This window comes from Orcinus orca, chromosome 19, assembly GCF_937001465.1.
Source record: "Orcinus orca chromosome 19, mOrcOrc1.1, whole genome shotgun sequence".
In the NCBI taxonomy this organism is placed as follows: domain Eukaryota; kingdom Metazoa; phylum Chordata; class Mammalia; order Artiodactyla; family Delphinidae; genus Orcinus; species Orcinus orca.
In genome coordinates this window covers 24157932-24417807 of record NC_064577.1, presented here as the reverse complement: position 1 = coordinate 24417807, position 259876 = coordinate 24157932, and the positions used below count along the sequence as shown (strand labels likewise).

Genomic DNA, 259876 nt, shown 5'->3' with positions numbered 1-259876 from the left:
GGGAGGGAAGTGAGGAAGATATTGCATAACCTGGGGGAATAAAGCAAAGGGAACAGATTCAAGAGGTACTTGGGAGTCTGAATCCACAAGAAGCAGAAATCCATCAGGGAGGGAGGGAGGGAAAAGGGAAAGGAGTTGCAGAGTAAAGGGAAGGGTGGGAAGAGTCGAGTATGATTCCAAGGGAAGGATGGGTACAGCTGTAATCAGGTCAACAGGTGGGATGGCGAGAAACTGGTGATTTTATTTCTTGGTTCAATAAGGGGATGGTGGGTACAGAGACAGGATCAGAGACTGAAAGAGAGTTGAAAACATTTGAAATAGTCAACCGTAGGGAAGTTAAAAACTATGTTACGTGGGCCTGCACTGAGGGCCCGTCCTTAGGAACGTTTCCTCAAGAATCTGACGGAAGACGCGTATTCTGTAAATGTGTTCCAGGTGCTCCTCTTAGGTCTTCCCACTTCCATGTAATGATCTGTGCCTCTAATTTTTAGTGAAACTCCCCAAAGAAAACCAGTGCATTTTGATTTAAGAATTTCAACAGGGTAACTCATTCCATTCGTGGTTTCCAGATTGACCACTAAAGGGCCTTTATGACAAAAACAGTGAACTTCCCACAAAGACTTGTTCCGAAAACATTTGCTGGAGGGCTCCCCTCCCCCGGCCCCGCCCTCACACAAGCCCCTGACATCAACACGGGCACAGGAGCGAGTAAGCGATTGATACGTCCTGGTGTGGAAGTCCGAGATTTAGTCAGGGAACAAACCCCAGTGAAGTCATGTCTCGTTCAGGATTAAATGGCTAACTCGGATTCAGTGATCACATTAAGAAAAATGCATGTAAAAGGCCCAGGAATTTTTCCTTTGTTTGATTCACAAATTAAACTTGCACACGTCATGTCTGCAAAGCGAGCATTTCACCATGTCAGATGCTTTCTTTGACTGTAATAGGGTGTAAGAGAAAATAAAGAACACGCTACTTTCTCCAGCTGGCTGGGTCGTGTACCTTACCGCATCTCTGGAATTACACATTTCAAATGTAGATTGCTCGACACTCTAAACAGGCAAGTTTATATCCAAAAACCTTAACCAAGTTACTAGCTCTAAACTGCTCAACTGTAGAGGCCACTGAAAACGCCGAGGCCAAAACATAGCCCTGCCTAATCCCAAAGCGTTCCAGGTCTGAGAGGCGTGGTTTTCGGTAGAGCAGAAAGTGTACATCAACTGAATTATGAAGACAACTGCCTTGATTCTCCATAGGATGTAATGCATATATTGTCAGATAGCCATGTTTATCTGATACCTAATGTAATCTGAAAAACTAACAAGTTACCAGCAATTTCCAAATCTTTGTTCCAAATGTTCTCTGTTATCACATCAGACAAAAAGGATTGTTCCTTTGGAAATATGAACCACTATTTTGATGTTATAATCATAGCCATTACTTACTGAATACATACTACATACGTATCAGTACGGAGGACTTTGGTAACAGTTTTACAGAAGTTATTTGTTTTCATTCTTAAGCCACCCATAAAATAGGTACTTACGTCCCTAGCAATTTTTAAATAAGATTTAAATATACTGATAGACTATCTCAAAGTCTTGTTATGAAAGAAGGTATCGGCAGGATTAGAATTGAAACCTTCTAAAACCAAATACCACATACTTCTCAGTTAATAAAGGCAAAATAGACTTCTCAAAGAAATAGAGCCAATTTGAACTAATTACAGATGATGTCGTTCTCCAAAGAAAACAACCCCCCAAACCGGACTGTGTGCAGGAGACACAAGCAATGAGACCTTTTCTGCAATGACCTGGAAAGAGGACTATGACAAATTCCGAATTGTCATCAATCTGAAACAGGTCAAAGGAGTCTTGACCCAAGTTTGAACCACTTCTAACAGTTCGTCTGGCTTTCAAAATTATTGGCACTCCACGGAAGGTCCAGTGGCCCTAAATGACTGTCTAAACTTGGGCAGGGCTCATTTTGCTCTTTAAAAGTTTCTATATAGACATCAAATAAATATTGCAGAAATGAAGACCGCCCAAATGAGAACAAGCTGGGGCTATCATTCAGCGTTCGCTCTAAATGATAACTAGGCGGGGAGAGTGGGTAATAAATTTCAGCCTTGTCAGACCTACCAATTCAAACTGGTTTTAGTCACAAAAAGGAGGGTCGAAGTATTTGACCACTTTCCCTACCTTTTCTGCCGGCTATATTTCTCTGACTCATCACCTTACAGGCACCAAAAAGCACCATGTGGATGGGTGCAGGCAGTTAAATATTCTGCCAGCCCTTTCTTTCAATCTAGATGGTGTCTGTGTATACAGTACATACTTTCACTAATTATTAGAAGCTTACGTTCTTTCAACTTCTGCAACTTTCTCCAATTCACAGATGCAACACTGAGTATTTACTTGTGACGCAGACCACATTTTAGACCTTCTGGTATTATATAACACCTGATATCCTAGCCCATAAATGAGGTTCTGCTTAAACAGGATAAGTAACCTAAATTCGCCTAAATTAAAACTCCTCCCCCCATCCCAGGCCATCATAGCACTTGACTTATTTATGTTATTCACCGTGTAGTCGATGCACCCAAGAGTCCCAAGTTAAATGTTAAATATTACATGAGAGGGTACAATAAGGGGAAAGTGGCTCTTCACAGAGTACGGGATCCAGGATGATTCAAGGGAACAGGCAAACACCAAGCAAAGCAGCCCTCCCTGGAGAATAGCAGGAAAGTGAAGACCTACACGGGGCTAAAGCAAAGTACAAGACATGCAACCGGCAGAAGAGAGGAAATCAGAGCATCGGAAGGAGTGTGTGTGTGTGTGTGTGTGTGTGTGTGTGTGTGTGTGTGTGTGAACTGGGAGACAGGGTGAGGGACAGAGTAGAAGGAAAACCCAAAATAAATGCTGCCTGTTTTGAATTTGTTTGCAATTTATCCTATTAAGGAGCAAATCTTATTATATATCATTCCTCAACCTAACTTTTGATTATTTGCCCCAAAGACATAAATGCTGTTCCTTGCCCGCCCGTCCCCGCCCCCCCGGCCTTTTTACTACGTTCAAGGTGATTACTATGAAGACAGGCTGGGACCTGGGACGCTCTGCTGCAGGGCTTGCACCTGGACAGACGTCTCCTTGAGCAACAAGCTACAAAGGAATTATGAGGGACTAAAAATAACTGCGTGCATGCGCAGTCGGGGCAAATTATGGCCAGTAAGATACAAAAAGGCCAAAACGCAACTGTCACCTCTCCCCCTGTGAGGTGTCGGGAGCAAAAGCACGGCGCCACGCGGGACCCCTGCACGCAGCACCGTGAAGGGGGTGGGCAGACCTCCTCAGCCAACCACTCCGGCTCAACACACTGCCCCGCCTCCACCCTTACCCCGTTTAAGCTCACCCCCCCCCCCCGCGGGGGGATGGAGCAAGGTTACGCATTACTTGCTTTCGCCCCCTCCTGCTGCAGCACAAGTCCCCATAAAGCCTTGTCTGAATCCCTCATTGGGCCTCTTACCAATTTCTACTGATTAAAGAGGTCGGTAACAAATAGGCTATTCGCACATTTATGATTTACAAGACATAATGCCAGTCCATAGGGAGTTAGTAAGCTGTTTAGAGGACTAGCTATAGCAAACAGGAGATAATCACTGCTATTGTATTTTTATTTCAGTTATGTTTCGACTAACAGTCAAATGAGTGGGAAACGGTCCTGGCCGATGGTTGATGAGCAGAAAACGGAATAGAAACCAGGATGAATTCAAAGGAGGGTGCGCTCCTTGTTGCTTGATTCCATCCGGAAAAGCGTCATGTGAAAGGCGGATTTGGCTCTAACGTTGAGACACCTGCTTAGATAGGTGACTTAAGTGGGAGAGGACTTACATACTTCAGAAGGGAGGAAAGGACGCAGCATTGGTGTAAAGTGAGAGAGAGAAATGGTGGCAGAGAGGGCCAAGCCCCAAATGGCAAAACTTTGACCTGCCTGGCCGAGGACTTTGAGTCTTTTTTCTGTAGCCATAATCTGCTAAACAATATTTCTGAACAAGGTTTTGGGTCCATTTGTGGCCATCGAGGCAAACGAAATGATCACACTTCCATTCTTCAGTTTCTCTGTTTGACAAATTTAGCAAAATTACACGGTCCTTTATACATTCCCTGGTCATTTAGGTAGATAAATCATAGACTGTTGAAGAGAGGCTATAGAATTTGATCATTCACAATGGCAGCTCTGGGCTTTTAAGTACCTTTAACATATGAATATGATAAATGAACCCAATGAATTCAACTCAGTCTGTAAGTAGCACTATTAGCCTAAATTAGGTCCATAATTCAGCCCAGAAAAGAAAAGTACCTGGGAAAATAAACTCCAAGGGTTTCTACTGACCTCAGTTACCCATATAATGTGTCGATTTTATCCAGCCAAAGTGTAACAAAGATGATCTGTTTTCTACTAGCTAAAGGTCTGTGAGAAGGCACACAGTGTTTTGCGTAGACTTTCCCCCTTATCTTAGAGCTTTCAAGCCTGTAGCATTTTCTTTCAAGGGAAAAACAAAAACCTCAGAACAATTACCCCATTCAATTATAAAATCACTGCCATCAGCCTTTCTACCACTGACCCTTTGGACAGAAGCAGAAAGAGCAGGTTCTGCCTAGATCGAGTTGCCCTGTTTTACCAGCACAAATACTTTGGCAGGAAGATAAGTATGTGATTAAATTCAAGGTGGAGCCTAAAAAAATAAATGTTTGAGCAAATGATTGAACAGCTTTCTTGCTGTGCAGAGAGGCAGCTGAGGCTGGACAGAAGTAGACACCACCAGTCCCAGTCAGATCTCTTTGCTTAAAGCCCTGGGACATTAGCACTAGACCTCGGGTGATGGGCGCAGTTACTGCCAGGGTTATGGAGTGCTAGAGTATCATATTCTGCCTTTATCGTGAGTGTGATGTGACGAGAGATTCTAAACAGAGTTAGTCAGAGCTGTGTGTTCTCTGTAAACACTGAAGTAACTAGCTTTTAATTTTTTACCTACATATAGATTTGGTAAACAGATATGATAACCTTCTGAAAAAAGAATGTTACACACGGTGGTAAGTCTCGTTTATAGCTCAGTATTTTCCCTTCTTCCTAGCCAAGTAAGTTTATTAGTGTGCCCTCCGGTTGTAGACTACCACAGTTATGGAAACCCTGCAGTTTTATTTTACACTTTAGTAACATAAGGTGGTTTTTTTTTCCCTCATTGTCTCCTCCAAGTCAAGAATCCCACCTTTGGGAACTATTGGAGCAAATAAACAAAAAAACCCATGGCTTACGTGGCTGTTTCTCTTCAGACTTCAGGAATCTGGGCAGACGGAGTGTTGAATGAAAGCAGGCATACTAAGGTTCTCGTTCCTGGCAGTTAAAATTCATGTACAAATTATGCAAGGCTCTTAATTTGATCTAAAAACAAAAACTCAGGTGGTCAACTCACGTGGCTTAAATCACCCAATTCCTGTCATAGAACACTTCCCACACCCCCTCCCTAGAGAGCCAAATAAATAAGGATAGTAGGACCCCAAGCTTATAGCACGGTGCCTGGCACACAGTAGGACTTTAACAAGTGTTCTCTACTGTTGTAGGTCCAAGAAGAGGGTGAGCAGAGGAATCAGAAGGAGAAATGGGCTTGATTTGCCTGTTCCTATCTCTACACTCCATGTAGCCACAGAAGACCAACTTTGAAATGTTTTGATGGACACGAGGCTAAAAAATTTTCTTCATTGAGTTTTCAAATTGAATTTATAGGTTATTTTAAACTGAAGACTTAACTTACTAAGCCATATTAAGACCTATACATTTTAAGTAATTCAAGACATGGAACTAAAATTGGCCATCGGGCAAAGCTATTATGACTCAAATGCCAGAATCCCGTGAACAAACAACAAATAAAATGCTGGTGACAGAGGTGATGCCCCCTCCACGAGCTTTTATTAAAGTTCCTAGCAGAAAAAGACACCACCACCTGACTTCATTTATGGAGGACCAAATTCATTAAATGAGCTAGAATTAACCTTCTTAATGAAATTCACTCCCCTGGGAAGGTCAACATTTCTAAAGCGTTTGTTTGCTGTGTATTCGCTGTTTCATATCCTTGCCGCCCAAAACTCTATCACTGACCCAATTTAAAGAGAAACAGAAGTTTGACGGTGGCGAGGTGCCTTGGCCTATATGTTCCCCTGGTTTGCAAACTTGAATGTGAATCCGAATCACCTGGAAGGTTTGTCAGATACACTGGACTCTAACCCCACAGCTGCCGAGTCCGTAGGTCTGAGATGGAGCCTGAGAATTTGCATTTTTTACAAGTTCCCAGTTGATTCTAATGCTTCTAGGGCCGGGACACACTTTGAGAACCTCTAGCCTAAATCACATAGGGCATAACGGGCACAGTCTAGATTAAAACCCATGTCTGTCTGATTCTACAATACAAACCAATTGCACGCTAAGAAATCACTTGCTACCCTCTACCGCAGAGACGGAAGAGAAAAGGAGGGCCTGTAGCATTTGCACGCTTTTTGAAAGAGGAATGGATCTGGAGTCGAAACCCTGGAGTTTGAGGTCCCCTGGTGCCATGTATGGCTTCACTGACCTGAGCCTAAGCATTCCCATCACTATGGTGAGAATTCTACTGCTTTACTCTCACCTCTCCCTCACCTCACAGAGTCCTTTTGAAGATAAGATGTGATCACTGTTGTAAAAGCATTTTCTAAGCTTTGAAGTGCTACCCACAAATGTTTGTTATTTTCATTAGGAATCAAATCAGAAAAAGAGTAAAACAAGAAAAACAAAAATATGTGAGTGAAGGATCTGGTCTTTAGTTTAAAAGCTGAGACTACGCAAAAGGAAATGCCAAGCACAACAAAGAAGTTTATTAGAACCTTCAGGAAGTCAGGGATCTTTAACATGAACGCACTAACAGTCTCAAGGGTAGGGCAACGACCAAATTTTTCCAACAGTTTTTGTTTTCAACTTAACAAGTAAACATCCTATTTCTTCAAGAGACATTTTTATGATGAATCCTGGAAAATGATTAATAAATAATGATTTTCATGTAATTATTTTTAAATAGTAAAAATGTAATGCTAACAGCTTTCTTTCTTTGGAAGTATAGTTTTTTTTTCTTTCAGAGAATACTGAAAATATTTCACTATTAAAAATACAATTTCATTATATGCTGATCACTGGCTTTGTTGGATGCTTTCTCAAAATATAAATTTGACTTCATTTGTGATAAATGGCGGAACCAATGAAATACAGGATTTGCTATGCCATAAATAGTTAACACAGGTGACTTCATATCACTCACTGTTACTCTTAATTAATTTTAATGCAAGAGTGAAAACTAAGGCTGCTTCTACTTTCTCCATGAAAACTTCCACTGTAAATATTTGCATATCACGAGCAGTGGCTTCTAACTAATGAAGTTAATATTCACTGGCACAAAGAAGGGGTCTATTTTATACTGAATTAAGTAAAGGGAGACTTTCTACTCTAAACTAAGAACTCTGTCAAGGCCCATTGAGCTCTACTTTTATCATTTTCTTCCCCTCAAACAAATGGCTTGTTTGGTATTAGTTCAATACTTGGTATTGAAGCCGACAGATTTCCATATGTCATCAGGACCATAAAGAACGATTGTATTTTCCCCCATCAATGAATTATTACTTTCCTTAGATTGGCTATTACATTCGCTTTATGAAGTGAAGTCCTTAGTGATTTACGGTGTCAAAATTCTGTTTGTGTTGATTAACTTTTTTGTGTGTTTATTAACTTTTGATGGAAATGACAGATGCTTGTGCTGGTGCAGCTGGGGTTCTGCCTGTTAAATAGAGCACAGATATCTTCTTTTCTGTTTCTGATTTGCTTTTTATTCTTTAAATGCCTTTGATAGAGAAAGCACAACTTAATATTTGGCGTGCAAAATAGAATACTTCAAAGACACCAGTAACCAGAGAGCAGAGAGCAGGGTTCAGGGGGAAGGGTTTGATTCTATTTTATCATTTCAATGCCTGAGCATTCCTCAGGCTTTCACTCTGAGTTGCGTACACAGGTTTCTTGCATGTTAGGTGTATGACCCAAATTATGTGTCAATATAATTCAGCATCACTAACAATCACACAGATATGAATTTATGGGGAATTGAGGTTCTTTAGAGAGCGTGGGTTAATGCTTTAAAACACTTATTATAGAGAAAGGCTGCCTGGTCCAAAATCAGCTATGCCACTTACTAGCTGTGTGACCTTGGGAACATTTCATGGCCTCTCTGTGCTCCTGTTTCCTTAACTGTAAAAATAAAGTTTCTCATGGGGGTGGAAGGAGGAATACTTGTAATGCACTTAGAACAATGCACAGCATGTAGTTAGCACCCTGTGTTTGTTAAATAAAAACCAGGCAGTAAATTGAAAACGTTATTTCTGCCGTGAAATGACACATGCTCCTTTGTTATTGGTAAGTGAAACATCCCGTAAGTTTCTTCATGTAGTCTCGTATCATTCAGGGAAGATTCAGCAGAAATGCCTTCTTTCCATGACTTTGGTAACAGGACGTTTGGGATATGGACACAAACCCTTCACAGAACGGATGAGGCCACCTATCCTTGTGACACCATCTTTGTGATACAGAGAAAACATGACGTCTTTGAAATATACCAAATCTACCCTATTAGACAGCAGCAAAGGAAGAGAAACTGAGGCAGATTAAGCTGTTAGTCAAACATAATCTAATAAGGAAATAGAGAAGATTTATACAAGATGGTGATGATAAAGCAGCAGCTTTCGTAATATCGTTCTGGCATAGCATTTTGAAGCTATTTCCTATCTTCATTGCTTTTTTCTACATTTTTCATTGTCAAGGAATTTTGCTACCGGTCAAGAAATTTCTTCATATATCTCTGGGTTTCTTTCCTCAGGTTAAAAGACGGGTAAATTATACTTAAGCAAAACAAACATCGTCTCTGTGGAAAAACGGTTGGTGACTTAAGTAAGCATTCATAATTACGCAAACCAAAAGATCTGGGTTAGTGTAGAGATCTGGTTGCTATCCGTTCAGCACCACCACTCGCCCAAGTGAACTGAGATAAAGACGAGGGTATCTCGGGGAATATACATTTATTAAAATATCTAGAACACATTTCGTCTCCAGTTTTTACTTTTTCTAAGTAGAGGTAATCTAATGTCAAATAGCCAACATGAGACCCTGCAAGGCCATTAAAAGCGTAACACTTCCAAAGCTTGTTCATGTGTGTTGTTCTCACTCTGTGCTTGTGTCCCACCACACCAAGTAGTTCTATTACAACACACGTCGGACTGGATGAAGACTCTCTCCCACCATACCATTAGCTCTTTGGAGACAGGAACTGTGTTTCAATCATTTGTTTTATATTCTGAATGGCAGGCGTCAGGGGTGGTAGGTTTGGATCGTATCAGTTTAGCTAAACTGGGACTACACGTTCCAGAATTCCATTTCCTTCATAGTCCCAGGTTAGCCTGGGCCATGGGAGACATTCTGCACGACATCTGTAAGGCGGAAGTAAACCAACAGCTGTATTCTCTTTACACCGGAAGGTCGGCACAGGGCATGAGGCACTGTGGGACTTCACACAGGTTGGCACAGCTAACGTGTTGGCACAGAGCAGCAGGTGAGCCCATGGTTCCTGCTGGACTTCTTCCTTCAGCTTCTGCGGCTCCTGGGTTATATGGCGGGGGGCAGCCTCTTCCCCTCTGGACACCCCCATGATCTCACTGGAAGCTCAAAGGCTGTGAGAGATGAACGTGAGCTTCATTTCATCCTGGTGGCTTCTGGCTAATCTTTGCCGGTTCTCACCTGCTGTCCTCCTTTACCTCACGTCCACCTGTGCTGCCAGCTGCCTGCCTTGAAGCTTCCGGCTGCAGCACCAGAGGTGTCACCCATTATATAAGATCAAATAGTATCATAAGTCATATATATACACATATAAATACCTAATAGGGTTGGTTAGCAGGGTTTGATTAGAAAAGCAGAGCCACTAGAGGAATATGTGTGTGTGTGTGTGTGTGTGTGTGTGTGTGTATTTTTTCTCCTATATATATAATATAGATTTATTTTTATATATAGTATATGTATTTATTTATATATATAAATATACACATACTTAATATATACATACACTATTAAGTGTTTGTTGAAGGAATGTAGAAATAAATGATGGGAATATTTTTATTTTACAGATGAGGAAACTGACAAGGGAGAACTACTTACTGTCCAATAAGAATAAATATATAACGATCCTAAGACTGAAGGTAACTGACTTTGAGCCCAGTGTTCTTTCCAGCACCATGATGCCCCGTTTAGTCTATAGTCATCCCTTGGTATACAGAGGAGCTGCGTCTTTGCAGGTGAATCCCTGATCCCATCTCAAGCGCTCCATTCAGGTGTGAAAAAAACTATTCTGACCCTGTGCTCCCTAAATAGAGTGGCACCAAGTTAATATCCACTCAGTTTAGGACAATAAAGCATGGCGAATGGACAGCTTGGGAAGAAAATAGAGCCCCGATGAGCAATCATTAAGTTATTTGCGTTAGAAAGAGTTCTATGTCTTGGAAAAAGCCCACCTTGCATGAGAATCAAAGAGTTCTCTGTAAAGCAGAAAAACACCAGGGATTAGCTTCTTCTGTCTCTTCTCTGTTCTCTACATTTTCTATTAAATCCTTTTCCTTTCCCAGAATCAGTCACAGGTCATGAATGGGCAAATAGTTCAGTCTTAGAACCAGCGTTGCGTGTGATTTGGGCGAGAAGGGTAAACCCTACAAAAAGCCTTCCCAGGTGACGTACTGCTAGGTCACACCACGTCTTTAGCCCAGGTGTCACCACCCTGCCTCAGTTCTTACACCAGCACCCTAGATTCCAGCCACACTGAACTTCTCACATTTTCCCAAACATGTTCGGTTCTTTGTAGATCAGGCAGACATTCCTTTTCTCTTCAAGCTGAAACACAGTGTTACCTCCACGGTAAAGCTTCCCTCAACTTCCCAGCAAAGTTGACTTTTCTGCCCATGTCCTTTTTGGATAGGCTTTATCTTTCCCATTGGCAAGGAACGGATGGAGTTATCTTTATATGCCCTAGTGCCCAGTGCAATGAGTACTGTGCACATACTTAGAGGAACAGAGATGCATTTGTTCAAGTCGTGAAACCGAAGTGTAAAAGATGACACAACGTGCTGTCTCCTGAGTGGCGATGTGATTACTGAACGCTATTATTTTGATGCCCAAAATAACCAGGTCCACGATATAGTTATCACGGTATTACTTTGTGCATGACGAAGACAGCCACTTTTTTCCCACACACAATTCCATGCACAACTGGAGAAACAGTGTCCCTCCTTTATGCCAGCAAAGAACAGGAATGAGGTGACACAAATGTTCAGGAAAAGCACACACAAAATATTCTGCCTACGGTAACAGAAGGCATGGAAACACGGTCCCGACTCCTGCTGTGAGCGTAAATCATGGTATATTTTACTTCCGTTGGGTTTTGTTTGGGTCTGCTTGTTCATGATTTTGCTTCGTTCAGTTTTGTTTCTCTTAATGTTTCTTTAGCTTTTAAACTCCTGGTGTAAATGGCGTAATCTTATCTCCAACTCAATACTGTTATCTGGTACAGCTAAATAAAAATTTAGTCTTAAGGAAATGAAACCGCCTTCCATTCCCACAAAGCCTAAATTTAAATATGTGTAACTCGTAAGCCTTCATTTGCTCGAATTAGCCGCACTGCTTTCTCCTTGAGTGTTCTCTAACCACCCACAAGTTGACTCAATTCTGACCTGAACCAAAGGAGCAAGCTTCTGGATGTGACAATCCTGGCACATAGCTCACAGCCTCTGAGACTCTGGCAGCTTCTCAAATGCTAGTTGCAAGTCCAGGGAAGGATTTTATCATGCCATCTATAAACAGGGAAGGATTTTATCATGCCATCTATAAACAGAACTCAACAGTACACGACAAGAACACTAAGAGGTCAGTTAATAACCTCACAGTTCGTCAGGAAGGCTGGGTGCATCTGTCAGGTAAGTGCACGTTGGTGAGTCTTATGAAGCTCTCGCTCAGCAGACTCAAGGCAGTGGCTCCCACACAGAAGAGCCCTGGATCAGAGACCTACTAACACTTCCGCGGTCCAGCCCTTATGCCGGGTGCCTTGTTTCCTGAGGCTGCTTTGGCTTATTTTCCCAAAGCAGAGACAGCATGTCCTGAATGGCTATTGTCTGGGACGGTCTCACAAGAGATAAGTACATAGTTGTGAGAAGACTGCCAAGTCTGTGGGTGAGTAGCTATTTGGCAGGGGTGGATACGGGCAGAGCCCCTTAGCTAATCAAGTACTAACCTATCCCATGTACTTAACAAAAATCCTCCCTTAACAGCGCTTCTCAAAACTGTCCATTAAAAAAATCTGAAAAACCAGAAGAGAAGTGAGTACATTACCGTTATCCCTACCCCAAATCCTAGGAGATCTGAGAATATGACACGTCGGACTGAGCCCAAGCTCAAAATATTCCAGTCTTATGAGTTTTCTTTAAAATATATACTGCATTACAAAAATAGTTACTTAACCTGCTTATCACTTAAATGATTTAGTTCGTCTATTCTCCATCCAAACTGTTGAGTTAAATTAACGCTTCAAAAAGATACACCATGTTTACCTTGTGGCTTCTCAAAGCTCCTGGCATGTTGCTACTACTGTGAACATAGTCATTGGGGGGCAGGCCTCATACATATGAAACATAAACTACACATACTCAACCATAAGAAAGAAAGAAAACATGCCATTCGTAGCAACATGAATGGGCCTAGAGATGATCATACTAAGTGAAGTTAAGTCAGAAAGAGAAAGACAAATACCATATGATACCACTTAGACGTGGAATCTAATTTTAAAAATGACATAAATGAACTTATTTACAAAACAGAAACAGACTTATAGATATAAAAAACAGACTTATGGTTACCAAAGGGGAAATGTAGGGGGGAGGGATAAGTCAGGAGCCTGGGATTAACACACTGCTATAAATAACCAACAAGGACCCCCCGTATAGCACAGGGGGCTCTACTCAATATACCGTGACGACCTATATGAGAAAAGAATCTGAAGAAGAATGAATGCACGTATGACTGAATAAGTTGCTGCACACCTGAAACTAACACAACGTTGTAAATCAACTATATGCCAATAAAATTTTTTAAAAAAGAAAAAAATATAAGCTACACAAAAATCTAGGAGAGAATATATAGTAGCTGAGATATATGGTACGGAAAGTGAAGCTAAGAGACAATGCCATTAGAAGGCTGGACTGTGGTGTCTTTTTCTTTGCCTGAATTAAGAGAAATCATTTTCTCTCTGTCCAGTTTGCCTTATTAAAACATTGTAGCACTGCAAATGCTGTAATAAATTACTGGATGCTTCTATACAAAAACGACGGTAGTTTTAGGCATCTCCATCTTATGGGATCTTAAGTGTACATAATGAGTAAAATACAGTTAATTTCTTTTACAGAAACTGAAGCTTCAAGCTTAGAATGTCTAATATGGCAAAATACAATCATAGCGAAGGTGCCCTGTGTTCCTGGGGTGGGTTACTTTATGTGTCACTTTGGCCAGGCCATGGGGCCCGGTTGTCTGGTCAAACACCATTCTGGATGTTGTTGTGAAGATGCTTGTTAGATGTGATGAACATTTATGATCTGTAGACTTTTTTTTTTTTTTCTTGCGGTACACGGGCCTCTCACCACTGTGGCCTCTCCCGTTGCGGAGCAACAGGCTCCGGACGCGCAGGCTCAGCGGCCATGGCTCACGGGCCCAGCCGCTCCGCGGCATGTGGGATCTTCCCGGACCGGGGCACGAACCCGCGTCCCCTGCACCGGCAGGCGGACTCCCAACCACTGCGCCACCAGGGAAGCCCCAGATCTGTAGATTTTAAGTAAAGTATTGATAGATGACCCTCCCTAGTGAGTGTGGGCCTCATCCAACAGGTGAAGGGATTATGAGCAAAGACTGAGGTTTCCCAAAGGAGCTAGAAGCAGCAGCTCTGCCTCAAGGCTGCAGCATACCTGAGTTTCCTGCCTACTGGCCTACCCTGCAAATTTTGCACATTTTGGACGCAAGACTGCAATATTAACTCTTAATTTCCAGATTGCCAGCCTAGCCTACAGATTTCAGACTTGCCAGCCCTCACAAACATAGGACCCCTTCCTCATATTACATCTCTTCCTACCTCTCCTTCTCTCTATATATATGTATCCTATTGGTTCTATTTCTCTGGATGACCCTGATACAGTTACCAAACTACAGGGGAAAGAAAACAATAATTCTAAGGGAACTGTCAGAGTAAGCTTCTGGCAAGAAAAAATCTCGTAAAAGAGCTCATAGTAAAAACAATATTTCAGTGCCTGAAAGTTCTGAATTCCAAAAGCATACCCAGGACAAGGGCAACATGCCACAGATTTATCTATCACCTTACTGCCTTTGTGAAAAAAAGCTCAATTCGTTGGTGTGCTCGTCATATCTCATGTTATCATGGTACTAGGTCACTGAATTGCCCTTAATTATTTACAGATCCGCCTTTTTCTGCCAGACCGAGGGCAAGGACCAGGTCTTTGTTATCTTGGTACCAGACCCAATAAATGATTATTGATTGCATTGGAACATGGTTCTAATTTAAAATGGAGTATAATGAAAAATGAAAATTCATTGTGATGAAATATGTTTTTGTCATGTGTGCTGGAACATACTTTTTTCTTTAAAAAAAGAAAGAATAACTGAATGCTTCTTTTTGAGTTAAAAGAATAAATCTTATGGAACATCATCTAAAGCCATGTAACCGTTTGAAGTCTTTATACTCATATCTTACATAAAATCAGAACTTGAGGTGATACTTCTGGACACTGTTAAGGTAAAAATCACCTTCTTTATGTGGAACTGTTGGGTAAATCTATTTTGGGGCTGTTTCTTAGATGATTGACTTTTTTCAGTTTTCCTTTGCACCTGTGGACAGCTTCAGGTCTACTTCTGAAAGAGAGTGAATGTGGAGCCAATGTAACTAGAAAACATTTTAAAAGTAAAAGCCTCTTTAAAATGCTATACACATCGTGCATTGGAATCCTTGATTTTAGAGTAGAAAACCCTGGAGGGACAGGAAGAAAAAAAAATCGATCCCATCTTTTTCACTGAAGAGCAGCCATAAGAAAAAATAAAGTCATCCATTGCTTATGTTTAAATAACTACGAAGTCCAGGGTACATATGGCCTAAAAATGATGAGAAAAAGAATTCTCCAAGTCTGCTGAGGCTGGCCAGCTAAGAAAGCAGGATGCAAATGTCCCTGCAGAGGGATCCTCCAGTGCAATCATTACAGGGTGTAGACAAGCCATTCTTTTTTCCTGAAGCTGAGCTCTTGGGCCTAGAAACTGTAACCGAAAACAACCGATCTGAGTTTATTTTGACATTCATCGATGCTACATACTGAATGTTTGTATCCTCCCCTAATTCATCTATTGAAATCCTAACCCCCCAATGTGACGGATTTAGGAGGTGGGGCCTTTGGAAGGTGATTAGGTCATGAGGGTGGAGCCCTCAGAGACCCCAGAGAGCTCTCTCGCCTCTTCTGCCATATGAGCACACACTGAGAAGACAGCCCTATATGAACCAGGAAATGGGTCTCACCAGATACCAAATGTTCCAGCGCCTCGATCTTAGACTTCCAGCCTCCAGAACTGTGAGAAATCAATGTTTGTGATTAAACCACCCAGTCTATAGTATTTTTGCATAGCAGCCCTGATGGACTAAAACAATATGCATCTCAGAAGGACTGTTTGTTTAGAGTCCTTTTACTCCCATGGTTTCCAACAAAGTGACCATTTGAAGATGCTAAGACCAGTGGGTGACTTGTTGGTCATTACTTGCTAAAATCTGAGAGAGGGATACATCCTAATCAGAAGAGAGGCATTTGGAGAAAGCCTTCTAACAGTGTTTCACCCAAGAAATCTACATTTGCTTTGTAGTTCCCTGTCTGCTGGCAACAGCTGGCATGAGTTTCCGTGGTGATGAGATTGGTGTGCTCCTTCCAAGTCTCATTGGTTGAGTAGCAGGTCATTAACCTCAGCACAGTCTTGATGTTAAGATACCTTTTTATCTTTCCATTGGTCAAGCTGGGGAGCCAGGTCTTCATTTACCCTCCTTTCCCACTTCTGTTATTTTGTTTATCACCATCACCTGCCTGCCATACACAATATTTTTCCTAACTATTCAAATCTATACCTATCCTGGTCTTTTCTAACATCTCAAAAAAACATCTCAGACATATTTAGCTTGCAGAATCCTCTCCATCTTGGAAAAAGATCCTGGCACAAAGATGACCTCATCCACTACTACTCTTCCCTCTGTAACTCTGCTTCAGCCACACTGGTCTCCTTGTGGTTTCTCGAATATGCCCAGCACGTCAGAGCTTTGCACTGGCTGTTCTATCTGCCTGAACTGCTCTGTTCCAAGGTATCCACCTTGCCCAATTCCTCACCACCTCCAGGACTTCGACCAAATTTCACCTACTTAGTGAAGGTCTCTCTGACCATCCTATTTAAACATGTAAACCTGTGTCAAGCAGCTTTGGCAATGGTCCCCAGTGATCCTTGCCTCCTGGGGTTCATACTTTTGTGAAATTCCCCCTCCTTGAGGGCCGGCTGGAACAAGTGACTCATTTCTAATCAACAGAATATGGCCAAACTGAGGGGATGTCACGTCCAAGATTAGGCTAGAGAAAGACTCTGCCCTCTGTCTTGCCTGTTTGCTCACTGGAGCTAATGGAAACCAGCTGCCATGTTGGGCGCTGTTTTATGGAGAGGCCCAAGTGGCAAGGAACTGAAGGAGGGCTCTAGCCAACAGCTAGTAGAGACTGAGCCCCCCATCCAACTGCCCCAGATGAGCCAAACCCTGCCAAGTACCATGTGATTAAGCTTGGAAGAGAATCCTCCCCCGGGCGAGGCTTGAGATGCCTGCGGTCCCACTGGACTCTGTCTGCAGCCTGACAGACCCTGATCCGGAGGACCCAGATAAGCCTGGCTTCCTGACCAACACAAACTCGGCGATAACAGATGTTCGCTGTTCTAAAATAACTCATGCAGTATTCCCACTCCTCCACCTCTCACACCTAATTTCCTCCCCTACTGTTTTCCTCCATAAAGACTTATCACCTTCGACGTGCAATTTCTTTTACTTATCGATAGTCTCCGTCAACATCTACCAAAATACAAGATTAATGAAGGCAGGGACTTTTGTCTTTTTCTTTTCATCAGTATATTTTTGATGTCTAATTATTGCGTGGCACACAGTAGTCAATCAATAAATATGTTAAATAGATGAAGTGTTGCATCAACTCAATGACAAATTATCTGTTTTTCCTCCTTCACTAATGTTAAGTTCCCTAAGGAAAATGGTTTCATTGCGATAAATCATCTCCCACTGAACCCTCCTTCTGTAGGACTGTTTTATATTTAATAAATATTTGTTGAGAGGATCAATCAGTGAATAAATTAGAGAAAAGTGGCTTTTTTCGCTAAGTGCAATAACAATCAAATCAGGGAAATGACCAGATGACCCATTAACTCCATGTTAGCAGAGGTCAAGGGCTTGAGACTACGGTGGCGGGGAAAAAAAAAAGAATCAGAATTCTAGAGTTTCTTTTTTCACAGACAAAATGTAGGTCATTGCCTTCTTAAGAACACTAACTTAGTTGTCTCCCATTATTCAAAACAATGGTACTAGCAGGAAAAACAACGAGCAAAATGTCCTCCATGCTGGAAGAACTGCTTTTATCCATGTGACATAAATGCCTAGGCAAGAAGAGCAGCGTCAGTCATCACCTTATAAAAAGAATCAGGGTAGATTCTTCAGGGTTAAGTCTTCCGCTACCATAGAGTGATGGGGCCGTGACGATAGGTATCCCATCGGTTTGTTGAAACCGATATCTGTGGAGAAAACATCACTCATCGGTTCAAGAGAGAGGGTATTGGTCACCCGTCTCTGTGTTCTCAGCCACATCCTCAGACAAAGATCATATGTGTGAGATCTTCTGGGGACATTTCCCTTTTGCTGTTTGTATCAAGCCTAATAACTCTTAGCATCATAATGTTAGAAAAGGTAGGATATCATCTGGTAATGAGAAGCGCGTGCGTTGTGGAATTCACACCAGACTGAGTTTGAAGCTTAGACCTGAAGAAGTTACGTGACTTTCCCAGAAAACACAGCCAGAAAGTGCAAAACCTAAGCTTCATCTATAAAATGAATATAATAGCTCCTTTCAAACTTGTAGTGAAGATCCAGTGAATATCGTATTTAATCATCCAGAACACAGTAAGCACATAAAGGCTTATTTCCCCAAAAGCTACCATAGAAATATTTATAGTCTATGTGATGCCTGAAATAACAACATTTTCTATCCACTATTCCTAAAGTTAGATTTGAGGCCACTTTTCCTAGAACAAGGAAGTGACTCAAGGATAAATTCATAGGGGACAAAAGCTAAACAGTTTGTTAAATGATGGGTTTTACAAATTCAAAAAAGAAATGATTCAACCAAATCCTTGGGTGGTCTTGGTTATAAATATTTATTCTAAATACCCTTTATATATCTGTTGTTTTTCCAAAAACTATACCTTATGCTGTTTTCTAACTTTCAACTCATTTATATCCAAGTCTTGACGTGGACTCACCATTCACATGCACAATGGAAAAAACAGATTTTCCAGTGTCCTTTAAAACTCTTGTTCTTTTGCAAATAAAAACCGCACTGATTTAGGAAAATGCATTAGAATAGCATCGTGAGGGCCCCTTCCACTTCAGTCCTTTCTTCCAGTGTCAAACGCTGTCATGGTCTTGTTTCGCGTGGGATTAATGCCTTGATTTTATCACGGTGCTCACGTTCTAAAAATAAACTTAAGCAGGAGTTACATCTATCAGTTACTCTGGTTCTCTCACTGTCTGTCTCTGTCTCTGTTTTTCTCTCTCTGCTGATCTGAATTGAACTCTGGACTCTGTTCACCTTTAAACTTATTTTTGGCTTCATTTCAGGAACTCTTAAATGGCATTCCACAGAACAGCTGTGGCTTAGGCATTTCGAGTCACTTTGTTGGTTAAACTCTGACTTAGAGAGTGATTGGTCCACAGTTTCCAAAGTAAAGTGGCAAAGGTTCATTAATATATTGTTTTCTTCTTAAGGGTCTGTCTCTTGTAGCTGTAAGGGTAGTGTTTAGCACAAATACTCCAGTCTTATCTCCCTAATGACCTTTCAGTTCCTATGACTGTATGAGAGGATAATGCAAATGACCAAAATCCATCAGCTTTATAAGAAAAGTTCTGGTTTACCACCTATATCCAGCAACACGGGAGACAGTTTGATTTTTTTAAGATTTTTTTTTTAAGTTTTAAAATTAATTAATTTAATTAATTTATTTTCAGCTGCGTTGGGTCTTTGTTGCTGCGCACGGGCTTCCTCTAGTTGCACTGAGTGACGGCTACTCTTCATTGTGGTGTGCAGGCTTCTCATCGTGGTGGCTTCTCTTGTTGCGGAGCATGGGCTCTAGGCGCACGGGCTTCAGTAGTTGCGGCACGCGGGCTCAGTAGTTGTGGCTCGTGGGCTCTAGAGCGCAGGCTCAGCAGTTGTGGCGCACAGGCCTAGCTGCTCCGTGGCATGTGGGATCTTCCCGGACCAGGGCTCGAACCCATGTGCCCTGCATTGGCAGGCGGATTCTCAACCACTGTGCCACCAGGGAAGCCCGACAATTTGATTTTATATGTTAAAGAATTTATGGCGTCCAGAGAGCAAGAATTGATAAATCTATAATTTTCTGAATAGATACTCAAAGACAACAGTGGACAAGAAAAAGGCCTTAGAGAAATTACAATGAACACAACAGGAGAAAATTCTCTACTTCGAATCTATGTTAAAATAAGTCTATATATGTCCGTCCCAATCTCCCAATTCATCCCACAGATACACTAGTATGTATAAAATAGATAACTAGTGAGAACCTGCTGCATAAAAATAAATTAAATTAAATCAAGAAATAAGTCTAGAAAAATGGATGTTTTTATTTTCTCTCATATAACTATATACAATTCTTAGAAAAAATTAACCTATTTTTCTTGAAGTTTTTTTAGGGGATGTTTAAACACACATTCCAAAGCTTGAAGCCATATATTCATAAATGTATGCATATCTACGGATGCCATGATTTGCTTTTGATAGAAGTTATAGAATACTCCATCTGGTTTTAAATATGGGATAGAAGGAAGTCACTTTTAGATATCTACATCTACAGTGGCACATAAGATCTCTTCAGTCAACTCTCTCAAGACCAATTTGAAACTGTTTTTGACCAAAGTTGCAAAAGAACTCAAGGAATATGACACACAGACTCCTACTTAAAGCCCTTGCACAGGAAATTACATTCTCTTAACTGCATTTAATTCAACACTGATATTTACATTGCTGGATACAAAGCACTGCTGCTTCCTAATCAAAGAGGCCAGCATGAGCAAAACACAGGCTGGATGACTTTGAATAATGACAACAATAGAGCAATGCTTACCTGTGTTCACTCTCTCCATAGAGGATCTATGAGCTGGGTGCTCACAGCTGGGCAATGGTAAAAATGTTCTTTAGTTAATAATACAGGAAGGAAAAGCTCCAGACACCAAGAACCTGGGTTAACCATTGACACTGGTTGGTTCCTACAGTTCCACCCTGGGAATCTACATAGGCAGCCCTTGGCATCTTATAAAGCAGGCAACGGCCGGTCAGCTGAGCCTGAGTTTATGGCTCCACCTCTGTAGCACAGGAGAAAGTACGGGGAGAAGGTCACCCAAGCACACCCGGACTCACTTTTCACTCGGGCTGGGATACAAAGGAGGAAGATTTCCCGGGCCAGGAATATGTTCAGCAATGCCTGTAAGTGACTCAAATATTTACCAACAGGGTTATTGGGAGCTAAGTTTTCAGACTTGGTCAGAGCAATGCACAGAAGCCCTTCCCACCAGAGTTCTCTGTGTACACCTTAGCAGGTCAGAGTTGAGACGGGATGCCAATGAAAACTGAGACAAGGCAACCAGAAACAGCTAAGCAGCCACTCACCCCTTTATCCAACATGCCTTTAATGATCATTTACCCCGTGCAGCGCAGTTCCAAAGAACCGGCATCCACGCTTGAATAACCCTTGGTAAACAGAAGACAGAGATGGAGGCTAAAGGTTTCCCCCCGCCCCACACGCCAACCTCAAGAACCAGAGTTTAAGACAGAGATGATGAATAAACCACAGGCTGTTGTCCAGATCCAGAACGTACAATCTGACAGCTCCTCTGCCCCAGCAATTAGTCCTCAGGGATGAAACAAAACGTTGAGGTGCTCATGGGGTCAAGCTGGCCAGCCAGGAGTCACAAAATTGATTAGTAAGTGAAGAGGTGGCAGAGTCTAGAGAAAGTTCCCAAACACGTGAAGGGCGGCCACAAGAAACTAAAGAAGTAACAACCCAAGCTCTTCAGAACCTGGGGCAGCTGTAACCAGGAGACTGCAAAAGGAGTTCTGTGCTGGCTGAGGAATTAGCATTTTTCTTTACTCTAAAGAGCACTGGTAGCACGGGGATCTGGGAGGGCCCATCTCGTCTGGTTCACCCTCCAAATCTCAGGGGCCATGTCTAGGTTCCGACCACAGTTGCTGTTTGGGGGTTGTTTGGTTTTGTTTGCATTTTTAAAAGCATGAACTCTTTATTTTTTTTAACATCTTTCCTGGAGTATAATTGCTTTACAATGTTGTGTTAGTTTCTGCTGTATAACAAAATGAATCAGCTACACGTGTACATATATCCCCATAACCCCTCCCTCTTGCAGCTCCCTCCCACCCGCCCTAGCCCACCCCTCTAGGAGGTCACACAGCACCGAGCTGATCTCCCTGTGCTATGCACGAACGCTTGAGGAAGCAACAGTGGATTTCAATGTTGGTGCTGTCACTTACTGGCTTTGTGACATTGGGAGCTGCTTAATCTCTCTGTATCCCAGTTTCCTCATCTGTAAAATGGGAATAATAATCATAACAACAACAGCTCCTATTCAGCCTGATACTCAGTGTTCCAAACCTGTTAGCTATCAATCAGGTTTTGACATTCTCATAGGAGCACGTGATTTGCAACCTGTTACACAGTAACCGGTAGAAGAGTTTGAACCCTCCAAGGGATGTATCTTTTAAATCGCCCATAAATGTCAGGGAAGCAGTGGACCCAGAGGTTAACTTTTCTGCCAAGAAATCTGAAGGCTGGAGAAATGTCTACGTTTCCATACAGATCGAGGCCACTTTCGTGGTGGTGTACGCATAATAAAGGCCGATGTGATTGCTCAGTGAGTATTATCAGTTACTCTGCTCGGTTCCCGGCTTTTGGAAAGCTAAGGTTCCTTTATCAGTGGTCCATCTGAAAGGACTTAAGAGAACACAACACACACATAATTCTCTCTACTCTGCAAGGACAATCTCAGGGAAGGTGGCTTTGTTTAGGTGAGTGTTCGGACTGATAGGAGAAGATGAGGCTGCTAAACACGGAATAAAAAAGACCAAAGAGAGGAGCAGAACAGGAGGAAAGATGGGGAAACTGGACGGCATCCCAAGTCCGAGTCAGATCATCACTGCGTGCCTCATTCCTTTGTTTGAAGTAAATTCCCAGAACACCAGACACACCCATACTCACATGTAAGTAGAAAAACACTTTCTAAAGCCAAATAAAAGGATTCTCTGGACTGCCTTTTCTGTTGCATTCTATGCTTCCTAAATCTACCTTAACTGAAAATTCAATGTATTGACGTTCAGCTTCGGAGAAGTGCAATCCCCCCGAAACACAGAGAGAAACTGAGGTAAACTGAAGGGGCCTGTTTTGTTTTAAGATTTGACAAATGACAAGATGAGGAAAGAATCCATTACTTGAACATAAGACCTTGGATACATGATCTCTTTTTCAATCATCTGTACGTCACTGCTGTCTGGTGATTTTAGTAGTGGTCTAAAAAGAAGACAGACTCTAAAAAGAAGATATGCTATACCAATTCTATATACTATACAAAATTCCAGCGTCTAGAATTGAGGTATTACTATTCTAGATCTGTCATGCACAAAATGTTTTGTTTGTTTGGCCTTACTCCTGTTTTTGTAAGACCTGGGAACTAAGAATAGCTTTTACATTTTTAAATGGTGGTGGTGGGGGAAATTAAAAGAGGAATAATATTTTGTGATATGAAATTTATACGAAATATAAACTTCAGTACCCATAAACAGTTTCATTAGAACACAGCCTCACTCTTTCATTCATTCACATCTTGTCCATGGCTGCATTCACCCTACAACAGTAGACTTCCATGACCCTCAGAGTCTCAACAGAGACCATGTGGCCCTCAAAATCTCCAATATCTAGTTTCTGCCCCTTTACAGAGAAATGTTTGCAAATCCCTGAGCTAAGCCAAACTATGCAATTCCCTCTTCTCCAAAGACACTGATCCTCTTTTCTGATTAATGAATAACACAGGGTTAATTAACTCCAAGCCAACTGAATTTCTACAATTTAAAATCCTATCTTTTTTACATCCAACTCAGCAGTTGTGCTCCTTGGTATTTACCCAAAAGAGTTAAAAACCTACATCTACACAAAAACCTGCACACATATATTTATAGCAGTTTTATTCATAATTGTCAATACTTAGAAGGAACCAAGACATCCTTCAGCAGGTGAATAAACAGTGGTACATCCAGACAATGGAACATTAAGCGGTGCTAAAAGGAAACAAACTATCAAGCCATGAAAATATATGCAGAAACCTTAAATGCCTGTTACTAAGTGAAAGAAAGCGATCTGAAAAGCCTACAAAATGTGTGATTCCAACTATATGACCTTCTGAAAAAGCAAAAATTATGTTGGTAGTAAAAAGATCAGGGGTTGGTGAGGGTAGAGGAGGGGAGAGATGAATAGGCAGGGCACAGAGGGTTTTCAGAGCAGTGAACACACCCTGTATGATATTACAGTGATGGATATATATCATCATACAACTGTCTGGATCCACAGAATGTACAACACCAAGGTGAACCCTGAAGTATACGATGGTGATTCCTCGGGTAGTTACGAAATGTCAATGGAAGTTCATCCTTAGTAAAAAACAAACAAAAATGTACCTTTCTGGTGAGTGATGCTGGTAGTGGTAGAGGCTAAGCCTATGTAGCAGGAGAGGGTATACGGGAAATCTCTCTGCCTCCCCTCAATGTGACTGCAAACCTAAAACTGCTCTAAAAAATAGTCTTTAAAAAAATTCTATCTTTCCTTCAAGGTTCCTTTTACTAACTCCTTCCTTGCCTACTATAAATATCAATTCACAGTTTATTTAAAAAATAATTTTTAAAAAGAATAAACTTTTTAAAGGCACTCTCCCTTCCAGTCTGTATGTCGTGGTGTTTTGGTTGCACGTGTCTTTTCCTTCACCAAATTTTCACTTCTAGCGGGTAAGGATTGGCTGGATCTTATCCATCACCAAATCCAACAAAGTGTCTAGCAGAAAACAGCAACACAATAGATACTAAGGAATTAGTGCTTTTTATAACTAAGCAAGCATATACCATATTCGGAGACCAGAGACTTATTGACATGGACTGATTTTACTCTCCTTGGCCCTTTTCTTCAGTTCACTGTCTCAACCAGCTTCCCTACAATCCCTTGTCCATTTCCACCTCTCCGAAGGCCCGAGGCCCTTTTGCTGCCCTTCTGCTCCACCCAACATCACAATCGCTGGGTTGTGCCTGAGTTTTTTTCTCTCTTTATCATCCCATCTCTCACAATTTTCCTTCCTGGTGTCTCATTTCCACGGGAAGGACTGTGTTTTACCATGTTCCAAGCCCTTCAGAATATACACAGTAAGAGGCAAAGGGGGAAAAAAGTTAACTTGAGGGCTTCCCTGGTGGCGCAGTGATTGAGAATCTGCCTGCCAATGCAGGGGACACGGGTTCGAGCCCTGGTCTGGGAAGATCCCACATGCCGCGGAGCAACTAGGCCCGTGAGCCACAACTACTGAGCCTGCGCATCTGGAGCCTGTGCTCCGCAACAAGAGAGGCCGCGATAGTGAGAGGCCCGCGCATCGCGCTGAAGAGTGGCCCCCGCTCGCTGCAACTGGAGAAAGCCCGTGCACAGAAACGAAGACCCAACACAGCCAAAAAAAAAAAAAAAAAAAAAAAGTTAACTTGAATTTGCTTCCTCAAGGAGAAATCCAGTTCAGCATTGTTATAAGCAGATGCACACTATTCCAGCAAAAGATTTAAATACAAATGATGCAATTTACTGCATCATTCAAAAGAGCCTGATACACTGACTGAATCATGCTAATAGGATAAGAGCTGCGTTATCCTTCCCAGAGGAGGGAAAAAATTGGGACAATACCTTCAAGAATCTCTCTTGGATATTCAAGTTATGTATGTTTATTGTGGATACTATTAATAAAAGTGCAAAGAAGGCAATAAAATGAATCGCCAGCCTCAATTTCCTTTGGAAAAGTTATTTCCAGTCTTTTTTCCTTTTGTTTCAAGAAAAAAGTTGAGATTCAATTATATTCACAATTTTGAATCTTGCTTTTTAAACTTTGTCAAGGAGCTCTTGTCTTAACGCAAAAGAACGCCTTTGTCGCCGTGGAATCTCCGACATCCAGGAGAAGCAGATCCTTCGGAGCATGTGCTGGCTTCCTTGCACTCCCCAGTCAAGCCCGCATTTACTGATAGGATTTACTCCTGAGTTGTGCGCGTTAACTGAAACTGTGCCCTGAGAGAGCTCTGTAAACCGTCCAGCGTGCCATGTGAAGGCGTGCCCAAACACGGTGTAAATCCTATTTCTCTGGATGAAGTGCTTATATACTGAGAAGCGGTCACTCTCCTCAAGGAAGCCTTATGGGAATGGGAATTGCATCAAAGGTGGTTCATCGGATTTCAAAGGATGCCCTTATTTTAAAGACTATTTTTCTTTTATGAACTCTTTCTTTGCCTCTCCAAGGGGAGCCGGTGAGACAATCACCTGAATACTTCAAGCCCCAAACCCCTAACTAACTTCATTACCACGTGGATTATTTCATTAGGAAATATGTGAGGGAGACTCATTTACCTACATAATGTCCTCAGTTCGTCTTCAGTGTTCGTATGGCAGCAAAACCCTCCCTCCCCTCCTTATGCCCCTCTTGTACACTTTCAAACTGCAGGGATGGATTGTAGAAAGGAAGGTCCTCGTTACTTCCTTCTCTCCCAAGACATTTTTTTTTCCTAAAGCTTTCCTCCCCCCACCCCCCAATAAGAATTAAAAGCGATATTTCTTTTGACAGCTGGTAACTAATCCCACCTTAGCAGGAAAGAGAACAGGAAGCCAGCAAAGGAATTTTCCATTCCTATGTCTCTTTTAATTTTTTTCCACATCAGGTACTTTTCAAAATCTAGACATTTCCCGTGAGTCTGTCTATCTTCTTGTTTTGTCTACTGGAGTCACATGTTCTTAACTTCTGTGCCGGCTGCGGAGAAGCCTGACGGAGCTGATGTTTGTCTTCGGAGGGGGTAGAACTTGAGAACCTTTGAATCTCCAGAGGGAATATAACTGAAATGCGATGCCTTTGCTTATACAAACAGGATTTTTTCTGTTGTAAAGTTCACACAGCTAGTCCCACAAACCACAAATCAAAATGCCTCATGTTGTGAAGAGAACTACAAAAGACTTTTTTTAAAAATAAATTTATTTTATTTATTTACTTATGTATTTTTGGCTGCATTGGGTCTTCGTTGCTGCGCGCAGGCTTTCTCTGGTTGCACCGAGCGGGGGCTACTCTTCGTTGATGTGCATGGGCTTCTCATTGCGGTGGCTTCTCTTGTTGCAGAGCTCGGGCTCTAGGCACACGGGCTTCAGTAGTTGTGGCACGCCGGCTCAGTAGTCGTGGCTCGTGGGCTCAGTAGTTGTGGCTCGTGGGCTCAGTAGTTGTGGCTCGCGGGCTCTAGAGTGCAGGCTCAGTAGTTACAGCTCATGGGCTTCGTTGCTCCGCGGCATGTGGGATCTTCCCAGACCAGGGCTCGAACCTGTGTCCCCTGCACTGGCAGGCGGATTCTTAACCACTGCACCACCAGGGAAGCCCTACAACTGACTCTTGAAGTAACTTTCTGCTCACCCATCTTTTACCTGCCAGACTGCCTTCCTTGATTCCTTCCTTCCTTTCTCCTCCTCCCTCCTTCCTTTCCTCCATTTCCTCTTTTTTAAAAAAAAAATACTAATGGATTCTGTGTATTCTGCTATGTTCCAAGTTTTCCAGAGAGTATATGATAAGAAGTGGGGGAAAAAGGAAAGAATAATCAACTTGAATTTGTTTCCTCAAGGAACATCCATTTGAGCCTTTTCATAACCTAAGGCATAATATTTCAATAAATGATTTTTTTAAACGGTGAAATTAAAATTTCCTAAGGGTGGTGATTTATACAAAATGGGAATGTAATGCATCTATGTCAGTGGGTGTCATTTCAAATGAAATAATTTAATGAAGAAGATATCTACTGCAGCCTGTTGGATTCTGTATAACTAAAAGCATTGCTCTAAAACTGAAGATGACTTTTTTTCTTAAATTTTCCACCTGTATATTTTTACTGTGGCAATAATCATTAGAATCTAAATAAAAGTAACAAGAAACACTTATTGAGTGGAGACTAGTCGCGTGTACCCTTTTAGACACTTTTCGTGTATTATGTCATTTATTTTTCTCATTTAACCAATGGGGAAACTGAGGTAGACACAGGCATCTTATGTTACCTGCTCAAGGCCTCATATCTCACAAATGAAGACCCCAGGATATGAACCCAGGCAGTCTGGCTACAGAACCAAAGCTGTGAACCACTTGTTTCTGCCTAAGTATTGGCTGAGCAAATCTTTCCTTGGTCTAACAAGTATTGATTAGATACCAGTAAGTTGCCCCAGACACAATTTCATCAGCCCCCAAAGGAAAGCAAAACCATTTCAAATTATGACAACTACAGAGCAATGTTTGCATCTCTGGTTCCAAATAATATCAGCTAGTGAGAGAGCTTGATACAACTAAATCATAATGAAAATCTCAAAATCTGAAGTTTACATTATGTCTCTTCTTTGACAGATGTAAAGCTCAATGCAGAGCAAATATATCAGGTAAACTTACTTCTTGGTCTAATTTTCTGTGGGGCTACTTAGTATGTGTTGAAGGTGTTTGTGCAACTCAGAATGATGCCCATTTTTTAGAACCCTCGCGACCCTCCCTCACATATTCAAAGCTCCATGGGGTCTCTGTCTGATTTCTAGACTTTCCCATGGATCTGATGTGAAGACCACCACCGTGTTCTTCCAGGTCATTTCAGGCCCAGACTGCATTTCATTCCTGTTTCACGTTATACATCTTATTCCTGTTACAGACTCCTCTGCCTATTTTATTTACTTGTTTAAATAAACTCAAGTCCCTTGGACTTTTGGATCACTCACCCAGCAAAAAATGAACACCACTAAATTACAGCAATTCTGAATTTTTTTCACTTAATCTTATATCTGTTATACAGTAAAGGAGATACATAATTAGAAGTTTTACGTTTTTCTAGAAGAGATAGAAAAGCAGCGAAGGATGGAGAGTAAGAGTGGGGAGGAAAAAGGATTAGGCAGAGGGGAAGGAGGAAAGGATCCTCATCTTTTATAAAATTTAGTCATATATGTATATAATTTTGGAATTTGATTTAACACACATTGACTGAGCACCTATATATTCCAGGAGATGTGCTAAACACTACAGTTAAAAACCTGAATAAGATATGGTCCCCTGCCTACTATCAGGGAATTATTAGTGTAGTAGGACAATACAGTAAGTATACTTTTAAAAAAAACTGCTGAATTTTAGGTGATGCGAATGCTTAAAAAAGCACAAACCAATTGTTACGGAAGCAAAGTAAAGATAAACCCACCCACTGGTGGAGATCAGCAAAAGTTGCATGCAAGTCGTGATTTCACAATGAACCAATGAACTTTCAAGAGGTAGAGAAGGTTATGAATGTATTGCGAACCTAAATGAAAGCATGCAAAAAGTCAGAAGAGAGAAACTATTGGGGAGACAGGAATGTTGCAGGTGGACTGTGGTTTGGGGGCACCTGTTAAGAAAGCAAAGATTGAAGAAAGGGATCGGGACCAGGTCCTAGAAGAACTTCATCATCAGATGAGGACATTGTGGCGCAGGGGCTCTAGAACACAGGCTCAGTAGTTATGGCACATGGACTTTGTTGCTCCCTGGCATGTGGGATCTTCCCAGACCAGGGCTCGAACCCGTGTCCCCTGCATTGGCAGGCGGATTCTTAACCACTGCACCACCAGGGAAGCCCCTATTCTGCTGTTTAAAGACAAACTACACCTCGAAGTTTTTTTCTGCAGTAAATTGACTAACTATATTTATAATGCCCAGTTGTTTCAATACCTTATAAACCACAGTCCAGCTTATAAAGCAACATATTTCACATTTCTACTCTCTGCTTTGATTTATGCATAAGGGCAAAGAATGAAGAAGCCAAAATTTAGCAGAAGTGTGTAGACAGACCTCGGCATACAATTATTCTAAGAAATTTATTTTGCATTAATGATTTCTCTTATCCTGATCTATGCATTTCAAAAAGATTGCTAAGTACCAGTACATTCTCTCTCTCTCTCTCTCTCTCTCTCACATACACACACACTATCAAACAGCTGAATATTTAATACTATGTAAACAAGATACCTGGATGATAGATTGTTTATTTCTAATAAAGATATTTGAACGATTATATCTAATGGGTTATATATATCTCATCGCAATTCTTAACCCACTACCATTTTTTCTTTTTAAAAAATAAACACTGAATTAGATGTGCAAAAGTTCACTCTAAGCGTGATATTGTGATTTATACAGTAAGACCTCTTCCTGGCCCAGAGCTCCTAAAACCCCTGGAATTTCCTGTGATAAGGGCAATAAAGGTGTCTTCTGTTATGCTAATGCACTAACATTTGGAAAGCCCACAGGTAACCTAAGGGGTGAGGGCTGGTTGCCCCGGGAACCAACTTTGTGATTAGAAGGTTGGAATACCAGTCCCACCCCCTTTAACCCCTGGGGAGGGAAGAGGGTCCAGAGGTCGAATCAATCACCACTGGCCAATGATTAAGCAACCGTGACCTTGTAATGAAGCTTCCATAGGGACCCAAAAGGATGGGGTTCAGAGAGCTTCCCAGTTGGTGAACCTGTGCAGCAGGTTCAGCTGACCTGGAGGGGGCATGGCAACTTCACACCTTTTCCCCACACCTCGCCCTGTGCGTCTCTTCCATCTGGTTGTTCCTAAGTTACATCCTTTTCTAATAAATGGGTGATGTAGTAAGTCATGTTTCTGAGTTCTGTGAGCCACTGTAGCAAATCAAGGAGAAGGTCATGGGAATCTCTGATATCGAAATGGCCAGAAGTACAGGTTATAACCTGGACCTGCAGCTGACATTCTGAGTTGGAGGGGGTTGTTGGAACCTCCAATTTGGAGACAGCTGGCAGTCAGTTGACACCCTGGGCTTATAACTGGTGTCTGAAGAGCGAGAAGGGGCAGTCCTGTAGGACTGAACCTGTAGAATCTGATGCTATCTCTGGATACATCATTTCAGAACTGAGGTGAATGATAGGACATCCAACTGGTGTCTGGAGACACCCCTTGCCCCTTATTGGTGGGGAAAACTGTCCCCTACAGTGTTGGAATCGGGTCCTGAAACCCAAAAGACTATGGCATAGTCTAAAACTGTAATAAAATAATACCTTCAAAGATGATATTTAATAATATCTAAATAAGTAAATACAATGTATTCATTTCAATAATTTATAAATCACAGAGAGGTTTTTTTTTTTACAGTAAATTTAGCTCAAATTAAAGCAAAGCTGTAATTATATTCTTTATCCACAAAGTATTTCAATAGGTTCAGTGTTCGAGATCATTATATTTCCTAACAATGAATTTAGAATGGGGTTTAAAAATCCATCTTCCCGTCTTATGCAAACTGAATCCCTAGGGAGGGGGGGTTAGTAGAAGGAAGAAGTGTCACCGTGTGTGTGTTACATGTGTGTAAGTGTGTATACATGTGTGTGTACGTGTGTGTGTGTACGTGTGTGTGTGTTGGCTTTAGTTGAAAAGCTAAGAAACTAATGAAAACACACTCCTGCTGGTTACAGGAATAGAATGTTCTGTGTTTTTTCTGGGGGGGTGACTATTTTACAATTAATTTTTGTTGGAGCACAGTTGATTACAACGTTGTGTTAGCTTCTGCTGTACAGCAAACTGAATCAGCCATTATCCACTCTTTTTTAGATTCTTTTCCCATATAGGTCATTACAGAGTATTGAGTAAAGTTCCCTTTGCTATACAGTGGGCTCTTAATAGTTATCCATTTTAAATACAGTAGTGTGTATATGTCAACCCCAATCTCCCAATTTATCCCTCCCCACCTCTTTGCCCCCTTGGTAACCAAATTTGTTTTCTACCTCTGTGACTCTATTTCTGTTTTGTAAATAGGTCCACTTGGGGAATAGAATGTTCTTGAGCCAGTGACATGGCTGGGCTCTCCAGAAAGTGGGAAATAAGAATGGTAACACCCCACTTCCGATTCCTAAGCCTGTCTATTTGTCTTCACCCCCCCACAGAGCAGAAAGGCATGCGTTGTTCTAGCAGGACAGAGTAGGCAAGATCGGACTTCTCCCGCCCCCTGAACCGATTTTCACAAAACAGAACCCAGTGAAAGAAAACACAGGGCTCCCCAAATGCATATTGAAAAGTCATCCACTTTTCACTCATTGGATAGCAACACTTAATGACCTGGGTCACCCCACTTGGCTTTCCTATGGCCTTAATGAAAAGGCCAGTTCATTCCACTTGGAAATCAGTGAGATGAATTGTAATGAAAAGCGACAATTCTCTGCCAGGATTCAGCAAAGGCCATGAATAGGCCAGCTTAAAAGTTGAATTTCTTGTTTTCCTTCCTGTGTGGCTCTCTTTGAAAAGGCAAGAAAAGGGTCCATTTGGCCTCTGGAAAACCCATCTCAGAGTACGAGGCACTGCCAACTGGTTAGGTTCATCCTAGGTCAATGGAACCATGGGGGCATCAGGAATCACATGGCCAGGGGACTAATTCAAAATTGAAGACAAAGCACTAACGTGTTTAGATTTTCGTGCTTATAGAGTGAGGGTCCTGAACAGGTCCTATTTCATAGGAAACAGCACCTCCAGGGCAGAGGGTCCTAGTGCATTTCAGTGCTTGTGCTTCACATGCCCATCACCCGTGAGTTGTCCTCTGTGGTGCAGCAATTAGTTCTGCTACAACACGATATAAGTGTCCTTAAAAATCACCATAATCTGCAAAAAAACAAACCAAAACAATAAAAGTAGGACTTATTGGGGAAAATAGGGTTGGGGTACAATACTCAAAAATTTCATCACCAATACATTAAAAAATAAAAGACAGGACCCTGATTAAAACAGGGGCAGTGTTTTATACATGGTTAAGGAATGCAAAAATGCTACAATAGAGCACTTTACCTTGGGGAAGGCCTCAGGTTTGCTTGTGGAAGTGGGGATCTGAAGAAAGGTTTCAGCTTGTGAGTTATTGGGAAGTGGTGGAAGGAGCGTTCTCTGAAATCTCACGGAAAGTTGTACCACCAGGTGTAGGTAGATGAGCTCATAAGACATTGGGTGAACTGAGATGGCTGGGGGAGAGAGAGAGAGAGAGAGAGAGAGAGAGCGTGCGTGCGCGCGTGCTCATGTCTTCCTATGCAGCTCCGTTGAATTTGATGCAGTTTTTCTCATTCACCTAGTGTTTCTTGAGAATGAAATTACATACAGGGAAACAGGAAGCTTGCTCAAAAGGCATGTTATACTCGAGCAAACAGGTTATGTTCAATCTGCTCCTTAGTATAGCAAGTACACTGGAACTAACTTGCATGTTCAAAACAAGTATTATAGCAGACTGACTGTATCTTCTCAGGTTACATTTATTTAATACCCAACAGTCAAATGAAGAGTTACACTTTTTCTTAACTCTGTGAAGATTTCCAAATAGCTGCTTAGGGTTGTGCTGATGTATTAAATCCTTCTACCTCTGTGTTTTTTCCCTGTCCCCAATAATATCATTTATCTCCTCGTACAACAGGACCATGAATATGGTAAAGCCAAGATTGTTCAAGAGCTTTTACTCTTCTCACATGATGGAGTGCCTTGTTGATTAGATTACGTTATCCTTCCTGCTCACCTTCCAGTTTTTAATCCCGGCTCTGTTTCTTAATTCTTCTGTTTGTTTCAGATCTTAATCAAAGTGTTCTATAGCATACTGTATAAAGCATCGCTACTGTTACACTCTGAAAGTGTATCCAGCGATTTCATACCCTTGAAATGTTATTTTCTTGTTTCATTTGAAGTTGGATTCTGTTGTTATTGTGTGTGTTTCGCCAATTCTGTGACACAGCTTACTTACATAAAATATCCAAAGCAATGTTTTTCAATATATATCTCATCTGTTTTTTCAACAAGGTACAGATTTGAGAATCTTCTCTGTCTAGGAATCTTATACGTTAGAGAGGATTTTACAATGACCCGATGTAAATATAAAATAACAGGAACACCCACACCACGTTGGGTCTCTTTTTCATCATGTTTTTAATGCTAATCCCAGAAAACAGCCTATAAAGTACGCACATGCATATGTAAGGGGCAAATCTTGCTGTGAACATCCCTCCTACGATTTCTGAAGAATTGGCTGAGACAATCAGTACCAAAGATCACTTTCAAAACTTCCTGTGCCCCTGAGAATATTTGTGTTAATAATATGCATTAGTTTCATAGCCACTTAGGAAAACCTCTTTTAGGTCAAACCAGAAAGAGAGAGACAAGATTAAAACAAGAGGAACATCCCATCGCCTCTATAGAAGAATGAACTGAATGCGGACTTCTGGAAATAGAAGACAGCTGCGTTTGGAAAGATGAGTGGAAGGCTCAATGTCTTGATATTTTACCCCAAGGCCTGCAAACAGAAAGCTGTGCAGTCCCGGGACAGAGGCCATGTACTGGTCTGGACAGGATGACAGATGAACAGCAGGGAAAGAGCCAGGTCTAGGATCACAATTAACAGAACAAAACAAAACACAGGAAGCAGATCCTCAACGCTAATAAACTTGCTAAACAGGATTTCTTTGCCATTGAAAAAAAAGAAAAGAGAATTTTAAAAAAACTTCTTCATATTTAGGGAAATATGTTTCTTAATTCTCTCGAATACAAATAAGTAAATATTTACCAATCGGTCAATCCCAGGCCCTTCCTGGGGAACTTTCCTTGAATCACCAAATGAGGATATCATGTGAGAACAGTATTTGCTTTCTAGAGTTAAAAGGAAATCAGCAGATGTTTCGGACGGGGAACATGATTTCATCGAAGGTATTAAACCCTTTTGCCTATATTTCTTTGAAGACAAATGTTTCCATTTCCTTTACGGAGCCAACATATTCAGCTTTCTCAGAGTTGCATGGTACAATTCTTCCATAATCATAGATGACTGTGAGTCACTTTTTTTTTTTCCCCTAGAGATGGGAGATTACCAAGTGTGAAGCTTGAATGTTGTCTAACTGTCCCAGCTCTCCCAGCATTGCCCACTAGATTTCTAAGTTTTAAGCAAAGAAGGGAAACATGTTTAAAAAAAAACAGATTCTTTTAAAAGTGGGAACTCATATTTCCAATGCCCTACCCTCATTGGGTTACTGTTGTCATTCTACATGGAGACTTCTCTCATATGACTTCAATTCTCAGCATAACCAGGCTATTAGAATGCAGCACCATGCCCTGCCTGTAATAGTGCCTCGCGTGATTTATTTAAAAAAAAAGAGAGAAAGTGAGAGGAGAGAGAGAGCTACAGATGAATGAATCATAGGGATTCTAGGCAGACACTGAATCGTGCAGTGTATTGGACTGGGCAGGGCTGTCTCAAGTTCACCATTTGGTTCAGTTCAGGTCTCAGTAACTGGAGGAGAGCAGAGAATAGTAATCAATCGAAAATGCTCCTGTCTGATCAGCTCTAAGCTTGTGACAGGTGATGTGCTGTAAAGGTCCTAGGCGGAGAGAGCGGGTAAAAAATGAGAGGCATCCAGAGGTGGGAACAGCCAGTTGAAATCCCCAAGTGTAAGTTATTTGAGTATAAAGGAAAAAGAAAAAGAAATAGCATCCCACTGTTGACAGTGCACACGGCCAGTTCTCCTCATTTCTACCTGAGATTTTTATGTGTTTGTTTGTTTAACTGGACGTGCATGCTGTCGTGAATTGCTAATTCCACCTCTCACACTCAGGTACCAACACTTATGGGCTCTGCCTGCCGCGGATGCTGTGATCTTGAATGACTTGTTGCCGCCACCTGAAATCTGCTGTTGTCCCACCACCTGGCTGGTCTCCTGGTACTTTAACACGTGTCCAGACACAGTGCGGACTTTCTATTCTTTCTTGGTTACCATACTCTGGGTTCATGCCTCCCTTTGCAATAGGCTGGTCTCCCAGCCATGCTAATTCCTTACTGCAAGCCCAGTCCATCACTGGTTTTCTGCACATCCACTTGGACCTACCAAAGGGAAATCCCAGCGTCACTGTGGGACGCAGCTTTGGTGCCTGACGCACAGCCTGCACTTTAAATATATCAGTAGAACATTGTACTGATGAGCTGACTTGGCAAAATCCAACTGCTGAGTCATCTAAACATGCAGGTGTAGCTTGTGCTGTGACAAGGACCAGACTCCAGGCACCGTGATACACAGGAAGCAAACTGCTACTACTGCTCTCAGATTAGTCAGGGATGGACAAGAGCTTCTACTAATAACCATTTCCCTGGCTCGCCTCTGCGAAGAAGAAAGTGCATAGAGGGACCCGGGCATTTCATCCCTGGGGGACATGATTACGATATGTGTTATGATTCATTCTGCTTGATACATGGACTGAGCTTTCCCATCATGCAGTCAGATGCCCTAGAAAAACATTTAACCGTATCATACACACACACACACACACACACACACACACACACAGTTATTTTTTGGTAAAATACAAAAATATAACTGTTGGGGAAGTGATTTCTGAAATAGCATAAAAGGTACATTCTGGATCATTTTATTAAATTTCATCAACGAACGTCTGTGCTTTAAGAGGGCATCCATATGAGATGGTAGGAACTAAACTGGTGTGGAAAATAGCAGGTGTGTATTAAATTAAATACAACTGAAATGTAAAATGTTGACGAGAAGACACACTTCGACTGCATATTTTGAGAACGCTGGTCTTAAAATTGAGAGATCCAGCTTGCGGTCCCAACTTTGCCACTTACTAACCTGTGACCTTGAGCTGTCATTTAACTTTCCTTCCTCTCAGTTTTTCATCTTTAAAATTAAGACAGCTAAAGTCAAGCCTAACATCCCTTCCAGCCTAGAAATTCCATAATCCTTGGATCAGTCTTTGCTACGTTCTGGTAATTTATTTGTAATTTATTATTCTATGAGATTAAGCTGGGAGTTTAGTCCCCTCCTTCTCTCTTGCTCTCTTTTCAACATGCAACCCAATTATCATATGGTTTTTAATGTAATGGATTTGAATAAAACAAGTCAAATTATTTCACCTGAAAGGTGTAACATGTGGTTCTGATATTCAGTAGTATTGCTGACCTGTGACATGCCGATCAATCCTGTCTCTGAAAACAGAGTTATAAATCTATACACTGTAATTCAGGCATGGAATTTTTCTCTGCAGCAAATAGTATGGTCTCTTAATGCAGTGAGTGAGATATGATTTGGGTTTGAGTACAAATGGTTTTAAGTAGAGAATAATCTACACAGGGACCTGCTCCCTTAGTCTGTCCCAACTTGGGATGGGATGATGAGCGATGGAAGAAGCAGAGCTCTGTCAGAGAAACACAGCCATTCTGGTACCCGGATCCTGGATACTTTTGTTCCTGACCATTTACTACTTGTTGGGTTGGTCAGTGGACAAAGGAAAGTTGTTCCAAAACAACCAGATGGAAAATCATAAGCTCAGTGAAACCCGAGAATCTCTGAAGAAGTACCACAGGCAGCAAGGTGACGGTGCCGACAGGCTGAAATCCCCCAAGTGACAACAGTGTCATCCATGTGCTACAGGGGGCTTAAAACATACGTAATAGTAATTGTCATCCAACCAACTTCCAAAAGGCAGTACCTGCTCTGTGTGTAGAAGAAATCAGTACGTCTTTACTTCAAGCCAGCCTCCTTGGGCATCTAAAATGAATCAAATAAAATCCCTTTAAACTGTAGAGAACAGAAACTGTCATCTTTATCTATTCTGTTGGTAAGGCAGGGTACCCACGTTCTAGGGAGCAGAGTTCTCCTCTTCAGAGCTAATTCCCACAATATACTAATTCTATGCTAATGATGCAGTTCTGGCCATGAGAATTCACCATTAATCCTAGTAAATCGAGGAAAACAATAACACATCTTGTCACGGTTCTTTTGGTCTTTAGTTAGATAACATTTGAAAATGAGGAACCCTCTCAAACTATATCTAAACTGCTCTTGTTCTAGGTATTTCCTGAGGGAAAGCTTATATCATAACAAAGGAAAAAAAAGTAGGTTTGCTCTGTATGTCCTTATTTCCCCCCAAAATAGATAAAAATCCATTACTACCTTCCAGCTGAAAGAGAATCACTGCAGGGGGAAAAATCCACTCAGAAACAACCATCTTGAGCTACTAACAGCAGTCACCTCCTGCACAGCACTTGCTAAAGGTCTGGCAGTATGTTAAGAGCCTGAAGTATGTTCTCCTACTTAATCCTTACAACCTCATGAGTCAACGTAAAATTATCGCTCCCGTTTTACAAATAAAACTAGGAACCTTGAAGCTGACCTCAATGTCACACAGCCAGTAAGGAGCCCAGGGTCGCTTCATCGTGACCTTTGCTAGTACATAAGCTTTGCCTATAGTTCTTGGGGGGTTCTAAGTGAACCTGTTAGTCTCTTTAATCTAAATGAGAAATCTCCTCTTGAATGAAAACTGATATCTTGTAGGTATTCTGCAGGGAGAAAAATGCACATTGGCAGAGCCCAGCTATTGACTGGATGTTAATTGCCCTGGATATTGCAATCATCTTGAAAGTAAACAGGAAGTCGCAAATGCCAAAATTTTTCCAGGTCTCATCTTCACCGTGAGTGGACCAATGTGTTGTCCTAGTCACTTTTCTTCCTTGAATTCTCATCATTTCATGAAAAGTATTTCTTTTCCTCTGAGTGTTAGAAGAGGTCTTACTTGATCACAGAAGTGATTTTCAAGGTCATCGTGAGAAAACAGCTAGCTCTCTGGAACCAGGCCTACTTACTGGAAGTCAGATGGGCACTCCACTTATTTCCTGAAATTACTTTAAGCCCTCGAAACTGATACCGATCTGGAAGTTCCTGGATGTTCTGAACACTCAAACCACACTGGGTTGGTGGAAAGAGAAAGTCACAAGCTATTTCTGTGGGATTTGACATTAATGGGATTTTCACTGGACATTACAACGAGGAAGTTGAAATTCAAGAACTTGACGAGATCTCCGTAAAGACAAAGAATTGTAAAGCTGGAAAGAATATGATCACCCTCACTTCAAAATCTACCGAAGGAGTTACCCCACTTCATTCATTCCTTGACTGTGTTTTAAGGTTTCAGGTCCTTTTTGGTACCTCCCCCAAAGGTTCACTTCCATTCAGACAATATGCATCCCACATTTTAGGTCTCACTAGAATGTTTCCTTTAACAGTATATTTTCCAAGCTATGCCACTTATGTTATTGTAATCATGGGTAAAATGACCACATTTTGTGGAAAATAAAATCAGGATACATGGTCCAGCAGAATATGTTTCTGATTTATGAGTTTATTTCTGAATAAACAAAATGTGATTATCCTTTTAATGAACTGCCTTTATTGAAAAGCATATGTTCTTTAAACATTTTTATTGGAGTATAGCTGATTTAAAAGGATGTGTTAGTTTCTGCTGTACAGCAAAGTGGATCAGTTATACATATAGAGATAGCCACTCTTTTTTAGATTCTTTTCCTATGTAGGTCATTACAGAGTATTGAGTAGAGCTCCCTGTGCTGTACAGTAGGTCCTTATTAACTATCTATGTTATATATAGTAGTGTGTATATGTTAATCCCAATCTCCCAATTTATCCCTCCGCACCCCTTACCCCCCAGTAACCATAAGTTTGTTTTCTACATCTGTGACTCTTATTTCTGTTTATTGAAAAGCACATGAAGACTCATAGGTAGACTGCCGTAGAAAACCCTATTTGCATCATTCTCCAACATTAAACAAAAATAACAGTCACTGTTATAAAAAACCCTAAAGACTTAGCAACCTCAATTATCCTAACAGTTAAAAAAGAGTAACTTATCACCTTGAGAGTAAGGAACACATTTAACATTTACAAGTCAAAGTAATTATTTGAGTTCAGTAAGATGTGATAGCATTTCTATCACTAGCTATTACTTATAATATTTTGAAATCCATACATCAAGGCTATTTTAAAAATACAAAGGACTCTCATATATTAACTCATTAAAGCACATAAGAGCCACTTAGAAATTATTATTTTTTTGCAGACTCTGTCTATATAATCTATTACTTGAGATCTTCCAAGTGGAATGCCAGAAAAGCAAAGGCAGAATTTACCACCATTGAGCAACGGAATCTGGTTTCACTCCAGGTGCCTTTCAGGTTTGTTTTCTACTTCTTTACAGTACTTTGACCCATGGCATTCCAGGAGGATGGGTTCCACGAATCATCAGGAGCAATAAAAAAGTGGAGAGGGAGAAAGAGAGTCGATGCACAAGGAAGCAGAATCTGCGCCACGCTGGAAGAACTGTCCTCTTTCTCCCTTTTCAAATTAACTTTTCCATCTTGTCTTTCTCGTCCCCCTTGCCCGGTTCCCCCTTCTAAATTTCCCAAACTCTTGGCTGAGGTCTAGATAGAATTGTAACACACACACACGCGTGCACACGTGCGCGCGAAGGCATACAGAGGACAGTGGCCAGTGAGGTGGGAATATCCACACCTTAGCCTCACAGGAAACATTTATAACAAGAGGAGGGAGTCTTGGATGCAAATGAAAGTTTGTTCAACTGGGGCCATTTCCGAAGGGCAGGCTTTTGGTGCTTCTTGTTCTCTGTTACAGCATGGAATTAACTTACACCAGTGGAGACCAGAACTCGTGGGACCCATGAAGATGGAAGCTCATCAGCTCCACACCACCTACTGCTCCGTTTCTACACGATCAAGCCTTAGCTGCTCCATCCCACTCCCGACCCAATCGAAGGGCCATTCGTAGGGGATAGAACACATCTGTATTGTGAAGACGGATTCATTTATTTGTCTAACTGAGAAACTTCAAAGTCTAGAACAGCTAGATCTACTATACTACACCATTGACTTACAGGAGGTCCATACATCCTCAACGAATCCTCCCTTCCTTCTTCCCAGGCAAAATGTGTCCTTCCTTAGCACACTATTCAGGGCTCTCCTGTCACGCTGGTAACTACCAAGCATGATTATTTATAAGCACAGCTCTCTTCCCCATCATGCTGTGACCTGCTCAAGGCCCTGTCTCCATCCCTGTGGCATCCACCACCCATTTTTCAGTCTCTCTAACGCTTCGCAGTGACTGAGAGATGGGGCAGTCCGTACTGGCTTTTTAAGTACATATACAAATGAATAAATAAATCACCTTTGGTTGTCCTTCACGTGAATGAATCTCTCGTCTCTAGGAAAAAATATGGCGTACGTTGTTTTGCAACTATCCTTTATCAGAAAGGAGGCAGGCACCGCGAGATCTGAATTACTTCCTCCGTCTGATCTTATTGACTCTTTGTACTGTACTATGAAGGAAAGGCTGCAGGCTTCCTGGTTGCTAAAAGCAAATGTGCTCGCCCTTGATTGCCCTTTCTGGTCTGCCCTCAGTGCCTCAATGATGCCCTTCACACCGAAGTGCAGCTTCCAACCTTGTCTTGGTGGCACTGCTATAAGGGAATCCACGTCTTCTAGATGTTAAAAATGACCTTTATTCTTTATCAACCATATTCAACATTAATATCAACCATATTCAGCTGTGAAGACATGTGAAGTTGGTCTTGGGACGCAAAACAGAAACACAGAATGACACTGAAGTCAATGGTTGTCATGGTGAGTAGATACCTTCCGAGAATTTTTTAAAATTAAATAACTAAATTCTCTTTAGCAACTAGGCTGGTATATCTTTCTTTATATATATATATATGTTTATTTATTTATTTTTGGCTGCATTGGGTCTTTGTTGCTGCGCACGGGCTTTCTCTAGTTGCGGCGAGCAGGGGCTACTCTTCGTTGTGGTGCGCGGGCTTCTCATTGCGGTGGCTTCTCTAGTTGCGGAGCACGGGCTCTAGGAATGCGGGCTTCAGTAGTTGTGGCGCGTGGGCTCAGTAGTTGTGGCTCGCGGGCTCTAGAGTGCAGGCTCAGTAGTTGTGGCACACGGGCTTAGTTGCTCTGTGGCATGTGGGATCTTCCCGGACCAGGGCTCGAACCCGTGTCCCCCGCATCGGCAGGCAGATTCCCAACCACTGCACCACCGGGGAAGCCCTAGGCTGGTATATCTTCAGTAACGTTTCCCATTGTAGCCATGATTTGTGGTAGGATTCAGATAATTTAATTGGATAGGCTAGTTTTCAAAGTCAGTCATTCCCATTTTTGCAGGAATTCTCAGGAAAGAAAAACTGCAGCAGAGGTCAGAGGGTTCATGATAAGAGGAAAAAGTCCACAGACCCAGTTTCAAATCCCCACCCCAGGAATGTGAGCGTCCACAACAAGAGGTCTGCCTCCGAAGCAGAAATAAGATTCTAGAGACGCAGCTGAAAAGGAGGAACAAAAAGCCCAACATGAAACTGTCTTTACACCTTGAGTAAATAACCGCTGAGTGTTAAGTAATCACGGAGTGTTTAGCCTTTGACAACATTGGATGCAGGGGTATTACGAAGCCACATTTCAAAACTTCTCCAATTGCAAAAGGAGATTTAATTGCTGAATTCTAAGTCAAGGCTATAGTACTGCCAAAAGGCGGTCAGCTGATATAAAAAGGGTTTATTTAGATTCTGTGCACGCGTGGCCTGACAATGCTGGCAGTAAAAACTTAGAACGCATCAAGGAATGTCCTAATAGCTGAGGCAATGCGCTTCCGGCCAGGTAAAGGCAACACCTGACAGAGGCACTGCTTCCCGACTGCTGTAGTGCACGTCAGGAAAAGGTGTCAACTATTTGCCTCAGGTCAGCGACTCTCACTGGCTGAGAGAGAGCCAGGACTCTCCAAGGTCTTTTGCAAGTAAGAAACACTTTCAGAGGTTGAAGAAAGGTGAACTACCTGAGCTCTGTTCATTATCAGCACAATAGTTGGCTGTCTGCAATATTAGGATGAAAATATCAGAACAAAAGATATTACCATCTGAGAGCCTTCGGAGGAATCACAGACCCCATCACCTGGAGGCTACTAATGGTAAATTTACCAAAACGATTGAACGAAAGCGCCACGCGGACCTCACTCACTTGGGTGGGTGTGTTATCCTCTGATTCTTTAAATGCTATTCCATTCATTTCCTTTTAATCCCTCTTACAAAACGCATCTGCAATTGGGGGAGACTCAAATGTAATACTGTGAGCACTCCATGTTCATGGGTTGATACATGATCAGAAATTTACTAAAGGGTCTCTCGATGACATAGAATTGGAACTTTCATTCAAATCAATGTAGGTTGTCAATTGAGAAAGATTTGGATTTGGTTTGGGGTTTTCAGGTGAAATATTCAGGCTCCGTTTTCTGTTGACGTAAGAAATTATCTCTCTCTTATTTTCCAAATACATTTTTCCTCTGGGTTTTTAGTCATTGTCTTTAGGAGCTGACCATTCTAAATACGTACTCTGCGTGAATGTACGTAGGAACTTAGCTCGAATGGCAGGATTAATGAATTTCTTTACTGGATGATAATTATGGAAATAATTAGAATCAGGGAATGAGTTCCAAAGTCCAGTTGTTTTAAAATATCATTAGACGTATACTGTATGTCATCATCCTTTATTTCTCGAAGGATGTATCTCTCATTTTAAAACATAGTGAAATTTTTAGGGCTTCCCTGGAGGCGCAGTGGTTGAGAGTCCGCCTGCCGATGCAGGCGACGCGCGTTCGTGCCCCGGTCCGGGAAGATCTCACATGGCACGGAGCGGCTGGGCCCGTGAGCCATGGCCGCTGAGCCTGCGCGTCCAGAGCCTGTGCTCCGCAATGGGAGAGGCCACAGCAGTGAGAGGCCCGCGTACCGCAAAAAAAATAGTAATAAAAAAAATAAAACATAGTGAAATTTTTAATTTAAAAGAAAGAATGTTCTGGTCTGGCATGTGAGAAGGTTGCAAGTTGTCACAGCCTCCTGACAACAAGTGAAAAACTGAACAGGCTGAAAATCGACAACTCTTCTGAGATGCTTCAAAGAACTGAGGTCACAAGGCAAATCGCTGTTCCCAGACTTGGAGACAGAACAGGCGAATACAGAGAATCACGACTTTCCAGAGCAGAAACCTCTGCGGCAACCAGCTGGGGGAGGGAAACAAGAACTGTGATGGATAGCTGATGGAGGCTCAGTGTGGATGAGACTGAAAGATTAAAAACTCCAGGAGAGGACAGATACCTCTCTGAGATTCTGATGTCAGTTCCTTTGCGCAAAATACCCGGAAGTGGGGATTGCCGATGTCTATACCGATTTTTATAGGGGCTGCACCAATGTGCATTCCCATCAACAGTGCACAAGGGCTCCTGTATCCTTCACATCCTCACCACATCCTTGCCAAACCTTGTTATTTTTTGTTTTTTGATAACAGCCATCCTAACAAGTGTGAAGTTATATCTCCTTGTGAGTTTGATTTGTGACGATTTCAAAGGTGTATCTTACTCTCTTACTGATCGTAAAGTTCAGTCCATGTTATTATTCTTTGAGGATCTACAACGGGGGAGGGGGAATTAACTAGTTTTTGGGAAAAAAATACTGTCTTCTATGCCATTCACGATCACAAGGGAACATGAATGTCAAAACCACAGAGTAAGAAATTCAGCTGAAATTTACTGAGAGAGTTCCCACTTGTGGTCATAGAACCCAAAATGCAGCTCTGCCGTACCAGGCTACTTCTCAGAGTAAAACCCAACCGGTGATTTGAGGTGCTGACAGCATCAGTTCTTATTTACTTACTGCCCAGCCTGAGGAAGGCCCTGGGCTGGAGACCTTACAAATATGATCTCTTTTATCTCACTGGCCACATTTCACAGATGAGAAAACTGAGGCTCAGAAATTTAAAGGTAACTGATCTAAGAACAGACTTGTGGTTGCCAAGGGGGAGGGATGGAGTGGGAGGTTTGGGGTTAGCAAATGTAAGCTATTATATACAGGACGGATGAACAACAAGCCCCTACTGTAGAGCACAGGGAACTACATTCAATCTCCTGGGATAAACCACAATGGAAAAGACTGTTTAAGAAAGAATGTATATGTGCGTATATATAACTGAATCACTTTGATGTACAGCAGAAATTAACAGAACATTGTAAATCAACTATACTTCAATAAAAATAAAATTAAATGAAATTTTTAACAATAACGTTAACTGATCTAAAGTCACACATATAAGAAGCACTAGACCTGGAATTCAAGCTCCCATTCATCTGACTGGAAAATCCATATCCTCTCCACAAGAACAAGATCAAAATCTGAACCTGACTCATAGATATTCTAGGAGGAAAACTGAATTAGAAGTCAGGAGACTTGTCCTCACCCCAAACCTGGACCAACTGTGTCACCCGAATAAATCACTTCCTCTCTCTAAGCCTCAGGTTCCTCCAGTGTAAAATGAAAAGATCCAGAATGATTTTAATTGCAATAGAGCTCCACATTAAATAAATTACTGTACAATGAGTGATCATAAATAACCCTCGATACACATTTTAAAGACAATATTGTAAACAGTATACTTACGATAGAAGCATCTAGACCAAAGCTGACAACACTTACTTAATACGATAGGCAGGGAAAAAAACCTTCTTTATTATTATTACAAATTATTGGAGTTTAAAGTTTTGAGTTACCTATTTGCAGGCTCAAAACTTCTTGCGTTAGCTCCTTCTTTAAATTTCTCTGGTTACCTCTGACGCAGGCTAAACGAAGCACGGTTCCTGCTTTGACCCCCCCCCCCACTCCACCGCCATTATCTCTTTTTATCAGAATCTTGGTCTGAGGTCCAGCCCAGTCAGTCCCTTAGGACCCAGATAACTGTGAAATTCTGACGCCAATATTCTGCTGACGCGGTGTTCATAAACTCTCTTCCCTTCGGCCACACCACATGATCACCAAATATGTGAGGAGAAACTCACGTGAGATGGAAGCTTAGAGAAAAACACGAGTGCATCTTATCACCCCAGCATCAGCTCCTCTGGAGATTCACATCCCTTCTGCCAACCCAGGCTAGGGACCGGGCGCAGCTTGTAGGGAGTCTGTGGCCCACTCTGAGCGGCCTCTGAGCCTCATGATGACTTACAAGTTGACGTGGGGGGACTTTCTAGAGCCCCAGCTTCATGACAATAACAGACTATGTTTCCCCACACCTGCACATCCAGATCTCACGTGCAAATCTCACAATGTCCTTTGCCATTTTACAATCCTAGAAAGCTCTTACCCATCTTTCTATGCTTGGTTTAATCATCATCTCTTCCGGAAGGACTGCCTCTATAAAACAGCTGCAAATCATACACCAGCTATTTGTTCCTAAGGTATTTTTTTTTTTTTGTAAAACCCACCATAGGGTAATATAATCCTATTTGTACAGGTTTCTCTTTCCTCATAAACTAGAAGAATCTCAATGATAAGACCTATGGCTTAATCTTTCTCTAAATCTTTCAGAGAGCCTAACAGAGTGCCTGGTACATGGAAGGCCCAGATAAAAAATATTTTTGGGTCAATAAATGCATCAAAATACTATTTAAGCAACAGGTCCCTCTGCTTAGAAAAACCTTCAAAGACAGAGGTAATTAGCCCTCTATGTACCAGCAACGTCTGTTATCCATCCAACATCTATTTATTGAGCACCTACTTTGTGTCCCAGGCTCTTTTGGGCTCTGTGGGTACACCCCGAAAACAGATGCAACATCCTACTCTGTGAAGGATTACATTCTAGCAGGGAGGGACAAGCAACACTAGAAAAATAAGAGTTTCTTAGAAGATACAGAATCCTATGAAGGAAGCAGGGGAGGAAGGTGCCAGATGTAAAGGGGAAGGTGACCAATTTATAGGGTGGTCAGGCGGGCCGCAGTGAACAGTAATAGTTCATACTAATAATAAGGAGCGGGGAGAGCAGAAGCAAAAACAACAAGTAGCAACCACCAGTTGCTCTGTCTGTTGCACTAATTCACAAAGCAATCACACATGAAGCTTCTGGGGTCCAAGGAAGGTGATTTATCAGATACGCCCACATCGGATCTTTCTCACGTTAGCTCCTGGATATCACATCATCTACTTTACTCTTAGCCTGTAAGAGTAGCCCCCGGGAAGGGACAGAGAAATGTTGCCCCATTAGTGAGACGGATGGGTCAAGGGATTATCTTGCATTTTGGAAAACGTGTTCTTATGGCTTCTTTGGTTGTATAGGGATTTATATCCTGCGGAGCTCGAATCTCAAGTGAGAAATGATCTCCCTCCCCTGACAGTGACATTAGCATAGCAATAGCAAACTGTCAGGAAATTTTCTAGCATGATTACTCTCAAGTGGATGATTTGTAATTGTTCTGAATAACCTATTATTTGATTGACAACAGTTGATGACACTCCCTCACTTTGGCGTTGCTGTGTTGTGTGTGTGTGTACATATGTGTGTATATGTATGTGTGTGTGTATGTATATATGTTATGTGTGTGTGTGTACACAGCTGCACATTTTGTCTATAAAGTGGCACAAACGTATCATAACATTCAGCAGAGACAACAAGGTATTGAGGGAAGGAAGAACTCTAATAGATATAGTTAAATACGTGTCAATTTCTTCTTGTAGGTAACAGGGCAGAAAACCTTAAGGAAACTGCAGCAGAGACTGCTAACATGCAGGAAATTGTAGATTTCCTCTTCTGGGTGTCCATGGACCTTTCCATGACATAGAGTTACCACTGGTCATATTTTTCCAACTCTGTTCTGAAGACAGTTTCTTTCCTCAAGCTAAACCAAGGTATTGTGCTGCAACATTCAAATTGGTCTTCAAGAAAAATATGCAACAACAAAACTATGTTTGTTAGTGGAAACATGTCAATTTTAGTTTTCTTTTTTTTTTCTTGAAATATCATTTGTACCCAATTTTTTTTCTTTTTTGTAAACGCTCAAAGTAGATTTTTACGTACAAATTATGAGTTCATCAACAATAAAGACAATTATTTTTCCTCTCTCTGTTAGCAGTTACCAATTAAAAAAAATATATCTGGGGAGAACTTCCCTGGTGGCGCAGTGATTAAGAACCCACCTGCCAATGCAGGGGACATGGGTTCGAGCCCTGGTCCGGGAAGATCCCATATGCCACGGAGCAACTAAGCCCATGCGCCACAACTACTGAGCCTGAGAGCCACAACTACTGAAGCCCGCATGCCTAGAGCCGGTGCTCCGCAACAAGAGAAGCCACTGCAATGAGAAGCCTGTGCACTGCAGCGAAGAGTAGCCCCCACGCGTCACAACTAGAGAAAGCCTGCGTGCAGCAACAAAGACCCAACACAGCCAAAAATAAAATAAATAAATAAATAAAAATAATTTGGGGAAAAAACTATGTCACTCCCACAGCCACAGTGATATGATACATTTAAGAATTGTCTTAACATCTAAAGTATATGATGAGTATATCACAGTAATTAAAAACATGGGCTTTTGGAAGCAGACTCTGGTTCTAACTTTGGGCCTAGGGTAATCAGGGACGAATGACCTAATCTCTATGTTCCTCAGTTTTACCTTTGTCAAGTGGGGATAATGAAAAACCTTTCTCTTACAGTTTTAGGAGTTAAACGTATTCATACATGCAAAGTCCTTAGAGAAATCCCTCGCACAGAATTAAATGTCAGCAAGTGTTATCTATTTTCGCATGATATGGGAAATGGTAAAATTCCATCGAAAAACATAAAAGAAGACTTGAATAAATGAGGATACACATTATGTTCCAGGATGGGAAGAATGCTTATTATAGTGATGTCAATTCTCGATTTTTTTGGCAAGTATCTTTTACTTCTGATCCAAATTCAAGTGACAGCAATTCTTTTTGGAAACTGAAAACATGACTATAAAATACAACTAGGAGAATAAATTTATTCTGGGGAAAAATAGGAAACTAGAGTAATGCAAGTATTACTGGGTGTTATAAAGCTGCAATAATTAAATCAGTGATGAAGAGGTCAGAATGAACCAGCAGATAAATTTAAGACACTAGAGGCAGATCCTAAAATGTGTAAAAGCAAAATATTTGATAAAGGTCACAGCACAAACTAATGAGGAAGGAATGTACTATTCAGTAAAAAATACTGCAGTAATTGGCCAGCTATTTGGAAAATAAATCAGTTTAAGCCTGTCTTCATACTTTACACCAAAACAGCATCCGGGGAGTTTTTAATTAAATCAAAATAAAGTTAAAGGAAAATAGAAGTAACGATATATTTGATCACCAGACGGATAATGAACGTTTAAGTAATGAAGAAATTGTGCCTTCACTGTCATTGTCATAGGTGCTATTTATTGAACATTTATTGTGTGTAAGGCAATGTGTAAAGCGCTTTACATAATTTTCTCAAAGCCACAGATGATGTAGAAACTCTTACTGACTCCATTTCAGAAATATGGAAGTTGAGAAATATGGGAAGTTAAAGTTAGGTCACAGGGCTAGGAAGTGGCAGAACCAGAGTACGGATCTGGGCAGTGTGATTCAAAAACCTGTGGTCTTAGATTTTTTACTACTAAAATACAGATACCGGAAATAAAATTGGAGAGGAGAAGACAAAATGGTAAAGGAAAAAAAAAAGGGAAAGTAAAGAAAAGAAAAAAAAGTCCAATATATATAAATGAAAACATAAGGAGAAGACATACAAACAGATAATAAACTTGGAAAAAATTAAATTTGTGTAACATACAAATTGTATACAGTTGCAAACACACAAAACGAATACACTGAGACGCCTTTTTCTTAACATAAAATCCTTTCTTTGTTCTCCTTTACAAATGATCATACTTAGAACCAGTAAGACCTTGGGGAGGCATCAGTTCTGTTTTCCAGAAACGACACACCAATTTACACTCCTCTCAAGGGGCAAAAGAATAGGAAGCTTTACAAATATTTATAGCTTTTGACCTAGAAATTCTACTTCTAGGAATCTATTCTAAGGGCAATTTTGGGAGTGCAGACAAAGTTTTAATTGCAGAGCCGTTTATTTAAAATTTTGTATTAGAATAGGACATTTTTGGAATAATCTAAATGCCCAGCAATAAGAGAATGGTTGAGTAAATTAAGGTATCTCTCTGAGATACTATACTGTATTATACTATAGCTTAGGGGTCGACAAACTGGCGGTGGGCTGAGACCAGCCCACTGCTTATTATTTTTCCTGCTTTTGTCAATAAAGTTTTACTGGTTGCTTTCATGATGCCAGGGCAGAGTTGAGAGATTGCTACAGAGACTGCGTGGCCTACAGAGCGTTAAATATTTGTTATCTGGCTCTTCACAGAAACAGTTTGTTGATGCCTGTTGTAACCAGTCCATTAAGTTATGTTTATAAAGAATTTTTTTTTTTTTTTTGCTGTACGCGGGCCTCTCACTGCTGTGGGCCCTCCCATTGCGGAGCACAGGCTCCGGACGCGCAGGCCCAGCGGCCATGGCTCACGGGCCCAGCCGCTCCGCAGCATGTGGGATCTTCCCAGACCGGGGCATGAACCCGCGCGTCGCCTGCATCGGCAGGCGTACTCTCAACCACTGCGCCACCAGGGCAAGCCCTATGAAGAATTTTTAATGACAAGTTTAAATGTGAAATTCGTAACTGTACATGAAAAATACATTTTTCTGTTCTGTTAACACAATATTTGCTTACCAATAATGATGCGAATAATAAAAAGGTATGTTACAAAAACAGCACCTTGGTATATCGCAATAGTGAATTTAAAAATGGAATACATCTATACGAAGATTTCAGACTCATTTAAACTGAAGTATCTTTTTTTTTTGGTAAATTCTTTCCTAGTACAAGTAATTCCTACAAAGTGCATCATATCTTTTTGCCTCTACACGGCCCATGCTGCACAAACATTAGTTTGTGATAATTTATGAAACTTTAGTCCCCAAAGGCAAGCAAGCCCAGGGCCAATGGTGATGTCATCTGTCACCTATGTTACCCTTAAAGGGCAACTTTCGCCCCCAGCCGACTTCTTGATCCAATGACCATACTTTTTCACACTACATCAAAATCTGGAATTAGCCCACTGACCTATTGGGTAACCCTTGCCTGGAAAATTAGGTCAGTACACTACTATATCTGTTTTTAGGTTCTTAAGAAATTGCAAAGATGAGTGTAGACCTTCCTTAACGGCTCCACCTTGGAAAACAAACAGTGCCTTCCAGTGAATAAATCACCAGGAATGAGATGACAGCACAGAAATCTGTGCTCACATCTCCCAGTTGTTTTTCGTCTGGTTCAGAAATCGTTAGCCCCTGGTGGTGGTTTTAGGGTTCTCCCAGTGGGGAAGGGCAATTCCCAGGCCAGCTTTCTGTCAGATAAGGGACGGTCTATGGAGACAATACCTAGGAAACAGGCTTGCAAACTTTCAAAGAGTGCACTATGGGCCTTATTCTCGGAATTGCTTATGTGAGTTTCATGGTAGAAATAATGTAAGAACAGAACTTCCAATAAGGATAACTAACCACAGGTTTTGTTTCGTTTAAATTAGAGAAGATAGTCTTATATCAAAGAGTGAACTGATCAAGTTCTAGAGTTTCTATTAAAGAATTGACTGTTTCAAGAGGTGCGTGTATTATTTCCAATTGCTCCCATTGGCTGAAGTAGCAAATGGAAAAGTCAGAATCGGCTGTGGATCCCAACAGTACTTCCGATGCAAAATGCAACTATCATATTTGGAAACAGATGTTACGTTATATTTACTTAGGCAACTGGTGTGTCTTAGACATGAGTATTTTTTCAAATTCGAGATGGACAGTACCAAATACTTAGTTTATATTGTTTTTATGGCTTGCTTGTTTGCTTATTATGTTTTTATATAAGCCTTCAATTTATCCTTCCTTCCTTTAAATATTTTTGCTTACTTAATGTTACAAATACTCTGATCTGTATGGTGAATACAGACAGTAATAAATTACAATCCCAGTTTTTAAGAAACTCAAAGCCCCAAAAGAGAGAGAATAAGTAATGGAGAAGAACAATGAAGAATGTAAGTGAAAGCCTGGTTGTATAAACAAAACTAAAAGGAGATGTGGGGAAACTTCACACGGCAACAAGGTAGTTTTTTAAGGATAAAGGAGGAATTCTTTGGGTAGACAGGACGAGAGAGTTCATTTCAGGTAGAGGGAAACCATGTACAATAGCAAAGAAGCATGAATAGCTTTGAGCAGCCACATTCTGTGGAAACTGTGAGAAAGAATTCAAGGACAACCATACGACCCAGCAATCCCACTCCCGGGCATGTACCCTGAGAAAACCATAATTCAAAAAGACACATGCACCCCAATGTCCATTGCAGCTCTATTTACAATAGCCCGGAGATGGAAACAACCTAAGTGTCCATCATCGGATGAATGGATAAAGGAGATGTGGCACATATATATAATGGAATATTACTCAGCCATAAAAAGAAACGAAATTGAGCTATTTGTAATGAGGTGGATGGACCTAGAATCTGTCATACAGAGTGAAGTAAGTCAGAAAGAGAAAAGCAAATACCGTATGCTAACACATATATATGGAATTTAAGGGAAAAAAATGTCATGAAGAACCTAGGGGTAAGACAGGAATAAAGACACAGACCTACTAGAGAATGGACTTGAGGATATGGGGAGGGGGAAGGGTAAGCTGTGACAAAGTGAGAGAGAGGCATGGACATATATACACTACCAAACATAAGGCAGATAGCTAGTGGGAAGCAGCCTCATAGCACAGGGAGATCAGCTCGGTGCTTTGTGACCACCTAGAGGGGTGGGATAGGGAGGGTGGGAGGGAGATGCAAGAGGGAGGGGATATGGGAACATATGTATATGTATAGCTGATTCACTTTGTTATAAAGCAGAAACAAACATACCATTGTAAAGCAATTATACTCCAATAAAGATGTAAAAAAAAAAAAAAAAAAAGCAAGGACGGTCCAGAGAAGTAAAAACGCATGATCACAGAGAGTTCTGTATGCCAAGACAAGGAGCCTGGATTTATCCTCCAGGGAGCAGAAAAAGCTTTTCTAACATTTTAGAAGTATCAATCAGGCAACTGTGTAGAGGATGGATTTCGAAGAATCACAGAGGCCAGTAGGATAGAACTGAGCTAAGACAGCAAAGAGATGATAATAATCATGACGTGCAGAGCAGAGGAACGATACTGGGAAATGTTTCCAACAGCACTTTCCTTAGAAATATTTATAATGAGAGCCACATAGGTAAGCCTAAATTTTCTAGTAGCTGTGTTAAACGGGTAAGACAAAACATGTGACATTAATTTAAATAGTGTATTTTGTTTAACCCAACAGATCAAAAATATTATCTTAACAGGTCATCAATATAAAATTATCTGTGAGATATTTTACGTTCTTTTCAGGTACCGTTTTTGGTATCCAGTGAGTATTTTACATTTACAGCACCTCTCACTTTTGACTAACCACATTTGAGGGGATCAATGACCACATGCATTGGTGGCTACCATTTTAGCCGGTGAAGTTTTAGAAAATAGAATCTGCAAGATTTAATTGCCAACTGGATTAATAATAATAATAAAAGAATAGCTACCATTTAGTGAGTACCAAATATAAGGCAGGGAAAATGACTGTATATTATTTCACTCACACTTAGTCTTGTGAGGTAGGATTTTTTTTTAATTAATAAATTAATTAATTTTTGGCTGCGTTGGGTCTTCGTTGCTGTGCGCGGGCTTTCTCTAGTTGCAGCGAGCGGGGGCTACTCTTTGTTGCGGTGCACGGGCTTCTCATTGCGGTGGCTTCTCTTGTTGTGGAGCATGGGCTCTGGGTGCGTGGGCTTCAGTAGTTGTGGCTCGTGGGCTCTAGAGTACAGGCTCAGTAGTTGTGGCACATGGGCTCAGTAGTTGTGGCTCGCGGGCTCTAGAGCGCAAGCTCAGTAGTTGTGGTGCACGGGCTTAGCTGCTCCGTGGCATGTGGGATCTTCCCTGACCAGAGCTCAAACCCGTGTCCCCTGCATTGGCAGGTGGATTCTTAACCACTGCGCCACCAGGGAGGTCCCGAGGTAGGATTTCTTGATACAAGTTTAGAGAGGTTAAGTAACTTGACCAAAGTCATGTAGCTATTTTAAGTGACAAAATTTGAACCATGATCTGTGGGATGGGATAGCCCAGACTCCTAACCACTAGGCTCTGTTACTTCCCAAAGCAAAGTAGAAGAGGAGTTGAGGTTGATTCTGATGATTCTAATGTGAAAAAGCTGATGGATAATCATAACATTCTTGGCTATGGTAGTTGAAGGAAGAATCATAGGTATGGAGAAGAAAATAGCCTGATTTTAGAGCAGTTAACTGAAAAAATGCCATTTTCCCTCTGTTGTTTGTTTACTGTCCATCACATCAAACTAGAGTGTAATGTCTCAGAGCACAGATTTTTTTTGGCTTTTTTTGTTGTTGTTATTACTATATCACAAATGCCCAGACCAATATCTGGCACTCAATAAATATTAAATCAATAAATGAATGAATGGATGGATGGGTGAAGTAAGATCCATAAGAAGATGCCACGAATGAGGCAATCTAGTAAAAATTTGATATAGAAGATGAAGATCTAGGAGGTACCATATTTAGGAGATAGCTAAATATGTGACACTGACCAAGAATCAACTTGAAACACGTGGCAACGGAGAAGAGGGAACCGAGGGGAATGATAATCTGAAAAAAAATCAACATTTAAATGGGTTTTGGAGGAGTTGGAGCTGCAGAAGCAAACTAAGAAAGAAAAGTCAGAGAAGTAGAGGAAATAAAAGAATTATATTAAGCAACTCAAGAGAGGTGAGAATTTCAGAAGAATACATATCAATGTCAAATAGGGAAGTGACGTGACATATAGAGATTATGGTGAGTTCATTGTGTTTGGCAAGACCTAGTTCACTGGTTACCTTCGTAAGAGTAGTTTTGTTAGCATAGAAAGAAGAAAAAATAGGTTGAACCAGGTTGACAAACTCAGCAAGGCCCACAGTGGAGAGAACGAATGGGGATGCTTGGTTATGCATGACTTATGATAATGACCTACTGGGAGCAAAAAAACCTTCTAAAAGTAGGAGATCCGTTAAATTATGGTAGACCTTGATCAGTAGGTAGGTACAACCCTTCTAAGCCACTACTCAGGTGTGCGAAGGAGTCACCTTATTTTCTCAGTTCTTTCCTTTCTCAAGAAGAACGTAATCCATCCAGCAAGTTCTCCTCTCTCCCTCCTTGCTGTCACTTCTGAGTCAGTGCTTCCGTAAAACGGGGTGAGAGTGCAGGGGAAGGCTGATCATTGGCTGGCATCTGACCATATCATAATCCCCAAGTTCATTGCTCTCCTGCGCTTGCCCCTTCACCCTGCACCTACTGAGATGCCCACATGCCTGTCTGGTCTGGGTGCTGCCACCCATGCAGACTTCCTGTGTGGTGTGCCCTTGGCTCATCCAATGCCATATCCTTTATAAACGCATAGGTGAACTTGACTCTTCCCCAAGACCTGTCTGGGGTCACAGGAAGCTTAGTGGACTACACCAGGTCCTTTCTGCCTCTCCTCCATTTCCACTCAACTCTTCAGGTGGTGGTAGTGCTGGAAATCTGGGAGCACGGAGCCCGACTCCCTTCTATCCTCAGAGACTAGAATCTAGGGACTCTGTCTTTCCCTGGGTTTAGTTAGAAAGGGGCAGCCAACACAAGCCCAAACATTTCCAACTCCCTTCTCAAACTTGCCCATGGGAACCCTAGTCACGGTGACCTTGGACACTGGCCACAGTTGTGTCGTAAACTTTTCAAAACCAGATCCCTGGGCTTCCCTGGTGGCGCAGTGGTTGAGAGTCTGCCTGCCAATGAAGGGGACACGGGTTCGTGCCCTGGTCCGGGAAGATCCCACATGTCGCAGAGCGGCTGGGTCCGTGAGCCATGGCCGCTGAGCCTGCGCGTCTGGAGCCTGTGCTCCGCAACGGGAGAGGCCACAGCAGTGAGAGGCCCGCGTACCGCAAAAAAAAAAAAACCAAAAAACCCCACAGATCATCAACAAGGACCTACTGTAGAGCACATTCTACACATGCACATATCTGCTCAATACTCTGTAATAATCTATATGGGAAAAGAATCTGAAAGAGTGGATATACAGATGTGTACAACTGAATCACTTAGCTCTACACCTGAAACTAACACATTGTAAATCAACTGTACTCCAATTTAAAATAAAAATTAAATTAAAAAAAAATGATCCAGCTACACCATTGACTACTATTCAACCACTAAGAATAGCACTGTAAATTAAAGTGCAATGTCACTGAACAATTTTCATACAATATTAAACATGTAACATGCAGATTATAAAGCAGTGTGAACAGTGAAGATCCGTTTTAAAGTTTTGAAAGTATCAATACTTCGGTGAACAGAAATATGCTAGGAATACATACAGGTTGATGCCGATGTTCTCTAGCCATTGATATTATGGTTATGGCTTCTCTTTTCCTCTCTTTTTACTCTGTTTTCTAATTTTGTATAATGAATATGTATCTCTTTTGTAGAAAAAAAACAACTAAAACCTAGTTTCCATTTTCTCAAAGCTGTGGACGGTAGGAGAGTGACAGGCAGTTGCTGGAGGGCGATGTGGAGTCCAAGGAGGGTTTTGGGAATGGCAGACACCCCGCGCCTGTTTGTACCTGGGGGGATGGAGCCCGTTCGAGAAGAAAGGGGGGAAGATGCAGAGAGAAGGGGGTCGCTGCTGGAGTAGGGTCTTAGAGGAAAGCAGAAGGCCTGGAATCAAAGATCAAAGCGACAGCTGGAGGGACTGTCATGATCCAGAACAGGAGCGCTTCTGTTAGGAACAAAGACGCATGTGTGCGACTAAATATTTCTAGGAAATCAGAAACAGGGCCACAGAGGGGACGGGCAGGCCGGACGAGAGCTCACCTTCCTGAGCATGAGTGGTGCTGCCTCGGCACCTTTGCTTACACAGAATGGCTCTTCCTATCCACCCTCCACCCACCCTGCAGACGCAGCTCCAACCGACCCACCACGTGGGGTCTCTGCAATTTCCCAAGTCTCCAGGGATCACCACCTTCCCTGGACGATCAGAACACAGAGCCTACTGGGGAACCTGTCAAAAATCCACGTGCTCAGGATCCCACACCAGGAGCATCTAATTTTATAGCCCGGACTGGTGTTTCCTCAATCGCCATGCACACAGGAATAGCCCAGGGACCTTATTAAAAATGCATAATCTGATTCAGTGGGTCTAGGGTGGGGATGGAGGTTCTGTTTCCATCAAGTTTCCAGGTGACTCCCTGAGACCACACTGAGTAGCAAGGGGCTAGGGTAGGACTAGAGAAGTTGTGTTTTTATTTCTCTTCTGATTTTAAGGCAACCCGTCTAGAAACAGCACATTGAAAGGCATTTAGGAACTACCACTCACCATGACACCTCTGGCTGTTAGCATTTGCTCTCCTGTTTTATTGCAGTTATTTATGTACATACGTGTCTGGCTTATGTCTTTCACTGAACTGCAAATCACTGAAAAACGATATTTAACACCCTTTGCATCCCTCCATCTGGCAGACGGTCCTGGGACCCAACCCCAAAGCCATGTGTACTCGTGGAAGCACATGAATGGTGCTGCTGCATCCCAGAGAAAGGGGTTCTAAAGTGGCTGCTCTAAGAGAACGGAAAGGAAGAATGATTTCAATTTTTGAGACTTCATTTGTATGTTAACATATGCCGCTTCTATTGAGCATGGCAGGATACACATCGAGAGCCATTGTTCACCCTCTGGTGACACTTCCCCTGTTTCTCTGCTGTATTTGTTATTCATCTGGCCTTGGATTTGCTTGAATTACCAGGTGTCCTGCTTCCTTCGGCCCACACCTGACTTCAGGATGCTGAGGTCAGCTATGCTCCTTTTCAAGTGCCCTGCATCACACTGCACCCTCTTTTGAACACCTGAAAAGTATAAAATCTAAGGTTAACGTAGTTTTTATGTTGTCCTTTGGGGCAGGAAAATATAAAATCTTAGCTCCAGGAATGGTCTACTTCCTGTTTTTATTGGCCATAAAGGTTTCATGGTGCGAGCAGGTGGCACAGAGACACAGAATCGACTAACCTCTATGGCAAGTTTCTTTCCTACGTGAGGGCTAACCTCCCTTTCCATCTTGAAATGGTGTTGGAACACCTGTACGGAAAACCCACTGCAGTGCTCCACCCCATTTTGTGTGCAATTCAGTGATTTTTAGTAAATGTACCTAATTGTGCATCTGTCACTCTAATCCTGATTTAGAACATTTCCATCACCCCAATAAGATCCCTCAGGCCCCCTTTACGGTTAATCCCTGTTTCTGCCCCAGCCCAAAGTAACCACTATTTTTTTGTCTCTCTATATTTGTATACTTGTATTTCCCTATAAGTGGAATCATACTATATGTAGTCTTTTGTGCCTGGCTTAGTTCACTTAGCATAATGCTTTCAGGGTTCACCCATGTTGCAGCCTGTGTCAGTACCTTTATCTTATTGCCAAATAGTATTCCATTGTATGGAAACATCGTATTTTATTTAGTTAATGAAAATTTGAATTGTTTGCAGTTTGGGCCTATTACGAATAATGCTTCTGTGAACACGCATGTACACGTTTTGGTGTAGCCATAGGTTTTCATTCCTCTTGGGTAGATACCTAGAAGTAGAACTTCTGCTTCATATGGTAGATTTATGTCTAACTTATTAAGAAACCGCCAACCTTTTCTAAAGTGCTGAACCGCTTTACATTTCCACGCGTGACGTAAGAGAGTTTTTGTTTCTTCATATCCTCTATATTGTATATTTTTTATTATCACCATCCTATGAGTGTGAAATAGTATCTCACTGTGGCTTAAATTTGCTTTTCCCCAATAACTAATGACATTGATAATCTTTTCATATATCTTCTTGGTGAGATGTTTCAATTGAGTTGGTTTATTATTATTTTTTTTGCGGTACGCGGGCCTCTCACCGTTGTGGCCTCTCCCGTTGCGGAGCACAGGCTCCGGATGCGCAGGCCCAGCGGCCACGGCTCACGGGCCCAGCCGCTCCATGGCACATGGGATCCTCCCGGACCGGGGCACGAACCCGTGTCCCCTGCATCGGCAGGCGGACTCTCAACCACTGCGCCACCAGGGAAGCCCTAGTTGGTTTATTTTTAATGTAAAATGATCTTAATGCTTCTTCCTCTAAACAGATCTCACTTATGCATGTGATGACAACATAAACCTCTCAAAGACCAAGCACTCTGCAAATAAAAAGGACTTAATAATATTAATAGTAGATACAGCAATAAACGCACTTTTAGAAAATTTAAACTTCGTTTTACAGTGTGCAATAACAATGCTTTGCTAACCTGAAAGTTTTCCATTAATTGAGTTGAATTTCAACTGGCTTAGTTCTTTTGTTTCTTTTTCCTTTACTTTCTTTGCCAGCCCTCCCCCCAACCAAATTTGTCAGTATTGCTGTAAACCTAAACCTCATGGCAGGCTATTATGGCATTGGGGGCAGATGGTGAAGGTTTCCATAAAGCAGAAAAGGAAACAGACCTGTCTTAAGTGAGGTAAGTAAACACAGAGCACATGGATGGTGAGAACTGAAATGGCGTGTTAAGTACAGATTAAAAATAGAAACCATGACTACCAAACCTGTTTTGGAAAAAAATGACCTTTTTTGGAATATGGCTATTAAAAAGCATGCATAAGCCCAATGTTATTTTTCTTTACCTTTGGAACATGGCCATGCACCATTATTTGGGACAATAGGTAAACTATTCACCAATAGCAGAACAGAGCAGAAGAGATTATCTGATAATTTAGTAACAATGATAATTTAGCAACAATCCCAAATTTTATAGGGGAGTGCCTTTTGTTTTGTCTTTATGAAAACAAAAATGATTGCTTGTGTGAATCAAGGAAGGAGATAATTATTCTCTTCTCCGGTTGTTTTTTTTTTTTAATGTATGGTCACAATTGTTAAAAGGAAGCCAGAAAATGGCCACTTGTTCTTCTTCTTTGTGTTTCTTCTATTAATAGGAAGAGACTATATGGAATGATCGTCCTTGTTACCTATCCCATAGGTCTCGCCTTAGACTGGGCTGGGAGACTCCTGGCTTTTTTGTTGCTCTTGCTGTGGCTTTAGTTCTTTGTCCCTTGTTTGTTGTTTTGCTTTATGATCCGTATTGTGAATAAACAAAAAAAGACTTCAAGATTTACACAAACTCCCGTCCCCTCTTCAGAAAATAGAACAGAGAGGAAAATGTGAGCTCTTCTCTTTGTGATAGAAGGAAGTTACTTTTTTAATCTTCGGGGTCACGTGTTGTTTTTGTGCAGAACTTCAAAGTGGCTCCCGCTCCACTCCGTGTGGAGGTTTGTGATTCCTCACAAAGAGTACAATGTAGAAGAAAAGGCAGGAAGAAGCGTAGCACATGTCAAGCTTGCTTACAGCGGTGACTCCAATACACAACAGTGTCTCGTAGATAGTCAGCAATCTGTAAATATGTGTTGACTGACTCTGTGACCACATGAGAGATAGATGAACACAAATTATTCTTGAAAAATTTAAATTAGGTCTTGTTTGACTGGAACGACGTTGTCTAATATTAAAAAATAAATAAATCACTGGGGGGAGAAAAGAAAAACTATATATCCCAAATTTGAAACATTTAACTAGCAGACCTAGAAAATGCCTTCAATGGAATCAGTCTTTGTGCTGTCATTCAAGGCCCTTCAGGCTATGAGACAACTGTCCATTAGAGGACAGTTTTGCAAAAGCCTTGCATATCCCCCCGCCAGCCCCAGGCCTTTCCTCCGCACGCACAGTACAGAACAGTGCTTTGTAACAGTCTGTGTGCAGTGAGCAGTGGAGAACACACAAAGGACAAGCACCTGACAAACTGCAATTTTTCTAAGTCTTCCAAGAATCGTATCCTCTCTCCCTAAATCCATCCCTGCCTGCAAAGCAATTACGTACTGGTATACGCAGTAAAAGATAATTTAAAAAGTTTATAGATTACTTTGGCCCACTGTCAAATAATAGCTAATTATGATATATACTAATCATTTAAATAGTCCAATGCTTATTACAGTATGCCCAACAGCCTGTTAAAGTAGCATTTCTAAAGCTCTGATTATCTAGTCAGCTGCTAAAACACATCGGCTATCCATTCATAAAGGATCAGTATTTAATTGCATGAAGAGAAGAAGTAGCGATTAATTCTAATTCCAAAGGCAAATAATTTTTTTAAATGCCAATTTGACCTTGAATTCATACCAAGACTTTTCTTTTGTAACTGGCAAGGCTCCCTAATTACTTAATTAGGCTAATGTCAAGAACGAGCACATAATCAGAAAGAAAAAGATTTTAAAATTATAATACAAGGGTGACAGAAACTGGTCTAGGATTTTAGAGCTGCCCTTTAATCACCAACTGAGATAATCACAGGTTTTGTGGAATAACTACACATGCCATGTGTGAGCATCTTCACAGTGACGGTTATTATCAATATTACCTTACCTTTGTGGGCTTTCCAATGCACAATATACTTTCATATACATTATCTCCCATAATAACATATCCCTCACAATTATGAGAGTTATTACAATTATGAGAGACTTACTTAACTAGCCAAAGAAATGCCACCAGTAGGTGAGAAAGCAAAGAGTTAAACCCTGCTTGATTTGATTCTAAATGCCACACACTTTTGAGATATATCTTTTAGTTCACAGGTAGGAGAGCTCTTAGAAAAGGCTTTAGATTAATAAATCAATATTCATTAGTCACGCTGTGAGAAACACATAAAACAAATAATTGTATCTCAAAGAGAAGCAAATGAAGAAACATCTCTTACAGATGCTTCTCTTCATTAAAATTCCTTAGCTGATAACAGAGTATTTTGAGATCAAAATCTAAGAGAGAAAGGCAGAGTGAGATTTAATATTTCCATGTCAATGTGCCTTACTGCAACGCCTTTATTTATATCAACATATTATTTTCTTCTAATAACACGTAAATGGAAAGTGACTACTGCACATACAGGAACTAGAGGTAAATCGTTTAATTTGGAACTTCCGACATAGCATGAAGGCCTTGAAATTCCCTAGTATGGCTTATTTATTTTTCTCTTAGTGGAGGCAGATTTTTCAATTCCATTCTTGGCCATAAGAACTTGCACCTGTGAGTAAAAACCACAAGAACTGAGGGACCACAGAACAAGTTAACTTTCTCGGTCAGATGCTATTTTCATCATAACCTAGAAGGTGCAGTTCTAGCCGATGACTTTAGATGTTCCCCCATTTGTGGTCAACAAAGAGCCCACAGCAAGGACTCGAAACACGCTGAAAATAATCCTGTTGGCTTTATGACACGAGCTTGAGTTCAGCCTTGCCTAGAGCCTGGACTATAAGGTAAAGTCCACCCACACGATTTCCAGATAAGAGGATGGAAGCTCTACTCCATCCCTGAGGCATGGAGCATCTGGCCGGCATCGAGTGGCAGAGTAGGATGCTCAAGAATATGGGGTTGAACACAGGGCCACCCCAGAAGCCTGCTTCTCCCACTTGCTGTGTGACTAGTTCATGAACCTGAGCTCAATCCCAGGAAGGAGTTGTAAAAGATCAAACGGGAACATTCCTTATGTGGTGCTGTCCCATTATCAATACTAAATGCTGGGTCTTTTCCTTTCTGTATCAAAACTGTGTGTAAAATAAAACCTCAAGGATGGTACCTTTGAAAAGGAAAGGTAAAGGAGATAGCAGAGGTATTTTCAAGACGTGGCAGTTTGTGTCTCACTATAAACATACCGTTAACATTTGAAATACAACCCAGAGACCTTTATCAAGCCAACAGAAGCACAGGGTCTGGTCCCTGCTACTTTTCTTACCTCATTTTCTACCTCTCACCCTCACTGTCTGAGCTCCTTGCCTTCCCTTGAAAGAGGATATTCCTTAGGACAGCAAATTCAAAGACTTCTCTGTCCGGAAAATTCTACTCTCACATATTCATAGGGCCTCTCTCTCACTACCGGTACTACGGATTGTGTAGTATCTCCTCAGACCAGCTTCCTCCATCACCCGTGGGATTCACATACACACACTACTATATTTAAAGTAGATAACCAGCAAGTTCACTGCAGTACTGTTTACAATAGCCAAGACACGGAAACAGCCTAAATGCCCATCAGCAGAGGAATGGGTAAAGATGTGGTACATATACACAATGGAATACGGCTCAGCCACAAAAAAGAATGAAATAATGTCACTTGCAGTAACATGCATGGACCTAGAGGCTGTCATACTGAGTGGAGTAAGTCAGACAGAGAAAGAGAAATATTGACTGATACGGCTTACATGAGGAATCTAAAAAAAATGATACAAGTGAACATATTTACAAAACAGAAACAGACTCACAGACTTCGAGAACAAACTTATGGTTACCAGGGGGAAGGGTGGGGGGAAGGATAGTTAGGGAGTTTGGGACTGACATGTACACACTGCTATATTTAAAATGGATAACCAGCAAGGACCTACCATATAGCACAGGGAATTCTGCTCAATATATCATATTCACGTGTGATATAGACTGAAACCCTTACTTGAAAGTGATTTCATGAAGTCATGTAAATATAAGAGAATATGGTGGCTTATTTGGCCACGGAATACTGGCACAAAACGAACATTGTGTTTCCCCGTTGAAAGCCTTCCGGCGTGGCCACCAGCTTCTATGTTATCAGCTCACAGGAGTCTACACCTTTTCCTTTGAGTCACTTCCTATAAGCTGCTCACTTGATTACGGTAATTAAAGAAAACTTCTTCCTATGTGAAATAAGGTGTGAAAGAACAATCAAAAAAAGTAAAATGGTGAGAACATTTCTCCAGGCAAAAGCAATTTCCCCTTTGAAAGAGCTCACCTATTATGATCTCTGTGGAGACATCTATTTTCAGTCTATTACTCCCCCATGATGAAGAACAAACTCATCTCAGGGAACTAAAATACCAGGATAAGTCATAATGAACACAATTTTAGTCCTTGACAATCAAAACTCGTAAGATATAATGTCATTAAAATAAACTCAGAACAATAGTTTCCAAGGAGCTAGTAAGGTTTCCTTTGGGAAGAAAACTGTTCTCTTCCCCCTTTATTGTGTTATATTTGCAGCATAAAATATAAATACACCTCCCAAGGTTCCTAATCTATTTATTGGTGGAACTTAGCTTATAAGATGCTGAGGACCCTACATCCAGAAACATGTAATTTCCAAATGGTTCTTTCTACTCAGAATTATGTTCAGTCATTCAACATACATTGTGAGCTTTTTTATATGCATGGCACTGCATGTTGTTAAATTTTAATTATAGTGTTAGAAATGATTTTTGAGAGTCTACTGCATACAATGCACTATGTCAAGTGCAACTGGAGAAACAAATATGATCAAGGCATGGTCTCCAACATCAAAGGGTACCGAACATAAGTTGTGGTTTGGACCATCAGAGAATCTGTCATCTAGGTAGGGAGAAAGGACAGGTGGGTGACGGAAGTCAGTGAAAACCCCAGATAGAAGGGCTAGAAAAATAGGAAAAGAGAAGGAGGTGTCACTTCAGGCTCTGTTAGTAAGTGGTTTATCTTGGTCATCATCCCAATTATAGGTGGTGGGAAAGAAATTCCTTTTACCCTTTGATCCTACTAGGCTCCCATTAGTATAAACCATAAATCCCTCCAGCTACCATCTCTAGCAGTTTTTCATATCTGGCCCCATCTCACTTCGGGCACATAAGTAAATGATGCTACTTAGCAGTTAGACATATGTGTGATGACTTTCTAAGGTTTTGCGTGGGAGGATTTAGTGGTCCATCTGTTCTCTACTGTTGTGGCCCATGAATAATGAAAGTGCTAATAAATGGGTTGCATTTCTGGACTGTGCAGGGAGCCAGTCTCCTATTTAGTTACACTGAGGTTTTGCTCTTCTCAAGGGGATTAAAATCGAAAGTACCTCAAGAGGAGCAATACTGAAAAGCGTCTTTCCATACCTATTTCTTTGGGAGAAAAAGGGTAAGAGAGCATCAGTTTCACTTTGTATCTTGGTGAGAGACAAGGAGTGTAAAATCTGATCTCCTAGCAGCTAATTACCCCTTTAATATTGTGGCGGGAGGAATCCTAGGATAGGTAGGGCAAGCACATCATTTATCGTCTGTCTTCATTCAGACCGCTATCCCCAAAGCACCACAGACTGGGTGGCTTAAATAACAAACAGTTCTCACAGTTCTGGAGTCTAGAAGTCCAAGATCAAGGCACATTCAGGGCCTGGTGAGAATTGGCTTCCTGGTACATAGAGGGCTGTTGTCTCACATGGTGGAAAGAGCTAGAAAGCTCTCTGAGGTCTTTTTTATAAGGGCACTAATTTCATTCATGGGGGCTCCACCCTGGTGACCTCATCACCCCTCAAAGGCCCCACCTCCTAACATTATCACCTTGGGTTCAGGTTTTTAACACATGCATTATGGGGAGACACACACATTCATTCCGTAGCATCATCCAAACCTGGCTACATTTCAGAATGACGGGAGCACTGTTAACCCTTACGTCTGAATAGCAGGCTTCAATCCTGATGATTCCAGAAAACCTGGATGCATTTCAGAATGACGGGAGCACCATTAACCCTTACATCTGAATAGCAGGCTTCAATCCTGATGATTCCAGAAAACCAGAACACGTGATAGGTAGGAGGTGGAATTCCATTTTTTTTTTTTTTTTTACTATGAATCAAAAGGAACATCAGATATACCCTGTCTTTGCCTCTTGGAGGAAAAACTCTGGACACATTGCTTAGCTTAGTTAATCAGATGCTGTGGCCGGCATTTGACCCACCAAGAGTGGAAAAAAAATAACAAAGAGATGCATGTAGAAAGTCAGAAAAATTTCAGTGTAATATGGGGATTCCCTTGGTATAGCAGGAAACGTCCAAAAGCAATTCAGTTCTTCAGAGCAACAGCCAGTGTCCAGGGTTGCTGGACCCCAGAAGCAGCAATAATAAAGGTCAGCTGATGAACAGTGATGTCCCGAAGTCCACTGGGGACACCTTCAAGGGACCTTTCCTTCCTTGATTTCTGCTTGAGCTGGCTCTCCAGCTTAAATCTGAGAGATCCTACAGATCTCACGAACGACCATTTTTCCACCTAAGTTACCCAGAGGTGGTTTGTTGGTTTCTATTTCAACCAAGAACTCCAACTAAAACTAGTACAATATTAGATTCCTTAGATAATGACGAGGATGCTTCTACCTGATGCTGGTGGCGACGACCACTTGAACTGTAGTGCCTCAGTTACTAACTAGGGATTCTGCATTGACAACAGAATAGCATTCCCTTTAGAAAAAAATCTCTAAATACATCTTTCGATTGTTAAGGACTTCTCTAAAAATAGCCAAGAATTTTTTAATCCAAATCTTTTCCCTTTCTAGTCTCACAAAAATATCCATAAGGCCATTCATAGAAGTCCTATGAAAGAAAGAGCCTGAGATATTTTAAGAAGTCACACACTTCTCAGTTGAAAGAAAATATTCAAGGCTTTTGAGGCCCTTGTCAAATTATTTACCTTCATTTTTAGATGTCACAGCTGAAGTATTGGAATAAACAGATATTCATTTGGAAGATTCCAGATGGTGAATATTAATTGTCGCATATATCAAATTATAATGGAGCTTTGTAATTACAGTAAATGGATTTTGTAATTGCTAGAAGCCTAGGGAAGGGGATAAATGTAAAGGATGCTGGAACGCCAAGGAAGATAAATATTTGTGGGGCTGTACGTGTATAAGGCATTTGTTGAGCGTTTGTAATTTAGGAGAACATGAAAGGAGAGCCCATGGTTCCCATCTATGAATTGCAGGTACCATCATAATAAGGCAAAAGTCACAACCTTTTCCAAAAGGCAATTGCCAGAATGCCTTAATTGGACCAGTAAGAATCAGAACTTGCTTCTACTAATTTGGTTTATGAATAAGTAAGTCACTGGGAATCACTGATACCGCTCTTACAACAAACAGGAGGGGATCTGGACCAGTACGAGTAGTTTCCGTTTTTGAATCAAATAATACTGAAGAGCCCTGGACTCGGATCTGAACCACCTTCAGACGTGTCCTGCCTGTTCCAATGACAACTTAGGACCCCAATCGCCTTCTTGGCTTCTGCCTTGTGAGCAGCTATTGAAGGTGGGGACCACGCTGTGGTCCACGATAAATTCCCCAACATTCCTTCCATCACATGTCATGTCCAGCTCGAGAGAGAAAGCCTGAACTACAGTACAGTATCGCTCTGAGATCAAGGGTGGGAAAACAGGATATAAAAAGCATTTGGGATTGACATGTACACACAGCTATACTTAAAATGGATAACCAACGAGGACCTACTGTGGAGCACAGGGAACTCTGCTCACTGTTCTGTAATAACCTAAATGGGAAAACAATTTGAGAAAGGATAGATACATGTAATATGTAGAACTGAATCACTTTGCTGTACACCTGAAACTAACACAACATTGTTAATCAACTACATTCCAATATAAAATAAAAATTAAAAAAAGCATTTGGAACCATTTATTTCTTCCCAATCCACTGCAGGCACATCGATAGAAGTGGGACTTTTTGTTTGCTTTTTTGCTATTTCTTAGAGTCTGATGTTAGGAGTGCTGATTTTGGCCGATGAGGGTGGGTTAAGGAGTGGAAGAGATAATTTCCTCACTTACTTCTTCCTCTAGTTAACTTAAAGTCCATTTGAAACAAAAAGTCAGAGGTTACCACCTTATCACATACATTTCTGGACATAATTAACAGTCACAAAACTTAAAGAGTTCACTTCTTTTCCATTTTTCCATGTGGTACGGTAGGAAGAATACTGGACTAGAATAGAGAGACCTGCGTGCCTGTCCTTGCTCTGCCCTAGACTAGCCAGGTGGCCTCCTCTCAGCCTGTGTCCACATTTCTAAAATGAGGGGTTTCTTTTTCTCAAACGACTCCTAATGCCCTGCTTTGTTTCCTTTGTTTTCCTTATTGAAGGTATCTAAGATTCCTTCTATATGTTTATGTTTACTTGGAGTCACAAATTATGTCTACTTTTTCATCCCAGCTACTCAGCAATTCTCACTTAGTACGTAGGAAGCACTCCAATGTTATTAAATGAATGAACGGACTAAGGGATGAAGAAGTATATTCTAAATATAAACATACATGTTCTTCTCTATCATTAAAAGGTATTTTATTGATCTTTTCCTCTCATTTGGCTTCTCCCAGAAGTCTGCCAGACTTTGAGACATGGATGAGAATTCAAGTATTTTGTTTGGAACGTGATCCCGGGAAATATAGAGAGTGCCAAAGTGAGACGGGGGAAGAGAAGCTAAGAGAGTTATCAAGACAGTTCTCAATGGGGGTAATGAGAGCTTGACCCAGCTGGGGAAGGACAGAAACCAGCATGGAGCCTACGCACCAAGCAGCAAGGGAGCTGGGGTTTTCAAGCACCAATGCCGACCGGTCATTGGCCAAGGGATGAATAGCCCAGGTGACCAGAGGAAGCCCTCTCAGGTAAACAGATGAAGGTGCTGGCAGCTGGAAGACAGACCAGCAGGTACCGATATGGTAAAGGCCAAGTGGTTTACATCAACAGTGCCTGGTCTAGTCTCAAAACATTATTCTCTCTCTTACGCCTTCCCCTGGAGCCCCGTGATTGCAGTCATTTCCCTATAACACACCTGCCCATTTACTTACCTTTATTCCTCACTGGCCTATAATCTCCTTGAAGGCAGAGCACATGGCTTCTTCAAAGCTGTATCCTCAATACCTGGCCTAGCATAGCTCACTTACATTTGGGGACTAAACGATGAATCTATAATAAGGGCATAATACCACGAACTTTATAAGTTTATACAAGAACCAAATTAGATAACGTTGACTGAAGCATATTGAGAAGTGCAAAGTGCTCTCCATATCTAAGAGAAGAATGACGGGGAGAAAATAAATACCGTCCCTAAGCTAACCATGCGAGGTAAGAGTCTGCCATCTTTCACATCAACACATCTTCTTTAGCTGGCTGTAGGACAAGGTGTGACCAACACGTCAACATGTTTGAAAAAAGATGGACAGCAGTGAAGAATTGATGGAGAGCTTCTATCTAGCGGGACCTAACTGGTTGAGAAATACGTTAAGTTTGGACCAGTAAAAGTACCTCTCCTAGACAGCACTCAAGGGTGACCTGGGATAGAGGTAAACAGGGAGGAGAGAAAAGAACAGCTTTGTCTAGGAATTCTTCTCTTAAACACAAACTCCTTCAATTTTAAAATGGTGAGAATGAAGTAAAAGACGATATGCTAAGGGAATTTGTGGCCCTGGTGCTGTTTTGATCCTTAACAAGCTTATTTATGAAACCAAAGGCCAAAGAACAAGGCCAGTGTTTTTCTCAGTGATGTGAAAAGAATCATTTCCCTTCTTTTTTGACCACCGAGAATTGAACCTTTTCCATTTCCCACACCAGACTTGAGAAACCCCTCAGTTCTTCATACCATTCCAAATAAGCTGGAAGCCGCCTGCAAAGGGTCCAGGAGCTGAGGACATTCTGCCGGACAGTAAGATTTATAAGTCACAGTCTGTTTTACTAAGAGAGAACAGGCTTTGGGGAATTAGAAATGGAATTTTACTTCATTTGTGGAGAAATCTGTAAAGACTGGCTCTCTTCAGACAAAGAACCAGGATTGGTTGGTTCTCAGTACATTTGGGACAACCCTGGAGAAATACTAAGTGTAGGATGTACTTATGAATGTGCCCGCGCTTCCTGTGCTGCAGATCCCAGGGCCATTTCTGGGTGAGAGTCGGGGGTGGACAGATAGTCAAGCTTTTAAAAGTTACGTAATTGTCCAAGGTTATACAGTCTATAAGCGGAAAAGCTAGAATAAAAATATAGGTAAAATCTAAAGCCACAGTCTTTCTATCACAATATACTGCTCGACGGATTTTCTTCCTTAGAAGCTTTAGACAGGGAAGATTTTAGTCACTCTTAAGAATGTTTAGATGAACGTAACCTTGCTTAGAATGAGGGGATGGATTAGAAAAACCTTAACCCTTCTCTCCTATCATGACTTCATTACTCACCTGGGCAGTCATCTGCTGATTAAAAAATGGGAACTTTCTTGTGCCCTGAGTATTTGCAAGCGAATCATGTGATCTCATTTATAATACACAGGTTTCAGCAGTATTTGGCACTGTTTTCCTCTAGAAAATGCCACATCACGGAGCCCTGACTTAATAAAGGGAGTCCACTGTAAATCAGGACCATTTAAAGCAACGTGACATGAACAGAATTAAAAACAGACCTAAAAACATTACTTTAAAGAATGACAGGATATAAATGGAGCAAAGTCCATTTTTTCTATCAGTGGCAGCACACAGTGTGAGAACAATTCTCATTCTGCTTCCAATCACATGTGTCTGTCCAGCAAAGGAAGAAGTTGTTTTGTTCGACATGTTTAGTTTTGGAATTAGTAGTTTTTTGTCTTGGTGTGGTTTTGAGACAAGGAAATACATCCCTATTTCTCCTCTGTCGTTGTTCTCATTTTCTCCTGCACCAGGTAGACCAAGTAGACATTAGAGAAAAGACAACAGAAACCAGCAACATGCCCTACAGATAAAAAAAACAACAGTCTCCAGACGAAGGCAACCGCACAAGACTAAAAGTTGGAATCAGCCAGCATCTGAGGCAAACCCAATCTTGAAATTAACGTTTATCTCGTTGCAAAACAAGTCCTACTTGAGGTTCATTTTTGTAGTGACTAGAAACCCAAAATTGCCATGTTGGACACACAGTTTTCCCTGACAGGTTTCTTATCTCACTGCATGACGGGTATTATGAGGGAGAAGTTGCACTGTAAATAAGACATCAGCATGCCTGTCCACTGACGTTCGGCTGCCTGGGGAAGAATCAGATACTAAGCTCAGAAAATGAAGCTGCCACGACTAGACTAGAGACCTGCCAACCCTCTCCCATCACGTGTCCTGACAGAAGGCCCCTGAGGCCTGTGCTGCTGAATGGGACCGTAGAGTGTTTACATACCAACATCTCCTTTGTAATTCTATGCGAGACCTCTGGGCATCCCTCACCCTTTTCTCCAATATTCTCCAAGTGTAAGTGTTGAGCTGCATTATGAAATCAGATTGGCTACAGATGAGGAGATACCCTCCCAAGGGTACAAAACAACCAATGTTGCAGTTAACTCAGAAGACCCCAAGTCTTAAATTGCTGTCTTATATGGAGTCTCAAAGTTTCTTTGTAAATGTATAAGATGAATTTTATATGATGTAAAGTAAAAAAGATTACATATGTATTTTTTCTCACAAAATAGAACATCAATAAAACAAAAAAGAGTACCTCTATCATTTTCTGCAGCGGGACCTCTGTCTGCTTACAAACTGAAGATAGGATTGAAAGTCACAGCTCTACAAAGGGCGAGCTACGTACTCCCAACTGGTTGAAGACAGACACAGCAGAACAAGCTGGAAATCCCTGAGTGTTTTTAAACCTGTTCCATTTGGGGTCAAGTGGATGGTAAGGACCTTGCTTTAAGAAAAGTAGTTATTTCTGCCAAAAATTACACTTCTTGTCTGGCTCACTGCTATCTGTCTCAAGAACATTTATGGCAGGCTGACTATTTTCTGAGTGATTCCAAAATGTTCAGACTTTCAGTGCAGCATATGATGTTCTATTACTACCTCAGGTGATAAAAGGATGATGCTGTTACTAGCTGATAAATTCACCACCCTTGTGGCCGTACATTTTATATAGTATTATCCTGAAGGGATACATCAAAAGCATATCATTGGAAAATAAGATTCTAAGTTCAAAAACAAAAACTTTAAAATAACTCCTAAATGTTTACTGTTTTAGGACACAAGCCAGCTTGGACAGATAAAAACGGATGAATCCAGATTGCTCCCTGAATCTTTACATTGAACAGTATATTTTTTTAAAGCCTTAGGAGTCATCCAGCCAAGTTCTTTCTTTATTCTACATGTGAGGAAACTGAAACCCGGTAGGTAAACTGCCTTGTTCAAGATCAAAGAGGAAATCTGAACTGGGGTTGCATTACGTTTTATTCACACCACTCGTATCAAAATTCAAACGTGACGTGAGATGGGAATAAATGGGAAGTGAGAGCTCCTGAGTTTCTGCTGCTGTTTTTCTCACTTCGGCCATTCTGCAGAATTTGTCAACATAAAAGCAGCTGCTCTTAGCTTCAGACTAAACCCTCGACTCCCTAAATCAGGGGGAAAGGAACTGAAATTATACTTCCTCAACTCGATAGTGGAAGTAGATGGGTAGTAAATAAAAACAAAGTTTGCAAAATATAATCAAGACGATATCAAGCATGAATACTTGCAGGTAGCTCCCTAAATGCCATTTTAAGAATCCCGGAATGGGATCTGAGACTAGAGAAAAATATTTTGCGAGAAAACGTTCTTCTCGGAGATGTCATTAAGAAGACAAGTTATCAGAAGGTTGTGCCAGAAAGAATCAGATTTAAGAAATGGAGCGCCAGATCCTTCCGCAGAAGAGGGTGTTTGCTATCTACTCACCCCAGGACCTGCACACGGCAGTGTCAAACCAGCCTATGGACAATGTTTTCCAGTCAAATCACAATTAAATGGTAAAGCACTTAATACTAAAACTTGATGGACAAAATTGATGTGAGGAAGTTAACTCCAAGCTTCGCTGAAGTCAAGACAGATCACATTTATCTCACATCCTTCGGGAACTGGGCCTGTCAGTCAGTCACATAAGATGAGAATCGTGCGGTTACAGAAATCTGGAACTGGCAGAAACTCGGAGATTAGTCTGGAGGCTTCGAACTCATTCAGTGGGAAGCGACAAGGAAAATGCCGTATCTGTCAACGAAGCTGCTGTTGAGGAGGGCTTGGGAATGACTTGCACCAAGTCAGGGAACAAGGCAAGTGTGTAAGAGAGGATTAATTATGCCATGATTCATAGTCACTGGCTGTGCTATAAATAGGTTTATGGAAGTGCTTTTCTTTTCCCTTTTCCTTTCCTTTTTTTCCAAAAGGCTGCATGGAGGAGCCTTGCTTCCAGGACTCATATAACTGCACCTAGAATCACAGAATGTGAGAGCTGGAGGGATCCTCAAGGTCTGCCCAAGGTCCTCCACCGGCATTCTACAGTTGAGGAAACTGGAGCCCAGAGAGGTCAGGAAGCTTTCTGGAGGTCACGGAGTTAGTGCCTCGCAGTCTGGATCGCTGGTCTGCTGAGTCCCAGAGCGCAGTGCAGTCCACCACACCTTGTCATCTTCCAGTGTGGGCAAAAGACGGTCCCTGGACCGGGCATGTTTCTTCCAGTCAGAACTCAGCCCCAGAGCCCTGTGCAGCCAGAGAACCTGAAGCATTTCCTTCCCAGAGTTCACGGGTATTTCTGATCGTCACTTTAATGAGAAGGTATTTTTAGCTCTTCTCCTCCCATAAGCATTCTTCCAACTCACTTCCAGGGCTCGGTTCAAGCTTCGAGGCCAGGATAACTTTTTCTTTTTTTTTAAGCAATCCAATTCAGTAAGCTTTTAGTGAATGCCTTCAATGTATAAGGCATTGAACTGAGGGCCTTGTGAATGGAGACGTGAATGAAATGGACCCCTGTGCCGAAGCAGCTCACAGGGGACTGTGAGCTAAATGAGCTGAAATGTCATGTGGTCTCCTGATGGGATCCTGGAACAAAGAAAGGACTTTAGGGAAGAACTAAAGATGTCTGAATACAGTATTGACTTTAGTGAATAATAAAGTACCAATGTTGTTTTATTCATTGTGAAAATGGACCATACAAGTGGAAGATGTTAATAACAGGATGACTGGGTGTGTGGTGTAGGGGACCATCTGTACTACCTTGGTCATTTTTCTGTAAATCTAAAATTGTTCTCAAATTAAATATTTATTTTACAGAAATGCGTAAGAGTTGAAAGGGAAAAAATTGTTCCTGGACAGACCTATAATGTCTTCATTAATTTGCTGGTCTGGTTTAGGCTTTTTACCAAAGGAAACATTCTGAAGTAGTACTTAAGCTGCTCCTTTTTAAATGAGGAGCATTTTAACATGGAGAAAAACACGTAACAAATACTTTTAAACACACCCCTCATCGCAGCAAACTACTTGAGCGCTCCCTTTATCCTTTTTTCATAAGATTCCCTTATTTAACTGCTCTTAATTACATCCAGTTGCGCTGGCTCTATCAAGTTGCTTTTAATAGCACTTCTAGTAAACAGAGCTACAGAGAAAAATCTTGGTTGGTACTGGTTGCTAGGATGGGGGTGTAAGTCATAGGTATGAACTGCTTGTGTACTCGCGCCGGGAGAACAGTTATGGGGGTCAGTATGGGGGCGGGCAGGTAGAGAGAAAGGGGAGACAGGAGAGACGCTGCGATGCTATTAGATTAGTGATTCTCAGCTAGCAGTGATCAACCATCCCCTGGAGATATTTGGCAATGTCCGGAGACTGTTTCTATCCTCACAATCTGGGGACGAGGAAAAGGGTGGTGGAGGGCTTGCTACTGGAATCTAGTGGAGACAGGCTACAGCGTCTGCTAAGAATCCTACAGAGCAGAGGGCAGCTCACCGCGGCCCCCAGCAAAGAATTCATATTGAGGCCCAAATGTGAATAATGCCAAGGCCGAAAAACTCTGCATTAAATAGAAGAGGGAAAAAAATGCGTTTGCCTCCACTATTTCCTATCCCCCAAGGAAACTAACAATTATCTGGACTTAAAAGCACTTGTATATTCTTTTGAATTCTACTAAAGGATAACAACTAACCCATTATTATTACTGACCCCTTGTTAGTGAAAATACTTGCGGAAGATTCTTCTCAGGCCCCACTTCACATCGTCTTGGCCCTTCCTCCTCTGAGACCATGGCTAAGGCAGCGACTGCCAGCAGCATCATCTGACCGTGTCTTGCTTCAGCTGCACTGTCTGCCCTGGGGCCTCTCTGACACCCACACGGTGGGACGGTTACCAGAACCTTCCGGGCACTCATACATGCGCATCCTGGAAGCTCTAAGGAAGCGCTGCCCCCGGGGTCAGCATTTGAACCTTGGAGGATGGGAACTCGTGCATAACTCTCCTCTGCTTCCTTCTTTCAGACGGCAGTTCTAGACCACACGGAGCCCAGATCCCTATGCCTGTGGGCATGGCAGCGGAGCTAGGCTGCTATCTGCTTCCTCCTTTCAGACGGCAGTTCTAGACCGCACGGAGCCCAGATCTCTATGCCTGTGGGCATGGCAGTGGAGCCACTGACGCTCAGTGGAGGCCACTCGGCTAGGCTGCTGTTGGTGGGCTTGCCCACCTGTCTTTCTCTTCTGTTTTCATTTTTACTGGAGTCCAGTTGATTTACAATATTGTGCTAGTTTCAGGGGTACAGCAAGGTGAATTAGTTATACGTATACATGTATCCACTCTTTTTTTAGATTCTTTTCCCACATAGGCCATCACAGAGTGCTGAGTAGAGTTCCCTGTGCTGTACAGTAGGTCCTTATTAGTTATCTAGTTTATATATAGTCATGTGTATATGTCAACCCCAAGCCCCCAATTCATCCCTTCCCCGCCCTTACCCCCTGGTAACCGTAAGTTTGTTTTCCATATTTGTGACTCTATTTCTGTTTTGTAGATAAGTTCATTTGTAGGCTTTTTTTTAGATTCTACATATAAGCTATATCATATATTTGTCTTTGTCTGACTTACTTCACTCAGTATAACAATCTCTAGGTCCAATCATGTTGCTGCAAACTATAAATGCTGGAGAGGGTGTGGAGAAAAGGGAGCCCTCCTACACTGTTCGTGGGAATGGAAATCGGTACGGCCACTATGGGAACAGTATGGTAGAACTACCAGAGGATCCAGCAATCCCACTCCTGAGCATATATCCAGAGAAAACCATAATTTGAAAAGATACATGCACCCCAGTGTTCACAGCAGCACCATTCACAATAGCCAAGACATGGAAGCAACCTAAGTGTCCATCGACAGAGGAATGAATAAAGAAGATGTGGTACATAAATACGGTGGAATATTACTCAGCCACAAAAAAGGACAAAATAATGCCATTTCCCCACCAATCTTGCTTCGCCTTCTCCAGTCCACTACGCCTCATATCTGAGATTACTTCCCCAAAGAAACTACCCCATACAGCCCTTGCCTCAGGGTTTTCTTTCTAAGGAACCTAGGCTAACAACATGCTCTTTAAGAATTTTTTTGGTCAAAGATTTTCCTCCCGAGTGGCAGATAAGGATTATTATGGGTTTCATAGAGTCTCTTAGCTCTAATTTCAAGGAATAATCACAATAATAAATATTAACAATAACAAAAGTAGTTACTTATGGTAGTCTTCCTTACAGAAAATGAAACTTAGATTCAGAGAGATTGAACTTTGTAGAAATCCCTTGTGGAAAGCCAGGATTTGACCCCAGTCTGCTTGAGCTCAAAGTTCTTACCACACAGGGGCTACAAGTTTTCCTAGAAGCAGTATGAAGTCCAGGTACAAAGCCTGAGAACAAAATATTTTCTTCTGCAAAACCACCTTGCTACCATATTTTAACTCGTTGAATCTGTCATGATTGCAATACAATGTCTAGCCCAGCAAGGTATTTAAGGTCATGTTGGAATTTCACGTATAGTTAACTACTGAGGAGGAACGATTATCTACGATAGTCATAGGGCGCCAAAGTGAGTCTAAGAGCACGGTGGTCAATATAGGGAAAACCGTGCGTGCACGTCTAATGTGTGTATGTGTGTGTCTTTGTGTGTCTGTACTTCTGTGTGTATGTGAGCGAGAGACAGTCAGAGGAAGAGACAGACAGAGAAAAGAAGGGAGGTAGAGAACGACAGAGAGAGAGAGAGATTTTGAACCTCCAGCCCTAAAGCCAAAGGCCAAATTGTAATTAGGTTTTGTAGTCCATTGTTTCATATTCTCAAAACTGTCACACTCCATTTATGTGAACAGTCAAGAGCTTCCAGATGCTGGTTCCGAGCCAGCTTCACAGTGAGTGTGATTGTACAGGGAAGGATACAGCTTTGCCTTTACAAAACTAGGAGATGTCAATGCCCCGACTTTACCTCCTTTAATACTGTGGTTGGGGGTGACGGTGGTTGTCTGCAAGTAATGGTGCTGTTGGATTTTGTTGTTACTTTTTTGTTGTTTTGCGTTTTTATTTTGTTTCTGAAATGAGCATTAGTTTAAAGGTTTCCAGGGCGCTAGTCTTTGAATCAGAAAACCTACATTGAAGTTCTCTCAATTACTTAATGTAGCTCTGAATAACAGTCATAGCAGAAATAGTTGTACTGGTAGAAGAAGTAATAATTAAAACCAACGAATGCTTATTGACCATAAATTATGTGCCAGGCATTCTGTTAAATGCATTACATGTCTCAGCTCATTTAAATTCCCTCAATAACATTAGGTGGTGAATACCGTTATTGTCACCATTGATGAGATGACTTATTAAATACAACTAAAAGTAGAGACATTAACTCATCCAATGTCACACAGCCAACATGTAGGATACCCAGGACCCAAATGAGTCTCCATGCTCCTCACCCTTTTCTGTTCTGCCGCCTTATGGAACACTGAGCTTCAGTTTGCTTACCCATACAACAGAGCTGGTCCTCCTTTCTCCGTTTAGGTGTTGCTGCAGTCAGGGTCTTTCTTTTAAGGAGGGTGGAGAGAGGATGAATGATACCACATATCTGATTGGAAACTCTTCCTTGAAACCCACAAGCTAGACTGGCATTTTGGAACGTCATTTTGTAATAGATGAAAATGCCGATATGAGACAGATGTGCAGCACAGCGGGTTATGCTCAACTCAGTAACTTTCCACTGCACTGGGGGACTGTCCACTGCCCACCCTGGCCTTTCTGATTTTTCTGACACATCTCAATCACAGTCATACCTCGAGAACTTTAGAGTCGGAACTTTTGGTCGTAGGGGAGACTTTTAGTAAAGTCAATTGGTTGAAAGTAGTAACATGTCCTCTCTTGGCCCAAGAGGTGGTCAAGCAGTGGCGGGCAGCGGGGGTGTGGACAGAGCTTGGAAGCGTGGACTGGGGTGTCCGCACGCGAGCCTGGGGGCCGCCTCAGGCGGTGGAAGCAGCCAGAGGTGAGAGGAGAAGGAAAAACAGGCTTATTTAGGGGTGGGGCTGGCCCTCCCCATGCTGCCAGCTCTCCCCATGCTGCCATGTGTCAATGAAGAGCGCCCCAAAGTTCAAGGTATTCTAAATGTCAAGCAAGCCTTCCAGGTTGTTAGGGAGGCTTATCTGTCAAGGTGGGATTATAGAAAATATTGTATTAATGGTTTGTAAGCTTGATTTATAACTTTCAAGTATTTAGATGGGGGCCTACGGCCCGGACCCCAGTGAGAGGAGGGCGTGGCCTGGGTATCGCTATTAACGGCTTCTCTCTATCCTCAACCAGCGGGCTCCTTTTCGCCCTTCAGGTTCCTGCACACATGGTATCTTCTGAGAAAGGCCATCTCCGGCCACGCTATTCTGCACAGCCCTCCCAACATAAGCCGGTCCCTCTCTACTTCTTTCCTGTTTTATCCACAGCACTTGCACTATCTGCTTTGTGGCTTATGGTACCTCCAGGCCAGTGTTTCCTCCTTGGAAGCGAACATCTTGTCTCACTTCTTCATGGCTGAGTTCCTAGTGCCTAGAAACACAAAATAAGTGTTCCATAAATATTTATTTGATGAGAGAATAATGGATAAATTGATAAATAAAATATATGTATATATCCGCACTTTTGTCTTAATAATAAAGAGCTGTATTGTGTCTGATGCTTTTTTTATAATTTTTATTTTATATTGGACTATAGTTGATTTGAAACGTTGTGTTAGTTTCGGGTATACTGCAAAGTGATCCAGTTATACATATATCTATTCTTTTTCAAATTCTTTTTCCTCTTAGGTTTATTACAGAATATGGAGCAGAGTTCCCTGTGCTACACAGTAGGTCCTTGTTGGTTATCTATTTTAAATATAGTAGTGTGTGTATGTTAATCCTAAACTCCCAATTTATCCCTCCCTGATGCTTTATTTAATGTCAGTACACAATCCTCTCTTACTCCTTTTGGACTTGATAGCCAGCTAATTATAGAGTTAACAGCACCAAACAGTTATTTTGAGAATGGAGCAGGAAACAGAAGCAACCGATATGGGAATAAACAGTTTGTCTTATGTTAAACAAAATGGCAAACAAAATCGTTTTACCCGTCCCTCTCCCAGTCCCTTTCGGATCTAAGGCAAAGTGAAACATGCATTTTTTTTGGCCCTATAAAAGGATGTTACACTTGTTACAAGTGTTACACATATGCTGATTCTTTTCTGAGACTAAAGAAAGTGCTGGGGATGCAGATTTCAATAATGACGTGGTCAAGGTCCAGGGTTTCTTACGTTAAGAATTTGAACCTCATTTCCTGAGAAAATATACACATTGTCTCAGATCTTAAAATAGTTTATGTATTTCAGTAACTCCATAATTATTATTTTTTGATGAATTTATTTTATTTATCTATTTTTGGCTGTGTTGGGTCTTCGTTGCTGCGCGCGGGCTTTCTCTAATTGCGGCGAGCAGGGGCTACTCTTCATTGTGGTGCGCGGGCTTCTCACTGCGGTGGCTTCTCTTGTTGCGGAGCACGGGCTCTAGGCGCGCGGGCTTCAGTAGTTGTGGCACGTGGGCTCAGCAGTTGTGGCTCGCAGGCTCTAGAGCGCAGGCTCAGTAGTTGTGGTGTATGGGCTTAGCTGCTCCGCGGCATGTGATATCTTCCTGGACCAGGGCTCGAACCCGTGTCCCCTGCATCGGCAGGCGGACTCCCAACCACTGTGCCACCAGGGAAGCCCACTGAATGTTATTTTTAAATGCCAAATATTATATATTTCATATCAATATTCCTACAAATTATATTTAGGTAAATAAATATATTTTGAAGGAAGAGAGATTTGGGATTCGGGGTGTGTTTAATAATCTATTTGTTTCTGTCATTGTTGATAAAAAACATTCCATTTCAACACTTTGTAAAAGCATACACATGGAGCAAGCAACCTATTTATTCCTTAGTCCAAATTAAAACTGTACATAATCGCCATATCTTCAGTTCTTAGAAAACAGAGCTTTGAACCTGTACAATCATATTCTGTTGAAATGAAATTAACTGAGATTCAGTAAAGACGGCTTCATGCTCAGTAAATTCAACTCATTGTCTTAAATACACCAGCTTACGTACGATCCCCATTTCCCCTCCTAGCTACTTTACTCCCCTTCTTTTCTCCTTTTGAACTGCTGACCCGAGTTAGTAGCCAAACATAATAATACAGTGTTTGATCCTCTGGAAACCCATAAAACTACAAACCAGCAACCACCAGGATGTTGGCAGAATTTCTGTGGACAGCAACCAGCAGGGGACTTTTTTCTGGAAATGAAGCAGTACATTGCGACTATTGATACATCAGTAAGGAAGGTAATACCTTCTGCCAGGCCCTGTCCCCACCTCACTCTTACAACCATTTGAGACGGGGAGAGAGAATTCATCTTTTAAAAGACTAAAGCCTTCTTTCTTTTAGCTTTTATTATTTAAAGTCCTCTCCTTCGATTCATTTTAAAATTCATTCTGCCGATTTTTATTAAGCACTGATGGACCTGTAGAGCCCTGAGCTAAGTACTATAAAGGATAAACATATAAATGAAATGCACCCTCTACATTCTTCAAGAATAATAAACTCTAACGGCAACTTTAAGTTCTCAGGTAGTGAGGGACTGTCTCCTCCCTACCACAGAAATATTTGATTAATGATACAGCTGAATCCAAATGAAAGGAAGGGAAGTTCCCAGGTTCCGGAAATAAAGAGGCAACTGCAGCTAGAGAGAGCAGCTTACAAACGCTTACCAGAGGGACCCCAGAAACTAACAGAACAGCTAGGCCGTGGAGACTGGGACTGGGATTTTTTTTTTCCAATTATTTATTTATTTATTTATTTTTTTGCGGTACGCGGGCCTCTCACTGCCGTGGCCTCTCCCGTTGCGGGGCACAGGCTCCGGACGCGCAGACTCAGCAGCCATGGCTCATGGGCCCAGCCGCTCTGCGGCATGTGGGATCTTCCCAGACCGGGGCACGAACCCGTGTCCCCTGCATCGGCAGGCGGACTCTCAACCACTGTGCCACCAGGGAAGCCCGGGACTGGTATTTTAACACACGGAGATGAACAGGAGAGGTTGCATTGACCTTGCATTAGATTGAGATTTACAATTAAGCCTTACATCTGGCTAGGTCTGGGCTAGATTTAAATCTTCTATACGGGGTGGGCTAGCTAAGCCCGTTCATCAGCTTGTGTGTGTGGTAATGAGAATGTAACATCTCTGCCTGAGCTCCTCTTAATGGGAGGACAAAATAAAGCATCTATTGGAAGTTAAGAGTCTCAGACCAACACCACTGGTGTGGAGCGAAGTTTATGCAACCCACATGGTGCTTGTATCCCCCAAGGTGAGAAATCAGCGTAAAAGCAGGTCACTAGCCCTTGAAATCCTAGAAACAAACTGCAGAGCAAACTAAACGCACACATTTTCACTGAGAAAAAGATCAACCTCTTCTGAGGATCGTTGCCATATCTTCTTGAGATCATGAATGTTGCACCTCACACACACAAAAAACCATTCCATGAGGTAGGGTCAGCAAACAAGAGGATAAGTATACAAGACTTGAAGTGACAGAATAATGTAAAAAGATATAACATAGGTAAGTGTCAAATAATGAAGGATAGAAAATGAACAATGGAAACATGAGAAAAAAAAGACAGGCTGATTTATAGAAGGGGGGAGACCAGAATTAAAACATGTAATCAAAGAAAGAAAAAAGATCATTGGACAAAACTAAGCTGCTGTTGATAAGAGAATTCGTAATCCGGAAGACAGACCTGAGGACATTATCCAGAATGTAGCACAAAGAGAAAGGGAAATTCAGAATATAAGACATCAAGAGAAATAAGAAGGATAGAATAAGAAAGTATAAAAATGGCTACTAGGAATTACAAAAGGAGAAAAATGGGGAGAATAGAGAATAAATGAAATATTTAAAGAGAGTAGATGAAAATTTTCCAGAATTTCTGAAACAGATAATCTTCACATTTTAAAATCACAGTCTGATATCTGGTTAAAAAGGAGATTAAAGGAGTTCTGAGCCCAGTAGTAGAATATACTAATATTCCTGCAGATAACAATTATAATCAAGTAAAATGTAAAAGCAACTTTGAAGGCACTGCAGAGTGATGAAAAAGAGCAGGAAGTTGGGGACACTGGATCTCTGAAGGAAGGGAACCACACTGGGTGAGACCCCTATTTATACAGCATGCTCCCCTGAGGGCATTTTCCATTGTACAAAGTAGTTGGGACTTGTCGCTCTATATGCAAAAATTAATTCAAGAAAAATAAAGTATAAAGTTATAAAATAATGTAAAAGTTAAATCTAGAAAGACACATAGGAGGACATCTTCTCCACCTTAGAGCAGACAAGACAGGATGCACTAACCATGAAAAAAGAAGTAATTGATACATTGGACGTCATCAAAATGAAAACATCTCTTCTGACAACACCAGTAAGAAAATGAAAAGGCAAACCACAGCCCAGCAGAAAACATTTACAATTAATTTACCTGAAAGAAAATCACTATATCAAGAATATATAAAGAACTGTTTGCATCTATACAGACTTTTCTATCACATCTGATGTTAGTTTTGGTGGTTTGTGTCTTTCAAGGCAGTTGTCCCATTTCATCTAAATTGTCGATTTTTTTGGCATAAAGCTGTTCATGGTATTCCATAGTTATCCTGTGTGATTTCCCTTTGCATCCAACAACTGCACAATAATCTTTTCAAGCCCACATGAAATGTTTACCAAGATAAACTATATGTCGGACCACATGGACCAAACATCATATGCAGGATAATAAAACAGGTTTTAATAACTTTCATAGGTTTAAAATCATACATTGCCTGTTTTGAGACTACCATTAAACCAAATGGAAAGCAATAACAATAAAATATGTAGACGTCTAGAAAATTAAAATATTTTGTAATTAATCAACATCCTAAATAGTACACAGTTCAAATGAAAAATAAGAAGGGAAATTAGAAAATATCTTGAACTGAATGGTAAGGAAAACATATCAAAGATTGAGAGATGCAGCTAAAGCAGTGCTTAGGAGGAAATGTAAACCTTTAAATATTTAAAATCAATGTTTAAAATTGTAATAGTTTAAATCAACGTCTAAACATTAAAATGTTGAAAATCAATCATCAAGCTTCCAACTTTAGAATTTAGAAAAACAGGGGAAAATATAACACAAGTAGAAGAAAGGAAATAATAAATATAAGGATGAAATTCAATGAAGCAGAAAAAAGAAAGAAAATTGGCAAAGCCAAAAGTTGGTTCTTTGAAAAATGTCATAAAATTAACAAACCTCTAGTTAACTAAAACTCTATTAAAAACTTGAGTTCCTAACCAGAAATACTCCCATAAAGAAATCCCTTGGCTCAAGTCATTTACTGATCAATTCTGAATACTATAGCTAACTACTCCATGCTCACGTGTCGGAAGATTCAATATTGTTAAGACGTAAATTTTCTACCCAACTGATCCATAGATTTCAACTATTCCAATATAAATCCAGGTAGGTTTTTCTGAGAAACTGAAAAACTGATTCTAAAATTTATATGGTCATGAAGACAAAGTAGAATAGAAAAAATCTTAAAAAGGGAATTCAAATATTTAAATTTCCTGATTTCAAGTCTTACTATAAAGCTACAATAATTCAGACAACGTGGTATTGGCATAAAGGATAGACACACAGATCAACAGAACAGAAGAGGGTCCAAAAGGAGGTCCATATGTACTGTGGCTTGATTTTCTACAACAGAAGCAAGGCTGGAGGAAAAGGTTTTCCCAACAAGCAGCTATCTATGGAAAGAGAAAGAGAGAAAGGAAGAAAGAAGGGGGGAGGGAGGGAGGGAGGAAGGAAGAAGGAAAGGAAGGAAGGAGGAAGGAAGGAGGAAGGGAAGGAAGGAAGGGAGATGGGGGAGGGAGGGTGGGAGGAGTGGGGGAGAGAGAAAGAACCCCAGGACTTCCCTCATACGATATGGAAAATAAAACCCCCGAAACACCTCAAGATGGATCATAGACCTAAATGTCTTCCACACTTACAGGTTTATAATATGTCCTCCACTCTGCCATTAGACCTATTTTTTAAATTTTTTTGGTCACAATCTGATGCTAACCTACTATTCAGTCCTTTTTCATAAATCTTCATGCCTAACACTCCAGCCTTACAAAACTACTCCGTTATCCACTAAATACACTGTTTCATGCCCTGATATGCGGCTCCCTATATTTTAAAACCTTTCCTTCCCTCACTATCAAATATCAATTTGTCTTTTAGTTCCCTGCTGAAACTTCTCCTTCACAAAATCTTCCTAGCTTCCTTAGACAGACTGAGCCACTTTTTTCTCTGTTCCCATAGTACTTTTGTGAATATTTCTAACTGTGGTACTTATCACTGTATCTTAATGGCTGCTTCTCTGCCTCTCTTTTCTGATAGAATTTGAACCTACCACTGGCAAAACCTAGGTCTTACTTACAATGACAATCCTGAATACAGGCCTGGGGCTTAATCAGTACTCAAAACATGTTGAATAAGTTAATATAAAAGAATGAATTAAGAAACACAAATCCTTGGGAGTTTCTTCGTGGCCTAGTTAGAATTCTGGGCTTTCAATGCCGTGGCCCGGGTTCAATCCCTAGTTGGGGAACTGAGATCCCGCAAGCCTTGTGGTGTGGCCAAAAAAAACACCAAAAAACCAAAAACCCACAAATTCTTTTATTGTCCTTATAGAGGCATCTCTATCTCATAGTCAAAAATGTTCCTTTGCCATTAACTTTGCAGATCAAAATTATGGAGATATTTTCATGGATGAAAGTCTTTAGAACTTTAGCTATCCTGGAAAGGAGATGGGAATTAACATTTATTTTACCTTCTACAGACGAGCCATCGTGCTCCACGATTTAAATATGTTATCTCATTTAATCCTCCCAGCAACCCTTTAAGATATTAGTTTCAAAGAAGTGACTGAATTAGATTAGGTTTGGCCAAGACTAACAGAAAATGTAATAGTGGTTTAAACTACCATCAGGGACTCAAGGCCCTTCAACCTTGCTACATTACTATTTTCTATATCTTGGTCCAAGATGATCGTTCCAGCCCTGGAAGGAAGGAAAAAAAAGAAAAAGTACATGGTTCCTCCTTTCAGGAAGTTATACCACAGTTTTCACTTATACATACCACTGGTTGGAACTTACTTAATTGGGACATATTAACTGCTAGGAAATCTTGGAAAGGTAGTGTTTTAATTTAATTTAATTTTTATTTTATAGTGGAGTATAGTTGATTTACAATGTTGAGTTAGTTTCAGGTGTACAGCAAAGTAATTCAGTTATATATATACATATATCCATTCTTTTTCAGGTTCTTTTCCCATATGGCTTATTGAAGAGTTTTGAGCAGAGTTTCCTGTGCTGTACAGTAGGTCCTTGTTGATTAGCTATTTTACATCTAGCAGTGTGTATATGTTAATCCCAAACTCCTAATTTATCCCTCCCCCCGCCCTTTCCCCTTTGGTAACCATAAGTTTGTTTTCGAAGTCTGTGAGTCTGTTTCTGTTTTGTAAATAAGTTCATTTGTATCAGCTTTGTTTTATATTCCACAATATGAGTGATATCATATGATATTTGTCTTTCTCTGTTTTACTTAATTTCACTCAGTATGACAATCTCTAGGTGCATCCCTGTTACTGCAAATGGCACTATTTCAATTTCTTTTTTTATGGCTGAGTAATACTCCATTGTAAATACGTACTACACATCTTCTTTATCCATTCCTCTGTCGATGGACTCTTAGGTTGCTTCCATGTCTTGGCTACTGTAAATAGTGCTGCAATAAACACTGGAGTGCATGTATCTTTTCGAATTATGGTTTTACCCAGATATATGCCCAGGAGTGGGAAAGGTAGTCGTTTTAGATGTGCGTGAGCCTAGATGAAAACTGGCATATGTATGGGGGTTTTATTTCCATAGACGAAGGATAAAAACAGATTTTAGATGGTTAAATTAGAGTATCTGCCCTGATAAAACCAGCATTCAAACATATATCTCTCAGACTTCAAAACACATGCTCCCAATCTGGTGGTCCTGACCCGTCTCTTCTATTCTAAGTCATCTCATTTTACCAAGCCCTTTCCTTCTTTGTTAAACAGTGAATATTTATTTCAATCTGTATGTTTCAGATCCATGCACACTTGGCACATAAAAATACGTATGAGGTCAGAGATGAGGAAAACCCAAATTGATGTCTAAAAAAACCTTGAGTTAATTTTATAAACATTTTTCATCTTCTTTAAAGCATGAACTTACTCTTTCTTAAAAATTTCTAGTCACAGAATTAGAAGAATCCAACATAGTTTTAAGGTTCTCAAGTGGTCTCCCTTAGGATGAAAGAAACTGGTAATTGGCTAAGAAATCCACACTCAACTCAAGTAATTCGGATTTTATTACGAACCATTCATTCTTTTGTGAATTCCTTACAGCAAAGTGAAACAGTGAGAGGCTCATGGTTTTCATCTGTGTTGTTCTAAGTCACTATTTAGAAAAAGAAAGATTAAAGAAAAACTTAAATCTGGTCAAAGTTACCCCAAATGAGGAAATCCTCTTCGTGGGTGAAACACATAAGCCCTGCAAAACCATGTTTTATCCTAGACTTAGAGGTTCTTCAAATTCTTGCAGGAAAGGTATTAGAAAGACAAGACTGTAAGTGTCAACACAAAGAAGTACAGTAATACCTCGTTTTATTGTGCTCTGCTTTACTGCACATCGCAGAGACTGTATTTTTTTACAAATTGAAAGTTTGTGGTAACCCTGCGTCAAGCAAGTGCGCCATCTTCCCAACAGCATTGCTCACGTCGTGTCTCTGTATCACATTTTGGTACTCGTGCAGTATTTCAAACTTCTTCATTATTATTATATTTGTTATAGTGATCAGCGAGTGGTCATCTTTAATGTTACTACTAGGACTTGCTGAAGGCTCAGATGATAATTAGCAATATTTTTTAATTAAGGTATGTACACTGTTTTTCAGACCTAATGCTCTTCCACACTTAACAGACTACAGTATAGTGTAAGTATGTCTTTTTTTTTTTTTTTTTTTTTTGCGGTACGCAGGCCTCTCACTGTTGTGGCCTCTCCCGTTGCGAAGCACAGGCTCCGGACGCGCAGGCTCAGCGGCCATGGCTCACAGGCCCAGCCGCTCTGCAGCATGTGGGATTTTCCCGGACCGGGGCACGAACCCGTGTCCCCTGCATCGGCAGGCGGACTCTCAACCACTGCGCCACCAGGGAAGCCCTAAGTATGCTTTTTATATGCACTGGGAAACCAAAAAATCTGTATGACTCAGTTCACTGCAACATTCATGCAGTGATCTGGAACCGAACAGGCAGCTTCTCCAAGGTCTGCCTGCAGTGCTTCCAGATGTGAAGACACATTAACATGGCCTTAAATGAGAACAAAATGGAACTGGAGGCCAATGATTTTGTTTCGGTAGTAATGTTACTTAGGATGAGCTGCCTGGGAAGGACGAGGGGATAGATCTCTAGCTGTAGGCTGTCTCTATTCCTCTGTCTATTGGCTTGTTTACTTCTTTGAAAGATGATCTGCACAGGAAGCATCTTATAATACCTCCTGCAGCGTTAAACAAAACAAAAGACCCTAATGAAGCCAGTCAACATGCATCCAGAGATAAATTTATCTCTGGTAAACTGGTAAATCCATTACATGACGTGGAAAAGGAGAATAAAGGCAGCGGATGGAATTCAGGTTACCCATCTGCTGATTATCCTGGGTTATTCCGGTGTGCTGGTTATAATCACAATGTCCTTAAATATGGAAGAAGAAGCAAAAGAGTCAGCATCACAGTGACAGGACATGAGAAAGACGTGACCAGCCACTGCCAGCTTTGAAAATGGAAGGAGGAATGTGGGTGGCCTCTAGAAGCTAAAAAGTTAAGAAACCAGGTTTTCCCCTATAGCCTCCAGAAAAACAAACAAACAAAAAATGCAACCCTGCCAACCCCTCGACTTTAACCCAGTGGAATCCACTTCAGACTTTGACCTCCAGAACTACAATATGATGAATTCGTATTGTCACGGAGTTGGTGGTAATGTGTTACAGCAGCCAGAGGAAATTAATAAATCCCCTAGGTGTTTTATCAATTCCTGGACACACTCTCATTTTGGATGGAAAGACTGCTTCTTGTTACTACATACAGTTCCTTTCTCAAAGTTTTAGAGAGCTCCTGACTCTAGCACGTCCAGAAGATTTTTGTCTAAATAACTGATGCCACATGGAGCCTTCCTAAGAGACGGAATGTTCTCACCTAATGTCCCAGGATCTCACAAGCAGCACTTCTAATTTCTATGTGTTACTTTCAAATAGACAAATTAGTGTGGGATGCCTATAATTTTATGAAATTAAAAATGAAAGTGAAAATGCCAATTAGTTTCTAGAATCTCAACTTGCAAAGGACATAAGTTCTTCTGAGTTATGAATCAGTAAATAGTATCGGAAGTGACTGAGGCCCCCAAATGGATACTGGTGGTTTTTTTTTTCTTTTGATGTTACCTTTTTGTGCTTTTCAAATCAACTTTTTTTTAACATCTTTATTGGAGTATAATTGCTTTACAATGGTGTATTAGTTTCTGTTTTATAGCGAAGTGAATCAGCTATACATATACATATATCCCCATATCTCCTCCCTCTTGCATCTCCCTCCCACCCTCCCTATCCCCTTCAAATCGACTTTAATTACTAGTTGAAGCTCGGCTGAATTAGGAAGTTTGCAGTAACCGGAAAATAAACAAGTTGAAGGTGAAGATTTTTGACTACTAAATACTAAAAATACAAAATTCAGGGTTGCTTGGTAGAGGATGAAGTCTGTCCATTTAAGCTGATGAACCTCCATTCCCTGGAGGAGTGTTAGGAGTATGACAGACACTGAAGAAGTATTTGCCGAATTAATTAGGTGAAATATGACCCTTTCTCTCCCGAGATCTATGATTCATTGATCATCACGGAGTCAGAGTAAGAAAGCAACTGGAGGTACTTAAGGCATGTGCCACGGGTAGGAGAGCCAGACACCAGTGTGACCACACAGAAAATCCCCCCAAAGTACATCTCAGGCTGGTATTTTTAACGAAGGAGCAAACCCAGTGTTTCTCTACTCTTTTTAGCATCTTCTTTTTGGGGTACACATAAGTTGAAGCTCTTTTACTGAATTTCAATTCCAGTTTGAAAAAGATATGCTGTGGAATAAGCTTGTAGTATTTGTGTGTGTGTATATATATATATATATATATTTTAACTTTGCATACAGTGAAAGTCACTCTCTGTGGTACACAGTTCTGTGAGATTTGATGCTCCAAGTTTTAGCACGTCCCCAAATTCCCTCACACTGGCCCTTTGCAGTCAACTGATCCACTCATAATTCCCAGGCAACCATTGATCTGTCCTTCCTCCTTATAACTTGGCCCTTTTTAGAATGTCTTAGAAATTGAATCATAGAGGACGTATGCAGCCTTTGGCGTCTGGCTTCTCTCACATAGCAAGATGTATTTGAGATTCATCCTTGTTGATTAGCACATCAATTTAATTGTGTGGATGTAACCCAGTTTGTTTATCCAGTCACTGAATGGAAAACATCTGGATTGCATCCAGGTTTTGGCGATTATGAAAAAACTGCGAAGACCATTCGTGTATAGGTTTTCCTGTAAACCCCAATTTTGATGTTTCTTGGGTAAACATCAAGGATTAAAATTGCTGGGTCATATGGTAAATATGTGTGAAACTTTAAAAGAAGTTGTCAAATTACCGCCCGACATGACTGCAGCATCTCGCATTTCTATCAGCGAAGTGGGAACGTTCCTGTTGCTCCACACCGTCACATCCCTTGATATTGTATCATGTTTTGTTTGTGTGCAGGTTTTTAAATTTTAACCCATCTACTAGTCAGAGAAGGGTAAGGGTATTTCTTTAGATAATTATAAAGAAAAATGATTTTGCTGATTCTCAGACACCTTGCACGGTCATCCAGGCTTGGCTTCTGAGAGAAAGCATATCTTAAAGACATGTCTCAAATGACTAGTTGTAACTCCATAATAATGGTTCCAGTTTTACCCTAAACTATAGTCCAGGATACAGGCCTTTAGAAATACTTCTCCATTTTAGTGACAAGTTCAAATAGCACTTAACTAACGATCAAAGTCAAGGATTTGATTCTCAAATGGTCAATACCATCTCTTTGTCCTTTGAGCTATCCCCGAACCCACTCTTCTCTTTGCAAATGCATTCTTTGTGTTATCAGAGGCATGAGGAAGGCCTCTCGATAGTTCATGGGAAAACCAGTCTATTTCTATTATGTAGAAAAGTAAACCCAAAGTTGCCTTTCTGTTCACGGTGGCATCTTCTTCATATAGGAAGAGTAGCAATACTCAGAATGAGAAGGGTTGAGGACTGTAAGACAATGGAACACGTCTGAAGTGCTGAACGTGATCACAGGGCACTGAGAGCATTTAAATTTCCACCCAACCCCACTCGCTTAATACTACTGAGTCAATGGCACATGAATTACCCTTAAGTTCTTTTTCTTTAAGGCCTATCTCAATTAAGTCATTTCCTCGCAGCTTTGAACTTTTAAGGGAAAAGAGAAAGATAAAATCTGTGGGTTACTTTTGCAACAAGTTGTTCTTTCCCAATGAATTTTCCATGACATCTGTTTAGGAAAATCTCAGAATACACCAAAATGAGATAATGATGGGGTTTTATATTTATCAAAGGCTGCCTCACCCCCATGCACAAATAAACTAACTCCCCACTGCATGGAAGGACACTTTCACGTGCCCAGAGGCAGAGTCCATGAAAGGGAAACGAAGAAGAAGGGGAAACTGGTTCTGATGGGAAAGACCTCCCTGAATCCTCTCCAAAAGCTGGACCCTATGAACTTGGCGGCTCTGACGTTTTTATCAATGTGGCTTCCCTTTTGCTTTTGATATCGACTTGTGTTACTGGTTCTGCTTCCCGGTTGGACTTGAAAATAAATTTTAAAGTTCTTGATGATAAGGTATTTTCAGAGGAAGAATCTCATGACTCAGAAAGATGAGACTTTCCTTCTGAATGTTTCACAGTTGGCCCCACGTAGCAGCTGGTTCAGAGGGAGCGCGTCTCCAGCAGTGACGGGGTTGCTTTGGGCACCTGGCTTTAAGGCAAGGGTGCGCTCTGGGAATAAAACAGTTTTGATCTGACGTGTGCTTTCCTCTCTTGGTGCTTTCAAATGCTACTTAATTTATTATTGTGATTGTTAAGAGGGATGAAATCCACTTCTGTGTTCATGGTCACCAGAGCAGGAAATTATTGGATCTGAATTTTAACTGTAAGTTCTCTGGAAATGCACGCTCGTAGCAGGGGCGACTGGTAGTATTTTGAGACATTTACGTGTATTTCTCGCACCCCTGTTTAAGACGAGAATGTACCTAAGGTTAACCTCAGACTATATTTTTGTCTAACTCTTCTTGACGACAGAAAAGTGCATCTTTTCCTCCTCAATCTCTTCTCCGCTGTAGCAGTGAAAGGATTCCCCAGGTGCTGTCCCGGGCTTGTTTCTCTAATCCTCTACGCGTTGTCATTTGCTTCTGTTAGTCACGCACAGCACATCCAAATCGACGTCTCAACTGCTGACATTTTCCTTTAATTCTGTCTCGAATTACGAACTGCCGACTGGACATGAAGATCTGTGTTTGGCTGGCACCACGAATGTGTGTCAAAGTGGACTCTCCACCACCTGCCGTCAAGCCCGTGCTTTTGCCCCCGACTCTCCTCCTGTTCATATGCCGCTCCGTCATGCCCGACACCCAGATACCCAAGCTCCTATCTTTCAGACTTCTCTCACATCTAACCCAGGAAATACCTTCACACTGTGATTTTTTTTTTCTCAAAATGCATTTTACTTTACTCCCTTCCTTTCTGAGTACTCAGTATCATCAATACCATCCATTCAGGCATTTAAGAGCCCCAATTACGTAAGGTCTTTGCCAATCTAGCCACACCCCACCCATCCTAATGGCCACCTGACGAACTTGCCTAAAATTCTACTTTAGTAGGCTATTTTTCTATCCAAAAGTCCCCCCAAATGTCTCTATTTGATTGCCCAGTAAAGTCCATTGCCCTAGGAACTTTACTCAAAGCTCAAAGCAGACTGACTTGTACTTTTTCAGGACCTGCACCTGTATCTTGCTATTTCCTCACATACACCCTGCACGCCTGCTAAATGTCTGCTTGCAAACCCCCAGAACGGCGCATCTTTGGATGCCACGTTTTTGTTCATATTCTCTCTACCTAGAACTGATAACTTTTGTTAACTGTTGTTTAACTTTTTCACGTACTGAAATCTAATCTTTCCCTTAGAATTTGTTAACATTAGTGTACATCAGAATAAACCAAAGAGATTGTTAAAAATTTGGATTTCCTCGTCCAGTCTCAGAATTGTGATTTAATAGGTCTAGGAGAGGGCCCAGGAGCCTATATTTTTAATAAGTTCACCCAAGTGATTCTCAGACAGATGATCTTGGGATTAAAAAAAATAACTTTGAGAAACATTGAAAAGGCCCAAAAGATAGAATATTATAAAGACTTCTCTGATGTCACTTGTTGAAAATAATTTCACTTTCATTGGACTACATCAAGCGTCTTGATCATACCTGAAAAGGAGTGGGTTTATTGCAGACAGCAGCCTGAATGAGCACCCTGATTCTAGCACTGGCCTTGGGAAGTCACTTCACTTCTCTGTGATATCCCTTTCTAACACAGAATGGAGCATATAACGGTACCCAGGTAATAACTTTGTTTTCACCTGTGGGAAGTACTTGGCCCAGGTTCTGGCTCACAGTAAATGATCACACATTCGCTACTATTGTATTTCTTACCATGGTTCCTAGACACACAGCGACTTTTTATGTCTTTGGATGCTGGTCCCAGCCTCTCTTTTCACCCCCTGGCAAGCATCAGGTTTATGTGCAAACATGGCCTTTCTCTTTAATAGCTCATCAGTTCCTTAAAAGCAGTGACCATGTTTAGAGAGCGAACATTAAAAAAAAGGCTCAATAACTATGCTACTTTCTTCCACTTATATTACCTCATCTAACTCCCTGAACAGAGCAAATGTTCAATAAATATTTTGAATGGGTTAATTCAGAAGTTTCATAGGGGGAAGAGGAGGGGAAGGGAGGGGAGGGGAGGGGAGGGGAAGGGAAGGGAGGGGAAGGGAAGGGAAGGGAAGGGAGGGGAAGGGAAGGACTGGGAGTGTGGGATTAGCAGATGAAAATTAGTATATACAGGATGGATGAACAACAGGGTCCCACTGTATAGCACAGGGAACTGTATTCACTATCCTGTGACAAATCATAATGGAAAAGAATATGAAAAAGAATACATATATATGTATATATGTATATATCTATATATAACTGAGTCACTTTGCTGTACAGCAGAAGTTAACACAACATTGTAAATCAACTATACTTCAATAAAATGAAGAAAAAAGGAAGTTTCATGAAAACGAGCTTAAACTTCCGTGTATTGTGAGCAAGTTAAAATCAGACACATTAGAGAATCTTAAACTGTATGGATCGTGGTTATTCTGCAGGTGAACCTATTGCTCTTGTATGATTACTTTTCAGAAGCTGACAATGAAGCTCTGTGAGAGAAAGTGCTCCATCTTCCACAGTCAAATCGTGGCAGAGCTGGGACTGGATCACAGGTCTCTAGACTCTGGTCCTAGAACTACATCAAGTGTACCTCTGCCACGATTGCTACCAGAGCTTTCCAACCAGGATTTCAAAAATAGAAAAGAAAAATTTGTAAAAGTTCTCTGAAGACGTTCATAGAACAGGATGTACATGTTTACTATTTTTGAGTTAACTAACCGAGTTCTGGTATAGGTAAGCTATGGATTCCCTATAAAAACGCCTTCCTAGAAGATGACATAAAGCTGAGCGTATAGAATACAGCTTAAAAACTAAGGATGTCTGCGAAGAGTCCCAGAGCCAGGTCCTTACTCTTTTAAAAGTCAGACTGCATGTCTATAGAGGAGCAGATGTTTAGCCTTGACATGCTGCGTCCTACTTTTATGGCAGTACAGGAATTAGACTGAGAGAAAAGGGGCCCTTGAGCTGGCAAACAAACCAACAAAATGACTCTATGTCTAGAAACAGGTTTCATACTCCAAAGCCCTCTGTCCATCCAGGATATCTTGTGTCTGTAAAATGACTCTATGTCTAGAAACAGGTTTCATACTCCAAAGCCCTCTGTCCATCCAGGATATCTTGTGTCTGTAATGTCAAAACTCATATGAGAAAAGAATGTAGACAAAGCCCAGGAATCCGGCCGCTGCTTAGTTCCTACTTGCAGCTATGATGACTCCTATCTGTGTGATTAAAACAAATGTTTGAGAAATCTCAGTGAGATCTCATTGATCAGACACCACTGAGCAAATATCAACAGCAGAACATGATGACACAGTTCTATAAACCATAAGAGCTGTAACAAGACTTCAAAATTATTGATTTAATCGCTCAGTTACCCAGTTTTCATCCATACAAGGCAATATTGAATATGCAAATTCCCTTTTAATTATCTTTAAAAATCAAACATTTCACACGTCCTCAAGTGTTTATTCTATCACCTCACATACTTTTACCTAGACTTTCTTTATAGCATGCCTATTTTTTTTTAACATTTTAGCTTTATCCAATATTCTCACTTATTTTGTCCTTTTTTTTTTTTAGCATGCTATAACAATTCTTTAATATTACAACCTTTGCTACTGCACTGTTGCTTCTTCCACCAAAGACGGATGTGGATCATGGCATCATTAAGCACAGATGTCAGTCAGCACTGAGGTTCTGTTGTAAACATATACATCTTGCCTTTTCCCCCCCATAACTCTTTGCTGGATAAGAGTAAAGGAGAAAGTTTTAAAAAAAATCAACACCCTTATCTCTTCTGGAATAAGCAATATTTATCATCTCGAGCCTTTAGGAAGATTTTCCAGGAAATATGAACCATCACATTGACTCTCATTAGAACGCCACAAGGAACAGGAAGCCCCTCAATTACTGAATTATTGAATGGGGAAAAGACTACACTCACCGGCGAAGAGTTTTTTTCCCATTCATTCAACAATTTTTTATTACCCTTTATGCACAAACCCCTGTGTTTATAAAACTTAAATTCTTTGAGTGATATATCTGCCAGAGTCCTGCAAGAAAAAAAAAAATGCCATGCTCGATTTACGGTAATTTGAGGAAGATTTAATACAGGAATTATTAGCAAAGCTGTGGGAAGCATTCAGAGAAATCACGTACACACGGGTACACACAATCAAGGCAGCACCCCAGGGCTAGGGACATCCAAATTGTTATCTGTGCCTAAATGGACGAGGGAAGAGAGCAGTTACTGAATCCTGATGGGAGGGTCCTGTAGAGAGACTGCCCTGTGAGGATAACATGGGGGTGGGGACGGAGCCCTCAGAGAGACCCAGGCAGCCCAAACAGATCCTACAGGGAGGGGAATAAATGATGGAGCAAGGGACCTGGCTCTTCTCTCCTCAGTCCTGCTGTGGCCTCCCGTTGGCTGAACTCAACGGGCACTCAACGGGGCTTGACAGAATCCACAATGCTCAACCTCCCAGCGCCCGGGGCGACGTGAATGGTGATGGAGAATGACTGCATCACCGGTCCCAGTGGCAACCCTCATTGTAACGACCTACCTTCATCGAAGTTAAGATGATCTTCATCTTGTTTTAGAGGAGAAAAAGCGAGGTCGGACACCCAGCTTTGGCTAAGCAGAATATTCTGTGTATTTTCTACTTTGCAGGAATGTGACATATTCCATTTCTGTATGACTATTTGCTAGTTTCTGTAGTCAGGTCTGTCGAAAAGGTAGGAAGGTTGATGCCTACATTCTGTGGTCTAGAAATTGAACAAATGCTCTGATGTGTACATTTAACATCTAGAGACCTGAAAATGAACCGTTTGGTGGACAGACTCTAAGGCAGCCTCATGACCCTCGCTTTCCAGTGTTCACGCCTTTGTGAAATCTGCTCCCGTGGAGTGTGGCGGTAACTGTAACCTACTTCGATCCACAGAAACTGCAGAGGACGCTGTCTCTCCTGTGATGATGCTAAGTAGTTACGTGACAAAGGTGATGATGTCACTGCCATGATTATATTACTTGATACAAAACTGCCCTTCTAGCAGCCTCATGCCAAAGACTTTCTCTTTTGATGGCTTCGAAGGAAGAAGCTGTTGTGAGAAGGCCTGATGAGAGGGCCACATGACAAAGAACCACGGCAATCTCCTGGAGCGGAGAGCAGCCCTGGCAAACAGCCAGCAAGAAGCAGAGAACCTGGGTTCTACAACCACGGAGATGACCCTGCCAACGCACTGGGTTTGGTAGCGGATCCACCCCAGTCAAGCCTCCAGATGAGGACCCAGCTCTGACCAACACCTCCATTGCAGCTTTCCAGACAACCCAACAAGCCAAGCCCAGATTCCTGCCCCACAGAACCCGTGAGATAATACATGCGTACTGCTCTCAGCCACAGAGTTACACAGCCGTAGAAAACAAATACAAATAGGTATTTCATCTTTCTGTGCTGTGTTATTTAATAGCTCCTTAGCATACTCTCCCAAACCCCCTGCAGCTTGGGGCTTGGGGCTCAGTCATTATTTTAGTCAACACCTGTGCAGGATTTACCATTTACAAACTAGTCTCATCAGTACTAAATCAACGGTTCATTAAGATAAGCTGTTGTGATTAGTCTCTGATAAGAGACAGGACGCTGAATCTGCGAGGTCTGAATGGACTTACCCAAGGATAACCAGCTAGTAGATGACACACTGTGGCTTTGGTCTCAGGACCTTGACTACAAGTCCCAGGTTATTCCACTCTACCACAGCTGCCTTCCTTAATTTAGTCTTAGATAATTAAAACCTAGTGGCAAATGAGCCACACTTTCTACCCTTCCATGGGCCAGTTATATTTATTGTCTCCTACGATGGCAAAACACCTTTCCTTTACCTCAGAAATGCATGTTACTGGCCCCCAGACTAATAATACACAGTAGAAAGAAACCTCACGGAAAAGGGATTAAAGACCTCCTGCTACTGATCATGGCTCAGTAGCAGCAACCTTAGCTAAAATCGGGCTTTGAACTGCAGATAGGAGTATCATTACCATCAGCAGCAAAGGCATAAAGCGAACATTAAAAACAGTTTTTACAACGTCTACCCAGGCTTAATTTTTTTATTCCTTCAATAGCTTGGGGGTGGGGGTGGGGAAGGGCTTTGGCAGGACACTTTATGATTAAGGCCCGAATTCTAAACCTTATTAGTAACCAGAGCAGATGGCAAAATTAGCTAATAGATTTTTTTTAAAAATTGTTCTCTGTTGAAAGAAATATTTGGAAGTGATGGAAAGGACTTACAATTTATCTCTTTGTGAATGGCCAACGGTGGAATTCTAGCTGTGAGGTCTGCTGCTCGTTTGATCCAAAGGCCAGCTAATGGGGCACACGGCAATCCCTTTTGAGATGGAGCAGAGCATTTTCTATAGTGGAGATCAAAGGCAGTAGCGCAACGAGTCATCAGAGTGGGCACCTGTAATAATATAAATGATGATTAAAGTGGTCCCACCCTGCATTTCCCATGATTCAATTTGAAGAGCTGTCATGGACGCTCTCCCCCATGCTGGTCTCTTTACTTAAACCTGTCAGTATCATTGAAGCTGTGGGAGCTTAAGAATCATTTTATAACAAATAAAGGATTGTTTCATGTTGGCCAAACATTTAATAGACTTCTAGAAAATATCCTGTTTTAGTTCAGCTCAGAATTTGGCCCAAGATGAGAGGATTTTGTTTGATTGTTGGTTGCTTATTTTTCTGAACCTACATTTTAAATGACAGCAGGTTTGGAAATAAATGTGATTCAACCTTGGAAGGCTCTTGCTATGTGTCTGTGTGTCTTTTATCAGGGCCCTTGATTAGAAGGAAAAGAGAAAGGAGTCCTTTTTGTTCCATCTCGCCCTGTTATTATATTCATTATGAATCTTTCCCTTTCTTTCCGCCAATTAGGACCTGTCCCAATATGGCGGGACCTCCAGAGTACTAGCGCTGCCTTGCATGCGTGACTCTTTCCAGAAATCGCTTGGCTTGAAATTCAATCCCCGCCCCCCTTTTTTAAAAGAAGAAAACACAGTTCAACTGAATTCCAAAGCATTTGTATTCAGAGTTTCCATGACTCAGGGATCTATTATCAAGAGAAAATGAGAATGATTCTATTTTCACCTTTACCTAAACAAACAGGCTCACTGGCTGCCCAGATATTTGAGACTTACTGCTTGTCCTACAGAGCAGCCTCTTATCACAGGGTCAGTTCGGAAGGATAAAGCAGAGTTGGACAGTCTAGACTTGGATTCGAATCCTAACTTCACCACGTTCTAGCTCTACAGGTGTCCATGTATTAAGGAACCTCTGTAAGTCTACTTCCTAGTCTGTACCAGAGTCATAAATGATCATGGCTTCTCGAGGCAATGGAAAGGGTTGAATGGATTGCCTGCAAGGCCCCAGCCCACCATCTGGAACATGGGGAGTCTTTAAAAGCACTATTATTTCAGGACTGATCACTGAATAGTTTTCTCTGGTTGCCTTTTGCAGTTAGTTAGTTGTTCCATCCGCCTGACTTGCCCTCAGTCTTGTTTGATTAGCTCCACACCAAACATGTTCAAGTTCTACCTACACAGAACCAAAGATGTGAAGAGATGAGAAAGTACCTGTTTATTCTGGTCATAAATTTGCTTTGTAATTTAGGTTTACGTGTATTGATCTCACTACATTTACCTTCAAAATAGTACTGAGGATTGCTATCAGGGTAGAGGAGCGATTTGGTAGACAATTGTGTTCCTTCTTGAAGAGTGGCTCTACAAAGCACGTGGGTCATAAAGCATTCAGTGCATGTTTGCTCATGAAATGAGTAAACAACTGAAATGATGACACTTAATTAATAATTATGGTGACCAGTACATTAAATCTTTCGTTAAAAGTATTCTGCAATTAATCATTTACGTTTAAATTCCCTAGCCTTCTTTTTGTTTTTAATTTTATTACTCAGAGACCAACAAATTGTCACTCCCAGGATATTATTGCTATTTCTGTTGAAATCTGGGGAAAGTTGCCATCTGTATCATACTGCTTCTTCTAATGAATGCACTTCTTATACCTTTCCATTCATGCAGATCTTATTATCTTTCAACCACGTTTAAAATTTTGCTCTTACACATTATTCTATTTACTCTTACGAACTTGATATTTTTTGGCCTAAATTGTAAAATATCGTTTGTTAAATATACTTTTTATTCTGAAATAATTTTAGACTTACCAAAAACTTGCAAAGACAGTACAGAGAGTTCCCATACACCCTTCACCCGGTATGCTTCTCCTAATGCTATCACCTTACATTTCTGTGGTACATTGGTCAAAACTAAGAAACCAACATTGGAACATCACCATTGACTAAACTCCAGACTTTAGTCAGATTTCAGCAGGCTCCTTTTTTTTCATTAGTAACGTTCTTGTTCTGTTCCAAGATCTTATCCAGGATACCATATTGCATTTAGTTGTCATGTCCCCTTACATATACTTTTTTTTTTTTTTGCGGTACGCGGGCCTTTCACTGCTGTGGCCTCTCCCGTTGCGGAGCACAGGCTCCAGATGTGCAGGCTCAGCGGCCATGGCTCACGGGCCCAGCCGCTCCGTGGCATGTGGGATCTTCCCGCACCAGGGCACGAACCCGCGTCCCCTGCATCGGCAGGCGGACTCTCAACCACTGCGCCACCAGGGAAACCCCCTTACATATACTTTTAAAAATATATAAATATCGTAAGTATTTTTACATAATATACATAATATACATAATAAATAAATTTGTACATAATATACGTAAGTGTTAAATTTTGCCATGTGTTTTATCTCTATGAATTGATACGATCAGGTGATTTTTCTTCTTCAGCTGTTGATATGGTAGGTTGCATTGATTGATTTTCAAATATTTAACTAGCATTGTGTAACTGGAATAAAGCCCTCTGGGCCACAGTGCATATTCTTAACATATATTTTGCTGGATTCAAGTTGCTAATACTTTGTTTAGAAATTTTACAGCTAAGTTTATATGAGATATTGTCTATAGCTTTTCTCTTTTGTAATGTCTTTGTCTAGTTGTGATATCAAGGTAGTTTTGCCCTCATTCAATGAGTTGGAAACTACTTCTTCATCTTGTATTTTCTGAAAGAGGTTGTAAAGAATTGTGCTAACTCTTCTTTAATTGTTTGAGAGATCTCTAAATATGGGATTGACCTGGATCTGGGTCACAGAGCCATGATTCCTTTCTACCTACATTCTGCTCTTAGGAAATTTAATTTTTGTTCCTTTTAAAATACCTTTCACCTGCCAACAAATCCCAAATTTATATCTCCAACTCAAGATTGCTCTACTGAGCTCCAAACTTATAAACAATTGCCCTTCGGTACTGGTGGAGGATTGGCTCCAGAAGCCTCCACAGATACCAAAATCCACGATGCTCAAGTTCATTACGTAAAATGGAGCAGTATTTACATACAACTTACGCACCTCTTCCCGTATACTTCAACTCGTGTCTAGATAACTTAGAGTACCTAATGTGATGTAAAAGCTATATAAATGGTTGCTGGCATGTGGCAAATTCAAGTTTTGCTTTTTGGAACATTCTGGAATTTTTTTGAAAAAATATTTCTGATCTGCAGTTGGTTGAATGCACAGGTGCAGTGCCCATGGATACAGAGTGCCCACTGTATACAACTTTCCCCTTTGATATCTCTACTACAACTAGAATAGAACTCTTAATCCCTGTCTACTCCATTCTGATAGCCTATTCCTCCCCAGATGAGAAAATAACCACCTCAGTAAAACCACCCTATTCTCATTTGACCAAGCCATAATTGTCTGAGGAGTTCTTTCATACCGTCGCACCCTGTATTCAGTATACTACATCATGCTGTTGATTCTACCTTCAGAACACATCTTGAAATCTGTCCCTTTCATAATCTCTACCGTGACCAGCCTAGTCTAAGCTGCTAACATTTGCTCCCAGCTGGTCTCTCTCTTGCTACGCTCCCCAAACCAAATGATTGTTTATTCACATCGCAGCCAGAGTGACATCTTTAAAGTATAAATTAGACCACATCGACTCTCCTTTTGAATAACATTCCATTACATGTAGAATAAATCAAAACTTCTGAACCACAGTGCAACGTATTTTCTTTAACAGGACGCTGGCCTCATTTTCAACTAGTCCTTAGGTTAGGCTCCTGTATTCGTCTGTTAGAGCTCCCCTAACACAATACCATGGACTGGGTGGCTTAAAACAACAGAAATTTATTTTCTCACAGTTTTGGAGGCTAGAAGTCGAAGATCAAAGTGTCAGCAGGTTGGGTTTCTTCCTGCCATGCAGACTGCTACGTTCTCACTGTGTCCCCATGGAACCTCTTCTGTGTCCACATGGAGAGAGAGAGATCTCTGGTGTCATTTCTCTTCTTAGAAGACAGTCCTATCAGATTAGGGACCCAGCCTTATGACCCCAGTTAACTTTAATTTCCTCTTGAAAAGCACTATCTCCAAATACAGTCACATCGAGGGCTAGGGCTTCAACGCATGACATTTTTTTTTAGTTGGGGAGTGGGACGGAAGTACATAACTCCATCCATAGCAGTACCCAATCTCACTCTCTAGAATCTAGGTATACAGGCTCTCTTCTACACATAAAGGACACCGAGCTCACGTCGGTCTTAAGGCCGTTACTGCAATTCCCTTCGTCGGGAACGGTCTTCCCCTAAGTCCACATGTGTGGATGATTCTTGTCTTTTCTGTCTCAACTCAGATGTGACCTCCTCAGAGAGTCATGTCCTAATAACCCAATCTAAAGTCTCCTCTACACCCTGGCCATCACTTTCCATCCCATTTCTCTTTAATTTTCTTTATAGAACTTATCACTCTCTAAGTCATCTTTTTCTATTTACTGGTTTATCTTCTCACAGCCTCTCTCCCCTTACCTGACGCTAGAATAGAAGCTCCCTGAGGGCAGAGAACTGTTTCTATGGTTTGCTGCTATATTTTTGGTTCTCAGGACACTTCCCAGCACATAGCAGATGACTAAAAATATTTGTTGGCTGTTTTTTTAAATTAATTTTTATTGGAGTATAGTTGATTTACAATGTTGTGTTAGTTTCAGGTGTACAGAAAAGTGAATCACTTACACATATACGTATATCCACTCTTTTTTAGATTCTATTCCCATATAGGTCATTACAGAGTATTGAATAGAGTTCCCTGTGCTATAGGGTAGGTTCTTATTAGTTATCTATCTTATATACAGTAGTGTGTATATGTCAATCCCAATCTCCCAGTTTATCCCTCCCCCAACCTTTCCCCCTTTGGTAACCATAAGTTTGTTTTCTACATCTGTGACTCTATTTCTCCTTTGCAAATAGGTCCATTTGCACCATTTTTTAAAATTCCACATACAATGCTAACACATATATATGGAAGACAGGAATAAAGACACAGACCTACTAGAGAACGGACTTGAGCATATGGGGAGGGGGAAGGGTGAGCTGTGACAAAGCGAGAGAGAGGCATGGACATATATACACTACCAAACGTAAGGTAGATAGCTAGTGGGAAGCAGCCGCATAGCACAGGGAGATCAGCTCGGTGCTTTGTGACCGCCTGGAGGGGTGGGATAGGGAGGGTGGGAGGGAGGGAGACGCAAGAGGGAAGAGATATGGGAACATATGTATATGTATAACTGATTCACTTTGTTATAAAGCAGAAACTAACACACCATTGTAAAGCAATTATACCCCAATAAAGATGTTAAAAACAAATTCCACATACAAGCAATGTCGTATTTGTTGACTGTTGAGGGAATGAATTTGGTTTAGCCAGTGCTGGCAGACTGCATGGGACCTATTCAATGGGGGAGTCCTAGTGTGCCTGGTGGTTTTTTTCAAGTTTCAAGAGATAAACCGTAGGTAAGAAGCTCTGTCTTTTCCTCATATTTTCAAAAGAACTGGCCACAATCACCTCATAAGTTGATGATTATGAAGGAGACATTTAAGCACTTGGATTCTTATGCCCTAGAATCCAGGGTAAAAAGACAGCGATAGTAACCACCAAAGTCCCTCTAGTCTCTCAGGTCAGCTGTGAGTGTAAATGAGACAAAGGTTTGCTGCTTCGTTTCTAGCTTATCACCCAGGAAGTGGCCAATGGATGTTGGTGTCCATGTATACAGTCTATATGGTACCAGTGAAAGAAGAAAAGAAGGGAAATGTAAGCATGCACCCTAGACTTCCAAAAAGAAACAGCATTTCTTACCTACACACAGTCCTCCTCTACACATTTCAACATACTTGGCCTTGTTAGTGCTCTTCTAACATCTGCCTTCCCTTTGCAGACAGTATAGTCATTAACGAATGAAATTAGCTCCAAGTTACAATGACGGGCATTCAATTTTGTTCAATTAGAGGTTCACAGGGAATTTACACATGCACAGTTCAAAGCTGTCCAACATTCAGGGGCTTGTAAGGAGCACAGACTCCATTTAGGTTGACGTCAAGCAACAGTCTTAGGTCTACGACAGTTATTTTTCTCACTTGCCATGAGGGAGCCTAGCTTTTAAGAGACCACCTGCATAAGCACTTTGGTACAAATTTCAATGCTTTCTTGAAAATATGTGATCAGAGACATGGAGGTAAGGTGTAATAACTTTATCGGATGGTTATTTTCAGGTTATCAGACTCCGGAATCATGCAAGTCTAAAAGGAATTTCAATTTGTGGAGATTTCAGTAAAGAGATAACATTCAGAAACAGCTGCTTCAGTAAGTCAATTCTCCCGAATTTAGAAAACCCAAATAATTAATCTGAGGGCTGAATGCTATCCTCACATATTTTTTATTGCAAATGTAAATTAAATATACCACTTGAGAGATTACAAAGAAGGCAACTTGGCCCAGAGAAAGGTGCTGCGTTAAGTCAACATTCTCTCTCAGTTGAAACTTGGTCCGTGTTCCTGAGTAAAGCGCCGAGGACAACAGACGTCGTTGTGAGATTTCCCCAAATCAGGAGATTTCTGCATGATACCTTCCCCCAAAGGGAATAATGGTTGGCCTCAGAGCCAGATTTTTCGAGGATGACTTTTGCCCACACATCATAAAAATGCAACCCCATCTTCTTACTTACCTTGAGTACCTTTCTGGTCGGATTCACGGCTTTGTTTTCAATACACTGCTTTCTTGACTGCTTCTTTGAGCGAGCTATACCATATACCATGGTACAATACACCATGCTATCGGTATATTGATCAGAATCAATGTACCGATAGCACAGAAGGGAAGAAGAAACGTTGGGAGAGCAAAGATGGAAAACCTAGTCCAAGGGGGCACTTGTCGGGTAGCTCTTGGGGACAGCTGCACATAAGATTGTACCACCAACAAGCATATTTGAAAGCAGCGATGTGATCACTCATGAAGCTAGCCCAGGAGCATAATCTTCCCATCTAAGATCTGAGAGTGATGGGTAGGAGGCAAGAAATGGTTTCTATCAATAAGGAATGGGCAGCCCACACATTAAAATCACTTTTCAAAACACACATGTCCTGCATATTGCAAGAGTTTTAAGACACAGAAGAAAATCATTTTTAAGCTTATCCTGTTTCTTTTAAAAGATCAAAGGGCGTAGAAAACTGTACATGAAAGACACAACTTTTTGTTATATAGATAGATGTATAAGGCTAAATACATGTTTATACTTATTATGTAGATATCCATATACATAAGACTAAAGTAATATAGTGTGTACTCTGTATATATGTATGTATATATGTAGTATACATTTATCTACATTTATCTTTATCTTTCATTCTATCTATCTATCTAATATCCTAGATAACATCTTAAGTCTTGGAAGTAGTAAAGTTGTTTTATTTTTATTTTTTAAGATTTACAGCAGTGGTTCTCAACCAAGGGCAATTTGGCAATGTCTGGAAACATTTTTGGTTGCTATAATTAGCAGGGAGGGGGCTACTGGTATCTAGTGGGTAGAGGCCAAACATGCTACTAAACACCCCACAAGGTACAGGACATTCCCTCTCCCAGGAAAGAATTATCTGACCCCAAATATCAACAGAGCCAAGGGTCAGAAAACCTGACAGAACCTATAAATTGGGCAGGCATACCAATGAACTCTTAAGATGTCTTAGGTCTGTGACCCAATTTATCTGGGGGAACATATCAGATACCAGCAGCTTAAAAAAGGACATTCTTCCTACCTGACTTTTCTAAGGAATCAGTCAACACATTCCAGTGTTTTCATTGCCACATCATAAAAGATATGCTTGTATATTTCATTTCCTGGATGAGTGAAAATGAGCAAGTTGCCGTTTGCCTCAATAATTTCCAGAGGATCTCAGTAACTAGGACATTATACCCTGAGTCTGAGGAAAAATTGGCAAACGTTTCAGGAAATTTCCTTTCTTTGGCAACACTGAAAGGCCACAAACAAATTCACTTTCAAATGGATATTTAAGGGCATTTTATGAGTCTTTTCAATGTCTCTCCAAGTCTTGCTGGAGTTGCTGTGTTGAAAAGCTGTAAATTTTAGTTGCAATAAAATAGACATTACTTTTAATTGTTTCCTCTCAGCATTTTCACATATATGTAGATTTTTCTTTTAAAAAAAAAAGCAGCTTGGAAAATCAGCTGTTCCAAAGAGCTTTCATACTGTCATCAGTCTATATTCTAAGGTGTTTCTGCATTGAAAGAAGATACATTACTGGAGAAATATGAGGAAAGAAAAACTAAAAACTACCAGATGTTCTTGAAACCTCGGAACAGATCATTTGTAGCCTTTGTAGCTTCACTGCTTCCAGGTATGATTATCCATGGGGAAGATCAGACCAGAAGAGCTAGGCTCCAGCACTGACGGTCAGCGTTAACCTCACCACCTCCAGGGTAACTGAACACTGAGGCACCATAAAGAACAGTTCTAGGAACTCATGCAATTTGATTTGCTTTTCCAAAATTAAAATTTGGATAATTAAAAAATATATACACAGAACGTACCAATCCCTATAAATTATCATTAAAAAATTGAAAACTGGGGCTACCTGACTCTACCTGGGGAGGTGGAACTTTTCATCATAATCCAAATACTGCTGCGTACGATGCTTTGTAAATGGACAGTCCTCTGCTGGGCTGATTCTTTCTGACAGTTCTCTCGGTTCCTTTTGGTACTCTACCCATCCGTGGTACATGTGAATTTGTACTTGATGTTAATGATCTCACTGCACTTTTTATGTGATTGGCTCTGTACCAAGAGAAACAGTATGAATGCTCCATCATCAGCCACTACAGTCACAAGGGCAGTGTTGAAGTAAGAATTCAATTGTAAATACGAGACAAGAAATTTCACTGCCAAGAGGGGCTGGAAACGGGAGGAATGCAGGGATGCAAAGCGAGGAGGCCTGGTATCATGTCTTCTCTGCTTTCATTAAGCAAGCAAACTGCTAGAAGGAAATGTCATGAAATAAACAAACACAGTACACAAATAATTGCCTCTTTCTTTGACATCCTCACTTCTTTCTCTACCTATGTTTTATGATTAAAAGGGATACTTTGTTTCTACTCTCAAACAGGTTAACACTTACCTTGACAAGTCCTTTGTACGATTCCTGGAGGATAACAGTAGTTATTGAACGTATGAGTGCATGGAGAAAACTGTGACCCACAAATGAGTACCTTCTGGTGACTGACATTAACAAATGAAATATAAACCCAACCCATACAGATACCAAGGTCAAGTGGAAGACAACCCTGGTGACCCCACCAGATACTCTGGTTCCCAACATCTCTTTTATTTCTGGTAAAAATTTATTCACAGAAATTTTTCAGAAATTAAGAAATGAGAAAACAGATGTTTGGAGAGCTTCGGCAATCTCTGGAAGATGAAGCTGTTAATGATTTGTACCCAGGTTTGTTTTATTCCAAAGTCTTTTCTCTTCTTTCTACATCGCAACCTCTGCCTCGTAAAACTGTAAGGGGAACACACTAACTCCTGGATGCGCTCTTCTGGCCAAGGCACCCGCCTGCACTCACAGAGCATCCAATTGTTTGGCGTCTCCTTGGATGTGAGAAGCCTGCTCTTTCTGTGTCCACTCCACAGCATTTGTGTCTGCACCATGCAAATATTACAAAATGTTCTCCCTTCTGTGGAAATTTTGAGAATTTCAACACCTAAACTTTATCTAATTGTAGATGGGTTGACAGCATAGGATTACAAAATATTAAGAAGAAAACCAATTTCTTTGGGTTTACTCAGTATTTTTCTGTAAAACTGCTCTTTTAGGAAAAGAAGTCTAGTTAAAAAAAAAAAACCCTGGTCATTCTTTGAGGGCTCCCCGTTATACATTCGGAGCTTGTTCTTCACCAAGAAATATCCATTAGGGCAACATAAATGGGACTAAATGTCCTCTGTGACAAGATTCTGGAGACAGTGTCACTGCTCCCTCAGGTTCATATCTTTAAAGACAATAGCTTACGCCATTTGAAGCAAAACTTGTCGTGAAAATGTTTCATTTTGTTGTCTTCCAAATGCTCAAGAGGTAAAGATGATCATCAAAAACAAGGTCGAGCCCATCAATGCATATAGCCATGGCTTAAAATTCTAACCAAAACACGTTTTATCACATTGGATAAGCTAATATTAATCTCATAAATATTCTTGATCGAAATCTAAATAAAAATAAAAAGGCTTCTAGAAAAAATCCACCCAGCATTAATAGCTCTTCTAAAACATTTTTAATTTTTTCCATCTGGTCACTTCCAAGAAAAACTATTCAGTACTTCCAAGTACTGAAGAATCAAACTAGGTAAGTCCTACTCACAGAATTTCAGAAAGGCCACCAGAGGGAATAACAAATGCTCTTAAATTTCAAAGACACAAGTTTTTCTCCACCAACTCTGGCACATTTCATGACCTTATTCTGAGGTCATACAAGTAGATGGTCCACCAGAAAGCATGAGCACAATGGCTATGCAATGTCTCTAGCTTTTCATGACTAAATTGGCCAGAGTCGGCCTAATGTCAATAAAAAAGACTAGTATTTTTGTATGGTTATTTGTCAATCACATCTACACTCACCCTGTCACCTTGACAAGAACCAATGCCCAAGCAGTAAATTATTTCCCTTCTCATCCATATATTTTAGAGAATTAAAGGCATTGATTTTACAAGGAGAAAAAATGCTTCTCGTTGGTTCTCTGTGGGGAATAAACAAGCAAGAAGAAATGCTCTTCCGAATGCATAATGGAATTTCCTATCTCTGAAACTGTCTCTCACTCCCCTCCACCCATACATGCAACCGATGTCATTGCTGTCACATCTAGCAGGGTATCAGGCGGAGGTGAAGCCAAAGGACTCTTTCCTCTACAACCAGGGGAATCCCCATAATTTCCAGTCTAGTACAGTTTCCAGTTTAGCTACAATTACTAAGGGTGAACATTACTCCTGGGGTTTCATAGGAAGGTAGATAACTGTGGGGTTCAAGGCAGTCATCCCAGGTGTTACTAAGCTCACCCTTTTCTCTGACTCTTTTCTAACGCCTTGTTTTTAGTAACTTTCATCAGGTCAAATTCATAGGCTGTACCTTGACCTTCCAGGGAACATAGGCCACCTGAAAACACAGCTAAAGGATTATAATCCCCTTACTTGGGTGTGCTCCCAGAGTAAAGTAAAACATTAAACTTACCATTGGCGATCCACATTGCAGGCTATGGTCCCACTCGCCCAGGTCTCCACGGTGTCCTTTTCTTCGTGCAGACGCATCACTCTCCCACATCTTGGTTGGGAGAAGTAGTAGAAATCTGACAAGCCCTAGCAGAAATTCACAGTGCAGGAAGGAATAAAACAGGTAGTCAGATGTCCCAAATGGCTGATTCCCACTGCTCTTCAAAGGCATTGATAAAGGAACAAATTTGTCACAGAAACACCCGCGACCCCAATCTGTTTTTGAGGCACGAAGGGGCCAACTGACCAACTGAATCCAACCTAGGGAAGCTACTGAAATGGTAGTATGCTATTATAAACTAATTTAAAAGGGTCCCAGGAACTGACGCATGCATACCTGGTACCCAAACCCAAAGATTCAATCTAGGATCAGAGGATCTGGAATGAAAAAACTCAGTGTGGGCTTTGGACTTGTCGCCCTGTCTACCCTCTTACTTCTGTCCCTGTGATTATTAAACTTGTCCTTGGTGGACTCTTCCAAGAGTCACCTAAATTTGGTCAGGAACAGAGCCACAGGGATAACAGTCAAAACTGAACGCTCAGTATATACTGACTTAAGTGAGACTATTTTGGCTAAAAGATTTTCCCCCAAGTGGTATTTTTAAAAAAGATAACAGGGGGCTTCCCTGGTGGCGCAGTGGTTGAGAGTCCGCCTGCCGATGCAGGGGACGCGGGTTCGTGCCCCGGTCCGGGAAGATCCCACGTGCCGCGGAGCGGCTGGGCCGTGAGCCATGGCCGCTGAGCCTGCGCGTCCGGAGCCTGTGCTCCGCAGCGGGAGAGGCCACAGCGGTGAGAGGCCCGCGTACCGCAAAAAAAAAGATAATAGACTTGATTTTTTACAGTTCTAGATTCTCAGCAAAATTGAGAGGAAAGCACAGAACGTTCCCACACCCCCTCTCCTCACACAGAGGCGCAGCTTCCCTGTATCACCATCCCCCACCAGAGGAGAATATTTGTTACAGTTAGTGAACCTGTGTTGACACATCATTATCACTTGAAGTCTATAGTTTACCTTAGGGTTCACTCTTGGTGGTGTACATTTTATTAGTTTTGACAAACGTGTAGTGACATGTATCCACCACTGCAGTATCATACAGAGTACATTCCATGTCCTACTATCTTGGTTACATTTTTATTCATTCATTCAGTTAGTCATTTTTATTCGCGTCTCTTTCCTCTATGCATTGAACCCTGTGCTAGACCCTGGGAATCTTCAAAACAATAATTAAAACAAATCAACAGCCTTTTCTTTAGCTTCTCTCTCCCTTCTTGCATCTTACTGAAAGCAGAAAGAAGAAACCAAGCGGCACTCTCAACACCCGGGCTAGAAACATTCTTGGCTAGATCATTCAGAAACTGAGATCATGAGTGTTTGTTTTTTTAGGATGCTAAGTTTTGTAGTAATTTATCACAGAGCAATATATAACTAACACATATATTAATATCAAGAGTGGAACATTGCCAAAATACGAACCCAAAATTTGGGGGTGGCTTTGGAACTAGGCAGTGGGCTTTGAGAAAAGTGTTAGGAACAGCCTGAGGGCCTGGAAGAAATTGTCGATAGAAGCCTGTGGTCATTCATCAAGCTCCAGGTGAAGGCTGGCAGGCAATGAGGTAAATGTTATCGCAAACTGGAAGAAGAGGGATCTTTGTTACGTTGTGGCAGAAAGTTGAGTAACACCACTGAGTGGAAAGTAGAAAATGTGTGTATCAGTGAACTGGGTGATCCATGAAGATGTATGTATTATATACACCCCTATTCCTTTAAATACAAAGTAGACATATTAATTGTTGTTGTTACATTGTGGAAGGAATCTTTAAGTCTAATAGGAAGACAAAAGGACAGCTTCTGTGGTGTATCTTCTTATTCTTCAAAATACTTACTAGCTGACATTCAGGTGTCTGTCTCGGAAGAACAGGTTTTCACCTCCATCCTACTGTACTCTGACGTGGATATGTGACTTGCTTTAGCCAATAAAATGAGTGGAAGTGGCATGGGTCACTCCCAAGCAGAAGTTTTAAGAGCCAGTGCATGCTACCTTTTCATTTATCCTATGGTGAAATGTCTCATTTTATAAGAGCTACCCTATCAGACTGAATCCTGGAAGGAAGCGATCCAAAGCCAGCCAGCAATGAACATATATTTGAACAAGAAAGCAAGCTTTGTGGTTAGAAGCCACCGCCATTTGTTACTGCTCTATACATTACCCTTGCCTGATTGGTACAGCTTCAGACAAGTGCTGCAGCTGAAGGATGACGAGGATTCTGACCCATGGACCAGGGGGAGAGGATAGATGCTAGGGCAGGTGCAGGGGCCTGGAGCGTGTGAGAGATCGTAGGAAGAGTATGCATGTCTAAAACGTAATATGGAAATTGGTTCGGGAAAGGGATGAGGGGAAAGGAACAAATTAGACGGACAGGGTCATTTATTCCATGTTAAGAAAGTCTGCCCCCCTGTCGGGATGGAGAGTTCATTGAATTATAAGGGGAGGAATAATATGTCCAAATTTTATGTTAAAAAGTTAACAATGACAGTCTTGTAGAAGGTACAGGTAAGGTGCCTGAAACACAGGGAGGAAATCCACTGTAATAGTTTAAGGAAAGTATGTTACACACATAACCAAGGAATGGAGAACACTGGAGAGGTATGTGAAACACTAAAGAGAAAAAAAGTGAGAGAATTTAGCAATGAGGTTGATGTGATTATGGCATCGTTATAGGAACATGAAGTACAATATATGTATTGCTCGTGTTAGATTAGACTGTTAGTCAGGGACAGTCCGTCTCTCCTTCCCCACCTTCTGTGGGAGGAGTATATTTCTCCAACACATGAACATGTGACCTACAATGATGGGGGCGTGGAAAGGATAGTGTGCAAGTTCCAAGTCTGGGCCTTGAGAAGCATCGTTTGCTTTTCTTCATCCTCTTTGGGATCATCCCTCCCCCTTCATGAGCACATTCCCCATCTAGTCTCCTGGTTCCTGGTCCCTGAGGACAAACCTGCAACAAAGCTGATCTGAATCTGTGGCTGGAGCCCAAGTCCAGCTGATCCCAGCCAAGACCAGAGAAGTCCTGCCCCCCTTCTGCCAGGCAGACACATAAGTGAGACACCGTGTGCCACTGAGTTCTTATTGTTGTTTTCTAGCCAAAGTTGACTGATACACCACTGGAGTCAAATTTCCATGAGCTACTAACCTCAACTCCACGTTCCTTTTATGACTTTTGAAAATCTTTTCGCTGCGCTGGGTCTTCGTTGCCATGCACGGGGTTTTCTCTAGTTGTGGCGAGCAGGGGCTACTCTTCGTTGTGGTGCGTGGGCTTCTCATTGCGGTGGCTTCTCTTGTTGCGCAGCACGGGCTCTAGGCACGCGGGCTCAGTAGTTGTGGCTCGTGGGCTCTAGAGCGCAGGCTCAGTAGTTGTAGTGCACGGGCTTAGCTGCTCTGCGGCATGTGGGATCTTCCTGGACCAGGGCTCGAACCCGTGTCCCCTGCATTGACGAGCAGATTCTTAACCACTGCGCCACCAGGGAAGTCCCCCAGTTCCTTCTAAAAATAATTGACTGCAAGGTCCCAGCCAAACTTTACCATCTTTTCTTTAAATAATAAAAGGTCAAAGGAAGATAATTCTTCAATGTTCTGTTGGATATGTTTCTATTTGGGGGGTTGTTTTTAATCATTTATCCCGGTATAACCATGAAACGGGACATGCAGTTGTAATTATTTAAATTTCCCTTCAAGTATGAGAATATAGATTTTTTTATTATTGATTGAGCAAGTTGACTAGTTCTCACTAGAAGTGACAGCATAAAGCCACGTAAAAAGTAAATATGCAAAAGTTAATTTTACTTAGACTTGAGAGATTAGTTTAGGTTAATCACATGTTTCTGGGAAACGGTCAAGGTCCTAGTCATAAATCCATTCAACAAAGACCTTTAAAATTTTCAACCTTTTCATCCTTTTTAAACGCTATGGTTGGCTCTCTTCTTAGTTTGAAATAATGCATGTAATGTTTTTACAAGTGCAAATAGCAGTAAATGAAAGAGTGATAATGCATTAGGAAGGGAGTTTATTTGCAAACCTTCAAAAGTGGTTTACTTTAATACCCAAGGTATATGCATATTATAGTTCTGATAATGAGGGCATACGGTAAACTGTAATAAAAGTCATTGGAAGGTTTGCCAAGATATATTCTCTTGTTTGAATTAAACCTACTCTAGGAGACTGTAATTTTCCCTCTTGCATCAGAAGATATTGGCCTTGGTTTATTTCTGAAATATTTTATTTGGGTTCTATCATGTGACATAAACGGACTGGGAAGAAGCAAGGTGAGCCACTGTAGCATATACATCTGAAGTCTAAGGGAGTGACACCCAGGGGATGCAAAGATGGCTGGAGAACACCAATAATTGGGATGTGTTTTTTTAGACTGTTTCGCACGATCTGCTGGGAAGCAGATTTGTGCATGAAATGTGAGGAAGCCTCAGCTCGGTACAGCCTCCCGTTTAGGAGTCATCCTCCGACTCTGTGGGCTGTGGCATCACCAGGATATTGGCCTGCTGATAACTCGGTTTCTTCGAGTCTGTTTTTAATTATGGAAGTAATATAACATTGTTAGGGGAAGATTATAAACAAGGTAAAAGAAATATTACTATTTTAACCTCATTCCTATTTTTCATTTTTGTATGTCTTTCCCAAGCTTTTTGAGTAATTACTAAGTTCCCAGTAAGACTTTCTCTGCCTCAGCTCACGTAAGTCTCATGACAACAATAGCAAGCATGATCCTTCTTTTAGAGAGAAGAGCTGGAGGTTTTAAATAACTGCCCCAAGGCTATCAAACTACCAAGTCACAGAGGAGTGAGTAGAAAACTAACTGTTTGACTTCCTAGCCCAAGCTTCTTAATAAGTATCTTACAGAGTTGTAAACGTAGCGTGAAGACAGTTTTGTATCTTGCTTTTCCCACTTAATGTTGAACTGTATTTTCCCACATGACGGCGTAGTCTGTTACTGTTATTTTAGTAGCATGGTCTCCCTTAATAGAGATATGTCCTCACTTCCTGAGCCATCCTCCTATCACAGGACTCTGGATTACCTCCAAATTACCATTTTGGAATTTTACAGTTTTATAATTAACACTACAACAACTATCTTAACGCAGAACATGCTCTTACATAATCCACGGGGTCTTTTCCGCCCCATGGTCTACAACGTTTAGAAAATTTTGAAGATTTTTTTTTATATGTGTGAAGTCTAAATGGGATTTGTTCCATTGTTTCAGTTTTGGCTGGGATTTCAAAGCTGAGAAGTTATGTGACAAATGCCCCTGCCTCCTAGAGAGAGACGCCCGGTCGTTTACATGTGACCTGCAAAGGAGGCTGCCAAAACCAGGTTCGGCCCCGCTTAGCCTATCGCCTACCTTCCATTATAGAACAAAAGCTAAGAGTGCATTAGGAAGATGGATAAATAATGTTTTAGAACAACTGTCAGTAAACCCCACGCTTTTCTTCCCCTCCACTACGCTTTGTTAACCAACCTCAGGTCCAGTGAGAAAACTTTGATCTTGACATGTGAGGAATTTGGAAAACAAAGAGGCTGGCTCTCGCCTGAAAAACTTTGAAGGCAAGAGGTTGGATGGAAGGAATCCGCATGGCTGAACACAGAGAAAAAACTGGATCAGGGTGGACCCTACAGAGGGCAGGGAGGCAGGCGCCACCTGGAGAGGATCTCATCATGTGGTTTCCTACAAGGGCTGAGGGCCCGCGGGAGTAAAAGGTCATGCAGAGCTCAGCACCAGAAGCGGAAGTAGATGGACGTCCTGCGCAGGCACACGTCGGGCGTCGCTCAGGTCAGCGCACAGCGTCCGTGGTAGTCTTCGAAGAATCCATAGATACCCTGAGGCAGAAAGACGGCATTTAAGTACCTGTCTCCATCATCGGACTCTGGACCCAGATTACACACTGCACCAACTGATAGATCATTTCTGAGCCCTGATTCCTCCTCTCGGACTCCTTATCGCCAAGGGGGAGCCAAGAAGCAACACAGTAAGGGAGGAGGAATGAAAGAACAAGGTGGAAAAACGACGGAGTATCCACCTTCCCACTAGAGGGTTACCAGTTCCAAGTTAGGAGTCCAGAGAAGAGGCCTGAAACGGCGTTATACAATGAAGGATTGGTGCTGTGTTTTGTTTCTTAGTCTCAAACTGGACTTCTGTGTACCTGAGGATGAGTCTACCAGAGGTTTTCGTCCAAAGGCAAAGAAGGAAGATCCAACACACAATTTGGACAGGCTACTGTGGAAGAAAAAATAGAATTATTTCACAGTTTCACACCTCTGAACCCAGCTCATTCAATCAACAAGTACGTGAAATTTCAAGTTGCATTTTCCAAAACATTTTTACCGGTTTACAAACATCATCAGGGATGAAGGAAAATCAGTTCCATGATGCTTTGCTCCCTTTAAAGTTCTGTTTTGAGGTTTATTATAATTTAATAGGTGAAATGTAATCTCAATTTAATGATAATTTTTAAATTACTAGCATAAACATTTTTATTTGCATATCTATTATTTATATTTGCTCACTTATAAATGAGCTGTAACATTGGACAGTATATCTATTAGTTAATTATTTTGTTATAAATTTGCATGTGGCATTAAGAAGAGAGACGAACTCTTTCCCCTGTTTTGTACTCTGTAGTTTGCCTCTCAATAAAAAATATTTTTTTTAAGTATGAAATTTTTAAAATGTAGTGAAACTCCAACTGTCAACGTTTTCCTTTCAATTTCTCCTCTTTGGAAATTTGGGGGAAAAAAAAGTCTATCTTTTCTTTATTCTTTGTTGCGGGATTTCTAATGTTTAAATGTTTGACTGTTTTTCCCATCTGGAGCTCATTTGTATACGGCTCAGAATCTGATAAGCGTGAGTTAACTATAACAAGTTGGCTGGGAAAAACATGTTGTTTGTATGGATATATCACTTTCAGCAATATTCGTATTCTAGTTTAAAGCACAACAAATGTTCTCACTCTCCAGTAAAGGCTGAAGAGACTTTCATAATAAATTTTCCTTACAAAAAGAATCCAGAGTCTCTCCCTTTGTAAACATCAAGTTGCCTGAGCTTAGCTCTCTTTTGTTCTCTGCCACAGCTCCCTCCCTATCAGAATTTACACACCATCCACTGTCAGGGATGCAAACTGTTCTACAGTTTGTTAATATCCAAGAAAGGCCATCACCTCTGAATCATTTTTTCCCCAAACATAAATCCTTGGGCCAACAAAGAAAAGTGGTATTTTTCCATCTCCATAATTCCTGTTATTTTAAGTCTATCCTTTAACCAGAGTGGCTTTGTATTTCTTTTTCCTTGATAACTCATAGGTTCAAATGTAAAAAATTATTATTACAAGGAACAATTATGAGGTTCAAAGCATACTGTGTGCATTCCATGCTTCTAGTTTCTGGTACTGATATACGGAACGGAATACTTGTGGTTGTCTATTCGCATGAAGTGGATGGGTTCCAGCCACTGGTGGTGAGAGGCTTAATGAAAGTCTGGCTTCATCAGACCCAGCAGGGACCTACCATCATGGGAGGTGGCCCAAGTGCCCTACTGGAGGCATCTCAGAAACAAACTTTCGACCATTAACTTATTCAGTCCAAATGGCAACCACGAAAGGGGGGGAGGGAATGGCTTTGCTGATTTTCTTAGCTTGAACATTATTCTAGATTTTAAGATTTCAATAACTCTTTCCTAAACACTGAACTAGAAAAACCTCTGACCTTTTAAAATACTTTTCATTTTTACTTTTTCAGTTTGGCATGTTTAGTATTTTGATAACCCCCTCCTCACAAGCTTTCTTATTTAATGAGATAGTACACTTACATAGCAAAGCAAAAAAACAAAAACAGGACATCATTAATTACTGTTGACTTTTTTCTCACCATCCCTATTTACTTCTCTATAAGACCAGGACGTAACAGGTCCTTTTTTTGTGCTTCTATAGCACATATATAGTTTTTTAAACCATTTTTTTATTGAAGTAGATAGTTAATTTACAATGTTGTGCTGGTTTCAGGTGTACAGCAAAGTGATTCAGTTATAGAGAGATAGATAGACTCTTTTTTAGATTCTTCTCCATTACAGGTTTTTACAAGATATTGAATATAGTGCCCTGAGCTATACAGTAGGTCCTTGTTGTTTATCCATTTTATATATACTAGGGTGTATATATTAACCCCAAACATATATAGCTTTATTATAGAAAAAACGAGTTGTATTTTAAGTCAGTTGTGTACATGTTTGCCTCCTCTGGAATACTGAGAGCTTTTTGAGGACAAGAATGTATCCTCTTGATCTCCATTAGTCTAGCACTTAACACGATGTCTGATTACCAGATATCATCGAAAATGTATCAATAATACATATAATAACATAATAATATATTTGTGTAAATAAATGACTTCTGATCTACAATGCTTTGAACACCTCGAGATTTCAAAATGACTTGCAGATGAATATTATTCTATCAACAGCGCTTTTGCCGCTAAATATTCAATAACTATCAACGATAGTTCACAGGACCCTGATCAACACAGTATAACAAAGTGCAGCTGGCTTTTGGAGCACAGTACACTCAATTCTGCGTCCTCTGGTGTGACAGAGACTGCACACATGCAGCAAATTCCATTACCTTTTCCCACTGGAAACACAGTGACAATATGCATCCTATCACCCTTTGCAACTAGATGTAGCCATATGACTTAATCCTGGACAACAGAATGTGGGCAAGAGTGATGTCCACTTCTGACTCAGTTTGTAACAAAATTGTACGAGTGATCCTTGCTCTATCTGTTCCTGAAAGGTGAAGGATCTGTGAACCTATAATAAGACAGAACTACAGATATGGAAGGAACTTGAGTCCTCGAATGACCACATATAAAGCTGCTTGATCGGAATTAGCCTCTATGGACCATGATATGAGCTAGAACTAAATCATCAGTATGCTAAAGCTTCTGTTATAATACCTTAACTTATTTAGAAATTGGTATTTGCAAGCTGGGTGCTAACACAGCACAAACTTCAAATTTGTGGCACTGGCTTTTTAGTCAGCAAGTAGTAGAGAACCTGACATAGGAGGCTAGAAAGATGGAGGTCTAGTCCATGGTTTTCCACATCAAAATACATAACAGAACTGTTGAGCACGGTAAATAGGAAGCCAGCCCAGACCTCACGTAACAATTAAGCCTGTAGCTCTTACACAAGATGTTGATAAGAATGAGATTAACAGTGTCTCTTTGCTACTACTGGCTACTCTTAGCAATATACAAGAGATGAACACAGACAAAACCCAGCTTGTTTTGAAGCAGAAATCAAGGTGTATATAGCATCCAGAGATCAGTAACTTTTAGGCTTTGAAAATCTCCTTCGGAACCCCAGGTAATAGAGATAATTGAAAAAGGCTCTGAATGACAAAATATAGTAAGATTCTTAGCAAAACTCAAAGCAGAACAAAAGCACACAACCATAAGATAAAGGTCAGATGAAAGGGACGGTCTTCAAACATGTAGTTTCTGACGCTTTGAGGAGGATGAGACTGGCTTGGAGGAAGCAAATGAGAAAACCAGATGAGAAATATTACTGTGAAAGAAACTTCAAACGCAGTTACTGGCACATGGAACTACCTAGAAATAAAAAGATTATGAAGCATGCTAATTTTGGAGACGATTATATCATTAAGGATGCGATGAGCTTTGGTCTAAAAGACTGACTTCATAAGCTTTAAGGTTACTGCTGGGTCCCCTGACTTCACCAGGGCCAAGTACAGTCCCCAGTACCCACTTTATTAAGGCCATGGTGAGTGGTGGACACAGAAGCACCTCCCAGAGGCCTGAGGCCGGAGCCATGGAGAGCACTAGAGAGGGAGGTTCTAGAGAGCGTAATTCAGGATGAAATGAAAAACTTGCCCTACCCAAAGAGTAGGGTCCTCCGTAACATCTGTCCAGAAGAATTTCAAAATTGTTGTGAAGCAGGAACAGCTGTGTGTCTTTCATTCTTTCCTTTTCCAAACAAGAGGTTAAAAACGTATTTTCCTATCTATATATCACCATTGGATATTGTGTGTGCGTGTGCGTGTGCGCGTGGACATAGGGTTCATAGGTTCAAGGAACCTTCTTCAGTCCTGATTTAGAGGTCTGAACATCACTCAGAGATCTGGGATTTGAACTTGAGGCAATGACTGGGGGTGACCTTGGGTTTTCTACCTTCTGGAAGGACAGGTGTGTTCCAGGTGTAGTAGGAGGATGAAACAGATGTTTGGGGGCCAGGAACAGACTGGGAAGAGGCTGACCAGCCTCTTCATCGAGTGTATTTCCTTTCCTTCCCAAGCACACGGATAGGCTCCATTTCCCGACTTCCATTGTTCTTAGGTGTGGCTACTACCAACCGGGGTTCTTGGCCTCCTTAATCGATGGAAATTGATCAGGGGACAGTCCAGAAATTCAGGCAAGGCTTTACTGGGGCCCCTGCTGCAGCAGCGGGGGAGAGAAAACAAGTAACAGGTCCCTTGCTTGCTCCCCGAAGTGGGGGCGAGGGCTCCTTGTACGGGGTGAGGGTAGGCGTGGGTCCAGGGGTCGGGCAGGAGTGGTGGCTGAAGTGGGCTGCCCACCCCTTGGTGGTGTTGAGTGCACGGGGCCTGCGCAGGACTCTGCTGTCGCTCCCGGCTCCTCAGAAGTGGCAGTTGGGTTTTTGGTCTTTGTATCTTATTGTTCATAATTTGCCCCAATTGTGCATGTGTGCAGCTATTTTTAGTTCCTCATAGTTTCTCTGTATTTTGTTGCTCAAAGAGACGTTTGTCCAGGTGCAAGCACTGTGGCAAAGGGTCCCAGGTCCCAGGCCCCAGGCTGTCTCATAGCCACATAATTGAGAACTGCCCAGGGAATATGGGAGGAAATAACCTTCACTATTTCCAGGCCTGATCCATAAAATGACACACACGAGAGCCTTGCTCTCTTTCTGCACATGGTAACTGAATGGAGAAAACCGTGAAGCCCCGTTGGAAGGTGGACCCAGATGCTGGAAGGAGCCTGGGGTCCCTGAACACAGTCCCCAGGAAGGCTGTCCCGGCAAAGACGCCCGATGAGGGCCACGAATAAACTTTTATTTATGTAAGCCTTTGAGATTAGCTTTGTTTTGTTTTGTTTGTTATAGCCTGTGGTAGGCAGAATGATGATGCCTTCCAAAGATACCCGCCCCCTAACTCCCTGGAACCTGTGAATAGCTTAGGGTATGTGGCGGAGGGAATCAAGGTTGCAGATGGAGTTGAGGTTGCTTGTCAGCTGACCTTAAATAAGGAGATGGTCCTGGATTACATGGGTGGGCCCTTAAGTCAGGGCGATCCAATGCTAGACAGCCCCTGGAATCTGGAAAAGACAAGAAAGTGGATTCTCCCCGAGAACCTCTAGAAGGGGATGCAGCCCAGCCGACATCTTGATTTTAGCCGAGTGAAACCCATTCCAGACTTCTAGCCTACAGACTCTAAGATAATAAACTTGTATTACTTAATCACCATGCTGGTGGCAGCTTGCTACAGTGGATGTGGCAAACTAACACACACTCATAACATCACAATTACATTTACATTAAATGGCATCTAAGAAATTCCTCATTACTGTGCCTCTTCTTCTCACTCTATCCAAACCTCCCCTCAGACTCCTCATTCATTCTGTGCATCAGAGCCTAAACAGTGTAAAATGGGTAGCTCCCAGAAAGACTTGAACTTTAGAGGTGAACAAATACTACAGTTAATGTACAAACCTCTCCCAGATGGAACTTCAGTCTGATCTAGAGGGTAGGAGAAACATTCTGGCCGGCAGAACGACAAGATATAGCTATTTCAGCTTCCCTTCCAATGTTCCAGAACCTTCCTTGTTCTGATTTCAGACCACCATTTGTCAAAGACCAAGGAAGCTACCAAAATGGAGAATTGAGCTCTAGGATATCTGAGCTACCCCAGAGACTAGTTATCTGACTCAAAAAAATTACTCCACTGCTCTAGCTTGGTTTCTTTCCTCCAAAATGAGAGGAACTAGATTTAGACTAATTAATCTTTCCTATCCCTCTTTGTTCTAAGCTGCTATAAATCAAATATGTCTATATTTTTCTAATGGTTTTCATGCAAATTAGTTCATTAGTAAATATAATTTTTTGCATGCCTGAATTTTCCCCGTTGTAGCTGTTCCTATGATTAATTAGCAACTAAGAAGAAATGTGAAAAAAACTGGGTTATGTCAGAATAACAACTTGGGTACTAAAAGGCTTTCTTCCCTTAATTCTTAAGTGGTTAGAAGTGGGATAACTTTCTCTTGTGACTCAGGAAGAAATGGACTAGAGGACCTTAAATATTCGAAGTTTCAGCAACAGACATCAGATTTAGCTGGAATCACATGTATGGTGGCAATAGTCAAAGGGGATGCAGAAAGGGTAAGGGTTCTAAAAAGGAAGTAGAACACAAGAATCTCCACCACCAGAGAGAGGGGAAGAGACTCTCTGCTTTTAGTCGACTGTTACAAAATTCTGAATAGGAATTCTGTTTCACAGGTGTTGAAAGAGAATTGAAATACAACTGTGACCAACCACTGAGAAGCAGCTGTTTGTTCTCCATGTCAATTATACAGGAGGAATCGGCTTGGCAGTACAGCAAAAGGGGCTTAATTGAAAGAAAAATTGCCAGAGAAGGGAAGCAATAGATGGTGGAGGAGGAAACTAAGAGATCACGGAATCTACTTTCCTGAGAGTTGAAAACTGGTTACGATTTTCTCTGCCTGGTGTACCATCTGAAGGCAGGAAAGGGTCCCAGTTCATCTCTTACAGACTCTTGTGGGGAATATTCTGATGCCAGCTTCATTTTTTGTGTGTTTCTTCTCCCAACAGATCCACAAATGTGTGCATAACTGAGACTTTTTTTTAAAACCTCCCTTTAGAAGTAAATTTCCCATTCTGCCAACAGAAAACTAGAGGGAAACCAGAGGGAAGTCAGGGTGGGTCCTAAAAGTTCTGCCCAAGGTGAGATCTCTCCATGAAAGACAAAAACTCAAAACAGGCAACTTTTCCAAGTTTACAAAGGCTTCTTTTTTATCATAATTCCTGGTTAAAACCCACTGACCAAGAATACTGTTAGATGGTTCTGTAGCACTCGACAGTATATCTGAACTCTAGGCTACTACACGGAAGGGAATTTTCGCCGAGGGCCGTGAGCAAATGTGTCTCCTAGGAAGAGCTGGTTACTCGGAGGGGTCGAGTGGTCATGGGGAGTCTGTCGTCTGTGCTCAGCAAGCAGCCGCTTCAGCTTCGTGGGACCTGCTTGCTTGCTTTCTACCAAAGGAGAGTATTTTGATTCTGTCCCAATTCAGATACCAAACCCCAAAATTCACAGGTTAAAGAAAACAGCCCTGTAAACCGATGGGACAGACACATTAACACCCTGGAGACATGTTACTTAAATTCAGACTCGTTAAAGAGGATGCCCTTTTGTCACTGACCAAATTGTTAAATTGGTGTCTTGGCAGGAGCCTTTTATACTTCTCTGAAGATTCCCTGGATCCAAACCCCTCTGTGGTATTAAAACAAACAGAGTAAATATTTTCCTTGCAGTTTACATCCCGGATCTAAATATTTCCAAGCATGTCAAACTCACTTTTCTCAACCACTCCCTGCAGGGTCCGTGTAGACTTCGGCTGCCAAAGAACCCAGTTGAACTTGCCTTGGGAGGGCCCCATCCCCGAGGACAGGCGAAGCTCGGGGCAGCCGGCCAGAAGAAGAGTGTCCTGCAGCTGTGCCGCTGGGCTGCGCAGAGGCGGCCGTGCAGTAGCAGGTGTGCGATCTGCTGATTCGTCTAGACAGGGAGGGAGGGACGCTCTGGCCCTGCCGCTGGCTCCCTTAGCTTGAAGACCTGCCATTTCCCTGTTACCTGTTCGCAGAGAAGCAGCAAGCACTTGCCGGGGAGAGCTGCATTTCTTCCACTAGCTCTTCCCATCCAAGTCACTCTGCTCGCTTCCTAACGTTAGCTAGTTGCATCTGCAGAAGAAGGTGATTCCTCCGAAGAACCCAGCAAAAAGTACCAGCAGACTGTTTCTCTCCATCTCCCGTTTTCTTTTTTCCTTTTTCTAAACTTTTTATTTTATGTTGGAGTATAGTTGGTTAACAATGTTGCATTAGTTTCAGGTGTACAACAAAGTGATTCAGTTATGCATATACATGTATCTATTCCTTTTCAAATTCTTTTCACATTTAGGTTGTTACATAATATTGAGCAGAGTTCCCTGTGCTATATAGGAGGTCCTTGTTGGTTATCCATTTTAAATATAGCAGTGTGTACATGTACATGTCAATCCCAAACTTGTGTTTTCAGTCCAGAATGTAGTTGAAGTCCTCTTAGAAAAAGGAAACAAAGAATCGCAATTGAGCATAAGTGCCATTTCAGTCAGTATTTCTTTTTTTTTTTTTTTTTTTTTTTTTGCGGTACTCAGGCCTCTCACTGTTGTGGCCTCTCCCATTGCGGAGCACAGGCTCTGGATGCGCAGGCTCAGCGGCCATGGCTCACGGGCCCAGCCGCTCCGTGGCATGTGGGATCTTCCCGGACCGGGGCACGAACCCGTGTCCCCTGCATCAGCAGGCGGACTCTCAACCACTGCGCCGCCAGGGAAGCCCTCAGTCAGTATTTCTTTAGGCCACATAGCATCACCTTGGGGACTTAGTCTGAAAGTGTCCCGACACAGTGGCAAAGGCAGTGCTTGACTTTTTAAAAAACTGTTTCTTTTCTAGGTGCTGACAGCAAATTCGCAAACCACCAGAACAAATGCAACTTGAACTCAATCAGGAAATAATGAACATAGCGGTGGGCACTGATACCCTTGTCTTTGGGCTCAGAGAAGTACTCCAAACTAGAGTATACGGATAACTCCTGCCTTTAAAGAAAGACTTCCATTTCTCTGGAGTCACCTAGCGTGAGTCTGCACCAGGATGCACTGTGTCCAGATCTGCCTTCACCGAAGAACTGCTGCTCTTTGGCTGCTAAGAGAGTTGTCAGCCCCTTCAAGGGCTGCAAATAGCTGTCTCCCTCACGGCCCCATCCCTTCGCAGGTGGCCCACGTCCAGTAACTGACCGATGAGGAAGTAAGGTCCTGTCCACATCACCCAACTCGAGACAACTCTGAAGGGCCATTGTAGCTCCGGGGCCCCCCAGGGCTCTTGTCGGGCCCCCAGTGCAGCTCGATGTCTTGCTCTTCCTTGTCTGCTTCCTTCCTCCCCCTCCCCAGGGATTGATCCCAGGAGTGCACCTTAATCAATATCCTGAGCTGTAATTTCCGTCTCAGTTTCTGCTTGCCAGGAAACCCACCCCTGGCCACACAGGCTCAGAAAGGGCCCATCTGCAGGATCATTTCTGTGCTGTTGCACAAGGACAGTAAATCAAGTATTCGATAACCAGGTCCCCTAGATTAAGCAGCATCATAAGAAAATCAGAGAAGATGCTACCTGCCCTCACCTTGGCAAGAGTTCAGAGTCTAGCAGGGGAGAGAGCATAAGTACGCGAAAAGATCACCTGTGATAGTACATAATAATTGACGACAATCAGAGGACACCGGGAAGTGACACTGGGATTTAGGAGAAGGGAAGATTGGTTTTAGGACAAAACAGTTGCTGGCTGTCTGGGCCTCATCGGGGTTATGGGGACCCACCACTGCCTACAGGCTACTTTTCTTCTTGGAAAGTGAATTTCTCAGTATTCAGAGGCCTCGCCTCCAAGTCGTCTTTCTGCTTCTTCATGCCTCCTGATGAAGCTACCAGACAATCACAACAGCAACATGTAAAAAACGTATTTTCATAGATACTTTTGCTGTGAGGTTTGCTCTACTTGGCCCCCTTCTTCCTGGTTACTTAGGTTCTCAAAGCTTCTCAGCTTTTCCCATCCAAGCTCCAAGGCATTGGCATCCATCAAAGGTGCCCTGCCCTTCTCCTTGCCGGGTGGGTTTCCGGGCTCAGTCTTGCCAATTCAAAGCGCCAAAGATAGGTCTTGCTCTTATCCTGATCTGCCTTGTTTTTGAGGAGATTTCCTCAGTTGGCCTTGCTTTTCCTGGCATCCTCATTGCCTCCATTTCTAATTCTCACCTCCATTTTGCTTCTGTAGGTTTTCTCACCCTCTGTGAACTCCCAGCTTCTATCCAGAACTAACAGGATTTGCTCTCTCTTTATACCAAACCACAGTCCAAGAATAAGGCTAAGGACACAATTACTTATTAGCTGTGTGACCTCGGGCAAATCACTTAATAGCTATTGTTTACTAGTAGTCTTATTTATAAAATGAGGATACTAATTCCCACTTCTCATAGATGACAATGATTTATGAACTGGCTTGGAAGCAAGAGTCCCCAAGAAGTAAAGACAAAGCACATCTCTAATGACTAGTGATGTTGAGCATCCTTTCATGTGTTTGTTGGCAATCTGTATATCTTCTTTGGAGAAATGTCTATTTAGGTCTTCTGCCCATTTTTGGATTGGGATGTTTGTTTTTTTAATATTGAGCTGCATGAGCTGCTTGTATATTTTGGAGATTAATCCTTTGTCAGTTGCTTTGTTTGCAAATATTTTCTCCCATTCTGAGGGTTGTCTTTCCATCTTGTTTATGGTTTCCTTTGCTGTGCAGAAGGCTTTAAGTTTCATGAGGTCCCATTTGTTTATTTTTGTTTTTATTTCCATTTCTCTAGGAGGTGGGTCAAAAAGGATCTTGCTGTGATTTATGTCATAGAATGTTCTGCCTATGTTTTCCTCTAAGAGTTTTATAGTGTCTGGTCTTACATTTAGGTCTTTAATCCATTTTGAGTTTACTTTTACGTATGGTGTTACGGAGTGTTCTAATTTCATTCTTTTACATGTAGCTGTCCAGTTTTCCCAGTACCACTTATTGAAGAGGCTGTCTTTTCTCCATTGTATATTCTTGCCTCCTTTAACAAAGATAAGGTGACCATATGTGCGTGGGTTTATCCCTGGGCTTTCTATCCTGTTCCATTGATCTATATTTCTGTTTTTGTGCCAGTACCGTACTGTCTTGATTACTGTAGCTTTGTAGTATAGTCTGAAGTCAGGGAGCCTGATTCCTCCAGCTCTGTTTTTCGTTCTCAAGATTGCTTTGGCTATTCAGGGCCTTTTGTGTTTCCAAACAAATTGTGAAATTTTTTGTTCTAGTTCTGTGAAAAATGCCATTGGTAGTTTGATAGGGATTGCATTGAATCTGTAGATTGCTTTGGGTAGTATAGTCATTTTCCCAATGCTGATTCTTCCAATCCAAGAACATGGTATATCTGTCCATCTGTTTGTTTCATCTTTAATTTCTTTAATCAATGTCTTATAGTTTTCTGCATACAGGTCTTTTGTCTCCTTAGGTAGGTTTATTCCTAGGTATTTTATTCTTTTTGTTGCAATGGTAAATGGGAGTGTTTCCTTAATTTCTCTTTCAGATTTTTCATCATTAGTGTATAGGAATGCAAGAGATTTCTGTGCATTAATTTTGTATCCTGCTACTTTACCAAATTCATTGATTAGCTCTTGTAGTTTTCTGGTGGCATCTTTAGGATTCTCTATGTATAGTATCATGTCATCTGCAAACAGTGACAGCTTTACTTTTTCTTTTCCGATTTGGATTCCTTTTATTTCCTTTTCTTCTCTGATTGCTGTGGCTAAAACTTCCAAAACTATGTTGAATAAGAGTGGTGAGAGTGGGCAACCTTGTCTTGTTCCTGATCTTAGTAGAAATGGTTTTAGTTTTTCACCATTGGAGACGATGTTGGCTGTCGGTTTGTCATATATGGCCTTTATTATGTTGAAGTAAGTTCCCTCTATGCCTACTTTCTGGAGGGTTTTTATCATAAATGGGTGTTGAATTTTGTCAAAAGCTTTTTCTGCATCTATTGAGATGATCATATGGTTTTTCTCCTTCAATTTGTTAATATGATGTATCATATTGATTGATTTGCGTCTACTAAAGAATCCTTGCATTCCTGGGATAAACCCCACTTGATCATGGTGTATGACCCTTTTAATGTGCTGTTGGATTCTGTTTGCTAGTACTTTGTTGAGGATTTTTGCATCTATATTCATCAGTGATATTGGCCTGTAGTTTTCTTTTTCTGTTACATCTTTGTCTGGTTTTGGTATCCAGGTGATGGTGGCCTCATAGAATGAGTTTGGGTGTGTTCCTCCCTCAGCTGTATTTTGGAAGAGTTTGAGAAGGATAGGTGTTAGCTATTCTCTAAATGTTTGATAGAATTCACCTGTGAAGCCATCTGGTGGGCTTTTGTTTGTTGGAAGAATTTTAATCACACTTTCAATTTCAATGCTTGTGACTGGTCTGTTTATATTTTCTACTTCTTTCTGGTTCAGTCTCAGAAGGTTGTGCTTTTCTAAGAATTTGTCCATTTCTTCCAGGTTGTCCATTTTATTGGCATAGAGTTTCTTGTAGTAATCTCTCGTGATCCTTTGTATTTCTGCAGTGTCAGTTGTTACTTCTCCTTTTTCATTTCTAATTCTATTGACTTGAGTCTTCTCCCTTTTTTTCTTGATGAGTCTGGCTAATGGTTTATCAATTGTGTTTATCTTTTCAAAGAACCAGCTTTTAGTTTTGTTGACCTTTGCTATCGTTTCCTTCATTTCTTTTTCATTTATTTCTGATCTGATCTTTATGATTTCTTTCCTTCTGCTAACTTTGGGGGTTTTTTGTTCTTCTTTCTCTAATTGCTTTAGGTGCAAGGTTAGGTTGTTTATTTGAGATGTTTCCTGTTTCTTAAGGTAGGATTGTATTGCTATAAACTTCCCTCTTAGAACTGCTTTTGCTGCATCCCATAGGTTTTGGGTCGCCGTGTCTCCATTGTCATTTGTTTCTAGGTATTTTTTGATTTCCTCTTTGATTTCTTCAGTGATCACTTCGTTATTAAGTAGTGTATTGTTCAGCCTCCATGTGTTTGTAGTTTTTACAGATCTTTTCCTGTAATTGATATCTACTCTCATAGCATTGTGGTCGGAAAAGATACTTGATACAATTTCAATTTTCTTAAATTTACCAAGGCTTGATTTGTGACCCAAGATATGATCTATCCTGGAGAATGTTCCATGAGCACTTGAGAAAAATGTGTATTCTGTTGTTTTTGGATGGAATGTCCTATGAATATCAATTAAGTCCATCTTGTTTAATGTATCATTTAAAGCTTGTGTTTCCTTATTTATTTTCATTTTGGATGATCTGTCCATTGGTGAAAGTGGGGTGTTAAAGTCCCCTACTATGATTGTGTTACTGTTAATTTCCCCTTTTATGGCTGTTAGTATTTGCCTTATGTATTTGAGGTGCTCCTATGTTGGGTGCATAAATATTTATAATTGTTATATCTTCTTCTGGATCGATCCCTTGATCATTATGTAGTGTCCTTCTTTGTCTCTTGTAATAGTCTTTATTTTAAAGTCTATTTTGTCTGATATGAGAATTGCTACTCCAGCTTTCTTTTGGTTTCCATTTGCATGGAATATCTTTTTCCATCCCCTCACTTTCAGTCTGTATGTGTCCCTAGGTCTGAAGTGGGTCTCTTGTATACAGCATATATATGGGTCTTGTTTTTGTATCCATTCAGCCAGTCTACGTCTTTTGGTTGGAGCATTTAATCTATTTACATTTAAGGTAGTTATCGATATGTATGTTCCTATTACCATTTTCTTAATTGTTTTGGGTTTCTTATTGTAGGTCTTTTCCTTCTCTTGTGTTTCCAGCATAGAGAAGTTCCTTTAGCATTTGTTGTAAAGCTGGTTTGGTGGTGCTGAATTCTCTTAGCTTTTGCTTGTCTGTAAAGCTTTTAATTTCTCCATCGAATCTGAATGAGATCCTTGCTGAGTAGAGTAATCTTGGTTGTAGGTTTTTCCCTTTCATCACTTTAAATATGTCCTGCCACACCCTTCTGGCTTGCAGAGTTTCTACTGAGAAATCAGCTGTTAACCTTATGGGGATTCCCTTGTATGTTATTTCTTGCTTTTCCCTTGCTGCTTTTAATATTTTTTCTTTGTATTTAATTTTTGATAGTTTGATTAATATGTGTCTTGGCATGTTTCTCCTTGGATTTATCCTGTATGGGACTCTCTGCACTTCCTGGACTTGATTGACTATTCCCTTTCCCATATTAGGGAAGTTTGCAACTATAATCTCTTCAAATATTTTCTCAGTCCCTTTCTTTCTCTCTTCTTCTTCTGGGATCCCTATAATTCGAATGTTGGTGTGTTTAATGTCCCAGAGGTCTCTGAGACTGTCCTCAATTCTTTTCATACTCTTTTCTTTATTCTGCTGTACGGTAGTTATTTCCACTATTTTATCTTCCAGGTCACTTATCTGTTCTTCTGTCTCAGTTATTCTGCTATTGATTCCTTCTAGAGAATTTTTAATTTCATTTATTGTGTTGTTCATCATTGTTTGTTTGCTCTTTAGTTCTTCTAGGTCCTTGTTAAACATTTCTTGTATTTTCTCCATTCTATTTCCAAGATTTTCGATCATCTTTACTATCATTACTCTGAATTCTTTTTCAGGTAGACTGCCTATTTCCTCTTCATTTGTTTGGTCTGGTGGGTTTTTACCTTGCTCCTTCATCTGCTGTGTGTTTCTCTGTCTTCTCATTTTGCTTAACTTCCTGTGTTTGGGGTCTCCCTTTCACAGGCTGCAGGTTCGTAGTTCCCACTGTTTTTGGTGTCTGCCCCCAGTGGGTAAGGTTGGTTCAGTGGGTTGTGTAGGCTTCCTGGTGGAGGGGACTGGTGCCTGTGTTCTGGTGGATGAGTCTGGATCTTGTCTTTCTGGTGGGCAGGACCACATCCAGTGGTGTGCTTTGGGGAGTCTGTGAACTTATTATGATTTTAGGCAGCCTCTCTGCTGATGGGTGGGGTTGTGTTCCTGTCTTGCTAGTTGTCTGGCATAGGGTGTCCAGCACTGTAGCTTGCTGGTTGTTGAGTGGAGCTGGGTCTTAGCATTGAGATGGAGATCTCTGGGAGAGCTTTTGCTGTTTGATATTACATGAAGCCAGGAGGTCTCTGGTGGACCAATGTCCTGAACTCAGCTCTCCTGCCTCAGAGGCTCAGGCCTGACACCGGGCCGGAGCACCAAGACCCTGTCAGCCACATGGCTCAGAAGAAAAGGGAGAAAAAAGAAAGAAAGAAAGAAAGAAAGAAAATAAATAAAATAAAATAAAGTTATTAAAATAAAAATGATTAAAAATAAAAAAATTAAAAATTAAAAAAATGAAAGAAAGAAGAGAGCAAGCAAACCAATAAACAAATCCACCAATGATAACAAGCGCTAAAAACTATACTAAAAAAAAAAAAAAAAGGACAGACAGACCCTAGGATAAATGGGTTAAAAAAGCAAAGCTATACAGACAAAATCACAGAGAAGCATACACATACACACTCACAAAAAGAGAAAAAGAAAAAAAATATATATATAAAAGGGAAGATGGCAACCAAATCCATGAACAAATCTACCAATGATACTAAATATTAAACTAAGATAAACATAAAACCAGAAACAAATTAGGTGCAGAAAGAAAACCCCAAGTCTACAGTTGCTCCCTAAGTCCACCACTCAATTTTGGGATGATTCATTGTCTATTCAGGTATTCCACAGATGCAGGTATATCAAGTTGATTGTGGAGATTTAATCCGCTGCTCCTGAGGCTGCTGGGAGAGATTTCCCTTTCTCTTCTTTGTTCGCACAGCTCCTGGGGTTCAGCTTTGGATTTGGCCCCGCCTCTGCGTGTAGGTCGCCGGAGAGCGTCTGTTCTTTGCTCAGACAGGATGGGGTTAAAGGAGCCGCTGATTCGGGGGCTCTGGCTCACTCAGGCCAGGGGGAGGGAGGGGTACGGAGTGCGGGGCGAGCTGTGGCGGCAGAGGCTGGCGTCTGACGTTGCACCAGCCTGAGGCACGCCATGCGTTCTCCCGGGGAAGTCGTCCCTGGATCCCGGGACCCTGGCGGTGGCGGGCTGCACAGGCTCCCGGGAGGGGAGGTGTGGAGAGTGACCTGTGCTCCCACACAGGCTTCTTGGTGGCGGCAGCAGCAGCCTTAGCGTCTCATGCCCGTGTCTGGGGTCCGCGCTGATAGCCGCGGCTGGCACCCGTCTCTGGAGCTCATTTAGGCGGTGCTCTGAATCCCCTCTCCTTGCGCACCCTGAAGCAATAGTCTCCTGCCTCTTAGTATATATACTTTTTCATATTCTTTTGTAATATGGTTTACTACAAGATATTGAATATGGTTCCCTATGCTGTATAGTCAGACCTTGTTGTTTCTGAATATGGGTTTTAAATAAAACAAATGAAGACCATTTGCCCAGTTAAGTTAGATTATTATCCTATTGAGATTTAGATGTTGATTGATGTTTGAAATAAAGAATTTGGATTCAATCATTTCTCCCTTCTTGGCAAACGATTATCTTCAAATGGCCAGTCTTATCCCCTCATGTGAAAATGATAATAAATCACCACAGTGATTATTTCTGTGCATCCAGGGAAATTCACTCACAACTTCCATCTTTCCCAACACAGCTCACCAGTTAGCCTGCCTTTCCAGCCAATTCTCTTTGAAAGTGGGAAGCCCACTCAAACAGGCTTCTTTCTTTTGACATACATCTTAAAGTTTCCTTAATTAATTCATTGTGCAAACATTTTATGACAGTCCTATCATGTGTGAGGTACAGTATTATACAAAAATTAATACACTAAGGCCTCTCTCTTCAGGTATCTTATGGTTTAGTAATGGATAAAGATAACTAAACCTAAGTTAAAAAGATGTATGCACAAAAGAGGTTTAGGGAAGGTGTCTGAGTTCAGAGAATAGTAAGATACTTAGAAGACTGGTTAAAAGTATTCTTGCTTGTTTTGGGGTGCTTCCCTGGTGGCACAGTGGTTGAGAGTCCGCCTGCCAATGCAGGGGACACGGGTTCGTGCCCTGGTCCGGGAAGATCCCACATGCTGCGGAGCGGCTGGGCCCGTGAGCCATGGCCGCTGAGCCTGCACGTGCAGAGCCTGTGCTCCGCAAGGCGAGAGGCCACAACAGTGAGAGGCCCACATACTGCAAAAAAAGAAAAAAAAAGTATTCTTGCTTGTTTTTATCTGATGGCCCTTATAAATATCAGACCTGATCTTTGTTCCCTTTCTGGTCTATCTACACAATGGTCAGAACCAATTTGTGGTCCACAGTTTCACCTACAGTATAAATTTGATGTGTATATGGAACCTCTGAGTTTTTCTCATTTCACCACTTTTATTTTCCCTTCAGCTCCTCTTATTTTTTTATTTTATTTTTAGTTTAGTTTTGTTTTATGTATCTTTTTAAGCCATGCATAAATATATTTTAAATGAAGCAGGACATAAATAATGATGTTAAAAATAATTCTGGGAAAGGCATAGTAAAGAGAACTGTAGAATTTCTTGCACCTGTTCACTCAGAGCAACTATATTTTTTAAGTGTCATCATATCATTTAGCTAAAAATTGCAAAGGATGTTAATTAGAGAGGAGATATTTACATATTTTTATTCATAGCATACTGATTCCCACACTCTAATTTGAATTGTTTGGTGGGATTACAGAGATTTATGTAAAGGAAAAGCAAAATAACTCATTACAGGATTTGAAAACAGTAAATATGTGGTCTATGTTCACTTTACCACTCAGACCCTAATCTGTAGAGTCAAATTAATCTACATAAAGGTAAAGGTAACCTGCATAAAAGGAAAAGGCAATCTACAGAGAGGTAACCTACATTCATGTTGGTTGAGTCAATGAATCAATAAGCAAACGATATTTTCTGAGCTGAAGTGCACTGGCTAGATGTTTTGCATGTAGTCTTGAATTTGGTCCTCAAATCAGTCCTAAAGGCTTTTTTTTTTTGGTCTCACCACACAGCATGCGGGATCTTAGTTCCCTGACCAGGGATGGAACCCGCGCCCCCAGCACTGGAAGCGTGGAGTCTTAACCACTGGACCGCCAGGAAAGTCCCCCCTAAAGGCTTATACCATTCTCCCCATCTCACTGAGAATAGACAGAGGCGGAACAAGGCTAATTAATAATAATACAAGCACTCGTCTCAGTGCTCTGCAGGCACTGACTCATGAGCCCTCCCCCAAAACTGATGCAGTGGGGTCTGTTGAGTTTTGTCATCATTTTATAATTGAAGAAATAAGGGACAGAGAAGTTACATAAATTTCCCCAGGTTATACAATTAGTGACGAGGTCGGGATTCAAACCCAAGCGATCTGACTCTAGACTTTGTACCCTTAGCCGCTAAACTAAGTAATTTCCCCAAATTTATCCCGCTAAACAAATGACAGGCATTCAAGTTCTACACCAAAGCCTGTGCTCTTTAATTTACACCATGCTGCCCTAGGATTCAGGCCAAACCACACCTACTGCGTGCACCTTTTTTGTCGGATTCAGACAGAATTAGATATTCCTTCCCCTGGGTCTTCCTAGCACTCCCTCTCTCTCTCTCTCTCTCTCTCTCTCTCTCTATATATATATATATATATGATATATGATATATGATATATATCATATATATGTAAATAAATAATAATTTTAATCTTTTAATAATCTTTTAATATGTACATTTACCTTTAAAATACAATTTCCTTAAATGAAGGGATTATCTAATAATGAAGTAACTTTCCTTTGATTAAATATATCTTGAAAATATAAATGAATCAATAAATGAACAAATGAAAAACCCCACAACATACACCTCTGGCCTCTATTAAAATTTCTTCAGTGTAAAGAAACCTGCACTTAGTGATTCGTCTCTTGAAGAGATCCTGGAAAGAGCTGATGTGTTAATTCGTATCTGTCTTTTATGTTTTAATATAAATAGATTCATCAGACCCTTTCCAGGAGAACAGTTTGGATGGAGCAAAGTACAGATAGAACAACAAGATACTAATTTCTTGATAAAGTCACCTAGGATAACCTCTGAAGGAAGTTAAGGACAGCTGAGGTAGACACTAGAAAACTAATTTTATAGACTTTGGAACTTTCTTTTTTGGACTGGTCTCTATTAATATTCTCAAACCCCACCTAAAATATCATTTACAAATAAAATCTGTCCTTGACTAAAGGAAGTGGGGGGGGTGATAAATTGGGGATGGTTAAGTAGATTAAGGTTAACGGGTGTGTAAGATTTCAAGTTGTTGCAACCTGCGATGCCCAAACCTGGTGGGGCAACAGAATCTCCTGGGAGCATTGAAAACTTTTCTTACCTGTGCCTCAGCCCTAGTAAATCACCTGAATTCTCTACAGAGTAAAAAAATAAGAGCAAAAACTCTCCCCATGTGATTCTAATGTAAGAAGCTTGGCAAAAGAGAGTAAATCTGCTTTAACAAACTAATGTTTCAGGTCATCATGCATCACCATACTCAACACGAGCTGGGGGTGGGCTAGCTCTTAAAATGTCTCTCCACTTTTTAATATTAACTTCAAGCCGTAAATATCCCGGGTAGTGGTACTGTTGGTGGTATGGACGGCGCCAGGGCCGACTTCACGGGCATGACACCTGTACAGTCACATAAGGCCCATAGTTAGAAGGGCTCTGTGTTTGATTTAATGCTCTGCTGTCACCTTCTTGAAACTCTTAATAATTTTTTTAAAAAGGGATCTCCTTTTTTATTTTGTACTGGCCCAGCAAATTATGTAGCTGGCCTGGGGTGGCATGCATTGGAGGGCAGGGAGTTTTATGGAGTGTGGGTGGAGAATAGTCATTGGCTAGTTTTTAGATCCAGTTAGCTAGATGAAAATGAAGTCGTTAGGGAGGGTGTCACTCCACATCCAGAGGAGTCTTGAACAAGCCCGTCCCCTTGGTAGGCTTTATCTTGATCTTGAAAAAAGGACAGGGAAGATGGAGTAGGTGGTCCCTAGCATCACATCCAGTTCTGGCACGTGGCAAAAGCTTCTCTGTGTTCAGCAAAACCTACTTCCTGTTCATACTTCACACACAGCAAGACTTCAAGTGCAAACATCTCTCACAAATGGGTGTGGCCACGCATATGAGTCTGCTCGGGCTGCCATGACCAAGGACCGCAGACGGGGCAGCTTCGCCCACAGAAATCTCTTTTCTCACCATTCTGGAGGCTAGAAAGCTGAGATCAAGGTGTTGACAGAGCTGGTTTCTTCTGAGGCCTGTCTTTTTGGCTTGTACCTGTCCATCATCTCCCTGTACCTGGTCTTCCCTCTGTATATGTCTGTGTCCAAACTTCCCCTTCTTTTAAGAACACCAGTCATACCAGATTAAAGCGCACTCTAATGACCTCATCTGAACTTAATTACCTCTTTAAAGACACTATCTCCAAGTACAGTCACATTCTGAGTACTAGGGGTTCAGACTTCTACATATACATTTGGGGGGAACGTAGCTCAGCCCATAACACCATGTGATGGAGTGCTGACTAATAAAATACGGACAGCACTTAGAGATGCCACCTCAGGTCAATGCTATAGACACCCTGCATACACAGCTCCCTATTCCCTTGTCCCCCCTTCCACCTGGCTGGATAGAGACCACCCTCTGGGCAACCTTGAAAGCCACATGTCGAAAACCAATGATCCACAAGGTGGAAGGAGCCCGGGTCCCTAAGTCAGCACTTAAAGAAGAGCCACTCCACCAGAAACGCTCACACAGAAACGTGATGTGAATAAGAAACAAGCTGTTATGGGGTAGGCTCTGCGATTTCGGGGTTCATCTGTTATAGCAGCCAGTGCTATCACAGCTAAAATAATCACTCCATGAAGATTCAGAGAAATGGAGAGACCATGTTTGCTTTGCTTCAGTTAAGCGACTGCCGGTTATTAAGCACCTACTGGGGGCTTAGATTCACGCCAGGTGCTGTAGGGCACAAAAGAAATAAAAAGCACAGTGCCTGCCCTCCACGTTGCGGGGAAGGCAATGGATCCTAAGAACACCATTAAATGCTGAATTGTAGAGAAATACCACCAAGTGAAAGTTTGAAAGAGTGGTTTACCCATGGAGGCTGGTGGCGTCAGAAAGGCTTCATTTGATGAGTTGGACGTTGACCTTGGCTTGAAGCCCAGGAGGAATTCAGATCAGTGTAGGGTATCCCAGGAAGGAGGATACTCATGCAGGAAACCAAGTGTGAGAAGAAGCCACGCGTAAGTGAGAAATGGTGAGAATTCTGCCCAACAGAAGCAGAGAATCCTGCTGGGGAGCGCTGCTAACAGAGAAAAGCACTACACCCAAGCCAGACTCAGACAAGCCTAGGGAGCTAGGTGATTATTTTAAGCTGGTTTATTTCAATACCGCAGTCCCGACTCAAACTTGATTGGGAAAATTCTTCAGAAAATTCTCCCTTGTGCCTTTCCCGTTGAATCTCTACCTCTTACTTGTCTCCTCTCTTGAGCACGTATTTCTGGAGCTTGTGAACAGATACTAAGATAGAACTCTAAAGCACAACCGCACCCCTGTGGCTCATGATTTCACTTTTATTTTGTTTTCATTCTACTATCATAAGTAAGTCTTATTTCTAACTCCCATTTTATCTTGTGTTTTTTTACACAACTGCTGCTACACAGGAAAGAATTTCCCTCTTTCCTCATTTATAATGTAACGAGGACTTAATTTTGGGTTCTCCAACGAACTATCACCATCCTCATCAGCCCTCTTTTAATCCCTAGCTTCCATCTGTTGCACCTTAATTTAACTCTTTTGTTCGGCGTCTCCCTCTATCTCTTGGCCACTTGTTACAAGACTCCAGCCAGCATTTCCTGCTGCACTCAGTAATACCACAGTAATAGTTTTTCCATTGAAAAATACCACAAGTACGATATTTCCAATGGAAATACCACAAGAACAGTGTTTCCACTGAGCGTACCACAACGAGAGTGCTTTTGTGGTACCTAAATTCTGAGTTGAACTCGTAATGTTCATCTTGGATTCATTATAACTAGAGCCCCTACTTTCTGGAAAGCACCAGAACGGGGATGGAATTTTTATTTGTAGTTAAAAAAATACAATAAAAATAAAAGTTGGATGATGCCAAGACAATTTTGCACTTGCTTTTGTGAGTAAAATATAAATAGATTAAGCAAGTGAAAGAATGAGGAAAAACTTCATAAAAATGTACAGAGAGGCTTAACAGCTGGAAAAGCAAGGATATGTGTGTGTGTGTGTGTGTGTGTGTGTGTGTGTGTGTGTATGTGTGATAACATTTAAGGCAGCTCAGCAGCTGGGAAAGCAGCAACCTGTAAAAACACTTAACATTTATAGCCACTCAGTGGCTGGAAAACCAACTTCTCATAAAATCGATTTAACATTTTGGTCGCTGTTGAAGACATTTAATGCGTGCGTGTTTATATATCTCTGTTTACACTGTAGCCCCATGGATTTCAGTGGGTTTTAATAGTCATAACTTGGAAGAGACCACTTGAAACAGTTGAGGGTATATAATGTTTTGCATCATTTGACAATGACGATGTTTACCAACACATATAGATTGCTTTTAGACACTGGAGTAAGTGTACCTAGAGTCTGATTAATTATACTCTCTTTATTAACTTTTGCATTTGTACCATATCACTGATCTGCAGTGTCCTACTTTTGAAAGTCATTTTTTAAACAAAATTTCCAGTTGGAATTATTCTCTTATTTTCCAGGCATTTAAGACTAAGCTTCTTAAATCCTGATCTGCCTGTAGTTTGGCAAACAAAATTATCTGTCAGGATAGCCCAGTTTTTTCCATTTCCCTTGTTATGTCTTAAATCAGTTCAGTTAAAGAGGGTAACATTTTGCTATTTTTTTCTTTCAGTTGTTTTTTTTTTTTCCTCTTGGTTAGTTCCACAAAATGAACTTGATGAGCAACTTGTTAAAGAGAATCCCATTTTTTAAAAATTTGGTGTGGGAGGGAGAAATGGAATTGAAAAAAGAAAGTGGAATTAAAAAAAAATATCCTTGAAACTTTTAAAGTTAGTAATACTGGAGCAAAAGTTATATTGGAAAAGGCGCTAAAATTCTAAGGCACAGCCCATCATTTTATACATGTGTTACCTTGAAGATAAAGAAGTCACAATATCTTGAAACTTCAAGTTTCTACTTGTAAAATACAGATAATTGTACTTGCTTTACCTACTTCTCCTGAGAGCTTTGAGGCTCAAAGGATGTACTATGTGGCAATGTGTTTGGGTGATGTCAAAGCACTAGGCATAAAATATTATCATAACACAATAATAAAACTATAACTCTCATGAAAACTTCAGCACCTTAAAGGTAAAAACTTGGGACTTCTCTGGTGGCGCAGTGGTTAAGAATCCACCTGCCAATGCAGGGGACACGGGTTCGAGCCCTGGTCCGGGAAGATCCCACATGCTGCGGAGCAGCTAAGCCCATGCGCCACAACTACTGAGCCTGCACCCTGGAGCCCGCGAGGCACAACTACTGAGCCTGCGTGCCACAACTACTGAGCCCGCGTGCTGCAATGAAGACCCAACTCAGCCAAAAATTTTGAAAACGTAAAAAGTAAAAGCAAGGATGTATACGTTCCTAGGCTTCCATTAAGTGGACATTTTTATCTCTTCAGAAGATGAAAGTTAGAGAAACTAGAAAATCAATAGACAGGTCATATACATGATCATGACACTGTCCACTCTGAATCCATGAAGTTATTTTCATCTGTTTTCTCCTCTGATCATAGCCCACCTCTGAGCAGAGGCATTCAAGGGGACTAATTATTCTTAACCTAGTTACTGTACTTAAGGTTCGAATCCTTTTTCTTCTGGAGAAAGGCTTTATGATTACTTATATCAGAGTTTCCTCAAAGCAACGCAGCGGAGCAGGACCCTAGATTATTACGGCGACATTTCATTATAGCACAGCAATATGACATTCTCCTCCCCTTTCTCCTTCTTCTTTTTATTCTTTATATTCCAAGGACAGGATCTACACAGAAAAACTTACTGCAACCATCTCTTTCCTACAAGGCACGTTTACGGCTTGGAACCCAGATGATATTATTACGCTCAGTGTGATGGCCTCAGCTGAGGTCTCCCCCAACCCCCCGCCGCCAAAATGAATAAAAGCCCCTTAACAGACAAATAGAGACAAAGATTTGAAATGTCAATTCTTAACAGTTCTCTAAATTTCTAGGCCACTGATCCATCCAGATTAAAAACAAATATTCATAACTAAGAGATGGTTGAAATCTGGAACGTCTAATTCCAGCCAGGAAGGCCCGGAGGTGTCCTCCCTTTTATTCATTTTATAATTGAGAATTAGTTTCAAGTGGTAGTAGAAATAAAGCATGAAAAAGAAAATAAAGTTGTTAAATGTTAGCCATTTGAGAGAACTTTCTCCTTAGAAACCCTGCTCTCTTCTAACGGAGTGGAAATAAAAGCAAGATTTGGGGGAGGGATGTGATTGAACTTGCCTATCACTCCATAAAGATGCTTATTTTGTGCTCAGGAAGAGCATTACGTTTTGGACATTGTATTAAGAAAGGACCAAACAACAATATGTCCAAGTGGGAAGGCATGGATATTTCAACCTCACAGAAAACCAAAGAAAGAACTGTTTTTTAAAAAGTGTAAAAACTAAAGAGGCGTGAACGAACGCCACAGAAACTCTCAACTAATCCCTGGGTTCCAGGTCACCAGGCACGGTTTCCACAGGGCTCAAACCGCTGTCCTTCCCTCCCTCCCTGGAGATGTCCAAACAGTGCAGGGTAACCACAGACCCCAGTGCTGTGCAGTCATCCTTCCTGCAGGAAGTGGCAAGACTGTTGATAGTAAAGAGACTTTCCAAAGTTTGAAAGTTGTAAACACGATAAATCACGAGCTGCTATGGCAGAACCAGCAGGAGAAAATGGGGTTGGGAGTGGACAGCTTAACTGGCCCTGACTCTTCCTCATTATACTGCTACTGAAGCCAAAGAGCTCCTTCGAGACCCGTGGACACACGAGGTACTGGACTAGTACACGTAGTGAGGCTTCCTGAATATAAGCATTATAACACAGCGTAATCTTGGAGGGACCAAATTTAAAGGTAGAGGATACTGTGGAAGATGGTTGTATCCTCTTACTGATACATCTCTGACATCAGGGAACATAAAACTCTCATTAGGAACAGGGTCTAAACAATCAATAGCTAATGAACGATAGTTAATCTGAGAGTCTACATCTCAAACTCAGGAGATTCAAGAAAATCTGAATGGTAAGTGAAGTCTGATTGAGCAAAGCAGGTGACTTACCCACTTCATGGGTGGCATTTAACTTATAAACATTGCTACTGCTGGCCAAAAATGTTAAAACCAGAGATAAAAGCGAAGAGATGAAAGAAATGGGCAGTGTAAGAACATATAAGGATAAGAAGTAGCAAGACACTCCAGTGGAGATATAGTTGTGGATCCAGGAGGGAAAAAACAACAAAACTAAAATGAAACAAGAGGAGGGTACAGAGAGCAGAGGAGAAACTTCTGGAGAAAGATACTCTCTCTTGGCAAGATGAATGGAAAATAAAACTGCAGAATGAAAGACTGCTTAAAAGAGCCGTCCCTAGTCTTCTGCCAGCACAGGCTAATCTGTATTTCTGGAACTAGCAGAAAGGATGTCAGTGGAAAGCCATGTTAGAGTCACCTTGTAACAAATATTTCACTGCACATGTGGCGTCAGGAGGGAACGGGACGAATTTAGGGTTCATGGAGTGAAGAATGGCTTCAGGAACTCCAAACATCCCATCCCTGAGCTTCAACTTCAGAACGTAGGCTCTTTCCTTCTAACTGCGCATGGGAAATGAAGAGAACAGGGGCTGGGCTGTCAATTAAGATTTAAAGCTGGCTCCACGGGAAGGGAACTAGCACCCATCCAGCTGTAAATGCTTCTTTAATGAAGTATGAAGGACCAAGCCTGACACCAAGAAAAATACTCCAGCAGAGAGTTCGAAGCTTTGAAAGACAGGGGAATAAGCTGCACCCGCCCCAGACTTAGCATTCTCATTCTTGAATTCGCTTTGGTTGGTGTGAAGGGTGATCCGTTTATGCTTCTCTGCCCACATTGCTTTTCATGTCATTATGATGACTGTTAAACTGTAGATCCCTAGAAAGTAACTCTTCCTTCAGTCTTTCCTTCCTCCTTTCCTCTCTTTCTCCTGCTTTTCCTTAACGATTTCTTGTCAATTCAGTTGAGAGTACAAAAAAAGTACAGCCTATTGAATTTTCACAAAATGAACATATCCTGTAAGCATAACTTGCGTGAGATCACAAAGCAGAAAGTTCCTAACGTTGCAGAAGCTCTGAACATCTCCCTCAAGCTGCTACCAGAGGTAAACATAGTCATTACTCGTGACAACATAGAGTAAATCTGCCTGTGTTTGAAATTTATATTATTAGATGCATAGAGTCTATTCTCCTTTGTATTTGGCTCCTTTTATGTTTGTAAGACTCATCCACAGTGTCGCATGAAGCAATAGATGATTCATGTTCATTCTCCATGGTATGGCTAGACCACAACTTCATGTATAGACTCTTCTATTAATAGAAATTATTGTACATGAATACAATATTGTGTGTGTATAGGTGTGAATATGTGTATATACCTCTTTGGGGTGTATAGCCAGAGAAGTGGAATTGCTGATTTGTAAGATATGATTATCTCAGCTTTAAAAACCATTCAATATCCTCTTTGTCGAGTTCCTGTGCAAACCTTTTCCCCATTTTTCTATTGGTTTCCTGCCTTTCCACTCTCTTAATGGTTTATTTTGAATGAACAGAAGTTCTTATTTTAATAGAGCTCAGTTATCTGCTTTTTAAACCCTATATGGATAACTCGCTTTTTGTATCTTATTTAAGAAATCCTTGCCTACTTGACAATCATGAAAATCTTTGCTTATGTATTATTCTAGAAGTTTTGTTTAGTTTTACATTTAGATCTACATGCCATCTGGAATCAACTTTGGTGTATGGTGTGAGGTAGGAGGTGGAATTAGCAAAAACAGCAACCACGTAGTTAATTAGCAGGACAGAGAACAGAGGCTATCTGGGACATGACAACTATTTGTTCCAGGAAAGTCCTGCAAACCACCTTCTCCAGGCAAATATTTTATTTATCTAGGAAAGTTATGTCTCTCCTGTCAGGACAGTAGATTTCTCACCTGAACAAGCGGTTCACTTATAAGAATCAGTTTACTTAACCTAGACTCATTTTAAGGCTCTCTGTCTGCCAATCCTAAACTATTATGTCACGGAATTTTCTAATCTCATTCAGTTCCCAGCCTTGAAAGATTTTATCTTTAACCACTTTGGTCCAAACCCCAAAGCTCCGAATACCTTGCTTTGACTTTTGTCAAACGTAGACCTAACGAATTTAGTTTCCATAATCAACAGGTTTTGGGGTGGTCTTTTCAGGAGTTGACAGCAGACAAGAGGAAAGGTGTGTTTGGGTCCTTAGAGATACCAAACTGACTTAGTTCCATTTACTGAAAAGAACACCTTTTCTGTATGCTATTGCATCTCACCTTTGTTAAAAATCAAGTAACCATACATGTGTTTTCTTTTTTTATGCTTTCTAGTCTGTTCTATTTGTCTACTTTATGCCAATACCACACTTTCATAAATACTACAGCTTTAAAATGTCTTATTACCTAGGATTCTGCATCCCCAAACTTGGTTGTCTTTTGAGCTTTTCTTGGCTAATTTTGGCCCTTTGTATTTCCAAATAAGTTCTGGAATCAGTCTGACAGTCTCCAGAAATACTTCCAAGGATTCTATTCAATCCATTGATCAGTTTGGGATAAATGTAATCTATAAACTACTGGATCTTCTAAATGCGTGTCTATTTATATTTGTCTTTATTTCTCTCACTAATGCTTTACAGTTTTCTTTGTAGATATTTTGTACGTCTATCATTAGATTTATTCCTAAGTATTTTACATGTTTTGATTAAATTACAAATGGTATCTCTTTGCTCTACTTTCTGTTTGTTGTATTCAGAGATCTTGCTAAAATGGCTCATTAAAGCAAATTCCTTATCTGTTATGGATTATCTACTCATGCAATCATGTCGTCTGTGAATAAAGATCATTTTATTTCTTTCCAAACTGTGCATGTGTGTAAATACTTTTTGCTAGCAGAGTAGCATTTTCCCTTACTGCAATATATCCGGTTTATGTGTTTTGGGTGGTCTTTGTGGAGCTGACAGTTGACAGAAGCAAGATTTATCTAACTCCTTTGAATTGCAATAGTTAATTAGTCCTGGGATTGGAAGCAGAAGACCTGAACTCAAGTCTGTTATAATTTTCAAAAGGGTAAAATTATGACTTTCATACAAATATACAATAAATAAGTGTACATTTAAAAAATTTAAGTCATTAATTAGGAAAGCTGTTAGATGTTAAAATCAGTTCAAGGGCTTCCCTGGTGGCGCAGTGGTTAAGAATCTGCCTGCCAATGCAGGGGACATGGGTTTGAGCCCTGATCCGGGAAGATCCCACACGTCACGGAGCAACTAAGTCCGTGCGCCACAACTACTGAGCCTGCGCTCTAGAGCCTGCGAGCCACAATTACTGAGCCCATGCACCACAACTACTGAAGCCCGTGTGCCTAGAGCCTGTGCTCCGCAACAAGAGAAACCACCGCAATGAGAAGCCCGCGCACCACAATGAACAGTAGCCCCCGCTGGCTGCAACTAGAGAAAGCCCGCACGCAGCAACAGAGACCTAATGCAGCCAAAAATAAATAAATAAAATAAATAAAAATTTAAAATAAATAAATAAAGTAAAATCAGTTCAAAAGAAAAATCTGAACACAGATACAAATACAGGCGTTCAGGAATGCTGAGTAAATTTGCTAGTAGATGCAAATGGGTCTGTATCCACCAGGAATAAAATGCAGTATTTGAATCATCTTTTCCATAGGGTGGAAATCAATTGCAAAATCACCAGACGACATTAGCTTGCATCCCATCAGACAAGAATCATTTACGTTCCACTCTGTCTTTTACGACTTACAGAATTGTAAAATGGCTCAATCAATAAAAGGTTCAGATTCCTTTAAAAAGAAACCCAACATTTTATTGAAAGGACACCCAATAATCAGATGTCCATTTTCACATGTTTATCTTTGTTCCCCACAAACCTATAGAATATGTGATTTAGGCATGTAAATTAACATCCTTAAATATCAACTCTTCCATTTGTAAAGTAAGAATAATAGTTCTTATCTTATGAAGTATTGTGAGGACTAGGTGAAATGACTGTTATGAATACATTTGAATACTATAAAGATCTGTAAATGTAGATTTATTTAAATCTATCAGAATACTTATAAGAAAATGCTCATTTTAAGAGGCACCAGTTCAAACTTGTTCCAGTTCTTAGCTATATTCCACATATTCTTCATTATGACTTTCTCAAGTTTACCATAATTCTCCATTCCCAGGGTCTGGGCTTGAATTTTCTGTTCAAAGTCTCTTCAAGAATCCAGGATAAATGCTTGCAATTTGCAATTTGTGTTCTCTTTGTCCACACATAAGGACCTTTGAATAATAAACTAAGCATACTGCTTAAGAAGTAAGGCATGAATTGGTGCAAACACTGTGGAGAACAGTATGAAGATTCCTTAAGCAAAGCAAACACAGAGTTACCATATGATACCACAATCCCACTCCTGGGCATGTATCTGGAGAAAACTCTGATTCAAAAAGATACATGCACAAAACAACCAAACCAAACCAAAACAAAACAAAACAAAAGATACATGCATCCCAATCTTTATAGCAGCTCTATTTACAATAGCCAAGACACGGAAGCAACCTAAATGTCCATCAAAAGATGAATGGATAAAGAGTACATATATATGTATCATATATAATGGAATATATATTTATATAATGGGATAAATAATGGAATATTATTTAGCCATAAAAACGAATGGAATATTGCCATTTGCAGCTACATGGATGGACTTAGAAATTATCATACTAAGTGAAGTAAGTCAGATATTATACAACTTATAGGTGGAATCTAAAAAATAACATAAATGAATCTATTTACACAACAGAAGCAGACTAACAGACTTAGAAAACAAACTTATGGTTATCAAAAGGGAAAGGGGGGGTGGGTAAATTAAGAGTATGGGATTAATAGATACACACTACTATATATAAAATCGATAAGCAACAAGGATTTACTGTATAGCACAGGGAACTATATTCAATATCTTGTAATAACCTACAATGGAAAATAATCTGAAAAAATAATAATATGAACATATGTAACTGAATCACTTTGCTGTACACCTGGAACTAACACAGTATTGTAAATCTAAATTTACAAATAAGTAAATATACTTCAATTAAAAAAACATAAGGCACAAGTAATGGGATTAATGTATCTTAAGAAGTGACTATGACTTCTTAGTCATTGTGCTAGGTTTTCTATACACTCTATTTAATATAATTCAACACTTACAATAGCCCTGGAAGATACTATCCTCAAGGAGAAATCAAAGATCAGAAAGTTTAAGTACTTGTTCTAAAATAGTGAATAGTAGATTTGGGTTATAAATCCAGTCTACACAATTTCAAAGTCCATTTTATTTCTCTATACTTTGTACAAAGAAGCTAAAGGAAGGTGAGCTGGGAAACAAGGTCTCTCCCTAAATTAAACCAAACCAAATAACTTCTAACTTCTATGTCCTTAGAATAAAGACACATACTAATTGGCAGCCTATTCACTATAGGTAGACTATGACCTTAAATTGGCAAAAGGAGACCTAGTAGAAGTAGGACCTGCAGGATGTGACTTTCTTTGCCTTCTCATTGCCAGGAATGCAGTTGATTCTTAATAAATAGATCTCTGATGTAATTGGTAAGCTCAAAAAATATGCTTCTAATAATCACTAGCTAACACACTGATTGCCAATTTATTCTGTTGATTTAAATAAGATTTTCTTTTCTAATATATATTAGCCAGAGAAGACCACAGTATTTTATTTGAACTCTGCTCTTTTTACCAGGATATTTCCCTTGTAATTCTTTATTTTAACAGTTCTGCTACTTTGGATTACAAATGTTTATATTGACACTGTAATGAATCCTGAAAACCGGTTTTATAGATAGTCGTGTAGATATACATGTATATACAGATATGGATGTAGGTATACAGATATACGGGATGTCTATCTATCTACCTCTATATGATTCATATAGATATGATTACATATTCTCTCCAGAATACCTCCAGTTTCTTTGGTCAACTTCTTTTTTTTTTTTTTGTGCAGTATGCGGGCCTCTCACTGTTGTGGTTTCTCCCATTGCAGAGCACAGGCTCCGGACGCGCAGGCTCAGCGGCCATGGCTCACAGGCCCAGCCGCTCCGCGGCATGTTGGATCTTCCCGGACTGGGGCACGAACCCGTGTCCCCTGCAACGGCAGGTGGACTCTCAACCACTGCACCACCAGGGAAGCCCCAACTTCTGTCATTTTTTTATGAGGATTCTAGAAGTTAAGAATTTTACTTTTATTGCCATTTTGCAGAAGAGGAAAAAGTAAATATAAACTAACTTCTCCAAGTTGACTAAATTAGTTTCCAAATGAGGAACAGAAGGAAGCTGGTGGACTGACATTGTTTCCAGTATTTAATTGTGCTGAAACTTTATAATAACTGTGAAAGGGTGATAGACTATAATCCTAAAAGAAACCTTAAAAACCGTACGTATTTCTTCACAGCGAGTGCGCCTGCGGGCCACAGGAGCCACCCAATCTGAATGTTAAGCCTTTTCCAAATGACTGGATATATCTCAGAGGGTGTAAATCTTAACTGACAAAATTCCTTCCCCCCCAACACACACACACTCGCACACACATACACGGCCAAATAACAGACAAGGCAGAGGTCTTCTAGAAGGACGAGAACATGGGCATGTAAAAGCTAGGTAAGGGAAAACGGTTCTCAATCCCAGCTGCATGTTAGAATAACTTGGAAGAGCTTGTTAAACGACCAGCCCATTTCCAGAAATTGCAGTTCAGTTGCTCTATTACCAGTGTTAATTTTAAAAGCTCCCTGGTGACTCTAACGTGCAACCAGGACTGAGACGCACTTGCTACAGGGATTTTAACAAAGGCCAGAAGGGATGAATAATTTCGAAGGAGACACAAAATGATATTCCACAAATTATCTCCCAGTTTCCCAAGGGACCTGGTACCAGTTTTCTATAGAGAGGGCAGCTATGAGGAACTAAAAGAGTTGAGGAAAGAGCTGGGTCTCTTAGGATGTTATAAGAGAGTGAAAGGGCAAGATGATGCTACTATACAGAGGATGGATAAACAACAAGGACCTACTGTACAGCAGAGAACTATAGTCAGTATTCTGTGATAAACCATAATAGAAAAGAATATGAAGAAAAAATATATATATAACTGAATCACTTTGTTGTACAGCAGAAATTAACACGACATTGTGAACCCACTCTATTTCAGTTAAAAAAAAAAAAGATGGTGCTACTCTAGGCCCTAGGAATAGAGTAGAACACAAATAAGAAGTTCTTTTTCCAAATTTCATTGTGGTGGATCTAAGTTGATGTGCAAATTCGAGCCAGACAGGAGCTGCAGGCACATTGGTACTGGGACCAGCTTGTTGAAGGCCAAGGGCAGGATGGGATAAATAATTTTCAGGATCTAGTGCACAATAAAAAGGAGGGACCACTGTTTAAAAAAATGACTAAGAATTCAAGACATCAACAACAGAGCCTTAAATCAAGCAGGAGGATTTTTTTAAGGGGAGAAACCGGTGACCCATGAAGCTGGTCCTGAACAGGATGACAGAGGAAGGGTTCCCTTGAGAGAATCTGGAAGATGGTTGTACTGCGGGTGCACACTTGAAAGTCCTCGGAAGGGAAGTGAGGAATTGAGAGCAGTTGAGATTCCAGTCATCTTGATGTTGTGAACTTTGTTAAAGAAAATGTCTTGCACTTTTTAAGCAGCTTTAATTTTTTATTTTTAGCTTTAATTTTTAAAATTATATCCCAATGTCACACAGTAAAATTCATTATTTGGAGTGTACAGTTCAGCTTTCACCATCAAACGTAGTATCAAGCGTAATATGGGAAAGATACCTTTTCTAGATGAAGAATTCTGGATTGACAGGTGTGTCTGTCTTTGCATGTCAGGACTTTAAAGATGTCAATTCATTACCTTCTACCTTGCATGGTTTCTGATGAGAAGTGTACTTTAATCCTTATGTTTCTTTCTCTGTAATGTCTCATTTTCTCTGAATGTCTTCAATTTTTTCCCTTTACATTTAGTTTTCTGCAGTTCGGATATGATATGCCTAGATGTGTCTATGTCTCTCTCTCTTTAAATTTATTCTGCTTGATGTTCTCTGAGTTTCATGGATCTATGTTTTGCTGCCTTTTGTTATTTTGGAAAATTCTCAGCCTTTTCATCTTCACTTATTTTTTATCCCCGCTTTCTCTGTCCTTTCCTTCTGGGATTTCAATTATGTGGACTTTTCATCACTTGGTATCACTGAGTGGCTCTTCCACACTCTATTCTGCTTTCTATTTATGTATGTAATCTTATATAATCTATCTTTTCTCTTTGTGTTTCAGCACTGGAAATTTCTACTGACCTATCTTCAGGCTCACTAATTCTTTCCTTGACTATGTCAGGTCCAACGGTTAACCTGCCTCTATTGGGTTGAATAGATGCCCCCCAACCACACAATATTCATGTCCTTCCCAGAACCTCAGATGGTAAACTTATTTGGAAAGAGTTAAGATGAGGTCACACTGAGGTAAGTTGGACCTTTAATCCAGGATGACTGGTGTACTTATAAATAAGAGGTGAAGAGACAGAGCCACAAAGAGAAGACAATGCCATCTGAAGACACAGAAGACACACAGGAAGAATGCCATGTGACAACAGAGGAAGAGATTGAAGTTATCCTTCCACATGTCAAAGAACACCCGCAACCACCAGAAACTAGGAGATCGCCATGGAACAGATTTGCCCTCTGAGCACCCTCGGAAGGGACCAACCCTGTGGACACCTTAACTTTGGACTTCCGGCCTATAGAACTAGGAAAGAATAAATTTCCGATGTTTTAAGCGCCCATTTCTGGTATTTTGTTACAATAGCTCTACGAAACTAATACACTGTCATACATTTTTCTTATATGTGGCATCTAAAATATGGCACAAATGAACCTATCTGTGAAACAGAAACAGAATCACGTATATCGAGAACAGACTTGTGGTTGCCAAGAGGGAGTGGGGTGGGAGAGGGCTGGATTGGGAGTTTGGGGTTAGCAGATGCAAACTGGTATATACAGAATGGATAAACAACAAGGTCCTACTGTAGAGCACAGGGAACTATATTCAATATTCTGTAATAAACCACGGTGGAAAAGAATATAAAAAAGAATGTATATAGATGCATAACTGAGTCATTCTGCTGTACAGCAGGAATTAACACAACACTGTAATTCAACCATACTTCAATCAAAGATAAATTTTTAAAGAGTCATTTTTGTCACTGTGTTATATCTAGTATTTCTGTTTGATTCTTTTAGTTTCCATCTCTTTGCTGAAATGATCCATCTAATCTGGCATTTGTCCTCTTTTTTCATAACCTTTCATAGTGCTATTAAATTGCCTTGATAAGTTCCAACATCTGTGTCATATCTGAGTCTGGTTCTGTTAATTGTGCTGTGTCTTGGCGGTGTGTTATGCGGGTTTTGTTTGTTTGTTTTTTTTCTAGTACGCCTTGTAATTTTTTCCTGAAAGCCACACATTTTGTGTAGGGCAGCAAAGACTGAGGTAAATAGATTTTTATGTGTGGAAATGGGCTCGTGTTTCCTTCTGCTGAGTCTTTAGTCTGGGGTTGGAATCAGTCTAGGGCAAGAGTCAGTCGAACTGGGTTTGGGGTTTGTTGTTGTCATGGTTACCCGGAGTGTCCCACAAGCGTCAGCTTCCTCTAGTGTTTAGGGTGGTGACTGGTCTGCCAGAGGGTTTTCCTTATCCTCAATTTCTGTTCCACTCCCAGCTTTAAGTCTCCTCTGTACACTGTGTGTTGGGAGGGTCTTTCTCCTGCAGTTTTCCATGGCATTTGTTACTCAATGCTGATGTGACTGTTTGGGGCAGGAAGCAACGTCCTTGTTATTCTGGATAAACCTCAGGCTTAGATAAGCACCATGATCCCAGGCCTTGGGGATCCGGCCTGCTGTGCTCCTGCCCCATCCCCAGCTCTTGTTCCCAGTCTAGACAAGCACCATGATCCCAGGCCTTGGGGATCCGGCCTGCTGTGCCCCTGCCCCATGCCCAGCTCTTGCTCCCAGTCTATATTCCTGTCCCTCTCGCAGGCTTAGAGGACATGTGCTGTTGTTGTTCCTGTCCCCCAGCTGTAATGAGTTTTAACCAGTGACCTAACATCTAGAAAGCTCCTTACCCATCCTGCCTCCCAGGCTGTAAGGCTCTTACTGTGTAGGTGAAATGGGGGCTCACGCTTCTCCCACAGTGACCACTACCGTCCCACTCTCCACAGCCCTGAACAGTTAGGGATGCTTTCTCAAGACCCTCACCCGTCTTTTTTTGAGCATCCAGGGAAGTCCAGAGCCTGCCAGTAGGTGTAAACTATTCCCGTATTGGCAGCCCACAGGCCTCCACACTCTCTCCAGCCCCTACCTGCCCCCTCCCAATGCACAAGCAATTCTAGCTGAATTCTTTCGCCTGTGTCTCTGGTTATATTGGCCCCAGGTAAGCAAGTGGCAGAACCACTGCTCTCTCTTCAGGTGTCTGCCTCTCCCTAGACTCTGGGCTAGCTCACCGCTCTGAAACCTCAGCTCTCCGATGAGTTTGTGACAAATCATGACCTCAGTTTGCCCAACACCTTTTGTGGTCCCAAGGTTGGAACTTCCCTGGTGGCGCAGTGGTTAAGAATCTGCCTGCCAATGCAGGGGACACGGGTTTGAGGCCTGGTCTGGGAAGATCCCACATGCCAAGGAGCAACTAAGCCCGTGAGCCGCAACTACTGAGCCTGCGCTCTAGAGCCCGCGAGCCACAACTACTGAGCCCGCATGCCACAACTACCAAGCCTGTGCTCTAGAGCCCATGAACCACAACTACTGAAGCCCGCGTGCCTAGAGCCCGTGCTCCACAACAAGAGGAGCCCCCGCTCACTACAACTAGGGAAAGCCCGCACGCAGGAACGAAGACCCAAAGCAGCCAAAAATAAATAAATAAATTTATATCAAAAAAAAAGAATGAAAAGATCATGTGGTCTTGCAGCTTGCCTCTGTCGGCTCCTCACTTTAACTCCACCTGTAGCAGGTGTTCTTTTGGGTAACTCTGCCCCGAAGTTTTCTGATCACCTTTGTTGGAACAGACCCTGACTTGTGTGGCCAGGTTGCCCGACACACAAGCACTCACAGCTCAAGCTCCGAAGAACTTTCATAGCAACGCTTATGTAACACTGTCTGTGACCTCGCCAAAAACCCTGAAATTTCACAGCGGGAAGAATCCTCCAGGATCACCTAACACAGTTATCCATTTCTCAGCTCAGGATATTCAGGAAGACGAAGTGACTTGCTTCACAAATTGGAAACAAAACAAGAGCTTTTCCCAGATCCTTTGACATACTTATCTCCCCTGTAATTTATTTGTACGTCTATTCATTTCTGAAAAAACATTTATTGAATGCTACTTCACGATGGGCCCTCTTCCAGCCACTCATGTGAAATGCAGAGCAAGACAGGTGTAGCCCGTGTCTTCCAGGCAGTGCATCCTGCTGACTTCAGCAAAATGCCCAGTGTCAGTTTCTCCAGTCAGTCACGACGGACATGCAGGGGGACCAGGAAGCAGAGAAGTCTTAGGGCCACTGAGACCACGGACGAGGACCCAGTCCCGGAACTGCTGCCTCTCGTTGATACGCACTGCCCCCACTGCAGAACACTTAGCTTCTAAAACTTAGTTCCTCTCACTTCGGATTCTAACCTTGGATCCAATCCCCCTTTTAACAGAGTCTCTGAAAACCATGTAAAACTACTCAGCAGTCCTTGAACCCTCACACCTGGTTATGAACTTATTCAGGAAAAGGTCTACCTTGCCCCAGGCCCAAACAGTCATGAAAACAGATAAGAGCATCTTCTCCAGCGATGGAGAAGCACCTCCATTTTCATGGTGGTTCTCAGTGGGGGCAGTTCTGCCTCCCAGGAACCGTGTAGCCATGTCTAGAGACGACTGGGAAGGGGTGCTCCTGGCATCGAGTGGGCAGAGGCCAGGGCTGCCGCTCACCACCCTGCAGTGCACAGCACAGCTCTCCTCTAACACCAGCAACACAGAGCCCCAAATGTCAACCCCAAACGCCAACTGTGTCCAGGTTGAGAAACTCTTACCTAGAGCTCTGGTCGCCTCACACACAAGTAACCATAACCCATGAAGCTCCACGGCCCTTGAGATCCACTCAGGATAAATTAGTATAACTGCTTTAAGTAGACTCCAATCCAGACCCTTCAGCGAATCCCAAATCACCTTGCTTGGTCCAGTTTCATCCCTAATGAGGAACCACAGTATGTTATTCCACACACATAAATGCTCACATAAAAGAAGGAATCTCAATCGCCAACACAGGGTGTACGCACCACCACTGGATTTCCTGGTAGTCTTCAACACCACATGAAACTGCTATTAACATTAGCTGCATTTTCTGTTACCCTTAATGATAAATAAATTATAGGTTTAAAGGCCTATCAAAATACAAGAAAGATATACTTTCCCCACAAACCTGGAAGAGACTGCACAAGAAACTAGAAATGTCAACATCGTGAAAAATACAGTAATCCCGTTTTAAAATAGAATACTACCAACCCCACTTCTGAACTAAACCTATCCAAGATGTGATAGACTAAGGTATTTGCTCTAAATATCATCAGTTCGCCTCTTGAACTACTCAAAACTTGTATTCCCTAGTTGACAAAAATGGAATTGTTGATGCCAAGGGAATTCAAGGACTAAAGATCAGTTCTTTTAACACAACTGCTAAGGCAGTGAGTAATCATGTGTCACATACACAGCTCACACAGTAAAGAAGCCTGATGTGCATAAGCAAAAGCAACCTTCCTTACTGAATTCTCGTCATGTGCTTCTTCGTGGTCTGCACAACTGAGATTCACAACCTTGAAAGGCAGGTATTATTTTCTCCAGGTTAAGATTTTTTTTTTCCTTTCTTTCTTTCTTTTTTTTCTTTTTTTTTTTGCGGTACGCGGGCCTCTCACCGCTGTGGCCTCTCCCGTCGTGGAGCACAGGCCCTGGACGCGCAGGCTCGGCAGCCATGGCTCACGGGTCCAGCCGCTCCACGGCATGTGGGACCCTCCCAGACCGGGGCACGAACCCGCGTCCCCTGCATCGGTAGGCGGACTCCCAACCACTGCGCCACCAGGGAAGCTCCAGGTTAAGATTTTTTCAAAAGCCTCCAGCAGGTAGACAACATGCCACAGGTCACACGGAAGGAAAATCGACTCCAGCTAGATTTAGACCCAAGTCCCATACTGTTTCTCCCACGGCCCTCTCTGCAGGTGGTCTTGGCACCTGGCATCAGTACTTCACGGAAGGGTACCCATCTATTCACCCTCCCTCAGCTCCTCAGGTTGCTCTTCTATAGCCCATGCCCTCTGAGAGTCTGCGGGCTCAAGGGGCATAGGAAAATCAAAGTTTACCAGAGCCAGGTCCCTAATTAGTCCAGTAATACCAACTCACCTAACACGGCTTAATTTTGTTCACCTTCTTTAGAGTGGATGACACCACCAGATTGGGCACGACTAGCTGGACCAGTTCCACTTAGTCAGTGACCTAAAATTGCCTTTGATCAGAAGCAAACGTGGTTTGTGGAATGGACTGGTTTTAGATGCCAAAAAAACAATGATTTTTTTGGAGCTAGACAAACACTGGGAACGCTTACTAGCAACCACAAAGTTAGTGTATTTGATCTTCCACGCTTGACGTCAAGACAAGGTTTTTAAATATCCTAGTATTTGGCTAGCTCTCAACTTAGCATTAGAGATGTTTAGAGATAATTGTAGTTAATAATATTGACACATAAAAGGAAGGGGGTCACTTACAAGAAGAAAACAGGCAGATTTAAATAACAAACCAGTACAAAGAGCAGTAGTGCTCAACCCTGACACACAAGAGAAGCCTTGAAAAATGCAAATGCCGAGTCCCACTCCAGACCAACTGAGTCAGAATCCTGGGGGACGGAGGGAGCAGTTGCACTGTTTTCAAACTTCCCGGGTTGGTTATTACGGACGGCAAGTGCTGAAAATGATGGCGGAGAGAGGGTTTGAGATAGGCGGTTCTATGTGCAAACCTCAGCTCTGATATTACCAACTGCACACGCTGAGAAAACCCATAAATCCTCTGACTTTCCCTTTCCCCCCGTGATGCAGCGTAAGTGGTCTTTGCCACTTCGTGGTGCCTTAAGGATGAAGGCAAGATACATCTGTCACATAACACTGGGCCAATGTCATTATTACTCTTAAGATTCACTCTGTCCATATTCTCTTAGAAGTAAAGGATTTAGTTCTAAAATGGGTAAACAGACCAGTCCTCAGAGGCCCTGAAACGACTCATCTTTGTTTCTTTCTATGATCTGGGTTCAAATCAAGTGACTTGCTATTGGAGCACAGAGGAGAAGGCTGCTGGTTCTGATTGCACCGAGGTGATCTGTGGGCCAGAGGCTGGAACTCTGGGCACCCCTCACCAGCATGAATGCAGAGTTTTGCTAGGATCCTGAACAGAATGGGCTTCCGTTAGCCACAGAATCAAAAGTAGGTAACAACCGCATCAAAACACCTATTCAAAGTGACTGCTAGTATCCAGAAAGGCTGCTAGGCACTTTGCAGTCCTTACTGCATTTGTACCTCACTTTGGCCCAACATTAGAGGTATAACCTCAACTTCACCAACAAAGAAATCGAAAGAAAACAGTGTGTCAAAAGTCTCCCAATTAGTAGGTGGCATTTCCTGCATCTGAAGCCATGTTACTTGATTCAAAATCCTACTCTCTTAACCAGTGAATTTACTGTGCCCGGAATGAAGAGAGAACACAGCACGGAAAGGATGAAAGCGCCGCCCTGACTACCGCTGGACTTGCATCCTCCTAAGTTGGCTCCTTCCCAGGTGAGCTAACTTATACATTTATGGCTCCAGAGAGGTATCAGTTGTCAGGTTTACGCAAAACAATCTTCTGGGATATAGACTAATACGCAGACTTCCAGGTCCTACCTGCCAGTGATTCAGAAACTGTAGGTCTGCGATGGAGCCCCGAATCTGCCTTTTTAGCATTCATTCTAGGTTTCTCTAATACACATTGTTTCTGTTTTGCTTCCTTTGAGAATTATGTTTCTATATGTTATCTATGGCTTTTATTTTGTTGCTTTAAACCTACTGCCCTAAAACAGGAGACTCTGGGCCAAAACAAACCAGCCACCTGTTTTTGCAAATAAAGTTTTATTAGCACACAGCCACCCCTGTGCATCATCTATGTCTGCTTTCATGACTGCAGAATCGAGTATTTGCAACAGAGCCTGTGTGGCCAACCAAAGCAGAAAATATTTACTGTCTGGCCCTTTACAGCTAAAGTTTGCCAACCCCTGTCCTAAAATGACTCTACTGCCAGACTTTGGCAAAAGTGTGGACCACGGATTAATTTAGAAATGCTTTTCTGTATCTAACATCGTCTGAGTTGTTCAGCTTCTGGGATTCAATGAGCGCATGAAAATGTATTTTATTCATGAAAAACGTATCATTCATGATGTCTTGAGCCACGCCTGCCAGACGAGTGCTTAAATAAATTACATTATCTCCTTTTCCTACCTTCTGATGAGCCGCAAATCCAAGGGCAAGAGAAACAGATTTTTCTCTAGCAGATGACCAAGAAAAAAGCAGGTGTTCTCCATCAAATCTGCAAGACAAATGGAGAAAAGTCTGAGGAATTCATTAAGAATCCTTCTTAACTTATTTACTTGAAAAAAAAAAAAAGGTTAGGAAAGGTACAGACTTTCCCTGTTGCCATATACTTAAAAAAATATCCAGATTGAGGGGAAGGGCCAATTGACATGGTGGAGGTAACTTCTTCCAGTTGCCGTGACTCTGCCAGGAAAGTTAACCCACCTGTTCCCCTGCAACCCATCATTATGCAAAGGCAACAGCTGCCACACTAGGCCAAGCTCCTTTGGACCAGAGGGAAAAGGGGACAATCATCAAGCCAGAGAAGAGAAAAGGAGATGAGGAAGATCACAGTCAAGGGACCAGAGGGATGTAGTCTGGACCTGCAGCAGGAGGAGATGGCAAAGACGACGTGGATCAATAGGAACTCAGCGGTGATGCAAGAGGACCTTATACGGTGCAGGCACGCGAGCGGTGCTCAATGCTTGTTGAACGAATGTGCTTAGGAAAGTAAAGCTGAATTGGGGGTTCCAAAGAGAAAAGCAACGCTAGGAGTTCAAGGAAGGGAAATAAAAACATTATTTTTTTACACATAATCATCCGGTATCGTATGAATTATCTCTAAGTATTTTCCCACTAGGGAAAAATAAAAGCCCAAATTCCTCCCTTCAAGCTCCGTTTCCTGGAGGAGTTAAAAAGGCTTGACCAGGTCTAGACACATTTTGTGCTCATTCCTATGCATAAGTGGCGGGGTTCCCGGATCCGCTGCGGCTCTCCCCACCTTGGCTTGCTGCACCGCAGGTTTCACCACAGGCTTCAACGGGAAGTATGTACTCTTTGCGGGACGCTACTTAGCTTCTTTTTAAGAGCTGAGCTACATGCAGGTATTTGTGACTCCAGGTCCTATTTAGGGAAACAAAATCACTGCCAGTGCGAGCGCAGTGAACGTTTTAGCAACCAACGACGTGGCCTTGGGATGGAGACGGTCTGGGGGAGCGAGTGGACCAGGCTCATTCCTCAGCCCTGGGAAAGCCAGCAGCTGCTCTGGCAGGTCGCTGTGTCTGATGCTGAGAAATGGTCATCGCTAGCGGGAGTAGGGTTCTGAGCTCCTACCTGGACTGCAAGAATGGCGGGGATTCTGAAACACTATTCTTCATACCAGGGGACTCAAGGAGATTCTACTTTTGCTTCTATAGGTTAACCAGGAATCCCACAGAGTTTGTATTAGTCAGGATTCTCCAGAACGACAGAATACCCTATGGGTAGGGTATATGTATAATGTATATGTGTGTGTGTATATATATATGTTCCTATACACGTACAGGATTGTGCTTTATACACATCAATACACATCCTGTACACAGGCTCTAAGTACTCTAAGCCCAATTAACAGTATATATTCCAACATACATATATAGGATATATGTATCCCATGTATGTGTGTTGTACATATAAAGAGATACATTACAAGAAACGACGAGGAACTGGCTCACACAATTACGCAGGCTGGCGAGTCCAAAGTCTGCAGAGCTGATGTCCCAGGTCAGCCAGGATAGACCCAGGAAGAGCTGACGTCCCTGCGCTAAGGTCATCAGGCAGGGAGAGCTATAGTTTGAAAGCCTCCAGGCAGAGAATTCTCTCTCACTTGGAGGAAGGTCAGACCGCTGTCCCAGCCAGGCTTTTAGCTGATTGGACGAGGCACACCCACACACCCACATGAGGAGGGCAACCTGCTTCACCTCATCCACAAACGTAAATGTTAATCTCATCCAAAGAAAATAAACCCTCCCAGAAAACACCCCAAATAACATTGGACCATATATCTGAGCACTCTGTGGCCCAGTGAAGTTGACACATACAATTAACCATCACAGGGTTAATTCCAGCTGAGCTGCCAATTAAATATTCTAGGTCCAATGCAAAGTGTTCTCTAATGCAAACTGGTTGACCTTTGATGAAACTTTGATTTTTGCATTGTAGCCAATCCGCGTTTATGAAGCCACTCACACCATTAAACAATCTTTCTGGATATTTAGAAAATATCAATGCTTGAAAACGAGCTAGCCCATTTACATTCCATTAGGCAGCACAGAACATTATAAATAGAATAGATAGACATTTTCAGATTTTTTTTCATCTTCTTTGTCGGTTTTCTTCTTAGATAAAACAAAATTTGAATAATTCAGGGTTCCCCATACACTCTCTGGGCTCTCCTACCTGTATATTTTCATTCACTCTCTCCTCGAGGCTTTGAACACGTTATCCTACCAGCTCTGGATAGATTATTCATTTATTCACTCATTCAGGTTCCCTTCAAATACTCACTTCTCCATTAATATCTACTTGAACTCTCTCACTCAAAAAATCTTTGACTCATTTGAGAGGCCATATATTGTATTCCCAACTTTTGAATTCCACTTCTTTCTTTCTTTCCTTCCTTCCTTCCTTTCCTTCCTTTCTTCCTTCCTTCCTTCCTTTTTCTTTTTTTCGGATGTAGTTTCAATGTTCAGATGAGTCTGTAAAGCTCCTTGAAAACAGAGACAGTACATGGTTATCTTTTTCAAGGGCTAACATGAACCTAAGTACTCAGCGAATATTGAATGAATATGAATGAATACATGTGTGAGTGAGAATATGTAGTGAAATAATGTTTCTTGCTGAGCAGCTATTTTAGTAACACATCACAGTCCCCCCTGACTTTCCTTCCGTCATCTGACTTGCATATGGTCTTGAATCCTGGCAAGTTCTGGAAGGCATGCAGCCTGCTAGAGCCGGCAACTGCCTAATCTCACCTCCCCACCCTGGCCCCCCTTGTTTCTTCCAGCCTTGAAGTCACCATCAGAGAGGCCTGTTTTAGCATTTCCATATTTCTACATAAGAGATAGCAGATTTCACATTTGGTAAAATGAGCTCATATAAAATTCAGCTGTGTCTCTTGGATTAGGTTATTTTGACCTTCAAGATGTTCAGGCAGGCCCATCTTTGGGAACTAGTTGGGTTCAGCGCAGAGGAATGCAAATTATGAAATTATAAGGACACACCTATTTTTCTTTCGAGGTTTCTGGATGCGTGTTAAACTTTTAATTATCTGACATTTTATTTTAAGTCTTCTCGTACTGTTTTGAAAGCAAAGAGAAGACGCAAAATACCTTAATTCTTACAGAAAACCAAGCCACCCCCTCCATTAAATTCTGTTGGGTATTCAAATCCTAACTTCACCAGGTAATGAGTGAGATTATTCTTGGAGTGAAATGATGAAAATCAGCTCACTCAGACCTCTGTAACCTTTGAGCTAAATGAGAGAACACATCTTCCAATCAGACACATATATTGGCTATAACTGCAATTTGGGAGAAATTTTTCCAAGAACATCACAAGTTCTAGGTAGAGAGTGATGTTCATTGCAGGGGCTTTCAGGTCACGCACCGAGGTAGCTCAAAACAGTGGGAAAAACATTAGCTTGACTCAGCAATCTCACATACATCTTTGTTTTAAAACACTGAGGAGCTTAACACAAAATGAATCATTAGACCTAAATGTAAAACATAGAACTATACAACTTCTGGAAGAAAACAGGACGAAAAAAAATCTTTGAGACCTTAGAGAGTTATGCAAAGATTCCTTAGATACAACACTAAAAGCATGATGTATAATAGAACAAATTGGTAAAGGGACATCATTAAAATTTTTTTAAGTCAGCTGTTTGAAAGACATTGTTAAGAAAACGAAAAGACAAGGCACAGACTGGAAGAAAATCTACGCAAACATATAGGGTAATACTGACAAAATGACGACACTGCTTCTCATCAGATACAAAGCTGGGCAGAAGATTAATGATACAGCAATTTTAAAGTGCTGGAGAATAAAAGAGTAGAAAACAAACCAACAAAAACCTCTGTCATCCTCACATAAACAAAACCTGTGAAAACTTCTCACCAGTCAACCTCACTACAAAAACGCTTAAATGAGTTTCTTCAGGCTCAAGGATAATACCTGTGGAAAATCGGGCACTGGAAATAGTAAATATGTGGACAAATATTAAAAAGATATTTTATTTTTTTCTTCATTTCTTTAAACGAAAATTGACTGTTATAAAGCAAAAAGAGTAGCATACTACTGTGGGATTTATACCATAGTAAATAAAGTAAAACCATTAAGTAAATAAGTAAGTAAATAAGAAGTAAATTAATGATGACAGTAGTTGAATGCACAGAAGTGAGGTAAATGGCAATATACAGTGAAGTGGTAATAATTCATAAGAGATCAGGATTAATTAATTATGCACACTGAGGTTCTGACACCAAACATGAGGAAAAAAAGAAAGAAAGAAAGAGAAAGAGAGGGAGGGAGGGAGGAAGGAAGGGAGGAAGAGAGAGGAAAAAAGACAAAGAGAAAGAAAGAAGAGGGAAAAGGAGCGACAAAATTTTAAAGCAAATCTAGTAGAGCTAACGATCCAACAGAGGAGAGAAAATGCAAGACCAGAAACACGTGCTGAATCCAAACACAGACCACCAGCCCTTCCACTTACAACTGTTCTTAGAATCAGAAATATTTCATGCAACTGAAATTTACACTCGGCTCATCAAAAAATATTGATTGATTGGCAATTTGTCAGCCATGACGTCTTTAAAACCCTTTGAATATTCTGAGGTCCAAAAGACAACGTTTTACTATCTCTTTATGAAACCCAAGTTCTGAAAGATGCAAGCAGAGCTCCAACTTTATCCTTCATGTCTTAGGAAATGAAAGTGACTAGATGAACAAGCAAACCTTCAACAGACCTATTACTGACACATCTCAGTGAAATATATCTCATCAAGATTTTACCCTCCTCCCATCTAGTTTTAGGGGGAGAAAGTAAGGTTTTGATTATTTCTCCTTAAGTTGCTCTTTGGGAAGTCACCAGCATCTTATTCCCAGAAAAATGAATAAAATATATCCAGCTCTTGGTATTTTTTTCTAAAATAAATTGAATTGTGGCTTATTTGATTTACAAAATTTTTAAAGGAAAAAAAAAGACAAATATACTGTAGTTACAAAACTAGTTTTTAAAAGATTGGAGGCAAATAGCCTCAGAATAACCCTGAACATTTCTTTGATGATACATTCTCCAAGAAAATTTTTTAAAAGTACATAATTGTGTATGTATTTGGTTAGTGCAAAAGCCGATTGTCTTTTCAGACAACCTTCTTGATGTGGTTGGAAATTGTAACAAGTTTGGAAAGCAACTGGACATTTTATAGCTTAGATATTCCCTCCTTTGCTTTCTCCTTTCAGAAATGGAATACTTTGGTGATAGAGAGAACAGCCAGAGGCATGGAACTCAACCGGGAAGAAATATTATAAACTACAGGTAGCCTGTACCCTTCCGAATGATATCCCTTCATATGTGTTGGGCATTTCTTTCCCTGGCTCTTCCACCCAACTTCCTTTGCAAGCCATAATAGAGTAGAACCAAGAAAACGTTTCACAACATTTCTGAAGATGCCAGTGAGAAACATTGTATCTAGTTACTACTGTACTTTGATATTTGACTGAACCTGGAAAATTACGTTGGGCTGTTGGTGGTTTTTCTGTTTTGTTTTGGTACAAAATTACTTCTTTCCAAATGAGGTTGGAGGAGATGAGAGAAAAGGATATCCTAAGGCGGTAGTATTACTGCATTAAACGATCTTCAGGAAGGAAGGTCTAAAGTGCTTGTGGGGAAGTGAAAATCGCACCCGGTGCTGCTGAGGGGTTCGCAAAAAGCTTCACTTACTTACTGTCCCCGTTACGCACCAAACAAGAGCCCACGGAAAATGTTCCACTTTGGCAAGAGGAGAATCAGTTTTGGTGACTGAATGGCCCAGGGCCTTGTCCAGGTTTTGGTACTACAACCAAAATGTACTGTGGAAGTGTCTTTTTATGTCAGCAAGGCCTTTCTTTCCAGCGTTAGAGCAGATGTAACTGAGCCATGAAGCTTTTCAGGATTTCTCTTTGTCTCAGCCACGTCAATTCCATCACTATTACCAAGAGTAACAGTGACGGAACTGGCATTCCCTCATCACCTCAGTGTGTGTCTGCCCTTCCATGACCAACCAAATCCACCGCTTCCCATCTTTTCACACCTGCCCCTACCTGGGTATTTTAAAAAGAAAATAACAGAATTTGGTTATCATCCCTCCCAAAGTACCCAGGGAATGAGAACATATCATTATTTTAAATTGTTCCATGGAGCTAAGTCTTCATCACATTGCATTTTTTAATTACTTGGATAACGGGGGGGAGGGTGGGAAATGCGGGGTTGCTCATCAACAGACGTAACGTTTCAATTATGCAAGATGAATAAGTTCTAGAGATCGCCGGTACAACGTCACACCTAGAGCTAATAATGCTGTATTCTACACTTAAAAGTTTGGCAAGTGGGTAGATCACATGTGTTCTTAACCACAACGAAACCAAATGAAAAAAAAAAAGCCTACTTGAAAAACACTAAGATAATAACATAGTAACAATAACTCCCTTTTTGTGTACTACTTCATCCCAGAAAGTGAACCTACTCAACATATATTTGCTCTATTTCTCCAATACTCCCCCTAATTTAAAAAGGGTTAAACAGAGTCTTAAAGAGCTTATTAAAGCAACTGACCCAACTCCGTACGTAATTTGCAAAGCCTGGACTGGCCCGTCAGTCGGTGTGATTCCAAAACCTGCTCTGAAGCTGAAACTTGATGCAGACACTCAAGTCACCTTGATGTAGCCTTGCTCTTTTCAGAGACTAGCAGCCTGTTTAGATTAGGACAAAGTATCAAATGTCACAAGACAGAATTTCCATTTTATCCATGAAAAATCAAAGGATTTTTTAACTGAGGGTATTTCCCATCTTAATTGCATCTGATCCTGATTGCCCCTTCATTCTGTCTCCACTTCGTGTAAATATACCCATCCTGCACGGCAATGAAATCTTATTAATTCAGAGCCGGCTTGTTTGGAATTTGTGATAATTTGACTGAGACAGGCTGGGCTTACATTAACTTTTCTGTTATCTAAGAAGAACGAATTTTTGAAGAAAGTGAATTCTATTAGAATGATTTCCTGGAGTTTAATCTAGCTAAGGAAATATAGCAATTCTCCAGAACCCAGCAGCGACAATTTGCATATAAATGATTCGTTTTCAAATATCTCTTATGAAGTGATCAAAGACAGCCCACAAAACATGGCGGCACTCAAACATTATTTCAAGTTACCCTACATGGTTCAAAGAACTTACAAAAGTAAGGGACTTCCCTGGTGGTCCAGTGTTAGTAAGACCCCGTGCTCCCAGTCCAGGGGGCCCAAGACTAAGACCCAGCACAGCCAAAATAAATAATTAAAAAAAAAAAGAACTCACAAAAGTAAAAATTTAAGAGACCACCTATCATAGTACAAGCTGTCCATTCCCCCAGTTATTTTCAAATAACTTTACAAATTCACTTGTTTTATGTGCTGTTTTTTAAGTCATGTTTTGTGAATACCTTTGGGGTTGGCATGCCCGTAGCCCTTGAAGAAGCTGTACATTGCCCTATGAATTTTACTTGTTTTCATTTGTTCTAACCTGAGCTTTGGACTGAGAGATAAAGATACTCATCAAGGCTCTGCCTTTGATACAGTTGGAGTTTTGGGCCAATCATTTTGTTTCTGAACCTATTTCCAGTAAAAATAGATAAAATACCCAACTTACATGTGACAGTGAAAGAGAAGATGATGTAAAGCAAAGGGAAGCATCTAACGTTGTGCCTGGCACCAGAGCAACAGCGTAATGTGAGCGTTTACTTCCCTCCATCCTTTCCTTACACGCCTGCCACCCACTCTGGGCATCTATGTGCAGTAAAGGTGGTTTTAAAAGTGACCAAGGAGGGACCTCCCTGGCGGTCCAGTGGTAAAGACTTCCCCTTCTAGTGTAGGGGGTGCGGGTTCGATCCCTGGTCAGGGAGCTAAGATCCCACATGCCTCCTGGCCACAAAACCAAAACAGAAGACAGAAGCAATACTGTAACAAATTCAATAAAGACTTTAAAAAACGGTCTACATCCAAAAATCTTTTTAAAAAGAAGTGACCACAGAGATGAGCCCAAACGAGGCTGCCCATCTGATTCCATGCCCACCTGCTTCCCCCTTCCTCTCTGAATACCCAGCCCTCACCCCTCTCCTCATCCCAAACCAATTCTCTAGAAAAGACTTCAGAAGACTCAGAAGGGTCATAGAGTTTTAGACATATAGCATATAAGACCAACATATAACAACTGAAAAATAATAATAAAAGCATTGAGGAGTGCCCGAGAAAGCGGCCCCACTGTTCTCAAGCTCAGGCTCCACGTACCACTGAAAAATGAAGAAGAGGAAGAACGACACGAGGCCACTGCAGGAAGAGGACGATCCCCTTTGCTGCCTAGGACTTTGTGCTGTGACCAAACTGTGTCTTTCCTCTTGGTCCTGGTCTGGTTACGATGTGAACAGGGGCACTCTCTGAACCAACAGATCCAAGGGCCACTTGGGCGGCAGCTGTTTTAAGCAAATACTTTCAGAATCTGGCAAGGATTCTCAATGCCGTTGTCATCAGGATGTGTTTCATAGTCACCAGAGTCATGATGAAGTTTGTGGACAAAGATGTAAACTTACAACTGTATCTGTGCTTTGCACTGGGGGACACACAGATCATAACATGCGCTGGAATGAAATGAGAAGAGCATCTTCTCATGTCAGTTTGCACAGAAATACGCAGCTGACGCGGACACTCTGCTCCTCCCCAGGGCAACTCCGGCCAGGAGGAAGGAGAGAAGGGCTAGTGCGGCTAGCAATCTAATGCCTACAGGGATTCACTCACAGTAATCCTTGCAGTCACCATGGTAATGCTGTGGTAAGAAGCATCATCACCAGCATAACCGCCCCCCCCCCCCCATTATCATCACGTCATACTTGATCTACAGACAGGATGCTGAAAAGTTGGAGGTGGTGAGTGACTCACCTAGATCACAGAAGCCACAGGCTCATTTCTACACACGGCGTTGTGCAAACACCCCCAGTTCAAAGAAGGCAGCTGTGGCATTTGAACCCACTTCTGCCGCTTATCTGCATGTCTCTCACGACATCATTTTTTTTTTTCTGAAAAATAAGAGGACTGAGTGAGATCACACATGTACGAGGTATAGAGCTGTGTCTGCTACAAAGTCGATACCCAGAGGAAGATCCTTTCCGCTTACACTCCCTCCCACCAGCTGTCTTTTCTCTTCCAACTGACAGAAGAATCGGGAAACAAATAAGAATTGACAGCACGCCACAGTACTACTGCCAACTCTAGAAGTTTGGGGGAACCAGTCTTCCTCTTTAAAACACTTCAGGAAGAGAAAGAAAAGCGACTGTATAAGCAGCTCTGATTTTCCTGTCTGTTGCTGCACTTCTGAACTTCACCACTAAAAGAAAGCCCGCCAGCCAGCGCAGTCTGAAACGGCTTTCTGATCTCTGATCCAGTACAAACACAGGAACTAAATTATATTTCCAACCAATCAGTCCAGGTCCTCTGAAAAGGAAAAGCATTTTCCTGGACTGACAGATGAACTTGAATCAGAAGAGAATGCTTTACGTTCACAGGTGGGCCAAGGAATTCACAAACCGCAAGACAGGGCAGAAGTCCCTACCCCCAGATTAACCCTGACTCTGTTCTCAAAGCGGGAAAGAAACACGGAGTGCAAGGATTTTAGAGTAATCTGGAGGCACCTTTCATAAAGGCCTGAGCACCTACAGAATCCTCTAAATAGAGCCATCAGGATCTCAAGAAACGTAATTCATCACAGCCATTTTTACTTGTAAAAAGCCCTCTCTGGAGGTCTGCCATAAAATCAGCATATTCACGTCACTTGGGAGCTATTAATCTAATGAAGTATCAGCAACAAAGAATGACTTGGGAAAGGTACTGGGCAGAAAATATAAATGTCTCCAGACTAACGTGTGGGGCTGGGGGGGAAGGGGGAAGGAGGATTCTCGCAGAATCTTTATTAGCTCAGATATCTGGCACAGACAGAATTTTCCAACTTGGCCATCTACAGAGGAACCAAATCGCTAGGACCATTAGAGCAAAAAGGACATGCTGCTTAGCTCTTTTTTTCATTTTGCAAACACCAAAATGTTACATAATGACTGCAGTAAAATCTGGAAGTATAAATATTAAAAATTAAAACCAAATAAAATAAACGAATTCCATGAACGTAGAGATGCCAACTACTCACATCTTGGTGCACGTCTTTCCAGATAGTTTTATATGCATCAATATCTAGGTGTTGCTGTTTATTGCTATAGGTCACTGTATTTGTTTTACAAAAATGGAATCATAATACAGGAACTTTGTTTCTTACACCAGCGGCCCAAGACTATTGTAGGAAAGTTAGAAAACTTAAGTAAACAAAAAGGAAAATGTTCTAAGTCATCTACTTCTCCAATACTTGATATCTCTTTCCCCTGATGTTTTCGATGCACTTTTATACACCGCATACAAATTTCTTTTATAAATGGTGCAGTCGTATCGAAGATATTCTGTTACCTGATTTCCTCACGAACTCTGAACAATTTTCATGTCAAAAAATTGGGTATGCATCATTACTCTTACTAGTCTCCTTGTCCATCCTTATTTCTGGAAGAGACATTTCGGGTTCAGAAGGTATATAATTTATCCACTCCAAAGGATGGCAGGAGAGTAGCCATCTCCTCATGGCCTAGCCTATGTTGAACCTCATTGTTCATTTTTCATCATTGTCAGTTTCATGGAAGAAAAATGCTATGTTTAGTGTTTATTAAATCGAATTCACTTTGAAAAATGCCTGTGCTCATATGTTTAACTTTCAGAACTTGACTGTGTACCAGGCACGATTATAAGTAGTTAATAACTATTAATTTAATTCTCTTAACAACCTTATTAAATAGATGCTATTACTATCACTCCCATTTCCTAGATGGGAAAACTGAGGCACGAAGAGACATATTAACTTAGCTAGCAGCAAGAGAGCTGGCAGCGGATGCCAGAATTCAGAGCAGGCAGCTGGGCTCTGGAATCCACTTCGGTGTCGTGGCACTTGCGTCCTCTCCACATCCTTCTGTACGAGCAAGGTCCCCACACAAATCTGCTTCTCTTACTGCCAGCGAAGCACTTTCTAAACACTCCCGGCAGACTTTCTCTTATATGATAACAATACCCCATGGCTGTAAGGCTGCAAGGGAGGCTTAGAAAATAAACAGGGAGCAAAGAGGATTCAGATGACTCTCATTGGCTGACAAAACAATGACTCACCCCCTGGGACTTGGCTCACCACCTGGGCGGCAGTAAAATGCAGGGCGCTGTTTGCAAACAAGAAGCAGGGGTGGCAGCGACAGCTGTCGAGTGAGCAGCTCAAGGGGTGTGCCGCCCAGGACCACGTGCCCAGTGTCAGCAGCTGCGAGCAGAGGTCTGTGACCCGGGCCACAGTGGCAGTAACCGTGGACCGAGATGCCACACGTAAATGGGAGTCTCTAATCGAAGTCACAGTTCAAGAGGAACAGACCTAGAGCTCTGGTTCCAGTTTCAAGACTGATGAAAGTGAGATTCGCCTTTCAGTATAAGCCAGTTCCCTTCTGCGTGTGTAAACGTCTCCGAGTGAAGGAACGGGATTCTCACAGGGTGTGGAGAGCCTGGGAAAGGGTGGACCAAGAGGCGCATCACACAGGGCAACGGCAGCCCACGGGTCAGGTATCACAGGTGGGGCGCTAAAGGCACCCCTCAGGCAACCGGCCTTAAATGGTAGGCAAGGCTCAAGAGGCAGCCAAGAGCCAGAACTCAGGGAGACGACAGCTCATGGGTGACAGTCAAAAGCCTGAAGCCAAGAGATCTAAAAACCGGCCAGAGCGCACGAGACACAGGCCAAAGTTCGGGATCTTCACTGGATAGGAGGAAAGTGAAGAAGATGATGCAGAGCAGGGACAGCATCTCAAGCTCAAATCCAGGTACACCGACACAGTAACGTACACCTGGAGCTCTGTCCTCCTGCCCCAGCCTGCCGAGGCCGCCTGCGTGGGCTCCTTTGGAGAGCAAACGGGGGCTGTGAGAAGAGCCTTCTCTCTCTGGTGACTCTTCACAGACAGTGGCCATTGCACATATTTACTTGCTGAGGCTTCTGTAGTTAAAAAGCTGGGTGATTTATCCAGATGACTCAGCTTTTCAAAGCTGTGAGCTGGAAATCACTCCCGTGCTCCTTCCATCTGCATGCTCGCCAGCTCAGTCCTATATAAAACCTAATCACACAGACTTATTTGGTTATGCAAGTTGCAATTCCACGTTCAAAGGCCCCCAGCATTTTCTGCACTTTTAACTAGTATGACATTGGAGCCAAATAGATAAATGAAGGTGAGGTGCCGTTCCTCCAGGCGTCGAGTTGCTAAAGCTGTGAAGACACTGAAGAAATAAGGCATGTGGCAGGATCTCTGTCCGAGTCAGGACTCAATGAAGACCTCAAAAAGGCCCTCACATGCACACGTGCCCGCCCACCCAGATGCGTATACACTTGCTAATTTAAGCCAGCAGAGAAGCTCATCTTCTGAGTATCACCCACCCTTCCATACTTTACTCCCAACCTTTAAAGGATCAGAATATGTTTCTTATTGGAAAATGTAAAATAAATAAATAAATAAATAAATAAATCCATAGAAATGGCCTCCATGATTGAAAACAGAAGCTGGCCATTAAGACATTCTCGTTGGGAAAAAAAAAAAAAAAAAACGAATGGAAAGTCAAATGAAATGGAACACCACCAGTGCATTTTATCAACTGCATGTCGAGAAACCACACCCAACACATTTTATCAAAGGAATGACAGACACGCTAGACTGTTAATTACCTACAGGTTTCTTTTCTAAATTTATTTCCCTCGTGGGATGAAGGCTGAACAAGGAATACGCTGACAACAGCATGCGGGGGAGGAAGGTGGGTTCACGGGGACTTGGAAATCCATGGACCTCCGTTTCTCCATTTCTAAGTCATGGTTCAGCTGAGCCAGAAAACCACATGCCTACCTGGAGTGGGGCCGGTATCTTACTGGCAAGGTGACATTCCAACAATCAAAACACCTGATAGCATCTGCCCTGCACCTGGTTTTTTTTTCATTGCTTTGTCACCAGCTTTTTAAAAGGTTGGGCAGGAAAAGAAGTCATGAAAATCCAGGTTAGTCTCATGCAGACACACGGCTTAACTTTTACTTTATTCTGTCTTTATTGCTTGAATACTAACCTTGATTTCAGAGAATCCAACAGTAAATATTCATAAAGTCATTGATTCATTTATCCTCCCTCTCTCTCTCTCTCCCCTAAATGCCCAGAGCTAAGCAGAATTTAAAACTCAAGACAGAACGGCAATGGAATTTTGAGGAAATTTCTTTTTCGTTGACAATGATATGGGACTATTTCTCACTGTACTTTTGCCAGCAGGAGCTGGCTGTGAATTTGGGAAAGAGTATGGCTGAAAGCTGACAAAAGGGAAGAGTATTTAGGTGAGAGAGAGAGAGAGAGAGAGAGAGAGAGAGAGAGAGAGAGAGAGAGAGAGAGAGTGTGTGTGTGTGTGTGTGTGTGTGTGTGTGTGTGTGTGTGGTGCAGGGCAGGGACAGGGAGGAAGTAATAGAAAATTTTTCTCACTCCCTGGGGATCCATCCTTACCATTCACTGAAATAGCAGAGTCTAACAGAAGGTATTTAGCCTAAGGGAGAGGGGGGTTCCGTTCTGCAGAGGTCCCTTTTTTCAGGATGCTTCCTGGGATTCCTGATTCATGGTCTGGAGCTGGTTTGGAGGGAACAAAATGTGAGAAAGTCTTTGAGCCTACCTGGTAAAGGCAATCCTAAGAAAGTGTGAAATGTACATTTTATACAGAACCGCAGCGCACTTCGTGTTTTCTGCCTTCAGGGGGAGAGGGAAGATCCGTCTAACTTTCCAAGTGCTTCAGTTCTGAGGCTGGGAGACCGTGTCCGATCTTTTCTCCTTTCGAGCAGAGCCGTGGAAGCATCCCTCCACTTCTCCTGTGCCTGCCCTTCCCCTTGGAGGGGGCGGCCCCGTGTAGAAGCCACTTTATCAGGCCTGGAGCCGGGCTTGGAGGGATGGCGCAGCGAGGGCGCAGCCAACAGCACAGCGGAACTTGGTGTCAACAGTGTCCCGCGCTGATGTGAATGAAATATAAATATTGCACAATGAGCCGTTTAAAAAACATCTTCCAAATATTACCCTCCCACGTGACGGGTGGCTGAGTGGAAGGCACCCTTCCATCTCATCCCAGCAGAAGTTAACAGCAGCCCAGGAGCTGAAACACCAACCGTAGAAACACTTAATGTTTAGATCCACTTCGCGGTTGGAAAAAACAACTTTTTTTTTTTAATGTTTAAGAGCTGCTCTAGCAAGTGGAAACAGCAACTCCTTGTAAACAAACCTAACATGAAGATACGTCTTGGTGGTGGAAAACCTAACTTCATAAAGTCAGATTTCCGAGATTTTTTTTTCAGCTCCTCGGAGACTTCAAAAGCAACCACATTCTGTCAGTTGATGCAGCAAATAAACAGACGCGAATGAGAGCGTTTCCATATCGTATGTCAACTGCATGTGTGTCTGATAAAGTGCATGCAAACTCGGGAACCCCGCTCACTGTGGAGAAAATCAGTTATGATGAAAAGCAAGCACGCTCTCAGCGCGGCAGCTGCTCCACAAGGGACATCGGTGACAGTGTTAAATGTGATGCGAACACTCTGAGGCTGTTTCCAGACGCAACTCTCTCTTTCCAGCTACCATCGTGGTACTAATTACCTGTGCCCACTCTGAAGCACGGGGTCTGACTCTCCACTGAAAATCCATCCCATCAACCAGCTAGCCGGGGCAGTGCCACAGAGGCGGGCAAAGCCCACACAGAAAACCATACCCCCTTCCTCAATGTCAGCCCTAGTTCTCTGTGGAATAGAAACAATTCAGGTTTATTCATTGGATGGCGCTGTCGGCGCCTCACCAAAAATCTCATTGGAGGGCTTCTCTGGTGGCGCAGTGGTTGAGAGTCCGCCTGCCGATGCAGGGGACACGGGTTCGTGCCCCGGTCCGGGAAGATCCCACATGCTGCGGAGCTGCTGGGCCCGTGAGCCATGGCCGCTGAGCCTGCGCGTCCAGAGCCTGTGCTCCGCAGCGGGAGAGGCCGCAGCAGTGAGAGGCCCGCGTACCGCAAAAACAAAAACAACAACAACAAAAATCTCACTGGAAATCTACAACTAGAAAGTAATACACTTCCACTGTGCTAAAGAACTCCTCTTTAAGGGCAAACATCCATCTGTATCTTGCAGCAGGAACTTCTCCTTGTGTCCGAGCTCCACTGCGTTCCCTCAGAGTTAACTGGAGCAGGTTACTTAACCAGCCTGTGCTTCCGCTTCCCCACCCGTCAAATACAATAATTATCCCCACTTAATGTAAATAATAAATGAGACGTATGAATCTGAAAAGCATTTGGCACTGTGGCTGACGGGTAGTAAAGTGCTCGATAAAAGGAGGACGTTGGTTTCCTACGAATTTACGTGAGCAGTGGTTTTTAGTAACTAAGCTCAACTCTCAAAGAACACGAGTACTTTGCTGGAAAAAGGTCACTGTTTAGGACAGAGCTGGGGAGAAGTCAGCCTTGAGTTCTCCAGACAAGTGGTTTCTGTGCAGTGAATCCACCTGTGTGTTGGGGAAGTTGATCTTTAAGGGGTGTGGGGAAAAAATGTTAGAACCGCTATTCTGTTATTGATCTCAGCTTGAGTTTCCATTCTGTGTGTGATTTATAATGTATTAAAAAATGTTTCACATAGTATCACATGTATATAATATATAAATAAATAAAACAGATATTGGGTACTTTTTTTTTTTTGCTGGGAATGAAATGTGTGGAGACAAGGGGCATCCAGATCACAGCCACATGTCTTTGGGATCTAGGAACATAAAGTAAAGGAGGCGGCATTGACATGTACGTTGTTGGGAGATGGTTCTAGAGCCCGAAGAAAGAAGCAAGGTCAAAACAGACTCCCTGGATATCCAAAGAAACCGTCATGTCCTGACCCAGGGAACCCAAGCTCCGGGTCTGAGAAGTGATGCCTCCAGGATCCCCCAATGGCAGAAGTGTCCCAAATCTCATCCCAGGGGGGTTTTCCATGACCTCACTCTGCTTTTTTGTCCTGTAACTGTTTTATAAACCAATCCTAGCACGGCAGTGGCTCAAACTTGCTCTCACACCACAGTCATCTCATAGGCTTGTCTAATCATTGTTGGGTCCTTCCCCAGTATTTCTGACTCAGCCCATTTGGGCTAGGGACAAAGAATTCGAATTTCTAAGGCGTCCCAGGGGATGCCGTGATGCTGAAGCTACGATCCGGAGGACCCCACTGCCATAACCACTGGCTTCCAGTCGGGAGTAACTTCCTATCGACGGCCACAGATCTCCGAAATTTAAATAATCCTGCTTTAATCGTACCAGACTAAATACAATTGTGGGAATAAGGAAGGTTTATTTCTGATGAGAAAGGGGGAAGAAAGAAGAAAAGGAACTCACAAGTACTGCATTTGTGCTGTGGGTAGAGGACTTCATGCCAGAGATGCAACTGTGACCAATAAACGATGCAAATAAGTCCATTATATAAGATGTGGTGATGATAAATCCGAGGCAGAAAGATAAAGAAGGAAAGAAGAGCGGTGGAGGTGGGCTGTCGTTTGGATTCTGTGCTCAGGGACGGGCTCCCTGAGGAGATGCAGCAGAACATGAAGAAAGGAGGGAGTCACCTGCGTTCCAGGCAGGAGAAACACGTGCAAAGGTCCTGGGGCAGAAACTCACCCCATGTGCTTGAGGAAGGGGTGGGAGGCGGCTGTGGCCAAAGGAGGGTCAACAGGCCAGGTTACAGGGTGGAGTCACAGGCCTACGGGAGAAGGTGGTAGCGAGACCACGGGCAGCTTGAGCGTCGCTGTGAGAACTCTGGCTTCTACTCTAAGACGAGAAACCACGGAGAATGTCATGATCTGACTTACGTATTAAGAGCCTCCCTCAAGTCTCTGGGTTGAGACGGGACTCTAAGCCCCCAAGATAGTGGTCAGGAGGCTACTGGCGTAGTACAGGGAAGCAAGGGCGGAGGCTTGGACGAGGTGTCCTGATAGAGGCGGCAGGTCAGCAGCTCCTGAATGGTTACTGACTACAGAGCCAGCAGGGTGCCATCCGCACGGGGGTAAGAAAGAGGGGATTGAGCCCGGGGAAGCATGCAGTTGCCATGCCCTGGGGTAGGCCGAGACTCACACAGGGCCTGGCACGTGCCACGCAGCAATACACATGAAATAAATAAATCCCAGGTTGGTTGGCTGGTTTTTTGGCCGCACTGCGTGGCATGCGGGACCTCAGTTTCCCGACCAGGGATCGAACCCGCGCCCGCCCCCTGCGTTGGAAGCGCGGAGTCTTAACTGCCAGACCGCCAGGGAAGTCCTTCCCCGTTTTAAAGAAAAAAGATCTGAAGCTCATAGACATCAATGTGCTGACAGAGTCAGGATGGAAAAGCAGGCCCGCCTGGCCTACAGGCCCATAATTCTCTACAGAGCCGTCTGGGATGTTCCCAAGAGAGTGCAACGGAGAAGAGGGACAGACAAACAGCCCCTCTGGTTTCCACTCTGAGCGCATCATGAGTCTTCTTGCCCAGCCTGACGGAGGCTCTGTCCAAAGGTCGCAAACCAGGGACCCGCTGGCCTAATAAGGCTCGCTGCCATGTTTTGCTTGGCCCTCGAAGCTCTGGAAAAACAAGTCGTGTCTGAGTGCCTTGAGGCTGGGTTGGTCCTCTCCAGCTCGGCCACACACACACAAGCCCCTCTTCCTGAAAGCTGCGCCCTTCAGCTCTTACCTGCTCGGCCCCTGAAGATGCTTGACTTTCCTACCAGCGATTCAAACCGACACGCCCATGGGAAGTCAGCCACGGGGCAGCGCAGGGCGCTGAAAAGAAGTCCACGGAATCAGACAGATGTGGGTTCACACCCGGCCTTGTCGTTTATGATCCGCGTGGGCCCGGCCACTTTACCTCTCTCTCCCCATCTGTCAAGCGGGGAGAACAGGGACCACTTTGAACTCCTGCCGCGAGACCTCCACGCGACGTACGTACACAAGCAGTGAGCGCCGCACACGCGGTCATGACCACAGGGTGGGTGTTGGCATGCTTCTCCTGTAAGGAGCCGGGCAGGTTAATACTTCAGGCTCTGCAGGCCACACAGTCTCTGTCCCAGCTACTCGGCTCTGCCATGGTAGCATGAGAGCAGCCTTAGAGAATGTGTATATGAATACGCGGCAGAAAGAAAGTCTCAGTAAAGGTGTGTTTATAAACACAGGTGGAGGCCAGATCGGCCATCAGGCTGTCTTACTTCAGCACTTCCCCTCCCCGTTCTGCTCTATCTCATCCCCTCTCTGCCATCCAAATAAAAAGTCTCTAGTTCTGGGGCAAAGACTACTTCATATTCTTTTTTTTTTTTTTTTTTTTTTTGTGGTACGCGGGCCTCTCACTGTTGTGGTCTCTCCCGTTGCGGAGCACAGGCTCCGGACGCGCAGGCTCAGCGGCCATGGCTCACGGGCCCAGCCGCTCCGCGGCATGTGGGATCTTCCCGGACCGGGGCACGAACCCGCGTCCCCTGCATCGGCAGGCAGACTCCCAACCACTGCGCCACCAGGGAAGCCCCTTCATATTCTTTTAATCCGACCTGTAAGGTGACATCCGCAGTGATACCAGTGGCTGCTCTATTGCCCCATCAGAAACGCAGAAGCAGCTTCTTCCGTGGCCTGATTTCAATGAACGTCGGGCAGGGCCGGTGGGAGGGACTTTCCCCAGGAGCGAGGCATCCCCAGCAAAGGCCGGGCTTTCCTTGGTTGGACGTCTTGCATGTGTTGGTTGGACAGTGTTCATTGCTGGACTTATGGAAACCCGGCTGGCCGCCGCTGCTCCCCAGCAAGTTCAAGGTCACGGAGAGAGGGTTGCGGTGCCTGGAGTGAAGCTGGCCTCGTGCTCCATCCCAGCCCCAGGGGGAGCAGGAAGGCTTCCACGCCCTTGGCACTGGAGTGCCCCGGGCAGCTCTGCAGCCATGCTTCCCAGCCTTGGACCTAATCGGGGCTTTGAGGTGCAGGCCTTGAGGGAGAAGCGGCTGGGCTGTTCCCACCGGGTTATTTTGGGAGCTGGCATGAGAGGGGAAGGCACTGAGTTCACCATCTGCACCACTGGGCCGTGTGGACCGGGCCTCTGCGTCAGCCCTGGAGCACGCTGGGGTCATTTCCTCTCTCAAATCCCCAGCTCAGGCAGCACCAGAAGCTCGGGGGCCGGGGGCAGAGGCAGATTTCTTCATTTTCCTCCAGAAATTTTTTTTTTCCCTCACTTTACCCACACTCATCTCAAAGGATCTGAAATGAAATTTCAAAAAAAAAACTTGCATGTTTTGGGGGAGGATAACAATGAAGCCAAATTAATAGACGAAATGGAGGAATCAAAACTACTGACTTACTCACTGAGTTTCTCTACCTCTTTTTTTTTTTTTTTTTTTTTTTAGCCAGACGTTAGCAGAGTTTGCTTCTAATTATGAAGCACAGGCTCCACTCAGCAAACCTCCCCGTCTGTGGATTACCGTCACCTTGATTATGTGGCGTTGGGCGCAGGGGCTGAATAAGCATGAGGTCTCCTGTGACAGCTCTCAGAACAGCCACAGGAGCTGCCACCAAATGCTCCCGTCCAGGGCTGGCTTCTGCAGCACACGAGCAGGTCCCCTGCTGAGAAGGGCCCCCGTCCTTGGTTTAATGCTCCATGGTGAGTCACTAGCTCGAAATTCTTCATACTTTTTGAACAGGGGTCCATGTTTTCATCTTGCGCTGGGCCCAGCAAATTATGAAGCTAGTCTGTCCTTCTTCTCCTAAAACAGTGTTTCTCATCCTTTCTTACCTTCTTCATTTTTGCCCTCCCAAAGAGACTTTTTAGACATTTTTTACCCCTTTTCTGTACAAGAAGTAATCTCCAATATCTCTTTCATCTGGAATACTATTATGACTTCCCAAAAACACAGGCAGAAGCAACACAAATATAAATAAAAGAGTTATACTGAAATAACTTTAGCAAAGGTTTACCGTGGGACTGGTAACCATCAATGGTCACAGGGTGAAGCAGGTAGCACAGGGGAGTAAAGAAAACAGACAGGGGTAGAAAACGGAACGAGAGAATCGCAGGCAGGCATGTCTTGAGTGAAAGAGGCTGTGAACCGTCCACTCCTGCTGGCTGTTGCCAGGTGGGAGTGTGGCTCCAGTGTTACTAGATATTTTGGGGGTTTTATTCCAAAAGAAACCAAAAATCTAGATTCTTATGTGCACTTATGCCAACATGTAGATGTGGACAGCTGACCCCGCTGGTAAACCTCCGCAATTCCCGCTGCCCTGTGTTCACGGCTTTGTGTGATTCCCCTCCGCGCCTGTGGATGGAACCCGTGACTCACTTCAACCCAGGAGAGTAGAACAAAGGTGATGCTACTTTTCAGATGTAATCAAAGTCCCAAACCAGTTGATTGTGAGTTAACTGAAAAGTGGATGCTGAGAGTGGGCCTGGCTGAATCAGGTGAAAAGCCCTGAAACATGGACTGGTCTCTCTCTGAGATGAGATGCTCCTTGTGGGCTTAACAAAGGAAGTGGCCATGCTGGAGACGCCCATGGGGCCAGAAGCTCAGGCACCTGGGTTCTAGGTCGTACAGAAAGGAACGCTGCCAGCAGCCTGAATGAGCTTTTGCAAACGGTTTCTTCCCCGCTGAAGCCTCTGGATGACTGGCCGGCTCCTTGCCTGCAGCCTGATGAGACTGCAGGCAGAGGACTCCGCTAAGCCACACCTGGACCCCCGACCCCTGGAAACTGTGAGATGACAAAGCTGCATTGCTTTAAGCTTCTAAGTGTACAGTAATTTGTCAGATGGTGATAGAAAATGAACACAATGGCTTATTCAAAATTTCTGAAACACTCTGCAGGCCAAACCAACCTGAGGGGTACAGGTGGCTACGGGCAGCCACTGTGTGATACGTGACGATGGAGGGCCCACAACATGCAACAAATCACCTTAGGCATTAGGCATTAACAGATAAAAGGTGCATACCTAGAGAAAGGTAAATATGACAATTCAGCACATTGTGGTAACTGCCGAAGCTTACACAACAAAAGGACGGACCTCCTGGTGCAGCAGATTTCAGAACCCATCTGCAGCCCGTGTAAACTCAGGAGCTGCCATTTGCCTGTCTGATCTGCATGCCTTTTGGAAGGAAAACTGTTTCATCCCCACTCTGTTTCCTCTGCGTGGCCCCATCCACACTTTGTTTTAAAATCTTCTCATCAATGACTCACAGTTTTCTTAAAAAGAGATGAAGCCTAAATGATATGAGACCTGGGTTTATTCTCTTAAGCACCAGGGTATTTACATGCCGTTTCAATTTTGCGACCAATCAGCCAATGTTAAAATTCTCCCAGTTCAAAGGGACGACTGCGAGAGGACAGCAGAAGTAAGGCTTGGGGAAGTAACAGGTCTTCGGCGAGAAGATGCCACATTCCCTACGCTTACAACGCAGCCAACACTGACCAAGGCGTCGAGACCCATGGAAACTGGGACCGAGCTTGTACAGCATGAACTGGAACCAGCCAAGCAAGCTTTCTGGGCCCCAATAACCTCACCGAATCACCTCTTACCTGATCTCAAAAAATATATAATAAACCAAAAAAACCCAGCTGGCCTCCATGTTTCTACTCATGCCTCCCACATGAAGCCACAGTGATATTCTTCAGACATAATTCAGATCCTAATTATCCAGTGGCTTCCTATCATGCACAAATTAAAATCCCAACTCAATCATGACTTATATGAGCTGACCTCCTACTACTTTCCTTCTTCTCCCAAGGAGCTGTTAGTTACCAGAGTTTGTAATTTAAAACATAATGTTTCTGTAACAGTGTTCTCCCAAGTAAGTACCAATCCCTTTTCTGAAGTCTGAGGTCTTCTGTCAGCATTCAGCGGATGTTCTGTGAGAATCACGCCACGTGCAGATGTAGTTTTGATGTATTTGCGAGAGGAGGTGAGTTTCATGTCCTACTGCTCCGCCATCTTGATCACTCAGTAGCAATGGCGATAACCCAACAGTACACACTGGTATGAGCCTATGAGTAACTGAAAGATGTAAATGCCTCCATACCAGCTAGTAAATCAGCTGCTGCCCTGAACCCCACCTGCTACTTTCTGTTCTTTGGGGCCTTGACCTTACCATGATCCCACAGTGGGCCCTTAGTTTTCTGCTCAAGAAACATGGCCAATGTCCATTCCACTGGGTAAGTACCTAAGCCACACCAGTTGTTAAATATCTAGATTGGGATATGACCCGATGGCAGGTGAGCTATTGGAACAAGATGATCCATCAGCAGGTACCTAGTCACCCACCAAAGGATCAGAAGAAAGATCAGACAGGAATAAAAGGAAAGGCATAAAAAAGGTTCCGGAAGCCAAGAGCAGCTATCTTTCAATGTGGTGGAATAAAACTTGCCCTGTTGTTTGGCTTGGGGAACAATAAATGGGCAATCTGGGAAATACATACAAAGCACACACTTGCTCTTTGCACTACCAACACCACATGAAGGGCAGAGTAATTACGTATTCGAATATCATTGCTGGGAAAAACTCAGTGTGACCCAGAGTTCAATACTCAAACACATTGGTTCCAGGCGAGATTGCCTTTCATGGGGGGATGCGCTTTCTCCGTGAAAGCCTTGCTTCCAAAGGAGATCAGATCCTGCTCCTGTTTACCAGAGTGGGATCCAATAAGGGCGTCCTCTTGATTACAGAGCCACAAGATCAGCACCTTCTCTCGTGCTCATAAGAAACCACATAAAATGAAACAACAGAAACCTGTAAGGACGTCTCCAGCTAATTGCCCTGGCCTGGCAACACATGCACGACTGGAAGCAAGTTACCTAAGGAAGGAGAGTGACCAGAGTGAAGGGATGTGATGTCAGCGTCATCTTCATTTTCCTTCATCTCATCTATCCCAAGTCTGGAGGGATCCGGACGGGCTCACATACCACCTTATCAACTGGGCCAGAGGCATCCACTCTTCTCTAGGGACGTGAGCGAGGGGATCAAGGTAAATCAAGTTCTCAGGCCCCAAACCGGATAGCCGGCTAGACTCCTATGTTTTCCAAGTCCCCAGTCCCTACCCTGAGTTTCCTTTATCAATCAAATACCTACCCCGTGTGCCAAAGGGTTAAGCTGGGTCTCTCCAGAAGTTCCGCCAACTCACAAAATTCCCTGCCCCTTTCCTAGTTCATGCCATGGTGCTGAGCTTCTGCCCTGGGTCTGTACTAATTGAATCAAACTCTTCCATTTGCCTTTTGTGACTGAGGGTCCCAGTCCAAACCTTGACTCTTACAGTGGGGCCTCCTGCGTGACCTGGATTTGTCAATTCCCTGACACGAGATGAAAGTCTCCACATAAGGTCCCGTTTCCCACAGCAACACCTGCCACTTCCCTAGACAGTCCCCTGCTGTGCTCCACCATCCAGAGTGGACTTCCTGGTGTGACTTGCTGGGTTATAACCCAGGTACTCTGTCCGTCCTTTGAAGCTCAGACCTTGGGCTCCCGTGGCCGGGATCAGTCTATCCAGCAATTCCTTCTCACTGGCTCATCTGCCCTTTCTCAGTTAACAGGTCCTAAGCTGGTCCTTACAGCTGGGCCTCCACCCAGCCCCCCGCCTCTAAAATCCCAGTGTATACAGTCCCCCAGCCCCTTTCTACTGGACCCTTAGGTATTCAGTCTAGTGGGGCTGACAAAACACACCTTGAGGACTTTTACCAATCGGGAGAGCCCAAAATTGCTCGTGATTTTATGACTCACAGCCTCCTACCTGCAAACCCAAATGGAAGACATGCCGTTCCCACGGAGTGTGATTGCGCAGACCAAGCAGAACTGTTTACCTCTTGGTGCTCAGATTTAAGTCTTTATTTGCTTCATCTTGTTACAATAAAATGTGACTTTTGAACGCTGCGCTTTCAGATATATTTATCTAAGAGGATTTTTCTCCATTATGTAAAATAAAACAAAAAGGATCATTTGGGGGGAAAATGTAACATAAGTCCATCATTTAGTAAGCTTTTCCAATTATATCTATTTGATTCTGACTTTCTGCCCAGATGCGAATGGAAAGTTTTTTTTTCCATTTAAAAAGCAAATATCTTTCATTGAAAATAGCGCAAACCAAAAAGCGTGCTTCTTTTCTTTTTGTCTAGCCATATTTGCTGTCTTTATGTCATAATGACCTTTCCCCAACATATTTTTCTGTTCCTCTTTAGTGCCAAGTTTCTAAAAATAAAGTGGCTAGTGAATCTCTGGATGTAGGGATAATATTTTGATTTCACTGGTACATACAATCAGGAAACATATTTCTGTTTATACTCTTAAAATCAGTTGAGAGTTGTAGATGAAGCCACGTTCTGTCAGCACATTTTTTTTTCAAACCTGGAAAATGTAACAAAATCCAAAGCAGCTGTAGGAAGTAGAATGTACACTCCATTTGTACTCAGCAGGAGGAGAGCTAACAGGAGGTAACGGGATAGTTTCCACATGAAAAAGTTACAAAGAATTTAACCTGTAATGAAAAGTCTGATAATCTCCAGGAATGAAAGATGCTTGGATGATGGGTTTGGGGTTTCTCTTGAGTTCAAAGGATCTGGTTTTCCCTATAAATGCCACGCAGGAATCAGAGACGTCCATGTGGTCATTGTTATGTCTGATAGCCAACAAAAGCGCAGACCTCATCTTTAAGCCATTAAACAGTGACTGTGTGTGCATTCTAAGACCATGGGTTAGGCTGCTCAGGCCTTTCTCTGAAGAACATAGAAAGCAGAATCTCATTACCTTATCACTGTCTGCTCCGAGGCAAGGATGCTCACGTGTGATGACCAGTTTAAAGTTGGTTTCTGTTTAGATTCGATGCGTGAAGATCCCGTAGAGGCTAGAACTCCTCCAACTCTGAGACGCACACAAGGAAACTCTGGACCCTGTGAAATGCAGATTTGAATTCAGTACGTCTGGGTGGGATGGGACCTGGGATTCTACATTTCTATCAAGCCCTCAAGAAGTCAGATGGTGCTAGTGGATGGGCCGCTGGTGAGACAGCAGGAGTGCACAGGGTTTCTTCCTCAGCCATCTCATCCTGTCTGTGGTCAAAGGCTCCCCATCAACTCTCTTCCCAGGATTTGGGTCCTTGAGTAAATCCCCTCCCCTGAGGCTGGGCTGGACCTACTGACTCACATCTGACAACTGAATATGGCAAAGAAAATGGCGGCACATCTCTTCTAAGGCCAGCAACAAAATGAATGCAGCCTCGGTCTAGCTGTCTCTCTCTCTCTCATCCTCTTTCTGTTGGAAACCTCTCGACTCTGGGAGAAGCTAGCAGCCAGGCGGATAGCCACCCACATGGCAAGGAATGGACATCTCTGGCCAAGAGCTGGAGAGGACCTGAGCATCCCAACAGCCACGGAAGCAAGTCTGAAAGTAGATCATCCCCAAGCCAGGCCAGAAGAAGACTGCAGCCCCTGCCGACACCATTTTCATGAGAAACTCTGAGCCAGACGCACCAAACAAGGCCATGCCCAGATTCCTGACAGACAGAAATGTGAAAGAATAAATATTTGTTGTTTGAAGCAGCTGAATATTGGGATCGTTTGTGACACAACAGATAGATAATTAACACAGTGTCCTTCACAAAATAGAAGTTTGTAAAAGTTGTCTAAAAAAACCGAACCCTGGTGAAAATCTCATTGGCTATTTACCAAGGTCCGTACATTGTGGAGGCTCAAAACTCACTCTCCTATTGTCACCCTGTTATCGGGGGTAGCCAGGCACCTCTAGGGCTGGACTCATCCTTCCTGGTCACTTTGCGATTGGGATTGGGATTTCAGGATCTCTTTAGTTTGGGATTCAAGCCAATCTGGGTAGCACTGACTCAGAGGGCAGTTAGCTCCCTATTATGATGTGAAATTCTGGTCTTTTGAGGATGGCTTGAAGGTGGAATCCACTGAGTCTGGCTTCTTGAGATCCGGCCCTCTAGTCTAACAGCTTCAGTTTCTGCTTATATTCTAGAACTTTCTAAAGCAGGAGCGAAGCAATTCTCCTTTAACAAAGACAATGCATATTTACAAAAGAGGCAGGGCAGAAGAGTTAAAAATGAAACTGAGGTGGCTGGTCATTGCCTCCTAGGTTTGTTTTTCACTTCTGCTCTTGGACACATAGGTTCCCACCTATTTGTCTTAACCTGCCCTTGAGCTGACCTGGTTCTTGGTGAGGACGAAGTGTCTGTGAACTGAAATCCTCTTGACCCTAATTTCAACCTGTGGCATCTGCACCTACTTTTTTCCATATTCACCTTATTCTAATGCACTTACATTTTTTAAAGGAGGAAAGATCAAGGAAGAAAAAAGAAGAAGAGGTATTTGGAAACTTAAGGCAAAAGTGTGTTAGGTTTTGATGGCCTGATAGGACATAACATATGTGTATTTGAATTTCAAAATATATTCACATCCCTCTCTGCCTGCTCGTCTGCCACTAGTTCCCATAACTATCACCTCCTCCAGACTCTGCTGCAGTCACTGGCCTCCGGTCCCTTCATTTCCTGGAGTACAGCACCACTCTCTGCACCCCAGATGTGGACAGTGCCACGCTGCCCACAGGACTAAGCCCACCATGCACAGTTCTCTAGAGCCCAGGGCCAGCCTGCCTTTCCAACATTATCCTTCGTTCCTCACTTCCTTGAAACATTCGATTCTGCAAATGCATTGTTCATGCCATTCACCCTTCACGGATTCCATCTCTTCTCTTCCCACAAAAAAAATATATCCCCATCGAATCTAAAAAAGGCTACAAATGAACTTACCTACAAAACCAAAACAGAGTTACAGATGTAGAAAATAAACTTACGGTTACTGGGGGATAAGGGGGGGAGGGATAAATTGGGAGATTAAGACTGACATACACACACTACTATATATAAAACAGATAACTAATAGGGACCTACAGTACAGCACAGGGAACGCTTCTCAATACTCTGTAACGGCCTATATGGGAAAAGAATCTAAAAAAGAGTGGATATGTGTGTTTGTAAATATAACAGATTCACTTTGCTGTACACCTGAAACTAACACAACATTGTAAATCAATTATACCCCAATAAAAATTTTTAAAAGATAACCCCCTAGCTGTCTAGATCCAGATCAGACGCTGCCCCTCCCACGTCATTCTGGTTCACGGTGAACCAGATGAATCTCCCTTCTCTGAAGACGCTGTTTTTGGTTTGTATGGCACTGGCTTATAACCCTCCTCTGTCCCTTTCTTCTGCTCTTATAGCCAACCGTCACTCCCCTCTTGCATTATTTTGTACTTCAAGTATTCATGTATTATTAGCATGTATTACTATTCATATATTCATATATTCCTACCTCAAAGAAATTGTTATTAGATGAAAGGGACCCTGTATTTATATTATTCACTTATTTCTTAAGCATTTAACCTCTCACACTTTAGATATTCATTTAATTGGTGCTAAGTAAATACTTGTGACTCTAATGATTTGAAATGATACGTGCACCCCTGTGTTCACAGCAGCACTATTTACAATAGCCAAGACATGGAAACAACCTCAATGTCCATGGACAGATGAATGGATAAAGAAGATGTGGTATATATATATATATACAATGGAATACTACTCAGCCATAAAAAGGAATGAAATCATGCCATTTGCAGCAACATGGATGGACCTAGAGATTATCATACTAAGTGAAGTCAGACAGAGAAAGACAAATATCATATGATATCACTTATATGTGCAATCTAAAATATGACACAAATGAACTTATCCATGAAACAGAAACAGACTCACAGACATCGAGAACAGACTGTGGTTGCCAAGGGGGAGGGGGTGGGGGAGGGATGGAGTGGGAGGCTTGGGGTTAGCAGATGTAAGCTATTATATACAGGATGGATGAACAACAAAGTTCTACTGTAGAGCACAGGGAACCATATTCAATACCCTGAGATAAAGCATAATGGAAAAGAATATGAAAAAGAATGTATGTATGCATAACCGAATTAGTTTGCTGTACAGCACAAACTAACACTATATTGTAAATTAATTATCAGTAAAATAAATTTTAAAAAAATATTTGTGAGTCTACGTTTCCCAGTGTCCTGAGCCTCATGACAAATTTCTGGGAGCATGAGAAACAAAATTATGAAGTTAATGGCTAAATAAGACTGAGAAGTGGCTGAATTATGTGTATTTACAGAAAGCTAACCACACTCAATGTGCCTGTTTCTAGCTGCGTGCTTGATTAGCTTATCTCAGCAGACCCCGCATTTGCTCGTGTGTGGGCATATACCTCCATCTCATAGATGTCAACCTGCCTCACACACAGATGTACACAGCAAAGCTGATGGCGAACCAAACACCCCACACTCTGGACATGCTGCGTTAGAACTTAGACTCGCAAGTTGGTAAAACTAGAATTGATCGTCAGGGCACAGTTTCCCATCCTCTGATTTTGCTGAGGATTATAATCATTGTAAGACTTGCAAATATGAACACAGGTGTGCGAAGTAGGGCAGAACCCTTGATTCGAAGCCCAGAGCTCACTCTCTCTTTGCTACTCCATGCTCCTCCCAACTCCAAGAAACACCGCTTGCATTTTTATTAAGCTTGTATGTGGTCAGAATATACTGGGGGAAGCTGAGAACCTGATGTTAAAGGTAAGTTCTGGGAGGACCTGTTCGTTGGCATCAAAGGTAAAGTAAGTCTTTGGAAGGCAGAAGCAAAAGCCTTGAAGGTCAACCAGGACGAAAGGACACCCACCATGGAAGTGAATTACTAATTGTCGCCTTTACCTTAATCTCCAGATTCCTATTCACAACACAGACACACACACACACACACACAGAGACATGCACAAACACACACACACAAGCTCGGATTTTGGAAAGGTGTGGCCTTGATTAGAAATCAAATTTATTTGGTAAAGGAAAATCTGTCATCCTAAACTTTGATCTCAGTACCAAAGAAAGAAGACGTGATCATTTGACAGTGAAGATTCTGTTCAACTCACTGACACACACACAACTGATTCAGGACATGCTGTATGAGACAGCCCGTCCAGAGAAGAAAAAAGCCAGGTATTCCAGGAAAAGCCGATGGACAGGCAGTCAGGAGACATGATGAAGGTCACAGAAATCTGAAAGTCTCTGGCCCCCGTGGAGAAGAAAGTCCTGTGTTCTTGCTTGCTAATTTCAGGGGGAAGGAAGTCAGGCACGATACCTGTACTGTGGTGAGTGTGCTTTAAAATCCACGTCACAGAGGAACTTCTGGGATCAGTCTGTCCCTAGTTGCATGCTTAATGTTTGATGTGAAGCTAATTTAACACTTTTGGTAAATTATGTGACTTAACCTATCTGTATTACAGACTCACCCACAATTTAAGGGGTTCAAAGAGGGTTAGAACACGAACACACACACACACACACACACACACACACACATCTCCAAACTGGTACTACATCATCTAAATAATTCACTAGCAAAATGTGCATAAAAGTTCATCAGCGCAAGTGTGGCAAGAACGTCAGTACTGTCCTTAAATGCTATCACCTCAATTATGCTCAGATGTATCTGATTTCAGGGTTTGTCCCTGTTGATTGTTGAAACTGTACTAGTTAATATTCTTCTTTTTCTCTTTTGCTAAGGGTTGGGGGAGGGGAGAAAGAAAACTACCCGATGATCTCAGAAGATAAAACTATGGAGTTTTCCTTAACCACCTGGGACCCTTGGGCCTGCCTTCCGAGGTAACAAGTTCTACCACCATCTGCCACCAATAAGCAGGCAGGCACATGTCACAATGTCAAGGAATCTGTGGGTGTAGGTGCCTGTGAGTGCGGGCGTGTGCATGTGAATGTACACGGGTGTACACAGGAGTGTGTGCATGTGTGTGAGAATGAGTGTGTGCGTTCATTAAAAAAATACCTTCCTAAGAAGGAAATGGAAAATCACTGGCCTAGATGGAACCTAAAAATAAAAACTGAGCGTGGAAGGATATTTTTTTTCTTTGCGGTACGCGGGCCTCTCAGTGTTGTGGCCTCTCCCGTTGCGGAGCACAGGTTCCGGACGCGCAGGCTCAGCGGCCATGGCTCACGGGCCCAGCTGCTCCGCGGCATGTGGGATCTTCCCAGACCAGGGCACGAACCCACGTCCCCTGCATCGGCAGGCGGACTCTCAACCACTGCGCCACCAGGGAAGCCCGGAAGGATATTTTTTACAAACAGAAACATCTCACTATATGTTACTTTGTTCCAAGAGTTGATGCCACAAAGTGGCCTCAATTGCTTTGAAGATTATTGTTTGTCCCCAGTGCTCTGGGAGTTTGAACTGTGGTAAAAAGAGATCTCAATCATGTCTGTCTTGACCCCCTGAGTCCTTGGGCATCTGATGAGAACAGTAAACTATCTCGTGTACGTTCACAATGGAAAATATACCCAAAACGTACCCATCTGAGGGTTCCCATCTCTACTGCTACTCTGAGGTAAGAATCATTATGCTAATCTTATAACAATGGCAACAAAGGTACCAAGAGACTTGTCTAGCAAAACAACTATTTTAGTTGCAAGACGTAATATTTAAGAGAAAAGGCTCTGGGTTCAAATCTTGTCTTCATTACGTACTAGCTATGTGATCTAGGGCAAGATGGTTAACTTGTGCATGCCTCAGTTTCCTCTTTTCAAAACTGGAATTGGCAGTAAGATTACCTACTCTGCAACGATATTATGAGTACAAAATGAGTTAATATATATAGAATGATTGGAACAGAGCCTGGTACAGAGCATCTCCCCAGTAAATGTTTATTATTATTGTGGTTGTTGCTACTGCTGCTGTTTTTATTTTATTTTATTTTTTGCGGTACGCGAGCCTCTCACTGTTGTGGCCTCTCCCGCTGCGGAGCACAGGCTCCGGACGCACAGGCTCAGCGGCCATGGCTCACGGGCCCAGCCGCTCTGCAGCACGTGGGATCTTCCCAGACCGGGGCACGAACCCGCGTCCCCTGCATCGGCAGGCGGACTCTCAACCACTGCGCCACCAGGGAAGCCCTGCTGTTGTTATTAGCGTTAAATATCACGCCTACTCCTGTATCTTTCCTATTGGCAGATACGATGTACATTGGCTCAATTAACACTAAAACCTGCAAATGTAGTTGTTTTCAGAAAACTCAGGTCTTGCCATGGCTTGCTGAGTGCTGGAGATGCGAAAAGTGAACAAGGTAGGCATGGACCCTGCCCTCTTTGAGCTATAGCTCCAATAGCCTATTAGAAGTTTATTTATTGATTCTCTTTGGAGAGCAATGGGTACTTTGGGATTTTTATAACATCTTTATTCAATGTTAACATCACGGAAGTGGTTTAGGGATATTCAGGTATAGTCAACGTCCTCTTTGTAAATCTCTGAAGTACTTACAGAAAGCGCAAGGTGATAACAAGATTTTAAGGCAGCAAATATTTCTTGGAATTATCAGTCTTCCAAAGCTCCTTTTTTCTACCTTCAAAGAAAGGCACCCGCCAAGCAAAACTTTTCAATGGGAAAACGTGGTGCCCACAAGACACATACGACGGTTTCCCTGGAGGCTCGCTGCCGATGGCTCTAAAGACAGGGGAAGAAAGAGGGGAGGAAAATAACCCCAAATTCCCTCTGGATCACGATGAAATAATCTAGCAATATGAACCAGAGGGAGGCATCTAAGGGGAACAGGAATAAGCAACTCTTCATTGTTTTGGAACAAGTGCGCCTTCTTTGCTTGCTAACAATCTATCGTGGAGTGCCACGGTGCTGTTTCACATCAAGATTTCAAAAACTATTACAGCCTGCATAGGTATTGGAGGCGCAACCAGATGTGATGGAGTTTCCATTGCTTTACTTAGTGCATGGAAAATATTACTAATGGATGGTGTCAGGGGAGGCTTAACTGACCCCGATTGGATAAACTCATCTGGGCACTTTCCTTTAAGTCAGACCCTTTAACTAAGTGCTCCTGTCATTTCACAATCCCCTCCCCCACTTTATGAGCTTTTCACTATATATAGCTGGTTTTAGGCAAAGGAGAAATTCCATGACTGCGTGAACAGGTGGGCTGGGGACTTGGGGGAGGGGTGGGCTATCTTTCCTTGAGACTGAATTTTATTTACAGCCAATTCTTGACTGTCTTTGACATGCAGGACAAAACCAAGAACAACGAAGAAACTGAAGTCCTCAAAATCCCATTCAGTCTCTCTCCCTGCCAGTATTCTTCAAGAACGACTCAAAAGTTACAACATTTAGACATCTAATTGAGCAAAATTTTATCTCCTTTTATTATTCCTATTGCTCTCTCCAATGCACGAGCTGAGATACAAAAAAAAAATGGCCTACCAGAAGAGAGAAAGGGTCTTAGAATCACTCCTACACATATTAAGCTAGAGTTGACATCCATTTTTTGTTTTTAATATATGATTTGTGCTTTAAATGGTCTGTGAGATACTGGTAATTACAAATATCAGAGAAACACGTGACCTCCACTTTCTTAGTATACCATGGTTACCAAAAACATGAAGTTCTTGCTACAGTCACAGACCTGCTCATTTCTTTTCTTTTTACTTTAGAAAGGCTCAGAATGCATCGTGGTTTTTCTCCGTGTTCATTCATTAGAGGTGTCCTTCATTCCCTCTCGTGAACTTGACGGTGATTCCAGAAATGAGCTCATTAAGATCCAGAGCTCAGTATCAATTCAGAGGAATATGAAAACATGCAAATGCTGTTCTAAACCTCATGCTGACTTTACCTGAACCTTGTGCCTTTCTTTGAACCTCTTTTGTCAGCAACTCTGCGGTGGTGATCCCCTAAGAAGAACCTTCCTTGAAAGAAGGTTTCTGGGACTTAAAATTTAACCTTGAAATTGTAAGTTAGAAAAATGTCAAGACGATAAAATGTGACCATGACTTCAGAAATGAACAATGGTTTAGTGAGCTCCATATATTAAATTTTGTTTTCAATGTGCTGCTCATTAAACAGGATTTTAATGAAGTGGCACTGAATTTTGAAAACTTACGGTTATGATATAAATGCATGACGGTCCTTCCTTTTCTTAAAACATCAAAACTCAGACATATCTGCTTCCTGGTTTAAAAATATGATAAGGGTATCATTAATGAAAAACAAAATCCTCATAGGTTTTATAGCCCTGTGTCAAATTAAAACTCAAAAGAGCCTATTACTGTGTACGAAAAGTACCCATGTTTGCTGTGCGGTTGATATATTTTCATTGGCATCTTAGTTGTTTCTGTTTAGCAGTGTGGGTCCCTACAAATGATCTCTTGCTGTCAACTGGAGGTTTGCCTCAGTGTTATAGAAACTGACAGAACCGAAAAAGGAGAAGAAAACAGAGTATCCGCCCAAAGCGAACCAGCATCAAGGCCGAAACCATGTAACGTCATCATGAGCGGCTGGTCTGAATTCCGCTGCATCCTCCAGTCTTGTTTTGAAGTGATCCTGAAAAACCGAGGTCTCAGAGCCGGCATAAACACTTAGCGCCTGGAATGAATTTAAGACTTAAAGGAACAAATGAAAGTTGAATGAAGGAAAGCCTTACTCTAGAGGGGCCATGAGCAATTCCCAGGGCATGCTGCTGTCGGAATGCACTGCAGAAATAAAACGGAATTTCTAATTTGCTTTAATTAGAAAAAAGTAAACACTGCCCTCAACATGTCACCATGTTTATACAGGAGCCCAACCAGCTGATTTTCTGCTGGCATGGCCCTGGAACCACTCAATTAAATCTCAGGGCACAATTTCTTTTTATGAATGAAGTACAATTACTATGAAGCCAGATAAGTTTTTTTTTCCATCTGCTTCATGGGCTGTGACTCTACAAGGACAAGTGACCGAACACAGTACCTTCCAATTTTCAATTAACCAATGATAATTTCCAAGACTATATCACTTCAGAGTTCCTCTTTTTGAGGTATCAACATCACTATTTTAAAACTTTCCACTTTGCAAGACTAAAAGAATAAAAATACTTTATTCCTAGCCTGCAATACTAGCAATAGAATAATTAATCTGAAAAAAGAGAGAAAGGGGAGTTTACTTCTTAACAGGCTTCAGGTAATCTTATAAGGTGAAACCCTAGTGAAGGTTTAGCATAAGACTTTGAATTTTGATAGAATTTTTCCAGAGCTGGAAGGAACGTGGAAAGTATCTTCATGTTAGAGATTATACAACAGATACTCATCTTCCATAAATTGCTGAAGATATGGACATTTTAGTACAGCACTGAGTCAATTATCCGGTACTCTTTTAGATCGGTGAAATTTGAATCACAGGGAAACAAATTAGGAAAATTTTCTTCAAGAAGCTTAGAAGTAAGGAATCGTGTGGTTTTTTTTTTTTTTTTTTTTTCATAAAAAGGGGATGGCAAAGATTCCTAGTACTCTAAAGGAGACTGACATTGTTATTAAATACAGTGGAAAGTTAGTTATTCTGCTATTAATGTGAAAGGAAGCAACACTAATTCTCCCGAACAGCTGCATACTTTAAGCAAAGTAACAGAAGACAGATCTGATTCTGGAAAGCAGGGGAATTCTTCTCCAACTCAGCAGCTCTGTATCGGTTTCACATACAAGGTAAGTGCAGTTGTATTTTGTACATTCCAGTGCAGGGGAATAAACCTTCACAATTCCCAAGGTTAGCCATTCAGGTTTGTTAAATCCATGTTAACAAGATCCACACTTGGGCTTCAGAAAGGCTCTCAGCCAACACCTCTGGCATCAAGACCGTGTCTCAAACATAAGACCCAGGATAGCTGCCCCTTCTGAGTGTCCTTTGCTCAGTTAATATTGAGACTTCAAGTTGCAATCTTCCATATCTCACTTTTTTCATTTTTTAAAACATGAGCAATAGTAACATTTGATCTACGTATAAAACTGTTGCAACTCGAAGGAACACAAATGGGGATGCACTTTCATATTTGTGTAGATCCTTTCAAGTTTCTAATGATCCATCAATGCAGAGATCAGGACTAAAGGAAGTTGAGTCAACCAACATCAAAAAGAGGAATGAAGAACAAAACAAAACAGAATATCTCTCACAGGAAGGCACATTTGCTCTTCTTGGTGTATTTCACATAATCCTCCAAGTATATCACCTGTATGTGTGTAATTGAGTTGGGTCCACCTTTCATTTAAAAAATGCAAGATGGACTTTAATTAAAAGATTTAGGAGCCAAGTTTACCTAGACTAAGTGAGAAAAATAGATAGTGATGTAGCTTTGGGGGCCAACCTGTATATAAGTTGTGAACTTCCACTCCAATACTCCCTCTCTCTCTCTTTCACACACACACACACACACACAAACACACAGAGGCATCTTTTTTTTTTTTTTTTGTGGTACGCAGCCCTCTCACTGTTGTGGCCTCTCCCATTGCGGAACACAGGCTCCAGACGCACAGGCTCAGCGGCCATGGCTCACGGGCCCAGCTGCTCCGCGGCATATGGGATCTTCCCGGACCGGGGCACGAACCCGTGTCCCCTGCATCGGCAGGCGGACTCTCAACCACTGCACCACCAGGAAGCCCGAGGCATCTATTTTTTAGCCCACATTATTCAAATATTATTTTGCCTCCTATATTGAACCTTTAATCACTTCTCTAAAAACCAGAAATCTTTACAGGTTTTATTGCAGAGTTGAGTTTAACCAAGGCAAAATACACCTTCCACTGGCATCAGATCCTATCATTTCGGGTCATCAAGCACCCTGTCCCTTAATTTATCAAGACTGTCAGATACCCAAAGGGCAGTTTTTAAAACTTTTTTTCAACCACTCATCACACCAGGCATCTTCAAACAGCTCGCCTGGAATAGGAGGTTCTTAAGGCATTTCTCCCGATGAATCAGCATGAAAATACAGAATGAGACTACATTTCCAACCTCTGAGCCAAACGATCAGGAGAAATTGCTGACAGTGTGAGAATATAGTAAGTATTTGATATTTCTGGAGTCATTAATGTGCTAGAAAGACTTGGGCCATGGCTAGTGCTCTGAGGTCCACAATGTCCTTCAGGCCAGATGAGTACCTCGGATGATACAGAAAATGTGAAGAAGTGGCTGGCATAAATCTTTTTTTTTTAATGTAAATGTTCTACTTTTTATTTCTTTTATTAGTTTTTCTTTCTTTAGCCACGCCGCTTGGCTTGCAGGATTCTTAGTTCCCCGACCAAGGATTGAACCTGGGCCCTTGGCAGTAAAAGCCCCAAGTCCTAACCACTGGACCACCGGGGAATTCCCTGGCATGAATCTTGATGCCTTCTGAGTGCCTAACGGCTACCTTCCACTCACGTCCTTATCGAAAACTATCACCTTCCTTCTAAGGCTCCTCCAACCTTCCTCATCTCAATAAATGTCTCCAATATCCATTCGGTTTTTCAAGCCGCATGCCTGCTAGACCTCAACTTCTCTCTCTCTCCCCTTTCACATTCAGTCACCACCTTTTCATGTTCTTTGTTCAAAATAACTCTTATGTTTATCTAACTCCCTCTCTCTCTCTTTATGGACTGCCTCATCGGGGTCCAAACCATCATTTTTTCTCCTAACTCAGCTTCACGTACCGCTCTACTTCCATTGTAGTCTTCTGTCAATAGGGTAACCATACATCCTAGTTTGTCCAGAAGAGCCAAAATTTACACCTGTAGTCCCAGCATAAAGTTTCCTGATTTGGATAATAAATTATCTGATCACTACACATATAAGTAGAATTTCCTTTCAAAACTACAAATCCAATTATGCCACGTCCTGCCTAAAACCCTTTAATGGTTTCCACCAGCCCTCGCAATAGTCTCACTAACTTGACCTGGTTTAAAACAATCCAGCATAATCTGGGTTCTGCCTTACTTGCTAGCCTTGTCTTGGGTAAGTCTCCCATTTGCCTTACTTCCTAGGGTATTCCCCCTATGATCCATCTCATCTCTTATCAATTTACTGTAACAGTAAACTGGTTAATTGTTTACGCCACAGAGTTTAAAATCTGAATGCAAAGATGATGTCTAATTATTCAAGACACAGTACACTGGACATATTAGCTCCTCAAATATTGTAGTCATAGTAGAAATAAATACTTATTTGCAAACATGCACTGACAGTTAAGTGAGAGACAGAAGTGCATGCAATATGATCCTATTTTGTCAAAATGGGGTTATAGAGATAGATACGTAGATAGATAGATAGGTATAAACCAGATGAAATAACAGAATAACCACATGAAATGTAAACAAGTTCCACCTTGATGTGAAAATTGAAGTCATCATTATTTAATTTTCCCTTTAATTATCATGTACCTTCAGCATTAAGTCACCAGCAGACAGAAATTAAGTGCAGTCATCTTTCCATTACCTCCATGTAACATCCACTCAGCAGAATAATATCGCAAATACCCTACCAGTCTTCCAACATTGGAAGGTATGGCCTCATGCTACGTAACTGTGAGAAAACACAATTCACAACGAAGATTTGCCCCTTAAATTGTTACACATGCAAATGCGTTTCTAAGGCCGAATATAAATTTTCCTTTTTTCTTCTCTTTTTCATTAAAAGCACAACAGCATTTTTTAAAAAAGAGACCAGTAGCACTTAAAATGCTATTTCAGATTACACGTGCCATGGGCAATTCTCCTCCCACCCATCTTTTACTATCATGGATAATTTTTACATAGTTTTACTTCGAAAACACAAATCAAAAAGGTCGTTGTCTCTGATGAGGTCATACTTACACCATTCTTTTCTCAGAATTCTAAACCTTCACCTTTGCTGCCTGAGAGCTTCCTACTCTGCCAGTAAGTTGACAGGAAGACGTTCTATTCTCAGTAGCCCGTCATTCATCATGGTCCTGAACTAAGAGAGTGTTACACATCGATCTATAGATTTCTGGTTCCAAAAATAAATATTGCTGGTGAGGTAACAAAAGCAAGGCAAAAAGCTCTCTCTTATGTTTCCTTTCCTAAACATCAGCCAGCCCTTTCAGGGCACAACAAGGGTGAATCTGGAAAGAACCCCATCCACAGACCACGGCAGCACATTTCTCTAACACCTCTTCTCTGTAAAGAAGCATTGCTCCTTCAATTCTCCACCTTTCATGCTTTAAGCACTGAGAAAGCCCAGAAGAAAGACAATGAACAACGAGTAGGACTAATTCTCAAATCAAACACATCATTTTTCCTTTCCCATTTCTCCCATGGGAATTGATACACTCACAAAAGAATTGAGTAATTGTGAAACCAGTTATAATTTTACACATCATTCACATCCCATAAAATTCACCTGTTTAAGTATACAGTTTAGTGGGTTTTAGTGTATTCACTAAATTGCGCAACCATCACCAATATCTAATTCCAGAACATTTTCATTGCTCGCAAAAGAAACACTGTACCCACGAGCAGTAAATTATCTTTCCCTGCCATCCCTGGTGCTTTGCAAACACTAATCTACTTTGTGTCTCAATACTGGACTATTCTGGACATTTTATATTACTGGAAGCATACGATGTGTAGCTTTTTGTGTCTAGTCTCTTTCACTTTGCATATTATTTTCAAGGACCATTATGCCGTAGCATGTAGCTGTAGCGCTTTGTTTATTCATTCATCCATTGATGGACATTTGGGTTGTTTCCATTTTTTTGGTTATTACAGATAAGGCTGCTATAACCATTCATGTACCAGTTTTTGTGTAGACATGTGTTGTCCATCTCTTGGGTATATACCTAGGTGTGACATTGCTGGGTCATAGGGTAACTCCATGTTTAAGTTTTTGAGGAACTACCAACGTGTTTTCCACATCAGCTGTATCATTTTACATTCCAACCAGCAATATACATGTGTTCCAATTTCTCCACATACTTATTGATTGTTATTCTCTAGTTTTTTAAATTATTGTTATTATAGTCATCCTAGTGGGTCTGAAGTGGTATCTCATTTTCGTTTTGATTTGCATTTCCTTAATGACTAATAATGTTGAGCATTTTTTTCACGTACTTACTAGCTATTCGTATAGCTTTTTTGTAGAAATGTCTATCCAAATCCTTTGTCCATGTGTCCATTTTTAATTCAGTTTTTTATTCTTTTACTGTTAAATTGTTAGGATTCGTTTTCTGGATACATACCCCTTATCAGATATAGGATTTGCAAGTATTTTTCTCCTGTCCTGTGGGTTGTCTTTTTAAAACTTTTTTTGATGGTATATTTTAAAATATAACAATTTTAATTTAATGAAGTTCAATTTATTTATTCATTTTTGCCTGTTTTTTTTTGTATCATATCTAAGGAATGATTGCTTGATCCAAAGTCAAAATGATTTATGCTTTTTTTTGTAAGAGTTTTATAGTTTTAGTCCTTATAATTAGTACTTTAATTCACTTTGAGTTAATTTTTATAGATGGCATGAGGTTGGAATCCAACTTCATGCTTTCTCATGGGGGTATTCTATTGCTCTAGCACCATTTTAAAATACTATTCTTCCCCCACTGAATTGCCTTGGCACTCTTGTCAAAAATCAGTTGATCATGAATGCAAGATATTATTTACGATTCCTAAGTTCTATTTCACCGGTCTGTATGTCCATCCAATGTTAGTATTATACTGTCTTGAGTGTAGTCTTTAGTAAGTTCTTAAATTGCAAAGTTTGAGCCCTGAAACTCTGGACTTCTTTTTCAAGATTCTTTGGCTATTCTGGGTCCCTTCCATTTCATGTGGAAATTACAAAACACTGTTGAAAGAAATTAAATCACACCTAAATAAATGGAAAGGCAGACTTAATATTTTTAAGAGGACAATACTCCCCAAATTAATCTACAGATGAAGCACAATCCCTATGAAAGTCTCAGCCACCATTTTTTGTAGAAACTTAACCCTAAAATTCATATGTGTGTGGTAAGACAAAGTTTGCTTAAGAACACATTCATCAAAGCCACTAGATATAAATTGACCTCTTCTGAGATAAAATACATGTCAATAGGTGTTGTTTGTCAAGTGTTGGTTCAACGAATGATTGCAATTAAATTCAGTAAGCATTGGTTGAGTACTTGCTATTTTGCCACCAACATCCTAGGTATTGGGATAGAGGGATACATTTAGATTTCCAGTGGTGAAAGGAACCACGAAGTGCACAAAAGGCATAAGTGAGTAACCTGCAGATAGTGTTAATTCCTGCAGAAGAGTATAAAAAAGAGAAATGGAGCAGAGAGTTACTGAAGGGGAAAGGGAGAGCTACCTTAGCCAGGAGAGTCCGAGCCAGCCTCCGGGAGGAGAGGACAGATGAGCCAGACTCATGATCATTTCGGGCAAGATTATTCCAGGCAGAAGGAGAAACAACTGCAAAGGCTCAGAACTGAACCTGTTTTATTCCGTCACACTCAACATAGAATTTCTTCCCAGAAATAGAGGAGAGGATATACTCTTAGATTATGTATCTCTTTATTTCTATTTAAAATTTCTGCTGCTGGAAAAGACGGCCTAAGAGAACAGGATATTTCTCGAAGAAATGAAAATAGCTTTGATTCTAGAGAATTCTCTTGATTGTCCCAGTGAGATGTACTGAGGAAAAAATATATTCAGTTGAGGTTCACTTTGGGGCCATAAAATAAAAGCCGCCACTTACCTATGGGATCAAATTTAATGACTGTCGGAGATTCATTTGGTTGTTCTATTTTATTTCATTTTAAGGTTAATTTAGCTGAGGTAGTTCTTATTTAATCAGAAATATTTATCCATTTTCATTAATTATATATGTCCTTGCTATAAGGTATTTTTTACCTTTTTTTCCTCCCAAGTATATTCTGATTAAGGTTTAGCCAACTTTATGAAATTTTAATGAAAAATACGGGAGCTATTCCTTGCACTGGAATTCTTCTGAAAGAGTGGCGTAGCGCATGCTTATAACTAATTCCAATTATTCAGAATTCTGACCCAGATCAGACCTTTGGGGGTTCAGCTCATTTACATTTCATAAAATGCAACTTCCTATGTCTAGAGAATAAAGGGCTTTGCAAGTCACAAGGAAACGGCTCAAAAGGCATCCAGGACATCAAATGGCTTTAACAAATCCTGCTTGATGAGTTAAGTGTAAAGGAATCAGAAACATATGGCTCACATTTCCCTTAAAATACACATAGGTTTGACAGTGAAGAAGAAAAAAAGTGGCTGGCCCAGTGTGGTTTGGGTTTTTTCGAACCTAAAACATTTGGAATATAGTTCAAGATGGTTAATGAACCCCAAAGCGAGCCTGGGAATTGTTCTGGATTTCACAAGCAGTGCCTCCTAGGGAGAAAGAAAGAAGAGAAAGGAAGGAAAGAAAGGGAGGGAGGGAAGAAGGAAAGAAGGAAGGAAGGAAGGAAGGAAAGAAAGGGAGGGAGGGAGGGAGGGAAGAAGGAAGGAAGGAAGGAAGGAAGAAAGAAGGAAGGAAGGAAGGAAGGAAGGAAGGAAGGGCCTAAAGAACGGGAAGGCTTGGACTTGTCTGCGAAACACAGAACCCTTTGCATTCCGCTCTCAAGGAAATTTCTGTTTCTTGGTCCTAATTCCTGATTCAGTCATTTTAAGTCACAGCTGTGGAAAGGTCCCTCCTCCACTTCCTTCCCATGGCCACTACCATCATAGGTGCCTCACAATTAAAAAAAAACAAAAAAACCGAAAGAAGCAACATTTCTCAACCTCTCTGTCCTTTAAGGGACTGTTGTAATTTGACCTCATCTAGGAAACAACGAGCTTGGATACACTGCATTCCCAGGCTTAAGTTACTGTGTCATTCTTGTTGATACAATGACCCATTTCACCTGGCACTGTGTCCCAGGAAATTACAAGTCCTGCCTCCAAGGACCCGACAGAGAGCCAGCAGGAGCCCGGCTCTGAGCAGAGGGCCAGCGGCCCAGCATCAGTCACAGGAGCCAGGCGCGCTCCACTCAGGCCCGCGGGGATGGGGGGAGCGGCCACGCGCTGCCACGAGACGTCCACACGTGGCTGCAACGGGGGCTCTGGGCGCCCGCTGGGGCACGGAGCTCCTGAAACTCTAGGTGAGCTGCTCTAAGCCTCAGGCAGAGCCAGCGCTCCTCTGATGCTCACTTCGGAAGAAGTGTGCCCCAGGCCGTGCTTCCAAAGCGCTTCCTTTCAATGTCATTATCCACTTTCCATTTCCACGACCACAGCCACAATTCAGGGCCCTCATTCCTACCTGGCATGTATGCTGGCAAAGGCAGCTTCAGGCATGCAGTCTTTGGACCACCACTCAGCCGCGCGTAAGAGGGAGCTCTGGGCCTGGACCACTTCCTACCAAGAGATAAAGGCCCACAGAGCCGGTACTGAGCTTCTCACCTTGGGTGGAACATCTTTCCCTGCTCCAGGCGCAATGTGTGTCCTTTGTCAAGTATGTACATTACATGGCACCTGGCCAACCCCCCTACTGTAACTACCCCCTATGGGGCAGGCATGGGGTCCTTCTGCTGCAGGACTGGAGGGCGCCCTGCCAGCCAACTGCCTGGCATCCGGAGTTCTCCTAAATCCGTTTGCTTGTCAGCCTCAAGTAAGACTCTTTTCCCTGTGAAGTTTCTCCTCCACCCTATGGAGAGGGTCTCCCCAGTCAACCTCCCAGTCTCCCCTCCATCCATTAAGGACAGTGACACAGGGCTTTGCAGCCTTCCTCTCCAAGCAGCCCTGCTGTCACTCTGGGAGGCCTCAGTAGGCACACGGATGCCGCCTCCAGTGCCTCGTCCTCTGAATTCCTCAGTCCTCAACTTGGGTCTCCTTTCCCTGCTGCTCGTTCCATGGTCACATGTATCCCTCGTGACACTACACGTAAACATCTTACCTTCTCTCGCTCCAGCTTCCTAAACTCTCAGCGCTCTCACCTCTTTACCTGAACTTCTCTCCAGAAGATCCAACCTTTATTGTCTCCATCACTAAGCCCCTCCCCCTTCAGTTTCTGCCTTACGCTCTTGGGAGGAAATCACACTGTCCTGCAGGTGGACGCCTCAAACACACACGGCCCCTGACCTCAGGTGGCCTGGAGAGCTGTCCTCCCAGGCAGTTTTCTCCAAGATACAGTTGAGGGTCTTTAAAGGCAGGCCTTACTCCTCCCCATACGTACTTCCACGCACTCCAGAGTATATTGAAGGTTAGTGACTAATGCCTTTTACCTAAAAAGTTGTAAGCTTTATGAATTCCCTATTAAACATGGTAAGCAATACCAGTGTAATATTTACTTAAGAGTAGATCCAAACAATGATGCTCACAGACATTAAAGAATACTTACGATATGCTCGGTGCTCTTTTCATATACAGATGCAGATACATGTAGAAAGAGTTGTAATGTGGAGAGATATAATACATGTCGATATATCAATATGTGTAAGTATATATATTTGTGTGTGTGTGTGTATACACACACACACACACACACACACATCTCCGTTTTATAGGTAAAGATACTACACTAAGGCGTAAAAAGACTAACAAACTTGCCCAGAGTCACATGGCTAGTACATTGTGATGCTGGGATTTAAACCTAGGTATTACAGTCACTCTAACGTGATGCCTTCCTTTTTTTAGAAGTGTCCATTTTTCTTGAATACTTAATCAACTATAATATCTTTTAAGTTTTATCCTCCTAGGAGGTTCTATCAAATATAGGGACAAGTCAAACTAGCAGAAACCCATTTGTGGATATCAGCTAGCCTTGTTTCTGTTCTCGGTTTTCATTTGTTGTGCTTATTTGTTTATTTATTGTGGTGGTAATTGTATGTACACATGTTATTGATGGAGGTGGACTTTCTGTGAAGCTAAAAGAGCTTATATTTCAGGGCCCCTCACTTACATGGGGCTTTTCTGTGGTCCTGGGAAAATTTTTAGTAATACGGTCACTTGGTCATATACTTTCCTAAAATTTGCAAGATTCAGACGTCTTAACTGTAACAGGTTTGCCTTTCCACTCTGACCTCTCATGTCAGTTGCCATTGGAATGTCTGTAGGCATTTTGGTAATCCAAGTGAGGAGAAGTTGAAATCAAAATATAATTGATGTGGGCTAGTGGGTATATATAGGAGACTCACAGCGTTGTCATGGATGGTTAAATTACTGCACGGCATCCAGCCTGGTACAGGAACGGCTTCCACAGCAATTCCTACAGTCCAATCTGCTGACCGCACAGTGTTATCACACAAAGATAAATGGCATAGAATAGAGCCAGAAGACAGACTGTAGAAATTCCTTCCAAATCATAGAGCTCATATAGGAAAGAAATTTGATAGAGTTTGTCTCAGTATAACAAGTCTGAAAAGGTGTGGGGCTTTACCAATAATTAGAAAACTGGAGGAAGCTTTTCTAAATAATCCATCATAATAATATCAGTAATAATAATGAAATTTTGACTTCCAGACAAGATGTTGTACATAGTGGCAGGTCTTTGTTCCTGGTGTGACAACTAGGGAAGAAAAGGATACATTACAAAATTATACTTTCAGACTCATCAAAAAACTTTGGACGCAATGAGGACTGGATCAACTAAAATGCCAAAGAGAGAAGAGCACTTCCTGAGAGAGCTGCCAACCGAGCGATGGTCGTTTCCTCCCTGAGGGCACCGGCCACCCGGGAAACTCTGAGGGTCAGACTTGGCAGTCTTGGGATGCCACTGCAGAAAACTGGCACTAACAGTGCCCCCAAGAGCCACACAGGCTGGCACGACAGACGGGGATCTGAAGGAGCCCAAAAACATGACCCCACAGGAAGGCTGCTGAGTGCCCAGGCCGTGCAGGCGGTGGGGTTCACCTGCTGGTAGCGCCAATAAGACAAAATCCTTCAGTAAACACAAATACCCGCCATATTTTGAACCTGTTGGGGTGGAAGGTTAGAGTGTAATTTAAAGCCTCTGGGAGGCACAAATTTCATTCCTGAGGAGGTAGAGACTCATTAGACTTTTCATGAAACCCGTGGAGGACCACAGCCAAAAGGGAGGGATGGGGCTGGGTGGTACTTCAATTTCATGGTTCTGAGGGTAAAAGGTCCTGCATCAAAGCATGGCCCACGTCCTCCTCAATACGTGTGCCAGATATTGAAGCTGTCTGGGGCTGGAGCTTACACCTCAGATGGAGTGAGTTGGCAGAAGGACTAAGGAGACAGAAATCCACCAAGTTCTCAGTGAGAAGATTAAGGATGCAGCAGCGATAAGGGCTGAATCTAACTAAAAGCACAGCCAAGCCCTTACTACATAAGTGCAATTACTGTTAGACTTAGATGATCTTTCCCTCACCTGCCTAGCAAAAGAAAGGGCAACACTTCTTTGGGGGAAAATAACATTATATTCAATATCTATAATTCTTTTCTTACAAAAAGACTGGCATAAAGTTAAAATTTAAAAAACAAAGAAATAGATAATTTATCTGATAATCAAGAAAAAAATTAGGCAACAGAAGTAGACTCTCAGATTATCCAGATACTGGACTTTGTACATAAGAACATTAAGATAACTATGTAAGTATAGTATATAAAATAGAGGAAAAAGATGGACAAAATAAATGAATGGATAAAAACATGGAGAATGTAATAAATAACTTGAATCTGTAAAAAGAATTAAATATACCTTCTAGAAATGAAAAATACTATAACTGGAATTACTCATTAGAGCAATCTAGACAATGCAAAAAAAAAAAAAAAATAGTACATGCAAAGACTAAACAATAAAAAAAATCCAAACTGAAGAAGAGGGAAAAAAAGGAAGCAACAAAGAGGAAAAGAAAATACATATAGAAACATTCAAACTGTAACATACTGTATAAACTTCCAGGATGTGAGTAGAGACAGAATGGGGACCAATTTGAAAAACTAATGCCAAAAAACCCTGAAACTGATGAAAGGGATTAAATGATACATTTGAAAGATCTGAAAACCCCAAACAAGGTAAGCAATCTTCCTCTTTCTCTCTCTCCACTCCCCGCAACACACACACACACACACACACACACACACACACACACGCACGAATAAGGAAAACTTTGGTTAAAAATCAAAAACAAAAGGAAGTTAAAAAAAATCCAGAGAAATAAGAAACATTAACTAAAAAGGAGCAAAAACTATTTTCAACAAAATATTGATATAAAAGCCAGAGGATAATGTAAGACATTTATAAATTGTTGAAAGAAAAAAATAAGCAAAACCCAAAATGCCAGCCTAGAATTTTATACAAAGTGAAAATACAAAATACATTTTCAGAAAAACAACAGCTGAACTAATGCATTAAAAACTCACAGTATGAGACATTCTAAAAGAAGTTCTTCAAACCAAGGAAAATGATCCAAGGTGAGAGCACAGAAGAGCAAGAAGGAATGAAGAGCACAAGAAAGCATGACTGTGCAGGTTAAGTATAAAAGAATACTGACCACTTGAAACAACAATAATATCTCGTGAGGTGCACAACATATGCAGAAGTAGAATATGACAAAACAGCTCAAAAGACAGAAGAGAACAGGATCAATGGAGCTCGTACACTGCTCGGGAAGTGGTGAAAGCATTAAATTAAGAAAGAATGTCATTTAAGGCAAGGATGCACATTTTAACCTCTAGAATAATCACTACAAATTAACCAATTTAACTTAATTGACGTATAAAACACTGCATTTAGCAACTGCAGAGTTTCAAATTCTTTTTCAAGTGCATATAGAGTAGTACTTAACAAGATAAAAAGCAGAGAAGCAAGTCTTAACAAATTTCAAAACATTAACAATTAAGCAGAATATTTCAAAACTGTGAAATTAAGATAGGAATTAATAACAGAGAAATGTTTTGAAATGTTTGAAAATCTCCCAAGTATTTGGAAAATAAGCAGCAAAATTCTAAACAACTCATGGATCAAAGAACAAGTAACAATGGAAATTAGAAAATATTTTAACCAAATGATAATGAAAATATGACGTATCAAAACTTATGAGGTGCAGCAAAAGCAGTCCTAACAGAGAAATTTGTGGCTCCAAATAAATATACTAGAAAAGGAAAAAAGTGAAATCAGTGCTCTAAGACACCATGAAGCTAGAAAAAGAATAGCCTAATAAATACAAAGAAAGTGGAAGGAAGGAAATAACAAAAATAAAAGCAGAAATTGATTAAATAGAAAACAATCATACAATAGAGAAAATCAACAAAGCCCGAAGTGTTTCCTTTGAAAAGGTTAATAAAATTGGTGAAACAGTGACAAGATTGATCAAAGGGGAAAAAATAGAAACACAAGCTACCAATATCAGGAATGAAAAAGGGGACATCACTACAGATCTTACAGATACTAGAAATAATAATAATAATAAGAGGATAACTGTCAACAGCTTTATGCCAATGAAATTAGCAATAAAGTAAAAATTTTTAAATTCTTAAAAATCACAACCTACCAAAACTATAAAAAGAAGAAACAGAAAATCTGAATTAAATGTGTAATTATAAAACCTTCCCACAAGAAGGATCCAGGCCCAGAGCATTTCACTAGTTAATTCATCCAAACGTTTGTAGGTAAAATAATACCAACCTTACATAAACTCTTTTAGAGACTAGACAAAAAAGGAAATACTTCCTCTTTTTTTTTGTGGGGGTGGGTGGGTGAGGGGGTGGAGGAAGCAGCAAAATTTTGATTCCCTAACCTGACAATAAAATTACAAAAAAAGGGAAAGTATGGGCTAATCTCTCTCATGAACTTATATGTCAAAATTCTTATGGAAATACTAAATTGAATCCAGTAATACAGAAAATGAATAATACACTAAATCCAAGTGAGTTTTATTCCAGATAGGCAAGAGTACATTAATATTAAAAACTTAATGTAATTCACTACATTAAGAGTAGAAAAATCATGTAATCATATCAATAGATGCAGAAAAAATTTTTTACAAAATTTAACACAAATATTTATGATTTTAAAGACTCATAGAAAACTAGGAAAAGTAGAAAGCTTGTTTAAACCGATAAAATACCCACGAAACAAACATTATGTTTAATGGTAAATATGGAGAATTTTCCCCACTAGCAAAAATGAGACAATAACTACACTATTTATATTCGGCATTGAAAGAGTGGTCTTGTCCATTTCAAGAAAGCTATAAACGAAAAGAAAGATCTGAAAGATCTATTATAAAGCCATAGTAATTAACACAATATAGTACTGGTATAAAAACAGACCAAATGACTAAAGAGTACAGAGTGGTACTGATACAGACCCACACATATATGCTCCCTGATTAACAACAAAGGCAAAACCACACTGCAGAGGGAGAAGAACAGCCTATCACCAAATAGTGCTGGGTCAGTTGCACAGCCATATGGACAAAATGAGTCGCCCAGAAGTTGGAAAGCTTGTGGCTGCTCTGACCTGCCTTATTATTACACCAGGCAAGTCTATCGCATAGTCTCACCCACCCAGTATCTGCAGCTTAGATGGTCCAAGGTTGTTAAACCATCTTTTTTTTTTTTTTTTTTTGGTATCAGGATGAACATATGGTGGTCTTTTCCATACTCGTAATCTCGAATTCCAAATCTGACCACACAGAAGCACGTCAACCACAAAATTCTACTCAGAACGATCCAAGAAATTGCCTGAGTACCTGCAGTTCTCTATTACGAATCTGGCATGAAAGAACAGAAGGAAGGGAATGCCATCAAACAGACACACACAAAGTGAGTAATACTTGTCTCACCAACAGACTTCACAGTGAAAGTAAAAAAAGAGGGGGTGGGGGGGAAGGAATCCGTTGAAATTCTGTGAGTTTGGATTCAATCTGAACCATATGTAGCTCCAGATTAGGTCATATTCTCATGATAAAAGTACTAATTTCGTCTTCAATTCTGTCTGCTACTCAGTATTTCCATGATCTCTTATTAGCTGAGCTCACGCATTATTTATTTGGTCTGTATTACTCAAAAGATAAGGGACTTCAGCTAAAGCCCTGGAGTTTCAGCAAGAGGTGTGGTATTCAGCTACCTAGATGTCAGGGGAAAGGTAAGAGAGTAAAAGGTACAATGAAGCACAGACTCTGGAGCAGGACCACCTGGATGTAAAGGTGTGATCTTGGGCAACTTCCTTACTTCCGAGCAGTGTGATCTTGGGCAACTTACTTCATTTCCCTGTGCCTCAGTTTTTTTACCTATAAAATGAGTTTCGTAACAGTACCTATTTCATTGGGTTGATTAAGTGGGGATTAAGAGTTGAAGAGTAAGGTACTTAATATCGTGCCTGATAGGTGATTAGTGCCGTAAAAATATTAGTTACTATTTCTCATATGTAAAAACTATACAGAAAATTCTTACCTTCTAAACGGAATTGGTTTTGGCTTATTGTTAATCGCACACTAACCTGAGCTTTCCATAAACTGCGATTTGAAACAAATCACTTGTTTTCCCCTTGGGAAAAAGGAAGGGGCGCTTGCTGATTTCCTGCCAGAAACCCAAAAGGAAGGAGAGGCAGAAGGGGGCAGAGGGGTAAGGATCTGGGGCTTTGAGGTTAGTGACCTTGCTTTAAAACTTCCCCCCCTGCCTGTTTTCCAGCCGTGCAACACTGCAATGAGTGATTTAATTCTTCTTCTCATCTTTAAAATGGGGACCTGATAGCATCAATCTCCTAAGATAAGCAGGAGTGTTCAACAACATAACGCATCCAAATTGTTTACTGAGTATTTCAAGTACTTACAAAGTAACAGGCACTATACCATTGTTATATTACTGCTTTTAAATGAGTCCCAACATAGAAGTGCTTTGAAACACCTAGTAAAAATGCATTTTAACAATTCAAAATCACATCATTATTATTTCATCTTCACAGACTTTGTGTCTTTCAGTTTGGGGTTGAGTTTGCCCCAGACCCTCGAGTCTTCATCCAATTAAAATGCTCACTGGAAAAAATTTGAGGCTCTTCGTTGATTAACACCAGTCATGTATCCACTTTAAATATCAGATATGACCCACAAAATGCGTCTGTATAAACCAAGCTCTCTTTAGAATGCAGTGTGTCATTCATGTGCCCCGAGATTTATGAACTATACTTAGACAGGACCAAAGCTGGTGTTTCGTGCAAATCATGGAAATCAATCTCATTACTTTGTGACTTTAGACTTTGTGAAAATGGTGTCTCTTGATCACTATTACTTTCCCATGACTCTGCGGACGCTAATACATATCCAGTCTATGAAAAAATAATAAAAACATTTAAAAAATAAAAACAAAAACTCACAGAGCTGAGTTCCATGGGCTGATTATGCTGTGGATGACCAAGAATGAGAGGGAAGGGAAAAAAAGTTCGCAATTCCAAAAGGAGTTAATTAGTAATGAAAGTTGCAATGGAAATGGAATGGAAAAGTCAACTGGACTTACCAAGGCCTACTCTAAGTGTGTCTAAACATCACTGAATGTCTCTCCAACTAGTCTCTAGCTGGTTGTTAGCACCCAGTTCCCTGGTAAGGCAGATTAGTGGGTCATCGGTAAGACCAGAAGTTCTACAGACAGCTATAAATTATGAAAGGGGAGATTTACTTGAAAGAGTAAGCCAGAATGGCCTCCAGGAATTTTTGAAACATCCCACTGGAGCAAGCAGTGAAATCCAGTTGTTGTTAGCCGCACACAAAAAGGGCTTGAAGCAAAGTAATCAGGGGAAAAAATTATAAGGTACTGGGTGTATTGGCTCAGACCCAGTAACATAAGACATTCATTACGCTGAGACACTGTAATTCTCTGAATACCCCTTAAATCTCTCAGCTGTTTAATATGAGAGTGAATGTTCAGGTCAATAAAATTATCAGCTATTTCCATATCCAAAAAACAGAAAAGGTTCAACAATGGAAAAACGTACAGTTTTAACCATGAACTAACTTTAATAAACAATTTGGCCTCATGTTACTCCACGTACGAGCCTTCCATTACCAGCAAATACTGACCGTCTGAAAGAGCCACTGAATCTGAGTTTCCAGCAGAGCAGTGGAGTTCTCACAGGTTCAAGTGTCAGCCGCCACTTGCGGAGAGGGTATTTGAAGGATGAGTGTTGTGTAACCACAGGCTGAGGCACAAAAGCCAATTCCAGTTGAGGCTGATAATAGTTTTTGACATTTAGAGACATTTTATCCTTCAAAACTCTTGGAGAGCTGAACTGCTTGCCTGAATTTGCTGTTTCTATGGAGACCAGAGGAGATTTTAAAGTGTTAATCTTAGTTGACCTCTTTCATGTTTTAAAATTCTGACTCTTCCCTAAAAATTCAGTCCAGAGTTCAGTGATCATTTGTTCTCTAGTCTCACTTAAATTTTCGTCTTGCAGTACTGCAGTGGTCTCCCCAGTGGGCTACTTACAGTCCAGAAGGTGTCCAAGATAATTCATTGTGAGTATGGAAAGAAAATATTAGAAGCTGTATTTATATTTATTTTCAACCTAAGAATAAGAAGGAAACAAGTTTTAGTAATACTCACAATACAGAACAGACTTTGGTAAATTCTGTGATGCCTTATATCAAAAAAGTGTTGAGCTCAGGGACTTCCCTGGTGGTGCAGTGGTTAAGAATCCGCCCGCCAGTGCAGGGAACACGGGTTCGAGCCCTGGTCCGGGAAGATCCCACATGCCGCGGAGCAACTAAGCCCGTGAGCCACAACTACTGAAGCCCGCGCGCCACAACTACTGAGCCCGTGCACCTAGAGCCCGTGCTCCCCAGAAAGAGAAGCCACCGCAATGAGAAGCCCGTGCACCGCAGCGAAGAGCAGCCCCCGCTCGACCCAACTAGAGAAAGCCTGCGCGCAGCAACAAAGACCCAACTCAGCCAAAAATCAATCAATCAATAATTACAGGGAAAAAAAAAAGTGCTGATCTCAGCTAGGAAACGCAAGGATTCCCAAAGAGGCGGCTTTCTACAGCGACAGAGGGAGGGAGATGGGTACCCTCATCTTCCTGTGCTTTCATCTCACTGCAGTTTATTACTGTTTACTTGCACCCCGTGCACTGGAATTATGGATTCTATTACCTAGTTTAAACTCACTTTCCCTAAATGGACAGATGGGTTAGACAATCCATCATGGTTTGGAAACCAAGTTGCATTAGCAACTTGTATTGCTAATGCAAACACAAGAACAGAACGACGGCCAGTGGCAGTGGTGGAAAAGGATAGCACAGAGTAAGAAAGGCGTTCTGAAGCCAGACTCCCTGAGCTCAGACTCCTGACACTACCACGTACTAAGTAGGTGACTTTGGGGAAGTTACTTAATCTCACTGTGTATCAGTCTCTCCCTGTCACATACGATGTGATAAGAAACTCTCGTTTCTTATATATGTGTGTACATATATATGTATGAGAAAAAGGGAGAGAGAGAGAAAAGCACTAAGCATTTGGAATAAGAAGGTAAACCTGCATTTTTTCAGTGTGTGTAAAGTCATACAATGCGCAATCCAAACGCTACAAGAATCTCATTAAACTTGATGATGAACGTTCAGAGGCCCCATGTGGGCCTTTTCATGTGATGGCAAATAATGAAAGACTCCTATTCCACGGGAATACAAGTGTTGTTTCTAACAGGGTAAAAACGGTTAAAATGATACACGGGAAGCATTTTCATCAGAAAATTCTTTTGATATACACAGAAAAACTTTGCTAAAGATTAGAAGAAATTACTATTAGATTATTGTTAGAGAAATTTACTACAGGTTGAATGGAAAAAAAACCCCACTACTAACAGATCTTAGTTAGACATGTACTTGATAAATTATACTTCAATAATAAAATATACTTTTTGAACCAATAAAGGCAAGATGTAACTGAGAAAGTATATTCTCAACAATAAATGACTACTCAAATTTTAAAAATAGCTTAAGAGAATACTGCATAAGGAAACACTGAGGGAGAGGATGCTTTGAATGGAATGAAAGATCCCAGAGTAAATTTACAAAGATAGCATGACACCTAAAATAGATTCACAGCAAAGAAATCGGAGTCAAAATGTACAAAGTGCAACCAGATGTCATCAGTGTGCTTATTTTTACAGCAAATACTTCTAAAATATTATATCACACAGAGTCTTTCTCATTGTTTTGAGCCTTATTTAAAATAATTGTCAAATTTAAATTTAAGGCATGGGATTTTTCTCTTTTATTGTTTATATTTTTCTTTTATTATTTACATTGTATTATTTTTGATTATCTGCACTTTCCTGAGGTGGCAAACAGATAGCAGCGTTATGCTTTCTGCAACAGGGCCCCGTACTCAAACATGGGTGTGCTGAATCAAAATTGTTAGAGACCATTGTTCAGAGGGCAATAGAAATTCTACATTTTAATAGATTTTAAATAGATGTCATCTTTTCCAAGGACAAGAGTCTATAACTTTTCTCCTAAGCTTGTTTCAGTATTTAGCATTTTCTGGAGGAGAGACATCTCTCATATCAAGATTAAATCTCTCCTGCTGCATTTAAAAATCACTTTCTACAGTGTAGATTTGTTTTTTAAGTTGTACATTATCCTTATCAGAAAAACATTTCACATACCTGGGGGGAATCCTCCTCCACTGAGACGATTTTTTTGGACTTCACTAAAAAAGGATCTTATATCGAGTTTTAATTACAAAGACAGAAAGAAAATATAAAAGCCTAGGTATTGATAGTGGTTCATATTTAGGGGAGTTATGGAGTTGCGATCCTTTGAAGAAGCTGCTCAAGCTGAAAGATGGAGAGCCGTGTGGGTTTGGAGATGTAGCTGAGTATTTGCTCCTACATTCTGGTTGTCAACTGTGTGAGTTTACTTATGTTGGTGCAGCATAACAAGGTTGGAGACCATTCAGTGGCTCTGGCTGCTACATTCACACTTACCACTTTTTTTTTTTTTTTTTGATTTAAGTATACTTGATTTACGATGTTGTATTACCTAGAACTTTGAAGGCAAGTGGTTTTTGCTTTCTCTGGAGAAAATGGAAACAGGTGGGGGAAAAGAGAAAAAACAGTACTGTTTGAATTTCTGGATTTTGAAAAGTGAACCAGAAGAAGATAAAACAAATGGTCAAGGAACACAAGAAAAGATGCTCAACCTCACTAATCATTAAGGAAATGCAAATTAAAACCACAGTGAGATATCACCTCAGATCCATTAGAATGGGTATCACTTCCAAAAAAAGAAAAAGAAAGCAACAAGGGGCAGTAAGGATAAGAAATGAGAACCCGTGCGCGCTGCTGGTGGGAATGCAAACTGCTGCAGCCCCTCTGGAAACCAGCATGGTGGCTCCTCAATAAACTGCGTGTGGTCCAGCGATTTACTTCTGGGCACATACCTACAAGAACTGGGAGATACCTGTGCACCCACGCTCACAGAAGCATTATTCACAATAGCCAAAAGGTAGAAACAACCCAAATGTCTATCGGTGGATGGATGGTGGATGAATAGATAAACCAAACATGGTATATTCACACAATGGCATAATATTCAGCCTTAAAAAGGAAGGAAATTTTGACATGCTACAACGTGGATGAACCTTGCCACTGTTACACTGAGTGAAATAAGAGTCTCAGAAAGACAATTACTATATGATTCCACACATAGGAGATACTTAGATTGATCAAAGTTGCAAAGACAGAAAGGATGGTGGTTTCCAGGGCAATGAGAAGCTATTGCTTAACGAGGGCAGAATTTCAGCTTTGCAAAAAGATGAAAAACGCTCTGGAGACAGTGGTGGTAATGACTGCACAACAATGTGAGTATACTTATTACCACTGAAGTGTACATTTAAAGATGGGTAAAATGATTAAGAGGTACAAACTACTGTGTATAAAATAAATACACTATAAGGATATATTGTACAGCACAGGAAATAGGGTCAATATTTTATAATAACTATAAATGGAGTATAACCTTTAAAAATTGGGAATCACTAGGTTGAAAACCTGAAACATATAATATTATAAATCAACTATACCTCAGTTTCTTTAAAAAGGGGAAAAAAAGACCAAAGAAATGCGTAAAATGGTAAATTTCATGTTATGGGCATTTTACCACAATAAATAATTTATTTAATAATAAATAATTTATTTAAAAATAAATAATTTTTTTAAAAAAGGGAACCAGGTTCTAAGTGGCGCAGGTTTGCCCTTAGCCAGTTTTCCCAATACCTAGTGTCACACTCCCGAGATCACTGTCGGTCATTTTACGTGGTTTCATTGGGTCATTCATTCAAACGCGAGCATTCAATGAACCCTTTATTAAGGACCAGAAGCAGAGCTAGATGCAAAAATGGAATATAATTTTGATTAAGACGCAACCTCCAATCACAAGAGAAAATGAAAAGGAAATGAAGAAAGTTATTAATAGGGACAGAGTCACACTCACTGCTGGCCACTTGACATACACAACTTCATTTGGTACCCAGAGCCATCTTGCAGAGAGGTGGATGTTACCACACCCTTTGGGTCATGAAAACTGAAGGTCAGGAAGTCAAGTCATTAATCCAGGTCACAGAACCGGTAAAAACCTGAGCCAGGATTCAAAAGTTGGTCCAACTCCTCAGTCTTTGCTCCTCTGCTATTCCATGCCATTCTTAGGTCCATCCTCGATCCCACCCCTCCGGAGCAAGTCACTCTGTACACATGCCTTAAATTCACTACATCTCTTTGCACAATGCCTCCTTCTTATATGGGATTTACTTTGAAAAATAAGCTGCAGAGATTTCACTTAGGCTTAAGGGCCTCTGGACTTCTTCCATCTCATTTTTAAAATCAAGGCTAAAGGAGCAGACCCCTGATTTAAGAGTCATAAATGTTCCTCCATATTGGCTGTCACCCAAATTCTTCTTTAGATAGACCCAGGATCATGCGTGCATTCATTCATTCATTCACAAGGATGATTATTTTTCCTCATTTCTCCAAACATCAGAGGCTTAAGTCTAGTGTTTATTCAAATCTACTAGGTTATATAGGCCCTGCTCTAACGAGTAAAATACTTAGCTTCCTTAGTTACACAGTATCTTGTTTACTGGACAATTAAAAGGTTATTATGACTTTTACAAGTTATATGGTAATTATCCAGATTCTTACATAATCATTCAAAATGCACACTTTGCTGACATGTTTTTGAAAAGATCTCTCCATGTATATACTTAATTATCAACTCAATTATCTTAACAAAGCTAATTGGAATGCACCAGTGAATTCTGCATTCTTAATTCCTGAGATGGCTTGTCTCTTTTTCAGTCCTCCAGGCTCTGTGTCATCATTCAATTCAGAACCTTGACTGCCTAAGTCATGCCTTCTCCTTGAATCAAGGGCAGCTAAATGATTTCTTAAATTCCTGACTTATAGGAAACCCCAACTCAGGCCCTCAGCCCCAGCAAGAAGACTTCAGAAAGCCAGTGTCACGTTCCAACAACTACTGCCGAGTTTACTTCACAGATCTACTTGGGGGACTGGAAAAGAAGAAAAAAGGAAAGGAAATGTAGGATGTTATTAACCTCAATAACCAGTCCTACAAGCAAGAAAAATTTAATACATGAACTTGGGAAGGAACAGCAGAAAAATATTCTGGTAGAATAGCTAAGGAGAAAGAAGAAAGTAAATTTTCTTTATTCTTAGGTCCCCTGGCTTTGTGGGAAAATGTTACCCCCCAGTGAATTATGGTAAATACTTGAGATAAGCTCATTATTAAGTATATTATCATTACTAGGTGCTGTGAAGGCCTTTCAGAGATGACACCGGGGTCCACTGTGAATGCGACAGCTGCTAGGGAATAGGATTCTGGACCCAACCTCACATTTTTTAGGAACTGCTGCAGAAATGGTGAGCCAGAGACAGAGACAGTCAGCTTTAAGGCCTTTCTGGACTAATGAACTGGCTCTTGAATGCGTTTCCCTGGACGTGGCAAAGGAAGCAAGTGAGACCCAGAATGAGATGAGGTCACTGTGGGTGGGCCTCTGAGCCTGCAGCTGGCTAGCAGAAGGCAGTCCGTGCAGTGTCTGAGCATGGATTCCTCAGCACAGCTACACCAGCTGTGCGAGCTCCGGCAAAATACTTGACATTTTTGACCCTCAGTTTTCTCATCTTTAAAATGGGGATGATCATACAGAGTTTCTAGCTCATATGACTGATGAGAAAATTAAATGAGGAAAGAACATATGTAAAGCCCACAGACCGTAGAGCACAGGGAACTCTGCTCGATATTCTGTAACAATCTAATTGGGAAAAGAATTTGAAAAAGAAGAGATACGTGTATATGAATCACTGTGTTATACACCTGAAACTAACACAACATTGCTAATCAACTATACTCCACTATAAAATAAAGTTTAAAAAAATAAAATAAAATAAAGCCCACAGAAAGTACCTAGTAATGGGCATAATAATACTTGACTTATCCATATAACGGAGTTGGTATAAGGCTCAAATGAGTTTTGGCATTCATAAATGAGGAAATAACAAATAATTTTCTATCCCATAGTGTGAGATAATAGAAACTGTATGTACTGGTCTCTGTCCTCTGTCCCTGACACACAGCTCCTGAAAACGTTGTAACAGGAGTGTTTCTGGTTCTAATGGGGTGATGGTCGGTGGATGGTGGGACGGCTCCAGGAGGAGAACCAGTTGTCGGAAAGACCAAGCCGTGGTCAGAAGACTGGAAGAGTCCGCCCCGCCCCCCCATTCTCCCGAGACAGGAGAAGGACTGAAGAGGAGCTAATGATCGATCATGCCTACGTGCTGAAGCCCTCACAAAAATCGCAGAAGCACGAGATTCAAGGAGCTTCTAGGTTGGTGAGTCTACATCCACACCAGGAGGGGGACGCACCCCAGCTCCTCGGGGGACAGAGGCTCCTGCCCTCAAGACCCTCCCAAACCTGGCCCTACGCACCTCTTCATCTGGCTGTCCATCGGTAACCTTTATCATATCCTTTAATCAACGGGCAGACGTAAGCGTTCCCCTGAGCTCTGCGACCCGCTCTAGCAAATTAATCCAACCCAAGGAGGGGGTCGTGGAAACCTTCCATCTCTAGCCAGTTGGTCAGAAGCACAGGTGACAACATGGGCGTGTGACTGGCATCTGAAGCACGGGCGTGGGGATGCCCTCCTGTAGGACTGAGCCCTTCGCCTGTGGGATCTGGTGCTGGCTCCAGGTAGACAGGGTTAGAACTGAGTTAAATTGTAGGACACCCAGCTGGTGCTGCAGAGAATTGCTTGATGTGGGGAAAAGCCTCCGCACATTTGGAGACCAGAAGTGCCAGAAGTAAAACGTGCTGTGAGTAAGAGACACAGAAAACACACTGAGCCGGAGTGTTTCCTACAACAGGAGGGAAAGACTGACTTTATTTATTTTTTTTTTGCAGAGGATTTTCACAGCTGTGAAAATAAACATGTTAACATATGTAAAGCGTTTAGAACAGTGCCAAGAGCATGGGAGGTACTCAGTAAATGGGGTAATACAGGATCAGTACAAGAGAAACACAAGGTAACACATATCTTTATATTACCTTGAAAATTAAGAGCAACATACAAAGAGCATCTAACTGGAATGTTCATTTTGAGGCTCTTGCCAGAAGCCGTATATCCCCATCACTTTTGGAAGTCTTTCTTGACAACTCAATCTCTTTTAAATAGTAGTGCTATCAGCGAGGATTTACAGATATGGACGCTTTTACTGCACACAGAGGAGCTGCCCAGGAGGAGAATACAGTGAGGTCTATCAGTTATCCACATTCACAGTCATGATGCATAACAAGTACGCAAACTTAGTGGCATCTGACAATAAGCATTTGCATCTGTGATGAACTGGAGGTTGGCTGATCTCACCTGGGCTCAGGTAGGTGGCTCCACGGATCTTGAACAGAGTCACTCATGCTTCTGGGGGCTACCTAGGGAGCAGATGTTCTGAGCTGGGCTTATCTGGGGCAGTTTGGCTGGGGTGGCACTGCTCCACTTGTTTCTTTTTTTTTAATTTTATTTTATTGAAGCACAGTTGATTTAAAATGTTGTGTTCATTTCTGCTATACAGCAAAGTGATTCAGTTGTACATACGCATACATTCTTTTTCATATTCCTTTCCATTATGATTAGAGGATACTGAAAACAGTTCCCTGTGCTTATACAGTAGGACCGTGTTGTTTATCCCTTCTATATATAGTTAATAGTTGGCGTCTGCTCACCCCAAACTCCCAATCCATCCCTCCCCCACACCCTCCTCCCCCTTGGCAACCACAAGTCTCTTCTCTACGTCTGTGAATCTGTTTCTGTTTCAAAGGTAAGTTCATTTATGTCATATTTTAGACTCCACATATAAGTGATGTCATATGGTATTTGTCTTTCTCTGTCTGACTTACTTCACTTAGTATGATCATCTCTAGGTCCATCCATGTCGCTGCAAATGGCATTATTTCATTCTTTTTATGGCTGAGTAGTATTCCATCGTATACATGTACCACATCTTCTTCATCCGTTCCTCTGTCGATGGACATTTAGGTTGCTTCCATGTCTTAGCTGTTGTAAATGGCACTGCTCCATTTGTGTCTCATGTTTCTCCTGGGCAAGCCTAGGCATGTTCTTCTCGTGAGGATGGATGACACATAAGGGAGCAAGCCCGGTTGTTTCAGAGCTTTTTAAACCTTTGGTTATTTCATGTCCACTAATCCTTCCTTGATCAAAGCAGTCACGTGGACAAAGTCAAGTTTATAGGGAGACACACTCTACCTCCTTAAGTAGGAGAAACTTCAAAGTAACATGGCAAAGTACAGGGATTCAAAGAAAAGAGAACTGAGGTCATAAACGCAATTTATCATAGTAGGAGAACATGGTGACTGGCCAGATCTTTGGAAACCCTCACCCCTGCTGTAACCATTTATATGTTTTATTGGTTTGCACATATTGATAAGATTTAAATTGACTAAAGGGTACCGCAGCTAAAAAAAGATTTGGATTTAGTTCAGAGCAATTTATATAATTAAGTTAACATGTACTATTTGGACAGTGTGGAACTGATACTGAGAAGGATAAGCTTTGATAATAGGGCCTTGGCCACGTCAGTGGGATGCCTGGTGGGGAAAGTGTAAAAGCCCAAGGCCCTGGTCATCAGGTAGACGAGGGCATCAAAGGAGGATGAAGAAATGCCAAAAATTAGAAGTGAATGGACAATAAAGAAAGAGTTCACCTACAGCTATTGGGTTGGGCAAAAAGTTCGTTCAGGTTTTTCTGTTAAGAAACCTGAACGAGCTTTTTGGCCAACCCAATAAATTTGGCCCAAAGACAGCCCTACAGGTGATCTTCTGTCAAACCTATCTGGCCATCTAAGGTCATTAAAATGGAAGCACCAGTGACATTCTCAGAGAAAATAAACTTCCTTCTGAGATAAATATATAGCTAACTCTGCAACAGCTGAATTGTATTAAGGAAGTGTCTAAAATTGATGCTTACCTTTAAAGTCGGCTTGTTCATATTTACATATTTTTTGTTTTGGGCACCTGAACACATAAAGGCCAAGGAAGTCAAAATAAATGATAAAATGAGGAATGGGCAGAGGACCTTTGTTCATTCAGATTCATGAAAGTCTCTCGAGCTGGTTTCTAAATATTTGATTCAGAAAAACCTAAACCCTGTTTGTCAACTGCATTCTTTTTCTCATTTAAAAAAAAAAAAAAGGCCTCCCAAGTGTACAATGGTGGAAATTCAATCCGCATGTTTTCTGATTCATCTGCATTTAGCCCATCAAAATATTTTGTAAGAGTTGAACTTTTTGGTGGCCCAAGATGCTTTGTGGTCCTTTTCCTTTGAAACAGAAAAACTGCAGTTTATCATCAGCTTGCACAAATGAAGGTTGAAGAACACTCCTAAGTTTATTATCTTCTAAGGTTGGAGTGAATTATGAGCTTGGAGAGTCTGTCTTCCTGAACTGGCTTCCTCTCTCTTGTAATTTATCATAATACTCCAGTCCTACCTGTACGGTGCTGATCTCATTTTCACCATTCACATTAGTATCACTGCTCTCACTGATAGGAACAAACCAAAGAGAAAAGGATCAAAGTCTCAGAAATAGTCCAGGAAAGTACAGAGTAGGCTTTAGGCAAAAAGTTCCAAGAAATGTTGGAGGAATATGAATGTTTTGGAGTGTAGTGTGATTCTGTAGCCAGATTTCAAAGGTAAAGAGTACAGTCTTCTATTCATCAAACGTTGAGAGAAAGAGCTGGGCTTCTCATTACACTTCAGGGCCCAGACACAATGCCAAAACCGAATCCACATTTATCAGAAGAATAAAAGAAGCTTTCCCTTTGTTTTATGTGACTGATCTGCAGTCCTGATCTGCGAGGTGAACAGCTTCTACTCACAAAATGTCAAGGACAGATTTTAGCGAAATACAAAGTCAGAAAAGAAATCACTCTATAGATAGAAATATTAAAGAAAATAATGGAACAATGGCACAACCAGGCAGCAAACTCAGGTCATGAAATGCTGAATATCTGACCTTCCTATATGTGGCTACTGAAAATTAAATCAAAATACTTATTATGGGCTTCCCTGGTGGCGCAGCGGTTGAGAGTCTGCCTGCCGGTGCAGGGGACACGGGTTTGTGTCCCGGTCCACGAGGATCCCACATGCTGCAGAGCGGCTGGGCCCATGGCCCAGCCATGGACACTGGGCCTGCGTGTCCGGAGCCTGTGCTCCACAACGGGAGAGGCCACAACAGTGAGAGGCCCGTGTACCGCAAAAAAAACCCCAAAAGAACTTATTATGAATTCATTCATATTACTGGTTTATCTTAGGACAGTCATTAAAAGTGAGAAAAGCTTGCTGATGCGTGGGCATAATCAGTAATGGTAAACTGCTTGACTCTTCTCTTTTTATGTTTCCCTTTCAATGGCAGGCAAATGCTCTTACCTCTACATTTTCAGATCTCACATAGTCTCTAATCTTAAATTGCTACCTTTTGCGACGTGTAGGTCTTCTGTTTCATACACGTTCCTGTCCTACATGTTCAGGAAACTCTCAGTATCATGGGATAAAAGGGTTCCTTCGCTTTTGGCAAAAGCAGTCTTTTTCAAAGCTGGTCAAGTGACTTTCTTTGCTGTTTTTCGCACAAACGAATTTTGTTCACTCCAGTTAAAAAAAATAAAAAATAAAAAACTAAACCCAAAGTTTCATGCAGAGAAAAAGATGGAGACAGAAGTTTTTTTTAAGAGCTACAGTAGAGCTGATCTAATCTCATCTCAGGTATCGCTTTCCAATTTGCTGAGGAGGGCTGAGTTGGGCAGGTCTATGATCCTTTTGGGTTTTTTTCTTTAATTTTTATTGGAGCATAGTTGATTTACAATGTTTTGTTAGGTTCAGGTGTCCAGCAAAGTGAATCACTCCTACATAGACATGTATCCACTCTTTTTTAGATTCTTTTCCCACATAGCCCATGCTATGATCCTTTTTGAAACATCATCCACATGGAAACCAGGACTCAGGGGCATGAATCCACCAGGACACAAGCACTGTCTCGTTCAACAGGATATGTACCATGTTACTGAGAGACAGTGCCTCGCTCCTAGTAAACACTCAATAACTATTTGTCACACAAATGAATTAATCCTAAGAGAAACCTCAAAGAGACCAAAAGGTCAGTCCCCACATGAGCTTCGAGATTAAACCCCTTCCTTCACTGTAATCTCCGCCTCGAGCATTTGGCCACGAGCGTGCTGGAGCCTCACAGCCTCACAGCCGTCTTTGCCGTCCTTGGGTGTGAAGCAACAGTGAGGCCACTGCCGCCCCGTATGCCAGGCCGGTCACCACACTGCAGGGCTACTTCTGGATCCTGTCACCATCTGTGCTTCCTTCACCTGCAAGATCCTCACTCGTAAGCTCCCTGTGTTCCAGCCTGCTTTGCCAGCTGCTCCTACTAGGACAGCCTTTCAACTTTTTGGGGACCTTGAGTACTCTGGACGTTCTACTTTTTTCCACATCCATCCATCCATTCCTTTCTTCAGTTCTTTCTACCTCCAACTGAAACTTCTAGTCACTGTTTTCTTCTTACCTTTTACTCCCAAGCAAACAAGCAAGGGTAGGAACAAAAGCCACACAATGGGGTAAATGTATTCCATTATAAATATACGATCATCCATTTTTATTTTTTTATTATTTATTTATTTATTTATTTATTTATTTTTTGCGGTACGCGGGCCTCTCACTGCTGTGGCCTCTCCCGTTGCAGAGCACAGGCTCTGGATGCACAGGCCCAGCGGCCACGGCTCACGGGCCCAGCTGCTCCGCGGCATGTGGGATCTTCCCGGACCGGGGCACGAACCCGTGTCCTCTGCATCGGCAGGCGGACTCTCAACCACTGCGCCACCAGGGAAGCCCTTTTTTTTTTATTTTTTAAATTAATTTTTATTGGAGTATAGTTGGTTTACAATGTTGTGTTAGTTTTTGCTATATAGCACAGTGAATCAGTATATGTGTGTATACATATATCTCCACTCTTTTTTAGATTATTTTCCCATGCAGGCCATTACAGATTATTGAGTAGAGTTCCCTGTGCTGTAAGCAGGTTCTTATTAGCTATCTATTTTATATATAGTAGTGTGTATATGTCAATTCCAATCTCCCAATTTATCCCTCCCCCTCATTCCCCCTTGGTAACCATAAGTTTGTTTTCTACATCTGTGAATTTATTTCTGTTTTTTGTAAATAGGTTCATTTGTACCACTTTTTTAGATTCCACATATAAGCAATATATGATCATTCAGTTTTAAAGAAACCAGCCGTTCTACTACAACCTCGGTACTCAAAGTGTTGTCTAGACACCAATAGCGTCAGCATCACCTAGGAGCTCAGAGAAATGAAGAATCTTGGGTCCCACCTCAGACCTACTGAATTATAACTAAAATTTTAAGTAAGGTCCTCAGCTGATGCACATGCACATGAAAGTTTGCAAGCACTACACTATATCATCTGTGATCCTTCACTCCTATGCAGTCAAAATCTTCATCTCGAGTGGATTCTTTCCACAGACAGCCAATCATGCTCAATCTCTCTCAGTAAAGCAGCAAAACACCAAAATGCCTGCAACTACCCATTTCCCTTCAACTATGGCCCTCACTCTTCTCTCGTTTATGGACAACTTACTCAACATTCATTCCCCTAACGCTCCTCTGAAGCAAACTTCTGTCTGGCTCCAATTCCTATTACTTTATGGAAACGACTCTGATAAGTTTACTGGTGACCTCCATGTCACAAAAACCAGTGGATGCTTTTTCAGTCCTTGTCCTACTTGTATCTGACCAGCACTCTGACACTGTTAACCTTTCTTTCCTTTGATAACTCTCTTCCCCTGACTCCTATGACAAATCACTCTGTTGATTTTCTTTCTACCAACCTAGTCATATACCCTTTCTCTGTTTCTTTTGCAGGCTCGCCGATGTTGCCATTGGTGATGCCGCTGGGCCTGTGCATCCGGAGCCTGTGCTCCGCAACGGGAGAGGCCACAGCAGTGATGGAGTTCCTCAAGGCTCAGAGATGCTCCTGTCTACGTATTCTATCAAGCCTAGAGCTGCACTCACAGCTTATATGCCGACTATCAGATGAACATCTCTAATTCCCCTGAGTTCTATGCCTGTATACACAATCGTCTACTGGACACCTCCACCTGGTGTCTCAAATGTACCTTTAAGTTGACATGCCCAAAGCCAAGCTCATATCTGGTTCTCTTTCCATGGGCCCTATTTCAATAAATCATGCCACTATCTGTTTATCTAGTTAATCCTGAAACCTTTGACACCACCCTCTTGCTTACCTCCCAGAATAATTCCACTGTAAGTCAAGTATCTTTCAAATCCACTTACTTCCATCTATATTGACATGTTACCATCACCATACCCCACGCTACCATCATCAGGCATTTGGACTATTGCAAAGTCCAACCCACACTTAGATTTTCAATTCTTTGACTCTTCCATACCAACGTATTTCAGGTGTGTTTCTTCACCTAGAAAACTTCCCACCACACCCACCTCCCCCAAATCTCTTCACCCAATTAATGCCTATCTTCCTAGAGCTCAGCTTTCTCATAAAAGCATTTCCTGAAGTCCAAGGCTAGGTCATATCCCCCTAATTTTAGTATTCAAGAGTATGTGTACTGCTCTTCTGTTGGATTTATCATAGTTATACTTCTACATGCATTTGTGTGATTCTTGCCTTAATGTTTATCCCCAACTACCCATTCCAAACACTAAATTATAATTTCCATGACAGCAGGGACCTCTTTCTGTTTTCGCTCAACAAGGCATTCTCATGCCTAGAAGAATGCCTGGCACAAAACAGTCACTCAATAAACAACTGTTGAATGAATGAATGAATCAATCAATGAACAAATGTGATCGGTATTGAAGGGCTGTCTATGGTGCCCCAGAGGCCAACCTTCTATCTGCTGCACTCCTGCACATGTCTCTACTACTCGATCTGAGACACAGCCCTCTACTGTTGGGTTCTCATAATAAATCTGCTATATTTATCGTCTTCCTAATTAGGCGTTAAACTCCTTAAGGGTAGGGCTGTGAGCATTATGAATCCTCGTTATTTACTTCCTTAAATAAATAATCCTTCACTGTCGTTAATGATGCCCTGTTCATCAGCGGCATCGATGGTACATTCGAAGAAGAGAGAGACTAAAAATATGAGAAAAGTGATTCACTTAACCTATCTAGAAAATTGTTTGAAAAATGAGAGTCATTTGGCCTGTGTTTTTGAAGGATTCCTACCAGGCTAGCTTACAGATTTCAGACCCATAGACACTGCAATTGAAATAGATTCTAGCAATCATGTACCCACCCCTTCACTTCCAGACTAGACACGGGAAGCCCAGAGACACGATGTGATTTGGGGCACAGAGCACATTCTACAAGGTAAACTGTATGTAACGAAACACGGTATGCGTTTACACGTTACCAAAAGCTTATCTCCAAAAACAAAGACGACATTTTTTCCCTGTGAGAAATAACTCTTTCAAAAGTTGAGGAAACTAAAACCAGCCAAGCAGCCACAGTCCACACATAGACTGAACTGGACTTTCTAAAACCATGTGGTTTCCCTGAAAACGCTGGGTTTTCTACAGAAACAGGTTTAATTTGGTTGTAAGTGGTAGGCATACCCAAATACACCTGCCGACTGCTGCAAAGTGTTGTCTTCCCAAACCCCTAATAATTAATAAACTTTACTATTGACATAATTCTGCATCATTGCGAATCATGTATGCCCTGTCCTGAGCCACCTGAGAAGAAAGACTGAATCGTTTGAAAGGCAGTAGAGATGTCACTAAAAATGCTTTGGTGAGATATTTTTATTTGGTCTCCTTTTCTGAAGGAAAGGATCCAGTATTCAGTGTGATTTTTGTCCACTTTGAAGTTCACGTTGAAAGAGGAGAGCGTCTTACTCCTCCACTCTGTGACAGCCTCGCTGCTCAGAAGGCGGCCTCTGAAACCAGCAACATCCGCCTTACCTGGGCCTTTGTCAGGAGGTGGAGCCTAGAAACCTGCTTTTGAGAAACTCTTCAAGGCGATTCCTACACGTAGACAAGTTTCAGACAAAACACTGTGGGATAAACGTTTCTAGAACGTCAACTAGTTCACACACGTGGAAGCTTTGCTGCTTTATATGCATTTTCTTCTAAGGCAGTCGGGAAAAAACAGTGATACTGGAATCATAAACTTTAGCAGAAAGGGGAAAAATCCCTCTGCTAGTGTGGAGAAGAAGCTAAAACACCTTCAACTCTATGTTTAGAAAACTACGAAGGCACCCTGCACCCGGGACTTCCTTCCAAAGAAGCGCAGGCGATGGCCTCGCAGTGCTTTCCGCTCCTGGCAGCTGCCCTTCCTCCTGTTCTCACCTTTAAGAAGCCCTCTGATCAGAGCTCCTCTCTATTTGCGTCACCTCGGTGCCCATTACCCAGCGTCTTCACTCTACTTATTTTGTTCTGCATGTTTAATGTCTTCTGACGCAGCTCTAAGCAGATTGAGCCGCTTGCCTGCCGGCATCCAAGTGACTTCTCAAGTACCAAGAGTTATTTTTACCAGTGCTTCGGTTACAGAATTGCATAGATTGTGTGTGCCCTGGACAGCCCAATTTTCCTCCAAAGCCTTATTACTTTTAGGGCACAATTTTGCCAAAGAAGTTTTTTTTTCCTATTTTTCAGGAATACATTTACCCCATTATAGCAGAAATTCCTCTACTTTTGTGATGTGTGTCGAATTTTGTCTGTAACAATAAACTACTTTGATTTTAAAAAAAATCAGAAGATCTTATTTTCCTATGAGTCTATTTTTCTAGAAAGTTCACAGCTGCCATAAATGACTAATCATTACTTCAACTAAACTTAACAGTCCAACTGTATATGTCTGTATACACCGCTTACCTGATAATGGCTTGGGGATTTGTCACAAAAGCTGTAACTTTCAAATTAAAGGTTTAAAAATCACCTTGATATTTTAAATTTACAGACACCTAGAAATACCTACCTATTTTTTTTCATCTAGATGTTTGCAAACATGCAAACATCATTGAAAAAACATTTAGTACAAAAACTGATGCAATGAGGTTAATGACGCCTGTTACCATGAGCAGTGAAGAATTTACGAACCGAGCACTTCAGGTTAAAAAATAATTTAAATCAAAATGAAAATGAAAAAATATATTCAATATTATATTTGAATCATTCAAAATCATTCAGAAAACAACCGCTAGTCACTTGGGTCTTACCCATCAGAAAATAAAAGCTAAATTTCTTCCAAAAACTACTTGTTTCTGGCAGGAACCTACCATCTATCTTCTCAATGTAAACAAACAAACTACATTTTCTTTCCTGGATCTGTTTATAAAATCGTCAAATAGATATTTTTCACTTATCCCCATAGATTTTTTAAAAGGCTGGTCAAATGCATAATGTATTCATCTTAATACTTCTTAAGAAGTGAAAAAACAAAAACCTTAATAAATGTAACTGAATGCAGCAGGAAGAATTTAGCAGATTTGTGGAATTAAGAACTCTTAGTGCTGGAGACTCTCTAGTTCAAATTCTCTGAGGACTGCCTTTAAAATCGCTTCTGACACATGGTCACCCAGCCTCCTCTCCAACACGTACATACACGGTGGCTATTTTGTGTGCAGGAGGAAATCTATTAAGGAGCAGCTTTATTTCTTAACAAGTTCTTCCTTTCATTCAGCCAAAATATGACTCCACATAACTTCCACTTGTTAGTCCTCACTCTAGTGGTCTATAATGTTACAGAGACTAAATCTAATTCTTCTTCCATAGATAGTTTTAAGATTTTTGAGGCAAGTAACATTAGATCCCTCGGCCTTCAAAATATTCAACTAACCATCGTCAACTTCTTCGTTTGTTTTCATTAAAGATAGTGTCCAGCCATCACGACTTGCTAGCCTTTATAGCTTTCTCCGAATGTACCCCAATCTAGAACTCAATGTACTTCTAAAAAGGCGGTCCCTAGAAATAAACACAAAACTAAAGGTGCAATCTTTCTGATAGTGAGTACAAAGATTTACCACCTCTCTTCTTATAGACAGTAACCTTCCACCTACGATGCTTAATTCTATATTAGCTATTTTTTGATTGACCATATTTTCATACTGTTCACATGTTGCTGTGGGTATCTAAAACCTCCCACGTTATTACTAAATTATTATAAATTTTTATTAAGCTAACTAACTTTAGCTAGTTAGCTTAATAAAGTTAGTTAGTTAGCTAACTAACTTTCTGTGTAAGTTAACAGTCTGTAATGCTATTCAAGATTTTGACAGCTTCCACAGCCCTCCCCCAAAGAGTTAGAAGTAATTCACTAGGCAACCTTATTTTGGCATGATTCTCTTGATATCATGAGGGTCTTTACCAAAAAAATGTGTAAATAAAGTACTTTAAGTTAGAGCATTTGCTCAATCCATGAGTATAGTATTCCTTGAAAGAAAGGTGAGAGGGAAGGAAGGGAGGGAGAGGAAATGGGAGGAAAGAAGGAAAAGAGGAAAGAAAATGTAACAAGTTTGAAAAAAAACAGTAGTGAACACATGATAACCCCTGAAAGTCCCTGCTTTCTTTTTCTAAGTGCTCATTAATCAGATTTTTTTTTTTAAGAAAACAAAGAAAAAGTTTGAATGTTTTACATAGCATTAAGTTTTCAGATCCATACGCTTTGTCAAGGATAGCCCTTCCGACAAAAGAAAGACAAAAATCACAGATAGGCATGTAAATGTCCTAGATCAGCACTTAAAAGAGAAAGCCACGCCCTCGTGCCAACATTTCCTTGACCACCGTTTCTGGCCATGGAGTTGAACCAAAGAAATGACTAAATTCACATCAGTCAGAAATAGATCAGAATGAAGAACACATTTGCACATTACATGCAGCCCATTAAGTTGTACTCTGAATAGCACTTTTGGAAAGAGAACCAGTCACAGTATCCATCCTTTCATTAGACGCCTTCCATTTGTCATTCTTCGTCTTGGGACAACCTGAACTCATCTTCAACCCAGGCAATGACGTTAGACAATGTTCGGAACTTTCTTTCTCATGTCAAATTTCAAAGATTTAATATAATACATGTTATAATTTAAGAATATTAAAGGGACACAGGACAGAACATTTAGGTCTGACACCACACGGACATGTCCTATATTTGATTCTTAAGCAGCCTAGTTTTGCTACCAATAGGAGGAAAGTATTTCATTACTTAGATGAGCAAATTTAACTCTGAGGCTTCTCAAGGCAAAATCAAATTGAGGGTTATGTAGTCATGAGCAACTGGTTGATGGTCAAGAAGGCTTTCAAAACTTTACTATTCTACAGAGAGTGCATTATGTGAATTCAGAATGGCAGGGCACAGATTATAAATAAAGTATGATGGTTAAGAACTTACACTATACAGAGAAAGACAAATAGCAGATTTGTCTTTACAAAACAGAAATATTTACAAAACAGAAACAGAGTCACAGGTGTAGAAAACAAACTTATGGTTCCCAGGGGGAAAGTAGGGGGAGGGATAAATTGGGAGATTGGAATTGACACATACACACTACTATATATAAAATAAATAACTAATAAGGACCTACTGTATAGCACAGGAAACTCTACTCAATACCCTGTAATGACCTATTATGGGAAAAGAATCTAAGAAAAAGTGGTTATATGTACAGTATATGTATAACTGATTCACAGTGATGTACACCAGAAACTAACACAACATTGTAAATCAACTACACTCCAATAAAAATTTATTTTAAAAAAAGAACTTATGCTATAAAATCAGACCATCTCAATTTAAGTCACAGCCCCACTATTTACCCTGTGACATTGGACACGTTATTTAAAATCTCAGTGCCTCTGTATCCTCATCTACAAAGTGGGATAATAATGCTACCCACTTCATGGTATTGCTTCAGGGATTAAAATGAATTACTGCACAGCAAGTACTTAAACAGTGCTTTGTATATCGTAAGTGTTCAATAAGTGAAAGCTATATTTATGTTCATTTTAACCCTCCACCTTATGCTTAGGAAAAAAAAAAGACTAGAAGAAAAGACACCTAAACCTGTTTATAATGTTCTGCAGTGTCTGCAATGATTGTCTACAATGGTTTATACAATGAGCCACAATTGTTTATTTAACAGCTTTCCACAAGTGTTTATACAACGAGCCCATGTTACTTTAATAATTGGGGTGAAGTGGATGGGTGGGTACTTAGGAAAACTATTCCAATTATCCTTCTTTACTCCAGAGTTTTTGTCTTCCTGGTTATACATATCCTGAGAAGATATTTAATAATCAGCTTTGCCAGTGGTAATCAGGCTCAAAGAAAAATAACCCAGCTTATGCAACTCAAACTCACATGAGACTGATTTGTGTCAAAGAACCAACAGGATAATTTATGAGGCTCTGACCGCCAAGCAGACTGATATTCATGTTGGCTGTTCAACACATTCTCTTTGTAGGAGAGGAGTTTGCTCAGGAAATCAAATGAAGATCAGGCTGCCTGGTGAGTCAGAGCTGGGAGAGTCTCTGCAGAAATCGCCCTATTCACGGAACCAGCGTTTGCACCGTCAAAAAGTAGTCTCTTTCCTGAAGAGCTGTGGAGTGTATACTCCCTCAGTCCTCTGCAAGTTCTCTTTTCAGTTCTTGAATAATACTACATTAATGTTTCCTGTGTGTTTCAGAGAAAAGGCCTCTGATAAGCATTCATCTTCAGTTGCACTTGAACTCCAATCAAGCAGGCTGTGACCCTTAACTCCTAACACTCATGTAACCCTTTATTCTCCGTGACTCCAAAAGAGCAAAGATCGTGTCTCAGAAGAGACTAGTTAATGCCTCTCACTATTTGCTGTCCTATGCCATAACGTATGTCAACAAATTTATTTCATCCAATCACAAACAAGTAATTGGAGAAATCCCTAAGGAAGGTATACAAATGCACTATGTGTAAAGGATGATAAAGGAATGAAAATTCAACCGTGGTCCTCAGCATGTCCGAGTCGCTTCATTATTTTCAGAAGCTCTACTAATCTTAAATTCTGCAGATGCTTCAAATTTATCCAGAAGTTGTTGAGTTCACCCACACAAACATCCTACATTTACTCCATTACGACCGTGCATTTGGCAACCCATCCTTTTAAGAGACAAGAATCTGGAAGTCTCTTCACGTGATAGGAGAGGGAACAAATGATATGTGTGGAGAAAAAAAAAAAGGTTCACAGACAAATTAACTAATCAAAATCGGGTGGGAGGAAAGAGAGGTAAACGCCGGCCCAATGAGGTTTCAGCATTAGACCATGTATGGAAATATTACAAATATGGTCCATACTGAATCCTAAGAAAAAAAGAAAAGATATCTGGGTCATTATTTTGAATCTTCCTTGTTTAAAAAAAAATACAGACGGGGATAGGCACAGAAAATTCTGGAGAAACAACAAAATATTTTGTATGCTTGTAAATATTTCCCTAAATATTATCAGTCACTAGGATGTGTCATCTCATTTTTGATTCAGTCAAATACGCCAGCCACATTTCAACCAAAGATGTTTGCTTAATGTACAAATAAATCTTAATACACTATACACTCTTGCATTTGAGAAAATCTCCAAAGGCCAGACAGAGCTAACTGTTAAATAATAAATCATAATATGTGTTAAAAAATTTTTTTAATTGAGCTGCTGTTTCCCACCCCCCATCTCAATGATTTCTCTGTGTCATTATTTTGCATATGTTTGAGGAACACATTGTGTAATGGCTGAAAAATGTGGATGAAGGTTTTGAAGTCCTTTATTTCTAAAAATAGTGCCACCACTTGAGAAATAAACATGATGTCTAGGAATGGGCTGATTTTTACAAATATGCAGAGTGTTCAAGTGATTCAAAAATCTCCACTTACATAACACCAACCACTTTTAAAATAGTTTAGGAAATCCAACACATCTCGCTCTGGGCAGTTCATAACAAGGGCCAAAAGCCAGATCCCCTCAAACCAAATATGATAACTGCGAGGACTCTGTTTTCCATAGATCATAATACAACACAGCTGATGGCACTCAAAGAGGTTCTAATGCTTTAATGAGCAAATGCACCAGCTGCTCATTCTGCGCCTGGCGGAAGGGCAGCTTCCCCCAGGGATCTTTATGTGATTCCCCAAACTGAATGAATACCTGCTCCATCAGGCGCCCACAGCAATTCATGTACCCAATGGTAAAAATACTTTTTGGATGTCTACTTGGGTAGGTTGAACACCTTTTGATGGCTGAAACCCTGCCCAGTTCATCTCTAATAAGGCCTAGGAAAGGTTATTCACCAGGTAAAGATGTTCTGTAGATCACCTAGACCCTCTCTCCATCTCTCCAAGATCACCCCCTTCCTCCCCACCATGTCCCATTTTATTCCTTGTTCACTTTGGTATCTCTGTACATCCGTTACTTTTCTCTGGATGATACCCCTCCCGCTCTACCCTATGCCCTGCCAAACACATACGCTATTCTACCACTTTTCATGTTTATCATAATTTGTTCATATATCTGTCTCCCTGTTCCCAATTTATGAACTCATTGATGATAGAAACTACATCAAATCTTACTCATCTTTACCCAGGGCCAGGTACATACTGGACATTCAGGAAGAAAAGAGGTTATTGTAGTGGTTAAGAAAACAGGCTCTGACTTGCAGCAACATGGATGGACCTAGAGATTATCATCCTGAGTGAAGTAAGCCAGACAGAGAAAGACAAATATCATATGATATCACTTATTTGTGGAATCTTTAAAAAGGGTACAAATGAACTTATCTACAAAACAGAAATAGAGTTACAGATGTAGAAAACAAACTTATGGTTACCAAGGAGTAACGGGGAGAGGGATAAAGTGGGAGATTGGGATTGACATATACACACTACTATGTATAAAATATAGCACAGGGAACTCTACCCAATACTCTGTAATGTCCTATATGGGAGAAGAATCTAAAAAAGAGTGGATATATGTGTGTGTAAATATAACAGATTCACTTTGCTGTACACCTGAAACTAATACAACATTGTAAATCAACTATACTCCAACAAAATTTTTTTAAAAAAGCAAAGAAAGAAAACAGTCTCTGGAATCAGGCTGGACAAATAAAATTCCAGGCTTTGTCTATTTCTGGCTGTGTAAACAGGGGCATTTAAAGAATTTCTCTAAGTCTTAGTTTGTTCATCTATAAAATGGAGCAAGTAATAGAGTCTACTTTATAGAGCTGTGGGAAAATTAAATGAGAAAAACATACATATAAGTCAGATAGTAAGCACACAATGACTGTTTGCTATTAATACTTTTGTGGAAAAAAATTTAAGTGTGCAATCTTTGCCAAAACACTCTACTCTCTGGAATTCTATATCCTCAATAAAAAATAATAATGCTACTAAGTCTATAAAAAATAATTTTATTTTCATATTGTTGTACCAAAAAATGCTGTTGGCTATATGACAGCATCAGCTACTTAATAACTACCACATATGTTTAAGATACTTTCTATTTTAAATATTTAATTCAGACAAATATTTTTCCTTCACTTCAAATTTGCCTTGAAAGAAGGAAAAAAAATCATTGAAATAAGCCAAAATATGTAAAAAGCCCATGATAAAATTCTATGTTAGACTTCTATTTTCATCCAAAATGGAATAACTGGCATTGGAACTAGCCCTCCATCATAGAAAACTAGAAAATAATAAAAATATAGGCGTCCAGGAAGAGCATGGCAGGTGGCGTTCTCATTGAGTTGGAGACAGAGAGAGAGAGAGAGAGTTGTCAGAGCTCAGGAAAGCAAAGGCAGCTAGAATTTGTGGAGCTCAGTACCGTGAGATTTCAGAGAAATCGCTCCCGAAATCTGCAAAGGAGTCCCCTTAAGTCTTTGATCGCCATCCTGAACAGGGTGAATAGGGTGAGACTCTGTAAGATCAGGTAAAGAATAAGCACTTGAAACAGAATAACTACCTCTGGAACCCACACAGTGGGAGAGGCTTTAGTTCTGACCAGTCAATGTAAAGGAATCTTGTTCATCACTTAAGACATTCAGTGGAGATCTATGAAAGACTGTAGCACAGGAGTCGGCTAAATTAGACTCAACTATATATAAAGGAGTGATGCACTATGAAGTATATAGAGCAGTATTACCAAACTTCTGGAAGAAGCCACAGCAGAAAGATCTTTGGCGCTTCGGGGTAAAGGCAAAGATTTCTCAGATAAGACACAAGATACATGAACCATGAAAGAAAAATGTATGTGTCACTAGGACGTCATCAAAATTTAAAAGTTTCACTCTTCAAAAGACACTGTGAAGAAAACATCAATAAAATAAGTTAAAGAGTAGAAACATTTTCAACACATCAACAGATAGAATAGATAAGACAATAGGTGATAGACAGATATAGATAGGTAGGTAGATAGATAGAGACAGTCTTCAAAGGATTTGTATCCAGAATGTATATATTAGTACTCTATAGTAAAAGGACAAATAACCCAATAAAACAACAGGTCAGATGTGAACATACAATTCACAGAAGCCAACAAGCACTTGTTCAATATCATTAGCCAACAGGAAGATACAAATCAAAGCAAGAGTGATACTTCGTACACGTAGAATTGCTGAAATGTTGGCAAGGGTTTGGAGAAACCCAAACTCTCACATATTGCTGGAAAAGTATAAAATGGTAAAACCACTTTGGAAAACAGTCCGGCAAGTTCTTATAAGGGCGTATATCTAGACATTTATCCTATGACAGGGTAATTTTACTCTTAGAGAAATACAAACATATGTCCACACAAAGACTTGTAGTCAATGTTTACAGCAGGTTTAAACATAGTAATCAAAACTCTGGAATCAGTTCAAATGTCCCTTCAATAGATGGCAAATTGTGGATATTCATATAATGGAATACTAGTCATCAATTTTAAAAAACAAGCAGCTATTGATATATGAATGTATCATGTATTTGGATGAACGTCAAAAACCTTATGCTGAGCAAAAGAAGTCCCATACAAAAGATCTATGATCTTATCTAGAACAGGCAAAACTCACCTACGGTTGTATAAATCAAATTGGTGGTTGCCTAGGATACAAGGTGAGGGACTGATTTTGCAAAGGGCATCAGAAAACTATGTGAGGGTGACAGAAATGTTCTGTGTCTTATTTGGATGGTGGTTACACAGGTGTTTACACTTGTCAAGTTAAACTAAACACCTCAAATGGGTACATTTGATTATGCGTATTGTATACGGTATTCAACTGCATATATGTTATAGTTTATTAGTATTCAATTTTAACTCTTTATGTAGACAGCCTTCATGTGAATAAAGAAAAAAACATAAAGTAGTGAACAAGATTCTTTTTTTTTTTTATTTTTTTATTTTTATTTTTTTTGCAGTACGTGGGCCTCTCACTGTTGTGGCCTCTCCCATTGCAGAGCACAGACTCCGGACGCGCAGGCTCAGCGGCCATGGCTCACGGGCCCAGCCACACCACGGCATGTGGGATCTTCCCGGACCGGGGCACAAACCCGTGTCCCCTGCATCGGCAGGCGGACTCTCAACCACTGCGCCACCAGGGAAGCCCAAGATTCTTCTTTTTAAGTTTACCTTTTTTTTTCCTACTAGGGAGGCATCATCCTATAGCAATTAAATATAAGGCTTTGGGAGTTGGAAAACTTGAGCTGAAATCCCGGCCTTGCCTCTTCCTAGACATAGGGCTTTGGCCAAGTTACCTCTCTCCCTAAGCCCCTGTTTTCTCATCTGTAAAATGTAGATAATAGAACCTCCTCAAAAAATTATTGTGAAACAGCATTGAAATAATGCCTGCAAAGCACAGAGCACAAGCTTACATAAAATAAGTATTCATCACCTGTTAGCCATTATTATTTTAAATATCATTATTAATAATTTCACTGGAGCATAATTTCAGGAGGGGCTTATTTATAAATGAGCATATACATCAAGTATTATTTATGAAGCCAAAGTAACACAATAAATACTGATTTGATCCTCTAACCATGGGGAGAACAAAAAGGCTGAGTAGCTTGCAGTATTACTGTCACTTACCTGCCGACTGAACTTACACTTAATGCAGGAGGAGCACAGACTTTGATTTTCGAACATATAAAAATTGCTCAACAGAAAAGGGAACCCTCCTGCACTGTTGGTGGGAATGTAGGTTGATACAGCCACTAAGGAGAACACTATGGAGGTTCCTTAAAAAACTAAAAACAGGGCTTCCCTGGTGGTGCAGCGGATAAGAATCCACCTGCCAACGCAGGGGACACAGGTTCAATCCCTGGTCCGGGAAGATCTCACAGGCCACGGAGCAACTAAGCCTGTGTGCCACAACTACTGAGCCTGTGCTCTAGAGCCCGCGAGCCACAACTACTGAAGCCCACGCACCTAGAGCCCGTCCTCCGCAACAAGAGAAGCCACCGCAATGAGAAGCCCGCGCACTGCAATGAAGAGTAGCCCCCGCTCGCCCCAACTAGAGAAAGCCCGTGGGCAGCAACGAAGACCCAATGCAGCCAAAAATAAATAGATAAAAATTAAAAAAAAAAAAAAACCTAAAAATAGAACTACCATATGACCCAGCAATCCCACTGCTGGGCATATACCCTGAGAAAACCATAATTCAAAAAGAGTCATGTACCACAATGTTCACTGCAGCGCAATTTACAATAGCCAGGACACAGAAGTAACCTAAGTGTCCATCAACGGATGAATGGATAAAGAAGATGTGGTACATATATACAATGGAATATTACTCAGCCATAAAAAGGAACGAAATTGAGTTATCTGTAGTGAGGTGGATGGACCCAGAGGGTGTCATACAGAGTGAAGTAAGTGAGGAAAACAAATACCGTATGCTAATACCTATATATGGAATCTAAAAAAGCGGTACTGATGAACCTAGTGGCAGGGCAGGAATAAAGACGCAGATGTAGAGAACGGACTTGAGGACACAGCAGGGGAAGGGGAAGCTGGGACGAAGTAAGAGAGTAGCATTGACATATATACACTACCGGATGTAAAACAGATGGATACTGGGAAGCTGCTGCATAGCACAGGGAGATCAGCTCGGTGCTCTGTGACCACCTAGAGGGGTGGGATAGGGAGGGTGGGAGGGAGGCTCAAGAGGGAGGGGATATGGGGATATATGTACGCATATAGCCGATTCACTTCGTTGTACAGCAGAAACTAACACAACATTGTAAAGCAACTATACTCCAAAAAAGTCCAATAAAGATGTGAAAAAAAAGAATTGCTCAGTAGCTCAGTGTAATAAAATATAGAGCTCCCAATGGCAGCTTTTCCGGGGGACACCGTTTCTATCTATAACTAGCACTTCCACAGCCTCAGTAGCTACGGTGAGTCTCTGGACACTCTTTCTCTAATCACTGTATTTTTTTATTGAAGTATAATTGATTTACAATATTATAATTAGTTTCAGGTGTACAGCATAGTGATTCAGTATTTTTGTAGACTATATGCCATTATAAGTTATTATAATAGTTATAATTCCTTGTGCTATACGGTATGTCCTTGTTGTTTATCTACTTTACACATAGTAGATTGTATCTGTTAATCCTGCACCCCTAATTCAATCCTCCCCCCTCCCTTTCCCCTTCGGTAACCACAAGTTTGTTTTCTGTACTCAGATCATTGTATTAATGCTGCTGATTTAGACTTCACATAGATAAATGGCCTGGAAAAATATCATCCCAGGCAATATCCAAAAACTCCTAGTGTCTTTGGGAGTTCTGTTAATTCCCTAAAACTGTACACAAAATGGGGGGCAGATGTGCTTATGAACATATTATGAGGAAGTGGTTATAAGTCAGACCTTCAGGAGAGCCTAGGAACTCAGAAAAGAGAACATAACTCATAAGGCTTGAGAGGAAAACACACAAGTAGCCCTACAGTTGCCCCAAAGAGCAGTAAAAAAATATCTAATATAACTTCTCAAGAATAGTTAATTTTTTAATATTCAAACATTACAATTCCATTTGCTGTAAAGTGTTTTAGAAATTCCCTTGATGTTTGTGAGACCAGATTAGCCCATGTGACTGAGTGATCACGTGAAAGCTGGCCCCAGATGGAAAACATTCTATAGAACAAGCTGATAGGAAATGAATTCTATTTTCAGCTTTTAGCTTTGTCATACGTCTTATTTACCCCATGTTACAATGGCTCACTGCCAATATCCTCTGAGGATGACTGGGCTAAGGAAGAAGAGATTCACTTCCTCATGCTGACCACCAGCAAAGGCAAGATACACTAGTAAAAGCCCTGGCACAAAATGCGATTCCTTATTATTTTTTTTATTAGTATTATTTTTAGGTGCTAAAGGGCAAAGTCTAGTTTTTGAAACACACAGGAAGAAAAAGAGAACTCTTATTGTAGATGGCCTTAAGAGGGACTTCAGGAAGAAACACAGTCGCTGCCCTCATGTTTGGGGGCAGACTCGGGAAATAAAGGGGACAGGAGACGCACAGTCATCTACACTGTGTGTGTGGTGGGTGACCCAGGGGAGGACACAGAGTGAAGGCATGGGTTCTCCCCACAGCTATCATTTTCATGTCTATTCCCTCCTTCCCATTTAAAAGAAAGGAGAGGGACCTCCCCGGCGGTCCAGTGGGTAAGACTTTGCCTTCCAAGGCAGGGAGTACAGGTTTGATCCCTGGTTGGGGAGCTATGATCCCATGTGCCTTGCGGCAAAAACACCAAAACATAAAACAGAAGCAATATTGTAACAAATTCAAGCAAGACTTTAAAAACGGTCCACATCCAAAAAAATTTTAAAAATAAAAGAAAGGAGATAAAGAGATTTTTTAATGAAACAAAATTTGCTGAAAGGACACACTAAAATGTATGTAGGAAAAAAATGTGGCTACAAAAGGCAACTCAAAGAACAAAGTCCAAGGACTAACTCCACACTAGAGTATTCTGTGACGTCAGAAAACTTGCAAGGCTGTGCTTCACTGCAGGGGTTCCCTGGGAAGTTGAGGTTCCCTTCAGAAAGCCAGAGATGAGCAGGCCTTCCGCCCTTCCCACTTCCGGCCACGTGTATCAAAGCAGCGGCAAGCAGGCTTTGCACCCAGACTTCTCGTCACAAAACCTACAGATGGATGAGCAACGAAAGGGGGAAAAACCGAAAAGATATGAAGCCAGATGCATCCAATGCGTGCCAAGGATTCTACTGTGGGCATTAGGACGTCTGGGTTCACGGTAAAGCCACTGCAACTGAATTTCCTGGAATCCAATCCTCGCTCCACAAGCAGCTAGAAGTGTGAACTCAGAAAACTTTCCTAGGCTTCTATTTTCTCATCAAGGAAATAAGGACACTAATGATGTCCCATTAGGGTTTATGTGAGGATTAAATGCGATCACCAATATAAACAGAAGCTTGCCCCACAGAGGACATTCAGTACATGTTAGCTATTATTACCAGTACCGCTGGGGAGAGAAGAAGGGTATAAAGACCGAATCCTTATAATTCACTAAGGAAAATGAAACATGTATATAAATAATTACAACACTTCATGGTAAATGGCCAATAGAGGTAATCCAACAGAGGTCTCAATGACGTGAAACCAAAAATAGTGGAAATTGGTAAGTCAAGTCCTCAGAATTTCAAAGGAGAAGTGACATTTGGTCATAAAAAATAAATATAATAGGGCTTCACCCAACACATAGTATAGATTATTTAGTAAAAAGTCACCCAAGAAGACCACAGACATTCAATGTTGATTACACCTAAATTTATGTTCCAGTTACTATTCTAAGTGATTTCATAAATTACCTTATAGGGGAAGAGAATATGCTTAGGGATACAGCTGATAAAAATCGGTATTTTCTGGGAGTTCCCTGGTGGTCCAGTGGTTAGGATTTGGCGCTTTCACTGTCATGGCCCATGTTCAATCCCTGGTCAGGGAACTAAGATACCACAAGGTGCACAGTGCAGCCAAAAAAAAAAAAACAAAACAAAAAAATCAGTATTTTCTATAAAACAGCTTTGACCTTGGTAGGAGTGAGATTTCGCTGTGACCAGTTGCTGATACTGTGTGAGGGGCAGGAAGTTAATTAATGAATGAGGCAGAGCGAAAGTTATGTACCAATGTTCCTTTCCACATACGCTCAAAGGTTAGTAGGAGAAAAAAAGAAAAACAGAAAGGCCATCCTCTGACAGTGAGTCAGGCTGCTCAGGCTGAGCTGTACCAAGCAGCAGCCATGGCACAGAGTGGGCAGGCTGCCACCATAAAAAAAAAAATCAGTAAGTCCTGGGCATGGAAAAAAACGTTGTGAGAGTCTCTTAAAGCAAAAATACATCTCCAGCCATTGAAAAAGATAGAAACAAAACATAAACAGATCAGAAGTATGGTATTTTGATTGCTGGAATTTAGGAAGTGTGGAAAATAAGGAAATGAGACGAAATAAGAACTAAATCTAATTATCCTTTTTAATTTATCCATATACAGAAATTAGATGTTGGTGGACTCCCAGAGAAAGTTCAGTTTCCCACAGATGACTCAGGGCTTGGTTTTATGCAGCAGCAGATCATACAACGCAGCCGTGTGTCTATGTTGGTGTTCACGGCTGAGGGACGCTTTGGAACCATAAAGCCGTCCAGTTCTTGAACCACTTTAAAATAAATTAAATAATAGAAAATGTCTTCACCAACTCGTCCAACTCTATTGACATTGTTTTGGAATTCTTAAAGTGTTTCGTGTAAAAAAAAAAAAAAAAACTCTTGTGAAAGCTTAATGTGGTGCTTCTAATAGTTACTAGTTTTTTGTTTTTTGTTTTTTCCTGTTAAAGTGTCCAGGGACCATGATTGCCTGTGAAATCCAAAGAATTACAAGGGGCTATACACTCCGTAAACTTAAGAAAATCACCACGGTAAGAAGAAATTGACTTGTTTTTTCCTCTCCAAAATCTGTATTAAGTTGAATTTACGGAGATTTCAGGAGCGTTGATATACTGCATAGAGGAGGACATACGAATGATTTTGCCGCTTTAATTATTTGCCATTAACAAGGGGATTAACCTGTGATACACATCCCCTCACACGGCAGAACCTGCATGGGGGTCTTTGCAAAAGACAGCTACCGTAAAAATGTTGGATTTAAACCATCATATGCAATTGAAGAAAAGAAAGAATGTAAAGAAATTTCACATGTACTAAAAAACACAAAAGGGCTGAGTGCACTAAGCTAGCTTCTGAAGTTCCTTTGATATAGTTTAGAAAGAGGCTTGTGGGGTCCACCCATGACCCCTCCTCCAGGACCGCAGGACCTTCCAAAGTCCGTTGGGTTCACTCCCTTGATAAGGTATCTGCAGGCAGAACTTAGGAAAGTCAGGCTACTGTTTTCTCTTCCACTTCAGGGAAAGTGCAGAAAGGGCAAGTTATCCCACAAATCCCTGGAGGGACGCCCAATATCTTTGTGGAAACATCTGTAGGCACTGCTCTTCCAAGCAGATAAGACATTCTCATGCATGTCTCTTCTGTACTCCTTCAGCCCACTCTGAATGGGTACATTTGGAAATGATTGAAAACATACCATGAACTCGTTTCTGATCCGGGTGTCTCTGAGCTGAGGCATCACTCCTTTGAACAAATGCCTAAGAGACGGCTCGGGCGCAGTGGGTAAATGGGACAGGCACTGCTCGTGTACATTATGCAACATCTATCTATGGGAGCCAGATGAGAAGGCAGACTAGGATCATAAGAGGAGATATTTCTTGGAAATACTGACTTCATAAAGAGTACGTGAAGGAAATGTCACAGGCAGGACAACCCATTTTTCACTTCAGAAGCCTGATGTCAATCAGCCTTAATTGGATCAAGACTCTCTGGGACTCCGGATGTTTCTATGAATGAGCACATCTTATCATGAGCAACAGACATGTTTTAAACATTGTAAAAGATCCCTTAAGTGAAGACTTTCATGTCACTTCAAGGCATGAGAAGGGCTGAGAACGTATCCAACGCTGGTTTTCCCGGTGGGACATATAGCACCTGTCCCTTACTGCTCCCTACAGCCTAGCGCCTCAGAAACATCAGTAAATTGACTGAGACTCAGGAGAAGAGAAGAAAGGTATCGAAATATAATATTACTGGCTGTGTCCTAGAAATACCACATCAAAACCATACATGAAGACAGCCCTCCAGCTATGAAATCAATCTTCCTTCACCTTATTTCTCTTAATTCCCAAACTCAGAGATCATCATGAAAATTCTGTTTAAATATTCAATAGCAATGTTAATCACCTCCATTGACTCATCAGGTAATTTTCAAATTTCCAGTAAAGCAATGGATAATTCTTACATATGCTTAGCTTTGAAAAGCTATTATAGTGTTTCAGTCTGATTAACATTGTAAAATAGTGATTAAATGTGAAGTTAGTTTTTTTCTGCATCTGCCAACTACCTATTCTCCAACTTACTTGATATTAACAAAAATGTGGAATGTGGATCTCAGTTAAATTTGAACATACTTTCCCATCCAAACGCAGAAGAAAGCGCATCTTAGGCTTCTGCTATCATCTCCAAAGGCAGCCGCAAGATTAGAGTTCTGACTGTAGACAAAACTGAGTGCACTGTGTTCCCCCTTCCTGTTCTCTTCGTAATCACTGCAACATGAATAGCTGTCAGTGGGACGTAGCTGGGCAATCAAATGACAGCAATCACAGGAGTGCAAACAAATCAAGGAAAACGGGTGGGAATGGAAAGCGAGGCTGTGGATACCTTCCTTCAGGGAGTTCACGCACTCTCTGAGTATCAGCTGACTTGATCATCAGGTCATCAAAAGCAAAAGCCTGTGGAGCACTAAAGCCTCAGAAAATGTCTCAGGTCACAGAGTGATAGGCTGAGTGGTGGAAATCTAGCAAAATATACATGGATCAACCCTAAATTTCCATGATTTTCCTTTCAGCAAACTTCTTACCAGCTTTCTTCTGTGCAGTGCTAAAATGAGTACCGGCTTTCCATGGCTGACTGAATTATTCTATTCCAAAGAAAACTGGTTGTTAATCAGAATGAAAATAAGAGGGGGCATGCCAGTTCATTGAGTATCAAGATGATTTTTGCTAAAGTGGAAGAAATCACTTATTGCTATTTTCATGGAGCTAACCAAAGAAGCATGTGGATGATTATGAAAGAATTGAGTGTATCCAAGAAAAGTAACAACCAAACACTTCGCGGGAGATCTCAGGAAAGTTCTGAGACATGAGCGTTCATAACCTGCAGACCCTGTTTCCCACTTCTGCCTGTGTCTGCGGCAAAAGTCTGCGTCCCTTTCAGAGACCCTCTGGCTTTCTTCAGTCCCCCAGCCACAGCAATAAGTTCATTTGCTCTCCAAGGACTCCAGATTTCATTTTATTTCGATGGAAATGGGATATTGCAGAGTAGGTAGCTTGTGTCTAAGAAACTGTGCAACGAAATAAAATTTTAAAGTGTACTATATCCTAACATTTTCTTAATTTAATTTTTATTTTATAGTGGGGTATAGTTGATTTACAATGTTGTGTCAGTCTCAGGTGTGCAGCAAAGCGGTTCGGTTATACATATACATACGTGCACACCACTATACATAATATAGATAATCCACAAGCACTTACCGTGTAGCACAGGGAACTCTACTCGATACTCTCTAATAACCTATATGGGGGAAAAGAATCTGTAAATGCTTTAAACGTATAATACAAACTGAGGAAAATGGTGTAGATTAAAAGTCAGAGAATGTAGATGAAGATCACTCCCATTAAGACCAGCAAAAAGGGAGAGATGGGTGATGCAAACATAATCAAAGACTAATCATTATAACTGCCTCTGTCTTGCAGCTGAGCAAAATGAAGTGAATCCACGGAATTGTCAGGAATCCATAATCCAATTAGCATCTTTGCACTTGGGAGAGCACATTGTGTGACCTTACGGTTCTTCATTCCCAAAGTCTGAAGCCATGTCTCTGCTTAGATGAAGCACAGACTTGGCCCTTGCAGAATCCTGAAATATGCTGTCTGAACGTGCATTGGCTATCAGAGACTCAACCTGAAAGCCACAGAGCATCTAGAATAACCAGACACTTTCACCTGTCTCTAACCAAACCATTTCCAAATATCTAAGGTTTGGTTTTAATTTCCCAGCACAACCAGGCAAGACCACTGGCAATGAAAACTTCTGGTCTCTCCACATCAGCATGAATGGGGCTGCAGCCTCATTTCAGTCGGTATGCATTATTAATCACCTTCTTGCTTTTACAGATGTCTCCTGTAATATATATTCTCCAAAAAAAAAAAAAAATCCAATACAAATAAAGAATGGGGAGAGGTAAGCAGGCATCAGAGGAAAAGGAGCAACTAGAATGCCATGTTTGAGTGATCAATAAATTTGATCTGACAGCAAGATGTTCATCAGTTGGTATAAAGGACTCAGCAGTCACTGGGACTCTTAGGGGACTTCTGATTTTCTGTAATTACACTCCTCCCAGCTAGTGTTACACTTCTCCCTGGTGGGGCCACTCTCGATGATTCTTGTAGGATGAGAGGTCTGATTCTCAAACTACAGCAGCCCACTTCAGAGATGTTTTTGGTTTCTAGCATAAAATAACTGAAAATTATCCAGTATCAATGGCAGCTCATGTTATTTGTGTCCCTCCGTCTCTGTTCCTGCCCCCATCCCTTCTTACCAGGTACCAACACATCTTTCAGAAAGCATAGTCTGAAATGTCTTATTAAAAGTGCCTTTTCCCCCTATTTCAATCTTAACTGTATACGAGATCAATGCACTCTTGTGATGGGCATATATTTAAGAAGATCTCATGTAAATCAGCTCCTCTATCTTCATTTAGCTCTTTCATCCTGTTCATCACATTCATCCAAATAACATGAACTAAGTCATCGTTATATCCTAGCACTGGGCAAGTCACCAGAGACACAGAAACAGAAATAAGATACCACTGGCCTCCAAGAGCTTACAATGGATGTCATTCATAAGCATGTCTATTCAAGAGAAACCTTTAAGGAATGTAACTAGTTTACCTCCATCTGTGTCGATATATCTCCCAATGTATAATCAGACACAACGGTTTATTACGGAAGGACTGACAGAGTCAAACGATAACTCAATCTTAACCCACGCCGACATCACGTGTCCCATCTGCCCACAAAGTGAGCAGAGGTTCTCCAAGTATTGTATCTCATGCCATGTAACATCTAGTGGCAAAATTCCAAGTTTAAAGTCAAACAGACTACGTTTGGATCCAGATTCTGCACCTTCGTTTTACCCGGGCTAGGCATTTTCTTATGACGTACAGCCATCGTACGTCACTGTACTTCACTGTCTAATTCTAAACTCTCAAGCAAACAAAATTCATTTTCTCCCTGTTCATATTTGATGTTCAAACAAACTGAAGTCTCTTCAGTCTCAAGAAGCACACCGTAACCTGAGACCTCCGTGACTCTGCTTCTGCTGCTGTCCTCCCCTGCCTGGAACACCCTTCCACTCACCCATTCCTGGCTAATTCTGACTCATCACTTCAAGACAATGCCCAGGCGTCACTTCCACCAGAGGCTTTCTTTAATTCTGTAGACCTATTTTAATGCCCTTCCTCTGTTCTTCTGTAGTCAGTACCAAGTCTTTCTTCTTCATTGCCGTGAAATGATGACTAGACTGATTTGTATCACCTTTTTGCCTTCTCAGTGCCTAGCATGTAAGAAGTACTCAGAATTCATCAGCTTATTAATTCTCAATCAAGAGATTACAGCATGTGCTATCCCTACACATTTCTAATATAAAGGCAAGGTAATCAGCCTAGGATCAGTAGGCTGAATATTTTGGGTCACTGTCTCAATGACAGAGATGACACTGGTCCGAGCCAATCAGCGGCCTAATGAGGAAGTAAGTGTGGCCTCGATGCAAACGTAAATACTTTAAAGAGCCCTACATGGTGCCATGCGAAGAAGAAGAAACCTCTTGACTAGACAGTAGATGATATAATTTCCCCAAGGATAAACTGTATGATCATGCTAACCAGAGTCATCCTAAACACAGCAAAGACTAAAACTGCTCATAAAGGCATAATGGAGAACCTATCTAACTCATTCAGAACTAAAAGAAATCTGTTTGCATTACAAGTTCATCAGTTCTTAGAGACAGTGCAAACGTGTGATTCCATAAATGAAGACCCTCAGGCCAAGAGGAGATATGCCTTATTGAAAACTACATACCTTTTAAAGGAATTCAACTTTGCTTCACAGGGCAAGCATTCTACAGTATCAAACTGTGGGCTTGGTCATCAGCTATAACTTCTCCATTTCGGTGGTCCTTATGTTTGCCTGCACATCAAGATGAAATGGGGAGCTTTTTAAAAATACATATATGGGGAGATCCCTAGACCATATCCCAGACCTATGAGATCAACATTTCAGGAGCTTGGATACTTATACAATATTGTTACCATAAGTCAGCATCAGGACCAGTACTGGGTGGCTCTCTTCTACCTGAAACAGATTTTGAGACACAACCCCCATCCAAAAAAAATACCTTAAAGTATTAAATATGAAAAATAGAACATGAACAAGAAACAGGGGCAGAAAGATCTGTCAAAATGGTAACAACGGGAAATATGAAATTAATAAATTGACACATTTTGTAAGGCCGAAAATAAGCCTTCACATGTTAATGAAGAGCTTGTTTACATGAATGCGGTGAAGAACCTCAGGAGTAAGCTCTCAATAGCGCTGTAACACACAGGAAGTTATATCAGTACTTAGGTGACACTTTGTCTCAACTCACAAGCACAGCAGAGTATGAAATAAGCCACAGGGCTTATTTTTCCACTTTGTACAGAAGAAGCAGGATTACTGGCATGCTAAAGTTTGCTTTCCATTCTCGGTTAATATTCACCAAACCTACTACAAACAAGCTCATCTTTTAGAAAATTTTCAACATGTCAAAAACATTTAAAAAAACGGAAACTTCACTCATACAGTCATTCCCCCAAATTAACAAAATTATATTCATTTCAGCATAAAATGCAATGAAGCATCTGTCATGCCAGCACATTCTGCTTTTTAGGCTTAATATGATTGTGCTTGTTTACAGTCCTTGCTGTTACAATCATTAACACGATTCAGGCATGTTCTAACATCCGGAGCAATGTCTGAAACTTCCCTAGGCGGTCACAGACCAGCTACAGTTCACTCACGGCTGAGTCAGGAGCTCTGGCAGCAAGTGTGGTCAATTTCCTGAGCAGTAGAAGTCTACACTGCTTGTCTACACTTCTTTTGCGAATTCACTCTAAGATGTCGATTGGTGACCGAGTTTCTCTTCTCTTTCGTTAGACCAATGAAAAAGAGATTGCAGGATCTGTCTGTTTCAGACAGAAATCAGTTGATGCTTTGCAGAGACTCTTCTGACCTTATCTTACTGAATTCATAGTGCCCACAGTTTGTCAGGCTGAGTTAAAAGAAACTAATTGACAAGATATTCAGATGCTGACCATCAATCAAACAAGCAACCACAAATTCTGAGTGCCTACTTTTACTGCTCAGCTAGATCTGCCATAAGGAAATACGACAGACTGGGTAACTTAACAGAAGTTTATTTTCTCACAGTTCTGGAGTCTGGAAGTCTGAGATCTGAGTGCCAGTATAATCGGATTCTGATGAGAGTTCTCTTCCTGGCTTGCAGATGGCTGCTTTCTTGCTGGGGGCAGTTGCAGGGGAGGGTGCTCTGGTGTCTTTTCTTGTAAGGGCACTAATCCCATCATTAGGGCCCCACCTTTATGACCTCATCTAATCCTAATAGCCTCATCTCCAAATGCCAGTCACCTTGGGGGTTAGGGCTACAACAGATGAATTTGGGGCAGCATATGTTCAGAGCATAACACTTCCGTATGTCAGCAAAGTCACCCAAATCTAGACAGGTTCCTGGGCAGGAAGATTCTAGCTACTACTACTCAGTGAAGAGTCAGGTAAAGGCTCGTATTTCAAGCCTCTTGACAAGTCAAGCCATGCTGCTGAGGAATGCAGCATCCATTTGACTGGCAGGTGCCAAGCAGAGCGATATACCGCAACTGAAAAGATTTTAAACATGACTCTCGTTGCCTTGGCTTGCTAATTATTATTACTTCAGAGAAAAGGAAACCCCAGAGGGATCAGGTGAGAGAAGCAGAAAAACAGAGCTTTGTCCTGTCGTTTTCTGTAATAGGCATTAGCAGAGAATATCATATAAAAGAAAACCTTCCAAAGAACATGGTTAATCAATACTAGGAATTCAATGATGAATTTATGCCTTGAATAAATGCATAAGCAAAGATTAAGAATGTTTCAGTGGCTAAAAACATGTCCTGAAGCAAGAAATGGGTATTGTACAAGACCAAGTTGACCATCAGAGTAGATTCCAAAAATGTAGAGGAAAATTTCAGTCCCAACCTGAACTATCTCTATAACTACACAGGTTAAGAATTATCACTACATTTGGGGGCGGGGGGAGGTGGAACTGAAGACCCGTACTAGAAAACCAATTTTAGTACCAGAACTTTCTTGAGGAATTCAAGAATATTTCTCAAATATAAACTTGTATACTAAACTATATATATAGTTCCCATTACAAACACTGTGGTTGGCTAATCTCAACACATTCTTTTTCATCTTGATAGAAAGTCCTGAGTTAAAATTTCTTACACATGAAAATTTGAATACCTAGATCTGGTGGACCCTTTCTACTAGATTCAATATTCAGGTCCCCGGAGTGCGCAAAACAAAGAAGACAAACCTCTTTATAATTTTTTAGCCAAGCATATTTCTAAATATGATAACCACTACTCAAAATAATAATGCTAACAGTAATGATGAAAGAAAGAGTAAAGATGAAGAAACACTAGCAATTTTAATAGAAAGCAATAATGAGAACGACAAAGCTTCAGATGCACAAGATGTCAGTGGCCAATCAGAGGGAGATGTCTGGAATCTTACTACACACTGCAGTAGCCAGCGTGTGGAGACAGGATACTACAGAGGCTCCCAAACATCCTCAGTTCATAACACTCTCAGCGTCTCAGGAACTGTTTCATGACGCGCTGAGGCCAAAAGAAATACCTAAAAATTCAATTTATTGAGTAGTTAGTTAAAATGACTTGGATATAGTAATCTACATGATATCTAAGAGATGATTCTCTAGAAAAATTAAAATAACCCCATCAGTTATCTATAATAACCCAGCGTGTGTCAGCACAGTCTGAGAATCACAGGTATATTCTACTGGTTCATTCAGATTTTTGAGCCACACTACATAGGTTGAACCCTGATTCCATTACTTTATTCCATATGCAACTTGTGCAATTTATGCTTAGCCTTTTCATGCTTTACTCAATTATAAAATGAATCAGATAATAACACTTGCTTTCTAGTGCTGTCATTATGAGTATTCAGTTAAGTAATCTATGTACAGAGAAGTGGCTGATTCTAAGCTCAATAAATGTGAGCTATTTTCATGAATATCAAGCAGAATAACATCAAACAATATTCCCTTTCCTATGATTGCAATAAATCCAGAGAAAACGAAATGCAGGAGTGGGTACACGTTTTTACTTCTCACTCCTCTGTAAGAAGCTGGAGTTATGTGTTTCTGAAGAGAGACTTATCAAGAGGTTCCATGGGTACTTTCTCCCAGGACACAGCAGAAACAGAACCAGGTCCTTGTTTTAATTAAGGCTTAGTCATGCAACTCGCCAGACTTTCCAAGAAAATAATGTCTCTATATCTTTAGTGTCTAATTAAATACAAAAAGAAATGCAAGAAGTTAGCCAAGCTTTTGATTGTAGACATGAAGAGTTTCCAACTCACTCAATGGACTGGCATTTCACTCCTGCACATTTATCAACAGGAAAAGGTAGTGGGATTATGATGATTTTTTTAGAAAGAAATTGCTGAAAAAGGAAAACGGTCTATGTAATGAGCTTTTACAGATCTGTATCTAGTTCACTACATTTATTTTGCTTTGCTGAACCACTTACCTGGTCTTTAGTTGAAGGATATAGTCTCATAAGAGGATACAAAGCATAAAAATGCCAAAGTCTGGCCACTGTCCTTCTCAGTTTTTTATATTAACATGACCTATTACCCAGACATTTCTAGCTATTGTAATGATTATCTCTTTGAGCTTTAGCAACTGGTTTACAATCTTTCTCTTCTTAACAAGAGCCCATAACATTTGGGGTAACCCCAGTATCCAAGCTAGCAACTATGGCAGATGCATTATTCATTCACCATGATTCCCTATGGGCAAAATGTACTTCTACACCACTGATTTGGGATAGGCCATGCCACTTGCTTTGGCCACTGAAATGTTAGTGACTAGGGTTCCCTGCATATAGGCTGAACCTTTAATCAGCTTCTACTGTGATTCTGCCTCTTTGCTCTTGTCCCCCAGCATCAGAACAGCATATCCTAAATGGGGCTGCTTGGTGGGCTTGTACATGCAGCCGAGCCCAGCAGAACCAGGTCACAGCCAACTTCATCCTGACGTGAGCAAAAGAGGTTTGCATTTTTATACACCTCTGAGATACTGAGGTTGTTTGCTACCACAGCAAGAATCGACTAACACCCCAAGCTATCAACACTCTACTCGAAAACTGTTTTCATCTCCTCCCCACGTATGATGTTCGCCTCTACTATCCAAGACCATATTCTACCATATTCTACATGTAATCGGTATCCCCGATTTCTTGACTTCTGAGATTTTAATTTTCTTGACTTCTGAGATTTTAATCTCCAGTATTTCACTCCCTTTAGGGCCTTTCTCACTTAGGACATTCGAAGGGTTATAAGAGCTCTGAGCCAGAAGTGGGGCAAAGATCAAGATATATATATATATATATATATATATATATATATATATATATACACATATACACACATAAAAATCACAAAATCTACCCCCGGTCTTCGAACACAGATCTCTTACAGGAAAACAATCATAAAAGTCACAGGAAAATGGCACACTACTAGAATCCCAGTCAGTCATGAATAACTATCCAGTCCCTCCTCGTATCATATGAAATGTCTCCCAGGATGCGGACACAGGTTTCTATCCAGTTTGTCAGGTTCCAAAAGCAGGAGTGGTTTCAGTAACATATGGTTTCACCCCTTCAGGTGTCTGGCATAACAGAGCTAAGAGACAATATCATCTCTTACCCTGAACCTCTTTTGAGACGTTACTTAATATTGGATTGCCCTCCTTCCATAACATAACTCGTTTATTTATTCTCTTATTCCCAGCTGCTACGTTCCCTTCTCTCCATTTATCCCCAATCTTTTCCACCTTTGGGAGGGACGCTGGGCTCAGCCCCTGTGCCGGACTAGACAGCAGGCAGCAATACTATCCTAGCAAGCCCCTCCCCCTCGGTCCACCCCTGTCCACACAGAGTGGGTGACAGAGCTTACAGAGGTTCACCTACTGGGCGATTTTTACCCCAGGCAATACAGATGAATTCACTGCTGATCCCTATTTGGCAGATGGGATGAAGGTACATCCTACCCCATCAGGCCCTCAGGAAGTGTGACATAAAGGTTAAAAACAGCTACTATTCCTCGCTTCGGAGTCATCCCTCCTTCCAGCCCTTGTAGTTGCAGCGCTGATCCTGTGGCCACTGCAGCGAGCAGGGGGAATGTTGAAAAGCGGAGGTGATGTGGGAAAGGAAGTAGAGCAGCCCCTTCCTCACCTGCTCTTCCCAGATCCACCAGAAAAAAAAAGAGGAATCTATCCCGTGGGGACGGACACTCCTTGAGCCCCACCCGTGCTCATGCTGAGTGTGAGCACACACTCACGAAGGCGTGTAAGCCAGCCCTTCATGCTTGTATCTCCCCTTGTTTGGACGACATGTTTAACTGCCAGGCCCAGCCTGAGGAGGGATCCCTGTGCCCAGGGTCGGACATTATCGGCTGCGAGGGGATCCCTGTGCCCAGGGTCGGACATTATCGGCTGCGAGGGGATCCCTGTGCCCAGGGTCAGACATTATCGGCTGCGCCAACCACAGACTGACACTTGCCATCTGCCTCCACGAGGATTAAATCAGGAGCCGCTGCAGCCGCTGACCTTCAACACCCCCTGAAAGGAGCTCAGGGTGGAGACCAGGAATGAGGCGCTCTGTGCTCTGGGAGAAACTGGCAGAACAGGCCTTCAGAGAGTCAGATATTTTCAGGAGAAGATTTTAGGAGCCCAGGTCTTGCATCTCCTCGTATCTAGAAAAGCACTGAAATCCTTCACGGTGACGTCCGCTCCTCGTGACCGGCAGCCAGGCTCTGCCAACACGTGTGCTCGCCTGAGCCTACGCGCTCCCTTCACTGACGTCAGATAGAACACCGACCTTCTCCCCCACCTCTTTGGAGCAGTTTCTTAGAACTATCTGAAATACTGTCTCCCGGGCTATAGTCCCCGTTTTAGCCCCCAATAAAACTGAACTCACATCTCTCACATTGTGCATTTTTCTTCAGTCGACAGCTATACAGTGAGTTCCTTCGTCTGAAGAGGGGACACTGAGCCATCCACGTGGATACACTACGTTCTGCTCCAGTTGTTTTGTGGCACACGGAGCACTGCATCGACTGCCGGGGAAGCAAAGCCCAGTCTAGAGCCCGTGCCTCTTCCTCTCAGGCCCCACTTGGAGCCCCTCGGGGCTTCCTGCATCGGTCTCGCTGGCCAGCTGTGCTCAGGGTCTTCCCACCTGGGAATGTACTGCACAGCCGCCTGCAATCTCTCTCTCTTTTGCTGGCAGACAGAACAGCTCCTATTAGCATTTTGCGCCTCAGAAGGAACAAGAGGAATATGTCTAGATTCAGCCCGTCTTTGCATTGCTGCAGACTCCGATGTCCACTTAATTCATGGATCTGCGGGGCCAGCCACCTTAAGCAAGCACATGGCGATAGCTGCTCGTCGTTTCCAATCACCTTCCAAAACTGGAAGAGGGTTCTTCTGATGGGCATTGTCATGTTCTACTTTAGGGCATCCCCCAAATTCCCATAGGGCCGTGCCCCAAACAGGCATCCTTTCAATAGGCCAGGTTTCCAATTGCTGTCTGTCTGACCTCATGGCCAGGCCATTGGCTACTGCTGCTCATGAGTAAAAATCCAAACAGAGGGGCTCTTACCACTGTTCAATCCTCCCATCTGTACTAGGAAAACAGTGTGCAATTCAGCCCACCAGGCTGTTCTGTGTTTGCCTTCTCCCAATCCAGCAGCTCCTCCCACGGTTCCAGAGTCAGTCCTGGAGAAAAAGAGGCTTCCTGCTAGGGATTATCCCTCCTCACACTCGCCAGGGAGCACGACCCTGTATAAATCATTTCCATTTGCTTATGGAACTCTTCTGGGTACTGCCACCCTCATTCGACAGCGTGTCTCTGACATCACCCAAGACAATGTGGGTGTTTCAGGTTTTAAGATCATTTTATGTCAGTCTTAGCAGTAGCTTCCAGCAATAATGTCAGACAGCAAGGTAGTAAATGTCCCTCAAATGGAAATGCTCTGGTGCAGAGGACCGGAAGTCCTCGATGGGAGGTGATCGCAGGTTCTTACCATAAGCCCTGGTCTAGAGGGCCATCACACGCGCGATCTGTCTCCACCAGCACTCCAATTTCTAGTCTATACTGTGTGGGCTCAGGCAATCTTACTGGTTCCCATTAAGCATGTCCAATTAATGTCAGTCGAAGGGCAGATTTATAGCCTTCTGTTTTACAGTACTAGGTGGGGAAACGTTCTCCAGCCAGACACAGTCTCCATCCCCATCACACAAATAGGTAAAGAAACCACATTACAGAAAGCCTGTTCACACATACCAATGTTCCTACAAACTCTTACCTTAATTCCACCAACCCTTACGTTCCTCACTGTGGCCTTCCTTAAGATTTCATCAACACATCTTGGTTTTACAGTATTAGGTTGAGGAAGTGTTCCCCAGGCAGACGTAACATCGATTCGCAAACAACGTGACACCACTTCTTTACGTAACATTGCTTAAACCTCCCAGCTTTCATAATCCTATCCACGCTCACACTCTAACGCTCTCTCAGTCTAACTGCAGCAGAGTCCAGCCTCCACCGATGGGTTTTGGCACCACAGTTCCTGGGACTCCTGTATTAAGGACTCCTGGAAACTTCTCTTCTCCACCCTCAGACCATTTCAGCCATCTTGTGCAAAAGACTCTGGGTCCCCAGAGAGGGGCCGAGCCGAGGGACCCTGGCACTTTTGTCCACCTTTAACTTGATTAACCGGCCTGACCCTTTGCCCCAAGCGACGGCTGGTCAGATTTCTCACAGCAATCTCTACCTTCCAGCTTGTTTGGAGCCCTTTTACATTTGGGCACCAGCAGGGTGTCGCTTTGGCCCACCCAACCTTTGGTGCTATAATAAAACTTTGTGTTAACCCCATCAATGTTCGTTTTATTCATCTCATTCCTTAATGACCATCTAAAAACGTCCACCCCCATGGGATGAGTCCCATGACACTTCCCTCTCTGTTTCCTCTTTGTTTCACTCCTATCAATACTCACTTTATTTACCTTATTTCTGAAGAACCCTTTTAAAATTGCTACCTTGTTGGAAGAGTCCTTTGACTCTCCCCTCTGCCTCCTCCTAAACTCTTGTTAATAAACCTATTGTTTTTATTAGCGTCTGTACGACACACGACGGGGAAGCTGAGAGAGCAAACTGGATAAGGCTTCCCAGACTGTTTTTCAGTTTTGCAACCATAAGGTACACAGGGCGCCCGTGTGAAAGGAGCCCCCTTAACCACAGTGTTTACCGTGACCTGGGAAATGAGTGTATTCACTGGGTGAATATCGCGGTCATCATAAAGCCGGTCCCACGTGGCTTGTGTATGAAATACATCAGCTTCTTCAGTTGGGGTTTTCCACCTGGGATTTACAGGGGGAGACAGAAAGTCCCCCTGGTCAGGATAAACAGACCTGACAGTGGCTCTTCCCCAGTCCAGCAGGCTGGCTGTTTCCTCGGGAATGACCTCCTGTGAGTCTGGATCACGTGAAGCCATCTGTGCTTGTCTGCTTTTTCCATGGTGAGCGGTGCATCCTGCACCAACCCAGACATGCACTTCCCTCTGCGGCTTCAAAACCAGAGGCAGCACCTCAGCGAGTCACTCTCCATCTGAACGGAGATTGGAAAAGTGAGTTCGGTGTATCTAGATTCGAGTGAGAGTGGTTTTAACGCACAACATGATGAATACAATGAACACGGTTGGATGTTATATATGAAAGCGTTTAAGAGAGCAAATCCTAAGAGCTCGTTACAAAGAAATTCTTTTTCTTTCTTAATGTTGCATCCACATGAGATGATCGATGTTCACTGAACTTTCTGCGGTCATCGTTTCATGACGTACGTAAGTCAGATCATTATGCTGTACGCCTTACACTTCTACAGTGTTGTATGTCAATTACATCTCAATAAAACTGGGAGAAAAATTTTTTTTAATAAAAATAAATAAATTAGTAGTTCTCATAATCCATTTTAGTATCACTCTGTCTTGCGCGTGGAACTCATGGCCCAGAATAAGCAAATTCCTCTGTTTCCTCAACTCTGATTCTCATCCGTTCCTTCCCCTTCTTCTCCTGAGTGAACCTGGAGGTCCCGCTCCAGAGGGACGCTGTCTCCTTGGCGGTCTTCTCACTGAAGGCCAATTTTTGCTCAGGGTCTAGAGGTGAAGTCATCCCGTTCTTTCTTTGTTCCCCACCATCTCTTCCTCTTTGCCCTCCTCCCTCCTTTGAAGTGAAGGCGACCAGACCGTATCCCCTGCCTTTGTCAACATTATCATCTAGGATACCCTGGCTGTGCTCTCTCTCTCTCATTTGTGGGATATTTTCTTCACTAATTCACTCTTTCCCTCCTCGTTCCTACTCCTGCCACCCTGGTGGGTGATTTCAGCATCCACATGAAGGACTTTCCCAATACCCTGTCCTCTCCATCTCTGCTCCCTTCTTCCCGGGACCTTCTCCCCAGCCCACCTTGAGCACTGCCGGAGTCGCACCCTGGGTTTTGTCATCACCTCACCACCTGCATCACCTTGCTTTAAGCATCCGGCTTCCTCACTGCCACCTCCCATTCTCCTAGCGTAGCTGTACTCAGCTTCTCTTGCCAACTATTCTCTGTGGTCAGCTGAACATATAATTTGTTGACCCAACTTCTTTTCTATGATATTCATGATACCTTTTTGTATTAGTTTGTTAGTGCTACCATGACTACAGAGTACCACTGGGTGGCTGAAACAACAGAGTTTTGTTTTCTCACGTTTCTAGAGGCTAGAAGTCCTAGATCAAGGTGTCAGTGGGGTCAGTTTCTCCTGAGGCCTCTCTCCTTGGCTTGTAGATGGTCGTCTTCTCTGTCTGTCTTCATGAGGTCGTCCCTCTGTGTGTGTGTGTGTCCGAATCCCCTCTACTTATAAGGACACCGGTCCTTTTGGACTAGGGCCCACTTTAACGACTTCACTTTCACTTTATTACCACTTTAAGGATCCGATCTCCAAATACAGTCACAATCTGAGGTGCTGGGCATTAGGGCTTCAGTGTATGAATTTGGGGGGCACATATATATCATATTATAGCCTATATATCACTCTCTCACCTCCACATTTTCCACCTTATCCAGCCTAGATTCCATGGTCCACTACTTTGCCAACACCTTCAGCCCCTCACATCTTTTTCTCTCTGCCGGACTCACCTAAGAAAACCCCAGACTAGTTAAACCTGTTAAGGCTATTTCTTTATCCCAGACTTGTGCCCATGCAGCTGCACAGAGATGGAGAAAAAATAGGTATAGCCATGCTTTCTAGTCTTCCCTTAGATTAATAACCACCTCTCAGTGTGGGCACTAAACACTGATTGACAATCTTATTACACATGCCTAGGGTTTTCTGAAACAACCGTTTTATACTTTCTCTTACTGCCTCAGCTTCCACTACTTTTTCCTCTCACGATACTCTTAACTGGTAATCTTTCCTCTATTGAGAAAATAGGTGTATTTTGAGGACTCCCTTATAGACCCACCACAAGGCTAATGACCTACTCGTGTCTGCATGGACATTGCCTACCATCCTTCCTGCACAACAGGGGTCTCCTTCAGCCAACCCTGCCACTGCTCCCTGGATCCCACTTTTTCTTGTCTAATCAAGAATGAGGCTCCTTACAGAAAGAATGCAATCATGCCACTTGCAGCAGCATGGATGGACCTAGAGATGATCATACTAAGCGAAGTAAGTCAGACAGAGAAAGACAAATATCATATGGTATCACTTGTATGTGGAATCTAAAAAAATGATAGAAATGAACTTATTTACAAAACAGAAATAGACTCACAGTCATACAAAACAAACTTATGGTTAGCAAAGGGGAAAGGGGTTGGGGAGGGATAAATTAGGAGGTTGGGACTGACATACATACACTATTATTTATAAAACAGATAAATGACAAGGAACTACTGTATAGCACAGGGAACTCTACTCGATACTCTGTAATAACCTATATGGGAAAAGGATCTGAAAAAGACTGGATATATGTGTATGTATAACTGATTCACTTTGCTGTACACCTGAAACTAACACAACATTGTAAATCAACTCCAACTAAAAAATAAATAAAATAAAAAATAAAAATTACTCTATAAAAAATTAAGATAAAAAAAAGAATGAGGTTCCTTGATTTTAATTTACCTCTCTTGCATTATTAATTTCTTTCTCTCTACAGGATCATTCCCATCAGAATTTAAACATGCTCAGAATATTCTGTTTTAAAAAGTTTCTTCAGGGCTTCCCTGGTGGCGCAGTGGTTGGGAGTCCGCCTGCCGATGCAGGGGATGCGGGATCGTGCCCGGGTCCAGGAAGATCCCACGTGCCGTGGAGCGGCCGGGCCCGTGAGCCATGGCCGCTGAGCCTGCACGTCTGGAGCCTGTGCTCCGCAACGGGAGAGGCCACAACAGTGAGAGGCCCACGTACCACCAAAAAAAAAAAAGTTTCTTCATCTTACTTCCACATACATCCACTGACATTTTCTCTCCCCTTCAAAGTAAACTTCCTGAGAAAACTGTCCACATTCTCAGAACCCATTTGCTCCCCAGCCCACGTTGACCAGGCTTCTGTCTCCACCCCTCCATTCAAACTGCCCTCCCAAAGGTCACCAGTAACCTCTGTGTGCCCAAATACAGTGGTCACTTTGCTGAGTGTGCACTGGACTCAGGCCAGAGCAGGATTTCGGCCCGCTTACGGCTCTGCAGCTGTTGCAGTGCTGTCTCCGCTTGGCTCGGGGCCCCACTCTCCCGGCTTTCCTCCTCGCCCACGGCTGCTGCGGCTTGGCCTCCCCGACTGGCTCCCGGACTCAGCGCAGCCGGCGGACCTGTGAGTGCTCCAGAGATGGATCCCCATCCCGCTGCTTTTCTCCTTCTGTACTTTCTTCCTAAGTTACATCTCCAGCTCCAGGCCTTTAACACTCCCCATATGCTGATGGCTTCCCAATTCATTTCTCTACTACTTACAGTTGTCCTAAGCTCCAATTTCAGATCTCCAACAGCTTAATGTATATCTACAATTGTGTCTAAGAGGCACTTCAAGTGTAACATGATTTACACAGAATTCTGTATATATAACCCCACCCCTAAAAAGCTCCTTCTTCCTTACCTCTCCCTGGGATTTCTGAAATATACTCTGACTGACTGCCCTGCTCTCACCAGCCCCCAAACCTCCCATAGCCCACAGAATGATCTTTTTTAACTCATAATCCTACCATACCACTTTTTTTTTTTCTTGCCTAAAACCCTCCAGCAGCTTCCCAATGCAGTAAGACTTTAGTTGTAACACCTTATCCTGGCTGCAATGTCTCACATGAATGGCCCTGACATGCATCTCACTCCTACTAACCTGACACTCTCTCCATGAGTCCACAGACTTCCAGACATTCTGGCTTTCCTTCCGTCCTTTGAAATGACAAGATCTTTTCTACCTCAAGAGCTTTGCACCCGTGTCTCCCTCTGCTTGTAACGTGCTGCTCCAGATCTTTATACAGCAGGACACGTTTTGACATTCAGACCTCAGCTCAGATATTCCCTCATCACTGATATCCTCCTGGTGGCTCCACCTAAACGAGACCACCATGTTTTAGAGCATCACTCCACATTATTTTTGCCATAACACATAATCTGAATTGATTATTCATTTGTTTGCTTATTTATGATCTGTTTCTTGCTCCTGAAAATGTAAACTCTACAAGACAAAGTTGTGTTTTTACCCCTGAAATCCCCTGTGCTTAAGTCAATACCCACCAATAATGTAGGCACTCTATAAATGCTTGCTGAACAAAGGAATAAATGAATGAGTTCTGATTCTGGGGATTTATGGTAATAAGATGATCAGACGACAAGTGTTCATGCAAGCGCTCTTCAAATAGCAAAGAACTGGAAACAATCAAAGGGACCACAAGATTAACTAAACAGTGTCACGTCCATGTAACAGAATAAATAAAATAATAAAACCAAGAATCAAGTCGTACATCCACATTTATGGACTTGGAGAAGTATCAACTAGATATTGTTGAATAAAAAAGTGGGTATTGGCACAAAAACAGACACAGAGATCAATGGAACAGAATAGAGAGCCCAGAAATAAACCTATACACTAATGATCAATTAATCTATGACAAAGGAGGCAAGAAGATACAGTGGAGAAAAGACAGTCTCTTCAATAAGTGGTGCTGGGAAAACTGAACAGCTACATGTAAAAGAATGAAATTAGAACGTTCTCTAATAACATATACAAAAATAAACTCAAGGGACTTCCCTGGTGGCACAGTGGTTAAGAATCTGCCTGCCAATGCAGGGGACAAGGGTTTGAGCCCTGGTTCAGGAAGATCCCACATGCTGCGGAGCAACTAAGCCCGCGCACCACAACTACTGAGCCTGCGCTCTAGAGCCCGCGAGCTGCAACTACTGAGCCCGCGTGCCTAGAGCCCATGCTCTGCAACAAGAGAAGCCACCGCAGTGAGAAGCCCGCGCACTGCAACGAAGACCCAATGCAGCCAAAAATAAATAAGTAAATTAAAAGATAAATAAATAAATAAACTCAAAATGGATTAAAAACCTACATGTAAGACCAGACACTATATAACTCCTAGAGGAAAACATAGGCAGAATACTCTTTCACATAAACCACAGCAACATTTTTTTTGGATCCATCTCCTAAAGAAAATAAAAGCAAAAATAAACAAATGGGACCTAATTAAACTTAAAAGCTTTTGCACAACAAAGGAAACCAGTGACAAAACAAAAAGACCTACTAAATGGGAGAAAATATTTGCAAATGATATGACCGATAAGGGGTTAATATCCAATGTATATAAACAACTCAGACAACTCAACATCAAAAAAACAAACCACCTGATTTAAAAATGGGCAGAAGAACTGAACAGACGTTTTTCCAAAAACGACATACAGATGGCTAACAGGCACATGAAAAGATGTTCAACACTGCTAATTACTAGAGAAATGTAAATCAAAACTACAATGACATATCACCTCACACCTGTCAGAATGACTATCATCAAAATGTCTACAAGTAACAAAGGTTGGCAAGGTTGTGGAGAAAAGGGAACCCTTGAACCCTGTTGGTGAGAATGTAAGTTGGTGCAGCTCCTTTGGAAAACAGTATGCAGGTTCCTCAAAAAAACTAAACATAGAACTGCCATATGACCCGGCAATTCTACTCCTAGGTATATACCCAGAAAAAAAGGAAAACACTAATTGGAAAAGATGCATGCACCGCAATGTTCACAGCAGCACTGTTGACAATAGTCAAGATGTGGAAGCAACCCAGGAGTCCATCAACAGACGAATGGATCAAAAAGATGTGGTATAAACACAAAATGGAATATTACTCAGCCATAAGAAAAACTAATGAAATTCTGCCATTTGCAGCAACGTGGATGGACCTAGAGAATATTATGCTAAGTGAAGTAAATCGGACAGAGAAAGACAAATGCTGTATGATATCACTTATATGTGGATTCTAAAAAATAAAACAAACAAATGTATATAGCAAAACAGAAACAAACTCACAGATACAGAGAACTAACTAGTGACTACCAGTGGAGAGAGGGAAAGTGGGAGGGGCAAGATAGGAGTAGGGAAATATTATGGGATTATATGAAATCATGTGTGTGAAATTTTTTGAGAATTGTAAACCATTATAGAATTTAAAGAATCATTCATTCAATTAAAAAAAAAGTTGGATAAACAAAGCCCAAAGTGTGCAGCCATTTCTGTAAAATTATGTATACACAATATTATATATAAACTAAATATTTATACACACGTACATGCAGTTAGATGTCTAGAATTATATCTGGAAACATTAACAGTGGTTATCTCTGAGAAATCTGGAGTAATTTTTACTTTCTTCCTATACTTTTCTGAATCATTTGAATTTTTATATGAGCATTTATTATGTTCATAATCAGAAAAAATAAAAACTAAAATGTCTCCTCCTAGTCTTTGGCTTATTAGATAGACAATACTAGGATCTTTCCAAGTGATTTCTGAGGGGAAAAAAAAGCAGTTTTTTTCAGTACGCTGATTCAATACACTGATTCTCTATTTCAATTTCATTTATTTTTCCCCTCTCTTGTTTTTCTTATTGTTATTGCGAGTGTGGAAACATTGTCAGCACTGCAAAAAAATGAAATAAAATAAATCCAAAAAATATTATTAGGCTAAGCTTTTCGAAGTGCATTTTAATATAGCATCAAGCATGTTCCCATTTTTATTACTGATTATAATGTTCAGCAGCGTGTGACACAACAATTCAGACTTTTTGGCAGACGGAGCCCAGTTTCCATTTCTTTTAGTACAAGATGTAGGGTGTGGAAACTTTCTACTTCCTTGGAAACTGTTCTGAAAACCGGTTTTCACTCAATTCAGCCTCTAAGTGTTTAAGAGGTGACTGAATTTCTGAAAGTGGTCTGACTGTTTTAGTGCCGCTGGCAACCACTGCAACTTTCGCACTGTGTGAAAGGGGGAACAATCCATATTATTAAAAATTTGCCCTAGATCTCTTTCCCATTTCCTATTTTTTCACTGAGGCCAAAATATCAAGATAATTTTCCTATGGAAACATTTAAACTTGGCATCAAAAATTATTTATTTAAATAACTACATCTCTGCATAATAATGATAATAATAATAATAAAACTGAGAAGGCAGCTCCAAAGAGAAGAGAGACGTAAATTCCCTGCAAGTTTTTCTTTCTGTTTGTTGGTTCAGTTTTGTTTTTAAAACCACTATACCACCCAACAGGATACCCATTTCTATTCAACTGCCTGAGTGAGAGTCAACAAGAGACCTGAGTTACATACATTTTTTTTTTATGGACGAAAACAAAAATGCCACCTTTAATTAACTCCTTAATAGGGCAAGATATATTATCATAAATTTCTTGAAATGGAAACAGCTTCTGTCTGCTTCAGTTATTCAGCAGTAGGTTGGCTTCCTAGGACAAAATCCTAAAAACAGGCAGCTTTTATGTCTGATCTGGTTGTAGCACTTAGCTTTTGTGGACTAGCAAGGTAGTATCAGCACTTCCCAGGGAGTTCTTTTGCATTCTCTGCTAATGAAATTCAAGCGGACGCTAGCCTTGAATTTGGAGGCGGAGGTGGGCGGGTAACTAACTCTGTTTCCAGAGTGAGGAGGGGGGAGGGTAGATTATGGTGAATGATCCAGATCATTCTACATACTTTGGGGAATCTTCAGAGATCGAATGTGGGCTTCCTGTGAGTTTATTTCTTTAAATGCCAGCAACTCATCGATTTCCATGATGTCCGTGATCAAGTTATCGCTGATGAGCTGATACTTCTAAATCCTCAGCTCCATACCTCACTACATCCCTACACCGGGTCCACACCGGTAAATGCCTTCCTGCAAACTGAGCATGTCATTCACCACGCTGCAAGTTGATTCTATCCTGTCCTTCGAAGACCTGGTCCTTTTCCTGAGTTCCCTATGCTGACTGATAGCACCACTCAATATCCTTCCAAGCTGGCGTCTAAATTTGAAACTTAAAAGTCACAGTTAACTCTCCCCTTTTCTTCAGCTTTACAGATTGTCTTCAAGACCTGTGAACTCCACAGGGGCCACATCTCTGAAATACCTCTGGTAATATTCCTACCTTTCTAATCTAAGTGTCGCTTTTACAGTCAAGCACCTGTTATCTCTTGTCTGGACCTCGAACTGGCAAACTATGGGCCATAGACTAAATCCCACCCACTGCCTGTCTTTGTGAGTCAAGTTTTATTGGATTGTCTAAGGCTGCTTTTGGACTACAAAGTCAGAGTAGTTACAGCAGACATTGTATGATCCGCGAAGCCAAAAATACTTACTATCTGGCCCTTTAC

General features: G+C 41.5%; 2 long non-coding RNA genes and 1 other non-coding gene across 4 annotated transcripts; all 3 read right to left on the bottom strand.

The window, feature by feature from the left end:
- Window positions 1–97378: 97378 nt before the first annotated feature.
- Window positions 97379–112301, bottom strand: LOC117203535 (uncharacterized). Of its 2 annotated transcripts, none has more exons than XR_007473468.1 (4): window positions 112012–112301; window positions 108779–108903; window positions 106139–106338; window positions 97379–97545 (listed from the first exon to the last, which is right to left on the bottom strand). It is a non-coding gene; the product is annotated as an uncharacterized LOC117203535 (long non-coding RNA). The 2 variants fall into 2 exon arrangements; XR_004486321.2 differs by having other exon boundaries at window positions 106149–106338.
- Window positions 112302–113846: 1545 nt separating this feature from the next.
- LOC117203534 (uncharacterized) lies at window positions 113847–250413 on the bottom strand. The gene is made up of 6 exons (XR_004486320.2): window positions 250303–250413; window positions 242674–242781; window positions 180742–180884; window positions 155721–155808; window positions 115029–115102; window positions 113847–114705 (listed from the first exon to the last, which is right to left on the bottom strand). It is a non-coding gene; the product is annotated as an uncharacterized LOC117203534 (long non-coding RNA).
- On the bottom strand, window positions 192154–192226 carry TRNAK-UUU (transfer RNA lysine (anticodon UUU)). Its single transcript has one exon. It is a non-coding gene; the product is annotated as a tRNA-Lys (tRNA).
- Window positions 250414–259876: the final 9463 nt, after the last annotated feature.